Source organism: Camelus dromedarius, chromosome 5 (assembly GCF_036321535.1).
Source record: "Camelus dromedarius isolate mCamDro1 chromosome 5, mCamDro1.pat, whole genome shotgun sequence".
Taxonomy (NCBI): domain Eukaryota; kingdom Metazoa; phylum Chordata; class Mammalia; order Artiodactyla; family Camelidae; genus Camelus; species Camelus dromedarius.
This window is the reverse complement of record NC_087440.1, coordinates 24102513-24390870: the sequence shown is the minus strand read 5'-3', so window position 1 is coordinate 24390870 and position 288358 is coordinate 24102513. Positions and strand designations below refer to the sequence as shown.

At 38.4% G+C, this 288358-nt stretch overlaps 3 protein-coding genes and 1 pseudogene across 8 annotated transcripts in view; 2 read left to right on the top strand and 2 right to left on the bottom strand.

Moving 5' to 3' along the window:
- SPRED1 (sprouty related EVH1 domain containing 1) overlaps positions 1-106136 on the top strand; it is a 106197-nt gene extending 61 nt beyond the window's left edge. Inside the window, exons 1-7 of the mRNA XM_010989340.3 lie at positions 1-1153; positions 49951-50125; positions 70133-70301; positions 72641-72690; positions 86841-86993; positions 97994-98095; positions 100183-106136. The exon at positions 1-1153 is cut by the window's left edge and continues 61 nt beyond it. Coding sequence (XP_010987642.2) covers positions 1122-1153; positions 49951-50125; positions 70133-70301; positions 72641-72690; positions 86841-86993; positions 97994-98095; positions 100183-100833 — 1332 coding nt within the window. The 5' untranslated portion in view covers positions 1-1121 and the 3' untranslated portion in view covers positions 100834-106136. The remainder of the gene's footprint in view (positions 1154-49950; positions 50126-70132; positions 70302-72640; positions 72691-86840; positions 86994-97993; positions 98096-100182) is intronic.
- Positions 106137-148510: 42374 nt separating this feature from the next.
- On the bottom strand, positions 148511-148951 carry LOC105096912 (non-histone chromosomal protein HMG-14-like; annotated as a pseudogene).
- A 9601-nt stretch (positions 148952-158552) lies between these two features.
- On the top strand, positions 158553-191157 carry FAM98B (family with sequence similarity 98 member B). Its single transcript, XM_010989339.3, has 8 exons — positions 158553-158693; positions 165582-165727; positions 166861-166995; positions 171582-171760; positions 178570-178650; positions 179231-179347; positions 185538-185705; positions 190225-191157. Exons 1-8 carry the CDS (start codon positions 158623-158625, stop codon positions 190579-190581), a joined length of 1254 nt encoding a protein of 417 aa, XP_010987641.3. The 5' UTR covers positions 158553-158622; the 3' UTR covers positions 190582-191157.
- Positions 191158-195066: 3909 nt separating this feature from the next.
- On the bottom strand, positions 195067-275022 carry RASGRP1 (RAS guanyl releasing protein 1). 6 transcript variants are annotated; one of them, XM_064485755.1, is made up of 17 exons: positions 275004-275022; positions 266561-266745; positions 231218-231323; positions 223061-223123; positions 221990-222121; positions 219911-220064; positions 216736-216909; positions 215607-215723; positions 213001-213276; positions 211371-211451; positions 209926-210030; positions 208979-209088; positions 208081-208225; positions 207350-207386; positions 206495-206647; positions 205456-205841; positions 195067-196535 (listed from the first exon to the last, which is right to left on the bottom strand). In XM_064485755.1, the coding sequence occupies exons 2-17, from the start codon at positions 266634-266636 to the stop codon at positions 196401-196403; spliced, it is 2250 nt and encodes a 749-aa protein (XP_064341825.1). In that variant the 5' UTR covers positions 266637-266745; positions 275004-275022; the 3' UTR covers positions 195067-196400. The 6 variants fall into 6 exon arrangements, with proteins under 6 accessions (XP_064341825.1, XP_064341820.1, XP_064341822.1 ...); XM_064485750.1 differs by lacking the exon at positions 275004-275022 and adding an exon at positions 271371-271599; XM_064485752.1 differs by lacking the exon at positions 275004-275022 and adding an exon at positions 266882-266898.
- Between the last annotated feature and the right edge of the window lie 13336 nt (positions 275023-288358).

Below are 288358 nucleotides of genomic sequence, written 5' to 3'. Positions count from 1 at the left end.
TCGAGTTGCAGTGATTCGCCCGGAGGCCGCAGCTTTTAGTCCTCCTACCCACACGCCCTCACGGCCCGGGCAGTCCGCTTGGCTACCTCACCCCGTCCCTTCTCTGGCCCTCCGGAAAGCCGGAGGCCCGGGGAACTCGCCAGGGACTACTTCGCCTCCTTCTCCCGCGGGCGCCCCCGGTTCGGGCAGCGGCGGCGGCGGCGGAAGGAGCGGGCGGCGTGAGCGCTTCCGCCGCCCCTCTCGCAGCTCCCCTCAGGCGGGTGTGAGGAGCTGGCCCGCCGAGCCGCTGGTGGCCACCGGCTGGTGGGGAACTCGCAGCCACTCTCCTCGCTTTCCCGCCGCTTCTCGGGACCCTGCCCCTCGGCCGCACAGCTCTCCTTCGGTCCGGGTGGGGGCCATCGGTTCGCCTGCCCCTTCCTCACACGCGCCCCGCCGTCCCCTCCTCCCCCTTCTGGAGCCTTCCCGGCCGGAGCGTGTCTGGAGGAATCCGCTGCCGTGAGGCCCCTCGCCCGCTTCTGCTCGTCCCGAAGGACCGGCCCGGTCGTCGCCGGGGGCTGAGCGGGCAGCCCGCGGCGAGGCGGGAGATGGTGGGGTGGGCTCCCGCAGGACCGCGCCGCCGCCGCCTGGAGCCTGGGCTCGGCACCCCCCCGCCGGCCCCCACCGAGTGGAGCCCTGCTTCCTTCTCGCCGCATCCCTGAGGGAAGCGCCGCCTCTGCTCCTGAGTTCTCCGCCCGCCCGCTGCTTCCTGGCCGGACCCCGCCGCGCTCCACCCCAGTCGCTGGAGGAGCTTCTCTCCAGTCTGCCTTCGCAGCCCCCTCTCTTTTTTTTTCTTTCCTCCCAGCCTCCCTGGCCTCCTTGGATCCCTTGACTGGGCGCTGAGCAGGGGGAAGAGGCTGGGGTCGCCACGGCAGAGGTTGTCGCCGCCACCCCCCTGCGGGGGTGGCCGGGGTTCCCGGCTGGGGGGGGCACCGTTCTGGGTGAGGCATCCACCATGGTGAGGCCCCTGAGCCGCTGCCCCCACGCCCCCCCGGCCGCCGCTGCCTCCTGCCCCTCGGTGCTGCTGCTGCTCCTCCGCCTGCTGTTGCTCCTCCATCTCCAGATCGGATCACGGTGAGGGAAAGATGAGCGAGGAGACGGCGACTTCTGACAACGAGTAAGCACCTTACTGGTCTTGATTACTTACCCCACTTCCCCCCGATTCTTCCTCGCCACTCCCCAAACCCCTCCGAGACTTGGATGCTTACAACCCTGGAGATTTCGGTGCATCTTGTTCTGGAGAAAACATTTGATTTCTTTAGCCATTTTATTTAATGGCAGCAATGCCCCCACCCTAACCCCCACCCCCGGCATTTAGTTGCTTTCTTTTGGAAGGAAGGTATTGACTATTCGGCTGGGATGGCAATTGTACGTCCCTGAGATGGAGTAATGTGGATGGATGGAAAGGTGTTGAAATTACCCTAGTGCCGAAAAGACCTCTGGCCTGTCCTTTTTCATTTTAGCATACCAATTAACATATCTTGAATATCCATCCTGCCTCCTTTATAGCTTTTTCACTTGGAAACTAATGTGGGGGAGCACCTCCTGTAGCAAACTGCTCTTGAATCTTAATTCGATGAGTCAGTGACTCTTAAATACCGATTAAGCCTCCCCCCTCACCCCCCCTTTTAAACTTATGACCTGTAAGATTCTTGTTAAAAATGGGGCGAGGGAAACATTTTTATAATTTAATAGCATTAAGGACACCTGGAGTGTGGGAGATGTTAAACTATTTTGCCTTCGTGAATACTGGGCTTGTCTTTACTAGAATAATAGAATAATTTTGAACGCTCATTTTTATCTTTCAGCTATATTGAAATACTTTACCTTGATTTAATAGTATTTACATTGCTGAATATGTTGATGCCTTCATTCATTAACTTCTGGAGCATCCCGGCTTAAGTTTTTGTTTATTTGGGCTGTCCTTATGTTTTCCAAACGAAATACTTTGCCTTTTAAATATTTTGCTTTAACCTAACAGCTGCCTGGAGGAATAATGATGCGGCAATAGTTTTCTGTTGAGATGGGATTTAATTCTACGCGGAATATTAGCATCCGTTTGATCGTAATTAAATTCAAGTTTTGTTTATCTTGGAGGGTTGCAAAGAGTTAAGTGAGTTAGGACTACTCTTAGGATGCATTCCTTTAAATAAAGTGCATTCTTCGAGTCGGACCTTTTTGAGAGGGCTTTAAAGTCCACAGCATAGACCTGTTTAACGTAAAATAGCTTGAGAAATGCCGAGCAGCGTCCCCCAGGCCCCAGCGCTCTTTTCTGATGAGCGGGTATGGGAGAAGGTAGATTGCTGCAATGTCAGTGCAGCCTAGAAGGAGAAGTGGCCGCCATGTTCTCTCTCTTTTTGTGAATCGCCCTCATTTGCATAGCACACTCTTCATTCATAAAAAATAATTAAACATCCATCACCTTGGACATGTTGAAAGGATTACCCAAGAAAAAAATTCGAAGCTCAGCTGCCTGTCTTCATGAAGATTTTTGAGTTCAGAAAGTGAGGAGAATTCAAAGTTATAGGATAAATTCAAAAATACACGCACACACAAACAACTACCCCTGTTCTCAGAATGTTGACACAGTTATGTGGGAAATATCAGTTCGGGGAGGTGCTGGGATCACGTGATCGCCTTCATTCATAAAATACCTGGCTGTCCATTCACAGTGCAGTACACTGACTGCTTTCCGCAGATTAGACCCAGTTTGAGAGAGATCAAGAAGTATCTCAGATAACGCTTAGTTGGGAGAAAAACTGCTAAAAAATTCTGAACAGAATGGCGATAATTTTTACTGGTATCTTTCAAGAAAGTAGCCTGGATCAAAATGTCAAGTTTTATTTTAGAGATGGGAAGAGACGAATTACCATATTAAAGTAAAATATTAAATACCTCCTTTTTGAATGCAGCTGTTAATAAAGTTAATATGGGAATGTGAATTGACACACGTGTAAAATAGTTTTCAAATGGACTCTTTTTGTAATACTTAGACATGGGCAGATGAAAGTGCAAATTTTTGGTGTAGTGATTATCAGTGGATGATACCGCTGTTACACGAATAATGAGTAAATGTTCCTTGTGGTTTTAGTCCCAAAGATGTTGATATTTGAAGCACCAAATGGCAATTTTTACTGATAGGATTGCCTTTTTTTTAATAATTTCAAATGTACTTATATGGGACTATTTGGAAATTATCCCTCTCACCTAGACTTTAGAATTCTGTTTTCACAATTTTATTCTGCTTTATTAATAAATTTTTCCCTACTAGGGGCTTTGTCATGTTAGTTTTGTTAGGTCAAGAATAATATGTTTTAGTATATTATATTTTGCAGTGAGATATTAACTCTTCATGGGTGCAAACCATTGGGGGTTTTACTTAAAATTTTTTTTATTTTAGAAAGTGATGTGTTCATCTAGTAATCAGCTTTACTAGAGCCAGCTTTGTTTGTGCATTGGCTAAACCCCAAAGAGTGGAATATAGACTTTATCCTGATAATTTTTATACCTCATTTTTAATATATAAAGTAATATTTTGAAATGGCAATTTATTATTTATAATCATATGTTATAAAAAATGGAAGAAATATATTATGACAGATGCCCTTAAACCCTTAGTATAGTTGAAAACTGCTCTGTAATATGGATTTTTGGAGGGCCTTTTCTATATTTTTTTCTTTTCTTTTTTTAGAATCCACAATCAGGTATTTAATTACAGTAGAGACTGTTCTTAACACTTGAGTGTTTTTTTCATCTGATTTTGACCTTTAAAAAGAGTAAAAATCACCAATATCTTGGAAAATTATTAGCATTTTCTAGATAGCCATTGTGGTAAAATCCAGTAAGGCCTTTAGAGGCCTCATTTCGAAATCCTTTAGTACATGCAGTATTATTTGAAATTAGACTTCTGTGTAAAGAGGTAGATAAGTTCTCAGATGTTGATTTTGAGTATGTATTTAATCAAGAATTACTGAAGGATCTGTTTTAAGTCTGTAACATGTTGTCTTATGCAGTGCCAAACTTGTGGAAGGGTTGGTGAAAGTGTCCTTTTCTTCTCCAACCTTCAGTAAAAACTGGAACTGCATTAAAAGTACCACTAAAAAAAAATTTCTCTTTGCAAGAGTAATATTTTATTTCAGATAATGTACAAAATGGTCTTTCAAGTGAATAATAATAATTTATTTGCATTTCTACCATTCAGATAACAAGTCTTAACATTTGGTATATAACCTTTCCTTTCTTGTGCTGTTGATGAGGAATCATACTGGATTTTTACTGTGTGCCAAGCACTGTGATAAATGCTTTATACATGTATTCTATAATTTGATGTATATACATGTATTCTCAAAAGAGTAGAAAAGCATAGTAGATAGTATCATACCTTAATGTGAACATTTTCCTATGTCATTAAATATTTCCTAAAACATAATTTTTAATGGCTACATTATATTTGGTGTATAACATGTTAGTTTTAATCGGTCTACTATATTTTTGTTGTTTCTGAACAGCTGTGTTTGATACTGAGTTCTGCCTTCGTCCAAATCTATTTTTCCTTGATATAGTCTGGGAATGGAGTAAAAGGAGATGCAAATTTTAAGTTGTTTTATTCTTTCTGCTAAATTGCCCTCTAGAAAACTCAGTGTGTGAGTGCTTATGCCTTGAAATGTCTAATTCTCTTTGGAAAAAATGTTGCCAATTTTGTAGGTGAAAATGAGATCTTGCTCCTATTTTTAGCATATGCTGACTAGTAAAATTGATTTTTTCAAAAAACTTGTTAGGTTTTTGGGCAACTGAACTGTTTTTAAATATATTATAAATAGAATAAAGTGATCATACACAAGGCATTTGCAGAAAATTTAACTTCTATCAACTTCTATGCAGTATGGTATAATGTAAAGAACAGTGGACTTGAAATTGGGAGATGCATTTCTGTCTTAACTGTCACTGATTTATTCTGTGATTCTGGGCTAGTGACAGCCTCTGTGGCCCTCAGTTTGCTCATCTGTAATTGAAGGAATTTGAACTAGGCATCACGATAGGCCCTTCTTGTGCTAAATTAGCCTGAACTAATGCAGTGATAGACGTATTGCAAGTCACTAGACTTGTAACATACATATCTGTTAACTGATCTATTTTATTAGATTGTTGTTTTTAACATCTTAAGCCAATGAAAGACTTCCAGTAGGGATCTGGTCAGATGATGAAGTAAAAGCATGAATTTTGAAAAACCAAGATAAATTTGGAAACAATTGGTGCATTCGTAATCTTTTAAGACTTTCTTATTTTGAGCTTAATAGCCATATGTCTTTGATAATATATATGTACTTCTCGCAGATGGAGAACTTTTTAGTGGTCTTTTTCTTTTAAGTAAATAGGGCCTCTTGATGAATAAGTGAGCAAAAGGCTGTTGGGCTTAAACATCAACTTGAGTAGTTCTAAGAGGAATATATTAACACGATACCATCCCTTATGCTTTGTTTACTGGCCAAGAAGTGTCGAAACAAGTCTTTTCATTTGGTTATTCGAACAAATCATATTAATCTAACACTAAGGAATAATTTCACATTTATTCAGTGTAAGAAGTTAACTCAGATAATAAGTTTTTTCATTCTTTAATATTTGGGTTTAATTCACTGTTTATTTCAAGTTTTATATCTTAGCTGCATCTCATTTTGGAGTCCAGAACCAAAGTCGTTACAGATACCCAAGATGCTGTTTTTGTGGCACTCAGAATGGTTTCAAATGGAATAAAAACTATTGATGTATTTTTGGTTAAGCATAGTTCTTTTTTTTTTTATTTATTTGTTAATTTTTTAGGGGGGAAGTAATTAGGTTTATTTACATATTTTTTAATGGAGGAACTGGGGGATTGAACCCAGGACCTCGTGCATGCTAAGCATGGGCTCTGCCGCTGAGCTGTACCCTCCCTCCATTATTTTTACTAAAAACGTAGTTCATTAGCAATGGATCTCAAACTGAGGAGTTAAACTGATTTAGACATAGGGTCTTAGTATTCAGAGGGTTTTTTAAACTAATCTCTAACTGAAACTTGTTTACATTCATAATTGAAGAAAATGCCAACAAACCAAAGCAGCGTTAGAGGTACTTGTGACAGCAGTTTTCTAGGGCTTTCGTAACAAAGTACCACATGTGTGTCATGGCCATCTTTTCATAAGGACACTAGTGATGTGATACTGGGTTAGGAGCCCACTCTACTCCAGTATGACCTTCTCTTAACTAATTACATCTGCAGTGATCCTCTCCAAATAAGGTCACATTCTTTGGTATTGGAGGTTAAGACCCAACATCTTTTTGGAGGGGTTCAATTCAACCCATAATACCAATAGAAATAAGTTTTTTTTTCCTTAGAGTATAGTACCTGCTTAGTTGTTATAGATATCTTGAAATACCACTTACAGTCATCACTAGTTTGAAATTTTTATTGTTATTAAATCATTGCTAGAGCTTATATTTTAATGTTAATATAAAAACATCTATTACTGTATAAAAACTAAGAATATTTTGATTATTTCAATATAATTGATTTCTTTTTTAATCTTATGTATTTTGTTTTAAGCCTTTAATATTCTAAGAAAAGGGGCCATAGGCTTCACCAGACTGTCCAAGAGGTCCATGGCATGAAAGGTTAAAATCTTTGCTATACTGAGGCCCTGAAGGCTGAATGCAAAGATAGCGATATAAAACAGAAAGATTAAGAAACATGAAGGGTAAGATGAACAAATCTAACATACAGCTAACAGTTCCAAAAGGGGAGATGATAGGAGAGAGGAAATATTCAGAGATAAAGGCTGAGAATTTTCAAAAAGTAGCAGATTAAACCCAATTCAGTGAACTACAAACAACAAAGCCTCTCAGACTGGGTTTATGGTGAGGTTGCAAGAATGTCAACGTGAGAAAATCAATGTAGTTAATCACATTTAAAGATTAAGGGAGAGAAATGATACAATCTTAAATGCCAGATTGTCATTCAGTCTCTGCCCATAATACGGAAGTAAATGTCCATAATTTATAGATTCATAAATATAAATAGATTTATATTTTTTTTGCTTCTGAGAATTTCAGACTTATTTTTCTGATTTAAAATGAGAATGTTGGGAGTGTTGGATTTGGTCAACTTGAGAGTTTCTTTTAATTCAAAAATCCTAAGTGTTTTCTTTGTGCTTCTGAAACCCACATTTAATAGATTATTCATGTTACTTATAAGTGTAGGATTGACTGGTAGAAATTACCTTGTATCTGAAATTTTTAAATTACCTTGGAAGGTATTTTCTTTCTACATTTAAAGTACAAAGAATAAACTTTGGTAAATTCAAGAGTAATTGGTTATTAAATTTTAATCTGATAACAGTTTTATCATTTTATTTCTAAATGTTATCTATAAAACAGGGATTACAGTTTAGATAAAGACCATTCTGACTTGGACTATAAAATATAATTGTTTTCCTGGTCGTATTTAATGGTACTGTTGCTTATGATTAGATGCATCTTTTTTGTCTATTCACCTGGTTAGAGATTACCTTCAGAGATACAGAGTATTTGTTAATGGCTTCTGTGTATTGTATCCAGTAGTTGGATTACCAAAATTTAGATGGAATTTAGTGAACTGTGACTGTTTTGATGCCACTTTTTCCAATTATTGTAACTTTCACTGTATCAGAATGTTAATGATTAACTTTGTCATAAAAATCACCAAAGTATTTTTTACTGTTATATTGTGAATTACACTGATATATTGAAACTGGGATTAGAGATCAGTTCTGGGTCTGCCTCCTTAATATTATGTAAAAGCATTTCAGAATTTTAGTTGCTGAACTGGATATATGGATTTCTTACTATTAGTAACTTTTTCTTCAAGAATTTAAGTTCAGTGACATTTGACTGCCCACTGGGCACTTGACTTTTCCTTAGCCCTGGAGATACAAAGATAAGTAAAACCTGATAACTGCTTTCACTGTCGACCAAGGGAACTAGATCCCTCTGAAATGTGCTGAGTGCTCTGCTTTTGAAGTTCTTCACGGCTCAAGGAGAAAGTGATTCTGCCTTTGGTGGATGGCAGGGTGAGAGCTGTGTGTGAAGGAAGGGTTCAGAAAAGAGATGGCATATCAGGGGTCAGCTGCAGATGAGGGCAGTGAGAAGAGGAAGGGCATTCCAAGAAGAGAGGGGAAAAACTGAAAACAAGTATAGAAGGAGAAAAGGAAAGTGTGTTTGAAGAAAAGCAGCAGCTTTTTGGATACAGTGGTTTGGAGGAGTGGGGAGAGGAGGTAAGAAAATGTTGGGGGCCAGATTGCTTGTGGTCTAGATTTGTGCTTAAGTATGTGTCAGCAACCTTGGGGCAAAGGGTGGTGGCTCGTCCTGGAGTTTGAGACCCACAAGATGCATGTGACAGAAGCTTCTGCAAATCAGTTTTTCTTGAAGAGTTGAGGAAATTTTATTTAACTTGTCAGTAATAACATTAATTTTTAACAGAGTGCCCATTGATTTTTCAGATAAAGCACAAATTGCTCAAAGAAAATTTATTCTTTGAGTTAACCCTTCTCGTGCCTCACCACAGCTCTTAGGTCAGTAAGAGTGCTTAATGAAAAGCACCAGCTTAAGTCTTTATCATGTAGGCAGTGGGGAACCATTATTTTAAGTGGGGGAGTAATAGCAAATTTGTGTAGAAAGCTGAATACTGGGACTTGTTTGGACAACTGATAGGAGGGAGAAGAAAAGGAACTACAGGTGATGAGGAAGATGTAATAAAGCAAAAAACTAGATGAAAGTAGTGCATTTGGAACTGTTGAGTATGAATTTAAGGCAGTTCAGATGCCTAGTGAGTATGATTACTTCCCTGGATGTGAAGGAAGGAGTAGGAATGGTAAGGGATGGCTTCAGCATTTTAAATTTGGGCTGCTGTGATGCTTTTAATGAAGTGGGAAGAGTCAGAGAAAATTTTTAATAGGAAAATAATGCGATTTTGAGCTTTTAATTTTAATATTTGTGGGTACTGAGCTAGATATCAAGTAGAAAAAGTCTCATAAGGTGTTTTAAGTCTAGGTTTGTTGCCCAAAGAAGGTTAAGAGTTAGAGGTGATGTCTTATGTAAATATAATACAGGCATACCTCATTTTAGTGCACTTCACAGTTACTGCAGTTTTTTTGTGGGTTTTTTTTTTTTTTGAACAAATTGAAAGTTTGTACAGCCCTGCATGGAGCAAGTCTATCAACACATGTTTCCAACAGCATTTGCTCACTTTGTGTCCTTTGTCACATTTTGGTAAGTCCCGCAGTATTTCAAATTTTTTCATTATTATATTTGTTTTGGTGATCTCTGATGTTACTGTGACTCACTGGAGTTTCAGGTGATAGCATTTTTTTAGCAATAAAGTATTTTTAAATTAAGGTGTATACTTTTTTTAGGCATAGTGCTATTATTACACATGTAATAGGCTGCAGTATAGTATAAACATAACTTTTATACGCACTGGGAAACCAGAAAATTCATGTGATTGACTCACTTTATTTCAGTGGTCTGAAACCAAACCTGCAGTATCTCTGAGATATGCCTGTAGTTGAAGCCAGTGGAAAATTGCCCAAGGAGAATATTAAGTAGTAACGGAAAGATGAATAGTGAGAAACAGCAGTGTTTTTAAGGGAGAGTAAGAAGAGACACCAGAAAACAGAAGAGTCTTGAGAGGTAGGAGAGTTCAGAGAAATAGTATTAAAGACAAAATGAGAAGTGATGAAGTGGAGAGAGCAAAAAGTAAGGTTATATTTATTCAAGGGGAAGTTAGGAGTTGAGATTATTGGATGAGGGGATGTCAGTAATGGAGAGGAAGAGAAAGATTTAAGGAAAAGTGTGTAATTGGGAGACCAAGGCCCAGGAAAGAGGAGTCTGTTATATTGTTTTACTGCGTGTGTCAGATACTGTTCTAGATTTAATCCTTCTAATGACCGTGTGAGCTAAGAATTATCCATAGTTTACAGATGAGATAACTGAGACTTAAGAGAGGTTTAGTACCTTGCCCACAGCCACACAAGTGAGTAAGTGGTAGAACTTAGATTCCAATTGCACTGTATTTATACCACACTGTACCTCATATATTTAATGGCCAGACTAGATTTCAAAGAAAAAAATTAGCTTGAAGTCATAGGTTGATACTTAGAATTGACAGCTGTTTTATGGAACTGGAAGTTTTGGCAAAGTTAAAGAACGTGAAGGGTGAAATGGGGAAAATCGAAAGATAGATTTTGATCCAAGAACACAAACTCCAGACTCCAGAGTGGTAACATGAGGGAAGATTAAAGTAGAAACATGTTGTAGTAGCAGAACCAGGATCTGCTAGGATATTTTAAAAAGTCAGCAACATGGTTGTTCAGGTTGCTGGGTATTGGAAATGATAGGATCTCATGTGATAATGGCCCTATCAGGAATGAGGGATGTTGGGAGTTATGAAATAGAAAGATAGATGTGTGAATAAGTTACCCAGATTTGGATTTTAGTAAGAACTTTAAGGTATTGATTGATCTTGTAGGGCTTTATCCAAATAAATTGTATTGTCTTTGACAGGTTTTGTATTTTGGGGGTACTCCAGTGCTAATGTGGTTAGAAGGGCCTTTTCAAAACAAAATTCACTAATTAAAATTCTACAATTAACTTGGTGTTCACAATTAACATGATCCTGTGGTTAATGCTGACTATCATATAAAGACTTTGGCAAGTCATATAACCGGTCTCTGTGCTTGATTCTCCATCTGTAAAACCAGGATGATATGTCTCTACTTCAGAAGGATGTTAAGGTAAAATGTAACCTCCACTTCTCTAAATAACATTTTTTTTCATGGCAATAAGAGAATATTAAAAAGAACTTTCAGTTCTTGAGAAGAAAGGTACTATATTTATGAAATAATCAGTGTTCATTTTCATTTAGCCTGAAGGTAGGGTTACTTTTTAAAAAGGATTTTTGACCTGCTGGAAAATTGTATTTCAGTTTAAATGTTAAAAATCAGCTTTTTAAAAAACTTAAAATCTAAACATTTCCAACAAGCAGAAAATAATATGAATCTGTATTATGAACATTTTTAAAGCAATTTTAATATCTGAGCACATTTTGGAAGTATATATAAGTAGATTTGAATCTTTGTATTAATTTCAGTGGAAAAAGCATTCTTTCTCAGTTGAATGAAAGCGCTTTCATATTATGTGGAGGGCAAAAATCTACTTTCATGGAAAAAGGGAAGCAGAAGATTTTTTTTTCAGGTTATTAAATATTTAACTTTTTGCAACTATAATCAGACTAGAATACCTGTTGATAGATGAGATAGGTTAGGTGTGCTAGCTAGTTCATTGCTCTTGGTTTAGCACTAACTTTAGTTTGGACAGCTAAAGGTCTGTCATCTTATGTTTAGTTCACTTTAGAGTCATCAACAACTAAAGCAAAAATTTGTTAAATATTTTGATTTAGCTTGATGTTTAGCATTATTCTGAAATGGTATAATTTGTTAATTCAAAAACAATAGCTTTTTATACATAATTACTGAAACTTAGTTTAGGAATGAATTTGAAGTTATCTTTGAATCAAGATTTTGAATGAACATAAACCAGAAACTTAAAAATATGATAATGAAAAATGTATATGCTTTTTCTCTTGAGAATTATTTGATCCAAGAAAACCAGACTTATTAACTTAGTATAAGTTAAGAACATATAACAAATAACTTTAATAAGTAGTGTACAAATTAAAATCTTCTACTGTATTAAGATTATTTCAGAGAGGAAGGGGAGAGACAGGAGATGAATGAGACAAGCCAGCCTCTAACCACCTTAGTTTTCCTTAGCAATTTTTCCTCATCTTGATAATGTAGCAGAGACCAAACTTAGCTTCTAGGTGAGCCAAAAAAAATTGATGTTATATAGATGCTATTGTTTTTGAGTCTGTAACTGTGTCATGTGTACTCGACCCCGGCATACGTCAAATAAAAGTAGTTTGACTTATTACTGGCTAACTTCTAGTTGCCCATTTTTGCATTTACCCTGTCTCAAGTAGATTTAGCTAGATAGCAGGAGGAAAACAGTGAAACTAAGCTGAATCCTTTTAACAGACTGCTATAGTCTGAATGTTTGCTTCCCCACCAAATACATATATTGAAATCCTAACCCCCCAAAGATGATAGTATGAGGAGGTGGGACTTTTGGGAGGTGCTTAAATTGTGACGATGGAGGTTCCAAAAAGATCCCTGTCCCCTTCCACCAAGTGGAAAGTCCCTAGCTGTGAACCAGGAAGAAGGCCCTTACCCAACCATGCTAGTTCCTTGATCTTGGACTTCTCAGCCTCCAGAACTGTAATAAATAAATTTCTGTTGTTTATTAGCTGCCCAGTCTGTGGTATTTTGTTATTATACCCTGAATGGACTAAGATGCTGACCTTTGTTTTGGGGAGGACAAGGAGCAATAATTACATCAGAGAAAGAAGAAAATCAATTAAAAACCCAACATAGTTTTCACTTGCTTCTAATTCCATACAAATATAGTTTTGCTTGTTTTAATAGTGTATGTATGAGTATTCATTATTTATTTTCACCTGATATTTTTAAAGGATTTCTGTACTTATACATAGTTTTGTATTAATCATTATTTCAATGCCCACAATAGCTCATCAAGCTGTACCATAAGTTTACATAGCTATTTTCTTCTTAGTGAACAGTTTAGGTTTCCAGCTCTTTGCTATTATAAATAACATTGTAATGAGCATCTCTTTTTTTGCATATGATTATTTTTTTCCTGTTCAGTTAATTTCTTAGGATAAATTTACAGGTATGAGATAATTATGGCAAAGAATATAAGTGACTTTTTTAAAGTTTTTGTTATGAATTGCTGCTTCCAAAATTGTTTTTCCATTGTGGATTATTTATAAATGAAATTTCATTCTCTTGTTTCTTAGATTCCATTTTTGTTCTTTAATACCTTTCGGGTTTTTTACGTTGCTCGCAGGACATAATTAAATGACAACTAATATTTTAGTGATTACCAGCATTGTCTTAAAGTCATTTGATGAATTTAGTCATCATAACAACCATTTTAAATGTTACTACTGTTATTACCCCCATTTACAGAGATGATGAAACTGAGGCTTAGCAGAGTAGAATAACTTGGCAAAGATTACGTAGCTAGTGAAAACTCTAAAGCCTGTACCCTAAAACAGTAGTTTTTAAACTGTTGAAAATTGGGCATTTGAGATTTGCAGAATAGATGGGCAACAAAGTCCTACTGTGTAGCACAGGGAACTACATTCAGTATCTCTTAATAGCCTATGATGAAAAAGAATATGAAAAGAAATGTGTGTGTGTGTATATGTGTGTGTGTATATGACTGAAGCACTATTCTGTACACCAGACATTAACACAACATTGTAAACTGACTATACTTCAATTAAAAATATAAAAATAAAAAAACTTCTTGACTATAACAATAACAATGATACTTTTTGACACAGTGTACATACATACATGGATTCATACACACACATAGCCTTTCTTAAAACGGTTTAGAATTACTGTGATGACACTGGCTGACTTTTGTATTCTATTCTATAGAATAGAATTATATATTATAGAATATTTTATCTATGCTGTAGAAAAATGTAATATTGACCAGGACCCTTATAGTTAAAAGTCCCCTGTTGTGAGCTACAGTGTAGTATATGAGATACTGTCCTCTAATTATATACCTCCTTATTGGTACTGAAGGTTTATATTTATGTTCAGCCTATTATTTCATGAAAATAAGAGAATACTTATTTCTTGCTACCTTGCTCAAAGGTGTAGGATTCTCAGGGAAGAACACTTCAAGGTTGAATTGTGAGGAACTACAGGGGAATTCAGATTTGAATTGCTAGCTAGAGTATAGTTAATAAGTGTTACATCATTGCTTCTCAGATTTCTTCACTGAAGTGCCCCCAATGATAAGAGAATGCATCCCAAAGCAGCCTTTAGAAAGTATATAATAATTATTTTGAAATCTAGTGAACTATCTCAAAGATTTCATATTACATTTTAATTAATAGTAGAGTTATATTTTCAATATGTAATGTTTTTAGTTATTTTTACTAGGGAAAAAAAAGGAAACTTTTAACCATGAAATCTTTGCATATTTATATCCTGTGGCATTATGTGTCTGTAGCTCGCGTGGCACATTCCTGGGAGGAAGGGTAGTCTGGTGAGAGGCAGCATTTGGGGTACATTAGAGTGTTGCTCAAGGGCAAGGGCATGATTGTGCCCTGTAATTACAGCAGCTGCCCTTTTCAAACAAAAAGTAGGAACATATGGATCCAGCAAAGATTAATATAAACTTTTTGAAGTATGAAGACAATGTAATCACATTGTAAAAAGCTTGGAAGATAACAGGAAATTACCCATAGAAGAAATTTTCTTTTTGCACTCATATTAAAAGTTTTATAAAGGCAAAAAATACAGAGAAAGGATCTTAAAATTTATTGTTTCCATAAAAACTTCATTTAGATCAAACGATTTATATAGATAGTAAATTACCTCTGTTGGAAAGAATAAAACTATGCTAATTGGCACACTAAGAAATCTGGTAATTTCTGTATAGGAAAGAAGGAAAAGGAAGCTCAGATTCTAGTCTCAGTTTTGCCATTTATTTATGTGACTTAGAGCAAATCTTTTAGTGTCAGAGCATCTTTGCTAATGAAGACAGTGATCTTTTCTCATCCATAAATTACTTTTGCAAGGAAACTGTATAAAAATGGATTTATGTATGTATGAGGAAAAGGGGGAGAGGAGGGTTTTCTAGAGGATTGGGATAAAAAAAGAGAGCAGAAGGCAGACAGAAAAAGAATGTTTTAGCAAAATCTTAGGGAGAGAAGGAAAGCTAAGGAAAATGAACCTAGGCCTTAGAATTTAAATGTCTGGGCCTGTTTGAGGAACTAAATGTGATCTGTAGATGTAAGAAATATAGCTTAGTTGAAGGTTACATAACCTACATGTTGAGAAGTAATGCAAAATATCTACATAGGTTATATAACCTATACATCGGGAAGTTTTTGTGAAATATCTACATAGTTAAAATCAGACTATTTGAGTGGTGTATTAAATGCACTGGAAAATGCCCTTTTAAGATGTTGTTTTCAATAAAACAAGTTCGTAAGTATGTTGAAAACATGTAGTGGGATGGAGGAGGTCTTAAACACTTTAAAGTGATTAGGGGATGGTAAGTGAGAAAACTTTATGCAAGACTCACTATTTTTGAAAGATAGCTGTTAATTGAAATTCTGTCCATTATTTGAGCATATTTCACTTATGACTTTATTAATAAGGGTAAGGTAATTATGAGTTTTCATAGGCTCATATGTTAAAGCAGTGTTTGGTATACAGTAAGCTCTGTTTTTGCCAGTATACATTTAGATAGGACCTCAGTCTCATACCTTTCTAAGTTTTTAAGTCTGTTCCTCAGTTGTAGTAATAACCTATTATCTTAGTTATGGAGGGATTCCTGCCTTCTTTCGTGCATCTCTAGCCTTGGAAATCATTAGACTTGAAAGGAATTGTAAAAAAAAAAAAATGTATTTTTACTATCTTTTAATTATCTCTCAGTTATTTCCAAGTGTTTCTATTATTTTATTGAAATATTTTTTTTTCTCTGCTAAAATTTTCCTTATTTCCATTTGCTACCATTTGGGCCTTATTAGAATCCTTTGAAAGTTTAAAGCGAATAGAACTTTCTGTTATGAAGGAAATGTTCTATTTGTTCTATTCAGTATGCTGCTACTATGTGGCTGCTTGGCTTAGAAGTACTTGAAATGTGGCTTGAGGGACTGAGGAACCAAAATTTTAATTTAAATAGCCACATGCTGCTAATGATTACTATACTGAATGGCATAGATCTTGAGTGTTTGTAATCCTTCAGTCTCAGCAAATTTTTGAAAACAATGACATGTTCTCTGTTCAATCTTAGCCAATTTGTTGAAGAAAGTTCTAATTTTTTAAATAGGGGGATAGCTAGAGGTAATGCAGATTTTTTCAAAGTATGGAAGTTGCCCTGGTATGTAAGATAATTTCAGTTGTTTCACAGACGCAACATTAAATTAAACTGACAAGTTACTCCTTTATCAATAATTTTTGCCCCTTAATTAAATTAAAGGTTCATTTGTGTGTATGCTTGTTTTGCTTTTTTAATAAAAAAGGAGTGATATTAACCTCAATTTCTTGTAGACAAGTTTATATTGTTTGGCTTTTACTATATTAAATTTTATGGTTACTGTTTATTTATGGCTTGTGATGGTTTTGTTTTTTAACTGGCTATAGTGATTAAAATCTTTCCTTTTAGGAACCACCTTTTTTGGATAATACATAAGGCAAAAAAGTGATTGAAGGTAGTGGCTATCAAAACAGAAACAAGTTTGTGACATACTAATCTAGTGGAAGAATTGGGATTTCTAGGAAATCAGGAAATTGGTGTTAGAGTGAGAAGAAATTTAAAATTTTAAAATGTGTTTTGTTCTGTAATAATTTCTCATAGATCATACATACCATTTTGGAGTAACTAACGTATATTCAGTGTTTGCTGTATGTTAAACATGCATTATCTCATTTGACCCTTCACTCCAAAGCAGATTACAATTAACCCTCAATTCTTTTTTTTTTTTTAAACTCTGTGCACAGAATTGGACTAAATCATTATCTTGATTCATACTGTCATCATTGATCTATGGATGACAGTATGGACCTCTGTAGTCTTTTATTTTACTTTTTATTTACTTGACAAATACCAACTCACAGAACAATCCAAGAATCAGGACATTAATGATAACTAACACCTACCTAACATGCTGTTATATTCCTTTGACCTCTTCTCGGAGTATATATATATATGTATGTGTATATATATAAAAAACAGTGTCTCATTGTTTTTGAACCCTATAAAAGGAATATATTTATGTATCAGCTCCTGAACTTGATTTTTTTATCTCAGTAATACATTATTAAGATGGGTCCATTGTTTTTACTATAGTTTTTTATTCATTTGCCCCACCATATAATATTCCATTATATTAAATTACTATAATGTAGACAATCTGTTGTCCAAGGATATTTGGGGGTTTTTTTCAGGTATTTGCTATTATGAATGTTACCACTGTGAACATTTTTGTAACATGCTTCTGATACATATATGCTAAAGGTCTTTTTTGCATATATGTAGGAGTGAAATAGTTGGATTTAAGATGTGTTGTAAATTTTCAAGTTTACAAGAAAATGGCAAACTGTGTCCCCAAATAGTTCTAATTTTCACCCCTACTAGCAATGTAAGAGAATGGGTATAAGAATTGTACTTTATTGTGGTCTTGATTTGCATTTTCTATAACAGATAATGATATTTGCTAAAAATGTTTGAGTGTTTACAATGTGCCACTGTTCTAAATACTTACATGAATTAACACGTTTTTAAATCCCACAGCCACCCTGTTGTGTACTGTTAGATCCATTTAATAGATGAAGAAATTGAGGCATGATGAGGTTAAGCTAGTAAATGACAGTTGGGATTCAGACTTGACTAGGTCAGGCTACAGAGTCCAGCATCTGAATTGTTGTGATATTTTACCTTTCCAAATACATATTTATACCATCTCTTTTCCTTTTCCCTTGTCCCCATCAATTTTTGGCCTTATGTGCTTGTGATGGTGAGTCTTGGTTAGTCTGTCCTTATATTATTGTGTGTTAGCATTGTCCATTGTGTAGTCTTCCTTTAAAAAAAAATTCTTGGAAAACCCCAGTTTCCTCATTGCTAGAATACATAAAATGGCTCATATGATTTCTAGCATTTTTGGCTCTAATATTTTGTAATTTGACAGTCTCCTATACAGTTCATTATTAATTTCAGGATAATCTGTTACTTACATTTTCTTTTTTTAATATTAAAATGTGAAATAGTTTAGTATACTTTTATTTTGTTGTAGTTTTATTTAAAGTTAATTATTTTTTAATAGACTATTTTTAGTCTATTAAATAGTTTAAAAAATTCTGTCATAGACATGAATGTTAACTGATCTCCACATAGGCTTTTGTATACAAATCTTTTAAACTGAATGAAAATTTTTTCTTTGACATTTGTAGGTAATGTCTTTGAAGTAGTTTTTAAAATTAAGCCAGTCATCTTTATTTGTCATCTGCTAGGTACTCTATAGATGTTTTGTTTTTTTGTTTTACCTTTTAGGTACTGAGTTGAGAAAATATTATTTTAAAATTATAATTCTAGTGATAGAGGAGAATTTATTTGCTTAATGTTGAATGACAAAGTACTAGACCCAATAATATGTACCTAATTATCCATATATCTTTCTAAAGTAGGGTATTATCTAAACCTTAGATGTTGAAGTGTTTAGGTTCTCTAAAAATAGTGTTTAGGCTCGTTTCAGTAAAGAAAATTCTGTTAATTCAAATCCATTATGTCTGTGGTGCATATTTTAGGGTAGTTAAATGTTTCAGTGCAGTGGGCCCTAAAGGATCAATCACACTTGTGTGTTGGAGTAGTAGGCTGATAGAAGCAGCCAAACAGATGGCTGTCAGGATGTTGTGGCATTTCTTATTAGTCAAATGTAGTCCTTCTGGATTTTACATTGCTCTTAGGTTTGGCAGAATCGTTACTGTTGATACTAAATGAAATAGCTGCAACAAACATTTATTGAGCATTTATTATATGCCAGAGAAAGAATTGAAACTAACATTTTTGAGGTTACAGATGTTAAGACGATAGGCTTTGGGGATGTAGATGAGTAAAATCTGGATCTTTGCCCTCACGGATTTCTCAATTTGACACTAGAAGTGCATGATTGGTTCTTTGGTAATGTGGGACTTGATTCCTTGCTAGGGGAAAATACTGTTTCCCTAGAAGAGTGAGGAAAAACACTGAAAGTAAAAATAACTTCATTTTGAAGAAACATGTTTCCATGTTATGCTTAACTTTATGCTTCAGTAGTCTTGTGATCTGACAGAGTAGCTAGCTACAGTCTTAATTGTCTTCATTCACTCTGAAGTTTTTATAGTAGGATAGATTGTGTAGGAAAGGTGAAAGATTTAGTGTCTGTTAACTCGGAGCTAAGAGTAGATGATTATTGTAAACTTAGTCCTTTTATAACTTTAGACTTGATGTATTGCAAATAAAATTCTATATGTTAATGTTTATAGGTTGTGAATGACTTTAATCTTTTCTTTTTAAAAAATTTATTTCTTTGACTAGCAAGAGCTTTGAAATGAGTAATTTGTAACTGTTTATTCCAGTTGGGTCTGGCTTTTATATAAGAGCATGAGATGTGTCATTGTAAGTCAGATGAATCAAACAACCTAAATTTCTGATGGGAATACTAAGGGACATTTTAAGTGAAATACACAGGTTGGTTCCAAACTCCTCAAATAACTTGTCATGAACCTACTGAACCTGTTGGGATTTTTTTTTTCTTCTTAGTTATTTGTATTAAAAATCAGAGATTTTATGAGGCAGAGAGGTCAAGATAGAAGCACTGAAGGGATTACATAAACATGCTGGTCTGTCATTAACTCTTAACAGCCTACATAATCTTGAGAATTTTTTCTCTATTGTATACTAAAGAGCTGCCATTCAAAGATATGTCACAGTTATTGGTAAAACAAGTATAAGCTAGTCTTCATATTGCTGTTTCTTCAGAGATTTGTGTGTGTGTGTGTGTATACAGTCTCACTTTGAAATAATTTTAGACCTACAAAAATGTAGGGAAAAATATGCAAAGAATGTCCATGTATTCTTCAAGTGGCTTACTAAAATGTTAACATCTTACATATCCAAATCAGGAAATTAACATTGATGTAGTATTATCTGCTGACCTTACTCAACTTTCATCAGTTGTTCCAGTAACGTCCTTTTTCTAATTCAGGATACAGTTGTACCAGCATCGCATATTATGTTAAGTATTCATGTCTCCTTAGTCTCCTTTAACCTAGAACCTAGTCTCCTAGAACCTTGGTATTTCTTTCATAATTTTGAAACTTTGAAGAGTACTGGTCAGGTATTTTGTAGAATGTTGCTCAGTTTGGGAGTGTCTGATGCTCACTCTTAATTAAATTGAAGTTAAGCATTTTGGGCAACAATACTATTGAGTAAAGGTGTCCTCATGCTTCAGGAGGTCTATGATGTTGATATATCCCATACTGATGATATGAACTGTGATCATTTGGTTAAGATGATGTGTGCCAGGTGTCTCAAATGGTAGATTCTTTTTGTAATAATTATCTTCTAGGAGAGCTAGCTTGAGACTATTTCCTATTACACACTTGCTCACCATTGTTAATATCTATTGACGATTCTTGCCTATAACAAATATTGTGTTACTTGCCAAATGGTGATTTTCTATTTCCATCATTCCTTTCACTTTTATTAATTGGAATTCTATAGATGAACTTCCTCTTCTCCCAACATTTCTTTAATTTCTATTAGTACAGATAATAGTTCATTACTGTCATTATTTTGATACTCTGTTTTCCTAGTTTTGGCCATTGGGAGCCCCATGTTGGCTTTTGTGCCCTTTTGACATGTTCCTTCATTTTTTGAGCACTTTCTTTTTGACTTCACAAGATGTTCTAGGCTTATCTTGTGTTTTCCCTGCCCCAGCTTTGGAGTCATCCTATTTATCCAAAGAACTCTGGTTTCTTTTATTGGAGAATCATATTTCGAAAGTGTTATCTGAGTGGTAGGTGTGCTTACTGACAATAGGGTGAGGCTGATGGTACTAACCCCATTTTACAGTTGAAGAAAACTAAGCTGAAGGTTAAAAGTCTTGTTCATTACACTCAGATGAAAGTTATACAGTTGGGACATAAACTCAAGCCTTCTCAGCCTAAAGTCCAGGTTCTTCCTACTTTCTCTCCTGTGTCACCATAGTTCCTTACTTACACTTGTCTTTTCCACTGATTTTGTTATTTGTCTTTCCAGGCAAGGACAGGGCACTATCTGATTCTTAGTGTTCAATGAAATTATTTGCTAATAATAGGTATAGCTGTTTCAAAACAGGAAATACTCATTACAATGCCAAAAATATTTATTATATGCTTGCTATGGGTAAGGCAGGATGCTAGACATTGGTAGTATTTGAATATGTGCATGTATGTTTTGGGAGTATATTGTGCTGAGAATGGTTTTTTGTTTGTTTACTTTGGTGTTTTTTTCCTTCAATAGATAAAGGGTTGAGTTAGGTGGTATGGCTGTTGTGAATTAATTCATTATCCGTGAATCCAGATAGCTTAGTGATTTTATATATTTATATGTGCCTCCTTTTAATACACTGTCACTTAATTTTAGTAACATTGTGCAACCATTAAACATCTGTTTGCTAAAGCACACTTAAGTAAGCACTTTATGTTGTTGCTTTTAATTCTTACAATAGCTTCTTGAGTTGATACTATTTTTTCCATATTTCACATGAGCAAAGAGACTTAAGTGACTTGTCTAAGATCATAAAGCTTAATAAGTATCATAAGGTGGCTTTAAATCTAAGTTGTATACTGCTTAATATGTGAAATACTGTTTTCTGTTATATATGAATTTTCTTTACGCTTTCACAGTGTCCCTTAGTTCTCCTGTTGAGGGTTTGATGAACAGGTGTATTCTGTATACCTCCTTGAGGGGTTTTGAGTTCATTCTGCCAAAATTGAAATGCTAGCTCTGTCACTTACCAGTTTTGTGATCTTGGGCTTTTTAAAATCATGCCTGTAAAATGAGGATAACAATTACACCTGCTTTTAGGTTATTGTGATGGTTAAATGGAATCCACGTAAAGTGTTGAACTGTGAAAAATACCAAGTACTGAAGTGTTAGCTGCCTATTAATAACAGTAGTAGAAGTAGTATTTAATTCATTGCAAAGAAACATTAAAAGTTCATACTGTAGAATAAGCACGAAGTAATAATTGACAAAACATTTATGATGGACTTCCTGGAATAATTTTGTAAGTCTTAGGTATTTCATGAAATCAAAGAAATTTAGAAGGAGAGAGGATTTTTATTAAATAGCATCTTGTGTCTTTAATTTCCGAGGGTGAGGGTACTAAGGCCTGGAATGATAAAATAACTCACCCAAAATGTTACACTTGCATTATATCAATCTCAGTGGAAACTTTCACTTTATGACTGTTAATTCAGGGTTCTTTACATCATAGTTTTTTTTTTTCTCCCCACATACATCCATGGAAACCTCAATCTCTGTTAAGAGAAATAATTTATTTGGGGGTGTCATCCTCTTCTTAATTTTTATGAATCATTGATACCAGTAATCAACAATAATTCCTAAAATATAGCTAATGTAATTTGAAAGAGAAATATCTGATTTGCCTCTTTAAAGGGGTATGATAACATAATAATACTTTTAATTAAAATCCCTTCATTAATATGAACAGCAGGTCAATGAAAAAGCATCTCTAAAGACACAATTGAGATCCTCATGTGAGTCAGCAGGGTCTTGGCAAGAAATAGTTTAGCTTTTGGTTGAGTTGCTTATTGATTTAATTTTTAGAAAAATGAAAGAAAAATGCAAAGAAAATAGTGATTATCTATATTTTTACCACCCAAAGTTAATCACTGTTAACCATCTTTGTCCCAGGTTTTAAAATTCCATTATTGTTTTTGTAATGGTAATTGTAATTGAGTTAGATTACTAAATATGTTTAATCTAAAAGTAGATGAGATGAAAAATGTGATATTTTAGCCTCAGTTATTTAAGATATTTGGTTGGGCACTGTACTCATAAAGTTAATGAGTCTGTATGTAGACTAGCAAACTATATTTTCTTTTGTAAGCAAAAACAATTGTTTGCAAAACCAGATGAGTTAGAATGAATAAGTGCAAATTATTTAGCATTTCTTATGACTGAAAGAACCACCTAGACTGTGAACTTTTTTTTTAATAGGAGAAAAGCAAATTTAATTTTGTATGTACAGGAAAGCCTCATACATGAGATGTTCAAAGTATATATGGCATCCTGAGCTAAGGAATAGGGCTTGCAAGGACAGAAAGGTTACTCATAAGACGGTGAGAAGATCAGATGTTGAGTAATTAGATACCTTCCCTGCCATACAGATGGGTCACTCAGATAAAATTTATCCTTGGCAATAATTCTCATTCTGGGAAAGACCTCCCAATTTAAGTCCTTCTAGGTAATTAAGGGAGGGGCAGATGATTCTTTTGAGCCCACAGAGTCTCAGTTGCCTTTAGCTCAAAATAATCTACATGTGAAAGTGGCACGAATAGGGGAGGCTCACTTTGAACCTTTTTAGTCCCGCCTTTGAAGCTTCCCCAAGAAGTTTCACAGTCCAGAAGTTGAGTTGCTAGATTGCTTTATCTCATTGAATTATAGACTGCGAACACTAGATCATCATTCAGGCATATAATTGTAGACTGGATGGCACGTTAAAAGGGAAAGCAGTGAAGTGCTTTGCCTAGTGAGTGAGCTTAGCCCATCATCTAACATTTGTATCTAAAAGGTTGTTATTTACTCTTTTCCCATACACACATAGCCATTACGACAAATTCATAATCTACCGGTATGATGAGATATTTAGAAACTAGGTTAGTTAAGGAAAAGTCATAGGAATTTGCCAAGTTGAACTTGGAAGAGTTGATCAGCAAAAAATATTAGCTGTGTCCAAAATAATTGAAAACCTCATAAAATATTCAGAGTAAACTTAGACTCTCTTGCCCCTGAGAATAAAACCAGATGGAGGTTAAAGGGTGGGGATATAAATGTTTGTTTTATGCAGAAAACAACTTTCTAATGATGTGAGTTGACTGATAATGGAATGGACTGTCTGATGAAATTGGGAGTTTCTCAACTTGTTAGTTATTTTCAAGCTTAGTTAAAAAGAATTGATCATCTGTGTGGATCTTTCCAAAAGGTATCTTTTCTTTAACCCGTGTTAGGTTAGTGTAGATCTTTCAGGTTCCTTATAACTGCTTAAATTCCCTGCTTTTAATTTTTATGCACTTAGTACACCACTCTTTTTGAAGTTTCCATCTTATGAAAAATGCACGTTTTTGTATAAAAATAAAATGTGTACTTTTAGAGAAATACCTTACAGTTTGAGATGTATGGATGAAGAGAAAATCACGTATATCTGTTAATATTCTGGTTTAAAAGAGAGTGCACGTAATCAGTTTGTGTTCACTTACAAGAGGTTCCTAAAAATTTAAAATATGAAGTTCTTACCCAGTTCAGCATACATTCCTCTTTAGTGGATGCTGTGGGCTCTTTAGGGCAAGGAAAATATGTTTTTGTGGCTGTTTTAAATTCACCTGTGAAATACCTGTATGAAATTTATCCCTGGAATGAAAAAGCCTTCACTCATTAATGCTTTTGGAATCATCATATTCTAGTAGACACCAGCATTACTGAGATCATACGTGGTCCATAATATTCCATAGATGTTCCCATATATACATCTTTTGGGGAATGGGTGTGGTTTTACTGTATGTGCATTAAGCATTCCTTATTCTGATCAAGAAGCTGTGGATAGTATGTTTGACTCATTCCAGCTATGTCTGATATAAAAGCTGCTGACCTAGATGAATGAGTGGTGGTAGAATGGTTTGAGTTTTCAGATATTGGAAACTCTTGAAAATTTTTGTCTATACATATTTCCTAATATCAGATGAGAAATGTATTCTCTACATTCTTAACTGTAATCCTTTACTTACAGCTTTTAAAATGAAAGTTTATAGATTATAATTTGTCTGATGATGATTAAGGTTTGCTGATGCTTTTTATTTCTCCATTGCCTGTTTTTAATTTCACATAAGGACCATGGTTTGTAGGTTTGTAAGGGCCTTGCTGGCATGCTGTTTTTGTTTTATGTTTTTTAAACTATTCTGTATGAGGACCATGATGCCGATTTAAATCGAATATTGCTCATAATTAAAAAGCGTCTCCTAAATTTTAGTGTATTTCCACGAGGTGTGCTAAGTTGCTGAACATTTTTGGAGGCGGAGGATGGAATGATACTGGGCTTTATATACAGGATATGTTGTCAAGATGGACATGTTTACTTTGTGAAATTAGGATTACAGATTTGGGACTTGTTTCTGTGCAGGAGGGAGAGTCATGATTGTGGAATCATTTTTAAAGTAGATGCAGTGAGCTTACATTTAGACTTAAAAATGAAAATATAATTGATAGAGAATGTTTATTCCAAATACTAGTTTTACTTTTACATAATTGAAGCTGGGGGTAAAACGACTTTTTTTCCTTTCTAGTCACAGCTATTTCAGTTGCAGAGTAGAACTGGAACAGCATGGGTCTTAAATCCTTGCTCAGACTCTCACAAGCATTGTTAGTTAACGTCTTGAAACTTCAGTTTCCTCATCTGTAACACAGAATAACACCATTTTGCAGGGTTATTGTCAGAATTAAAGATAAGAACTTTACCCCAAATAGATTAGGCATATAGTAAGAGCTAGATACATGTTTGCTATTAAATGTTTATTATTTGACCTTGGATTGCTTTGTTTCATTTTGACAGTTTTATTGTTTTTTGTAATTATAAAAGAAGAAAATAAAGGTAATTCTAATTCTGCTACTAAGGGTTAGCCATGATGACATCATGTTATAAATTTTTTCCAGATGTTTTAGGGTGTTTTATGCACATTTTATCTTTTTATTTCTCCAAAACTGGGTCTTTAGGGTTTGGCCTCTTAACGTGAATGACATATGTAGCTCTTGCAGGGTTTTGATCAAGAGTCATATGACCTGACTCTTTATGTTTTTAAAAGATTACTCAGATGTTCGTGGCTTCTGAATATACTTAGACACTTTTTTTAAGTTACCTTCTTCTCCAGAAAAGTCCTTTGATATTTTAAACTGAATTTCCAATAAATAGAATTTAGACAGAATTGTCATCTTTATAATACTGACTTTTGTTTTTAGAAAACAGAATGTGCTTTTATTCGTTCAAGTCCTTTATACTCTTTAAGTTTTACAGATTTCCTATATTGATCCTGCACATTTTACATTTTATTTTAGTCATTTTATATGTTTTTATTTATATATAATTTTTATTTATTTAAATGTGAATGAGTTTTTTTTTGTATTGTAATTTCTTAATTCAATGGTAAATAAGAAAGCCAGTTAATTTTTAAAATTTTTCTTATTTCCAACTGCTGCACTGTGCTCTCTTGTTTTTTTTAAATAGACTTTATTTTTTAGAGGAGTTTTAGTTTCCCAGAAAATTGAGTGGAGGGTACAGGTTTCCCATATACTCCTGCCCAAACACATGCCTAGCTGCTACCATTGTCAACATTCCCCACTGGAGTCCTAAGTTTGTTACAGTTGTTGAACCTACAGTTGTTGAACCAGCGTCCACAGTTCACATTAGGGTTTACTTTTGGTGGTGTAGCTCATTAGTCAGAGTTGCTTTAAATTCCTGTTTTGATAATTCCAGTATCTCTGTCATATCTGAGTCTGGTTCTGATGCTTTGTCTCTTTAAATTGTGTTTGTTACCTTTTAGTATGCCTTGTAATTTTTTCATGATAGCCAGACATGATGTATTGACTGAAAGGAACTGTTGTAAATAGGCCTTTAGTAATGTGGTAGTAAAGGGTGGGGTGGGGTAGGGGGAAGTGTTTTATCGTTCTGTTATTAGGTCTCAGTGTTTTTTCCTCTAGCTTTATTCAGTTTTAACTGACAAATAAAAGTTGTTTATACTTAAGGTGTATAGTTTGGTGTTTTGATATTCATACACATATGAAATAATCACCACACAACATAGTTAACATATCTATCACAGCATATAGTTATCATATTTTTCTTTGTGTGTGTGTGTGTGTGTGTGTGTGTGTGTGTGTGTGTGTGGTAAGAACACTTAAGATGTATCCTGTTAGCAGATTTCAAGTATATACTATAATATTGTTAATTATAATTACATTGCTGAACATTTGCTCTATAGAACTTGGTCTTTTGTGACCTATGTCTCTCGACTGTGAACTTCTCAAGTACTTCTTTGTTCGTTCCTCCCTCACCCTTCTTAGGTAGGACAGGATGGCTGGACAGAACTGTAGTTGGGTATTTATTTAACTTCCCTTACGTCAGTTAGGTTCAGATACAACTTTAGGGGGTTAGACTCTGGTTAAACAATTTCTCCTGAGGGCAAACTGTTAAGAAGAATGGTGTGTTCTGGTTATTTCAGAATGCTTTCTTTCCCCCTTCTGGAAGTATGAGTGGATTTTTCTCTGATACTCAACTGTGAGGACTTGATAGAGTACCAAGGTAAAACTTAAAAAGTGAGGGGCACTTCGATGACTGGGTCTCCTTGGAGTTTTTAATAACAGAATTGTCCACACTGAGCCTCCAGCAATTCATCAGTTAACACCTCGGGTTTTCCTACCCCAGCAGTGTTTCTTTCCCAAAGAGGTCTGTGTTCTCAGATTTCTATTCCAATAAATTGTGATTCTCTGTATTCACCTGCCTGTCTCTTCAAGTTTAGGGGCAGCATTTTGCCCTGTACCTCACTTCTCTTGCGAATGTAAGAAGTGTTGTTGATTTTTCTGTTTGTACAGCTTTTTACTTGTTAGCACAGATTGGTGGCTTCCAAGCTTCTTATGGGCTGAATTGCAAACAAAAAATCCTTATTTTTCTAATAAGATATTTACTTGTGTTTTTTAGGTAAGCAATCATATAATCTATAAATAGTGATAATTTTTAAATCAATATGTATGTTGCATTTCTCTTTTTCTTCCTCCCTCTTTAATCATATCACTATAATACTAAGTTTTTTTTACTTCCCCAGTAATGTTGTCCTATAGCTGACTATAATAGAAGTATCCCAGATGTTTTACTTTGAGGTGTGTAATAATTATTGAATTTTTAATAGCCTTTTACCATATTAGGGAAGTATTTTTCTAATATTTCTTTACCAAGAATATTTTAAAGAATTAATGTTGAATTTTTCCTTTTTTTTTTTTAAGCATTGTTCAAGGTAGTAAAGTTTTTCTGAAATGGTGTCTCTTCATTTCCAGGTTAGTTCCCTTTTCAGAATTTGAACCTGGGACTACAAACTATAAAAATAGTTTATTAAATTTATCAAATATATATCTAAGATTCTGCTTTTCCTCTCTATGTATTTTTACTTATACTGTACATCATTACATTGCTGTTTGTATTGTCAATAATGCTATTTAATACTGTTTAGATGGTGAATGGTGAACTCCTTGAAGAACAAGGTGCCCTTTGCATAGAGTAGTCTTCTAGTAGGAAGATCATTCTACCCCTTCCATCACTTTTCCCCTTCTTTCTAATTTACTTCTACTCATCCTTCAGCTTTCTTAGGATCCAGGGTGCACCTGTTTACAGGCAAGACAAATCACTCTGAGATCCAAGATAGTCTTCTCTAAATGACACACAATTGAAACAAGTTTTATATCTTTTGGGTTTTGCTTGGATTGTAAGAATGTACTTGCTTGCAACTCTCAGTGTTATTAGAGTTGGTTCTGGAGGCTCTTATGCTTACCTGCCCCAAGTCAAAAATTACTTGACCACAAGGGTATAAGGAAATGACTGTTTCTGGAGGAAGGGAGCTCAGAGGAGGAAGGTAGTGGAACCTAGGGAACAGTTTCCTATTTTAATCTTGCTTAGGGCTAAAAATTGTATAAAACATTTTGTTGTCTTCGTAGAGGCTTCTCAGTATGGCACATTAGTAAGTTAAAAGTAAGATTAGGGATTTGTATGCTTTTCTGTTTATTTGCTCATTGAGGACTTGATATATCTTAGATAACATTGTGTTCAGTACAATACTGAACAAGGAAAACAGGGTCCCTGCTCACATGAAACATAAGTCCTACTACTGGGAGATAGACAAGAAATACCTAAAGAAATAAGTAAATAATTTCAGATAGTCATAAGCATTATGAAGAAAATAAAACCAGGGAGAGATATAGAGTGTAATAGATGAAGGCTGTAGGGAAGCTGGATGTTGAGGCTAGTTTAGATTGGGTGAATCTAATTTGAGGACTCATGTTAGCAGATACTTAAGGAGGAATCCAATGGACTATCTCAGGGGAGTCTGCACATAAGTGCAGAGGTCCTGAGGTAGAAGGAAACTTGTGGAAGAGAATGCTTTTGTGGTTGGAGGTAGTGAGTGAGCTAGGAGAGGTATTGTTTTATAAATCACGGTAAAGAGCTATTAAAAGATTTTAGATTACCAATCTATTTTAAATTAGTATTTTAGTTTTGACAGTTGAGTTCTTGTGTTAGTACTTTACTGTTTAAGATTATCTAAAGCCTAAGACTAGAGTAATTGTCTGACTATATATTGCCTGAAGTGATAAGAGATAAATTATTCTGGATAGAATTTTATAGTGACAGATTTTTAGTTAATGTATTCAAAATTAAGATTAGTTTTGTAGTTTATTAATATTCTAAATAAATAGGTATCCCAAATACAATTACATATCAGAACTCCTTCAGAAATTTAAAATACAGCTTTCCTAAGCCTCATCCTTTAGGAATCAGGGAGTAGACTAATAGACTTGAAGATTATGTGCTTTTTTTAAAAAGTTCTCCCACTAATACTGATAGAGTGAACCAATTCTCAGACATGAGTTTAGGAACCTGTGAACCAGTGGAATTTTTATCTGGAAACAAATTTGGCCTTGATTCTTGGTCACCTATGTGGTCATTATTAAATGGTGTTGGGATTTTACAAGTTTTTTATTTTGTGTTTAAGAGCAAAGTGTATTCAGCACTTTGAAATAAAAAATGTATTAAAATGACATTTAGTTTAAGAAATTAAGGATAAAGTACTGATTGGTTAATTTTCTTTCTTGTTGCTTGCATTGTGTGGGAGATCCCAAAAGCTATGTTTATTTGCATAGTCTTTTAGTTAACAAAAAAAGATAATGCAGTGGTTAAAATGGATAAAAACAATTTATATTTCTGTTAAACTAAAGATTCATTATTTATTTAAGACAGAAGATGAAAACTTCATGTGAAACCAGTCCAGGTACAAATGAGCCAGTATTTAATAAGGAATCAGGGGACTTCATATAGGCAGGATTTCTGTCTTCTCTAAAAAGAGCAAAACATTCTCCTAATACTGAGCCTGCATTCCTGAAAGGCTGCTGCTGGAGTCGAGTGTTAAGTATTCCCCTTTATATGACCACAGTCCCACCACTACAAATATTATAAACACTTAAAGCAGTAATCTTTGCTCATTTAATGTTTGTTTTTGGCCTTTGCTTTAAGCCCTAAGTTACTATTACAAATACTGTTATAGGATTAATCTGAGTGTTTTGTGAATTGTGAAGAAAGAAAATTCAAACATTTATTTATAGCTGTTAATTCCTTTCTAAAAGACAGACTGTCTTACTTAAAATGATTTGTTTAACAAAAAGATATTAACAGAATCTGAATTATTACTTTAATTATTCTCTATTCCCAAAGAAATGAGTGTTCCACACTTATTGTATCAATCCATTAGTACTTTTGCGTTCAAATCATGCTTCCAATAAAGTAGGCTTCTCTTTTGCATTTAAAGACAAAACTATTGTCTTGGTTTTCATTATTCTGTATTCCTCAAATTTTCCCTCCTGTCTTAAGACTCTGGCCCCCATCACTGATTCCTTTTTCCCTAAAAGAAGGAATATTTCTCCCAGCTTCAGTACTATATTCTACTTTTCTTTTTTACAGGCTTATGATTCATTTTCAAAGCTTCCAGAATTAATAGCAATTAAAAAAAATTGTTGCCCTTATTATTTATTCAAGTTAGTTGTATTGTGAATTCTTTGAGAACAAGGACTGTGTCTTATTATTCATCTTCGGATACTTTCAGTTTAATATGTTATTTGGCTTGTAAAAGACATCCAATTCATTCATCTATATATCTGATTTTTTATCCAACATCTATTATGTGCTCAGGACTGTTGTATTACTTATGGTTCCCATGGCTTTTTAGTTATTTCCTTTAAGTGTTCTTAACCACACTTGATCACTGAACTCCTATTCTAGATTGACGACAAATTCTTTTCCACATTCTTTACAATATATGTAGCACCACTGGACTGAATCTTTACAAGCTTGCAATCTTGAAGGGTGTCTTTGATTACTGTATTTTTTGTATTCACTCCCTGTTTACATAATATTTGTTTTCTTTGTGAGTTCTGTTCAGAACAATAGACTGAAGATTCTGCCATAAATTTGTATCTATAAAGACACTGCTGTATTCCCAGGTTTCATTATTGAAATAGCATTTGGATTCAAATAGCATCTTCCTAGCTGCCTTTCTGTCTCTGCTTCCTCACTATTCCAAGTTTTCCTGATCCTATTTTTCGATATAATTATTCTTAGATATCAATTTATTACATCCTCCCTGCACAGAAGCCTAGAATAGTTCCCTATTGCATACACAAGGACTTCACCAGTAGGATTCCTGTTTAGTCTAACTCATTTTTGTTGTCTTAAGTAATTTTTTTTGACCAAAAGAATATTTATTGAACATATAGATGGATGTTGCTTACACTATACTTCAAGCAGAGATTCCAAATACATTAAAACTGACTTCAAAAGGAGTTTATAGAACAGTGTATCTGAAAGGTGATCACTCAGTCACCTAGCTGAAAACCTTTTTTTTAAATTCAAGTACCATCATTAACAGTGTGTCAGTCGCGTCCCAGTCATGCATACACATACATATATTTGTTTTTGTATTTGTTGTCTTAAGTAATCTTCTAACTCAAGCAAGAATAACTTATATTGCATACTCTTATGTCCTCTTTTATGATATGCCACCCATTTTGAATGATATTTTACCTCATCTTAAATCCACGCCCGTTTTACCTTCTTCAATATTGTGATGGTCATCTGCTGCTTTAGTATGCCAAGTGTACTGTGACTTTTCTTCTGTTAAGAGCTCCCTACTTTTCGTGGGGAAATATCCCATCTTCACTTTCGGGCCTTTTGAGTTGATTGGATTGACCCTATGTGGATGTGAGTTGTTCAGGCCAGACAAATGAGAGACAATGAGACTCAATTCCAGGACTTTTGAACTCTGAGAAGAGGCAGTCTCTGCAGCAACTAAAAGGATTTTGCATACCTAGAGCATACTTAATTGGGGGAAATAAATCAGAAACCTTAACCAGAGCCAACTTTAAAGTGAAGTCAGTTTTATTTAAAATTAAAACCCTTTTGGTTTGAAGTATTGGTCAGTACACTTCAAATGACTCAATAGCAGTGATCCTGCTAACTTCCTCATATTGGCATTTGTATGTTGTATCCACATGCAGGCAGGGGTGTGTGTGTATGTACATATGCAAGAGAGATTGCTGTTTAACTTACTCTCTTACAGGAATCCAACAGCTCCTTGGAACTGTGAAAAAAGATTAAAATTTTTATTTTTGAATAAATAAATACATATAAGTGTGGATACTGTTTTTTTAAATCAGTAAGTTATTTGTATCAACCATGCATTTGCTTGGTTGTAATGGTGATGAAAAGCATAGGCTTTCTATTTAGACCTCCGTTGGAATCCTTGTTCTGTCACTTACCATCTGTGTAATTGGGTATTGAAAAATTGAGGATTTAAAGAAATTTCACTGTAAGAAAAACTAGTTCTGAAATTGAATCTTAGTTATTTTAGTCTAACCGAGAAATGTTACCGAGAGAGTGTCTGTATTTTGATCCCCATAGGGATCCCTGTTCTTTTGGTTAATTGGCAGCTGCCAGACTTCCTCCTCAGAAGTCTAGATTCAGAGGAACATATGTACTGTCTTTCCACTTTTAAAACCTACTCTGTTCCAGCACAAATTGGCTGGCAGTACTTGTGTACTCCCTCACCTGCTCTCTGTCCTCACAATTCCAGATACATATCTGATGTTATTTCAGAATGTTCTGTCACAGTCCACCTTTTAAATAGAGTGCTACTAGAATTTTTTTCTGCCCCTGTCAGTGATATTTTAGTTGATATGTTTTGGGGGAATGTTTTGTTTGTGAAAGCAGCAGTGCTGCTCACATTCACAACTCAGATTATTAAAAATAACATGTATTAGAAACTTTAGTCTTATACAGTTAGAATATCATTATAATGAATAAGTTACATATAGGTCAGTAATATCTATATTCTGATAGTTGATATTAATAAATTGAATTACATTGAGCAAGCACCTCCTTATGTAAGATGTATATGTAAATGTGTCCCCATCTACTTAGCAGCTACTCTTGTTTTACAACCAAATCCATTCTTCTTTATGGAAAATGATTTCGGGTTAAACTGTGGTCCTCTGTAATCCTGATGAAGAAAGAATGTCGGTTGTGTTATTAGGCAACATTGCTGATTGTTAGCATCTGAACTGGGAGGATTGTGAATGAACTAAATATATATACCTGGTGGAAAGCCAGAGCTTTGGTCTGCCCTGAGTGTGGTGTATTTGTTTAACTGGGTATATCTCTTGCCATAACTTCAAGAAGTTATGTCATTGACTATTAGGAGATATTTCAGTTCTCGTATGGAATGTGAGGTTTTAAAGCTAAGAGTGTTTCCATACATTCATAATTTCATACCCATGGGGTTTTATTCCCTCATAGTTGAACTATCAATTAAGGTGCTGAAGAGTAGCCCCTGAATTGCTATGAGGACTCCTGCTGGAAAGAAGTCTTGAAGTTGCCCTGTTATTTCCTGTCCTGTGGGTTTTTTTTTTTTTTTAAGTTAAAAATGCTAAGTAGGCTCTTCAGGTTGTGTGGACTTTGATTATTTAGTTCAGCTGAAAACAACTCATTGAGAGTGGATGTTGCAGATGTCCTTTGATATCATCATTACTTCCATGTGTAATATTGTTTATCAGTTGTAGTAGGAAGTGAATTATGATGGAACAGGAAAGTGTTGAATGTTAAATTGAGGTTTTGTTGTATTTGAGGCACTGTGGGTAGTACATGGAAATTTAAGATGTGGTAAATGGGAGAAGTTTGAAGTTAAATAATAGAAGATAAAGTTAGAGAAATCATAAGGGTAGTAACTGCCTAATGAAAGATATATGGTAAATACATTTGAATTCACCAGAAGGAAAAGCCTTTATATAAAATTTCTAGAAGATAAGATGAAAGTTAAGTGATGGTCTTTTACCAAGCTGTAAAGAGCGTTCCTGAGGAGAAAATATGATCAAAGGTAGAATTCTGAGTATATTTATTTTTTTTGGTGGCTACTTTAGTTTGTAAAAGAGAGAAGGTACTGGAAATTACCTACAAGTGTTGTATGATAGAAAATGAATATTCTAGATTTTAAGAATGTCTTCTTTCAATATATGCTCACAACTTTAATCTTTTCATAAGATTCCCTGTTGAATATGTTGGCTGTTAGCTATGTGTGGCTGTTAAGAAATAGTCAGAATTGACATGTGCATCAAATTTCAAAGACATAGAATGAAAGAAATCTAAAATACCTTGTTGATTATTTTCATTGATTATCTATTTAAATATATTGGATATAATGGATTGATTAAAGTATACTGTTATTAATTCCACCTGCTTTTACTTTTTTTTAATTGAGGTGAAATTCACATACAACATAAATTTAACCATTTAAAGTGTACGATTTAGTAGCATTTAGTACATTTATACAGCCATCATCCCTGTGTAGTTCCAAAACATTTTTATCACTCTAAAAGAAACAAACCCATGTCCATTTAGCAGTTATTTCCCTTTACTCCACCCCCACCCCAAACCCCATGGCAGCTACCAATCTATTTTCTGTCTGTAGATTTATCTATTTTGGCATTTTCATGTAAATGAAATCATATAATATGTAACCTTTTGTTTATGGCCTTTTTTCCCATTTAGCATCTTTGTGAGGTACCATGCTGTAGCATATCAGTACTTTATTTTTTTAATAGATGGTGTTATATTTCTTATTAAAAGTATGGTATCAAAGTCTCCAGTTGTTATTGTAGGTCTGTTTATTTCTTCAATTTTGTCAGTGTTTGCTTCATATAATTTGGGATTTTGTTGTTTGGTGCATGTATGTTTATAATTGTTACATCTTAATGAATTTACCCTTTGATATCAATAAATCAGTATACCTCTTTGTCTCTGATAACAATGTTTTACTTCTCTTGGTTATTTCATGGACTATCTTTTCTCATCCTTTCATTTTCAACCTATTTGTAGTTTCGGAGGTAGTCGGTCTCTTGCAGATAGTATGTAGTTGGATTATGGTTTTTGTTTTGTTTTTTAATCTTTTCTGCCAATTTCTGCCTTTTGATTGGAGAATTTAATCCACTTACATATAGATTAATTGCTGATAATGAACTATTACTGCCATTTTGTTGTTTTCCTGTGTATTTTTAAACTTTTCTATTCTTCATTTCCTCCATTTCTTCCCCTTTTTTGTGCATTTGAGTTTTTGTCATATATTTTGAATTCCTTCTATTTTCATATGTATATATACACATACATACATGTATATATTTTTTCTTGGTTCTTACTGGTTACCATGGGGATTACAGTTAACATCCTACATTTATAACAGCTTAGTTTAAATTGATACTGGCTTAGCTTTACTAGCCTATTAAAAGCTCTGCTCCTGTACATCTCTACTCCCTCGTATGTTGTTATTGTCATAGTTTACATCTTTTTACATTAATGGGCCCATTAACATTGATTTATAATTATTGGAAACAAAGGAAAAGTTACAAACTAAAAATACAATAATAATAGCTTTTATTTACCTGTGTAATAACTCTTACCAGAGTTCTTTATTTCTTCATATGACTTTGAATTAGTCTAGTGTCCGTTCATTTCATCCTGAAGGATATTGTCAAACTCCCTCAGCCCTTTAGTTATCTGAGGATATCTTAATTTCCTCTTCATTTTTGAAGGATAGTTTTGCTGTATACAGTTTTTGGTTGTTCCGCCCCACCCCAGCACCTTAAATGTGTCATCTCACTGCCTCTGGCTGCCGTTTTTCCTATGAGGAGTTGGCTGTTAATCTTATTGAGAATCCCTTGTATATGATGAGTAGCTTTTCTCTTGCTGCTTTCAAGATTCTTTGTCTTTCATTAACTCCAGTTTCTATCTCTTTGTTTATCCTTTTTGGAATTTAACTTCTTGGATTTGTAGATTCATGTCTTTGGAAAGTTTTTTGGCCATTATTTATTTAAATATTTTTTCTGCCCCTTTCTCTTTTCTCCTGAGCCTTCTCATTACATATATGTAGGTACATTTGTTAGCATCCCACAGATTTCTTAGGCTCTGCTCATTTTTCTTAATTCATTTTTCTCCTTGCACCTCAGACTGAGTCATTTCAGTTGACCTATGTTTAAGCTCACTGATTCTTCTGCTTGCTCATATCCACTACTGAAACTTTCCAATGAATTTTTCCTTTCAGTTAGTGTACTTACCAGCTCCAGAATTTCTATTTGGTTACTTTTTTTATAATTTCTGTTTCTTTATTAGTATTTTTCTATTTGTTCATACATTGTTTTCTTTACCTCTTTATGTATATTTAAGACAGTTGGCTTAAGGTGTTTGTGTAGTAAGTCTAGTATCTGCTGCTTCAGGGGCAGTTTCTGTTAATTTCATCTTTGAATGGGTCATACTGTCATGTTTTCTTTTCATGCTTCATAATTTTTTGTTGGAAACTGAATAGTTTAAATATTATAGTGTGGTAACTCTGGAACTCATATTCTTCCCAGTCTTCAGGGTTTTTTTGTTGCTGGCCATGGGTTGTGGTTGTTACTTTAGTTATTTTTTTCTAAACTATTTTTTGTGAAGTCTGTTCTTTGCCATGTGTGGTCTCTGAAGTTTCTGTTCCTTTAGCCTGTGATCCTCTTATGTTTTGACAAAGATTTTCTTAAATACCAGGAGTTTAAAAAGAGAAACAGGGAGGGTGGGAGGGAGGAGAGGAGGGAGGGAGGGAGGGAGGGAGGGAGGAAGGAAGGAAGGAAGGAAGGAAGGAAGGAAGGAAGGAAGGAAGGAAGGAAAACTTTCCCATTCTTTGCAGATCATCTCAGTATTATGGCACTCCTTTAATGCTTAGCCGAACTGTCTACAACTCTGCCTTACCCATTACTTCCTGCTTGTGCTGAGCCTAGATGAAAACTTTGGGTCTTCCGAGATCCTTCTTGAACATGTGTCCTGCCCAGGGTATGTATATGGCTTTCTTAATTCCCTAAAGAAACTGTCTCCTTAGCTTTTCCTCCCAGGCTTTTTGGTACATCTGCTGTTGGCCTCATCTGTAATATTTTGCCCCCAGCAGCAGCTGGTTGTTTATTTGCCTTATGATGTATTTGAGGAATGCAAGTGCTTTGTGTCAGTCCTTCACATAGCTGCAGACAGAATTCTTTGAGACTGAGGTCTGCTCTGCTCTCTCTGGAACCAGGGGGCCAGGATCCCATCCTGAGAATGCAGAATGTCATCTTCAAAACTACTGCTGAGGAAGTGGGGGTGAGGAGTAGAGTTAGGCCATGAGCAATTAAAAGTGCCACAAACCTTTCCTACTATTTTAAAGTTGTGTTTAGATTTAGTGTTTGCTTCATCACTGTAAACCTTTGACTACTTTTTAGAGTTCTGACAAAATTTATTGACAAGCTTTTTTTTTTTTTTTTTTTTTTTTTTTAGTATTTCCATTGAGGGATGGGCTCTTGGAGCTACTTTCTCTACCATCTTCACTACCATCTTTTTACTTTTTTAATCTAACTACTAGAAAATTGAAGATTATGTATATGACTTGCATTATGTTTCTGTTGGACAGTACTGCTATAGGGTATTAAATTTTCAGTGAAAATTGAACCTGTTCATGTTGAATTTGGAAAGGAAAAAAATCTTCAAAGATCCCACGATTGCACAATTAGGATTAGTTAGTTGCTGTTATACTTTTTATTCCCAGACTAGTGTGGCATTTTCAGAGGACTCTCTAAACTTTCTCCTATAGGATAAAGTGTTATTAACATTGTATGTTTATGTACCCGCATCACTGAAGTCTCATTTAAGTGTTTGATCCACCTTGTGCTTTCCCTACTTCTCTCCAACAACACACGATAGATATTTATAGGAAGAGCTAAGTGTTCTTCGTTGATTTTTTTTTTTTTTGTTATTTTTGGATTCAATTATACACATACTTCTTAAAATGCCTGTTTTATGGAGGTGCTCCTAGGACTTACTTTCAAGTCGTAGTCATAACCTGTATTCTCAGGTGTTGGTGATTTTTAATACTGAATGTGGAAATATTCTTTTTTTCAGATTATTCTGCTGATTAATCTGGGTCCCTGCCATTGATTCCATATCTTTTTAGCATCCTCATCTTGTTACCTGAACCCTGAAAAATTGACATCCTAGATTTGCAGGTTTGACAGCTTACCCTTGTTAGTCCTCTGTTTCTTTCCATTAAATGCCTGGAAGTTATATGCATTCTCAGCATGGGCAAAGCTGCACTCTAAATACTTGCCTCCGGGTGCATTTTAAAGAGAGAGCGCTCTTTACCTCACTAAAAATGATGTTACATGTACAGAACCATGTAAAAGGAGTTGGCAGCATATTCAAAAGTTGTGAGTACTAAATGTAAGGCATTCTTTTGACTTCCTTAGTGAAAGCCATCTTATATTATGTTGGCAATGTAAGAATTTCCTCTTCAGGAGTGTCGGTTGAGTTTCCTCAGTCTGTTCCTTGATCCCTCACCAAATGTCCTTGCCATTGCCCCGATGCAGTCAGAAGAGTATTACTTCATCTCAGGCATAAATAAACCTGCAATTTCTTTCTTTAATATTTCTGGTAGCACAGATAAGACCAGGCAGTATAAATTTACTAGAGACACTGAGAAACTACAGTAATAGACTATTGTGCCTTCTTCCTACTTGGTAAAGAGGAATTTCTCACATATAACTACATAGCAGTACACACAGGAATATAAAATACCTAATATAAATCTGAAAATAGTACAGTATTTCCTTTTTTGCTTTAAATAAGAATTATCAATGACAGCTAACCATCAGATGTCAATCATTTGAGTCTCCTACTCACACTCTACATGATGGAAGCATTTACAAAAGATACCTAGCCCAATGATAGACATCAGGGAAGACTTTCTGGAGAATAATAAATAAAACAAGATGATATATTATAATTTAGAGATTTCCGTGTTCACCTTGGCATCTGTAGGAATACCTCTGCTAAAACCTGTGTCTTCTTTCCAAGGGTAGAAGTCATTTTTCTTCTACCACCCAGGAACCCCTCTCAAGCATATCTTTCCTTCTCGAAACCTTGTTCTAAGGTTCAGGAGGGCTCTGGAATCCTCTCTCCTACCTGTCTACCTTCTGAATTTGTATCTCCTCTCTTAGGACGTGCCTATTTTTTATACATCCAGTATGAAGCTGTCCAGCTTTTTTCAGGCAAGACCTTATTTGCTGTCTATTTCTCTATAGAGAGATCGCCTTAAGTTTAGCAAAGTGAGCCCAACGTCATTAGAAGAAATACATTCATATGATATGATTTGTGGGATGTTCTGTAGAAGTATGTGGAGAGGGCTAGAATTCCAGGCCTTAATGTTTGATTAAGTGTATGAGTGACTGGGGAGAACTAAATTGTAAATATGTGGAATCAGAGGTATTGGTTCTCTTAGATTGATGGGAGGGGTGCGGGGTGCAACAGGTTTTGACATCAGGGAGGGAAGCAAGGCTGTTCAGATCAATCTGCATTCTACTAAAAAGTCATCGTCCTACTGTAAATGGCAAGTGCTAACTCCCATTACAGAGACATACTATTTTGAGGTCTTAGCCTTTCAGGGAGTGTGTGTGTATGTATGTAAGGGTTGGGTAAATATATTTGTGAAAGGGTAATACATACACATACAAAATTAAAAAAATATAAAAGGTTTTTTAAGAAAAAGAAAATTACCCTTGTAGTTCTGTCTCATTTCCCCTTGCTAGAGGAACAGTTACCAGGTTTATTATGTAAAGATTCTATTCATATACAAGCATGTTTGAATGTGTTTTTCACAACAAATGGTAGCATACTGAACATAACATCCGCATCTTTTAAAAAAGAGCCTAATAGAACTTAGAGATCAAGCTTCCTCATTTTTGTTATGGCTACACAGTATTGCATTGAAAAGATGCTCTATAATTTAGTTCCCAGTTGAGTCTTATTAGGTTGCTTTCATCCTTTCTTTTTTTTCTGTTAAAAACAGTATTCTTCTTTAAAGAATGCTTATAAAGATATACTTTATACATGTAAAAGAAAATAGGTAGAAGTAGCATTCGCTGAGTCACAGAATATGATGTAAAACCTCAGTTTTGGTAGATATTTCCAAATGACCCTCCAAACATGTGTTACTTCCATGCTCCTTACCAACTTTTATATTAACTAATTTATTGATATTTGCCAATCTAATCATTGAAAAAATGTTCTTTAGTTTGCCTTTATTTTGAATAAAATTAGGGTTTTTAAATTTATGTCTTTCATGGCACCTATATTTTTCTTCTGTAAATTTTATTCATGAACTTTGCCGGTTTTATCTGTGTTTTATCTGGGTTGATTTTGATGTTATTTTTAAGGAAATACTATGGTTGGTTTCCTTTTTATCTTGGTTGTGATAGAATAATGTGTTGATCCTCCTCCCCAACCCCCATACCTCAAAGATGTCCTCTCCCTAATCCTCAGAACCTGTAAATATGTTAGAACTTTGCAAGTGTGGTTAAGGTTCTGAGTTTTTATCTGGAGTGATTATCCTGGATTAGCTGGATAGACCCAGTCTAATCACACGAATCCTTAAAAGTGGAGGACCTTTCCTGACTGTGGGACTGCAGTCAGAGAGATGTGAGTACAGAAGAAGGATCAGAGAGAAGCAATGCTCCTGGTTTTGAAGATTGAAAGGAGACCATAAACCAAGGAATGTGGATAACCTGTAGGATTCAGAAAAGACAAGGAAACCCATTCTCTTCTGTGGCCTCCTAAAAGGAATGTGACACTGCCAGCACCTTGATTTCTGCCTTGTGAAGCCCTTTGGACTTCCAGTTCATATAGAATTGTATAAATTTGTGTTGTTTTAAGCCACTAAGTTTTCATTAATTTGTTATAGCAACAATAGATACATATATGCTATTCAGTTTTTCTCAATTTGTTACCTTTTTAAAAACTTCGTAGTGTTTTTTATAGTTGAATTTACCTTTTTTATTTTTTTAAAGGCCTCTGGATCTTAAGCATTTCCTATGACAAGCTTATTTTAAAATTTACCATATTTTATTCCAATGCTTTTATCTCATTATGAACACTAGTATTAATGTTGGTTCCCTGTCTTCTACGTTCTGATCTCTTACTGACAATGAATACTTCTGACATAAACCTAGAGAACGTCAAAAGATGAAATTATAGCATCAGTGCTGGTAATTAAGGAGTCAGGGGAATGGACAGTAGTGGTGCCAGAAGGCAGTGACATACTAAGTGTTAGAGTTTTAAACTGCTTTGGCAAGTTGATGATAACTGGTTAGCAGAACCTAGAATATTTGATTCTAAAGGAGTATTTTGTGAATACATTTTTATTTATCCTTCAGATTTTAGTTTTATTTTTCAGTCTCCTGGAAGATTTCCCAGATGCCTATGACTTGGTTAGATGTAAATACTTCCATCATATAAGCAGTATGTGGAAGATTTAGATAACTAATACTATTGATACTTATCTGTCATTAACAAAAAGTTTTACTAAAAAGTTCTGATTAGGAGGGTTATCTCCTGGGTTTGTTACACCGAACCATCATAAATACAGAATGAGACAAATTCAGACTATTTCAGAATATAGATATTGTAACATCATAAAGTTAGTTTAATATATCATCATTATAATAGTAACATTTATTGAGCACCCAACTATGAGCCAGGTACAATGCTAAGCACTTTGCACACGTTTCCTCATTTACTTCTCAAACACTGCAATAGATACGGTTATTATCCTCATTTTACCGACTAGGGAAATGGAGGTACAAAGAGTTTAAATAATTTACCCAAGATTATAACTTTTAAATGGTGCAACTGCCTTTGGAATCAAGGAAATCTGACTTGCTATTAAACACAGTGCCATTAATTGCCATGTGGTGCTTTAGATTGATGATTACTACATGGAAAATAATAACTGCTATAGTTTTTAAAGTTGCCAGTACCAAAGGGGTAATTCAAGACCTTTATCTTTCTAATAAGACTAATTCCTTAATTTCCTTATCTGTAAAATGAAAACATAACCTATCTCATTATGGTTGATGCAGTAAAGTTCTGTTGAAACACAAATCAGGGTATTCTACTCCTTTGCTGTTGTCAATCCCATGGTCTCTTTATTATGGTAAATTAGAATACTAACCTTGTGCATGGTATGTAAGGCTTGATACAGTAAGGTCCAGTAAGTTAACTGTTATTTTCTTACCACTCTTCTGCTTATGCCTGCCATGCTGTTTTGAACTTAATATTGATTTTTAAACATGACATACTTAGGTCTTGCCGCCTCCATGTAGTGCCCTGTGCCGTTTTCCACTTGATACTCTGCTGCTCAAAATCCACATCCATGTGAATCATCTATCCTGTAATCCCATTTCGTGTTAATATATCTTTGGCTACTAAGTTATGAGCTTTTGTAGGGAAAGAACCATAACTTTCAAGTTTTGTCTATGTGTGAAGCATATAAATAAATGCTCTCTGGATGATAAGTACTAATGCGGTTATCTTCTGAATAGCATCTGCTTCTTTATAGTTTAGAAAACAGTAACTACTTACTCTGAGAAGTGCTATGTCATAAACTACTTCTATTAAGTGCTTCCCTTTTCTCTTATACCCAGTCTCTGTAATAACATTAATATTTGGATGATAATGTTTCCTTAAAATATACTGTAGAGAACATATGATTTTTGTCACTGTAAATATCCCTCTATGGGAAAATATAAATTCTTTCTGTATTGAACAAATCTTAAGGAATTCTAAGTATCTTCTCTTTTTTGTTCTTTGAGGGGGTTTTGGCCATTTTGGAGGGGTTCAGTTGTAGTTTGAAATGGAAAATAGTTATCTTTGCCTCCTGTATATAGATTGCTTTCATATTCTTAAGGTTTCCCTCATCCTTTGTATTGCTTCCTGTTGCTACTGTAACAAATCACTACAAACTTAGTGGCTTAAAATAATACAAATTTATTAAATTGTAGTCTGAATGTCAGAAGTCCAAATGGATCTCACTGGGCTAATATCAAGGTATTGGTAAGGCTGCATTCCTTTTGGAAGATCTAAGGAAGAACTCATTTTCTTGCCTTTTCCAACTTCTAGAGGCCTGTATTCTTATCTCATGACCCCTTCTTCCATCTTCAAAGCCAGGCAAGTTTCTCTGATTCTGACCTCCCTTCTGCCTCCCTTTTCTACTTTAATTGCTCTTAAATTGGTTTCATTTTCATTTTTCTGAATATTACTTAACATATCTTGGTCCCTTGGAAGTATAGTAATTTTATGGTTTACTTAAGAGAATGTGATGTAACTCTACTTAACTAACATTCACATAACACATTTGCAAGGAGTATCTTGATAAATCTGTAAATTATTAGGATCTAAAAACCTGTTGCAGAGCAACTTTGCTTTAGGGATTAAATATCCTTAATCTCAGGTTTGTGAACCTCTTTGGAGGACTGTAAATCCCCAAAATTGTATTCAAACATGAGTTTTTAGCCACGTAAGTATTTTCTTCAGGGGAGGTAGTCTGTAGCTTTAATCACTGTTTCAGTAGCATCGGTGATTATTCTGGACTTCTAATTTAAGAACCATTACTATACAAAACAAAATGACTTGTACAGCTCTGGCTTTTTCTCAGATCTGTTTCCTGAATTTGTATACATTTCTAATTGCGTGTGGATCATTTATAATGTTATAGCTTGACTGTTTTTAAATTTAAAATGTTTCTAAAATATGTTCCTTTCCTTTGTTTTTCTTTCCTTTTCTCTGTTTCTCTCTCCTGTCCCATCCCACAGCACCTCTGGACTCCATGCTGAGAGCAGTTTGATTCTAAGGTTTTAAGTCTTTGTAATTTCTCCCTTTACCTTTCTATCAAAGAAAGGAAATTATGCCCTATATCTTTACTCTTTCTTTTGTAATAGTGTCCCCAGTTTTTAGATGGGTACATGGTTGCCTGGAAATACTACATTTCTTAGCTTCCCTTACAGATAGTTGTGACAATGTGCTATAAACTGAAGAGTCTATATAAAATCTATATTTATTAAGATATTTTGTTATGTAAAATTTGTTGTAATAATTTCCTAAGTATTTTCTCTGTCCGCAGTCTCTCCTTGTTTTAAATTTTGCTGCATTTTCAAGATATGTAAATCTTCATTAAGCACTCTCTTTTGGTAGGAAACTTCTTAGTTAACGGCATAAATGATGTATATTAGCAACATTGTTGTAATAATTTGGCAGCTTTTTTGATGAAGATATAACTAAGGCCTGTTTAAAGTAATGTTAAATATACCAGTGAAGTTTAAAAAAAAAGATAACTGGAAGTTTTAAAGCATGAAAAGGTAGGAAGGTTTAGAAGTTGGGTTAAACTTAAGGAAGTTTGGAATGGGGAAGTTTTCTGGAACAAATCCATGCTATACCAGGATGGGCCCTAGATATAGAAAAAAAATTAATGAAGATAGGTCTCACCAGCCTTCCTAACCTAACAGCAGCTATGAAGACCTGATTGCTGGAGAAACAGCATTATATGAGAAACAGACCAAATTGGATTTAACTTCTGGACAATGGAAAACAATGTGTGCTATAATTTAGTAAATAATATGAATACTTGCTCTGCCAGACGTAGGTGATTTTAGGGACTTTCTTACTTTCACAGAAAATAGAGCATTCTGTTTGCTGAAATGACTTCAAAAAGAAAACAAAAGGTTTTATAGTAATAGGATGTAAGTTTTAAAATAGGTATGTATGAGATCTACAGAAAGTCACCAGCACAAATCATAAAGGAAAAGAAATACACTTGACCATGGTAAAATAAAAGCTTTATTCTTCAAAAGGCATTAAACAAATAAAAGAAGCCACATTTTGGAAGAAGATACTTAGAATTCACTTAACTGTGAAGAGAAAGGATTAGTACTTGTAATGTAAAGGATTTATGCAAATCAATAGAAAAAGACAAACAACCCAGTTGAAAATTGGGAAAAATATACAATGAATGAAGATGGTAAGAAGGCAATTGGGTGAGTATATAATTGGCTTGAGAATTCTACAAGGGAGAAAAGAAACTGAAAAAGAAGGCCATTTTTAGGCCAAGGGCACATTGCATATTAGACTGTAAGGGCTTGGAAAATTTTTCAAACTGTACCCTTAATTAGACAAAAAATTTTGCCAGTGTGCAGAGTTGAAAATTCAACCATATTATGCATTTATTCACAAAATGCTTTGAAGTATAATGAGATATTCTGAATCATGTAAAATAGTACTGCTATTTCAGAAGAAACTAGATGGATCAATTCAACTGAAATAAAATTTATCTTTGTGTTTGAGCCTCTTTTGCCTCTAACTTGATTGAAATACTATTTGAAAATTCTAGAAAATAAAGCTCATGGTGACTATTAAGGATTTTAGATAATTTAGAGTACTTGCTTTGTAGTTACAATCTCGTCAACAGATCCTCTTTGCTTTTCTTCCAAAATAGACCCAGATTAGTCCATCCCTCTTGTGTCTGTTATCATCATCCTAGTTTAACATCACCTCTCACCCTAGACTTCTGTGTTAGTTGTCTAATACCCTTACTGTGGATGAAAGGATATATTTGATGTAATTGTTCAAATAAGATGAACAATTAGCAGTTGAGATACAATTTAGATTTTGAATAAAATAAAGGAAACCAAACAACATATTACAGTAAGAAGAGCCTCTTCATTTCATTATAATAAAAGCTAGGTTGAAAAAGTGGTTATTATGTAGTCTACTACCAAAGGGAAGACTAGAGCTTTAGTTTGAGCTATTTTAGAAAATGATATTAAGTAATTATTGTCAGATTTCACATTTTATTTTTGGAAGGGCAAGATGTTTTTATCGAAGAATAGTTGACTTACAATATTATGTTAGTTTCACGTGTACAGCATAGTGACTCAGTATTTTTGCAGATTACACTTCATTATAGGTTCTTACATGATAATGTATATAATTCCTTATGCTATCCCATGTATTCTTGTTGCTTAACTATTTGATCTATGTTAGTTTGTATCTGTTAGTCCCATACCTGAACTTGTCCTTCCCCTTTCTTTCTCCTCTTCATTTTTTCTTTATCTGTGAATCTGTTTCTGTTTTGCATATACATTCATTTGTTTTTGTTTTTGTTTTAGATTCCATATATAATATGATATCACACAGTATTTGTCTTTCTCTGTCTGCCTTATTTCACTAAGCATAATATTCTCCAGGTCCGTCCATGTTGCTACAGGTGGCAGTATTTCATTCTTTTGTTTTATAGCTGGGTACTACTCCTTTGTGTGTGTGTGTGTGTGTGTGTGTGTGTGTGTGTGTGTTTGTGTGTGTGTGTACCACATCTTCTTAATCCAGTCATCTGTTGAAGGACACACTTGTGTTGTTTCCATGTCTCGGCTATTGTGAATAGTGCTGCTATGAAAATTGAGGTGTATGTATCTTTTCAAATTAGTGTTTTAATTTTTCCAGGTATATACCCAGGAGTGGAACTGGTAGATCATATGGTAATTCTATTTTTAGTTATTTTGAGGAACCTCTATACTGTTTTCCATAGCGGCTGCACCAGTTTACATTCCTAACCATCAGTGTATAAGGGTTCTTTTTTCACCACATCCTCTCCAATGTTTTTAGATGAATCACTGGGAACAAGTGCTTTTCAACTAAGTATTTTAAAGAAGCGCAAGAATGCAATGGATGAGTTTTGACAATAAGAGTTTGTTGTCATTATAAATGGCTGTTGTCTCAGAGACTAATAGATTTCAAATATGATACCCAGAGAGAGTGAAAATTCAACAGATTGTTAAATTTAATTCCATTATGGCAAGTACTATTTTTATTCTCCACATTTACTAGAGTGGACATCTATTTACATGATCAAGAAAAACATTTACTGTTATTTTAAATAGGACATATGATTTAGTTCCTTACTCTTAAGTCACTTTTATTTCAGGAGGGAGCGACAAAAACAGATTTTAATATGCTACAAGGCAGAGAATGAGAGAGTTTGTAAGAGCTGCCACTGATGTCTTTAGGAGTAGTTGCATGTTTTAGACAGAAGAGTTACTCCTTTTATTTAGGGGAATAAGATGACATTTGAAGGCAGGGAGGTTATGAGAAGCAGAGGTGAAAAGATTAGCCTTGGCAAGAAGGAACGTCCACAAAAAAACCCCTCCACATTTATTAAACAACTTGAAAATTTTTATGTTAAGTATTCTCATCATAGTTCTTGAAGTTGAAAGCTGACTTGATAAAGAGTTGTTAAATTATAAACTAATGAAAGCTATGGTAGAGGCAATACAAATTTATTGATATAAACTTCTGGAATACTTTAAAGCTTGAAGGATCAACTTGAATAGATAAGGGAGGCAGTTAAATATTTGGTATGGTTGAAAACATGAGATTCAGAAAGAAAGTTTATATTAATTATAGCCTGACTTTAAAATCTCTTTTGTTGTAATAAGGTGTATAATGAATCAGACAACCTTATTCTTCCCAGTAAGAAAATCTTTATTTTATTTAAATTTAATTTTTTTTCCTGGGTCCTGCCTGGCTTTGAATTGCCAGTATGACAATTACTTCATTTTTAAATTCTTTGTTGTAGTAGTAATAATTAACTTACAATAACACTTATATAGTGTTTGTTATGTGTCAGGCATTATTTACATTTATTTAAGGTGGGTGCTGTAACTTTCTCAAGGACATGTAGGTAAGTTGCTGAGCCAGGATCCAACTTAAGAAAGTTTGACTTTAGACTCCTTACTCAACCACAATACAGTGCAGCTTTAGAAGTATACAGCTCTCTGACAAAAGACTTGTGTTGAAAATGTGTGAAGAACCTCTAGAATCAATAATAAAAGACAACATAATAAAAAAAAAAAAAAGACTTTAAAAGAAGGCATACACGTGGCCAATCAGCATATGAAAAAAAAGTGCAAAATCATGCATCCATCATGGGAAATGGATATTAAAATCACTATGGGTTACCACTTTATACTTACTACAATGAGTAAAATTAAAAAAACTGAAAACACTAAATGTTGGCACAGATGTGGAGCAACTGGAACTATCATACATTGTTAATGGAAATGTATAATGTTCCAATTACTTTGGAAAACAGTTTCCTATATAGTTAAACATACTACCCTATGACTTATCAGTTCTGTTTCTAGGTAATTATTCAAGAGAAATGAAAACATATCTATAAAAAGACTTATACAAGAATGTTTATAACAGCTTTATTGATAATAGCCAACTAGGAACATTTCAAATGCCCATCAACATAAGAAAGACTAAATGAATTGTGATAGATGTATTCAGTGAGAGGACTGCCTGGTGGTAAAAAATAAGTACTAATATAATACCATAATGAGTGAAAGAAGTCAGACAAAAAGGGTAGGGTAAAAGTGGTGATTCCATTTGATTGCATTTATGTGAAGGCCCGTAGCAGGCAAAACTAATACATATGTTAGAAACCGTGGATAGCACTGGTAACCTAGGTACCTATGTGATGGGAAGGAGGCTTCAGAGAATTTTCTGGAGTCATGAAAATGTTCTGTATCTTGATTATCATATTGGCTTTTCAGATGTGTATATTTGTCAGAATTTGCTTCATATCAATGTATGTTATATGTAATGTATACCTCAATAAAATAAATATCTAAAGTAGAAAAAAAAAAGCAAGGGGCAGATTTCAGACAAGCACTATGACAACAGAAATGAAAACAGGCAACCTAACACTTAGAACATGCAGAGGCACTAAGTAGCACAGAATTGTAACACTGAGCTTCAGTTGATAGTCTTAATAACCAAGACAAGTTTAAGTTATATTCAGTAATTTTCTAAGAGGTCAGCATGGTATACGACTTTCAGAAAGGATTTCATTAATAATTATTAAGTTTTAGAACTAAGATGATTAGATATCAGTTATATAGAACACTAGTATATGAAACACATTTCTTATATTTTAATAAAGAACAGCTGTGGTTAATTTTGGGAAATGATTCTGAATGAAACTAAAATATAGTGTCTCTTAAGAATAGTCTACCAAAAGAGGGAGTGAAAGGTTTCTGTAGACCAATTTGCTTGATAAGATACTGAAACAAAACATTTGTTTTCGTGTGATTTGTGTGGTTTAGATTCCCAGTTGTTAGAGGAAATCAAAAATATGTCTGAGCTAAGCATGTTTGTTTCGGCATTTTATTTATAATTTATATTTTGGAAATGTTAGAAACAGAGATGTCACAATTAAATGCACTAAAATATACCAGTAATTTGTCTTGGTTGTATTGTAGGAGGTGGACATATATTTAGACAACTTTGATGGCGGCCTTCGTAGTTTGACTATGTTTGTCTCTGGGATCCTTCATTACTTGTTGCATGAACTTACATCCTAACTTCGTTACTGGGATCCTTTATTACTTGTTCCAAGCACAATCAGATGTGCTGGAACTACTCAAATGATAAATTGAGATGAGAGATCTGTAGTCTTTTATTGAAAGATTAGTCTTAAAAATAAAGGCGAACCTTTTTAAGTTAGTTACTTTGTGGTTTTTGACATTTTTCAATTAGGTTACTTTCTGTGGACTATCATGGAAGTAGTAAACACTTTAGTTACCACACATGAACTGAAGTGGTCTTTTGTTTCTCAAAGAAGACTGACAGTTTGGCTGTTTTTTGTTCATGGAAAAGCTAATTTCTAATCTTTGCATCTATTTTAGTAATAGTTATGCACGAGTGCGAGCTGTGGTGATGACCCGGGATGACTCAAGTGGTGGATGGTTACCACTTGGAGGGAGTGGACTAAGCTGCGTCACTGTCTTCAAAGTCCCTCACCAGGAAGAGAATGGCTGTGCTGACTTTTTTATCCGTGGAGAGCGACTCAGGGACAAAATGGTAATGAATAATGCATCTATTGCTATAATTTTTAAATTGTATAGAATGAAATATTGATTAAAACTATGATAAGTATACTATTATTTCTGAAAATTATTTTTGTCCAGGATCAATGAATGTTTTTTAACTCTTTAAAGACAGCAAAATATGCCTGTTTCTTTGCAACTGGGACTAACATTAATGTGCGTGTGTTAGAGGAGAGCTGCTTTTCCTGTTAGGTTTAATGCAAGAATATTCATGAATAATCCCCCTAGTTTTTAAGCTAGGTACACCCTTTTTCCCCTTCTCCCCACCATTCTCTAGATTGGAGGTTGGCACTATAGTCCACAGGCCAAATCCAAGCCTGTCGTGTGTTTCTGTGCAGCCCGTGAATTAAGAATGGTTTTTACATTTTTAAATGACTGAAAAAATCAGAGTAGTAATTTTATGAACGTGAAAACTATATGATTCAGATTTAAATGTCCATAAATAAAATTTTATTGGAACAAAGCCAAGCTTATTTGTTTACATTTTATCTATGGCTCCTTTCATACTACAGTGACAGAGCTGAATAGTTGCAGCAGAAATTATAAATATCTGGCCCCTTACAGAAAGATTTTGCTCATCATATGACTACCTGGTGGCTATCCTAGGTTTTACCTCTACTATCTTCTACCCAGATAAATGTTTTCTTGCATCTGTGTATTTTTTAGTTTGCATCTGACCTTTGATAATGTTAGATATTTATTCTCTCAATAAGTGTGGAAAGCTCTTTCTCCTTTATTTCATTTGTGAGCCAAAAAAACAACTCTAATCATATCTGAAAAGCTGAGTAATGTTAGTGTCATTCCTGCGTCAAGCAAACGGAGAGCATACAACTTAGAAGCAAAATGAGAATAAAGTACCAAAAAATTTCAAGACTCTTGAAAATAACTAAAATTCCCTTTATATTTTTGTGGACCAGTTTCTGAGCTCATAGCATCTATAATATTATTTCTATTGAAAATGTGCCTTAAGTTTCACACATGAACATTTTGAATAAATCTACTCTTAATTTTGATTCTTCATTTCTGGATATTTTTTACTACTGAATTATTTCAGTAATTTAAAAAGTTACCTAACTTGTCTGAGCTCCAGTTTCTGCCTCAGTTAAATGGAGAGTTTTTGTATATCATCTTGAAAGCCTTGTAACTCTTCATTTTTGTGAGTTTAGGGCTCACTTCTGACAGTGTATCTCAATTAACTAGAAAGTGGTTTTAGAATTATAGGAAACCCCAATTGAAGTCAGAAATGCACATAGTAAATTTAATGTGTTGTCTCTGAAAGTTTAAATATTTAAATGTGGTTCTGGCCTTGGATAACATGGTAGCTGGCAAATACTAATGCTTATTTAAAATAAAGCTTTTAGACTTCTAAGAAAGAGCCTACAGTGTCCTGTCCTGGAGTGTAATGCTTTTTGTCTGAGCTATTGATAATTGGGGAATGTTGTTGGAGGAAAAGTTGTAGATTTTAGAAACTGAATGAAATAGTGACAATCTAAGGTATTTTTTAATAGTAAAGATGGAAGAAGAACAGAGAGAAATCAGAGGTGGAGAAAGAGCTGGAGGTAAAAAGCTTGCTAGGAAAAGCATAAGAACAATGAAAAGATGACCTAGATGTGAAGTAGAGAAAAAAAATCTGACTGAAACAGAGCATAGTCAGCCCTATGTATCCACAGGTTTCACATCTGTGGATTCAGCCAACCACAGATCAAAAATATTTGGAAAAGACATTCCAGAAAGTTCCAAAAATCAAAACTTGAATTTGCTTTGTGCTGCTATTTATAAAGCATTTACTTTGTTATTATAAGTAATTTAGAGATGATTTAAAGTATGTGGGAGGGAGGATGTGTAGGTTGTATGCAAATACTATGCCATTTTATGTAAGGGTTTGAGCATCTGCATATTTTGGTATCAGTGGGGTGGGGGTGGATATTGGAACCAATCCCCTGTGGGTATCAAAGGACTACTGTATTTATTGGCTATAGTAATGAAGATGGAAGTTTACTTAAGGATAATTAAGTAAGGAACCAAATCTGAATCACTGAAAGTGAGGCTGGTCAGAGATGAGCTCAGACTGATGGATTAGGTGATTGCTTAGAATGTGACTTTGACAGAAAGCTTAGTGAGAATAAGTCAGGGATTCGGACAGAATACAAACTTATTTCCAATGGTGGGACATTAAAAAAAGGAAAAACCTTTACTTAATCCTAAGGTATAGAATCATAACAGGCTAACAAGAAAAAAGGTTCTTTTGATAGAAACACTGACCTAGGAATCAGAACTGTTGTTTCACCTAACCATTTTTCCTTGAGGAAGCTTATTATTTGTGAAACAGGAATGATAAGAATACCTCAGTGCAGACATAAAAGAAAATTACTTTGAGTTAGAAGATTGTCTTAATTAATTCTTTCTTGTAGGCAGTAGCTACAATAAAGCATTTTAGGTTATGGGAAATTGTATGATCAAAGACAGAGACAATAAATTTAAAATAGCAGTCTTGTAAAGTCTCAAGACAAATGGGACAGTGACATTGAAATAAGCAGATTAATTGGCCACCTATGCTAAGTAATACACTTTTGATCAAGATACTTCTGAAGCAATTACAGAATTGAAGTATGTATTCTTTTACTTTATCACCACCACATATTGGGGTCATTAATGTCCATTTCTGGTGGTGGTGTTGTTTGTGTGTGTGTGTGTGTGTGTGTGTGTGTGTGTATATGTATATATATTTAATTGAGGTATAATCAGTTTACAGTGTTGTATCAACTTCCAGTGTACAGCATAATGCTTCAGTCATAACATGTACATACATACATTTGTTTTCATATTCTTTTCACCATAAGTTGAATATAGTTCCAAGTGCTATACAGTATGAACTTGTTGTTTATCTACTGTATATATATTAGTATCTGCAAATCTTGGAACTCCCAATTTATCTCTTCCCATCCCCTTGCCTCTCTGGTAACCTTACGTTTCTTTTCTGAGTCTGGATCTGTTTTGTAAATAAGTTCATTTGTCCTTTTTTTTTTAGATTCCACATTTAAGTGATGTCATATGGTATTTTTCTTTATGACTTACTTTCCTTAGAATGACAATCTCCAGGTCCATCCATGTTGCTGCAAGTGGCATTTTATTCTTTTTATGGCTGAGTAGTATTCCATTGTATAAATATACCACAATTTCTTTATCCAGTCATCTCTTGATGGGCATTTGGGTTGTTTCCATGTCTTGGCTATTGTATCTGTAGGTGTTTATTGATTTTATTTTATTTTATTCCATTTTTCTGGGTTCAAGTAATCTAAAAAAGGTGTACACTGACTATTGAGTCTGTAAGTTTACCAAGTTCTTCCCAAGTTAATGATAGTTTTCTTTAAATCCTTCTTAAACTGTTTTAATATTGTTCCTATGTAATAGTTAATCATGTAAAAGATACTTGCTAAAAATTGTGTTCTGTACCCATTTTGTCTATGGATTACATCTTAGAATCCTCTACCTATGATGAGTTCTAGAAATGAAGTAAGATACCTGCCCCTCATGCATCAGGGGAAAAGCTTGTGCTCTTTAAGAAAAAATAGATAATTAGTAATGAGGAACCTATAGCCACCTGTGTAGCTAATAAGGAAATACTAGACAATGTTTTAAAAAGGGTTTATAAGTCAAAATACTAGTAACAAAAGTGAAGAAGAAAGATAGCTTTTCTGAAGTGTGAAAGAAGCATCTGGTAGACTTTTCCAGTCTTAGATTTATAGTTACTTGCACTAACAATGTCTTGTTATACTTCCCAAAGGGTTATATTTAACTCTTTTTAAAAAAATATTAGGAAGGGAGCACAAATCAAGAGCAGCCTGACCAGAATTTTTTCAGGAAGCTGGCATTTTGTGTAATTAGCTCAGTACTCATTCATTCAGAGTGATCAGAAATTATATCCTGTGATACTTACCTGTAACTTGCTTGTTTTGTGATGCCTACAAAGGTAAGAGTTTATTTCCCAGGTTAACCTTTTGCTAAGGTAGAACTTCCGACGAACTTATTAGCTCTAGGTAATGCCTAATCTCACAATAGCTCAGGCTGGCTTGTTTCAGCCCACTTTATCAGAGTCATAAATCCCACCTCCCTTCACAGACCCTAAACTACTTACCTTACCTACAACCAATCAGAGACTTGTGTACAAGCTGGTCAGGCACCTTGTGATCCTGTCTTGTAAAAGATCCCAACACTAACCCTCAGTGCTCACACAGGAACCTCTCATCTGTGTGGCTCACTGTTGTCTATAGCAGTATATCCCTAATAAACTCCTTTACTATTCCCCTAAATAAACAAATACGGTAAGTAAGTAAGTAAGTAAGCAGAGCTTCCTAAGCTGTGTGCCATGAATAGGTTAAAGTAGCTGGAGCCCCCCAGGCTGGTTGCCTCTTAACAACTAGGCTTCTCTTTCCTGGTTGCGTTGTAATTGTTATTTTTCTAAGTATGCCTAGAGAAAAAATGGGAAAGTAACTGCTTTATGTAGTTGGCTTTCATACTTTATTGATAATTGAGGAGAAATAGAAAAAAGCACCAGGCTTTGGTGTTATAGACCAAGATAAAGTACTATCTTTCGGCACTTGAGGGATGGATGGAATGGTCTTTGACAAGGATAGATTCTCAGAACGCTCTTCTTGATCTGTATGAATTGTATTCTCCATTTCCTTCTAAATCATCATGTCCTTGATTTCTTTAATTCTTTAATGCAAGTTAGTGTTATCTTGAATCACATTTTTTAATGTTAACTAGAATTTAACTGTTAATTTGTGTAGATAATCTTCATTATAGAGCTTCACATTCCCCATGATAGAAACTTTCTCTTTGCATTCATTTTTCTATAGTGTCTCTTCTCTATTAGTATGGCATTTCTATTTTGTAGGCAAACATTTTATCAAAGTGTTTACCATATGTCTAATTTAAATTATTTGACCATTTTTCGCTGAATTGTATGTGATAGGAAAATCTAAAACACTGAATTATAATATACCTTTAGAGTCTTTGACCTGAATAAATTTTCAATAATGATTTTAAAGTTTTGCTAAAATACTTTTTTACTAAATAAACAGTTTTAATTACCAAGGGATCTAAATTAGCCATTCTCAAGCTTTTGTAATAGACAAGAAAATACTGAAAATTTGTTACTTAATGTTAAATTGTGCTTTTTAAAGCATATTGTGTGCTAAGAGAGGACAAAAGTGGAGTAGGCTAATAGAAAGATACAGTAAGACTTACAGCATCTGGATTACTTAAGATGTTTTGTGAAAACAAGAAAAAGGTGCTGTGCAATGTCAAAGCAAAGTTATAAGATAGTTATGTATATAAAGTGGAGTGACAACAGTCATAACTAACATAGAAAAGGGAAAAGATACATAGGAGATGTCAAGCTTAGGAAGTTGCCAGAGATTATAAAGAATTTTTTTTGATCAGTAAGTAGTTAGGTTGTGGATAAAAAGTGGTTTATAAAAATTAAAATGCCTATTAGATAATAGTTCTGTTTAAAAAGATGTATTTTTTAAGTGGGGTTTCTTTATAGTTATTAGCGCCTAAAGCAAAATTAGAGTACTTGTTTTTTAGGAAGAAAATAAAGAGGTTATAACATAGTAGCTTTATAAAAATCAGACTCGCCCTCCTTTCCACCATGGGAAACCTTAAAAGACCAGAGAAGCAACTTTCTGCCTTAGTCTGAACTTTATGAAAGTACAGAACAACAATTTTCTTCTTAGTTTTTCCCACTGTGCCTCTGTGAATTACTCTATTGTGAAATCTCAGTCCTATAGAACTCTTCTTCTGCTAAAAACCAGTTGCATTAACTAGCTTTCCCTCTGTCTCTTTAAAGATACTGATTCTTCTATTCACCCTGATGTCACAGAGTTAGGGAAATACGTGGGAGTAGAGGTAGTGTCAGCATTTTTTCTTGTTCCTTATTCTCTTTCCAGAGTATTACTTTATAACCCACATACATAAATCCTTTTATTCATACTCTGTAGCATTCAGATCACCATCCTTTAGCTTTTATTTTCATCTACTGACCTTAGTAATTCCTTCCCAGAGCCAACTTTTCCACATCTGAGCTTCATTATCATTCTTGGCTACTTTTCTTTGCACGGTCTGACCTTCTGGTCTTCATTTCAGCAGGCTACTTTCCTGGATCTGGTTGTTACCAGAACTTTAACGTTTGAGGAATTTTACAATTTCCTGTCATTTCTATTTTATTTCTCATCCCTTGCTCTGTAGTTTTATGCTTATTCTATTATTTGTGCCTTACATTTCACTAGATTCCTTCTGGATTCAGTATCTTTTATTATTTTCTTTTTTAATCCAATCTAAAATTTCCTTGTCAATCATTTAAACTTACTCATTGATATTTCAGTAGGCAATATGTTGCTGAGATTTTTCTCTTACCTTAACACTAAAGGAACTTCATTGAATCCTACATTATTTAAAGGGAAGAAAAAAGGCAACTCTTTCATGCAACAAATATTTATTGAGCAGCGACTGTGTGCTAGTCACTGTTCTGGGCACTGGGATATATAAATGAACAAAAACAGAAATCTCTGTTCTTAAGAGAATATACATTCTGGTGAGGGACAAAGAAATATTACAGTAGATAAATAAGTAAGATGAATATTATGCTAGACAGCCCTAAGTGCTAGGTGGAAGAAGAGTATAGGGAGTTTTTTTGTGGGGAAGTTGGTTAAAGTTTTAGATATACTAACCAAGGAAGGCCTTACTGAGAAGGTCTAGGTAACATTTGAATAAAGATTTCTATTATGAACAAGGCTTTATATTTTAGTTTATATGTTCAGATTTTCACATCTTGAGTATTCTTAAAGTAGGATAAATTTATATTCTTGGTTAAATTATTATGCTACACTATATAAGATCTTGGACTTTTCACAGGTTTGTTGAGTAGTATCAAAGTATGCATCGGTAATGGTCGTAAACCTTGGTATTAGTGATTCCTCCATTTATTGAATCATGTCTTCTTTATTCTTGATTCTGTTTCAGCCTTTTAATCTCTACCCTTCTCCAGTCTTGCCTGTATTATTGCAGATAAGCCTTCTAATATTTTTTCAAGGCCCAGTTTTACCTAACTCTTTAGCTTTTATATTGCTTACCATACTGAATTTTCTCATCTTGGATCTAGTTTTCCTTTGGTAGTTGCCAAAAATTCCTAGAGACAGTTTCATCTCCTCAATTTCAACACGAATCTGTCAGATTGTATAATCTGACCCTTACTTCCTTGATTCTATCTGCTTGTTTCCCAGAGGCAGCACTTTCAAGATGTTGCTTTCTTGAGTTACTTATGGTTCACTAAAAGCATGCATTGAACTTAGGGAAATGCTGTCCCCTCTTTTACATTAACCAAATAACTGTAAAGATAGCAAATTACAGTTTCACATGGAGTAGAAAATGTGGGCTTGCAGCTTGCTAGTCTTGAGGAAATAATAATGGCAGAAACAATTTCCCTTTTATTGTCGCAGGTAAATCACAGATGGACAAATGGGAAAATTGAGTTAGAGGAAGCACTTTGGCAAACAAGTTTTGCTGTGAAGAATTGGAATCAAAAGAAATGCTAATGATAATTCATTCATCTATAGTAACCTGTTCATTTTAGGGTCAATCCATTGAAAAGATAATAAATGGTAATATTAATTACCTTTCTGTACAACCATTAATTTTGTGACTTTCTCCAGGCAGTTGTTTTATAATAGTTCATTCTTTAATGTTACCAATATTCTTTGAAGAGAAATGGATCTGCCTGTTAGCATTTCTGTTCTCTTTCTTTTGGAGCATAAGATAGCTCTGTGTGTGTGTTAGCTATTTCCTGAAAAGTAAGATTTAAAATGTGTCCCATGTTACCTTCCTGGTAATTTTATTTCCTTTTTTTATTTCCTCTTTTCAGAAAACATGAGCTTAACACTTATTCACCACTCTCTGTACTGACTATATTATACTTCCTCTTTATTATTTAGTTGTTTTAAACTAACATCTTTTCATTTTTTAGTTATTGATTTATACTGCTTCATCTGGTCTGTCAGGTTCATCAGGATTATCTTAAGCTTCATCTTTCTCTTGTATACCTGATTGTGATATATTTTACATCCTTTCCATTACAGTGCCACTGCCATTAAACTATTGTGATGTCTAATAGCCTCCCTAATAAAGTCAAAAATCTTCAGTCTCAAATTTTTTACCTTAATAGCTTTCTAAATATTTCCTTACTACTTTCCCTCCATTAACATCTAAATTATAATCTAAATGTAGCATGCTTTTAATTGATTGGTTGATAGATACTCTTTTAATTAATCAACAAATGTTTGAGTGCCTTCTTGTGACTAGGCTTCTTTTTTCTTCTTCTTTTTTTAAAGCTTAAGGTGTCCCCTATAATAATATGATTTAGATTTCTTTTATCAAGTCTGCTTGGGCTACCATAACAAAATACAATAGACTGGCTGGTTTAAACAGTGGAAATTTATTTTTTCACAGTTCTGGAAACTTGGAAGTTCAAGATAGAGGTGCTGACTTTTCTCTGGGATAAAAAGCACAGGGTTGCTGGGTTGTATGATAGTTTTATGCTGAGTGTTAAATTTCCACCAGCAGTGTATGAACAGTCCAGTATCTTTCTAGGCATTTTTACTCACTTTTTGTGTAGTCACTTTTTTATTTTAGTCATGCTGATAGGTGTGTAGTGGTAGCTCATTGTAGTTTTAATATACATTTCTCTAATGGCTAATGTTGAGTATCCTTTTATGTGTTTATTTGTGCCTTCTTTGGTGAAATATCTGTGTCCTTTTCCTATTTTCTATTTGGATTGTTTGGTTTTTTGCTGTTGAGTTTTTAAAGTGGTTTTTTTTGTTTGTTTGTTTTTTTAATTCTAGATACTAGTCATTTGTCAGGATATATGGTTTGCAAATATTTTCTCCCAGTCTATAGCTTGTCTTTTTAATCTTCATGGAATATTTTATAGAGCAAAGTTTTAATTTCTAATGAAGTTCAGTTTATCCAGTTTTTCCTTTCATGGATCATGTTTTTCATAGCAAGTTCAAGAATGCTTCCCCTCATCCTGAGATTTTATCCGATTTTTTTTTAAGTTTTTTAGTTTTATATTTTATATTTGAATCTGTGGCCCATTTTGAATAATTTTTATATAGGGAATGACACTTAGGTCAATGTTCATTTCTTTTGCCTATAAATGTCCAGTTTTTTCCAGAACTACTTGTTGAAGATTGGCCTTACATTAAATTACTTTTGTACTCTTGTTAAAAATCAGTTGAGCATTTTTGTGTAGGTTCTCCATTTTGTTCCATTGCTCTATTTGTCCCTTCAGAGGTAGTGCACACTGTTTTACTATAGCTATGTTGTAAGCCCTATTATTAGGTAAAGTGATTTCTCCTATTTATTCTTTTTCAATATTATTTTAGCTATTCTAGGGTCTTTCATATAAATTTTAGAATGATCTTGTCTATGTCTACAAAAATCCTTACTAGGTTTTTATAGAAATTTTATTAAACCTGTTGGTCAATTTGGGGGAGAATTGACATCTTTACTGTATTGAATCTTACAGTCCACGAATGTGATATGTCTCCAATTAGGTCTTGTTTGAATTCTTTCATTAGCATTTTGTAATTTTTAACATACAGATCTTAAAGATATGTTTTGTTAAGTGTATACCTAAGTATTTTATTTTTCTTGGAGCAATTGTAGATAATATTATGTTTATAATTTTGGTTAGTGTTATGCTCATTGTATATGTATAGAAATTAGATTAATTTTTGTGTGTTGATCTTGTATCCTATTACCTTTCTGAACTGTGAGGTTTTGTGGTAGCGTCTTTGGGGTTTTTTAATGTAGGCAGTCATGTCATCTACCAATATGAACAGCTTTATTTCTTTTCAACCTGTATGCCTTTTATTTCTTTTAATGTTAACCCAACTTGTATACTCAAATAAATCCCACTTGGTCATGTGTATAATCTTTTTATATATTGTTGGGTTTGATTTACTGCTATTTTTGATAAGTTTTGTGTTTAAGTTTGTGAAAGATAGTGTTCTGTAGTTTTCTTTTTTGGAACAGTCTTTGTCTGGTGTTGGTATCAAGGTAATGGTGGCCTCGTAAAATGAATTGGGTAATGTTCCCTCTTCTGTTTTCTGAAAGAGATTGTGTAAAATTGATGTTAGTTCCTCTTAAAATATTTGGTAGAATTCTCTAGTGAAATCATCTCAGAAAGAAAAGATCTCCCTTTGAGAGCTTCTAAATTACTAATTCAATTTCTTTAATGGTTATAGGACTATTCGAGTTATCTATTTTATCTTGGTTGAGTTTTGATAATTTGTGACTTTCAAAGAATTGATCCACTTCTTCCAAGCTGTCTAATTTGAGTGTAAAGTTTTTCCTAGTATCTAAAGTACTCTTTTATAGGCTACTGGATCTTTAGTAATATTACCTGTTTCATTCCTAAAATTGGTGATTTGTGTATTCATTTTTAAGTTGTCAATCTTACTAGAGATTTATCAGTTTTATTTTTTTAAACCGGTCTTTTGTTTTACTGATTTTTCCCCCCTCTATTTTCAGTTTTATTGATTTCTGTTCTTTGGTATTTGACTTCCTTCTGTTTGCTTTGAGTTTATTTTGCTCTGCTTTTTCTAGTGTCTTGAGGTAGGAACTCAATTGTTGATTTGAGACCTTTCCTTGTTTCAACATCCATAACCTTTTGAAGAACTTTATTTCGCTATAATATAAAAATTCGAGTTTATAAACTAACCTTATTTATTAAAATATTCAAATCTTATATATCCTTTTTCATGTTTGCTTCAACTGAAAGGCTGAAGATTTCCAACTGTCACTATGTTTTTGGATATTCTTTTCCCAAGTACAGGGATATTTTCTTACATAATCACAGTGTAATTGTCCTATTTAGGAAATTTAACAGAAATATAATATTTTAATCTACAGTCCATATTCCAGTTTAGTTCTAATAGTAGTCTTACAACATTTTTGTTCTTTTAGTACAAGATCATGTAGCATTTAGATGTCATGTCTTTATTCTCCTTTAATCTGGAGCAGTTTCTCAGTCTTTCTTTCATGACACAGATATATTTTTAAAATACTGGCTCCTTCCCTTCATTTTGTGGGAGCTGACTTATTATTCAAGAAGAAACACTGCCATTGTTCCTTCTGTTACTTTTTAAATTTTTTCTAAAATCCTGTTCAGCTCAGAACCCAGCTTTAAACACAAATTTTTATTAGTAGATAATTAGTAAAAATGTGTTATTAGATGACAATATAGTTTCATATTTCATAGAATGACTTGGTGTCCTTTATAAAGGATACTAGTTTTTTTATCATCCAGAAAACTAAAGTTCATAATGCGTGGCAACTCTTTGAGATACTAATTATTGATTTTGGTTATTAAGTAAATTAATTTGAATTTGGAATTTTTATTTCAAAAATGAAATGTTTTTTCCTTAGATTCTCAAAGATATTTCAGAAAGTTACTAAAATAATTTTTATGTCTAGTTACCAACTACACTACATCAGAGATAATACTTTTTGTAAACATGTAATTATCTACTTGTAGCATCTGGAATAAAGTACATAGTAGTTGGAAAGTACATATTTAATTTTACTCTGCTCTCTAAAATTATTAGTTGTTACTAGAGAAACAGAAATGTACTTATGCCCATTTTTGGCTTGGTCTATTTTAAATACTGCTGGCAAACAGTCCAGTAATTTGCTCTATATTTCCCAAAATAACTTGGAATATATCTTCAGAAGTTTGAGTTTATTTAGTGACCTTGGCATTTCCACCCCCTTTTTTCTCTATAAAATACCCTAGAATTTCTTTCAGAAGAAGGAAGAACGTTGGAATTTGTTTTCACTGCCTTTAGAATCAATTAACTTAAGCTTCTCAGAATCTATTCACAAGCTCTTTGAGATCCTGAGTACCTTTATTGATCATTCAAACTCCTCTCCTTCCCTTACTCAAAAAAGTAAATAATGACCTCCCAGCCTTTCATAGCAGCTGTTCTGTTACGGGCTAGTGGCATCACTTTGTGACCAACATCACCATTGCTACTAATATTTATTGAAGATCTACTGTGTGTCAGGCACTGTTTGAATACTCTGTATGTGTTACCTCATTTAATTCTCTAAAGTCAGATAGATGATTAGAGGTGGAGATTGGATAGGACCCATCTAGGTCAAAGCTGCAAAGCCCACAAGCTTAATTAATTACTATACCAAAATTCCTCTTAAACTTTACTAACATTTTTCTTCTTGGGAAGCATATGGGTGCTGTTTTTGCTCCTTCTGTTAGTTATACCTAGCCATTTTATTTTGGAGGTTTTTAACTTATGTGAAGAATATCCATTCTCATTAACCACTTTTCTTCTTTTCCTTTCTCTTTTAACTCTTAGTCTGGTACTATAGGGAAGCCACTTCCTCTCCACTCTCTCCCTTCATCTATATCAGATTTTAATATATTTATGCTAACAGTAGGTTTGCTTTTCTTAAATTCAGAATTTACTGGTTTATCTGTTTATTTTTTTCATAATATGAAAGACTTAAAACCTTAAGATCTTATAATAGTTCATGGTTCCAGAAGTGTATATCCAGCTAGAAAAAACTTGTATGTCTTAACCAACTTAGATCTATTTCGACCTATATTAGAATACTAAGCTGTTCTAACAAATATCCGTACATTCCTTCATTATATTGCCCTTTCTGAGGCTGGTTCCAGCCAGTCTATTACAGCAATTATATTCTCCTCAAACCTAGTCAGGTCTATTGATAATGAAATTTTTTTTAATGCAGTCAGTATAAAAACATTTAAGTGATTTTGAATTTGTTGTTGCTTTCTCTAGTTAAAATTTTTTATTATACTTTTTTATAGTTTATAATAAATAGTGATTTATTTCTAATCACAGTATACTAATAGATGATCAAAAATGATTTATTTCTAATCACAGTACACTAATAGATGATCAAAAATTCAAAAAATTAAGGTAATGATTCTAAAACATGACTCTTTAATTTGTTCTTCTTTGTTAACTAGCCACATTCTTAATGGATCTGTTAGGGGTTATTGATGTCAAATTACTCCGGCAACATAATCTTTTTGTAGTTATTCTTGTTGAGTCACTCTTATATTTAATATTCACTTTACAGTTGTTCTTTGCACTCAATATCTTTTATGCTTGTTAATTTAATATAATCTGTCTTCTTTTGGGTAGAAATAAGGGCAGGGCCACTGATACACTTCCAAATTTATCTTACTTATAAATGTCCTTCATGGTTACTGTGGCGGTCTGATGAAATTCACATACTTTCAGAACTCCTTAACTCCAAAAAGATATTATTCAACTAATAATTAGAATTAGTTAGAGGTGTGTTTTAAGTTTAACAACTGTATACAGGATATTTTTAAGATTATATTTTTAATGCCTTCTGGCAATTTCTTTTGGGATAGTCTTAACAGAACTTAAAATTATTCATTTTATTTTGTACTAGATCTTCCCTTAGAAAGAAGCTCTAGAAGTGAATGCAATTTATATATTCTGGGAGAGTTGTAACTACTTCAGACTTGTAGAACACCTGTTAGTTTGCTGTATTAGTAGTTAATAGATATAACTTCCTGTTGGCTAGAAATAATTTATCTGGTTACCTTATTTTTCCTACAGCATAAATAATTAACCTGGTAATGTTGGATTGGTTAATTGTAATCTCTCAGCGAAAATATAATTGCCATTTTCTAGTTTGTTTGCTGGCTACTGCGTTCACGAATATGGTAAACATTGAACTCTTCTTCCTGTATGCCTATTATTATTAATATTACTGTGATCTTAAGATACAGAATTAACACAGTGAAAACTACAATGAAGTAAAGTCAGAACACATTGTTCTGATGTAGTTAAGGAAGAACAGTGGAAGTGGGAGGCAGCAGAATTCACTGAATTTTAAGAATCCTTCCAGCCCCTAAATTATTTTGTTTTTCAAGAATACAGATTTAGTCTTGATCACCTGGTGGGTAGAAGTATTTTGATACATACTTTTACCTACTTTTTTTTTTTTTTATACCTTTTCAATCTTGTTGAGTTTTTAAAAAAAATTTGAGATGGACAGTTATCCCTGTTACTTAATAAAAGTATGATTTATATGGTCCTTAACGTGGTGAGAGTGTATTTATTTTTTTAATACTACTGAAAGTCAAGCAAAACAACTTTCTAATATATAGTGTGACTTAGATGAGAAATTTTTATACTTTGGATATAGAGGATTTGATAGTTATGTAAATGCTGAGAGATGCAGAATGTTCTAGGAAACATTTTTTAAATTATGTACAAAGATGATGAGTGGTTCTGTTAATATAGTACCTGCTTTTTCTTTCTCATTACCTGTTCCTAAATTCAGCATAGCTGCTACCATAGTAGCCTTTTCTTAAATGTTAGTTTTTTTTTATGGTACATTAAATATACAATATGAACAGTAAAATATTTTTATTTCCTAATGTTATTTTATAGATAACAGTTAATAATATAAATTGATTTTTACTTCATAATTAGTTGGCAGTTTGTTTTTGTACCAGTTGTTTGTAACCTCAATATTTATATGACTTTTAGATGAAACACATTCTTGCATAGGTACTTCTATGAGTCTCAGAGCTAGTTAATTCTTACCATTTCCTCGGTGTATTTTAAAGCTCATTTAAAAAATTTATTTAACTGTGTGTTTTGGGAGCCTCTAAAAATAGATGCCATTTTTAAATATGTGGTTTAGATGAGTGTAGATCTCACTGAAATTTTATTTATCTAAAAGGTAATAGTTGGAAAACAACTTTGGGAAGTTTAAGAGAAGAGTTAATTCAGCAGTATTTTAATGTATTAAAAATGAACTAAATGATATTTTCATGTAATAATGACTACAGGACCAAGCAGTTTTTTATGTTCTTCTCTTTTTTGACAATTACAATTTAGCAATTTTCTAAAATACACATCACTTTCCCACTGTTAATGAATACAGTAAATATGTTGCAGTAATCCATAATACCAACTTTAGCTTCTTGAATTCCAGAAGTTTAATTATGAATTTTATTATTATTATTGCAGAATGGTTGTGACAAATAGTAAATCTTTAGAAAATGCCACTAGGCAATCAAGACATTATTTTGTTACCTTCTTGGTTACTTATATCAGAATTAACAAGACTATCAAAGATCATTATATTCAGCAATATGCTGGTAAAGGTTTAACAGTCAGCTTTTGGACGTGGGGATGGGGAGGTATAGGTTTTTAGCATTTACATACTTCTAACATCGCTGTTTTCAATCAATATGACATCACTGCATTTGGAGTTGGGGAGAAGTGATCAGTAGTACATCATTTTTTCTTTTGTTACCTGTGCCTTTGGTGTCATACCCAAGAAAACATTGCCAAATCCAATGTCATGAAGCTTTTATCTTATGTTTTTTCATAAGAGTTTTATTGGTTTAGGTCTTATTTAGGTCTTTGATCTGTTTTGAGTTAATTTTTGCGTATGGTATTAGGTAAGGTTCCAACTGCATTCTTTTTTGCATGTGGATATCCAGTTTCCCAGAACCTTTTGTTGAAAAAGCTTTCCCTTCTTCCATTGACTGATCTTGGCACTGTTGTCAAATATGTTGAGGTAGTTTCCTTCTAGTCCTTGTTTCTTGGATATTTTTATCATGAAAGAATGTTGAATGTTGTTAAATGCTTTTTCTGCATCAATTGAGATGATCATGTGGATTTTTACCCTTTATTCTGTTCATATGGGATATTATATTGATCAATTTTCATATGTCTAACCCATCCTTGCATTCTGGGAATAAATCCTGTTAGGTCATAGTGTATATAACCCTTTTAATATGAATTTGGTTTGCAAGTATTTGTTGAGGACTTTTGCATCAATGTTCATAAAGTACATTGGTCTAAAGTTTTCTTGTAGTGTCTTTGGCTTTGGTATCAGGGTAATACTGGTCTCATAGAATGAGTTAGGAAATGTTTACTCCTTCAATCTTTGAGAAAGTTTGAAGTATTTATTGGTATTAGTTCTTTAAATATTTGGTATAATTCACCATTGAAACCATCAGGTCCAGGATTTTTCTTTTTTGAGAGATGCTTGATTACTGGTTCAGTCTCCTTACTAGTTACGTATCTATTCAGATTTTCTGTTTATTTCTAACTTTGTCTTGGTCTGTTTTATGTTTCTAGTCATTTGTCCTTTAAATCTAGATTATCCAATTTGTTGATGTACATTGTTTATTGTACTCTTTTATAATCCTTTTTATTTCTGTTGTATTTGATAGTAATGTCTCCACTTGTATTTCTTTTATCTTTCTAATTTGTGTCTTCTCTGTTTTTTTCCTTAGTCCACCTAGCTAACGTTTGTCCTTTTAAAAAAATCTTTTTGAAGAACCAACTTTTGTATTCATCAATTTTTTTTTCTGTTTTTCTATTCTCTATTTTGTTTATCTTTGCTCTCATCTTTATTATTTCCTTCCTTTTAGGTTTGGATTTAGTTCTTTTCTAGTTCCTTAAATTGTAAAGTTATATTGTTAATTTAAGATCTTTTTTTTAATGCAAGTATTTATATACCTATACATTTTTCCCTTAGCACTGCTCTTACTGTGTCCTATAAGTTTTGGTATATTGTGTTGTTGTTTTCATCCTTTAAGTATTTTGTAATTTCCCGTATGATTTCTTCTTTGATCAATTGGTTGTTTAATTCCCCAAAGTTTTTGAGTTATCCAGTTTTTCTTTTATTACTGATTTTTAACTTCATCTTATTGTGGTCAGAGAAGATCCTTTGTATGATATCAATATTTTTTAATATATTGAGATTAATTTGTGGCCTAACAGGGTCTGTCTTAAAAACTGTCCCATGGGCACGTCAGAAGAAAGTGTGTTATATTGTTGAGTAGAGTGTCCTGTATATGTCTGTTCAGTCTAGTTGGTTTATTGTGTTAAGTTCTTTATTTTGTTTCTGCCTGGTTCTTCTGTTGATTATTGTGAGCGAGGTATTGAAGTCTCCAGCTATTACTGTAGAACTCCTGTTTCTCCCTTCAGTTGTGTTGATTTTTGTTTTATATATTTTAATGGTCTGTTATTAATGGTGCATAGATGTTTGTTGTTGTAACTTTTGCCCTATCGAACCATTTATTTATTAATATATAATATCTTTCTTGTAATGTCTGTTTTTATTTAAAGTCTATTTTGTCTGATATTAGTATAGCCACCCCTGCTCTCTTGGTTGCTCTTTGCATAGAATGTCTTTTTTCTTCCTTTGATTTTCAACCTAATTGTGTCTTTGGATGTGCATTTATCTGTTCTTCCAATCTCTACCATTTGATTGGACCATTATATCCATTTACATTTAAAGTAATTACTGATAAGGAGGGACTTCTGAAATTTTGCTATCTTCTCATGTCCCTGATAGCTTTTTGTCTCTCATTTCCTGCATTCCTGTCTTTTGTGTTTAGATGATTGTAACAAAATGTTTAAATTCCTTTCCTATTTCCTTGTGTTTATATTCTATAGCTATTTTCTTTGTAGTTACAGTGGAGATTACATTTAACATCCTAAAGTTTTAACACTCTAATTGAAATTTATACCAGCCTAACTTGAATAACATACAAAAAGTCTGCTCCTTTACAGCTTTGTCTCCACCCTGTTCAGTTTTTGATGTCACAAAATAGCATCTTTATACATTGTTTGCTCAGAAGCATAAATTAATACTTTTGTTAAATGTTTTAGCCTTTCAAATTTTGGAGAAAATAATATTTGGAGTTACAAACCAAGGTTATAGCAATGATTAATTTTTATGCTGGTAATTGGTTTTTTTCTTTAAATGTATTAGTCTCAAATTTTATTGAAAACAAAAAGTACAGTTTCAAACCAAAATTAAAATAATGCTGCTTTTATAATTGCCTATTTATTTACCTTTATTTCTTCATATGGCTTCAAGTTACTTTCTAGTGTCATTTTATTTCACCTTACAGGTTTCCCTTTTGCATTTTTTTTTTGCAGGGCGGATCTAGTTGTAACCAACTCCCGCAGCTTTTGTTTATCTGGAAATGTCTTAATTTCTTTCTCACTTTTGAAGTATGGTTTTGCCAGATAGAAGATTCTTGGTTGACAGTTTTTTCTTTTAACACTTGAATATGTCTGCCCATTAACTTCTGGTCTACAATGTTTCTGAAGAGAAATCTGGTGGTGTTCTTATTTAGGATCCCTTGTATGTGACAATAGACTTCTCTCTAGCTGCTTTCAAGAGTCTGTGTCTCTGTGTAGCTCTTATTGAGTTTATCTTATTCAGAATTTCTTGAGCATCTTGGATCTTTATATGCTTATCTTTCATGAAATTTGGGAAATGTTCAACCATTGTTTCTTCAAATATTCTCTATCCCTTTCTCTCCTGCAGCTCCCACGAAGTGTATGTTGGTCCTCTTGATGATGCCTCATAGGTCCCTTAGACTCTGTTCGCTTTTCTTCAGTCTTTTTTCTTTTAGCTCCTCAGACTCTAATTTCTTTTGTCCTACTTTAAGTTCATCTGTTCTTTTTTGTGCCTGCTCAAATCTGCTTTTGATTCCCTCTAGTGAATTTTTCATTTTAGTTGTCTACTTTTCAGCTCCAGAATTTCATTTTTAGTTTCTTCTTCAGTTTTCTTTTTATTGATATTTCCATTTTGTTCATACTTCTTTTTTCTTTTTTACTTTTTCTGTATCTTCATTTCTTTGAACATTTTTACATCATTTTTTTTAAGCCTTTGTCTAATAGATAGATATGCTATCAGGTCTTTTTCAGATTTTCTGTTGTTTTGTTTGTTTTGTTTTTCTTCTCTGTAGATTGTACTTTGCTATTTCTTTGACTGCTTTGGGATTGTTTGTTTTGAGTAAAAGTTGATTTACTCAGAGAAATACACTCCATAGACCGAGTATAGATCATCTCAGAAAGCCAGAGAGAGTGCCTGGGACTTTTTGTTGAACACTGAACATTTAAATTATAATATGGTAACTTTGGAAATCAGATTGTCCCCTTTCCCTCGAGTTACCTACTTTTTGTTACTATTTTTTTTTTGAATTGTTATAGGTTGTCTCTGTGCCAAGGATCAGCTTGAAGTATAAATTTAAGGTCTTCTCATCTTTTCTGAGCCTTTCCTTGGTATGCATAGTCAATTTATAATTTTCCCTGTTTATGTAGTTGTTTTTGAATGTTCTGGTCTTCAGTGTCTGGCTCTGAAAATGGCAAAAAGTGATAAATGCCAGATAAGAATGGGAACTGGCTCTTTAAATGCCTTGGAAGTCATTTTATTCTGATGAGGAGGAACTTGCAACAGTGAGGGAAAATACAACAGTGGAGGTCAAATGGCTGCCCTCCTCTTTGTCTGAACCTCAGTGATCAGAAGCAACAGTCAGTGATCAGAGCACAGATTGCTGATATTTGGAGGACAATTTTCTTTTTACCCACCTTGGCTCCTGTAATTTGTGTGCAAGTGTGCCAGGAGCATGTGCACAGCTCCCTGCCCTGTGGCTGGGAGCAGGGGATGAGGACAGTGCTGCTACTGTGCTAATAGCTGAAATTAACCAAAATTAACTGCAGTTTACTGTCTGTGGTTTCCCCTCAAAGTTACAAGCCTTCATCAGACTCTATAGAGTTCCAGCATAATCACATCAGACAGCTTCTGCCAGTGCAGTTTTATCTAGGTAGAGAGACAGATTCGTGGTGCTTCTTACTCTGCTGTCTTCCCAGAATCTTCTTTAAGCCCATCTTAATTTCGTATATGTGACTTTGTGAAGTATTAAGTAGCAAGACTCTGTATTCATAGAGGGAAGGAAATTCTTTTATTAAAATATAACAGCTCTTTACTCACCTAACTTTGTATTAAAGAGCTATATTTGATGCATTTGATATATGTATAGTAACTTTTGGCATTTAACTTTTGGCAGGTGGTTTTGGAATGTATGCTTAAAAAAGACCTCATTTACAATAAGGTCACTCCAACATTTCACCACTGGAAGATTGATGACAAGAAATTTGGCCTTACTTTCCAAAGTCCTGCTGATGCTAGGGCTTTCGATAGAGGCATTCGGAGAGCTATAGAGGATATTTCTCAAGGTAGGTTTTTTTGATTATTTTCTTAACTTGTTTATCGGTTATATAGAGTAGAAGTGACTTAAAGCACGTCAGCTTTTGTAATATGAGATTACACTTTGAAAAAGCTGACAAGGTGAAGATAAAATAATGGGTTCCTTAGTCTGTTTTATACTTGTCGCATCACAGTTAGTACCAATTACAAGTATTACCTTGAAGGGCCCAACAGCAGCAGCAGCTTTCAGATAATTCACATGTTTTCAAATAAGAGCTTGAAGAAGAGGGAAGCAGTCAGATACAACTTTCAAAATCTTGTGTGTATGTTATTCATATCTTTGTTTTGATAATGATAAAGAGAAAATTTCTAATCAAATGGATATAGACTCCAGTAATTGTTAACTCTTTACCTGATTTCATTATTAAGGATTGACAGAGACCACATCCCTAATCATCCCTCTGTATATCTTACCAACCTATTATATCATTAACTCTAAAGCTTATTATGTTTTAGAGGGAGGAAGAATGTAATTACATGTAAGACTGGCTTTTGCTTAATTAAACAAAAAGAAATCAGTTAAAACCCATTTCTTCCCCTAAAAGAAATCATAACTAAGATTTGATTTATTTTTCTAATTAAAAAGGAAATTTTTCTGTTAATAGAAATAACCTTATATAAAGTAACTGAATCAAAATATGTTAGCAGTGTGGCTTATATATTTTGAAGATGGCATTTTAACAGGAAAATTAAAAGAAATGAACTAATGAGATAAACCACAGGCAAAAACATAGAAATACTCAGTACAAATATGTTTTGATATCGTGTGAAGCTGTAATTAAATAATTTATTTAGCTACTTTAAAAAACTAGAATTTGGTAAACAATCTGCTTTCTGATTCAGAATAAAATTCTAAGCAATGATAGCAGTCATTTTTCCTTTAGTACAAGAACCCATAAATTCTCCCTATTTTCAGTGTTCTCATTGTTGGCTGCACATTTGAATCACCTGGGAGGCTTTTGAAAAATAGAAGAACTGGTCTCCACTCCAGACCACTTCACTCATACTATCTGGGGAATGGAGCTGAGGCATTCCTTTTTATTTATTTGTTTTTCCTTAATTTCTTGTGCATTTCAGATGTGATGACAGATTGTCAAATGATTATATCATGATTTGGGGGAGGGGGGAAGATGAATAGTGATCCTCAGATTCGCCAGTAGTAGTTGTGGTTCTCAAATCACTGCAAGACACTTAAAAATAAAAAAATATATGATGCCCAATGCCTCACCCCACAGAGATTCTGACATTATTGGTTTGAGACTGTACTCTGGCATCAGTATTTTTTTTTAAGTTCCCAAGTTAATTCTTATATTTAGTTGCTGTTGAACCAGTGCTTTAGAAAGAAAGTCATAATCCGTGGCTGCTGGAATTTTTAAAGTTTTGAATTACTCTTATGCCCCTACTCATACTCTCATAAGAGCATACTTTTTTTTTTTTCACTTGGATCAAATAGATTGGGTTTAACCTTTTAAAAAACAGTTAATAAGGGGAAGCTTACAAATTCCTAGCCAGATAGAAAAGAATTCAGCCTGTCTTGTTGTCTTTGAACATTTTTTGAAACATACTGGTTAGCATTATTATCAGCCACTGTGTAGATTTTCAGCAATCACATTACATTTTTCTTACTTAGCCTTCTGTGACAGTAAGAATAAACTATGCAGCCCTTGCCATAGGGCAGCTTTCTCTTCATCTCCGTACTAGCTATGTCTCTCAAGGGTAGCATCAACTCAGAATACTTGCTAGGATAAATCCTTCCTTACAAATTTATCAGAACTAAAGGCACTCTTGAACACCATGAAAACTTATACAGAGACATTGGTATGCAAAGGTCAGTAGCAATAATTGACTGTCAATAGTGGATTAAGGCTCATTTGTTTTCTTTCTTACTAAAGCAGCTAAAATCCTGTTTGGGGTACTAAATACTATTTCCTGGGTCATAGTATTTAGAAAATTTGAATAAATCATGTGCACATTATCTAAACACCAGAGGAACGTGGTGCATATACCTCCCTAGCAGTTTGACTATTTCAAAGAAATCAGGGACAGGGCTTGCTCGAGATAGCAAAATTTCACTGAAGGTATGTCTTTAGTAAGTAACTGGAAATGTACCTGAAGAAGAGAAAGACAATCATTTTTTTCTCTGTTCTTCTAACAAAGGGGCACATATGAGTGGCCAACTGCTGGTTGCCAAGCAGTCCAGAATGGTCTCTGATCAGTTTTCTATAGTATCACAGTGATATTATCAATTAGACAATAATACTAAAATCTAAAAATTGTATGCTTAATTAACTTCTACCTGTTTTCTTAGGATGCCCAGCATTTAAAAATGAAGCTGAAGGTGCAGAAGACAACTTACAAGTAAGTAATTTGGTTTAAAAGGAACTTCTAAACATAAAGGATATGGAGGAAATCACTAGCCTTAATAAATAAATAATTCATGTAAATTCTTAAGAACATTTCTAAGACACTGTGTTTGTCAGGAAATAAAACAGAACCAATGGAATATGTGTGTGTATATGTATGTATGTATTAATATATTTGGAGAGAGGGTTTGTTTGTTTGTTTAAGGAATTGGCTCATGTGATTGTAGGGGCTGGCAAGCACGAAATCCACATGGTAGGCAGGTAGACAGGCATGCTGAAAATTCTGGCAGGAGTTGATGTTTTGGTCTTGAGCCAGAAGGCAGTTTCAAAGTAGACTTCCTTCCTCTTTGGGGGACCTCAGTCTTTTCTTTAAATCTTTTCTTATTAAAGCCCACCCATTTATGGATGATAATCTCCTTTACTCTGAGTCTGCGGATTTAAATGTTAGCCACATATGAAAATTACCTTTATAATATTTAGACTGGTGTTTGACCAAGCCACTTGACACCATGGCCTTGCCAAGCTGACAGATAAAATTAACCATCACAGATGCTCTGTCCCATAGGCAAAGTACTTATATAAAAAAAAATTCATAGAAAAGTGATTTCAAATTGTTAATAAGCCTATGGACACCCTTCTGTTTTATCTCACTGATAATCAGCAGATACTGTAAATAACATCTTTTAGTTACCAAATGACCAAAGATTTAAAAATTAATATTAATTTAAAAATTTAAAATATTAATAGACTGTGTCTATCCATGAGGTTGACAGATTAACACTCTGCTAGAGAAAATATAGATTGGGAGATTTTTTTCTAGAAAGCAGTTGGGTGATAGGTATTTAGAAGCCTTAAAAATCAAAATATTCATGATCCAGGAAATCAATTTAAGGAAATAGAAATATATTAAAAAATTTTATACATAGTTTTTTGGGTGTGTGTATGAAATATTGATTATAAAAAATAAGCTATCTAAATAGAACGGAAATGGCTAAATTAATGAATGTCATGATACCATTAAAGTTTTATTACTAGTTTCCTTGCAACGTATTGACTCATAAAAACAGATAATAATGTGGTGGTGTCATCCATCATTACTCAGCTAAAATGTTATATAATTTTGTTGGTTGCTTTTGGCTTGTGTGATTCTGAGCTTTATGACTTTCTTTTTAGTACTTTTGATATCCAAAAGTATTAATACTTTTAGGATAATAGTGAAAGAACCAAAATTTGTATGTATATCTTGTATTAATAACCAGTTATTCATATTTTTATTGTTAATGATCTAAAGACCTGGCAAAATATTTTCTGTACAGTTATAATCAGGAAATAGAAATGTTTTTATTTCTGAAAATTTGAGAAATATAACAAAGTTCAAGGAATAAAACATAAATACACTACCATCCATAATAACCATCATACATATTTTTAAATATAGCCTTGGGTTTTTTCTGTACAAATAAATGGGTACACACATGTGTTATTATGATATCATTGTACTATAGTTTTTTTTTTTCACTTAAATACATAATGGTATTTTCTGCGCCCTTAAATATTTTTTCAAGTTTATAATTTTTAACCTTTTTTTATGTTTATGTAATTTGTTTTCAATAGATGTGTCCTAATTGTCCATATCCTCATTGCACTTTTAAGAGTTCTTATTTGTGTTTTAATACATGAATCTGTTTATATTATTGATGGTTAATTATTATTTTAAAAATACAGTGAATTTCAGTTAATTTGGTATAAGAAATAAGTAATAAAATGTAAAATAAATGTATTTTTAGTTAAGTGTTTTCCAGAGTGAGTGTATTTTGCATATGAGGAAAGTGTGAATAACTTGTCCAAAGAGCAGCAAACAGTGGTGGTTTTAAAATATGTCCACAAATTCTTTCATACTCCTCTCTTCACTCAAGTGTAATTTCCCTCTTCTTGACTGTGGGCTGTACTTACTAACTCACTTCTAACAAATAGAATGTGACATTAAAATTAATATACAGAAATCTGTTGCACTTCTGTTCCCTAACAATGAAATACCAGAAAGAGAAATTAAGAAAACAGTTCCATTTACCACTGCATCAAAAAGAATAAGAAAACCTAAGAATAAACCTACCTAAGGAGGCAAAAGACCTGTATTTTGAAAACTGTAAGACAACAAGGAAAGAATCTGAAGACAACACAAAGAGATGGATAGATATACTGTGTTCTTTGATTGGAAGAATCAATGTTGTTAAAATGGCCATACTGCCCAAGGCAATGTGCAGATTCAATGCAATCCCCATCAAATTACCAATGGCATTTTTCACAGAATTGGAACAAAAAAAAATTCTAGTTTGTATGGAAACACAAGAAACCCAGAATAGCCAAAACAGTCTTGAGAAAGAAGAATGGAGCTGGAGGACTCACATTCCCTGCCTTCAGGCTATACTACAAAGCTACAGTAATCAAAACAGTATGGTACTGGCACAAAAACAGACACATAGATTGACGGAACAGGATAGAAAGCCCAGATATAAACCCCACACACTTATAGTCAATTAATCTACAACAAAGGAGGTAAGAATATTTACAATGGAAAAAACATAGTCTCTTCAATAAGTGGTGCTGGGGAAACTGGAGAGCTACGTATAAAAGAATGAAATTAGAACATTCTCTAACACCATATACAAAAATAAACTTGAAATGGATTAAAGACCTAAATGTAAGACCTGATACTCTAAAACTCCTAGAGGAAAACATAGACAGAACATTCTTTTGACATAAATCACAGCAATAAAAGCAAGAATAAGCAAATAGGATTTAGTTAAACTTAAAAGATTTTGCACAATAAAAGAAACCATAGACAAAATGAAAAGACAACTTACGGAATGGGAGAAAATATTTATAAATGATGAGACCGACAACTGGTTAATTTCCAAAATATACAAATAGCTCATACAGCTTAATATCAAAAAAAAACCCAATCCAAAAATGGGCAGAAGACCTATAAACAGACATTTCTCCAAAAAAGACATACAGATGGCCAGCAGGCAAATGAAAAGATACTCAACATTGCTAATTATTTGAGAAAGGCAAATTAAAACTGTGGTGAGATAGCAACTCACAACAGAGAGAATGGCCATCATTAAAAAGTCTACAAACAATAAATGCTGGGGAGAGTATGGAAAAAAGGGAACACTCCTACTCTATTGGTGGGAATGTAAATTGGTGCAGCCACTATAGAGAAGAGTATGGAGGTTCCCTAAGAAATTAAAAATAGAATTACCCTATGATCCAGCAGTCCCAGTTCTCAGCATATATCTGGATTAAAACTGTAATTCTAAAAGTCATGCACCCCAGTGCTCATAACAGCACCATTTACAATAGCCAAGACATGGAAGCAACCTAAGTGTCCATTGACAGATGAATGCTTAAAGAAAATGTGGTGTGTATATATATATATTACAGTGAAATGTTACTCAGCCATAAAAAAGAATGAAATAATGCCATTTGTAGCAAAATGGATGGACATAGAGATTATCACATTAAGTGAAATAAATGAGACAGAGAAAGACAAATACCGTGATATCACTTATATGTGGAACCTAAGAGAAAAAATGATACAAATGAACTTATTTGCAAACCAGAAATAAGAGTCACAGACATACAAAACAAAATTATGGTTACCAAAGGAGAAAGAGATAGGGGGAGGAATAAATTAGGAGTTTGGGATTAACATACACACTACTCTATATAACATAGGTAAACCACGAGGACCTATTGTGTAGCACAGGGAACTATATTCAATATTTTATAATAACCCATAATGGAAAAGAATGTGAAAAAGAAAACATGTGTGTGTATAATTGAATCACTTTGCTATACACCTGAAACTAGCACAACTTTGTAAATCACCTATACTTCAATTTTTAAAAACCCAAATCGAATATGGCAAACAATGGCAGATCATAAGAAAATTTGTGACTTCCATCTTAATCTCTCTGACGGATCACTCACTCAGGGAGAAGCCTGCTACTGTATACAAGGACATAGTTCTATGAAGAGATCCACTTGATGAGGAACTGAGGCCTTCTTTCAACAACAGCAAGGAACTGGGGCTTTCTAACAAGTGTTTGAGCCTTCAGTTAACTGCAGCCATAGCTATTATCTTTACTGTAACCTCATTAAGGACTGTGAGCCAGAACAATTTAGCTAAATTGCTCCCAAATTTCTCACATAAACTATGAGATAACAAAATATTTGTTCTTGAAGCTGCTGTTTTGCAGTAATTTATTATGCAGCAATTGCTAATCAACACATAACTAGAAAAGGAAGATGATTAGAATGAAAGCTAACGTGTATGGTCATGTTTGTCTTATCTTGCTTGCCATTCCACTTTCAATTTTTTTAGATGATACATCTAGCTTAGTTATATTACATCTTTCAATAGAAGATTGCCATTATATCTTGGTTTGATAGCCCCTTTATAACTAAAAGTATGTTCAGGTAGAAAAAAATAGTTTTTATAAGTTTAAAAAATTCTGAATCTGATAATGTATATTTAATATATTAACCTTAATTATGCAAAAAGGGGGTGGGAGATACTGAGATGCTAGCAAAATGTGAAATTTTTAAAAAAGAATCAGTGTGCAGAATTAAACTGCCAAAGGAAACTCTTAAATTTGCCTTAGTACCATTTATTTCATGATATGCTAAAGTTTTTACATGCTTCATTCTTATTTTGGAATATATTGGAGATTATAAAATTATTCTAATTTATTTAACCACTCTGTTAGGACCAATTGTTTCATAATTCATCTATGGGCTTGGCATAAATAAACATTTTGAAATTATTTGGAGTGCAAGTTGACTGTAATTTATGATAATAGTTATGTCAGGTTTACAGTATTAGTGATCATTTGCAAAGACAACTAAAATGGTTTTAAAAGAATAACCTATTATCTAATTTTTTTAAACTCCAAGGAAGTAATGATTATGATACAGTTAGATCATAAATATTTTTAAGGCCTTAAATTTCACAGTGGAAATCCTCTCCATTTTGAGTATTTATTAATTCAGTAAACATTTGAGCACCTATTCTGTTCCAATAACTTGGCTAACCATTTGGTTATTTGCTGGTAGACAACTTTCAGCTTTCAACAGTTCAGGATCTTCATTAGTATCAAAAATCATCAGAAGGGTATTTACCTTTCTATTTCATTCTGGCTTGGAAGGATTTCATAACACATGATTATTTGGATTTAAAATTGTATCTTGCTCATCTTTGATTCCTGATGTTTAGTACAGTGTTGATCATATACATAGTCGGTACTCAAGAAAGGGTGTTTGAAGAAAAATCTTCAAAGTTAAGGTGTTTGTTTTTTTTTTAAACCTAAGCAGTAATAGAGTATGAAAGTTCTTTTCATTTGGTTTTTTTATTTGACTATTTTAATGAGACAGTTAAGGTAGTGTTTTGTTTTGTTTTAATGTTAGCTTACATTTGTTTTAAGATTATCTTTACAGTGTTTTTCCAGCCAGAGTTGTCAGTTGTAACAGCTCTTACTGTTCAGATATGCTAGATTTGTAACGAAATCCATAAAGCTCACCTCATGATTGTCTTGTGATTGTAAGAGGAAAAGATCTCAGATTCTATGCTTGGGCAGAAGAAAGATGACACCTAATTGATCTGAAGTAAAATGATGTCATGTTTTCGCTTGGCCACTGAGAAGTACTTGACTAACTTAATCCTTTTTTAGAATTAGATAATGTCAGTTTTGAACCAAAGTGGTTAAAAGGGTTGTGATTTTCATTTATTTAAAATAATTTTGCTTTAGGCAAGGTGGATATGAATTGTTCACGTACTTGTTTTCAAAGGTGGTAACATTTTTAAAACACTATATTTGGAAACTAACATAATGGATAGGACTTTATTTAGCCAGCAAACTGTGTTCTGTGTTACTGTGACCATCCTACATCAAGTAGGATTTTAACCTTAGTATATTTTAGATTGAGTTTTATTATCGAATAAGGGAGCAAAAAAACTATATAGTCTTTTTGCATATTTTGTCATTGTTAAGTTTTTTCTTGACTCTTAAACTAATCTTCATGTAGAATATTTATATAGTTAGAAAATTATAAAGAAGAAATTAATTAGAAATCATTTATCCCTATTAGAGGTAATTGCTAGTAAGATTTGTGTACTTCTGCCTAAGTTTTTCTTTGTTCTTGCATGTTGTATTCAAATAGATTTCTTTAAAAGCACCATCAGAATCAATCTTTTCATTTTTATTGTGTTTTTGATGGGATTTTTGTTTGTATTGGTAATGATAATGAATAGTGGTGGTTGGAATTGAGTGGTAGAAATCATAAAATTTGAACCCACACAGTCTGATTTCAGTCTTTGAATTTAGCCATTATATCTTGTAATTGTACTACAGTTTATTTAACCATTAATGTTTCATTGGACACTTACTTTATTTTCCACACCAGTTTTTGTTGGTATTTCATGACTGTGACCTTAGGATAAAATTCTAGAAATTTATTTACCAATTAAAGGATTATCTAAAGATTTATATAATTAGCAGGAACTGTGTAACTATTTGGCCTATTAACTAAAAACCAGATTTAAAGATAATAAATAGTCACTTAAACCCTAATAGCACATTTAAGGCAAACAACTTTTCATTAGAAAGGTAGTTTAGCTTTTCTGTCGATTAATCTAGGGTGGAGAACTGGTTTTTCTTTTCTGATTTTGCTGGACATAAATATAGATACTTTTCTCATGTTCCTTCCAAATTGTTTCATTGCTGATTACTGTGTTCAGATTACTTAAACAAAAACTATATGTGCTATTAATGTTTTTAGACAAAACTCATAGACAAATGCAAAATTAAAAATTCAAGGGTTAGTTTATTCTTAAACTAATCAGAAGTAACTAAAGAAATCTAATGAGAAGAATGAGTGACAGTTGTGGTCAAATCTAAAATGAATTGCTACTGGGTGCTTTATCAAAATGTAAACAGTGATTTTGTTGAGCTTGTAGAATTGTTAGTAATGTTTTTCCTTTTCTGTGCTAAGTTTGCATAATTTGGTGACTGTATAATTTTAAATACCAAAAATACAGCTTTGATAGCATTTTTAACATATACAATGCTAAGATAATGACATTTCTTTATCAAAGAACATTAAAAAATTTTTCTCTCATGCTAAAATAAACTAATTCTATAATTGTTAAAACTTCTTTTGTTGGATATGACCCAGCCATGCATTCACACCTGTGCTTTGTGATATACAACTACAAGAATGAAATTTTGGAGCAATTGGTAGACTGTGATAATCACTTTTTTTCACACTAGATCATTTATTGGGAATCATTCATTTTTTAAAGTTTGCAGAACAATACTAAGTTTTCTCTGCCTCAGTACAGAAAGAAGGGACAAAGAGAAGAAAAGCAAAATCTTTATTTATTTTCTCTACAGCGGTCATCTAGACTTATGTTCTGATTGGAATTATTTTATTAGTTTACACTGTATCCTTTTGTCTCTACACACAAAATTGCTATAGTGGTCTTACAGAAAGAAAAAGCTAAACAATTTCTTAGTAACCATAGGAGGAGTTAGTATACCAGCCTCTGAGAGTGAAACAAATTTCCATTGTACATGCATTATTGGTATGGGGCACTTTACAGATAATACAGATGAGCCAGTGCCAGCACAGTACTAAAAGCATTGAATATGGGTGTATATAACTGCCAAAAACAATTTTTTTAAAGCTAGGGATTCTGCAAATGTATGTACATTCTTTGTGCATATCATATGTTAGATTTTCTGCTCTTGAAGATTTTGGGCATTTTCCACCACCTAACTAAGATTATGTCCATGTTCCCGTAGTAATTGTTAGTTATAAAGAGTTACAATCCAGTGAAAAGCATTCAGGTTTGACTAAGCATGACTACCTTTTATTCAGTCATACCCAAATTTAAAAATACATTTTTGAGGGAAGGATATAGCTCAAGCGCTAGAGTTCATGCTTAGCATGCATGAGGTCCTGGGTTCAATGCCCAGTACCACGTCTAAAAATAAATAAGTAAATAAACCTAATTACCTCACCCCCCAAAAAATAAATTAACAATATTAATAAAATAAAGACTATCCCGTGAAAAATCTTTTTTAAAAAAATACATTTTTGTTATTAATTTTAATTATGAAAATGATAGATAATCTTTTTGTAAAATAGTAATTAAGTTTTGTTTATTAGATTGAGAAAGATTTTTAAATAAGGTCCAGTGTAGGCAGAGATGTGAAGAAATAGTCTTTCTTGGGAAGTTTTCAAATGGCACATAAGTTTGCTTGTACTCTCTAGCATTAATGGGAATTAATCCCAAGGAAATAATACTACCACTGCACCAAGATGTATTTATAAGAAGGTGCCTTGCAATGTATATGACCAAAAATTAAAGACATCGAAATGCCCATAATTAGAGTATCGCCTACAGAAATATGGCATTCAAATATTGAACTTCTTTGCAACTATTTTAAAGCACAAGGTACATCTTATATATTGACACAGGGAGAGGTTCATGGTATGTTTTATAGCCAAAAAAAAAAGCACTACATGGATAGACTGTCAAAACATATACGTGGAATCAAGTTATACATAGAGTATAACAGATATGCTCAATGCATATGTGTATGCATTAAGAAGTCTAGAAAGATACATGCCAAATAATAGGTGCTGTTCCCTGAGGGGTGAAGAATTTTTTGTGTAATTTGAACTTCTAACACTTACTAAATTATTTTGTGGGAGGAGACTTTTGTTGTTTAAGGAGTTCTTTTTCTACATTTTTTTCTTTTACGAAATTTACTACCAAGGGTCTGTATTAATATAATGCGATCTGATTTGTGGATATTTGCATATCATGGATTATTTATAGGGTACTCACTATGTACCAGTTATAGTTCTAAGCTCTAGGGATAAAACAGACATAGAGTTTCTCATTACTGGCTCACAGGAAAATTATAAATAAAAGAACACTTAGAATATAGGGTGATTTTTAAAGGGATATAGGGTGATATAAGTATTTTTGAGAAGTTCAAAGGAAGGAGTAACTTTAGAGTGGATTAACAGACTTTGGAGGAGTTTATGGCTGATGTTAAAAAGGAGTTTTTCTAGTGGAAAAATTGAAGATAGTCTTTGTGGGCAAATGGAATGACATGCACATAGAATCAGAAATGTGAAATGTCAGATGGTACTGGAGAGAAACAAGTACAGTGGTATTTCTGAAACAAAAAGAGATGATGAAACAGTAGAGAAGGAGCCATGCATTCATTGGTTAGTTCTTTTGTTCATTCTCAAAATTTCTTGTTCATGAAAAGAAAACAGTATAATTTTTAATAGGACTGGTCCATTATAGATATTAAATAGCACGTACATAAATAAGAGTGAAAATTGTGATAACGCCTGGTCTTAGAATATGGAACATTGCTTGTGGATATGTGAACTGTTAAAACCATCTTGGAAAATGCCTTTTTTTTTTTTTTCTTTTTTTAATATGTAAACTGAGCTTATGTGTATCTTACAGTCCAGCATTTCTACCCCTGGGTATGTACCAGAAAAATTATTGTATATTTGTATCATGAGGCCTGTAGAAGAATGTTCTTAGCACCATTGTTTGAAATAGCAAAAAATTAAGTATTTTATCTTAGGCAAGTTATGTAACTTCTTGGAGCTTTAGTTTCTTCATATGGAGTAGGAAAATAATACCTACCTCGAAGGGTTGTTGTGAGGATTAAATGAGTTAACCTGTGTAAACCCATGCACTTGGGACAATGTCTGATACATAGAAAATGCTTAATATGTTATCATTGCTACGTAGAAGTGAAGATGAGTAAGCTATTGCTACACGTGTCAACATGAACAAGTTTCATGCAAAAAAAAAAGAGCAATAAAAGCAAGTCCCATAATGTCCCAAGTAGCATGATATCAGTCAAATAAAATTTAGAAGCATCTATAACTAAATATTGTTTGGGAATAATACTTGTGTGGCAAAACTGTAAAGAAGAGTAAAAAATTGGGGGAAAAAAACAACAACTTCAAGATAATGTTTACCTTATGTTGTGGGAGTGGGAGAGAGGGATGCTAACATGGAGGAACACAGGAGTTATTTATTGTCTTGGTTATATTCTCTTTCTTACCTTGGGTGACAAGTACATGCATATTCACATTATTATTTTTATATTATTAGGTCTATAGTCCTTTATATAAAGTAATTCCTTAGGGAAATATCAGTGATTTGTTGTATATCTTTCCTTGAATTGATAAAATTTTAAAATATCTATTCATTCATCCTATCAATTAGACATACAGGATCATATCATACTGACAGTTCTGTACCTAGCTTTTCTCCATTTAGAAATACCTTGAGTACTGACTGCATATAGATCTTTTTAGTGGGTTATAGAATTCTATTGTAAATGTATACCATATTTTTTTAAACAGTTCTGTGCTGATATATCCATAGGATGTTTTTCCTCTTCTAGTCTTTTTTTGTTAAAAATAGTGCTACCATGATTATTTGTGTTTGTATCTGTATATACAATCACTCAAGAATTGCACTCCCACCAACAGCACAAATTATTCCTGTTTCTCCCTACCATTGCCAATATGGATTATTACTATGTATATTTTTCATCTTTTCTAGCCTGTATAAAAGATTGACATTACATTTTTATATCTTTAATTGAAGTGCAGCATCTTTTCACATATTTATTGTCTGTTTCTTTTTTCTATGAAATAAAATTGGACTTTATCTTGTACATCAGTGCTTCTGGGGTGAGAGTGCCCATTTCTATGGATTGTGTAAATTATGTATCTTATGTAAGTGTTCTTCAGACAATAATGATTCTCTGCCCTCTATTCTCCAATGTGTACAGGGTTGCTTAATAGAACTTTGATAATAGGGTATCTTAGAAGGGTTCTGAGTAGAAAAACCGAGAGATTTGCATGCGTAGCCTTTCACAAGGCTGGGAACAAGGAGATCACTTAGAAACCTACTGAAATAAGAGGCAAAAGAGATAATGAGGGCTTGCATTAAGGCAGTGGATAAGTGGGTATGGAGAAGAGAAAATGGATTTGAAAGACACTCAGAAGTTTAGCTTGTTTAGAAAATTATTTTATTTTATTGACCAAAAGAGATACTCTGCATGAATCCAGAAGGGTTTGGGGCAAAGGTTGAAGAATGTCTCAGTTTATTATTTCAAGTACAGAGTTGGGGGGGGGGGGATCTACTTTGGCCAGAAAGCAAGTGACTGGTTCATTAGTTAGTTGAATTACTTGAATATTTTGATAGAATATAATTGCATTATATTTTTAAATATTATAATTGTATACCAAAAGAAAAGGGGAAAATGCACACCTAAATTTTAAAATAAATCAGCCATATAAAAGTAAACAAGCTCTAGAAAAACTGGAAAATCATTCATAACCATACCATCAATGTACTAACATTCATTTTATATCCTTTTAATCTTTCATCTTTTTATGGTTATAATACTGTAAATAAAATTTTGTATACTGACTTTTTAACACCAAATAATTCCATATAAAGTACGTATTATTCATAAACTTCATTCAGTAAGTTTGCATACCATAATTTATGTAACTATTCCCTTAATTTGGGGCGTTAAGGTTGTATCTTCATTTTGACTATTAAAAATAAATCTGAGGAAAACTACTTTGTGCCTAAAGCTCTTTCCATTTAGTACATTTTTTTCCTTACTAGATGAAATAAGTTATCAAAATGTGTGAATGTTTTAAAAACTTTTGATGCATTTTACTAAAGCTGCTTTTCAGAAATGATTGGTGCAGATTTTATTTCTGTGTGTAGAATTAGCAATGAATGAGAATGGCCATTTTCCTTATCACCACTTTTTAGAAAAATTTTTGTCAATTTAATATACATCTAAATTTAAACTTGCTGAAAGAGATATAGTTAGGTAGTAGGAAAATACTCTTCCAGTTTAGAATTCTCCAAAAATGTTAGTTTCTCACAATTCATGCCTTGTTATAAATTATAGGCTGTATTTTCAAACATTTTTTTTTTGTTTTTACCATATCAAACACCTAAAAAATGTTTTCGTTATTAGCTGAGACATATTTAGCTGTACAGTTGTAAATTCACTATGTCATATGAAATATTTCTAGTTAATAGGTCAATTCCAGCTGTTTTGGTAAGCATTTTTAAGTAGAACTAAATCCTTTGTTATCCAAATATACATATTTTTGTTTGTTTAATAATGAAATAATACTTTTGATGTTTCCCTTTAAAATGAATACTTATTCTTAATCAAAATGAAATGTATTATTGTTTAATACACAGAATGTAAGTAACACCTCAATTAGGTTAGAATGCAGTAAAGACAGTCTGATCCAAGTAGTTGGCACTATTAAAAAGCATAATTACTTTATGATCACTACTGATACCACTATACAGTTTGTGCTTATTTATAGTTTTTAATCTCTCGAGTATCTCAACCAACCCTGAGATTTTTAATACAATTACACCCAGTTTATAATAAAAATAAATTGTGATTTAGAGAAGTTAATAGCTTAAATTTTATATCCTAATTGGATAAGGAAAGTTTCCAACATAGGCCCTTTCTTTAAACCTCTCTGTTGTTTTCTTCTCTTCTATTTGCTTATGATTTTTGACAATTACTTGGGTCATTTATTTTGCAACTGTCTGGAACAAATAACTTCATTTTGAGTTTTTTTTACTTTTCCCTATTTTGATCATGCATTTTGAAAGAATGTATGCTGGATACCACTATTTAGCCAACTCCTTTTCAAATAACTTAGCATTAACTCTCTTTACACATTAGGACAGCTATTGGGGAAATGAGATAAAAACAGCAATTAACTGGGTTTGTTATATTAAGTTTTAAGTGACATTAGATTCTCAGGTATATTTTTTAAAGTTTAATTGCTTACTCCCTGATAAAATAACAGGTTTTAGTTTTCATAGCATTTTCACATGTATTATCATCTCATTAAACCCTTATGACAATTCATGCCATAAAACAGTATAGGTATTTTAATTATTTGATAATTGAGAAAACTGAGTTCTAAAGAAATTAAATTTCACAAGACTTCTTTTTTCATTTCGGAGCAAGGACTAGAACATGTATTTATAAATTTATAGTATCTTAGCCTTTTTATGAATTTTATTGCTTAATTTTAGAAGTAACACCAAATTTTAATGTTTTTTATTTAAAAAAAAAAAACTTGTAAGAGTCTGTACCTTTCAAATTATTAGCCATATAGTGATTACTCTAAATTACTTTAGAATGAGCCAGTAAAAGTATTTCTGTCATTTTTACTTGACTGTCACTGTTTCTTCCCAAATAATTATATATTAATGGGAAAAAGAATACCAAATAGGTATCTTATTTCTTTTTAAAAAAAACAACAGCAACAACAACAAAGCATCTTTTCAGGACTTTCGATTTTTTATTGTGCCAAGTTTCACTTATTCAACATTTCTGTCACAGAAATATTGTTTACAAAATTTCAGAAACATTTCATTAGTGACTCATTGAGCATATCACCTTCCCTGAGTCTCATGTATGATTTGAATCTTAAGTAATCCCTAAGTTCAGGCTCATTAATTCATTCACTCACTCAAGTCATGGACTACTTACTGTCTTCCTTCTTTTGATCCACTGTATCATACAGCACAATCCTTGGACTGTGTTTTTAAAAAATACTTTTTTAATTAAACTTGGAAAATAATACTTCTATTGTTACGTGTTTTCTTCCTCATAATTTCTTCACTTTCTGTGTATATATGTCACTTTTAGTTATAATAATATATAATAAAAAGCTTTATTATAATTAGGTATCTCTCTCACATGACAGTTAGCTTTCTAATTTTTCCAAAATTGCTTTTTAATAATGAAAAGGTCCATTTTGTTCAGAAGTTGCTTTTTTTTTTTTTTTTTAACTTATATTATTTTGACATGGCTTCCTAATGTACATTTGAGTTTGGGGAATTGCCATTCACAGAGGTGGTGGTGGTACATACTTACTGATTTGCTAATCCTTGTCAGATTATTTGGTGGTTGTTTTTTATATTCTGGAAACTAATGAGTTGGGGATTGTTTCCATTAGGCCCCTGAAGAGGATACTTCCAGTTCTCTAGGGAAAGATCATCTTTTCCAGCAAGAGACAGTTGTTACCAGTGAGCCTTACAGAAGCTCACGACCTTCTCCCTTTGAAGATCTGAATGCCAGAAGAGTCTACTTGCAAAGCCAAGCTAATCAGGTGAGAAAATAAGTATTTTTCAGTGTGTTATTCATATGTATAGAAAATCAGATGTACTAGAGAAGAGCATTAGGACCATCTGCCCTTTATCAGACAAACAACTATAGAAACAGGAGAATATGATTTATAATGAATCAAATCCAGACTGATACAATAAATATATAGGTCATACTGTCCTATACAGCTGTAATAATTGAGTCATAAATTTGACTTTAAATTTTTTGATGGTGCAAGTGAGGTGTTAGTTACATATTCATTGTCCAGGAGGCAAAAGCATTTAACCTCTTAGGGAGGCAAAAGTTTTCCTAGCTATACAAGACACTTCTCAGATGAGAAATATGGAAAATGTCCTCAGCAAACATCTGTATGGCAAACACGCTGACAAATTTCATAAAATTGTTTCTTAGAGCCTATTTCAGAAAATAATAATGTACTCCTAAATCTATTCAGTGAAAATGTTTCTATTGGACACTAAGTATACAACTTCCTAATGGTTGCAGATTGATCTAAAATTGAAACCTCGGTTATAACATACAACCCTATTTTTGTGCCACTCACAAGTGTTGTCAGATCTATCAAAAGACTATTCTTGACCCTAATTATCTTAGTGATACAAGCAAATGTTTGTTATTAAAGAAGCATTCATAACTGTTACTTTATGTGAACTGATGTAGTTTAAACCATACCCAGTATATATCTACAAAATCAAAGGCCCATCAAAGTGATTTAAAAAGATAAAGTATCTTTTCTTCTTGATAGATGTTATCTGTCAAATTTGTTAGGGAAGAAATCTGTGCACTCTAGATAGTGAAACATAGCAAATGAATAACACGATACAGCATTTAGATCAACAAACTACTAATATTAGTTATGTTTTAACATGTGTATACCATATGCCAGACCCTGTGCCAAGAGTTGAAGGATACAAAGGAAAGTAAACCATGATTTCTGTTGTAAAAGAGTTTCCGATGGAGTGATAGATACATTCTCATGGTGATATGGGAGCACAGGATAGGGGCATTGAATTCATTATGTAAGATGAGAGGGGTTTTTTTTTTTGTTTTTTGGTTTTTTTTTTGTTTGTTTGTTTTGTTTTTTTTAGATAGACCTAAACTTTTCAACGATGAGAAGAATTGTTAAGTAATTGAAGAAGACAGGGCTGGTAATGAAAATTGAGGGGAAAGACACAGAAAGAGCAAGAGGATGAAAGTTTTAAACAGGGAGTTTTAGTCAGCATAGTCTGCCATAACAAAATACCATAAACTGGATGGATTAAATAACACATTTTTTTTCTAAAGCTCTAAAGGCTTGAAAGTCCAAGGTTAGGGTGCCAGCATGGTTGATTCCTAATAGAGTCTCTCTTCCTAGGTTGCCCACAACCACTTTGTGTGTTCTCATGTGGCAAGAGTGCACAAGTGAGCAAGCCCTCTGGTGTCTCTTGGAAGGACACTAATCCTGTCATACCAGGACCACACCCTTCATGACCAAACTCCTTCCTAAAGGCCCCATCTCCAAATACCATCACACTGGGGATTAGGGCTTCATATGAATTTGGTAGGAGGACACAAACATTCAGTCTGTAACAGGGAGCAAAGGTATGCATGATCTAGTGGGGGGAAACAACATGGAGGATGAAAAAGAAAGGCAAACAGTGCAAGAGCCAGATTGTTGAGTTTTTATGTTCTGCAAAACACTTTGGACTTAATCTTGTTTGTTGCTTCACAAACCTAGGTGTGCATTCATGTGCCAGAAGACACAAGAAACCACAGATTAAACATGGTGCATTTTTACAGAGTGTGAATTTTACTTAGAAACAAAAAATTCCTAAGTGGTGGTACCAGTTTTACATTCACATCAGTAGTGGGAATTTTCCTGTATACTTGATATTGTCCCTTTCCTTTGTTTTTTTTTCTCCCCAATTTAGTCACTTAGTGGAAGCAAAGTAGTATTTTATTGTGAATTTAATTTATACTTTTCTGATTACGACTGATGTTGAGCAACTTTTTTCATATGCTTATTGACCATTTAGAAATTTTGTTATGTGAAGTACCTGTTCAAGTATTTTGCACATCTTACATTGAGTTGTCCTTTCTTATTGATATACAGGCATTTTCTTTTTGTTTATTTTGGAAATAAGTCTTGTGTATTGCAGATACCTTCTCTTACCGTAATGGTTTGTCTTTTCACTCTTTTAATGTCTTTTGCTGAATAAGAGTTTTTACTTTTAATAGAAGATTAATTTAGTCATCTTTCCCTCTATGGTTAGTGCTTTTTTATGCCCTATGTAAGAAATCTTTGAGCACCCTGACCAAATTATGAAGATACTTTGTTGTCGTTTAGAAGCTTTTTTTTTTTTCTTTCATGTAAATGGTGCGAGATTAGGTCAAGGTTTTCCCTGCCTAGTTGGATAGCCAATTGATCCAACACCATGTGATGAAAAATTCATACTTTCTGAAACAACGGCATTACATTGTCAGCTTTGCCATGTGCACTTGAATGTGTATTCTTAGCTGTTGGGTGCAGCGTTCTTTCTATATACTAGGTCATATTTGTTATCCTTTTTAACTTTTTTTAAAAATCTGCTTGTTAGTAACTGAGCAAGATAATGTTTAAAAATCTCCACCTCTGATTATAGAATCATCTCCCTTTAATTCTATCTGCTCTTTAATTTATAAAATTTGAGGCTTTTATACATTGCTTGTAATTTTGTAATTGTTATACCTTTTTGTTGGATTGTTTCTTGTCATTATGAAATATCCTTATTTATCTCTGGTAATCCTTTTTGTCTAAAAGTCTATTTTGTCTGATGTTAGTATGAGTATATCAATTTTCTTTTCTTTTGGCTAGCATTTACACAGTGTATGTTTTCCATCCTTTTACTTTCAGGAGTTATATGTCATATATAAAATGTCTCTTTAAACTGTATGCAGTTGGGTTTTGTTGTTGGTTTTTTTTTTTTTTTTTTGGAGTGTTTTTGTCTTTTGGAGTATTTTGTCTATTTACTTTTACTGTAATTACTGATACAGTATAAGTCTACCATCTCATTTCTTTTCTGCTTGCCCCATTTGTTCTCTGTTCGTTATTTCCTCCACTTTCCTTATTTGAGTATATTTAACTACTTAATTTTTCTTCTTTATTAGAAGAAATGCAGTTATTCAGTATTAGTAATGCAGTTGTTCAGTATTTTTCAGTTATCCTAGAGAGTACAGTATAAATTGTTGACTCCTTAGAATCTACCTTTAAACTGATTTTTTTAACCACTTCTGGTGGACCCTACAATACCTTCAGGCATTTATCTCTTTTTCATTTACCTTTTGCATTGCTGTTGTCTTGAATTTTAGTTCATTCTAATTATGTGTGTGTGTGTGTGTGTGTGTGTGTGTGTATTTAAAGGCTCCTAAAATAATATTTCAAACGATCAGCATTGATTTCAGTTTATCTGCCTACTCATGCTTTTGGCTGTTTTTCAGTCCCTCGTTTATTACTATACTACAATGTAGGATTATTTGTTGCCTATAGCTGTTAGTGAATCTTGGGTTTTGTTTTTCTGAAAACATCTTTTATTTTCGCCATTTTTGAAGGATGTTTTGCTGACTGTCACATTCTACGTTAGCATTTATTTTCTTTTAGCACTTTAAAAGATGTTGTACTATTGTCTGTACTTTCCCATCATTGCTGTTAAGAAATAATTATCTTTATCTTTGACTTTTAGCTGTTTTTTTATGCTGTGCCTAGGTATTATGTTTTTTTATTGGATTTTTAGAGCTTTTTGAATTTGGCTGGTATCTTTGAACACATTTAGGAAATTTCTCCACCATTGTCTTCAAATATTGTTTCTAAATCTGAGGCTCAGGGAGAGATAAGGACTGGACATAAAAGTTGGGAATCATTATCTAAGGATGGAAATTAAAACTGTGAGAGAAGTTTGAATTACTTTGTAAGACAAATGGTATTCAAAACTAGAACACTGGTTTTAAATATTAAGAGTGTGGTAAAGGAAAACAGTCACATAGATAGGAGAACTAGTCAAGGATAATAATGTCTTGGAAGCCTGGGAAGGAGAGTTTGAAGAAAGTGATTAATGTATTGCAGTTATGTAGTCCAAGGAAAGTTGAATTCTTCTCTATAAAGGTAATTGGTAGCCTTAGCATAGTTTCAGTGGGATTAGGAGGCATTTGTGACAGGAGAGGAAACAAAAGGGAATTTTTTTTTTATTTTATTTTATTTTTTTTTTTTGCTATGGCTCCTTTCAAAAGCTTAACTAAAAGGCCTTCCTTTAAAGAGTAGATAGAACTAGAGGGGTGCAGGACCAAAGAATAGATATGTTTATAATTTGAAGGGATAAAGAAGGTGAGAAGTTAAACATCTGGGACAGAAAGAATAACTGATAGAGCAAAGGCACAAAGGAAACTATCGCGGACACAGAGGAATTACACCAAAAGAGGAGGAGGTACTTCATCCTTCTAGGCTAAAGAAAAGTTTAGGTAGAACTATAGATATATAGGAAACAGAAAGTTAATGAAATTCAGACTTGATCAGGTCAATAGTGGATGAGCCTACATCGATTCTTGGATGAGCCTAAAATATAATTGTTATTTTTATCCTAAAGATTTGAATGTGGAGAAGAGAGTGAAGAGAAAATAAACAACCTTCTGCATCATCTAGGAACTTTTCTTCCAGCAACTCTCAATATAGCCATACCACAGCAAATAAATATAGTTTGAAATATTCAGGTTAGATGCAGATTATGAAAGTTTCCCTGCTAATAGACCTGATTAATTAGATTATTTAAGGTCTCAAGAAACAGATATTCTGAGGCTATATCAGTCGGTAGGGGCTTATTGTAAGGACACATCCGGGTGAATGATGTATCATTTATACATTGAAGCCATCCTGACTCATCCCTCTCTCAGTCTTATCCGTTACATATCCAATCAATCAGCAATCCTATAAGCTTTACATTGAAAGTATATAGACTTTCATCATTTCTTACTGTTACAGTCTTCTAATCTCCCTACTTCCACTCTTATCCTTCCTACCCACCCCAACAATCTGTTCACACAGTAACCAAAGTGATCCTTTAAGAAGATGTAAATCAGACTTGCTCAAAACTTTATAAAAGCTTAGCATCCCATTTAGAACAACATACAGAGGTTTTACAGAGCTGTTCAAGATATTGTTCCTGGCTTCTCCAGACTTACTTTCTATTGTTTCTCACTCACAGGCTTAACACCCCGACTTTCTATGTTTTAAATATATTAAGAGCATCTGTGCCTCAGGGGCGTTGCATTTGCTCTACCATCTGTCTGGAACACTCTTCTGTGAAGCCATCCCTGAGCACTCCAAATGAAATACCAGCCCGTCCATAACTATATCCATATGCTATTTTAGTTTTCTTTTTCTTTTAACATTTTTTATTGATTTATAATCATTTTACAATGTGTCAAATTCCAGTGTAGAGCACAATTTTTCAATTATACATGAACATATATATATATATATATATATATATATATATGTATATATGCTATTTTATTTTTCTTAACACTTATCACTTCCTGATTTTACATATTTAACTTGTCTCCTGTCTGTACTTTTTTGTTGTTCTTCATTCAGGAATCTAGAAGTTCCTAAGATAGAGTAAGCACCCAGTAAATATTTGCTGAATAAAAGAAAAGGTGAATAAATGCTAGCAACATCACCCTATAAGCAAATGATGTTTTGATTCATCTTATTTCTAGTCTTGTTAACATTGAATACTGGAAACTTGGTTAACTTAGGATCATTGAGTTTGTAAGTATCAAATCCATTCAAACTAGCATAAAGAAAAGGGACTTTGTTTTAATGACTCAAGTGACATTTCTCAGAGTTCATTTTAAGGATTAAGACAGAACTTTTGAGATCTGGAAAGGCATTAGGTAGCTTCTATCTTTCCCTGCTCCCCCTCCTCCCTTCTACCCTACACACACATACCCCATATGACTATTTATATCTTTACACATCTGTTTTATTCTTCTCTATGTTCTAGAATCTTTGTTGTCTCATTGGTTTGTAGTCTGTCATGGATTTCAGAATATCGGGCTCAGCCTTTTAGTCTAGATGACATTTCAGCCCTTTAGTCTATGTGTCATTCCTGTAATCTCTAACCCAATCCCATATTCTTAGGAAGAAGGAAGCTGATTGGCTTTGCATAGGGCAGATTTACATAGAATACAGCTTTTCATCCCAAGGTTTAGGAGGGACACATTAAGGTGAGAGGAGATAAAATGATGCATACTCCATCCAGCATTGCCAGTTTTGGGCAGAGCCCTTGTTCTGGGCTGTCTTACAAGTTTACAGCTTGCCTTTGTGTCAAGGGCCAATTTCTGATTTAATCATATTTATGGCTGATTGGGAGGAAAGTTGCATGGCTAATCATGGCAGCGTTAGGGTAAGGAGATACTTCTTCCTGCTTTGTGTCAATTGGAACTGTGAGTTTTACATTTCCTGCATAAACTTGTTATTCTTCTTTTGCTTTCATGTTGGCCATTTTTCAGACACATGAATCTTGTCATCCATTGCTTAGAGTTTTTTTTTTTTTTCTTCTCAGAAGATAAGGTTAAACTCTTGTTTCTTTGACAGAACTTGATTGTTTTGATTTGTTGTTCTCTCTAACACATGAGTGTCTCTGTTCCCCCAGTACTTAGAACTATAATTTATCCTGGTATTCTTGACACTTTACCCCTTGAATATCGTGTTATCACGAGAAGGGGCATAATGAAGCCTGTTAGTCTGGTGTTTTTCATTAACTTCTACAGAAAATAAAACAGTACTGAGAACAGCACTCAAATTCCTGAGAATTTTTCTGCTTTTACTATGAGAGGTAATTCTCATTCTGATACTTAATTATTTTCAGAATGGTTGTTAATGTGTTGTATGTGGTTTTCATGTTTACTAATTTTATTCCACCTCTGTAATTGTCTTAGGAATTGAGAAGACTGTTTAAAATGAGATTTTATAGTCCTTTGGTGCTTCACTAAGTGCTTTTGATTCTAGTATTTCATTTGAGCAGAGCCAGTATCTTTAATTTTTCACCAGTGAAGAATCATTAAGTACCAGAACAAAGTCACTGGGCTAGTAATTTTTGATTTATTGGAAATCTAATGTAATTTATAAATGGTAATTCATTTGTTTCTTCTTCTTAACTTATTTCTCTTCTTTCTTCTCCTTTTCTAGCTCAGATTAAAATCTTTCCCTCTGTGGTAAATAGACAGCTTTATATTTCATTAAATCTGATAATTATGGTTTGTTACCCTTTATCATAGCTGGTCCCTATTATGTGCTGGGTACTGTTTAAAGCACTTTACCCATGTAACTCATTTTAATCCTCAGAACAATCATTATGCAAACTGCCTCATTTGGGGAATAGAAATTATCTATAGTTTATACATGTTTTTTGTTTAAGTTTATTATGAAATTTTATGAGAAATTGAAGAAAAATCATATTAAAATAGTGATACAAGAAGGAAAAAGTAATTGCAAGCCAGTTTTACTTTGAGCAAAATAATAGCAAAAAATAGAGGCTGAAAGGTAGAGCATACCTTCTCCAGGGATTTTGAGATATCACAGCAATCCATCTGGAGTGATACTTTTAGGCATCCCAGGAAATAAGGCAGTTAAGTCTAGAGACAGCCCGTTTAACACTTTTAAATACAAAATAAGTTCCAGTATTCTGAGTGATGGCAGAAAAACTCATCCCAATAGAGGGGAGAAAGTGAACTAGGTCACTGATTCATGTGGTTGAGCAGGGAGAATAAACCTGGTGAATGTAACATAAAGTTATAGTAGACTGATATTCTTTATCCTAGACCCTGGGAATTTATTTGACCTACCTTCTTTGGCTGAGAGAACTATAAAGTTAAAGGTGTTCTTTTGATTGAAGGGAGGGAAAAGAACCTGAACTCTTCTCCCAGAATGGCCATGATAGTGTTGAAATGGCCACCATGTAGAAAAGTACAAAATAGTGCTAGATAACTGTGGAGAAGGAAGAACATTTGGCAGATAGCTGTTAGCCTATTTTTTTAAATTTTATTTTGAACATGGAGCCAGACTGTTTGGGTCTGAATTCCACCTTCTTTACAACTGATACTTTTACTTACCTCCAAGATCAATGTGACATAGAGAAACAAGTGTTCTATTATATGAGTTTGTATAACTAGATGTTTAATTACACATTTGCTGATGTTAAAATAAATTAACTTCTCAGTTTATTAGGAATTAGAATGGAATACATTTTCTTTTTTAAAACTACAGTAGACATTAGCTATATATCTAATAAGCAAATATTACAGAGGTTTCTTAAAAGGAAATGATGCTGTCAAGTTAAAGGAAGAAATATGAAGAAATTTAATTTGCCAGTTGTGTAAATGCTGCCAGAAGACATGATTGCTAGATCAAATACAGAGGACTTTCTTATTCACAGCACAATAAAGTAGCATGAACTTCGTGTTTGTGTCATTTCCCCTTGTTCCCAAATCTCATGAAGGTGGCACTAACCTGCTTAGGTGAATATTGCACACTCAGTGGGTTTGCATCACAGTATTGGAACCCTGAGTTTAGGGAACCCCAGTCTTTTATAACCAGTGATAATCCTGCCTGACTTTCGCCAGGGAGGGAGACAGTGTCTTTGTTGTACTGGATACTAAACAAACCTAACTTCAAAGGTGAGATACTATATCTTTCAAGGGTCTCCCTATACACACATCTTTGAAAAGACAGTCTGAAGCAAAAGCAGATACAGTGCCTTTGCTCACTGTATCTTCAGAAATAAGATCTATGGAGAATTGTCACCTAACACTAGCTTAGGTTTTTCCCTCTAGTGGTGCTTAAATAGACATTGTCAGTGCTTGTCTTTGACTCGTTTTCTGTGCTTCCATGGGCTATTGAAATCCTTTGATGGATTAGGTACATTCTTACAAACTGCTAATATACTCTCAGGCAGGTTTTAGTTAAATCGAATAGGCCTAGAGGACATTATAGCTCTTTTACTCAATTTCACTTACTTTCAAATTCCTGGGGTCATTTACAGATAAGACCACAGGTATCAGTGAGCTTATGACCAAAGATTTATGACATATTTAATACATAGAAAACAATATATGTAATGAACTCCTGAGAAACTAAACAGCTTAAAAAAGGGAACACCCCAATTCTATCTATTCTATCTTCATCCTAGAGGTAACCATTACCTTGGATTGTGTTTGCTTAGCATTCTTATGCTTTTCTTGATGTTTCTACTACTTATTTTTCTTCTGCCGGTAGATATTTTGGTTGTTTCCATGTTTTTGCTGTTATTAATCATACTGCTAGTGCAAACTGTCTTGCCCCAGCTATTCTTGTGCAAGACTTTCTTTAGGGTGTACAGAAATGGACTTTTAACATTGATGTGCTATAAAAAGCTCTTGGACAAATTAATCTATAGTATTCATGTGTCTTATGAGTATGAGAGATGTATATTGAGCATTTGAGAGATGATAGAAATAACTGGTTCTTTACAAACTGATTTTAACTATATACTCTTATATAACCTTGTTACTGAGTAATAAATGTTCCAATTACACTTCTCCTTTTTGAATTTTATTTGCGGCCAGTATCTCCTAGTCTGTGGTGTGGTTTTTCACTCTCTTCATGCTGTTTTGGTTGAACAGACATCATAAATTTTATTATAATTGAATTTTTCATTCTTTTCCTGGTAGTGTCTTTACAAACTCCTCCCCATCCTTGTCTCAAAGATTTTTCTCTTGATTTTGTTTTAAAAGTTGTGTCGTTTTTTCTGTAAAACAGTTTTTTCTTCCACTTTTATTTTTTCCATATGAATAATTAGTTGTTGCAGTACCACATCTGCCATATACCAAGTTTCCATATATATATTTGGATCCATTTCTGGTCTCTCTTATCTGTTGGTCTGTTTGTCCTGCACCAGTGCCACGTTGTCTGCTTTACTATAGAATTACTTTAGCTTTATAACAAGTCTTAATATCTGCAGAGCAAGTGCCTCGACCACCTTGTTCTTCTTCTTTTTTTCTTTTTTTAAAGCTATTTATTCCTCCACAAAATTTAGAATCAGCTTATCAAGTTTGGTGAAAAATCCATTTGCAGTTTGTATTTCAGTTGCATTGAATCTGTATATTGGGGAGAATTTAGCCGCCTTATCCATGAGTGTGGTATATCCTCCTATTTAGCTCTTCTATAGCTCTCAATAAAGCTTTACATTTTCTTTATGAAAAGATACCATATTTTTTATAAGATTGATCCTTCTGGCACATTTCATTATGGTTTCTTTCCCCTCCCCCTGCTGGAAGCATGCAGAGGTTTTTCTAATGTTTACTGGTTGAGCTGCTAGAGGTAAACTCACAGAAGTTTGCGGTCTTCACAGTTACTGAATCCCCTCCGGGAGTTTTCAACTCCCAGAGTTGTCCATCCTGAGCCTCCAGCAATTTGTCATTTGTAGTTAAGGTTTTTCAACCCTGGCACTGGTTTCCATGGTGATTTCCACTCATGAGTCTCTGCTCTGGTAAGCAGTGTCTCCCTTTATTTTGTTGTCTGTCTCTGCAGTTTTGGGGTAGGAGTTTGCCCTGTGTCCTCATCTCTCATGGATCCAAGAAGAGTTACCAGTTTTTTTTCTGCTCAGCCTTTTTTTTTTTTTAATACAACAGAGTGGCAACTTCTAAGCTCCTTACATGCAGAACCAGAAGCTAGTAGTCTGTATTACTTTTTAAATTTTCAGTGTATAAGGAAAAACCTAAGTTTAAATAATAAAGAGTATGACTCAGGTAATGCTTTTTATTAAAACCATTTTTAAAAACTTTGCTACTAATAGATTATAAAGTTTTGCAATACACTTTATAAATAAAACTTTTTTATAAATAAACACTTTATAAATTAAATTATCTATAATTAGTTTCATTAAAAAGCATGAAATGCATTCTTTTGTCACTTAAGTAGAAATTGTTGTATTTTAGATGATGTTCAGTCATCCAAGCCTAGATATTCAGAGCAGAAGTATAGACTATGTACAGCGACAAATACCCAAGGACGGCGGAAGCCTAAAGACCCAAAATAGGGTGAGTAATCTTAGTTTTATCTTCTGGTTTGGAATATAACTAAGTAACATATAAGTGAAATTTTCCAGTCTAATTCTCCATATAATTGAATTGTACTAGAATTATTTTAGAGTGTATAAATTTGTTATTTGTTTATATATACTTCTAAACCCTATTACTTAAATTTCCTCCAAGTTTCTGGATTGTTCCAGTGTATTTATCACCAATAGGAGCTGTATGTTGTAATTTAATAGTCTGCACCCATCACTCCACCTTTGGTCCAGATATGGTGTTTTTTTTTTTTAAGCCCCAATTCTAAATATCTGGAAATTGAAATTTGCCCCATCCTGCATCAGTGCTTACCTGTAAACTAGTTACTGTGTCCAAGGACTAGGACTAGAAGATACAAAATGTAACTACTAGAAGCCTATCTGTATAGGTGAAGGGAAGGGTCATTTTGATTTATCCTCAAAAGATTTACATTTCTCCCTGGCCTCAAGGAAACAATCTACCTGGAAAGGCAAAAGAGAGGTGTGTTCTAAGTCATTTTCAGAGATTTATATAGCCAAGCTGTGAACTCATATGTCTTTGTATTAGTTTACCAGAGCTGTCATAACAAAATACCACAGAGTGACTTGAACAACAAAAATGTATTTGCTTACATTTCTGAAAGTACAAGATCAAGGTGTTGCAATACATTTGGTTTCTTCTGTGGCTCTTTCCTTGGCTTGCCAATGATCAGCTTCTAGCTGTGTCCTTTTTTTCTCTGTGTCCCACATCTCTAGTGCCTCCATGTGTTCAAATTTCCTCTTCTGATAAGGACACCAGTCAATTGGATTAAGGTCCACCCTAAAAGCCTTGTTTTAATCACCTTTTTAAAGGCTTTTTCTCCAAATGCAGTCACATTCTGAGAGACTGAGGATTAGGGCCTCAGCATACGAATTTAGGGGGAACACAGTTCAGCCCATAATGTTTCCCCCTATGGTCTCTCAAATATATGTTCTTCTCACATGCAAAATACATTCACCCCATTACAACAGCCCAAAAGTCTTAACCCATTCCAGCATCGCCTCTAGGTCCCAGATCTCATCTGTATACCATCTAAGTCAAGTGTGAGTGAGACTCAAAGTTTGATTCATCCTGAGGCAAAATTCCTCTAGGCCCTTGAGGGAAGAGGCCCACCCCCTTAGCCATGGGTGATAACTCTTCAAGTTCTGATTCCTTTTTGCTTTAAAAATTACTACTTCAATTTATCACTTTCCTCTCATATTTTACCTGCTAAGCTTGCTAGCAAGGAGGAACAGACTGCATCTTCTGCGCTTTGCTTAGAAATTTCTGCTAAATATTAAAGTCCATCACTCACAAATTCTACCTTCCACAAAATACTAGAATACAGTTGACCTCACATTCTTTGCTATTTTATAACAAGGATCACCTTTCCTTCATTGTCCAGTAATATGTTCCTCATTCCCATCTGAGCCCTCACTAGAAACACCTTTAATGTTCATATTTCTACCAACAATCTCTTTAAGGCTACCTCAGGCTTTTTATAACATACGCCTCAAAACTCAGCTTCTACCATTACCCAGTTTCAAAGGCATTTCCACGTTTTTAGATGTTTTTTAAGAGCAACACTCCACTACTTGGTACTAAAATCTGTATGAATCAGGGCCCTCCAGAGAAACAGAACCAACAAGATGTGCATATATAAAGAGAAAGCGACTTATTTTAAGGAATTGGCTTATGTTGTAGTCTAGGTACATATTCAGAATTTGCAGGATAGACAAGCTGTCAGGCTTGAGACCCCAGGAAGAGCTATAGTCTATATCCAAAGGCAGTCTGCTGGCAGAAGTCCTTCTTGCTCCAGTAGGGTCAGTCTTTGGAGCCTTCAGCTGACTGGATGAGGGCCACCTACTTCATGAAGGATAGATAATGTACTACGCTTATAGTCCACCAATTTAAATGTTAATTTCATCCAAGAAACAGCTTCACTTAAACACCCAGAATAATGTTTGACCAAATATCTGGGCACTACGGCCCAACCGAGTTGGCACATAAATTTAACCTTCACAGTCCTTAATTGCAATTTTCAACTCTTTCCTTTTTAGGTCCCTTTGAAGTCAATCCGACATGTCAGCTTTCAAGATGAGGATGAGATTGTCAGAATAAACCCTCGAGATATCTTAATACGTCGCTATGCAGACTATAGACATCCTGACATGTGGAAAAATGACTTGGAGAGAGATGATACTGACTCCAATATTCAATTTTCTAAACCAGACACTAAAAAATCAGACTATCTGTACTCTTGTGGGGATGAGACTAAGTTAAGTTCTCTCAAAGACTCTGTGGTATTTAAGACACAGCCTTCCTCATTAAAATTTAAGAAGTCAAAACGAAGAAAAGAAGATGGTGAACGTTCTCGCTGCGTGTACTGCCAGGAAAGGTTTAATCATGAAGAAAATGGCAGGGGAAAATGTCAGGATGCTCCAGACCCTATTAAAAGATGCATATATCAAGTTAGTTGCATGCTCTGTGCAGAGAGCATGTTGTATCATTGTATGTCAGACTCAGAGGGAGATTTTTCTGATCCCTGTTCATGTGACACTAGCGATGACAAGTTCTGCTTACGATGGTTAGCCCTAGTAGCTTTGTCTTTCATTGTACCATGTATGTGCTGCTACGTCCCTTTGAGAATGTGCCATCGTTGCGGTGAGGCATGTGGGTGCTGTGGTGGGAAACATAAAGCTGCTGGATGAAAGCGTCCAGTGCCAAAATGAGCTAAAATCTTTGTGTCCAGGAATTAGCTAACTTGGATTTGTGGAAGCTTTTGGCAAGCAATGTGAAATCTTGCCTGGTATCATTTGGGGCCACACGTGGAGGAAGCAGAAGTCGTCAGTTCTTGGCATTTCACAAATGCTAGCCATGCCTAACTTTTTCCCTGGAGTGCATGGCACATTTTGTTACAGGTTGTAAAGAATATTTGCAAAAAGAAACCATGGTTTATTTTTGGTTATTGGCTATATAAAGTGAGCATAAAATCTGATCCAACTAAAAGGGATTAATTTTTTGGCATTTTTGTATATTTATGCATAGGGTGATGGGACTTTCAAAAGTTTGAATTCATTAAGACATAAACTAAAAGTGCACTAGGGGACAGTTGATTTCAATCTAAGAAAAGTTAACACTTGGGAATTGTAAGAAGTAAAACAAGTGCAACTAAATCATTTATTAGTTGTTTTTTGAAAGCAGTTTTATGTATAAATAACAAATGTTTATATTTAACTAAATATAAGGTACGAATTACATATTAAACTTTTCTTGCCCTTCCTAGTTTTGAAGTAGATGTACATATATCTACTGTCACATTCCATTATATTTTGAATATTTTACTCATCTAGTTATAACGTTTTTATTCCATGTGAATGATTTGATATTTTCATCCTCATTTCCCTTTGGCTACAGTTTATATTGAGTTTTATCTGTACATTCTGGTAATCTAAAATCCTTAAAAAATATTCTAATAGCCTTGAGTGACCAACTTTTTTTTAAAGCACAGATGTAATTGTCTAATGTTCTGATGGGAACATAACACTTATTTTTATATAAAAAGAGACTGAGTAAACATAGAAAAAGTGAGGTTTGGGGTTGTTGGTTTTGTTTTTTGTTTTTGTTTTTGGTTTTTTTTTTTTGGTTTTGTTTTTTTTTTTTGTGGTATTCAACCAGCAAGTTCTTTTCTTTCAGAGTTTCCTCCTTCAAAAACTTATATTGCATTTACAAATGTTTTACAAGGTGAAAAGTGTAACTGGATAGTTATAGTAAAACAGTTTCCTCCTGAAATCTCCATTTAACATTCTGCTAAACCAGAATATGTTCAGCTGTGTTACTAATTTTTTAGCTTAAGTCTCAGTGCTTATTCTCACGTAACAATGATAACTTTTCTCAGTTGCATTTTATTTTATTTAAACCAGCCGAAAGCAAAATTATTTTATGTTAAAGGGTGTGCTAAACTATCCCAGGGAAGTATTTAATCCAACATTGTAAATAAAATATCTTGTACGTATAAATTTATTTCTCTTGCAGAGCATTGTACTACTGGATGTTTTATTTACAAAGTAATTGGATAAATGTTCCAACAAATTGTTTAAAGTACTTTGAGGTCAAATTGTCTTTTTTTAAGTGTTACATTAAAACTCTTAACTAAGTAAGGGATTCCTTAAGAACATTCCCTTAGAGGGATAAAGTTGAGAAGTGTGCCTTTTTTTAATGGCTTGAAGTTTCAGAAGTGATAAAAATTAAAATCACACTACTGTTTGAAGCTCATTTTCTATGCAGGTTTTTAAATGTCATTTATGTAATCATTCTTTTTACATATCACACTTAAACTTGTGTTAGCTTTCTTCTTTTGCCCCAGATCAAACTGAACAATGTATATAACACTATCTGTCTGTAAAATACTTTTTTTAAGAAAGCATTTATATTTATATGACAGCTTGAACTGACAACATTGTGTATATAGATCATCTTGAAGTATTATTTCACATTGAAAAGAAGAAAAATATATTGATAACTATAGATGTTATGAAGAAGAGGTTATTTCTAGTTTTGTACTAAAAATCAATTGGATGAACTAAGTCCAAAACATGACATTGTAGCAGCAGTTTTAAGTCTTATTTTTACTGTTTATATATTTGGATGCTGCTACACCAGATGATCTTTATCCCTTGAGTTTTCAGCTAAACTTGGTTTCCTAGGATAGACTGTTAACTTTCAAAATTACCTTTTATTGGTGAAATGGAAATATTGGTTTTCCTTGTGAATGAATTTTCAGACTTGTAAGTGCTGAGTTTATAATTCAGGTTTGAGCAAGGTGTGAATAACTGAAGAAAATAACTTGCTGGCTATATAGGAAATTGCTGTGGAAATGAACTGTGTATATACTTCTGGGAAGAACAAATTTAATCATTTCTTCTGTTGAGCACTAATCAGTGTAGTGCAACTCCTGGTTCTGTACTGTATTTTATATGCAACATATATGCTTTAATATTTTAATGTTTGTGCATTAATATTTTCAATTTGTTTAACCACTTTGCTGCTAAGAATTTTCCGTCCCATCCCCATTTTTTCCTTTACAATTTTAAACGAATTTCTTCATTAAAAACTATGGTGATGAAATCGTTTTTATTTTACCTTGGATCTTTATAGTTTAACACACCCAGTTTCCAAATCAGTCTAGAAGATTAACTGATAATACAATGTTTTCAGAATCACTATGTGGAAATTTTCTCTTGAGCAAAGTAGAATTCTTATATGAAAACAAACGGATAGTTAAGTTTCTCTTCTTGAATATGTGTATAGATGTATGTTCAGGAACATTTTCTCATTCTACATGCAGATTTGGCACTGCCAGTTGGCTTTTCCTCTAAAACCTTTCACTTTTGTTTTTAATCTGGTAGTATAAGCAAATGGCTGAACAAAACTGCGTAAGTAGTAGTAAATATTGAAAATGAAGTCATCTAGATGGCATGACAAGAGTGACTTTGGTTTGGTCTGGTGGCTTGTTGTATTCAGAATTGAAAATTCTTAAATGATTTTTCTCCTGCCTTGATGGGGGAATTATTTGATTGCGAAAGAAATATGAGGTGTGTAACTTCAGCACCACCTACTGGATGATTTATAGACCAGACATGAGGTGGCAGTTGGGACCTGACAGTTTCATCACTACTACCAGCAAAGGGCTATTTAAGTGACGGCCACCTCCAGATGGAGAAAGCAAGAATGAGAAATATCTCAGAGGAACTGTAAAACCAATCTTTCCCCTAATGTGTCTTGCTGGTCGCTGAAAGATTTTAAGCACTTTTTTCTTACATATCCTGTTTTAAAATATTTATCGATATTTGAAACTGGCAATCAAGCTTAATGGATGTGCCGAAGCATTTATAGAACCAATCCTTTTAACTTGCAAAAGCCATTGCCAAAATGGTATTATTTTTCCTCCCATTAACCAGTCAGGGAGAATTTTTTTAAATATATATATATATATAAACGTCACTGTATTTCATCATGACAACTTCAGAGAGTGTGTGTATGTCTCTGGGATGATGTTGGGCAGGGGTTAAAATTTAAAGGGGAAAACTTAAAACTACCTAATTTCATTGGTTATTCAGCAGTGCCTAAAATGAACTTTTGAAGTAATACAAATGCACTTTCAATTCATGTGTATAGTGCCATCTGGTATCTTGGGTAAGTCTTGCCTTTTCTTTTTCTCTTGCCAGCACCCCCTTAATTGAATGCCACAGAGAAGTTTCTTAATATCCAGCTAAGTCTCCAAAGTACAGGAAATGTATACTTTCCTCAGATGGGCAATTTAAATAATCTTAAGAATGTTTGTTTTGTTGAAATTTACTTTAGGTTTTGTGATTACACTTTGGAATATGTGTTTAAGATTGGGTTTTTAGTTTTAGCCCAAAGATACATTAAATAGAGACATTTTTCTACATAAAACTTTGAAAAATTTAGTTACCTGTAAATTAGATTCTTCACTAAATATTCTCATTCTTATATTGATTTCCAGGATCACATTTTGAAGTATAAGGGGGAGCACTAGAAACTTGCATCATTGTTGCACTAAAAAGGGGTGTGGGTGTTGATCTTTATACACCACAATAATAACAGTACCATAGGGTGTTTTACAGTAAGTCAAAAGAAAAATCACAACCTGAGGTAATTTATATAAAACAAAAACAAAAACCAACAAGAAAAGGGCTTTACAGTATTAAGGTACTGTTTGCCTAGCAGCCAGGTGGTTATAAAACTTTCATATGCTTTGATACACTGATGTTAGCCATTGTTCCTGAAAGCTCCTTAAATTGCATAAGTTGCTAGTTTTGAAATTTTTCAAGAATAATCTAGTTGAAAAGCCTTTGTATTAAAGATACACATAGATTTTTGTGAGCATTGCCAGTATGTAGTCATTTGCTTTCTATTTTTGACCTCAAAAGTGCCTCACTTGTATATTATTTCCATTAAAAGCTTGAATGCATTCTTTCTAATAAGCAATGAAAAATTGTTTAACTCATGTCATAATGTATCTCCTTAGATATAGTTGACTAGCTTGATAGTTTTGGATATATTCTGTAAATATGCATATATAAGTTTGTAACTGTTTCTGTTACATCGTACCCATGTAATTGGACATACCAGATGATATCATAAGAACTTGTTTTAATTACCTGATTAAACCTATCATGAAATATAAAAGGACTTTTTCTTACTCTTCTAGAGGATAACTATCACATGAGAGATAATTACTAAAGGAGAAAGCAGTAGAAATGGACGCTTTTGATCATAATTTTTTAAGGTATATTTTTAACTGAAAGTTCATATATAGTTCATTTTAATAACTTATTTATTCGCTCCTGATTGTATCAAGAATTTTTTTTTTACAGTTTGTTACCTAATACATTATATTTATGGTTTGGGAACATGTTACTGCTAAGTCTGGATTAACCACCTTAAATGATATCTAGGGAATCTTTAACCCACTACTACTCTTTTTTTTTTTTTTTTTAATCGTCGGTTTCAAAGTTACACTTAACTTGTAATATAAGCAAAAGTAATCTAAATGAAAAATTATTAGGACAGTACTGTACTCAAAAATCAAAGTATTTCAACACCAGGGTAACTTTTGGATTATTATATTACAATTGTATTTATTTGAAAAATCAAGAATTAACTGTATACCTTTATCATGAATTATGAAATGTAGTCTCGTGTGCTTATTTACAGGTTTTCAGAAATTTGCTTTATATTCTTCACATCAAGTTAATACCGACAAGTAAGTAGAATAGTTTTTACATCAGAGAAATTGAAACTAGGGTTTCTGCTTGGCTGTCAATATAGTGTCATGCACACAGTGGTCCTTAAAACATCAGCATTAATAACATGAAAGCTGGAGTCGACTTCTTTAAAATTAACTGCTCTAAGATTTGCAGTTTTAGAAGGATCCTTTAAATAATGGCTCAAAAAAATATATTCATAATAAAAGTCTAACAAAATCGTAGTTGAAATTGTGTCTTCTTTTATCTAGCAGTCTTTACTTTTGTTATACAATGTTCTTAAATGATCACTTTTAGTTCTCAAGTAATCCTATAATGTAAGTATTATCTTCATTATGCTAAAGAGGAGATTGAGGCTTCAAGGGGTTAAAAAAATACCCCAAGATCACATTAGAGGTACTGGGATAAAACCAAATTGTCTTAACTCCAAAGCTCATGCTTTTAGTCACAATGCAGTTTTGTGTTTTGTTACAAGAGTCACAGATGTACTTCACAGAATAATCATGTTGTCCTGTTTAAGTAAAATTTTATTTAAGATGAACAATACGGTTATTTTATGAAGTACAAAGCCTTTAAAGACAAAGCTTGTCTTTATACCAGAATTGCATTCAGTATCAGCTACTTCTTATACATGTCAGAATGATGAGGCTACTGTTCCCTCTTCCTTCAAACTTAACTGTAACCTGGAAAGAATACAATAACCAAGAGGCTGTGTACAATTTGGAAAGACATGTAGGACAGGGAGGATTCCAGAATTTCTAATATTGAAATAACATTCTGGATGATAAAAGTAAGGAGACCTGTTTAACTCTCATTTCCATTACTTAACGAATTTTGCATTGCCAAATTGCAAGATACTAATTTAATTTTTTTCTTTTAAAAATGCGATACAGAATATCTTCTGAATATTAGTTGCCAAACATAAACCCCTTTTGTGCCCTCCATATTTTCCTCCCTCCATTTCCTGTTAAAGAAATGTCTCCAACTTTTCCAAATCTACAAAGGAAAGAATTCATGGGGAAGAAATTTCAACAGTGTATTATAGTTCTTTTTGAAACTCTTAAATTCTTACCAGAATGACCAGCAAGCTTAAATGTGTCATCAGTAGAGGAATCCAGTTTTTGTCTCCTAAAGTTTTAAGAAAAAACAAAGTTGTATGAATTTAGAAGCTCCCAGCTAGTGAATAGTTCTTGTTAAAGTTACTGTTAAATTATCAAAGTAAAATACAGACAGACAGCATGATACTCCAAAGTTCTAAGGAAGAAATAGGGATCCAAAACAAATTAAGATTACTGAAAAAAATTGAGGTCACTGACATTTTAGGACCAGAAGGCTCCCCTTATTTTACAAATGTAGAAACAGGTCCAAAGAGGTTAAGATTTTAGTGCAAGGTGATTAATTACATGGTAACACAGCCTGCACTTTAAACCCAAATATCCACGTGCCTACAGTGGTTCTCTTGCAGGCACCTCAAATTCAGTAAGCTCAAAATTTATTTCCCTCATTCCTTATACTTTTTTTCTTTCCTCTATCTTGTTGGATGATGATACCACTGTATTTCCAGGAGTCCAAGCCAGAAACCTAGTCATTACCCTTAGTTTCTCATTTTCCCTTACTTTTCACCATCAGTTCTCAGTTTTCCACAGCTCTCTTTCCTAGGTGTCCCTCCAATCTGCCCATGTTCCTCTGTCCTTACTGCCACTAGCCTATTAGAAGTCGTCTCACTCTTCTAGAAATTAGGCATTGAGTCACTTGAAGGCCTTTATTTTTAACAAAAGATGGTCTATATTGTAAATATGATTGAAAGGTGAGAGTCCTGTAGACTGCAACAAAATGGTGACACATTGAGATTGTCAGATTGAGATAGCCCCAGATTTAGAGAAAAGAAATGGTTTGTGGTAGGACTGAGGAACTGAAAGATGGTGACTTGAAAGAATACTTCATCTAGAACCAACTAGGGAATTAAGAGTAACATGAACTATCGAATACGAACATACAGAAATGATAAACTAGACTGTATATTCCTCTTTCCTTAAACCCATTCTTTTTTTTTTCAGTAGTATAAGCTTATTGTTGATTGTTTCTTGTGATGGTATTGGTTTTCTGAGAGCTTCAGTGAAAGAAAAGAATGTTACTGGAAAACCTTAGGAATCTTCTTGCCAATAATATTATAAGTAAATCAGTAGCTCCATAACCAGGTGAGCCCACATTCAAAAGGTTTTCTTTACTTTTTACAAAATTCTTTTCCTTAAAGCAAATCAAAAATTGCCTAAGTGGTACAGATTTCTTTCCCTTTTGAATGTTACATCTCCAGGCAAGGCTGACTACTTAAAGGATGTTGGGGAGGCACCATTTTATGTAGAGGAGTCAGGGAATGCCACGCAATAAAGGAACAGAAATCAAAGCAGAAGAGAGACCAAGGACTTAAGGAGGAAAGGAACCATCTAGTTTAAAGGAAGAACAAATGCAAAGGCTGTAAATAGAAGTTTGGCTTGTTGAATGGAACAGCAAGGAGGCTAGTTTGCTAGAGGAGGCAGAGTGTAGCAGGCACCAGATCTTGGGAACTTGTAAGGCATGGGGAGGAGTTCAGATTTTATTCTGATGGTGATACCAATCCACTGGAAGGTTTTGAACAGGGACATTTTGTGATCTGGCTACTGTGTGGCCTATTTTTTTTAAAATAGTGAACCCAATACTGATTTCAGATGTTGGGCTGGTATTATATTAAGTCACCTTTACATCACTTTGTCCTGACCATTCCAGTGAAATGCTCTCAACCAAGTCTCCGCCACCCACCAACTCCGCGTTTCTAAATGCAGAGGATATTTCTTAGGTAGACTGTACCTCACTGAGCAGCTTTTGACACATCCTCACTTCCATGTCACTACACTATCCTAGTTTCCTCTTATTTCACTGATTCCTCCTCTCCTTGCTAGATCTTTCTCCTCTTTTCAGTCTCTACAAGTTGGAATTCCCCAGGGTCCAGTGTTAGATTCTCTTTTCTAGCAATACTCTCTCTTAGGGGAGCCCATCCAATCTCATAGTTACCTGACATACAGATGCTGGTGGTGCCCACATTTACATCCTCCACTTGACATCTGTCTCCACTTGGCTGTCTCCATTTCATAGCATTTCATTTTCAATAAGGGCAAAGCAGAGCTCTTGATTTCCCCCTCCAAATCTGCTTCACCTCCAGCCTGGATCATAATTTACCCAGTTGCTCGAAGAATTACTATCTTTTTCCCTCATCAAGAGACTCAAAAATAGATAATGAATCTGAATAGTTTCCCCCCTGTGCACCACATCTCTGTCCAAGCCTCAGTTATCTCTTGCCTGTGCTTCTGTAACAGCTTCCTGCTTGCACTCTTCCTTGTAGGTCTTTTATGTTTAGAATTGATTTATTACCTATGTAAATCGAATATTTGTCTTTTCCATTATCATAGTTTCAGAATTAATTATTACTTTTTTTCTTAATTTGACACTTCCCTAACTCTGTTCCTTTCCTCCCCATTTCTACTTTGTAAGCAGATAATGAGAAAAGAAAATTTAACATTTATTATACGCCTATTAGGAGACAGGTATTATGTGACACATATTGACATTTACTATTTAATTTCTTAATAACTTTATGAAGTAGGTATGATTACTTTAATTTCATGGAGGAAACTGAGGGCATACAGAAATTAAGAAAGTACCTGTGTTCTTAAATGTGGGAGCTGAAATTCAAACCCTGGTCTTCCTGACTCCCACTCTCCTGGCTACCATTCTGCTTCTGTGGAGTTCCCCTCCATGGTCTCCTCCCTAAGTCCCTGGTCTCTCCGCTTTGATTTCTACTCCTTTATCACATTTGCTTAATCTAACTTTTTTCCTTCAAATTCCTGCCTTGGTATTTTCTTTGATTATTCTGCATTTTCTCTTATTGTACTCACTGACCTGTTCTTACCCACAAATGACACTCAAGTAATACTAGATTTTCAAAGAACAACCTGTAGGATTATTTTCATGACTGCCATCAATATCAAAGCCACTTAAAGATGTTAAGTCTATGCTCTGAAGATTTAGAAAGAAAATGACTAACTGGAAGCTTTCTAGCATGTTTCAACAATGCCTTACATTCTGACAAAGAGGCCATAATTCACCTCCTGGTAATGGGGCAGTATTAAATCTGTTGTGCTTAGTAAATTCTAGTTTCCATCCATTATTATCTGTAGTTTAAGCTGCAATTGCTTAAAATCATCTCTACTTCTGATGACATAATATAGGTTTGATCTTTTTGTGTCTTAATAGAGAATGTACTCTTTTTGTCACTTAAAAATTGTTTTTCTTCTATATGAATGATATTTTTCTTAGGCTTTTAACTTTCTCCACTTAATTTTTAATATAAGTAAACCTAAAAATACATGATAGTGTTTTTAACCAGAAGCTAATTATTATTAGTATAAGTAGTGTTACCTAATTTTCAAACTTCCCTTTGCTTCTCAAGAAGTCATCTGATTCAGAAAATTATTGAAGAAAACTGAATCAAGAACAAACTCTGGGAAACTGGTGTTCAAGATTTAAAACAATCCTTGGACCACTAAACTTCCACCAGCAAGAAACTGGCTGAGAAGTCTGTGTAGCCTCCAAAGGCCCACTTCAGACGTAGTTATGGAGGGTGATAGAAGAGGAATAAATTATTGTAGTCGGCTGAATAATGACCCCAACGATAGCAGACCCTACTCCCTGGAACCTGTAAGTGTTGCTTTATATATCAAAAAAAAATGGTCTCTGCAAGTTAATTTAAAGGTCTTGAAAGAGAGATTATCCTGGACTAGGAGGTGGGCCCTGAATGCAATCACAAATGTCTTTATAAGAAAAAGGAACAAAGAGTTGACACACAGAGGAAAAGACAGTGTAAAGGGAGAGACTGGAAGATGCTGGCCTTGAAGATTGGTGGGATGTAGCCACAAGCCAAGGAAGAGGAGGCACATCCTCCCTGCCGTTAGCCTCCAGAGGGAGCCCAGCCAGTGCTCTGTGGTTCTGATTTCAAACCTTTGGCCTTTAGAACTATGAGAGAATAAATTCCTGTTGTTTTAAGCTACCAAGTTTCTGGTAATTTGTTACAACAACCACAGAAAATTAATATTCCTCTCAAAAGGTAGAGCATTGGGCCTTACAGAACAACGAACAGTGAGGGAATTTTTCTCAGCAGAATCGGGAGCTAATGAAGGATTTTTTCCCATTTCTAGGGTAGGAGACCTTCCTGGTATCTCCAAAGTGGGAGAACTGCTATGACTATTGATTGTTTTATGGCAACTACTCCTCCTCTTCAAGTGAGACTTTTTATTGTAGTTATCCCATTCTGGCTTCAGCATTGTATATTGGGTGTGTTGGAAGGAAGTCTACTTTTGGACTCCTAGACTGATGGAGAAGAAACATGTCTCAAAGAAGAGACGTACATAGATCATTCAGAGATTCAGGACATTAAGCTGGGTGCAACAACTGGATGGTGCTTTAGGTTGTCTCACTTGGAAATTGATTGATTGTGTTATTTGTGTGGGTAGAAAGGATCAAAGGAATAACTGGTGACCTGATTAAAACAGAGATTGTGCTGATCTAGTACCCATGCGCTTCTCTTCATCTTCAAGCTTCCCCTGGGGTTAGGTTGAGACCACATGACTAATTCTAGCCACATGATTGGAGGGGTAGTGACATGCTTCATATTTGGGGCAAGGCAGTTAAGAACCAGCATGTCTTCTTTTTCTTTCGCCCTGCTGAGGAGTTCTTGGAAGTCATGCATAGCTGGTGTAGCTACAAGACGGAGGAGGACCACCTGAACTTTACTGGACTTTACCTGAATAAGAAATAAATCTTTACGGTAAGCCCTTCCTTGGTGCTTTGGGTTGGTTTTTTGTTTTGTTTGTTTTGTTTTGTTTTGTTTTGTTTCCGCAACATAGTTTAGCATAATCTAAGTGCTACGCATTTTCCCGAATTATTTTAGAACATTAATTCAACTTCAGCCAGTGAAAGCAATTGGAAATTGAATCTCTTTCTTGGTACAGTTTATATTAGTAGTCCATTAATCTGTCCCCTTCCTCACTAAATAAATCCTAAGCTTTAAAGAGGATCTGTCCAAAGAAGCAGAACTTTGTTCACTGTCTTATGTTGTTTAGGTGACTTTGTGTGGTGCTGAGTACAGGAAAGAGGACAGCAAGATACGAAGCAGACGCTTCTAAGTTTACTGTCATAACCCCAGTGGCAGCCCCTGGGGATGAATAAAAGGTGATCAGACATTATATTATGAAGACTCGTATGTTATGCCAGAAACTTTAAACTTTACTCTGATGATTATAAAAATCCATTAGTGGCGGGAGGGATGCCATGGTCAGATTTGCATTTTGGGGTGATTATTGTGTTAAATTATTAAACACATTTATCCAGGGTGAGCAAGAGAGACAAGTTACCTGCTGTCATGGAGCTTGTATTTTAGGTTGGGAAGAGCATATAAAGACAACTAAACAGACAACTAAGTCAGAGAGCTGAAAGTTATATACAGAAAATTAATATTCAGTTGCAATAAAGAGTACCTGGGTGGCCAATGACAGACTAAGAAAGTCACTTTTGAGATGAAACCCAAATGTCAATAGGGAACTAGCCATGTGAAAATTAGAGAAAAGTACATTCCAGGAAGAGGGGCAGTCCTCTGGTAGAGATTTTGGGAATTCATTTCTGGCTCACTGCTTCTTGGCATACAGGAGGACACATTTCCCCACCGTCTTGCAGGTGGGTAGGGTTATGGACAAGTTCTGGAAAATAAACTGTGAGAGGAAGTGATACAAATAATTTCCAGGCTGATAGGAGACCCTCTGGTACACTGTTCCTGTACCATAACAGTCCTGGACAAGGCTGAGTTGGGAGAACCTCAAGGCTGAGGCAGCCTGAATTACTAAGTCCTCTCATAGACAGCAGGTGTCTTCGAGAACGGCCTCGCCCCGGTCTGCGTGATTTGGAGAGTGTGTATTGTAACAGCCTAAGCTAACCCCGTCCTGCCCAACGTGGGCCCTGAGGTGGGAACAAGCTTTCTGGGTCACAGGAAGAGGTAGAAGACCAGAACAGGGGCAGAGTGAGCATGTGGGGACTGTCGGAAGCCATTCACATAGGGCTTTTTAGACCAACGTAAGGAGTTTTGACTTTATTCTAAGTATGAACAAATAATTGAAGGATTTTAAGTTTGGGAATGACATTTTATCATTTTCAGTTCTAAACGATTACTCTGACTGCTATATGGAGAATTGGTTGGGGAGGAAGGAGGCAAAACAGAAAGGAGGAAAGCCAACTGGGAGACTATTAGTCTTTGTGAGTTAATCATTTTTGGGTCAGGGTGGTGGCAGTGAGAATGAAAAGAAGTGGGCAGAATTTACATGTTTCAGAGGAAACATCACAAGGACTTCCTAATGGATTAAATAAGGTGAGTGGGAGGAGGGAATCAGTAAAAGAGCCTAATTTGGGGGCTTAAGTCTGGTAAAATGTTGATGTAGACAAGCCTAGGGGAGGAGCAATTCTTTGAGCGAGGAGGCTATGTCGCATTTGAAGTGACTATTAGACGTCCAAGTGGAGAAGCTGAATAAGGGCTTAAATATGAGTATAGTTTTGAGGAGCCATCAGGTTTAGAGAAGCAAAGTTGGTATATAAATTATTTTGCCTTGACCTTCAGTCTTCATTTTATGGGGCTCATTGGATTATTCATTACATAGTGAATGAACATCATCTAATGAATACATATTGTACCCCAGAATTGAAGAACAAACTTTATTTTCAAACACGTTATGGAAATTTATAAAAATAGACTATATATTGGACCAGAAAATAAATGTGGTCAAAGACATAGCTCTGATCTTAATGAAGTTAGGGAATCAGAAAGAACTTAGAAAAAAATAACATAAGGAACATTAGAATCACACTTCTAAATAACTTGTGGTTCAAAGGGACTTATAATAAAAAATTAAGATTCTTTAGACAAGAACAAAAAAATTACAAATATCAAATATCAAAGCATGAAAGATGCAGCTAAAGCAGTACTTGGAGGGAAATGTATTAACTTTAAATTCTAATATTAGGAAAGAAGAAAGTCTTAAAACTAATGAGCTACAAAGAGCCAATATGAAAAGTTAGAAAAATAACAGCATAATAAAGCTGGAAAAAGTTTATAAAGGACGAAAATAAGAAATGTGGACATGAAATAAACAGACTGCCAGGTATTTCTCTAGCAAAGATGGGTTTATTTGGGATCAGCAGAGAATTGCCATTTGGGGTCTGCAAACGTGACAGGCCACATGTAAGTACTTCATGGCAACGGAAGGAGAACACTTTTATAGACAGGAAAAGGAAGTTGGGAAGGCTGCAGTAAACAAAGAGTCCATGGCTTTTTATTGGCTGAGCCCTTGCCAGGAAGGAAGAGGGTTCTATTTAATTGAGCTTTCTGTTTATTAAATTATTTACAGAAGATTAGGTTGGAATTTAATAAACTAGAAGACATGCAGTATAGAAGATCAACAGAGCCAAAAGTTGGTTTTGAAAAAGCTAATAAAACTGATAAACTTTTAGCAAGATTAGATCAAATAAACAAAGGTCAAATAAACAAAATCAACATTCTATATCCAACAAAAATATATTTCAAAAACAAGGGTGAAATCAAGACTTGTTCGAATATATGAAAGCTGAAAGAATTCATTACTAGCAGACCCACACTGTAATAAATGTAAAAAGTCTCAGCCAGGATAAAAATCATACCAGATGGAAATCTGGGTCTAAGCAAAGGAATGAAAGGCGCCAGAAACAGTAACTACATGATCGAATAAATGCTTTACTCATATTTCATTCTTTTTACAAGAATATTGATGGTTTAATCAATGTATTGTGTGTTTTACAACAGATGTAGAAATAAGATACATGACAATAGGACAAAATCTAGGAGGAGAGATATGAATTATAAGGTTCTTAGATTATATGTTAAATGTTATCATCACTTGAAGGCGATCTGGTAAATATTTATACTATAAATTCTAAAGTAACCTCTAAAACAGCAAAACAGATTTATGCAAAGATTTCCCTCATCCATAAAGGAAATAGCCTTACATTATTAGATTGGAAAGCTCTAGGTCTCCACACTGGGCCCCAGGACCTAATTTGCAAAACAAAATACTTATTAGGTTGTTTTCTTAAACAAAGGTGGCAACTTCCTGGTCTTGGGCTATCAGTGCTGCAAGCAAACTGAGCTTTGAAGTCAGTTTCCTATGACAGGGCTTCTAGCTCCACTCATCTCTGTCAAAGGAAGGAGGTCAACAGAAAAATTTATGTTTCTAGTCCAGAGCAATCTTTTCAAGTACATATGGAATCTTCCCTCACAAAGTATAATTTCCACTGGGCAGGGACTGAATGTTATTTGAATTTTGTTTCTCCTCCAGTGCTACAAAGTACTTTTCATTACGATTTGTATCTCTTCTTAGACCTTCACTAAAAATTTGCTGGATAAATGAATGACTGGCTACATGTTGTTTAATGCCACATGGAAACGGTAACGGTATAAATCACAGAAAGGGGAGGGTCCCTGAGGGTCCCTCCGCAACCCCCACATCCCCACTTCACCAGGTAAGAACCTGTCTTCTCAGAGCTTGTCATGTGATTGGGCTGCTTTTTTACCTTGCTTCTTTTCAGCTGCATCATGACACTCTGCTACTTCTGCTTTTCTGTCATTTTTAACCCCACCTCAATTCAACAAATTATCTGTATTCACTTGTAATACCTTGTTTATCAAGTGTTACTACACACCTGTACAGCCTTTCCATGTGCCAAGAGATCTGTAATTCCCCAGCCCCAACACTGAATAAAAAATGCATTCATTATTTCAACTATTTATCCAGTGTTAGGGTCCCTTCTCTGAAGAAACTCTGAACATAACAGTTTTTTTGCATTTCTTTCATATATATTTTTTTATTGAAGTCAGTTTACAATATTGTGTCAATTTCTGGTGTACAGCACAATGCTTCAGTCATACATGAACATACATATATTCATTTTCATATTCTTTTTTACCATAAGTTACTACAAGCTATTGAATAAAGTTCCTTGTGCTATACAGTATGAATTTGTCACTTAGATTTTTGAAAGACTAAAGAAGTGGAGAAAATGTGTTAAGACTTTCAGTCTCCTTCCAAAAGATTTCAATTTAGTGCCTCCTCTGGAGAAATTTATTTTTCTTCTCAGTCAATAAGGTACAGATAATATTGTTTTCAAATACTAATCCATATGGTTATATGTGCTGGTCTTTTTCTCTATTTGGTTAATTATTATGGTTCACAACCATCTATTGTGCCAGCTTTCTTTAAGAAAATCTTTAAAATGCAGTAATGCCACCTAGTATTTAAGTAACATATGATTTCACAAATAAAGTTATACTGTTTTGTGCATAAATGAGTGGGACAGAAAGGAGTGTGAAAAACATCTTCAGGTACAAGTGTTATATGCCTTGTTCTCTATCTCTAACTTTGAAAACAGTGTCTGGGGGTGGGAGGTCGGGGTTGGGGACAGGGAAGAGAAGTGGGGACAAGAAAATTGAAATTTAAAGTAGACAAAAAAGGTGAAAGGGCATCTAGGGTCTGGTCCTCCTCTGGCCTTTCTTCATTGGCTCTTCAAATCACTCCTTGAATGATTGTGGTGTTTTTTTGGTTGTTGTTTATTTGTTTGTTTGTTTTGTGGGGGAGGTAATTAGGTTTATTTATTTAGTTAGTTATTTTAATGGAGATACCGGGGATTGAACCCAGGACCTCATACATGCTAAGCATGTGCTCTAACCACTTAGCTATACCCTCCTTCCCCCATGCCTTGAATGCTATAGTCCCAAAAATTCTACTCCAGGATAACTTGACTTAACCACTCAGTGTACACTTCTGGGGAAATCTCATTGGATTAGGGGGCTTCGGCTCCCACCCTTAAGCAGCTGACAGCCAACTCTGTAATTCCAGCTCAGATATTTCTCATGAGTATAGAACTTATGTTTCCAATTGCCAGTGGTCATAACACAGCTGGATCTCTCTCCAGTAGAGCAGAGGTTGGCAAACTATAGCCTGTGGGTCAGGTCTGCCCGGATGCCTGTTCTTATACAGCCTGTAAGTTAAGGATGTTTTTTATGTTTTCAGATGATTGAAAAAAAAAAATCAAGAGAATCCTATTTCATGACACATGAAAAGTATGTGAAATTCACATTTCATTGTCCATAAATTAAGAACTTGGAACTTAGCCATACTCATTTAATTGACTGTAGCTGCTGTCATGCTGCAGCGGCCAAGTTGAGTCGTTATGAGTGGTTGTGGCAGAGACCAAATGGCCCACAAGGCCTTTTACCGTCTGGGCCTTCGTAGAGAGAGTTTGTTGATCCCTACTCTAGAGGGATGGTGTGTTATTCCCCAAGCTAGATCATAAAAGATGATGCAGCTTTTGCACTATTGACTGGAGCATTCAACTTGGAAGACTTTAGCTATCACACAAGCAGTCTGGGTGCCCTGGGGTCACCATGTGGTAAGAAAGCACAAACCAGCTGACATAGATAGTCTCTGGGAGAGAGCTGTTCCAGTCCCCCTTCACAGCCCTCTCCCCAAACTCCCATTGCGAGTGCATTATAAACTCCCAGGCCAGAACTGTCCAGTGGAGCCCTTCCTGAACTCAGGACCCACAGAAATCATGAGCAATAATAAAATGATTGTCATTGCTTAATGCACTGCATTTTGGGGTGAGTGGTTATGCAGCAATAGGTAACTGGAACACTGCCGTTACCTTTTATTACTGCAACAACCTCTTCTTTGCTCCCTCTCAATCCATTCGTAGCACATTGTTGTATCATTTACAATCATCTGTTCCCTCCCCTGAAAGACTGTTTTATATCGTCATCCTTGTTATGCCTTCCTGTAGGCTGAGTGTAGTTCCCCATTCCTTTGTTTGGCTTGGCCATGTGGCTTGCTTGGGCACATGGAGAAGTGAGTGGATGTGGCTTCTAAGCAGAAGCTTTTAGAGATGTGGGAAATTTCCCCCATGCCCTCTGCCCTGAGAATAGTGCATCTCCTAGAGGGACTGCTGGGTCAACCTGAGTCCTGGAATGGGGAGATGTGGGGTTGGCACACAGCCCACCTGCAACTAAAGCAGAACCTCAGAGCCACAGAGCTACTGAACCCCAGCTGGTCCATTGCTGGTATGTAACATGAATGACAAATTACTTTTGTACTTGTTCCTCAGCACGACTGTAGCAAAATGACTTCTACTGTGTGCCAAGACCCTGAGCATATACAGAATACATTCTAGTGGATTACTTCTGGTCCTTTAACTCCTGCCATCACCTGACAATCTCTTCCCAGTGCTTCCCTGTTTCTGTGCCCTTTGTTTCTCTTCCTGGAATGCCCTTGGCTACCTATCAAATTATATGTACTCTACAAAACAACGCTGGAATGCCATCTCCTTTGTAAGGGGTCCCCCAACAGTCTTCCCTAGTACCTTCTCCAGCTCTTGTTCACATATGCCAATCAGCACCTCTCTTTGTATGGTGATATTTCTGAGTCCGAGTGATATTTATGTATGGTGATATTTATTTATGGGTCTAAGTCCCCTGCTAGACTGTAATCCCCTTGAGGACAGGGAGAGTGAGTGTCTTTTCCATGTTTGCATTGAGTCCCCAGGCCCCAGCAGAAGGCCTAGCACTGAGAGTATCCAAAGAACATTTATTGAAGAATGACTCAAGAACATTTGTTGAAGACTCCCCAAGAGGGAGTCCTCAGCAGGAGGGATAAAATTTAAGTTTGAGGCAGATCATCCATTTGGAGCTCTCTCATTTCCTGCCACCAGCATTTTCCTGCAGAACAAATCAGATTCAAATAAACATCAAGGGCAAGCTTGAAGGGTAAGGGAGCCACAAAACTTTTTCCTGAAGACTGTTATGGTCTCAGAGGAGTTTGGGGGTTGGTTTTATATATGTGAAGCTTGGTTTGTTTACTAGTTTGTTTATTAAAGTACCACCGCACCACCCATCATCTCTCTCCCTTGAGCAGTCTTCTTGTCCTCAAATCCCCCACCAGTGAGTTCCAGGCAACCACCCAATTTTCAACACCCTAGCATGCCTTCATGAACTAGCATGCCTTCAAAGAACTACCCTGATCCTCCGCTAGAGCAGACACTTCTGAGTCACCAGTCACCCTCTGGGGGCCTCAGTCGGAGCTAGGGGCAGCTCTCTGAGAGGAGGCAGTTGAGAAAGTCTAGTGTGGACCAGTCCCCACCCGGGAGGGGCAGAGGTAGAGGGATGGGACCTCTTCTGTCCTTTGGTGCCCAGAGCACATCGTGTGGAGCACAGCACCTTCTGCTGATTGATGAGGACTGCTCGGCAGCAGAACTGGGTTGTCCTGCAAGCATGACAGGGACACATTTAGGTGAGCCCTAAATATTCTGCATATTTCTTTAAAAACCCTCTAAGAAGGTAGTAGAGTAGCTCTCAGTGATTGGGAGTATTACTTGTTATGTGCTTGTTTTACTTGACTGTAACCCTGCCTCTGCCCTTAGCTAGCTCTTTGGGCCTCAGCAAAATGAGTGGTTTGGAAGTAACTGAGAGCTAATGTTCCCTTAAACCTCTGAGAGTCTAAGATTTCATAATGGATTTAGCAGCTGCAGGTTTTTGATGATGTGCCCAGAAATACACACCACAGTTGGATCAGGATTGTGAAAGCGCCGATCTTTAAATAAGGACGAGTAGGGGAACTGATGAGATTTTGGTGAGGATAAAACAAAATGCTGGATGTGAACGTGCTTTGGAAATGTCTGTGCATTTTTTGTGAAGTGCTACCCACACTGAAGAGTGAAACACTGCATTCAGGAGCTTGCTTTCTCCTTAACAGAACTGGTGATTATTTCATATTAGTGATAGTCCATAAAGGAGAGAAATGGCTAAAAGAAGTTCTGTTGAGAGATGGCATAATGAATAGAATGATCCTCACATCATTTATGGCCTTCTGCCCTTCTTTGCTCCATCAGTCAGTGACTGTCATCACCATCTGACCAGTCTGCAAGCCCCAGCGCTCTTCTGGACCCACCCTCTCCGGCATTCCCACTCCCAGGGCCACTGCTCAGCACCACCTCCTGGGTCCAGGCTGCCATTGCCTCTTGCCTGGGCTTCACCATGAGTCTGTTCCACCCACATCCAACCCTGCCCTGGCCCATCTTCCTCAGTCCTCTCCCCACAGTTCAAATCAGATGGAGTGCATCTCCTGTCAGGCCCCTTCCATGGATCCCCACTGGTCCTAGGACAAAAGCACAGCCCCGTAATAGTGCCGTGTGCATGTTACAGCCCCCTTGGCCTCTAGGGCTCCAGCTGCTCAGGCTTGCTTTCAGTCCGGGCTCCCTTCTACCTCAAGGCCTTTGCTCCTGTGATTCCAGGCCCGACAGATCCCACCACATCTCCTCCCCTGATGAGCTCCTACTCATCTGTCGAGAAGCCCCAGCATCATTTCCTCAAGAAAGATTTCCCCAGACTCCCTGACTGGTTACACTGTCTCATGGCTTCCTGTATACACTTGACATTTATTTGTATGATTGCTTGATAAATCATACACTGTAGTTCCCATGAGACCAGGGGCTAGGGTTATTTTTTTCAGCATTTGAATTTCCAGCACCTAGCAAAGTCAGAGCTCCATAAATATTTGGGATTCATTTATTTCAAAAATATTTATTGCCCTCTTCCCCTGGTCCTCCCCTGAGGCTCAAGAGGTCCTCCCCAGGGCCCAAAGTCTCCAAGTTACTCGATCTGTTTTCCTCGATCACGATAACCACCTAGAGGGGCACTGAGATCATTCTATGCCTGGCATTGCAGGTAACTCAGAGTGCAGAGTGAACATGGCAAGGGGAAATGAGACGTGCTGTAGATGAGGTGAGACACCCCCGCTTCCCCTGGTACCTAGGAGCTCCTCTGCGTACTGCCTGTGGAGGTCCAGCATGGACGGGGTGCATCCACCCATTGGTTCTTGAGCTCTCAGGGCGCTTCCAGTTCTGAAAACCAACAGAAAGGAAATTCAGGAAGCCATGAATAAGTGAAGTCATTATTTCTGAGAGTGACCAGAAAAATCATGGGCCTGGCCTAAGTTGTATCCATGTGGGTGCAGCAAAATTAGCCCCCCCCCTCAAGAATCCTTAAGGCAACTGTGAAAAAGAAATTAAAGTTGTTTTCTGCTGTACCCTTAAAGTCCTGCCTATTCAATGGAATGATTACATTTGTTCCTGGTATTTCTTGTCTTTATGCAAAAGACACTCCTCACCCTCTTAGCTTTGTTCTGAACAATAGACCAATCCCTCCTTCTTTCCTGAAATGTTCTTCCTTTAGCTCTAGGAATGCTTCTTTCTGGTTTTCCCTAAACTCTCAGTTCTCCTTTTCAGGGTTCTTTGCTAGGGCCTCCTCCTCTGCTAAGCTGCTAAATTGTGCCCCCGGGCTTGGGCCTAGGCCCTTTCATTTTCTCTGAGTGATCTCATCCGGAAACATGGCTTTAATTACCATTTATTAACTGAAGAGCTGTCTCCCAAATGTGTATCTATGATTTTGACCTCTCCTCTAACTTCCAGACTTGTATAACCAAAAACCAAAACAAAATGAAAAACCCTTCTTAACATCTCCATTTGGATGTGGTGCTGGTTATTTTCCATTTTCCCCTCCAGATGCACTCTCCTCCCATCTGTCCTGTGCCCTGCAAGGCCAACCATCATGTGCAGCCTCACCAAACTGTCTTGCCCAATGGGAGGCATTGTATCGGCAGTAGATGGGAAGGTGGGAGGAGTGTAAGGTGGGGCATGTGTTCCCTTGTCTTCCTCTCTGCCTGCTCACTGGCTACCACTATCAGCTTGGGCTTTTGGTAAACCTGCCCTTCCTCCCCTTGTCCCGTCAGGCCTGGAGCTGGTCATGGTCACTGTTCTGTGCTGCGGCTTGTCCCAGAGCTTCCCCACCACTTGCTGGTCTCCTTGCCCCTGCTATTCTAACAGTCCTTTAACTCTCTTCAGTGCTCCACTTCGAGCATGTGTCTTCTTCCTGCCTGACTGATTGAAATGGACATCTCCTAGAAGTGGCAAACTTGACACAGCCCCAGTGGGACCCCGGCCCTCCCGCCCTTGGCAGTTCTCCCACCGCAGCACATGGTACCACGTGCACCCCCGTGCTCCTGCCGAGATCCTGAGACTCCAGTCTACTATAAAGCGTCGGCATTTTGCTGGGGCCTCATGGTTTTTTTATATGAAGGTTGTTCCTCTGTGACTCTCCATCTTTTACAGCTACAGAGTCTGGGGCTTGTCCTGAATGCTATCTAGTCCATCTGTAATGAGAGTTTCCTTCCATGTCTCAATACCTTATGAACCCTTCAATGGCAAAACTTTTGTATCATCACCCATAACAGTATTTGAAATACAGTAGATGACCGAAATACATGTGTTGGGTTTTTGAGTTAAATAATGTTTGTTAGAGATTGGTGGACCCTTTTTGTTCTCATACATTTAAACTTTTAATAAAAAGGTAAAACTTTTATCTGATTAGTATATTCTTTACTTACCTAGAAGTCATTCTTTCTCAGCCTTAGTATTCTATGACTTTCAGTTTGAATGATTCTAAAATGCAAGGGATGAGGATTAAGTAGGAATGTTTTTGGCTTTTGAGTTGTTTCTGAGCCAAATAAAGTCCACAAAACTACTGGGAGACTTTTACGTGAACAGCTGTTATGTGACCCTGTAGAAGGAAATGTGCATTTAAAAAAAAGACAGAGTATAAACAGTAAACATGCTGGGAGGTCAAGCTGAGAATGGGAAGAGGAAGGCTGGGAACAGGAGGGCTGAGACAAGGGACCACTTCACACTAGCTCTGAAAGAGCTAAGCATTTTTCCTGATGTCTTTAAAAGAAGTTTTTGCCGTTTTTGGAGAAGAGTTGATTGTGGTTATTTATGAACATCATGTTGCTAGGTGACACCACGGGATGAGCCCCCCGCTAACCTACCACTCACTGGTTTCCAGAACTAGCAATGAAAGGGTCTATGGAGGTGGGGGACAGAATCCAAGAAGGAATGCAGAGGCAAGAAGTGTCGGGAGTAAATGAATCAGCTTTAGGAAAACCTTCATTGTTCCCTCTCCATTCCGGTAAAATGATCTGTTCAGGATCTTAGGCCCAGCCTTTCCCCTGCTCACTCACTCAGGGCCCCTTGTAGCCAGCAGCCTTTTCCTTTATTATGACATTTGGCCTCCTCTGGGAGAAAAGCAGATCTGCTTCCTGTAGAAGCTAAGTCGGGAAGTCACCAGGGAGGAAACCCAGGAGGCAGTCTCCCCATGCGGCACGTCTGAGAACGGGTATTTCTCCTCTCTGTCACACGCGGCATGGGAATGTGTGGGAGGCTGAGTGTCCGTACAGCGTGATGAGGCTTCCTTCCAGTCAGCTGACCACCTGCAATTTTAGTACATTTTATAGCCACTGAAAGCATAGTCCCCTGAAGCCAAGCCAGGCACCATTTTGAAAGACATCTTTTGAAAACTGGGCTCCTAATGTTTAGTTGCCTAATAACCTGGGACTAGACAGGTTCACACAGCTGGCCGGAATCAGTGAACGGCTGCCCATGGGATATCAGCCAGCACCTGGGGCTGTAAGAATGTATGCGTGCTTTGAGGCAGGGTGGTATGTGTGCCTGCAGAACTGGAGGCCTGAGTTTCCTGCAGCTACCCCCAATTTAGGGACACCGGCTTGAGGATAATTTCAAGGTGGATGCCTTGAGCCTCGTCCAGAGTACTTACTGGAACTGGGAATGCCTTTTATCCCCGCCTATCGCTGAGTCTTCTGCACCTCCTAGTGGCCATGAGTTTGTGCAAACCAGGTCCCCTTCTGCTGCAGCTGCTGCTCCCAGAAAACGGCAGCTGCTGCTGTTCCTTCTCATCTGGTCTTACCTGCTCCTGCTGCTGGCGTCTGCGTTGCTCTTACAGCCTCACTGCAGTCTCCAAATTAGAGGAGAAGGTGTCCTCAGTGGTCCTAGCTCTTGAATGCTGCCCCCATCTAGAGCCCCGGATAGTCACCTTTATGCACATTTTTAAAAGAATGGTTTCTCACTGTGAATAGCAGAATGGTGTCTAAGTGAATCATTAAAAAAAAAAAAAAAAAAAAAACATGTTCCTTCTTCCTGCTGATACCCCTGTGCTCCAAGGCAAATGCCTTGGCAAGAGAGGCCAGGGCTGGGCTTCTGTCCCCACTTGTCCTCTTAGCCTAGTTGGTGCCCTGTGAACACCATCTGTGGAGGCCTTGTATTTAAGACAGCATACTAATTCTGGAAGAAAAAAAAAAGTTTTATTATGAAAAAATTCAAACCTATACAAAGTAGATGGAATAAGAAGAATAAGATAAAACATTAAATATGCAAAACACCCATCTTCAACAATTTTCAGCTTAGAGCTAATCTTATTTATATATACCTTAACCTTCTCCCCCACATCAAGTATTCTAAAAGGACTGCGTTGAATCCATATCATTTCATAAGTAAATATTTCAGGATGTATCTCTAAAGAATAAAGACTCCTATAAAAATATAAGCAAAACCATTATCATAAACGGTTGAAAACAGCTAATAGTCATTCCTTAGTATTGACAAATATCCGAGTTGATGTTCGTATCTTCTCGTTTGTGCCATAATTTTTATTTTAACAGTTTGCTTATTTGAATCAGGACCCAAATAAGGTCCATACGTTATGAATACTCGATCTGTCTCTTAAGTCTTTCTTAATTTCTTTTATTTTTTACTGCCTTGCAATCTTTTGTTGAAGAAATGAGGTTGTTTGTTTTATAGTTTCCCATAGTCTTGGTTTTACTGGTCTCATCTCTGTGGTGATTTAACGTCTCCCAGTATGTACATGGTATTTTCTGTAAACTGGAAACTGGATCGAGAGTCTTGGTCAGATGCAGGGTTTTGTTTTGTTTGTTTGTTTGTTTTTGGTGAGATGACTTCATGGGTGGTGGGTCAGGCTTCCGTCAGGAGATGTATGATGTGTGGTTGTTCTTCCTTCTTTTTGTGATATTATCAGCCATCAGTGTTCTGTCTGGGACCACTAATTCATTAGGGGCTGCAAAATGATGCTATTCTAACTCCTTTGTTCCTTCTTCATTTATGAAGTGAGAATCTTCGTAAAAGGGAAGTGCTCTCAGCAACTCCCCAGAGGCCTAGGTCGTGCAGGGCAGGCAAGACAAATACTTGATTCTTTCCCTTCACACACAAGTTTTCAAAATGAGGTAGTTGCCTAGAATCCTTCAGAAGTGGTCAATGAGATTTTTTGAGTATTTTTTAAAATCTGTTTTAATTAAACAACTGAGTCCACCAAAGCTGGAAGCAGAATTCCATTGAAAGGGAAAGATGAAGTATGAGATTCATTTTATGAAAGATGAATTGTACCAAATTTGCTGGTGTTTTCTCTGATGCCATATTGTTATTAACAGTGTGCTCCCCAGAAGATCTTTTTTTTTTTTTTAATTCACATTCTTGATCTATTCTTGCGAGGTAAAGGTGATGTTTAACAGTATCAAGAAACTAGTTTTCATAAGAAATTTGTGCTGTGGAGAATTTTGAAAGGAATATTTGAAAAACATTTCCATCATCTCAAGATTTTATTGTTGCAAATGATATCAGGTTGACACTTATAAAATCTCTCATTTGCACAGTTGCTAAAAACTAGGACTCATGGTTTTCTAACCTATTTAAATTTTTCTAGAAAGTCTTTTCTAGTTTTAAAGCGATTTGTTAAAAATTTTTAAATGCAGCATTTTCCAGTTGTTTGCCCAATAGCAGCAGAAATGAATACTTACTAACTAGATTTGCCTCCTCTCCCCCAAAAAAACCCTTTGGTAAATTGATAGATGAGTTAGAACCATAATTTCATAAATACAATGATGCAGTTCTTTCATTTGGATTTACTTGTCTTTGTGAATTTTTTTCTAATTATAGCTTCCATTAAAATCAAGTATAAAAGGTGAATTTAGGGTCAGATATTTGAAGCATATTCAGTAACACTGCTCACATTAATAATTTCTTAATGAAATAAAAATGATTTTGTAATGTTTTAAAAAACATTATTTTATAAAATGGTTATTTCATCCTTTCTTAAGATGTCATTTAGAATGCACACAATATATAAATTTTGTAGAACATATATCTTATAAATAAAATAAAATAATATATTAGGAATAATGCTCAAAAATATTTGCTGATGAGTATGTGAGCAGACAAGTTTGGATGCCACTGCTCTAGGGAATATATCAGAGGCAGTGCACATACTAAAAAATTCAGTGTTTATATTTCAAAGACAAAACAAACTGTTCAAAAGAGAAACAAACAGCTGGGTTAGCATTTCCTTGAATTGCAGAGCCAGGAGGAAGTTGGAATTTCTGCTTCAAATTACTTCTCTTTGTTTTCAGACAGGCAAGATGGTTTCCACAAAGCTCTCCTAAGGTTAGAGACATTTTCAGCCAAAGTTGTGTGGTGGTTCGGAGCTCAAGTTTTGAGTCCTGGTAAAATCGTGCGAACTCAGGGAAGTTATGGAAACTCTGCACCCCTCAGTTATCTTATCTGCAGCAGGGGCTAATGATAGTAGTTTATTTAATTATTTTTGCCGCCTGACATCTGAGCACCTCTCCTGTTTACAGCTGCTCCCCTGCCCATCCTGGGAATCTCTGTGGAAGCCAAAGGGGCAGGTAGGCATGAGCGGCTGTGGGAGCTGAACACCCAGTGCTACCAGAGGCTTCTATACTATCGCCTTTCCAGTCCTAGCTCTTTGCTCTTCTTGTCAATTCTGTGAGCCAGTCGATAGTCTTCAAATAAAACCCTTTCTGCCAAAGTTAACTAGAGTCAATTCTAAGGCATCAAAGAAATGTGAGCGATACACTGTCTCACTGTGATAAATTTTGTTGTTGTCGATTCTTTTTTAAAATTATCATACAAAATAGGGTTGGTGCACAGTGTTATGACTTTTAATACCTGCATAGATTTGTGTTACCACTACCACAGTCAGGATACAGAACAGTTCCAAACTCAGAAAAAGTCCCTCCTGCTGTTTCTTTATAGTCCAGCCTGCCCGCGCCCCTACGTGTGCACCACCTAGTGGTCAGTCTGCAACCGCGCAGTCGTCTATCGTCAGTTCAGTTCTCCAAGCCTTTGGTGTGCTGTTTAGGATCAGCCCCGCGCGAGCACAACAAAAAGGTGAGCCCAGTAGTACCCCCAGAAAACTTCTATGGGTTCACTTTCCTGCGGTCTTTCCTCTCTGTAGTTTCCTACTGTAGTTTCTCATTCCCTGGGCTCCCCTCTTTGGTCCACAGAATTCTGTGGCTTTAGTTGCCCCACTCTGCTATCCATAGGGCAAAGAGGTGGAAGTTTGGAGAGAGAGAAAAACAACAGGCAACAAGGTTCGCTCCACTCTCTTGGGATCACAGATCCACGCACTGGACAGGAAGGCTCCCTTCTCTCACAGTCTGGCTCCTGCTGAGTTGCAGCCTCTGCGATGCTGCCACAGGATTACGCATGCAGGAAAACTGGAGAGAGGGAAGTAGAGGGAGGGGGATCTGTGCATCCTCTCTGAGCTTAGGAGTTCCCTTCTGCTCCGGAGCCAGATCTAGAGGTCTCCTGGAACTCAGTCCACACCAATGTCCACCCCCGAGTCCCGGGTTGCCTTGAGTTTAGGCCCTCAGGATACCAGAGAGGAAAAAAATGGAAAGCATCTCCAGTTTGGTTGTCCTTTAAATTTTGGCTTTCTTTCTCAACCTGCCTGCTACCGTTTACCTTCCAGAGTCCTCAAATAGCTGCTCCATACATTCTGGGAGACTCTGGGATTTTTCAAGGATTCGGTGTGATATTATTGCATGTTGTATCAGAATGCCTGACAAGAGCTTAAGGCTCATGAAATATTAGAGATTATTACCTTTGCTAACTTTTATTTATTTTGTTGATTAATTAGAAACACAACATTTCATCTGAAGCATGTAAAACCAAAAGACTGACTTAAAAAAATTCTGTCCAGGACCGTGTATGATAATGTCTTCTTTTGAAGAGTTTCTGAGAAATATTTTCCCTTCTTCTCCCCACCCCCTTTTCAACTTGATTTAGAGGTCTTGTGCATTTACAGTGGGGATATCCTATTTTAATGGTATCTATGTCACAGAACAGAGTGATCTCAAGACGCCACGCCCCTATCACTTGGAGATCCATATGGAGATGCAAGGAATAGATGGGGCAGGGAGGCTCTGACTCAAGGACAGTGCTTTTCTTCCTTCTGAATCCTCATTTGTGAGCATAAGCCAGTTAGTGTGGAGACTTCATGTTTTATTTTTTTATTTGTAACTTAGCCCAGACAACAGAGGACAGGATTTAAAGTCTGGAGAATTCAGTTCTCCAGACACTAAAGTTGGCAAACTATAGCTCATGAGCCAAACAAATCAGGCCCATCTACTAGCTGTAAATACATACACACATACATATCTAAAGTCATAAGTAATGCAGTAAGTAAATCAAGTATTATTGGAACACAGGCATGCTCATTTCTTTACATATATTGTCTATGATGACTACCTTTTTCTCCTCCAGTTTTATTGAGAAGTAGTTGACATACATCACTGTCTAAGTTTAAGGTGTACAGCATGATGGTGGGATTTGCATATATTGTGAAGCGTAGAGGTTGTCAATCCAGGACAGTTTGGGCCCTGCACAGTGTCAAAGACCTAGGCTCCTTCTGTTCTGTTGCTCCACTATGTATGCCTTCCATTCTCAAGGGTCCTATGGCCCTAACTGATTAGTAAAACTGTAATCCTTACTTCTGAATTCCAACCAACAGAAAGGAGGAAGAGGGCATAGAAGAGCAGGCCCCCTTTACTTAAGGATGCACTCAAAAACTGCACATACCCCTTCCTCTTTGGATTAGCCCAAATTAACCATGTGACCACACCTCTCAGCAAGGGGCAATGGAAATGTCTGTATTTCAAGCAGCTGTGGGCTCGGTTAAAAATCATGGGATTTATTATGGAAGGAGAAGAAAATGGGAAATAGGGGACAAATAATATCAGCTATAAATGGACATTGTAATAGCAAACAAGAAGTGATGTGATAGGTAATCCTCCCTCCCCAGATTAAAAACAAGGTATCTTAAATAGTTTACTCGCTAACTCTAAACTATTATAAATTATTTTGAACAGGACTGACTTTCCTTCCTAACATCACACCAAACTGATGATCCCTAATCCTCCTACCAAAAAAAAGACCAATTCTTTCTGGTGCCTTTTTGATGTCATTTGAAAGCCCACATGACAAAAAAACAAATTATTGTGGCCAGTTTTCTCTATTTCAGTGATTTCCATTTTTAGGAGAAAAAAACTTCTAAAAAAGTTTCATGTGTGTTGTATTTTTAAAGTTGGAGTAAATGCATGCTCATTGAATCTATTTAGTACTTGGGTTTGTCTGCCTGGGGTTTTGAATTGGTCATGTGGGAGAAGAATTCCTTGAAATCTTTTATTTATTTTCTGCTTTATATAAAGCACACCATGTTCCCAGGCTCAAATGTTGTAAAAGAAAGCCTCACTTCCAAAATAACATATTGTCCAGAGTGGTTGCCCTAACTCACTCTTCTGGTTAATGGCGGCTGACTCATTGTGTGCTGGCAAAACTTCCACCTTCCACAAAGTGTTTGAATTCTGTAAACATTAGGGCAAGCTTCCTGTTTGGTCAGACAGTAGCTAAGAATCAAATGGTGACTGTGGTTTATCTCTCTGGGTAGGATTTTCAAGATGAAACTCGCTGTGGGACAACTTAGGTGTTATTCTGCTTGTATGACTGGGTATGGCTCCAGGACACTCTTCTTTACTCATCCCTTGAACCTCTCCCATGGCAGAGATCCAAATTCTCATATTTCCACATAAAGTTTTCCCCTGATCAGCTTTCAAGTCCCTCTGGTTTGTACTTTGAGTTTCCAGACATGCAGTTGCAAAGTGAGTGTAACAGTTCCCATGCTCATCCCCCAGGACTTCATCTGTGATCACAAACTTTCCCCCACGTTTTCTTTGAGCTGCTCCCTTCCTCTTCAACAGGTCAGTCTCTAGAGCCCCTCACAGATTCTCACACATTTTCTTCCCTAACTTCTCTGCACCTCCCACCTCTGTCTTTGCTCTGGAATGACATGATCTAGACCTGCTTGATATCAGTGTCCATTTCTGCACTTCTAAATTCTTGTCTCATTCATAATGTTACTGAACTGATTGAAGGTCAAAAGTTCAAGTCAAAGGCATCAAGGGATTGATTATCATTCTTTGCCATAACTCTTAAGTATAACCATATTTTAAAGGGTACCACATATAAAAGTACAATGTATCCCAAACTCATTCATTCAGGGGGATTTTTCCACTCCTTTTTTTCTCACTAATGTTTTAGACGGTTTTGTTGAGGGCTAAGGTAGAAGTGTTAAGTCAGCTTTGGAGTTTTTCTGGTCACCACTTGTAAAGATTATAGCATGAGCTTGTGCCCCTGTTGTCATTTGATTTCACTTATTTTTGGATCATTTTTCTTGGGTTTTGAGGGGTAAAAATTAATATCTAGCCTTACTCTGCCACCCTATTCTGGAAAGCTTTATTACCGCTCAGTCTTTTGGGGAAAAAATGAACTATTCAACTGACTACTTCTCGGTTTCTCAATAAGACCTTACCAGTTCTGTGTTAATATTAAAGCTAAGAAGTAGTGATAATAGCAATTAAGATACAACAAAAGACCATGGAACACATGCATGTTCTTATTCAATCAAAAATGATTTCCAAAGTCAAGGACAGAACAAGGTTAAACATCCCAACGCAGACGCTGATGAGTTGCAAAATAACCTCACATCCAGTCACTCTTCACCTACTTGAGCTCAACTTATTCCCTCCTTTAAAAAAAAAAATCATGGTGAAATAGGCATAACATAAAATTTCCCATCCTAACCATTTTAAAGTGTACAGAACAGTGGCATTAAGTGCAGTCACATTGTTGTGCAACCATCAGCACCATTCATCTCCAGAAATATTTTCACCTTGCAAAACTGAAACTCTGTACCCATTAGGGAGTAACTCCCCATTCTCCTTCTCCTCCAGCCTCTGGGAACCACTTGTCTACTTTCCATATCTATGAAATTGTCTAGGTGCCTCAAGTAAATGAAATCAGACAGTAATTGTCCTTTTGGTGGCTGGTTTATTTCACTTAGTATAAGGTCCTCAAGGTTCATCCATGTTGTAGCATGTGTCAGCGCTTTCCCCTCTTTTAAGGTTAAATAATATTCCATTGTATGTGCATATATACCACATTTTGTTTATCCGTTCATCTGTCAACGGACTCTTGGGGTTGCTTCCATCATTTTGCTTTTGTGAATAATGCAGCTAAAACATCAGTGTACAAATATCTTTTCGGTACTCTGTTTTTAGGGGTTTTTTTTTTTTAATATGCCTAGAAATAGAATTGCTGGATCGTACAGTAATTCTATTTTAATTTCTTGAGGAATTATCATGCTGTTTTATATCAATTTATTCCTCTTAATTTAAAATGAAATCTCATGCCAGGGAGCAGTTCACCCTGGATTGGGGTTTACTTTTGAAGAACTGCTGAAAACAGAGTCTAGATGCCAGTAATTGAATGGTAGCCCCAAGTTGGAAAAACTATGTCTCAGTTACAACCAACCTAGCCAAGTAAAAGGGGGAAGAGAGCATATGAAATAAATAACAAACAATGGATTTGGTTGTAATTAGTCTTTCCCTGCTTGGAACTCTGCTGTGGATAACGTTCACCATTTTCTTTCTGTTTCAGGTGACCCTGAAGAGGCTCTGGGCGATTAGCACTTGGCAGAGGCTGGGATGCTCTTTACAGATAAATGCTTCCACGGAAGTGAGATGGAAACAGTTAAGAGTCTATTCATCATGGTTTGGTATCCTGTGGATTTAACTGGAATGAATGACTAAATTGGGTTTCCAGAATGCTACCCTGAGAAAAGTGGGCAGAGCTCTCCTTGAATTCAAAGCAAGGGTCTGGAATACATCTTGTGTTCCCCGGCCAGGCGGAGGGCTGTCTGTGGAAGAGGCTGAATCTGCAGGATGGTGGGCTTTCTTCCCACAGCTGCTGGGGGCTTTTCTGGGAAATAAGAGAACATATTGGTCCAGACTTCAAACTTGCCACTTTTCATAGGCTAGGTTAGGCCTGAGGTTGCCTGTTTTCAGGTTCTAGGCTTAGTTTGTACTGACAAAATATAACTTCCAGCTTCAGAAATTGGGGATAGGAGTGGGGAAGAATGCTTTTAGAGGGTTATGTTTAAAAAAGCAAGGCAGAGAAAGTACATCAAGCTTCTTAGACATCAAATGGTTCTTATAAAACTGCATTTTGATGGGTTACGTGTAAATGATCCCAAAATATGTGGATTAAATTTTCCAAGAAGCACACATAGATTTAAAAATCAGGAGGAATGAGCTTTTGGCAGTGGTAGTTTGGAGCCTTCCCAGACTCCAAGTGCTTTCCTGTTCTTGGTACCTGGTGGGTTTCCATAATCATGTTGGGTTTTTTGTGATGGTGACTCACTGGCTGGTTGACTGACTAGTTGTCTTGAGAAATGAGGCATTGTCAGTGGCCAAAGAGAGCAATTCAGCCTGAAAACTCTACTGGAGCTCTCCTTGTTCAAGTTGGCTCTCCACATCACCAGATTCACTGATGACTCGGCCATTCCCATCCTCTTCATCACTTGGCACATCCCTGGAATGAGCAGCAACAGTTCTGCCACTGTCCTCACCTCCCCAGCCAAAGGACAGTACTGATGGGAGCACACTCACCTGCCTCCTGCTTCACACAGGTGAAATGCGGAAGGAAGCGGCACGGAATAGAGAAAGAACACAGGCATCAGGTTCAAATCTCAGTGCCATGCCTTCCTAGGTCTTCCTTCAACTCTGCAGCCTCATTCCTGCCATAGTATTGTGAGGATAAAAGGAGCTGACATATATGAAGTGCCTTAAATAGGGCTGGGCACACAGGAGGTGTTCATAAAGGCATTTGGTGGTACGAGGCAGCTCTCCGTTCAGTTTCCTTTTTCGTTTTGATTGTGCCATGCCCTGCTTCCAGAGGTTTCCTTAACACCTTTTTCCCTAGTGGTCTTGACATCTGCTCTGTTTCCCAGACCAGAGGTATAAAATGCAAGGGAGCATAAACATTGCCTTGGGTTCTTGTTAAAAATGCAGACCCCTGGTCCCACATCCAGGAGCTCCAGATTCTCAGGGCTGGAGTAGGAATTGTGCTTCAAACAAGCATCTCAGTTGATGCTGATACAGGCCTGACGACTGCACTTCGTACACAGTTGGCCTCTAGACTGTCCTTCCTGCAACCATTGGAAATGTGTCCCATAAGCCATGCACATGTGGTCACATATAGTGATGGCTTAAATTCATGTCTCTGCAGTAGCATCCTAGCACTTGATTATACATCAGGGTTGTATTACTGGGAAACAAGTGAAGGACACGCCCTGCTGGGATGTCGATTTTGGAAGTGCTGTCGGTGTGGCAGTCACAGAAGAGGGGACTTCTGAGCAGGTCAGACCATACCAGTGCCTGCGCCCATTTGTCAGGTCCTGCTCTTCTTCAGTAAATACACTGAAAGGTCTTTACTCTGGGACTCAAAATAATCGAATTAGAGCAGTGGTTCTTAAAGAGCGACCTCAGACCAGCAGGATCAGCAACACTAAGGAGTCTGTTAAAAATGCAGATTCTTGCCCCACGCCAGGCTTACTGAGTTAGAAACTCGGGATGGCACCTGGCAATCTGTGTTTTAATAAACCTCATAGGTGATTCTGATAGATGTTAATGTTTGAAAATCACTAATTTAGAAGAACATAACCATTATTCTTGCAAGAGAATGTCTAACAACAACATGTGAATACATGTTTAGAACTGTCTGTGCTAAAATAATATATACTATGTGTAGTGCACACACACACACGCACACACACATGCTGGCCCGTGCATGAATACATTCTGGAAGGATACACAGAGCTTCTTATAGGAGCTCTGAGAAGTGAAATTGGGAATGGGGATGAAGAAAGGGAATTTAACTTTTCATATTACACCTTTCTGAACTGTTTGGTGCATTTTCTTTATTTTTAAAAATTTTGTTTTTTTCTTCTTTGGGGTAAAGTAATTAGGTTTCTTTCTTCATTTATTTTTAATGGAGGTAGTGGGGATTGAACCTAGGACCTTGTGCATGCTAAGCATGTGCCCTACTGCTGAGCTATAACCTCCCCCTGGTACATTTTCTTTAAATATGTGTATATATTATTTTTAATTTTTAAATTTTAACTTGTTAACAACCACAAAAGAAATAAAAAACAACGAAAAGAAAATACAGATAAATATTTATCTGATTTTGAGAAGGATAAGTAATCGCAAAGAAAGAAAAGATAGGTTTACATAACAACATAAAACTTTTGTAAACTCAATACACTACCAATACAAACACACACATGTAAAAGCAAAGTGACAAAGAAGATGAATAGTCCTCTGGCAAGATTAATCAAGGGAAAAGAGAGACATCACAAGTTGCTAACAATAGGAATGAAAAAGATAAAAGAGTATATCTTATAAATCAAAAAGATAAAAGAGTATATTATAAATTTTTTCTGGCAAATAATTTGGAATTTTAGATAAGATGCACAAATTGCTAGAGAAACATACCAAACATACCAAAACTGATTTTAAAAGAAATAGAAAATATAAAGATCTACATCTATTGAAGAAATTGAATCCATAATTATAAATGTTCCCACAAAGAAAACTACAAGCCAATATAACATCACCAGTGTATTATGCCGAACATTTAGTAAAGAAATTTCTATTACTGATAAAGGATTAAAATGCTTATTAAATAAAGAATTCTCTTAAAAGTCAATGGAAAAAATGCTTCATTAAAAAAATGAACAAAGCACTAACTTATAGGAAAAAGGAAAAGAAACTTGAATTACCAATAAACTTACTAAAATGTTCATTCTCACTATAATCACGTTTAAAAAGTTATCATTTTTGTGCTATTGAAAGTGATAAAAATTGGTAAATAACGTGAACTTTGCAGAGGGCAGTTTGGCTGGATGTAAGAGACACCTACATCAACGGATCCAATGCTTCCGCTTCTAGGAATTTAAGAAAATGAACATAGATGAAGAGGAAACCTTTACTTATTAGTCCGTCTCTGTGTTGCTAATAATAGAAAAAATTTTCAGACTCCTCAATGTCCAACGGTAGGTCAAATAAAATAAACAATGATGTATCCATACAGTGGCATAATACGCAGCCATCAGAAGTAATGTCAAAGAATAGTTAGTATCATGGAAAATGTTTGTGGGAAACAGTGAAAGAATAGGCTAGAAAATAGTATTAGCTTACCTCCCCCCACCACACATACACTCATGGAAAGAAGGCTGAAAAGACATACAAAATATTCAAGTGGTTCTTCTGGATGGTAGGATTGTAAATAATTTACTTTTTTTTTCCTTTTTGCTTGCCAATATTTTCCAAATTTAAAAAAATGAATACTCGTTAATTATATAATAAAACTAAAAATTAGTTGATAATACCTATGTAGATAAAGGTAAGACAGCATTAAAAACTTACAACAGTACTAAGTGTATCTGCATTTACTCTATGACAGATGCCTAACCCAATTATTTCTGACAACATATTGATGGAGTGGACACTAGATCGTTCCCATTTTATAGATGACAAAACCAGGCTTGGAGATAATGATGGAATCTTCCTAAGGTCAAAAAGCTGGTGAGTGGAGGATCCAGGGTGCAACTGGAAGCCTTTCTGATTCTAGAACCTGTATTTTCAAAACTGTCCCCAAATGTTGGTTGACTACTAGTTAACCCAAGGCCAGAATCTGAAAGAGTTTTACAACAATTACAAAGCACAAGAAGCTGATTTGGAAAACAGGGTTGGTGATCTGTGCGGTGCCCACTAGATCAAAGATGGGTTGACCCACCTTTTTGTCAGTCATTCAGAATCAGGAGCTCTGTACCAAATGGAAAAATGGGTATCTTTCCTCTCCTTTGTTGGCATTTTCTCCTGAAGCAGCCAGTATTGTCCCTGTTTCCCCATCTGTACCTCTTTTTTCTGTATTCAGCAGAATAAAACACTTTGGGAGGAAACAACTGGGCAGGAAGTGAGCGGGGACAGAATTTCATGCTGGGAGGTTTGATTCCCACAAGTAAAACGCTGCGGTGGGAGCAGGCGGGAAGCATTGTCAGCACACAGGGACTGTCCTGCTTCATAAACTCCACCTGTTCAGAGCATCTGCGAGTCATGCAATGGGGCAGGGCAAGAGTTTATTCATTCCTATATGTACGTGTGTGCGTGACTGGGACATTGTGCTGTGCACCAGAATTTGGCACATTGTAACTGACTATACTTCAATAACAAAAAAGGTCTATTCATTCCAGAATATCCCTGTTAGATGAAATCCTGCTAGAAACTGGAAACTAGCCAAAAATTGTGTGCATCAACTCATCATACATGGACATGAGACTTAGATCTGAGGGGACTCAAACCACCCCACTTGGAGTGGAGCCAAGTGACACCCATGCATTCATTCTATGTATGTATTAGCCAACCCAAGATCTGAATGGAGCTCATCTCACTCTAGGATGAGAAGAGAGAGTGAAATGTGGGTCTCATGGGGAAAAGTATTGCCAACTAGAAGGAAGAAACATTCTCAAGAATCAGAGAATGGACAGAACTCTGAAAAAATGTTTATCATATAAATCAGGAGAAAATCATTTGGTGTGCCCCTAGGATGCAGGAAGACATGACTCTATGAATGGGTACAAAAAACTAGAAAGAGAATGTTGCTGACATGAAAAAACAATGGCATTACATGAAAAGAGGTACATGCAAGGAGAAAAGAGAACTAACAGGAAAACTGAAAACTCCACAGGAATCATTCATTTGTTATTTATTCAGGAAACATTTAATGTTCATGTATGTGCCAAGCACAAAAAGAGAAGCAGCAAGGACCAGAGTCAACATGGTAAAAATTGAATCAGAGACATGGAAAACCAGCTTGAGAAGATTCTCGAAAATGCCGGGAGGACAAAGACATGAAAATGCAAGAGAAGATGATTGACATACAGGACAGGAATGGAGGTCTGTTCCAGCAGTAACAGATGCTCCTGGTAACAAAACCCCAAAAACAAGGACAGCTGGAGTACAAATTTGATCAAAGATAAATTTTCCTAAACTTACAAATTGAAAACAAATAAAGAGGATATGTAAGTGGAACTAGTTTACCACATTCCACACAAAAATTAATGAAAAGAGAGTCATCCTCAGGTATAACCTGAAAATGTTTAAAAACTAACAATGACTTTTTAAAAATGAATTTAAAAATATTCTTGCAGGAGGAAAATTACCTACAGAGAAACGGCAGTAAAGGCTGGCTCCAGAGCTTTCACTTGTAAAACAAAATGCCGGAAGAAAATGTGGCAAAACTGCCAAAATTTTTAAGTTAAATAGTTGTAAACGAGTAAGTTTAGACACAGTACAACTGCATATAAAAATGCAAAGATAGTTTAAAATATGTTGGAGCTTGGAAAATATCCTGAAAATTCCTATAACTATTCCAACTTATTGAGGGTTTGGGGTAAATAGGACCCCTGAACTGATTTAGAAATAATCAGCAACTGGGGAGACGGGCCGAAATAGTCCCTTATGTGGCTGATAAAGCTTGTATTGGAGAATGTGCCTTATCTGTGTCAATTACTAGATTTTCTCACTGACCCCTAGGGCTAGACAGCTGTACCCACGGATGTCTCCCCAACGTGGGTGTCTGTCTAGGTAAACATCCAGCATGGAGAAACCAAGCAGAACAGATGCTTCCTGAAGGCAGGCTTGGTTTGGACAGATGGGACAATCCCAAACATGACTGGTTTTTAGCCCCAACTTGCTGGACAGGTAAGTCACTGCTCCACTCGCCCAGGGGAAAGTAAATGAGAGGATGGGAAGGGGGCCAGGAGTGTTCCACCTGTGACATCAGGAGTAAGGACAAAGCACCCCCCTTCTCTCCACTGCATCAATCCACACCTCTCCTTCCTGCCCCCCCCCACCCCCACAGCTGTATGAGAAATAAGTGAAAATGAAAAACTGAATATTGGGGAAATTGTGATATAAATGGTCTGATATGTAGGCTCCCTATTGGAATCCATAATAGGGGGAAAAAAGACAAAATTTATGTTATTCATTACAGCATTATGAACTATTTAAAAAAATCTCTGTACTATTTATAATAGTAAAATATTGTAAACAACCTGAATGATTATCTTTAGGAAATGGAAAAGACACTGCCTTAAAAGTGATGTTTTACAAAGGTTTTTTGTTTTTTAAACAACCTGGGGAAATGCAGGAATCATGATGAGAATAGTACAGAAATTATATATGGTTTTATGTTCAACTTCAACTAGAATTGATTGTGAATTGTGAATTGACTGCTTTTTTTTTTTTTTTTAGATAGAAATTGAAGCCATATCTGGGCTCAGAGGGAAAGAATGGTGTGAGCAAAAGTGGATGTGGGCTGTTGTTTGGGGCGGGATGGGGGACAGGGTAGGGAATGGTGCCAATATAATTATAGTAGTCCAGGCAATAGACAGGGGGTCTTGAGCTAGGGTGGTAGACTGAGGAGCGTTCTGGCCATTGGGGTTTAAGGCTGAATCTCAGTTCTTGATTGGCTACATTTGGCATTATACTCTTTGATGTTCCTTGCTTTTCCTGGTGATTTTAATGCCTCTGGATCCATGGTTCCCAAAATTTAGTGTTGTCAGAATCACCTGGCGGGTTTGCTGAAGCACAGATCCTGGCCCTCATTTCGAGAACTTGCTATTCAGTAGATCTCAGGCAGAGCCTGGGAATTTGCATTTGCAACAAGCTCCTGGGTACTGCTGGTGCTGCTGGACCAGTGGGTACCACACTTTGAGAACTATTGCTTTAGATGTACACTGATTGAGACACTTACTCAGGTTCTCTGGGTACCGGCTTTGTCTGGTTTCCATTGTGGATGTTTTTATACCTTTTCTGATGTTTCTGTTTTGTAAATCTCTAATGTATCTCTGTTTCCTTGCATTCATGCATTCATGAATTGCTGTACACAACTGAATGAACTGACTCTGTGATCTAGTCAGGAAAACGATGGCTATTCTTTTTTATCTCTTGTTCTTTGTTCTAAAATTGCACTGGACTTAGTTGGATTTTGTTTGTTTGTTTTGTTTCTGATGGTGGTGGCTTTAAGCTTCTCACCTCTAAACCACTCTTTACCACCCATTTCCAGCACCCTTTTTTTTTTTTTTTTTTTAATAATGCTGCAGTTTCCCTGTACTGGTCAATTGCTGACTGAGCTCACCTCCTGCTCTTTGTAACTCTTCCTTGAAGCTACACTTTATTCAACCACAGTCCCTGAGGTCTTCAGCCCTCTTGCATCTCAGGAACCTCATCCTTAACTTTCCGGCTGCAGACTCAGCGACCTCTCTGTTCCTATCCTCTTGCAAATCTCTGTGGACCACAGGGCTGCACTGACCACAAGCAGCATTGCTGCGGTAAACCTGTCTCATCTCCCTGGCCTGCTCTGACTCTCTGCTTTATCTCAACTCTCTCCTGGCCTCTGCTGACTTTGGGTCTCATGAATACTCTGGATTCATTCCTCATGAATTGCAATAAGTCTACGTAGGAAGGCATAGGTTCTGAGAACAGTGTTGCCAGGGAGACTTCAGCCTAGAAATAGCAGCCACTTTTCTCAATAGTCTTTTCCTGTTCCTGCTTTCAAAATCATTCCCCTTTTTCACAGCTTCAGGGTTAGAGACAAAACAGCTGTGTTTTATGTTTGAAAACTGCAACTCACATTCGAAATGCTACTATCCCTGCGGAAGCCCTGTTTTCAGCATTTTTTTTTTTTTGAGAAGTCGGCAAAGCTTATCCTTTTATTTTAATATAAATTTGTATGTTTTAATTACACAAGTAACACTTTTTCATTGTTGAAAATTTGAAAGATACAGAAAGCAAAAATAGGAAAATAATTATTGATGATCCAAAATAAATAAATAAATAAATAAATAAATAAATGAAGACCACCCAGAGATAACCTTTTCAGCACTTTAAAATACTCTCATTCATACTTTTTAACAGCAAAAACTCTCCTTCAAATAAAATCATATTCAGAAGCCTCGTAAGTAAACAGATGAAGCTGCTTGGGTTGGACAGGAAGCAGAAGACTTGGGGTCCTGAACCTGAACTTGACCCTTGCTACTCACAACAGACCCACGGGCCCACCTGCCGGATGCTCAGCCTTGCACCTGCCTGTTTGAAGACCATGGCTCTAGGTCATTCCTGTGCAAAGCTTGGACCCTACAGATTTGCTGCCAAAGGCATTCTCGGCTTGGCACTCTCCTCGGGCTAGAGGAACAGATGCTACTGGGGGTTGCTGGGCCTTTCAGCGTCCACAGGTTTCATCTTTTCTTAGAATCCATGATATATCCAGCCTAAAGCAGAGATTGTTAACCTGGGGCTCAAACATTCCCTGAAAAGTATACATCCTTATCTTTAATCAGTGTGGGGTTCATGCAAATTCTTTTTTCCTTCATAAATGATATTTTTGAAGATTTCAGTAATTTCCGGTTCAGCAATACAATAGGAATCTTTGCATTTAAACAGCTAAATAGTTAAAGTGCTAAATTTAGGAACACAGGAGAAAACAATTTGAGTAGAAGTTTTGTTCCCATTGCTTTTATGCTTAACCTTAATATGTCCATCATATTTTTTTAAATAATTGGCATTTTCCTCCTTAAATTTAAATTGTCTTACGTCTCATATTTTAATACCACCGTTATGAGATAATTACATAGCACATAAAACTAACCTTAGAATAAAAATTAACGGTAATGACGCTGATTTCTTATAAAGATTATGCTTTTTTTCCCCCTGCTACTAGTATAATTCAGTATGCCATAAGGTATGTGAAAAAGTATGTTTCTAAAATTTTGGTAATTTCACCTATTTTTTAAATTTTTTTTTAATTTTAGTTAAGTTTTCAAGTTTATTAGTGTATGGTTGTATGGTTGTCCATATGTATGAACACATACAGACATGTTAATAATCTTACTGTTTCTACAATCTCATTGGTACCCTAATTATCCTCCATTTTATTATGTTTTGTTGTTGTTCTGTTTAGGATGCATTTGACCTTTCACGACTATTTCGCCTATTTTAAATGCACTAAAATTTCTTTCAAATGAAATCCTGCAACAAAGGCATCCTTTTAAAAAGTGATAGTGCTTTTGTAATGCAGCACTTTTGTAATGTGAATAGAGGTCTGTATTTTGTTGTTTTACAGGTTCTGTCTGATCTTATATTTATTTTGAACTTTCTGAAAGCTGGGCCCATTGCGTAGGCGGTGTTGTGGCTAAGTCCTTGTCCTACACAGGAGAGTCAGGACTTATTCTTGGACTGGTAGAGACGCAGCTAATAGAAAGCCTTTCAGCTCTGAAACATTCCCTTGACGAGGCTGAGCAGTTTGCTGCTTTGGAAGCTCCTGCTCGCAGTGGCAGGACTGTGCCGTGGCTTTGCCTCCGCCGCGCTCCCATCCATCGCCCAGCCTGAACGTCTCCGCCCCCTAGCGACGTGCAGAGTAGTCTATGCTCCATTTACCTCTTCTTTCTTCCTGTTCATGATACAATTATGACAATTAAAAGGACAGGTTGAGATGAGACCCCAAACTTCCTTCCCCTTCATGGAAACCTCAATTAGCTCGCTTCATTTAATATCCTTTTATTTTTAATGATTGTTTCTAATGTATAAATGCCGCACTCGGTGCTTTCCTGTTAGGGGATGCTTGAGAGAAGAGGCAGCAATCCATAGTTAAGAATTTTAAAGGACAAAATTAAGGCAACAGGAAGCGTCGCGGTGGGGGTGCGGGAGTCTCCCTCTGCTCCCTGGAGCTGCGGTCCCCCTGGGGCTCCAAGAAGGTTTCTGCTCCTTACTCAGCGGGGCTGCGCCGCCAGCCAGCTGGGGGCTCCCTTGGGTCTGAATTAGAGAATCACAACTTCTGCGTCTCTTTGAAATCAGTTCTTTTCAGAGCTTTTTGTTCCATGTTCCATGGCTTTACATGAAAAAAGCTCCCGGAAGCAAGGAAGTAGTAGGGAATTGACACTCTTCATTTCCTCTCGTTGTTAGCTGCCTGCTCTCTACAGATGAATCCTTCCCATGCTCTGTCCAAGGGAACACAAGTGAGGTCGGGGGACAGACACAGAGGGTGTGGGCTCAGAGCACAGGGTCCAGTCCTGAGAAACCCAGCCCTCTCTGAGCACACCTCTGTTGATCTGTGCTCCAAATCCCTTATGCTGCAAGAGAACTAAGCAGTTCTTTTAACCCCTTGAAGCAGTTTGGTATATCTGAGAGGCCCTCGGGGCCCTAGAAACTTTTTCTGAGCTGTAGACTAGCTTGTGAGTTCTGGACCCCTTTGTCTCTGAACATAAAGCCCTATACATTGTATGCGTTTAATATGTATTGATTGAATAGAATATTGACTAGGTACTTGCATGTATGTGACACTCTGCCTCAACTCTGGTTTCATGGAGAAAATGTACAATCTCCCTTGGCACACGCTTTCTTCAGAATCATTGAATACCTGGAGATTGTCCCTGAAGAGATAAACACTGTGTCTAGTAACAAAGTATTTCTGTTTTTCACCCTTTCTTGGAGGACAAACTGACAATCTACAGGTACAGACCATGCCTGCTCCTAGACTGTAGGTTTGTCTGTTTCAATCTAGAGCACAGACTTGTGGTAAGTAGTGATGTGGGGATATTGAGTCCTTCTATTTGGAGTCTTATAGAGAGCCTAGCAGTCTGACAATTTGATCTAACAATCAAAACATGTGGCTTTTTGAGGAAGTGATGTTCAAGGAGGGGCTCTGGTAGCCTCTGTCAGGGATGGTGTAAAGAAAAGTTTAACATGGGGAGTTCATGGAGAATAGATAAACTCTGAGGTCCCTGCCAACTCTGTTATAGGAGTCTGTGATTCTTACTATAAATTTTAAAATATTCTAGCCTTATGAACCAATCGTCTTTGCTTTTGTTTTAAAAATTTAAATGGAAGACTGGGAATCAATGCAACCAAGCAGTCTCTGGCCCCATCTCCACTGAGGAATGGTTCGCCTCTTGAGATAGACTGTCTCACGCATGCTCCTACAAATCCAGCATCCTCCTACCGCCCCTTGCATCCCTGTCCTCTACTTGTCTATCATGTGGCTCTCAGACCACTGCCAGGCACTGCTTTTCCTAGACAAGACGCCCCACCCCTGGGCTGGCATGAATTGCCCCAAGACTGCGCTCCTCCTGCACCTGCCATCTGTTGCCTTGCATTGTCCTGATCTTCTGCTCCACTCTGATGGCTGTCTTGCAAAAGTGGAAGGAGAATGGTGAGAACAGAAAGCATACCCCCTACCATCTAGTAAACTCTGTCACCAGGTCATAACACAGTGCTCTTCTGATACAGCTCTTTCTTTTGGCCAGATAACGTGGTCTGCTGTTGCTCTTCAAAAACTGGGAAGCAACCTGACCCAGAAATCAAAGCCCCAGGGAAGAAGGTGGAACAACTGGTGTAAGGAGACCAGGGTCTCCTGGGACAGAAGGAACTGATACCCTAAACCCTGTAAGAGTCAAAGTTAGGGAGTCCTATTGAGATAGATCCTGGCAAAGGGTCCTTTGAAATAAAGTTGCCCCAAAGCAGCAGAGGGATGGAGTTAGTGGACAAGTCTGACACTGACTCAGGCATGATATGGTCTGGGTCTCTGAGATGGTCCCAGCCCTCCTGGGAGTAGCCAAGTGGTGATCTGAAAGGGTTGGTCTCAAAGAGGCCTGTGAGAGTCTGAGCTTTCTCCGTGGAGCAGAATGCTGGGAGGCTCGTCCTCTTTCAAAGAGTGCTTATAAAATAATCAGGACCGGGGCATGGACTACTGCAGCCTGAGTCTCTGCAGCCTGGTACGTGGCCGAACCAGGATTAACAGAGGTGCTTTCCATCGTGCCAAGTTCCTAAACCATTGTGAATCCCAGAGCTGAGTGGCATTTGTGTTTTAATGACTGACATGGGATATCTGTTAGGATTCCAGAGATCAGCAAATGGGTGAGGATAGTTTGGGGTGGCTGGAATAATGGAGTCTTCCTGGTGCTTCCAAAATCTATACCGGTAATCAGCAATTTAACATTCTCTGCTTGTGAAAAATCGAACTTGATAGAGTCTATATATAACAAGACTCAAAAATTTCTCCAAAAGTCTTCTGTGATCTCATACCCAGGGTGTCCTAATGCTTTTCCATCTTATTTTGACTTCTGCTTTGCAGCAAATGTCCAATGACCCCGTCACTCTAAGTAATGGGGCCAACATCTATCTCATCATTTCAAGAAGACAAATCACTGAAAGTTTGTCACAAATTATATCAATAAATGGACTATGGAGACACCTGAGACATACTTATGCTTTTGCTCATTTCAGGTATAAAGGTACTAATTCTGTTTTGAGAGATTACTTCATTTCCAACAGTGCTAAATCTTGTCTAATATAATTTTTTCTAGCAAGCACTTTAGAGTGGCATGAAAATTACTTGGTTCTTAGAAAATAGCTTCACATAATAATTTATTAGAGCAAGGAATAATTTTACACTATTTCTTTTAGGGAAAAAAGAGTATATTTTAAAGATATCACATACAGACCCTAGGTAAAATTAATCTACTTTTAGAAATCTGTATCATGCTCCCTTCTAGTTTAATGATCATTAGATTTATGCTGCAATCAGTTTGAAATAAACCACGAAATAATAGTGAATAGAATTGGCTATAATTTAGGAAAAACCTGGCACCCCAAGTTAATAGTTATAGGATTTATGAGAATGGGATGAAAAATGAGTATGATTTATCCAAAACTTGGGCTATAGGTTCCTGTGAAGTTATAGGTAGCAGCTAAAGGACTCATGATAAAGACATCTTTCCTTTTGAATGCATCTAAATATTATTCTATAACATATACTCCTAAATTTAATGTTGATTTTATTACAAATTTTAGTTTCGGATAAATATTTGTGGAATAATGTTTCCATTTGTTTGGATTAGTTGCAAGCAACAGAAACTAACTTAAGCTAAAATAAATTATTAGGAAATTGAAGGAAATGGAATTGAAGGAAAAGCTGAAGTACTGTGCTGGAGTTTCAAGGGTCAGTATATAAGACCTCTTTCATTCTCTCCAGAGTTTGGGAGCAGGTGAAATATATATATATATATGATTTATTTAAGTGAAGATTGGAAAAAAAAATCACCTTTATTACCTAATATAGCTGATTGGCCAGTGTGGCTTTAAATCCATGGCCAAGTGGGCTTCCTAATACATCAGCTATGAATTAGACCTTCACGTGCAGACCTTGGCACAGCTGGACGACTGCAGGCCTCCCCCACAAAGGCAGGCTCCTTACCACATGGCAAAGAGCAAATAGAATGGGCAGTCTCTGTAGGCAAGCAAAGCCAAACAGACAAAGAGAAAGGGTCTGACAGGGGCATGTTAGGCTCCTTCTACAATCTCATTGATCAAATAACTCACTCCTTCACAAACATGAGTAAAGGAGTGGAGAGAGTTAGAAACTAATGAAGTCCCTCCATATGGAAGAATGGGGCCGGGGATCAGAGTGCTGTCTGTTGTGTGGGTTGTGCAGTGCCCACCCTGGGCAGTTGTCAGATGTGGCCCTGTCAAGTAGGTTCTCCTAACAAACCAAGCTAACATAAGCTCTGTATCTGGAGGAGCCTTTCTTCACCTCCACCATTTCAAGAGAGTGCTGGCTTTGACTACTGTTTCACCCCTATGGAAAGGGTTCTGTCATCATTAGACGGGTTCTTTAAAGCTTTGAAAATGGAGACTTGGATGTAGGGAGGGAATAGCTCAGTGGTAGCGTCTATGTTTAACATGTACAAGGACCTGGGTTCAATCCCCACTACCTACATTTAAAAAGTAAAATAAAATAAAATAATAATAAAAAAAGAAACTGGAGACTTAGAAGTAAAGAGGGAACAAAATCATACAAAGCCAATAGCATGAAGAGGAATTTGGGAGAAATTTGGGGAAAGTGGATGCTGGAGAAGCTGTGAGGCACAAAAGCAGTGGATAGAAGAGGAGAGGGGGATTTCTAAGAGTGTTACTGAGAACCATGTAGTCCCTCCAGAGTGTCTGAGAAATTCAATAAAGAACTTCAGTCGGTTTGACATTGTGTTTTCGTTGCTGCGCTGTGTTCCTTTGATCATGCTACACCCAGAAACTGTGTTGCATTAGGTTGGATATGGAAGGTGAGCCAAAGGGAGGGGACAGGGTTTCCAACAAGGGCTACTGAATGAATTGTGGTGACTTTAAATAGAGAAAAGGATCAGGGGAAGGAGTACTTAGGAGATGGAGGGTACTGATTTTCAGCTCTGTTTTGCTCTAGGCAATTCAAGTGCAACATGTCTTATTACTATTTTGGGGAAGGGGCTAATAGCTGTATTGAGATATATAGCACACATAACATACAGTTCACCCATTTAAAGTGTGCAATTCAGTGTATTTTAGTGTATTCACACAGTTATGCACACATCATCATAATTAATTTTAGACTATTTTCATCACATCAAAAAAGAAACTCTGTGCCCTTTTGTTATCACTCTCCCCCAAAACCTCCAAATACTCCTACCTTTAAGCAACCACCAAAATTTTTTTTGCCTTTATAGATTTACCTGTTCTGGACATTTCACGTAAGTAGGATCATATAATATATATGATAATATATGGTCTTTTATGACTTTTTCACTTAGCATCTTTTCAAGATTCATCCATGTTGTTGCATGTGTCAGTATTTCATCCCTCTTTAAGACCAAATAATATTTCATTGTATAGATATACCACATTTTGTTTATCCATTCATCAGTTGATGGGCATTTGATTTGTTTCTACTCTTTGGCTATTATGAACAACACTGCAATGAACATTCAGGTATAAATATTTGTGTGAAAGTGTGTTTTCATTTTTCTTAGTTATATACATAAAAGTAGAATTGATGGGTCTATGTTTAATTTTTTGAGGAACTATTAGACAGTTTCCACAGTGGCTGCACCATTTTACATTCCCACCAGCAAGGTGTGAGGGTTCCAATTTCTACACATCCTCAATGACATTTGTTATTATTTGACTTTTTGATTACAGCCATCCTAGTGGGTACAGTTTGGGTTTGATTTCCCTGATGACTAATGATGTACAGAATCTTTTCATCAGCTTATTGGCTATTTTTACATCTTCTTTGGAGAAGTGTCTATTCAAATCCTCAGTCTATTTTTTAACTGGGTTATTTGCTTTTTTATTGTTGAGTTGTAAGAGTTATTTATACATTCTAGATATAAGTCCCTTATTGGATGTATGATTTGCAAATATTTTCTCCTATCATGTAGTTTGTTTCTTGACACCATTCTTTGAAGACAAAAGCTTTAAATTTTGATGAAATCCAATTTATCTATTTTTGTCTTTTGTTAATATGTCTATTTTTAAGGACTAATCATTTATGAACAAATTATCTTTTGAGGGGGGGTTTCTATACACTTTTTTGACATCTTACCATTACTGAAAATTTTACAATCTATATATACGTTCCACATCTTTTTTCTTTCATAATTGAGATATTATTGGTTGTTTTGAGGATCAGTACACAGACATTTCAATTTGTACACAATTCTTAACAAACGTACCAAAAATCTAAAAAATCACGTAGCTTTGATTCTTTTCCAGTTATTCCAGTGACTTTCGAGCTTAAAATTTGAAAACAAATTTTCCTTAATAGGATATCAAGTACCAATATCATCAAATGTTGACATGCTGTTACATCATAAGTCCCACCAATTCACAATTTAATGTCGTATACACCACATACTCAAATTTTCAATCGTTCACATTAACAAAATTACTAGGAAAACTGGACTACCACGACCAAAGATGTTACAGAGTGCACAAAATTCCGACAAGAAGAGCCAAGATCAAGGAGTGGTTTGCTTTAGGAAACCATTCTACTAAAAACAACATGGGAAGAGAAGTAATTTAAGGTGTTCAAGACATTAAATAAATGCACAACTGACGCCAAATTGTGATTTAAGTATGCTCTGTATTATAGGATATAAAAACTAGCCCCCATCTATGGAATGTCAAGCTGACACCCAAGACAATCAAAGCCCCTCATATTCAATATCCCACTATTTTCTGGTTGTATCAAAAAATAAACAACCAGCAAATGATTTCACATCTTTAAAAAAAAGCATTTACACTTAAAAAATGGGATGAAATGGGATTCCCTCCTTCTTAAAAACGTTTCTAGAGCTACTAAGAAACAAAATACATTTACAAAATAGTTGATAAAAATATTCCTCCGCATTGTACAACAAGGAAGACAGGGACCACTAATAAGACCAGGTGTGTGCTATTAATCAGATGGCTTCTTTCTCTCCTGCTTCATCAGAGGCTGGGCTCTCCTTGTTTTTAGTTTCTCCGGTTTCTGCAGGTAAATCTTCTTTAGTCTCTTGGTTAGCCACTTTGGCCTGTTTCCCCTTTGCTCCCCTTTTCCCTTTTGTTCGCATTTTTTTGTCTTAAGATTTATCCTTTCCTGCCACGTTTTTTGGCTTCGTTTCCACTTTTGCAGGAGCGGGTTTAGCTGACAACCTCGCAGATCTCCTCTTGGGCTCCTCCTTCGCTGACCCCTGGGCGGAGCTGACGTTTCTCTGGGGCGTCGTGGTGGTGGGGCGGGCCCCAGGGCTGCCTGGCCGCCGCCGCTCCTGCCGCCCGGAGCTGCTGGGACCCCGCGGTGGGGGCGGGAGAGGACCTACGTTCCACAGCTTGATAAAGTAACAGCTGTTAGATCTATATTGCATTCTCGAAGCAGGAAATACGGGAGCGTAGTATTTTTCTTAATTATCAATACCTACTGTGCTTTGATCGGATTCGTTTCTCAGTTCTAGGGTTTGATTACTGTGCATCTTTATACCTGACTCTAAATTCTATCAGACTTTTCCATTTGGAATACAGGTTTTAAATATTTTTTATCTAACTTGGAACTTTAAAAAAAAAATCCTTGGAGTCTGTCAGCTGAGGGAGGCGGAAGAGGGATTCAAGGAGGTGAGCTGCCCCAACCATAAGAAGGCGAGGGGAGCCCACATAATATGCGAGGAGCCAACATGGAGCAAAACAGCACTTTATTGCAGTAAAGCGGCTGCCCCGCGCGCTCAGGTGTAGGCTCTTTTCCTTATAACGCTAGTGGCGCATGCATCGTGTTCTTAACGCTCGCGCATGCACTAGCGCATGCGTACATTTACCTCTTGCCAGGTGCACGCTGTTGTGAACTTTGGCCTGGGCCCCACAGTCTGCTCACTTAAGGCTGCTGACACACTCGTCTCTTCCTGAATTCAGTGGCTGACTCAGTAGAGGGAATCAAATTATGTATCTGCTGCTAAAGTCCATCTTTTCTTCTACATCCCACTAACTAGAAGAAAAATGTTTGTTTAGACACGGTAAGCTTCCGAGAACACAAAAATTTGCTTAATGATGTCTTTCCAATCAGATGTTTTACTTTGCTCTAAAAGTGTGAAACATTCCTCTTCCCAAAAGGCATTTTCAGAAGTTACTGCTAGCTAGGCAGAACTTAAACTGATACATGATAGCATTTGTTTGTTTCGTTTTTAAGCAATACTTTGAACTCAGACACTGCTGCCTTTACAGAATTTCCAGTTACAGTCCAATCAGATTCGAACTATCCAGTGAAATCTAAACAAAGCGCTTTAATCAATTTGAATTAAGTTCACATGATTCCTATTAGAACAAGGTCTGAACACTTTTATCATGGGGGGATGGGGTTTAATTGATGCACTTAGATCTGAGATGTTTGCGTGGCTTCACTGGTAATCTGTGTGAAGAAATATGTTTCAGATTGTAAAACTAATATTTTGTCTTGCTGATTTGTGTCAAAGTCTTCCAAAGGAATAAGGTATTATTTACCTGGAAGGAACACAGCGCTGTTGAGAAAAGCGAGGCAAGCTATTGAGAATAGGATTTAGGCTGCATTTCCCAAATCTAGCTGGTTATCTGGATCACCTGAGTAGCCTATAAACGCCGGGCTCAGGCAGGCGAGTCACTGGCTTGGGTAGCAACGATGAGGCTCCACAAAGGCCTGGTCACTGGAACAGCGGCTCAGACTAGAAGAAAACGGACAATGAGAGGGAGTGGAGGCATGACAGACACTTGCACTGTGAATGGTGGCTTACAGGAGCAGCAGATGTCAGAAGTCAAAAAAGTTGCATGTGATGACCAACTGGTAAGAGAAGGATTTATGCGTGAACATTTGGGGATAATTGGAAAAACTGAAGTGTCATACAAGTTACCACACTGAGTCTCCTCACCCTCTCCTCCTCCCCTCCCACTTTTGGAAAATGTTTAAATTTTTTATTAATATTTTTTAAAGTACATCTGAAAGGGGAAGTTAGCTGATTTATGCTATGGATTGTTTAAATTCAAAATATATGTAAATATTTAGTACAAGAGTGGTTTCAGAACTTTACTCTTCATTAGAATCATCAAAAAAACTTTAATGTGTATAGATTTCTAGGTCCTATCTCTTTTACTGGCTCATAATCTCTGAGGATGGAGCCTGGATACTTCTTTGTGGAGAAAGCTTTCCAGGGGTTCTTCGTGGCTGGCGTCCTTGCTTTTGGGCTAGCACAGGTGAAGTCAGTCAGATCCCTATGTTTTCATATTTTTAAGCAAATAACAGAGAAGCTAGGAACCAAAATGCAGCTAGTATGATGCCTTGCAATAGTAGCTCTCAAAAATGTTTAAATTAGAAATCTTTGTTCAAAGAAATGTTAGCTTGGTCTGTAAACCGTGAGAACAACAAGAGATAAAGTGGAATTATTCCTGTTGGTGGCGGTGTGAGAGGCAGAGGTTGTCGAGATTAGCTGCACCCTCCCTGTGGCTGAAAGAGGCCTGGGAGGATTCCCCAGGGCTTTTAGGGAAGCATTTACAAAGCGGCGTTTCATTTTATTCTTTCCCTCTGCCTTGCCCACTGGAAATTTCCCAGTTTCTGTTAACATCACTATCCTTCTTGCTCTCAGAAATCAGAAGCCTACGAGTCAGGAAGCTGCGTCTTAGGGGAACTCTACAGTTCCCACCTTCTCTCCTTCATTGTTTCTTTGTTTCTTGGGACGTAAATCCCATGATGCTCTAGACTTGGTCCCTATTCCCAGACACTGGGCCCCAGTGTAGATTTTTTAATGCCTGATCCTCCCTGGGGAACGAAACTGGTCAAGCTAGAAGGAAAGTTGATGGTTCAAACTCAGCAGTAGCCCCTAGAACCCTCCCTCTGGGCTTCACCCTCTCCAAATGAGCTTCTGAAGGTCTCTTCTTCAAGCAAATCTCTCAGTGGCCCTATTCTATATTTTAGAATATTCAGAGTTCAAAACAGTGTGTCTCTGGATACCCCAGTTCTGTTCTGTTTTTTCTGTTCCCTAAATGGATACTAAGCACTCTCTGGGAATGAGAGATGCAGTCAACAGAGAAAGTGATGAGAGATCAGTGAAGTGAACAGTGTGGGGAGTAAGGGCAGATGAGTTTGGAGAGGTGAGCAGGAGCCAGATTGGGCCTGGCTATTTAGGCCGTGGTGTGTTGGACACCAATTTTATGTTGGTTTCCTCTTGGACGTAGCGGCTTCTTTCACCTCAGCTACCATGTATCTGCCTGACTCCTCTCAGGCCTCTGTCTGAGGCCAGCTGGTTTCTTGCCCTTGCAGTTCTGGGTTCTCTTCCTTTGCCATTATCACATCTCTCGACCAACCAGCCATGCACATCTGGAGGTTCTGGCTCCTTCTATACTTCTGTACAGAACATGAGATGTGGCACCTAGGTAAGGTATCAAAGGGGGAAAATGATGCAACCTTAAGTGCAGGGCATTTGGGGTCAGTGGGAAAGATATAGAAGGAGATGAGCTGGTAAATGCCCTCCTTTTACTGTAGCCCAGGGACTGCCTTAGAACAATTTTTCCTTATAGTCCAGCATGTTGGAGGTATGGATATTGACTCCTGGGAAAGAAAAGGTCCCGGCTGGAAAATTAGGGACAAAGAGGTCTGGGGGAGAGATTCATGTTGAGATTGAAGGGAGTGGGCCCAAAGGATATGGTTCTTCGTGTCTCGTCTTAAGGCTGATGAAAACATGTCTAGTGCAGAAGATACACTCAACAATTGGGAGGACACAATGATCCTTCCCATGAATGTTACCCAGACCTTGTCCCCAGCCACCCCAGTGCTTTCCTAAAGGGCCCGTGAACAGAGCAGCCCTGGTAGCAAGGGTGAGTTATACATTGACCCAACAACCTGGGTTTCCCTTCATCAAGGGTGATCAATTCTGTGCTTGTCTGTATATGTGCTGTGCTTTTAATTTCTTCTAAAAGTTTACCTTAAAAATTAGTGAATCTGGTAAAGTGTATAGTACAGTGTCGGATTCATAATAAGCACTGAATGCTATCAGTTTTGTCCTGGGTTCCCCAGAAAACACACGTGGAGGCAAAAGCTCACTTGCCAATACATTATTGGTGAGACCCATCCTAGGGAAGCAAGAATGATGGAAGAGAAAAGTCAGGCAGGAAAGGAGGGAAAATACACAGAGTACATGATTGTAGTACTGAATGCTGCCATGTGGGCAGCTGGGGCCTGACAGTGGCTTTTTTCTCTGGGGATTCCAGCCAGGCACCTGGTGGAAGATTGGTTATATTCCATCTTAGACAGGATTGTGATTCTGGATCAGAGTTTGCGTTTTCTGCCCACAGTTTCTTTGCTGGCATCACCAGCTGAGGGCTCACAGGACGTCTCACTTATGACAGCATTGACTTGAAATAAGGAACCCATTTTATGGCAAAGATGGTGAGATAATGGGTGAAACACCAAAATATTTACCGCTACCGCTTACCATGTACCCTCTGAGAAGCAGCTGTCCGAAAAGGGTGAAATGGCCTATTAAATACTCAGATTTGCTAATCATTTTAAGGTCTGTTGAGGATGTTACAATGTCCACTACCTTGACAGACTGTATCCCTCCTGTCAGGGAAGAAGGGAGGGTATTTAGGCCCAGGTATAACAAGCGAGTGCAAGAGACTGAGTGAGGCATGGGCTGAACCGACTAGATTTAGTTCGGGCACCACCCAGAGCTGCGCATGCGCACTGTGCTCTGGCCAGAGCAGCAGCTTGTGCGGTAAGTGGTCTTGGAGGTGGTTGCTGCTACCTTCCTTGCTACTGACCGAACGCCTCATTGCTGTGGTTGCTCTGGGATCTTGAGGCCACTTGTGGGTACACTCTAGTGTTGTGCCCATGCCATGTGCCTGGCATTTTCTGCCCTGGGACTCCGTCAAGCTGCTGCGGTGCACGTGTAACCTGGAAGTGTGAGGCGGTCATCCTCCTCCTGGAGCAAACTTTGACAGATAAATTATGAGCTAGCTGATACATTCTTCATCCTTCACCCAGAGAAGTGCGTGAGAAATGCAGTAGCTTCACGAGACATCAGTGAAGAGGCAGGGCCATCCGACTGTGGGCAGCTCGGGAACCCACTGCTATATATTCACTCTCCTTTCCTGCCTCACTTGCTTCTTCCATGGTTCTTGCTCCCCTAGGATGCGACATACCGATAACGTCTTACCACCTAAGCTTCTCCTCAAACTGTTTACCGAACCAAGGCTAAGACAATTGATACAATTTATTAAGCACTTCCTGTGTACCAGACACTATTTTAAGCACTTTACATCATTCATTTTTTTCACTGACAGCAAAAATCTGCTGTCTTCACCATTTTTAAGGGTGCAAAATTAATTTATTTTTAAAGTAAACTTAAAAAACATATATACAGATAAGTGCAGGTCAATGAGTGTCTATAAATTGAACACAGACATTGTTCAAGATACAGAACGTCATCACCGCCAGAGAGCCCCTCCCTTGTACCTCTGCCAGTCATTATCCCTTCACAAAGAAGATCACTATTTGTCTGCTTTTAAACCTTTTGAAAAAGATTTCAGAACTCTTTTGCAGTAAAAATAACTCTTTATGCCTGGATCCTTTTGCTTCACTTTGTGTTTCTATGATTCATTAATGGTGTATGTGGCAGTGGTTTGTCTATTTTCACTTCATATAGCATTCCATTGCATGGTTACACCTTAATTGTCCAGTCTACTGTAAAAAGATGTTTGGATTGTTTCCAGTCTGGCTGATGTGAATCACGCTGCCGTGAACATTCTTGTACACGGCTTTTGGTGCTGAGCCACATGGATGTTGTAGATTCAGCTTTAATAAATACTGGTTGATTTTACCCCCTACGTTTATGTTCCCATTGATAGTGTATGAGTTCTAGTTTTACATTCTTGCTGACATTAGATGTGGGGTTTGGGGGGGGGTAATTTTAGCCATTCTTTATGTGTATATAGTGGTATCTCAGTATTGTTTTAATTTGCTTCTCTAATGGCAGTGAAGTTGAGTGCTATTTCATATAATTGTTGACCATTTGAATGCTTTCTTTGGCAAAATGCCTATTCGTCTTTTTTTTCCAGTTTTACCCCTTTGACTTGTTTGACTTTTTCTTATTGATTTGAAGGATTTTTTTTTACATAATCTGAATATGAACCCCTGTCAGATATATGTATTGTAGATCTTTTCTCTCATTTGTATAGCTTGCCTTCTCAGTTTCTTAATGGGGTCTTTTTATGGACTTAATTTTAATAAAGGCCAAGTTGTCAGTATAATATAGAATATCTTTATGTCCTGTGGAATAGGACACAAAAGCCCTAAGCAATAGACTAAGTACTATCTGCCTATCCCAAGTTCACAAATATATTTTATATTATCTTCCAGAAACTTTGTTTAATCTTGTAATTTACATCAACTGTCCATCTGGAATTGATTTGTGTGTTTAGTGATGACATATTTAAGATCATTTAAAAATTAAAATGGAGTAACTGTGGTTCAGCCATCCAAAATGGAGCCTGGTGGCCATTGTGGATGTGGTTTCAGACATGTTCCTGCGTTACTGAGAACTTGAATATTCTGAACTGTATAAACTTAAGGACACCACCAGCCATGTTCAGAATATTTATCAGCCACTGCCAGCTGCAACCGTGTGGTCTCTAGGCCTCTCCTTGAAGTATGCAACCATTTCGGACACCAACCAAGTGTCCTTACTTCTCACCAGCTCCAATCTTGTATCTTGACAAACAGCTTATGGAACTTTGCAGTTTTGCCTGTAGAAGCCTCCCCCATATTGTAGTTAGGCGGAACACAATTCAAGTGCTTCTTGAATCTGTGCCTCCCAGGCTACAGTCCTCAACTTGGCTGGAATAAAACTCTCTTCTATTCCTTAATACAGGTAGTTAATTGATTATTTGTGCCAATAGTAGCATGAGATAAAGGTCACAATTTGGATATCCCATTGAAAAGACCTGAACTACGGTGGCGACTTTGTCATACTCAGGGGACTGTATTCGTGAGAGGACTTGGTCTATAAATTTCCTTTCTAGTAATGTCCTTATTGATGTTTGTTTTGAGGTAATTTTGTCTTCATAAAAATGCAAAATTGCAAAATGCTCCTTTTTTTTAGTTTCTGGAAAAGTTTGTATAAGATTTGTGTTATTTCTTTCTTAAATGTTTGGAGAAAATCAGCAGGAAAGCGTTCTTTGTGGGTGAATTTTAATTAGTCATTCAATTTCTTTAACAGATATTGAGCTATTCATAATTTGTTTTCCTTTTATCTTTTTGGTTAAACTGTGTTTCCCAAGGAATTTATCAATTTCATCTACAATTTCCAAATTTATTTGCATAAAATTATTCATAACATCTTATTAACTATCTAATATCTGATAAACAGTATTGGTGTCCCATTTTTTTATTCCTGATATTGGTTATTTGTGTCTTCTTTTTTGTTTATTTTTTCTTGATCAGCTTGGGTAAAAGTCTGTCAATATTATTAGTCTGCAAAAAAACTCAAATTTGGCTTAATTTCTCTACTGTATTTTCCCCATTTCATTGCTGTCTACTCTTATCTTTATTTCTATCTTTCTATTTCCTTGGATTTAATGACTGCTTTTCAGCTTGATATTGATACTTAGATAATTAGTTTTCAGTCTTTTATCATTTCTAATATTGGCATTTAATGCTACATATTTTCTTTTAAGAATGAGTCTACCTGCATCCTTCACATGTTGATGTGTGGTATTTTATTATCATTCAGTTCAAATATTGTATCCATTTGATTTCTAGTTTAATCCCTGATTATTTAGAAGTACATTGCTTAAATTCCAAACATTAAATATTTGGGGATTTTTAAAAGTTTTTTTTTCATATTGATTCCTTGTTTAATTTTGTTGTAGTCAGAGAACATACTTTTTATGATTTCACACTTAGAATATGATGAGACTTACTTTCACGTACAGTATAAAGTATACTGTTTATAAATGACATACATGCACTTGAAAAATTCATATTCTGAAGCTTTGGGGAGCAGTAATTTATGTATGGCAATTAGGTCAAATTTATAAGTTATGTTTTCCAAGTCTTATGTATGTCTATCAGTCTTTTTGGATTGCTTATTACATCAGTTAATGAGAAATATTTGTTTAAAATCTTCCTCTGTAAATTGTGGATTTGCTTATTTCTCCCTCAGGTTTGTTTGTTATATATATTTTGAGGCTACTTATTAAGCAAGTAGACATTTAGGGTTGTTACAGCATCTTGCAGTCTTGACACTTACCATTATGAAGTGTCCCTATTGATGTCTCCCAAGATTATTGGGAATAGTACTCTTTATGACTTCAACTCTTTGAGGGAGGCAATAACCGCTCAGAACATAAATTCTCTCTCTGGTTTAAAGATAAATTCAAATACATTAAGCTGCAAATACGTTTAAGCCTAGGGTTTATGGTAGAGGAGTCATTATTGAAATTTATTCTAATTTATGGGTAAGCTTCCCTCAGGGGATTTTACAGATTTATTGGTAAGCTTTTTATTTGTAACAATGATTAGGGTGGTGAGAGCATTGCTGACATAAGTGGTTTGGGGCCAGGGATGCTATGTGTCTGTAAGATAGGGGACAGTCCTTTACAAGGACCGTTAGTTCTCTGTTTTGCACAACTTTCAATAGTTTATCTGGATATTCATATGGGTGATATCATTGTTAACAATGGTTTTACACTCTATGCTGACTCCCTTTTACATATGAACCCTAAATTTTTTTTCATCCTTTATATAGATACTGAATTCTCCATAAATAGTACATCGAGGGAACTCTGTTTTGTTTGTTTGGAGCTTTATGGAGAGCTAGTCACAGTTTTGGAAAATCACATCAACTACCCTATTCTGCCCATGGTATTTTAGTTTCTTTTACAATTCACCTATATTTTGTCAGCAGTACAACACATAGTCTATATGTTGAAGAGAATTCTACAGATCGATGCAAGCCTCTGGTCACTTTGTTAGGCAGTTAGATAAAAATGAGCACTGGGCAGGGGGAGAGAAAGGGGAAAGGAACAACCCAGAAAAGTAAGTCTGCACTCAGGATAAGGGACTCCAGAAACTTACTTTCTCTAAATGAAGGCCAGCAAAAGAAACCAGCTAAAATCAAAACGCTGCAGCTGCGCATAAGAGAGAAGGACCCAGCGAAACTTGACCCAATGCTCATTATAATATAATTAACATTTCAGTTTGAGCCCCCTCCAGTGGGTTTCTCTGTGCTTCATTGGTAAGAAACTGCCCGAAAGGGGATTGGCGTGCCAGAGCACGAGGAATCTGAGCTGTCAATCAGCCTGAGCACTCAAAGAACCTGAGCTGTTAATTAATCAGAGAAATACCCCTAAGCCAGGATAATGATGGAAAAACAAAGGAGCGGGGCCATTTTTCCTCTCTTGGATTGGCCTGCTCCCAATTCTTGGGAGGGTGCTATCTTTTACTACCTTTTTACTTGACTAATAAAAATATTGCTTATATCATGCTTTCTGTCTCTCCTTAAAAATTCGTTTTTTTTCGGGTGACTAAGAACCGAGGTAATTTGTTTTCCTCCTCCTGGTAACAACTTCATCTACAATGTATAACAAAACAAAATTATTTTGTTATATATTTCCTCCCCTTTATGTCTTCTTCAAAGGTGGAGCATTGTCGTGTATATATGGATTTAAAAATTACATTAAGTACAACTCTAGCACAAGGTAATATTTCATTTCAGGATTTTTGTTATAAAGAGATCTGGAATCTGATAGGCTGAGAACAACTTGGGTAGAATCACGATGCTTGTTGCTAAGACAGAACACAAGGAAGCCTCATTATTACTTATTGTTACTATTTTTAAAAGTTAGCATTGTTACATAGAGCGCTTTTCGGCGCGAGAGCAAATCGCCTCCGGGCGGGGAACGTTTCTGCCCCCGTCAGAGGCCCTCCTAGGCAATCTGGGTTGAGACCCCGGCCGGAACCTTGGCGCCGTGACGCTGGTTTCCGGCGGGCTCCTTAGAGCGCTGAACATCTTCGGGCTGTAGGACCATGAGAGGGCCGGAGCCCGGTCCCGAACCTACGATGGAGGGGGACGTGCTGGATACGCTAGAGGCGCTGGGGTAAGTAGTCCTGGGGCCGCCTTTCCCCAGAAAACGTAAGCGCTCCCTCTGCTTGGCTGCTGCAGTCTCCTCCCCGTGGACCTCCTCTGGGCTCCGGCCGCCGTTTGCAGGCCTCCTTCCCTGCCTCGCTGCTTCCGGCGCTGACGGAGTTAAGAGGGAGGCGGGAGAGAAATCCGTTTTTGGGGGTGGAGCAGGGCCGGGGAGCTGGGGCGCGTGGCCCCCTCTTCCAGACTCCTTGCCTCGAAGCTCTGCAGCGGGAACCCGCGGCGAAGGCGCCGAGCGGCCTGGCTGGCAGCACTCCTTTGGGGGAGCATGTCCGTGCCCCGCGGGTGGTTTTTTTGTTGACGTAGTTATCGCGCCCGTGAGGGGAAGCGCTGAAAGTCAGAGTACAGCTGCCGACTGTTATCTCCTACCTTGTACAACCTGTGGCTAATTAGGACTCGGGCGCGAATCCCCTGCTTCCTTGACCCGAGAAAAGGTTTTAGTTCAGTGCAAGTGCGTTCGTTCAACCGTTTTTTTCCATTTGTTACAGCATACTAACTTTGTATTAATCTGTATTCATTAATGCATATTTATAAACTAGGCAGAGAAAGAAGACCGTTTTTGGATTACTAGTAGTTGGCATAGTCGTGGGGACTACAAAGAGTTTACTTGTGTTTACAATTTAGAGTGGGAAGTGGTATGAGAACTCCTGGAATGATGTTAATACTTCCAGGCATGGGGCTCAGAACATGAAACATAGGCTCTCCCTCAGCCTTATCCTGTTTGTCTTCACAGCCCTTGGCCCTATCCCGAATTACCTTGCCCTGCACATTTATTTATTGTCTTCCTTCCCAAGCCCCCTAATACACAACTCAGCTCCAGGAGAACAGGTGCTTTACTTGTCTTGCACCCAGCAGCATCCTACAACCAGGTCTGGTACAATAAATAGTGGTTGAATGAATGGGTAAGTGAATATAGAAAAGTTCAAAGCAGAGAGTGCATAGAAGTATGCATAGGGCCAGATAGTTGAGAGTCAAAAAAATACACGTTAATTAAAGAGATTGGAGCCATCTGCACAATTGTTTGCCCTGCCACATGCTAGGGTTTCTTGACTAGGATAGGCTGTGCATTTGCGGTTTTGTCCTGAAGCCTGAACCACCCCTCCCCCACCTTATTTTCTTAAAACTGCACTTGCTTCCCTATCAACTGCTTCTTTTGGAGCCTGATAATACCTACTTTGCAGTGACTCATTGACACAGAGCCTTGTACTTAGTAGATCCCGAATAAATGTTTGTCAGCTGAAGGAGCAGAGCCAGTGACTACTTAGCATTTTTACTTCTGTGAAGTCCCTTGGAAATTTTCACTTACTTCGTTAAGTAAGTAACCAAAACCAAAAGTTAAAATACTTGAAGTGTTTAGGCCCCGGTTTGAGCCCCCAAGTATCCAGATAAGACTAGTGGGATTCTGTAATAGTGGAAAATGGAAAGAAAATGCTTTTTTTTTTAACCCTTCCTTCATTCCTTGAATTTGTCTATTTTATAGGTGTTTTGAAAAATGAAGTTTGCTATGATCTTTTTTCAAGGAAAATTAGTTTCAGATTATTCAATGCAGATAGTAAAACAGTTTACACACTTTAGAATTGATTTTTCCTGGAATAATTGAGGAAAAAATTTTAAAGTTTGAATTTTCCTATAATGGTAATGAAATGTGAAAAAAAAGAGTAGTTTGTGTACCATATATGTTGTAATTAAACATTGGTTTAAGATAACCCATGTTGATTGTGAATGATGTATTTTCTATTGAGATTAAAACATTTAGGATATCAGTGAAGGTAGTTTGTCAGATAAAGTAGGAAATTAAAGGGGGAAATTAAGAGGGAAAATCTAGTGAAAGAACAGTTTAGTAAAATAGTACATTGTAAATGAAAACAGAGTGGGAATAACTTAGTTTCCTCATCTGTGAAAGAAACAAGCTGGAACAGATGATTTCAGAAGTCTCTTTCAGTTCTCACAGTCTATGATTTTGTAGAACAGTGTATCTCAGTCCTTGTTGTGTATCAAAATCATGTATGGAGCTTGTAAAAAAAGTTCTTTTTCAGTCTGGTATATACTACAAATTGAGTGAATCATGATCTTCAGGGGTGTTTTTAAGAAGCTTCACAGTCTAGGTTGAGAACCATCATTATGGAAGGAACTTTATTTCAAATATTTATTGAGAACAACACTGTTCTGAGAAGTCAGTGGTGAGCAAAACAGACTTGGTTCCTGCACCAGAAGAGCTTACAGTCTGGTGGAGAAGCAGACATGATCACACAAGTACCTACCTATAAACTAAAATAAGTGCTTTAAAGGAAAAGAACAGGGTGACATAACATGACAGGAGGACTTATGTAGTCTTAGGGGTTAGTGACAGATTGCTGAGGAAGTGACATTTGAGTTGAAATAGGATGGGTGAATAGGAGTTAACTAGATGAGGTTGGATGGGAAAGGAAAGGAGGACAAAGATGTCCTTACAGTGAGAACAAAACATGAAAGACCTTGAAGTAGAAAGGAGGCTGATGTAGCTGGAGGGAAGAGAGCAGGGGCCAGTGTTAGAAGATTGGATTGGAGAGTTAGGTGAGGAACAGGGCATACAGCACCTTTTAGGCCATGTTGTGGATTTTGTTGTTTGTTGTGATAGCAGTGTGACATGATTGAATGATTTTAAATTAAAAAGGGGGAGTGATTAGATGTCTAGTGTGAAAAGTTACCTTTGTCAGCAAGACGGAGAATTTTGTAAGTAATGGAGGCAAGAAGTGATGGTTGTTGGCCCTGGTTATGAAAAGAAGTCCATTACTGGTCTTATTGATTGGATATTAGAACTGAAGGAGATGACAGTATCAAGGGTTCATTTCTTCAGTAGGTATTTATTGAGCACCAAAATGAAAAGATACATATTTGAATCTGAATTAGACAGGTGGGAAAGTGAGGACAGCAGGGAGCTAGTAAATACAGAGAATGTCATGGGAACAATAGAATGGAGTAGAGATAATATCAAAGAAGAGTTGTAGGTGAGAGATCAAAAGAGCCAGCTGGAAGGATAGAGAGCAGGTTGTGGTCAGGGAATGATGTGTTCAAATGAGTGGTTTTGGAAGTGGATTTAGTTCCAGGTGATGGCAAGGTCTGGGCGTGGCTTACTGTGTAGTGGCAGAGCTTGGAAAAGAGGAGGTTGAGGAACTGAGAGTTCAGAGTATTGGATAGCATATACATCTGGACTTTGAAGAAACTCAGTATAATTGAAAAAATAGAAATGGAGAGGAAAACTGGGCACAGGGAATGTTGAGTGTCCAAGACATTAATAGAAGAAAACCACAAGAGAAAGGGTGGCACATTGGCCTGGAGAGAGCAGGAGATATTTATAAGATAATGGGGGAGCAATAATATGGATGCTGTATTAGGAAGCAAGGAGGACGAAACCCCCACCATCTGACCTTCAGGTGCTTGAGAGAGTACAGCTTGAGAGAGTAAAGCTGGAGGTGGTGGGGATAGATTTTTCTGAGAAGACATCGACATTATGGGAGAGTTGTTTACGGATGGAACATAGTGGAAGAATTTGGGAAGCAGGAAGAAGTGGCAAGCTGGCAAGCCTGTGGGGTGGGTAAATGACAGGGGGAAAAGAAAGGATCTCATATTTTATATGTTGGTTGATGAAAATAGAAAACAGAAAGTAAATTAGACCTTGGCTCTGTCTTTGAGAAGGTTTGCTAGTGGCTCTACTGGACTGAAGATTTGGATTACTGAGCTTGAAGCAGTATCAGACCAGCAGCTATGGTTTGTGCCAGTGTATTTGGCTCTTGAGGAGTCTAGGCCTAGGGGAGGTGTCCCGATGTTTGGAATATGACTAGCACTTTCTTAATTAAATAAGAATTTATAGAACAAACTAACAGCATAATAATAATGCCTTTCTTACAGGACATTGTGACAGTTAAATGAGCTAATATACATATAGCACATAGTACTGGCCAGCATAAAATCAGTTTATAAATGTTAATTGTTATTATGATTATTAACTTTTGTTGTTGTTATTTGTGGGTTTTTTGTGGGGAGGGGAGGGAATTTGGTTCATTTATTTATTATGGAGGTGCTGGGGATTGAACCCAGGACCTTGTGCATGCTAAGCACACACACTATCACTGAGCTGTACCCTCCCCCAGTTGTTATTACAATTGTTGATATTCAGTTTTGTTAAATGCATTTTTTTTTCTTTTTTCCTGATTTGATGAGCTGAAGCATTAAGCGTTACATATTCAGGATCAGTCTTTTCAGTGATTTAGTAAATTTTTGTTGAATTTTATAATTGGCATTTCAGTGATAATAACTTATCACCAATGGTATGAATAGCTAAATTTTTTCAAGAGTTTATGATATTGCTTTATTGTAGAAATGAAAGCAAGTAGGGGGAAATAAGATGTTTACTGTAAAATCTCAGTGAGAAGCATTGTAGGACATGGAGGAAGGGTAATACAGGGGAACCAGTCTTGGCTCGGGGGCAGAGACATGATCTGGTCCCAGCTCCCTTCATCTGGCTGCATCACATGGCCAGGTTATTTGCTTTGTTTCCTTAATTAGTGTAGACAGAAGTTTAAGAGTTCACGTGGAACATTTGGGGTCAAATCTGGATTTAAATCAGAGTCTTCAATTATTTGTCTTTTGATGTTATCTTCTGGTCCTACAGAATTAGAAAATTAGGATAATACTAACTTCAAAGCATTGCTGTAAAGATTAGAGGAATTATTTACACACACATGCCTAGCCTGGTTCCTGGTCTGCTACTTAAGGCAGGTATCCTAACCCTCTTAAGCCTTAATTTCTCACCTGCAAATGGGGATTTGAAAATACTTACCCTTCATGAGATATTAACAAATAATTTAGAGAAAATGCAAATGGTCTTTAAACATACGAAAAGATGTACAGTCTTGCCATAGGAGAATGAACTATACTGAGATACCAGATGGTCAAATGCTTGACAGCTTTTTGAATTATGGGAGAATGGATACTCTTCTACGTTTAATGGTACAACCTCTGTAGAGGAAAATTGAATCTAGCAATGTTACATATTCATTTACCCTTTGATTCAGCAATTCCGTATCTAGGAATCTATCCCATATACACACTGACAAAAATTTGCCAAATCTTTTGTAATAGCAGAAAACTAAAATGTCCTTCAGTGGAGGCATAGTAAATAAAATATAGTGCATCCAGACAGTGGAGTAGTATACAACTATAAAAATGACTGAATAATGTCTCTACGGATCTCCAGTGTATGTAAATACGTGTGTGTGTGTGTTTATAGCTGGGAATAGAACAGTATATGGTAGGCTATGTTTTATTTTGAAAAGATATATATATATATATATATATATATATATATATATATATATATATATATATATATATATGTTTATGTTTATGTTTACATTTAAAAACATTTTAGGATGACAACCCCAAACTAATAAATATAGTTTCCTATGAGGAAGGGAGGGAACAATAGTGGGGCCAATATTAAGATTGCAAGCCAGATTTGTCTGAATGTACCTTGTTTTGTAAATTAGATTTTGAAATCATATGAATGTTTTACATAATTATAAAGCAAAATTAAATAAAAATGAAATCAAAACAAAAAAGAGACACATCCCTAAAAATTGAAAGCAAAAAAACATGTTTATATTGAGTAGGAGGTTTAATCACATGAAAAGGAATTGTTTTTCTATACATCCTTACTGAAATATATTCTAAAGATAAAAATAGAAATTATTTTCAATACAATAATTTTATTAGTAATAATGCTGATTTTTCTATTCTGAAACTATGTAATTTATGTTTATTTTTATATTTACTAGGATTATGTAAATGTCATAAACCAGAATTTTCATTGTAAGAGAAAATAGATAAAAACGTAAAGCAAAATAAGTGAAAACCCTACAATTCTAAATTTAAATTGGAAATAGCAACGTGAACTCCTGATATAACTTCTCTTAAAAAGGTACAGCTATAGGGACTAACCTTTAATACCAGATTGTGTGCTCTAAATACCATTAAAACTAATCAGGGCTTCTTGGGGAAGTGGCTGATTACAAGTATAGGGCAGGAACATACTGTCATAGAAAGCAAGGAAAATATTCAAAGAATACTGGGTACAAGTCAAAGGACTCATTGACAAACATGAATGGGCTTCCACTAATCAGAGATAGGACAATTTGAGTATCAAAAGAAAAATAAGTACAATGGATTAAACGCCGTCAAATATGCTGAAGTTTATAGTGTGAAAAAAACTCGCAGAAAACAATAAAAGTAGAAAACTGGTATCAAATTCAATTAAGATAATATATAAAAATGCTTTGAAAATTTAAGGTTCTATTCAAATACTTTGTAGCAGTGTTTAAAAGTATAAAATTATAAAAGAAATGGTTAATGTTAAGATAATCTCATAGGTCCTTTTTAGCTTTCATTTTTTAAACAAAATTTGCATCTGTTTTCACTATATTTCTTTTTTCTTGTTCTTGTAACTAGTATAGTTATTAAACTCTGCTGCATGTGACTTTGTGTTATATGTAATATTTGTCTTAAAATTGGTTGATAATTTTACTAAAAAATTTTAAAACAGAAAAAATAGTGAAATGTTAATTATATAGAGCAGAAATTAGCAAACTATTTCTATAACAGACCAGATAGTAAAAATTTTAGGCTTTACTGACTATATTGTGTCACAGATATGTGAAAGCAGCTAGAGATATTCTGTAAATGGATGCATTAGCTGAATTTCCATAAAACTTTATTTACAAAAACAGGCAACAGACCTTGACTAAAAAGTACTAGGTGTTTTAGGGTTTTGTTTGTTTATTTTAACCTTTTATGTCTTCTTTTCTAGGTATAAGGGACCACTGTTAGAAGAGCAAGCCCTTACCAAGGCAGCAGAGGATGGACTGTCTTCACCTGAATTTTCAGAGCTCTGTGTTTGGTTAGGCTCTCAAATAAAATCATTGTGCAGCTTGGAAGAAAGTATCACTTCAGCTGGTATTGCCATTGAGTTTTATTTACTTTTCTGAATGAAATGATAGGTTATGATTTACAGTTTTATCTATAATGTGTGCACTGTACAAAGAAAAACCATTAATATGAGTAACTTCAATATATGATTTAAATATCTTTGGATTAAATTTTATATTGATTAATCCAAAGCTGGCTCTTAAATTGTATAAAATTATAAATAATTGCTGTTTATCTGCTGTGTTGAACTTAGTATTGTGTTTTAGAAAAAGTAGAGTCTGAATTTGGTTATTTAAAAAGTTTAATTTTTAAATATTGCTTATTTTGAATTAAGGTTTTTTTTTTTTAAAGTACATTTAATCCCAAATTTAGATTTTATTACCAAACCTGTAACTCAGGACATGGATTCACATAGGAATTCTTTTATTAAAAAAACTCTACTAACTCACAAGGTTTTTTTTTAATTCATTACTGTCTTGGTAGCTGGAGTCCTTGTGAATCTTCGATTGGTAGAATTTCAGACATGTAATAAAATGAAAAATAAAAGTATATTGGGCATTTGCTAGGAGACAAAGTAGCCTTCCCTTCTGAAGCTGTCCTTACTTTTAAATTGTTTTTTCCCTTACCAAATATAATAGCATTCTCTTGAAGCAAAATATAATAAGATGAACTCAGAACATATACAAGTTCCCATGTAATTAGATTATGAAAGAGAGATAAGCACTGGGGCTTAATTAGATGATTGCATTTATTATCTGAATCCATAGAAATATAGAAATGGATAATTTGCTCTGAAATCAATTAATAATTGTAGCCATAATAGTGCTTTTTAACATTTCAGTTACTAACATAAACTATTTCCAGTTCATCTGTTTTCATGGAAAGCTCATTGGAAGATACTTATCAGAGATTTACGTATAAAAATATTTATAATCTCATGATTAAATACTAATGTTCTTGAATTTAAGTTTCACTTTCTATATGTAGAAATATGTTTGGTTACCCTTACTTAAACTTTGGGGTCACAATTGTGAGGATTTAATGTCAAAGTGAAAATTTAGAGTTGGATGTGAAAGTAAAATCAACTGGTGGTAGATTTGATAGTATCAGATTATATAGTGAATATTCAGTAAATGTTTTATGCTTTTTCTTTTTCAAAGGGAGAGATGATCTAGAAAGCTTCCAGCTTGAGATAAGTGGCTTTTTAAAAGAAATGGCATGTCCATATTCTGTACTTATATCAGGAGATATTAAAGACCGTTTAAAAAAGAAGGATGACTGTTTGAAACTTCTATGTAAGTTAATGTTTCTTTGAACACTTAAATGCATGTGTTTGATCTGGTTTTTGTTATTTTCAGTCAGAATGTATGAATTTTAATTAATGAAGCATTAGACATTTTGTATATTAGAAAGGTTTTAATATTTGGCTTAAAATATAAAACTGACTCAGATATTTATAATAATGTAGTATAAATTCTACTAATGTACTCTCCTAAGATTTCAAACACTTGTGATTTATTTGGTCAATATAGAATGCCCTGTGATTGTGATTTATATAGTACTTTAGTAATTTTTCCTTCACCTAATTATTCTCTTTACATTTATGACTAGTTAGCTAAAGTTGGTGATCTTCAGAGTCCTATTTAATCTTAAAACTCTCTCAAACTAGGCTGCTAAGCAGATTATTAGATGATAGGCACTGAATGATAGTTGGTTAAAAAATACTTACTGATCACCTACTACTGTATAAGAAACTGCTCTATGTATTAAAGATACATCAGTTAAAAAAAAATTGTGCCTTTGGGCCACTTGAATACTAGTGAGTGTGACCTATTATCAGTGGTGAATTTGGAATACAGATTACGCAGTCTCTAAACAATTACCATAAATAGCAGATCCATTTATTTGTGTTGGGGCCCTTAAATTTCTTCAAATTCAGCTAGTTTAACTTCATACTGTTTTGAAAGTTCTACAAACAGTGACTATTTGAAAGAATTTTTCTAACATCTGTTGAAGATTTCTATTAGTTTAGGTTGTACCATTTATACATATGATATATTCCTTCTGTGCTCTAGTGTTAGTAATGTTAATTTTATTAGAGCAGAAATAGTGTGTATGTGTTTATGGTGATAGAAGTGTTGATGTTTGAATTACCTTGTGTGTTTTGGGAGAATAAAAATTATGTGTCCTTTTCCCCATTTCTTAATATATTTCTCATGTTCCTCCTGTTCAGTGTGAGTCATTGATTTAATAATCCATTGTTATTAATAGAAGGTCACAGTAACCTTTTAGTGGACTGGGACAAAAAGGAAGCTAAGAAGCCCTGGCCGTGAGGAACTTGCATACTCTTTATGTCAGTCAGTGAGGACTGTGCGAATCATCCGTTTCCCTTTTTGCCTTAGCTCCTAAGAAGCTCAGCAATAGTGGTAATATAAGTTTCTGGTCCCAGTAAAAGTAAAGAGATACAAGAGAAATTGGTATACTTTTTTCTAATTATGAAAATACATGCTCAGGAGGCAGGGTGAAGTGGAGAATTAGTGTTAAATGGGTACTGAGTTTCAGTTGGGGAAGATGAAAAAGTTCTGGAGATAGGTAGTGGTGATGGTCATACAACCATGTGAATGTACTTAATGCCACCTTACACTTAAGAATAGTTAGAATGGTAAATTTTCTGTTACGTGTTGAAAAATTACATGCTTATTATAGAAATCTTACAAAGTAGATAAAATTGTGAAGAAGAAAATCATTTATAATTTCACTCCCCAGAGAAGACCGTGAATAACTTTGGATGTATTTCCTTTTCCTTCTCTTTTTTCTTTGTACACACACTTTTGAATAAGATTGAGGTCTGTTACAGATGCATTTGCTGCTCTTCCTTCTCTTCATTTCATGTACTGTGAGAATTTCCTCATCACTTAGTATTTTTTTGGAAAAAGTAATTTAAATTGTCTACATAACATTCTATGCTATGGACATTTTTAATAGATTTCAAATTTGGGTGTATTTAGATTTTTCTATTTTAAATTAATTTCTCTGTTCATATTTTTGTTACTTTTACTTAGACAAAGATTATTAACATTTAAAAAAAATCTCTGGTCTACATATGTATTGCCGTATTTGCTCCAGAGAGGTTATACCAATTCACAGTCTTAACCAGCATGTATTTCATCTTTATCTTCATGATATAATAACGTTCCTCATGTTCTTCTTGGAAGTGTTTGCAACATTTATAAAATAAAAAGGGCCAAATTCCTTACTGTGTGGAGAGCTTTTATAAAGATAAAAACTCACTGGAAAAATGTGTAAAGTACATAAGGCATGAGCAGGCATTCTACAGAAAAAAGTTCTTAAAAAATTGCTTGTAAACATGAAAAGATGTACAGTATCCTGCAAAGTTAAAGAGTCACAAGAAGAAAATGACAGGATACCATTTTTCACTTGCCAGGCTGGCAAATACCAGGAATAAAAAGTCAACATGGGTTTGAGGGAGTAAGCATTCTCATATACCACAGACAATGGAATGGGGTAGGAGAATAATTGGTACAACCTTTTGGAAGGGAAAATTTTCAGTAACACAATTAAAATTCACCTGTCTTTTGACTTGGAGTTCAGAGACTACAAATACATACTAAATGTACAAAAATAAAAGAATGTTCATTATGGCATTGTTTGTAGTAGTTAAATAAAAGTGGTGCATCTTTGCAGTGGTATAGCACTATATAGCCATTAGAATGAAAATAGATGAAATGTGTAAATACGGAATGATCTCTAAGGTATACTGGTTAATAAAAAGTATACAGAACATGTATAGTATGCTCTTGTTTGTATATAAGAAATAAAAGTGTTTAGATGGTAGATACATATACTAAATATACATATATGCCTAAAAAGATATTCAAGAAATTAACGATATTTGCCTCTGGAAAGGGAGAATCTGAGAATCAGTGGGAGAAGACTTCTCACTGCATTATTTACTGTCTGCATGGATTAACATTTTAAATACTAAACTAAACTCCTGTTTGTACTGTTACATAGAGCACATTTCCAAAGAACACAGGTTCTGTCTAGAATATGAATTTTTGAAGAACTGGCGATCTGTTTTAATGAAGCTTTAAAACCATAGGGACTTTGGCATAGTCCGCATAAGCAAAGTTTGATACATATTGGTCTTAATTTTTTTGTGGGCTCTGTAGACTACCATGTGTAGATTGCATGGAAGAATCTTAATTTATTGGCTCTCAGTCCTGCCTGCTTGTGAGAGTCACGTTGAGTCTAAAACCACACGGATGCCCAAATCCTACTTCAGATCTGCTGGTTCAGAATCTCTGAGGATTGGGTATTGGCATTTGTACTTCTAAACAGTTTGTTAGATGTTTCTACTGCTCAGCTGAAGTTGAAACTGTTGTATTAAAGTGTGTGTATGTGTGTATATGTGTATAACTTTAACCAAACAAATAAAAACAAACACCCAATATTTTAACTGTCTTGTTGTGAAATTTAAAACAAGACTGTAATGATTTAAGATTTTTTTTGCTTTCCAAAATGATATCTTTTACTGTTTTTTTTTTTTTTTTGATTGACGTATAGTTCACATAAAGTATTATGTTAGGTTCAGGTGTACCACATAGTGATTTGACATTTGCATACATTATGAAATGGTCACCACGATAAGTCTAGTAACCATATGTCTTCATACAGAGTTACTACAATACTGTTGACCATATTCTTTATGCTGTCTGTTACATCCCTGTGGCTTACTTATATTCTAACTGGAGGTTTGTACCTCTTAATCCCCTTCACCTATTTTACTCCCACCCACACACCTCTCCTCTCTGGCAACTACCCATTTGTTCTCTGTATATATGAGTTTGTTTCCATTTTGTTTTGTTTGGTTTTTTTTTCCATCTAAGATTTTTGAAAAATGTGGCTGATAAAAGGATGAAGTAAAATGGTGACAGTGAAAGGACTTGTGAACAGCCTGGGGTGGTCTATCTTAAAAGCTAACAGCTTTTCAAATTGCTCTATCTGCATATAGATCAGTTAAAGCTCTACATTCTCTCCTGACTTGAGTTGTGCAAATTAGGGAGAGAATATTTTTTCAATCTTACACATTCTTAAACAATTCTTTAAATTTTTTATTTAATGATGGGTCTCTCCTGTAAACTCTTTGCAGGTAAGCACTTTTTCTTTTTAAATTTCCTTCTGCCCTCTTTATTACTGTTTTTGTGATAAGAATATTTAATATAAGATCTACCCTCCTAAAATTGTTTAAGTATGCAGTACAATATTGTTAACTATAGGCACTGTGCTGTAAAGTAGGTCTCTAGGACTTACTTATCTTGTATAACTGACTTTGCTTATGAGGACTATGCCAAGTCCCTCTGATTTCAAAACTTTATTAAACAGATCTTCAGTTCTGTGGAAATTTATATTTAATAACTCACTGTTTCCTTCTCCCCCAGCTTGGCAATCACTATTTTACTCTTTACTTTAGGAGTTTGACTGAGATTCCTCATAAAGTGATACCATTAATATTTGTCTTTCTGTTTCTGTCATTATTTCATTTTGCACAGGGTCCTCCAAGTTCATCCGTATTGTCACAAATGGCTGGATTTCTTTATTTTTTAAAAGCTGAATGATATTCCACTGTATACATATACCACATTTTCTTTATTCATTCATCTGTTAAAGGACACTTAGGTTGTTTCCATATCTTGTTTCCGTGTCTTGACTATTGTGAACAATACAGCAGTGAATATGGTAGTGCAGATCTCATTGAGATCCTGATTTCAGCTCCTTTGGATATATATCCAGAGGTGGGATTTTTAAGGAGCTCTTGTGTATTTTAACATTATTTGTTTTTCTCTTTTTTTTATTATAGTATTTTTAAGTACAGAGCTTCAAGCTTTACAGATATTACAGAACAAGAAATGTAAAAATTCTCAATTAGATAAAAATAGTGAAATTTATCAGGAAGTTCAAGCTATCTGTGATACCCTTGGTGTTCCTAAGTCAGCAGCTTCTGACATTCCGCTTATGCTAAACCAAGTGGAATCAAAGGTATTGTATTTATTTTATTTTTCGTTTTCCCAAAATTCAACTAAATGCTAATGTGTAAATGTATTAAAAATGAAAATACAGTTGATCCTTAAATAATGTGGGGGTTAGGGGCACCAACCCTCTGCAAGGTCATTAATCCACATTCAACTTCACAGTTGGCCCTCTGCATTCATTGTTCACATCTGTGCATTTAACCAGCTATGGATCAGGTAGTACTGTACTTTTATTTAGTGAAAAAAATTCACATATAAGTGGACCAGCACAATTTAAACCTGTGTTGTTTAAAGGTCAACTGTATTTCCTTTTAGGTGTACATGCTATTTCATGAGAAGCTTATCTTCATGTAAACTAAATTTTGGATTTGGAGTTAATATGCAAGTAACCTAATTTGTCTATAGCTAATATTTAGGAATCAGATCTTAATGAGTGCGTGCTAGGCTTTGTGAAAGTTTGCCTTAATAGAAATCACTGCAAATTTAAGGGTCCCTTGTGTAAACAAGGTTATAATACAATATAATGAAAGAAATAGTTTTCCTACAAAATCAAAGGCAAACTAGATTTATTTTTCATGGACATTGTTAGAATTGCAATGTGGTTGTCTGTGGTAGTGAACAAAAGAAATCCATAATTTCTGGTAGGTAAGTGTTTAGTAAACGTTTGTTGTATAGTGAATAAATGAATGAGTGTGCTGATGGAGTAGTTACAAACAACTACAAACTCTGTACCCCTAGCTTTTTGAATTTTGTGTTTTCAGTTATTAAACTACCCTTTCTCTCAGTCGAGCCATAAATTAGAATGCTACTCTTGCAGACCAAATTCTGACTTAGTTCCTAGATTTTGTAGGAATCCTTGAGGGGAGTAATACAGGATGCATTTCAAAGGAAAAGAAATTCTCACCCTCAAGAATAGGTACTAAAATTGTTTTTAGACACTTAGATAATGCTGTTTAAAAAATTTTGTGTGTGTGTGTGTTTGGGGGGAGGTAATCAGGTTTGTTTATTTATTAATTATTTATTTTTTAATTTAATGGAAGTACCAGGGATTAAACCCATGACCTCATGCATGCTACCCTCTGAGCTATATCCTTCTCCCCTAGATATGCTGTTTTAAACTAAATCCTTGAATAAAGTACTCGTTTTGCATCAATAATTTATAAAATGAAAAAAGAAAAAGATTTGTCTTAATTTAAGAGAATTTTTAGTATCATTAAGATGAAAATACAATATTAAAAACTTTAAAAACTTTTTTTAGAACTTGCAAACCAAAGAATAAGCCTGTGAACCCCAGCTCAAAAACATTGTTCTGGAGTTATTAATTACTCTTCAGAGTTTGTTTCTCTGAATTAAGAATGATCTGGGGTTGGCTAAAATATCTGGGACTATTTCAGATTGAGACTTGTTTCTGGACTTTCCTAATCTCCCAGTGCTTCCACATATTGATCTCAAAGAGGCTTTTCCTTTTTATGGGTTTCAGTTAGTAATAAAAATATTCCAAAACCTCTTTTTTCTACTTAAAGCAGGCTGTAATGTCTATGTTCATATGCTGGCAGGCTAATTATAAGGGTAGCTACTGTGGCCATCCTGGCTAAATATTCACCCGAAAGGACTTCATTTTCCCTCTAGTCCCTAGCAAAAGCTAAAATTTCCATATTTTCTTTCTTTTTCGTGTGATGTGTCCAGAGGATACTTTGTTGCCATTAGGGAGGAGATGTATCATTAGTTTTTAACTTGAAGCTGTTCAAATGTGAATTTAAAGTAATTGTAGTAATATTAACTTCTAACATAGCATTTACTGTTCTAAATGTTTATATGTAATAACTCATTGAATTTTCACATCATCTATAATGAAGTAGATACTATTATTATTTACAATAACCATTTGAGGAAATTGAAGTACTGAAAGATTTAATTAATTAGACAACAAACTTCTCAGTAGTAGTGGTTGACCTGAGGGTTGAACCCAGGCTGTCAACCTCCAGAGTCTACTCTTAAATCTCTCTATCACAGGTAATTCTCAAATTTAGTAAAACTGTGTTCTAATGTTGAAATACTGGGAAGGTGATTACATGTAAGAAGCTACAAGCATGCATTCAGAATCCTTCTTGAGTAAGAGTTGGACTAAAACTTTTAGAAGTATGTGAAATAACAGTCAGAACTGAAGGTATTTACAATAGTGGGGAATCTACAGAAACAGTATGTTTTAAGAAAATAAGTTAATGATTCGTACGGTATGTACGAATTGTGTTAGTCAGCACTGTTGAAGAGGTAGATTCACTGTGAAGCTAATAAAGCTTAAGCTTTGGGAGCTCACATGTGCACAAGTTCTTTCTAAGCTTATTTTTCAAAAACATCTTTTCTCAAGATAATATTTATGTCCCATGAAATTCACCCATTTTAAGTGTACAAGTCATTGAATTTTAGTATACTTAGAGTACAACCATCATCAAAATCTAATTTTAGAACATTTCTATCACCCTCAAAAGAAACCTTGTGTCCATTGACAGTCGCTTTCCATTACTGCCACCAGCTTCCAAGCCAATTTGTGTGCATAATTTTTAATTCTTTTTAAAAGAGGTTCCCCAACATTAAGCTTTATACTCCTCAAAATTTAAACTGTTCCTGATTATTTTCTCTAGATACGTTATAACTAAGTAACTGTAAATACTTCATTCTGTTTAAATGACCTCTGATATTGCTAAAGCAAATGCCTAAATTTTGTTTACCAAAATAAAAATGTTTTGAGTGATTCAGATCAGTGGCTTTGCAAAAGTAATGAAATACTTCATGTGGTGACTAATTGAGAGGGCTTGCTCTCCAGTGTTGTCTTGCTGAACAATGCAGTGTGTGCAAAATATTTATTCGAGAAAAACCAATGTACTCAGCAAAGGTTTTAGTATCACTTTTGAGTATCCCAGGGTATGAGAGTGCCATCTGAATAAGAAACTCCAAGATCATTTCACATAAATCATATAGATTCTTTTTATTTAATTTATTTCATTTTATTGTTAGTCAGTTTACAGTGTTGTGTCAATTTCCAGTGTAGAGCACAATTTTTCAGTCATACATGAACATACATATATTCATTGTCACATTCTTTTTCACCATGAGCTACCACAAGATCTTGTATATATTTCTTATTTATCTATTCTATATATACATGTCAGTATCTACAAATTTTGAACTCCCAGTCTGTCTCTTCCCACCTCCCTGCCCCCAGCAACCACAAGTTTGTATTCTATGTCTGTGACTCTATTTCTGTTTTATATTTAAGTTCATTTGTTTTCTTTTTTTTTAAATTCCACATATGAGTGATACCATATGGTATTTTTCTTTCTTTTTCTGGCTTACTTCACTTAGAATGACATTGTCCAGGGACATCCATGTTGCTGCAAATGGCATTATGTTGTCATTTTTAATGGCTGAATATTATTCCATTGTATAAATATACCACATCTTCTTTATCCAGTCATCTGTCGATGGACATTTAGGCTGTTTCCATGTCTTGGCTATTGTAAATAGTGCTCCTATGAACATTGGGATGCAGGTGTCTTTTTGAAGTAGGGTTCCTTCTGGGTATATGCCCAGGAGCGGGATTCCTGGGTCATATGGTAAGTCTATTCCTAGTCTTTTGAGGAGTCTCCATACTGTTTTCCAGTGACTGCACCAAACTGCATTCCCACCAGCAGTGTAGGAGGGTTCCCTTTTCTCCACAGCCTCCAGCATTTATCATTTGTGGACTTTTGAATGATGGTCCTTCTGACTGGTGTGAGATGATACCTCATTGTAGTTTTGATTTGCATTTCTCTGATAATTAGTGATATTGAGCATTTTTCCATGTGCCTGTTGATCTTTCTTATGTCTTCCTTGGAGAATTGGTTGTTTAGGTCTTCTGCCCATTTTTGGATTGGGTTGTTTGTTTGTTTTCTTATTAAGTCATATGAGCTGCTTGTATATTCTGGAGATCAAGCCTTTGTCAGTTTCATCTTTTGCAAAAATTTTCTCCCATTCCGTACGTTGTCATTTTGTTTTGCTTATGGTTTCCTTTGCTGTGCAAAAGCTTGTAAGTTTAATTAAGTCTCATTTGGTTACTCTTGCTTTTATTTCTTTTGCTTGGGTAGACTGCCCTAGGAGAACATTGCTGAGATGTATGTGAGATAATATTTTGCCTATGTTTACTTCTAGGAGGTTTATTATATCTTGTCTTATGTTTAAGTCTTTGATCCATTTTGAGTTTATTTTTGTGTATGGTATAAGGGAGTGTTCTAGCTTCATTGCTTTACATGCTGCTGTCCAGTTTTCCCAATACCATTTGCTGAAGAGACTGTCTTTATTCCATTGTATATTCTTGCCTCCTTTGTCAAAGATTAGTTGACCGAAAGTTTGTGGGTTCATTTCTGGGCTCTCTATTCTGTTCCATTGGTCTATATGTCTGTTTTTGTACCAGTACCATGCTGTTTTGATTACTGTAGCTCTGTAGTATTGTCTGAAGCCCAGGAGGGTTATTCCCCCAGACTTTCTTTTTCTTCAGTAATGCTTTGGCAATTCTGGCTCTTTTGTGTGTGATTCCATATACGTTTTACTATGATTTGTTCTAGTTCTGTGAAATATGTCCTGGGTAATTTGATAGGGATTGCATTAAGTTTGTAGATTGCCTTGGGCAGTGTGACCATTTTAACATTATTGATTCTTCCAATCCAGGAGCATGGGATACCTTTCCATTTTTTTAAAGTCTTCTTTAATTTCCTTAATCAGTGTTTTATAGTTCTCCATGTGTAAGTCTTTCACCTCCTTGGTTAGATTTATTCCTAGGTATTTTATTAATTTGGGTGCTATTTTAAAGGGAATTGTTTCTTTACTTTCTTTTTCTGTTGATTCATCATTAGTATAAAGAAATGCAACTGATTTTTGAACATTAATCTTGTAACCTGCTACCTTGCTGAATTCTTCGATTATTTCTAGCAGTTTTTGTGTGGAACTTTTAGGGTTTTCTATATGTAGTATCATGTCATCTGCATATAGTGACACTTTTACCTCTTCTTTTCCAATTTGGATCCCTTTTATTTCTTTCTCTTGCCTGATTGCTGTGGTTAGGACTTCCAAGACTGTGTTAAATAGGAGTGGTGAGAGTGGACAGCCTTGTCTTGTCCCAGATTTTAGTCAGGTTTTGAGTTTTTCACTGTTGAGTACTATGCTGGCTGTAGATTTGTCATATATAGCTTTTATTATGTTCAGATATGTTCCCTCTATACCCACTTGGGTGAGAGTTTTTATCATAAATGGGTGTTGAATTTTATCAAATGCTTTTTTGCATCTGTTGAGATGATCATGTGGTTTTTGTCCTTTGTCTTGTTGATGTGATGTATTACAATGATTGATTTGCGTATATTGAACCATTCTTGTGTCCCTGAGATGAAACCAACTTGATCATGGTGTATAATCTTTTTTATGTGCTGATGGATTCTATTTGCTAATATTTTGGTAAGGATTTTTTGCATCTATGTTCATCAGTGATATTGGTCTGAAATTCTCTTTTTTGGTAGTGTCTTTAGTTTTGGTATCAGGGTGATGGTGGTTTCATAGAATGAGTTTGGGAGTATTCCCTCCTTTTTAATCTTCTGGAAGAGTTTGAGAAGGACCGGTATGAGTTCTTCTTTGTATGTTTGGTAGAATTCCCCAGTGAAGCCATCTGGTCCTGGACTTTTATTTGTAGGGAGATTTTTTTTTATTGCTAATTCGATTTCATTTCTAGTGATTGGTTTGTTCAAGTGGTCAGTTTCTTCTTGATTCAGTCTTGGTGGACTGTATGTTTCCAGAAACTTGTCTATTTCTTCTAGGTTATCCATTTTGTTTCCATATAGTTGTTCATAGTATTCTTGTATGATATTTTGTATTTCTGTGATACTGGTTGTAATTTCTCCATTTTTCCTTTCTTATTTTGCTTATTTGTGCTCTCTCTTTTCTCTTTGTGAGCTTGGCCAGAGGTTTGTCAATTTTATTTACTCTTTCAAAAAAACAGCTCTTGGTTTGATTGATTTTTTTCTATTTTTTTTAATCTCTATTTTATTTATTTCCTCTTTGAGCTTTATTATTTCCTTCCTTCTGCTGACTTTCGGGGTTTTTTGCTCTTCTTTTTCTGATTCTTTTTGCTGGTAGATTAGATTGTTTATTTGAGATTGTTATTCTTCTTGGGGGGAAGGCCTATATCTCTATAAACTTCCCTCTTAGTACTGCCTTTGCTGCGTCCCATAGATTTTGTGTGATTGTGTTTTCATTGTCATTTGTCTCAAAGTATTTTTTTAGTTCATCTTTGATTTCATAATTGACCCATTGGTTTTTTAGTAGCATGTTGTTTAATCTCCATGCTGTCATTTTTTTCTCCTTTGTTTTTCCATAGTAGATTTCTAGTTTCATGGCATTGTGGTCAGAAGAGATGCTTGAGATAATTTCTGTCTTCTTAAAATTGTTGAGGCTTCTTTTGTGCCCAAGTACATGATCAATTCTAGAAAATGTTCCATGTGCACTTAAAACATATAGATTCTCATCATAAAATTTGTTAGCTACTTCTCTTTTCTGTGTACATTATTTCTTATTCTGGAAAAGATATGCTAGAGCTTGAATTAATGTAACTAGTGCTTTAAAAAATAAACTGTATTGTAGTGATATTCTTTCCTAGTATGTGAAGGTATATTTTAGTTATTTCCCTTTAACATTTTATTAATTTTCTAGCATTTAAAACAACATTTTAAGCAAGAATAAGATTATTTTAAATTAGAGATATACATTTTCACAATCTTTTATATTTATTTTTAGGTGAAAGATATTCTCTCAAAAGTCCAGAAAAATCATGTGGGCAAACCACTGCTGAAAATTGATTTAAATCTGGAACAGGCGGTAAATCCCCACCCCTTCTTATTACTATTATGTAATTAAATTAGTGAATGTGACAATTTTATCAATGGACATCCAGATTTTACAATATGTAGCAGGCATGTATTATTTGGAGAATTAAAATAGAGTGATATTCTAGAGCACTAGGTCTTAACATTTCTTTAATCAAATTATTAATTCATTAAAAAAAAAAACCAGGCCAGGAGTGTTTATAGTGCCCAATATGTTAGCATAGTTGTAATTTGAAAAGTATAGTTGCACAAAAAAGTGTAGTTATTGGTATTTTCTTTTTTTATTGGTCCAGACTACTCTGCAAGTAGACACTTTACAAACACATGTGATTGAAGATGAGGTAAACTCTACCAATTGTAGAGTTTAATTTGTATGTTTAGTATCTTCTGAATATCATAAATGTTCTATTAAATACTCTGTCACTTAACTAATTTACTGAAAGCCTCATGGGATCAGAAAATAATCAAGTAGAAGCTTTTGAATTAGTAAGAAGTATTGACCACAATTTTCAAATTTTTGGCTGTGCATAATGAGTCTGAAGGTTACGATTTTTTGTTTTCAAATTCTTTAGGAAAAACTGGAAAGAATCAATGATGCTCTTTCCTGTGAATATGAGTGCCGCCGGCGGATGTTGATGAAACGGTTAGATGTAACAGTGCAGTCTTTTGGATGGTCTGATAGAGCAAAGGTAAGGCTGTTTTCCCATTTGTGACCTGTAGGTGGTACTGTGCGACAGCTCTTCAGGCTGTGGTGTCTGTTACTATGTGACTGTGCCACATTTGCACTTTATCACTGTCTGAAGCACCTGCTCAGGCCAACTACCGGTCTTCAACAGTGATCCTGGTCTTGCATAAGTCCCTGTTTGCAAGTATCTTAATTTCTCCCCAGATCTTTCATGTTTATTTAAAACTCATAGATGTTACAATTTATATAGGATATATAAAAGTAAAAGAAGGCATCATATGTGGCAGTGAGATAGATACAGTGAGCAACTGATCCAGAAAGAAGGATTTAGGAATAGATACAGGCAGTACTGATGCCTGAAGAAATCTTAATAGTGTCCTCAAGGCTGTGGAGTATGTTCCAATTAAAGAGGGGGTTGGAGGGTGGGGGCATTCCCAACTATGAATCTCTTCAAAGAGTTTTCTAGAGAGTTGTCTCCCATCGCTCCCATTTTATGCCTTTAATCTATACCCAGGCTTTGTCTGGGATCCCCCACCTCCCCCTCCATCACAGGCTGGAAACTGTCCAGACAGTAAGCTGGGACAGTTATAGGGAAACATTTGCTTCCCCTATTTGAGGATCACTGCCCTTTGCTCCTTGATGTCCAGTGTCTGAAAATCACTAGTTCACACAAATTGCCAGTTTTATAGGTTCAGGGGGGGTCATAAATCTGGTACCTATTATTCTCAAGTATTATTATTACATTCTTTGCATTAACTGGGCAGTTCTTCTGCCCCATGTTGTATCAGCTGGGGTCATCGCTGCAGCTTCATTTAGCTGGTATCTGGGCTGGGCTGGAACCTCCAAGGCGGTTGTCTCACATGTCTGGGTTCTGCTGACTGTATACTGGGGTACTTCACCTACCGTCTTGGCTCTTAGGTGGTCTCTCTCTCCATGTGGTGTCTCACATTGGTTTCCTATGGCTGCTCTAACAAAATACCAGAAACTTAGTGGTATGAATAATAAACACATTTATCCTCTTACAGCTCTAGAGATAAGCAGTCCTAAAATAAAGGTATTGTCAGGGTTACATTCCTCCTGAACACTTCAGGGGAGAATCTGTCCTTGCATTTCCTAGCTTCTAGGTGCCACCTGTGTACTTCAGTTCTTGACCTCATCTTCCATCTTCAAAACCAGTAGTGTAGGATCTTCCAGTCTTTCTCTGTCTGCCTCCATTGTCACTCTTATAATTGTGACACTTGTGATTACACTGGCCTACCCAGAAAATTCAGGATAGTCCATCTCAGGGTCCTTAATTTGACTGCATCTGTATCTGCAAGGTAACATATTCAGAGGTTCTAGGGGTTGGGACGTAGACATCTCTGGGGAGCCATTATTCTGTTAGCTAGATGTCGTACCTTTCTTCTAATGGGATTTTAATTTTTTCCTCTTACATTCTTTATCATATGCTGCTGCTGCTTTTTTTCTTCTTAAACATGCTTTTAAAAATCGGATATTCCAATGAATCCTCTTTTGTGTATACTTTCCCTCCCCAAAGCTTGTATCCTTCTGTTGCAATTTGGGCTGTTTGCATGGCTATCTTTGGCTATTCCACTATTTCTTGGATTCCATGGCCTCCTTTTTCATTGTTTATTACCTCAGTCTGTCATAGTAAATCCACAAATAACTTCCTAACAAAGGGTGCATGGGAGTGATTTTTCTGATTCCTTGCATTCTGAAAATGTTTATTCTGCTGACACATTTGATTGATGGTTTGGGTAAACATAAAATTCTAGGTGGAGAAGATTTTTCTCAAAGAATATTGAAGGCATTGCTTCATTGTTTTCTAGCATTTAGTCCTGCTGTTGAGAAACCTGATGCCATTCTCTGCCCTTTTGGATGACCTTTTATTTTTCTCTGGAAGCTTTTGGGCTCTCTTCTGTATTCTTGGAGTTCTCAATTTTCACAACATACTTCAGTCTGTGTCTTTTAGAATTCATTGTGCTAATTATTAGGTGAACTTTTCCATCTGTAGACTCATACCTTTTATATTTTTCTTTATTAATTTCTTTCTCCTCCCTTTTTTTTTTCTTTTCTGAAATTCTTGTTAGGTATAGGACCTCCTGCATAGATCCACTTAAGTTGCTTTATTTTTTCTCTCATTTTCCATTTCTGTTTCCAAAAGGAGATTCATTTTCTTGGAAATGTCCTCAAATTTATTTTGTGCTTAGCATTGAATTTTGTTTCTGTGATCATTTTTTCGTTTCCAGGAATTCTTTTTGATTCTTGAGTTTTCCTTTTTAATGTTTTTTTTTCCTCCCTTATTTTATGGATGTGCTATCTTAAATGGAAAGGAAAAAAAATTTTTTTTAAGTTTTGTTTTTTTTTTTTTTTTCTGGCCTTCAGGTATCTCTTGTCTCTTCCAGGGTAATTTTTTGGTTTGTTTTTCTTGGTCTCTGTCTTGTGGTGGCTTTCTTCAAGTACATGGTAGTCCTTGATTGTCCACATTTAAGAGAAGACACTGGGAACTATAGTCATTGATCAGGATTGTTGACATCAGGCTTTGGGGATGGTATTGTGCTGTGGGAATTCCTAATGCTCACTTGTTTTTCAAGAAGGGAAGCCTTATTTTTTATATACTTTTCTCCTTTGACCTGGGAAGGAGGAGTGGCAGCGTGGTTCTAGGAGTTGGGGGAATAAACTGTTCCACAAATAGATTGAGTTAACCTCTGTTTTTTGGCTCCAAATTTCATTTTTTAGAAGTTGATTCCCTTCTGTCTGTATCCCTCTTTTCCATTCTTTTTATTATAGTACATATGTACTTAAAAAAAATAGTGTGTTTAATCTGACTCACTTACCTAGAAATACTCCCTCATGTATAGTACATACAGTCTCCTTCCAAACACCTGGCAGACAGACAGAAAAAACTGAAGAGTGATTAGAACAGGGTTGCTGGTGAAAACTATTATTATTTCAAGGAAAATTTTTTAGCATAGTAATAGAATAGCTGTAAGGGAGAGTTGAAGACTGTCATTCATGTATTTTCTTTTAATAAACATTTATTCAGCACCTCACATGTGTCAAACCCTATGATGTACCTGGTTCTGGGTGAGCATCTGAATACCCTATATGATTAGGTACAGAACGTTTTTAGAAGATTTCTGTGTCTGTAATATAGCTTCTTGGATAGTTAAAACCTGTTTCTCTTCTGCACATGCACCAGGATAAACTCCAGACATGTGTGATCATGTCTTTAGAGTGACTGTTAAATGCAAGAAGCCCAGATGCTCTGAGAGCTGTGAGTTACCAAAGAGACAGATGACATGACTACTGACTTAAAGAAAGGGAATAGAATTCAGATGTGTGGGAGGTACAGTTTTACTGACCTCTGGAAACTTAATAGAGGTTGGGTACATACTGGCTTTCCAATTTAACTTGCTAGAATTTTAATGAGAAAAGGGAATTTAGGAATATAAGGAAAATTGTGAGAGGTTGTGCATTGTAAGTATCTTAACATAATAACTTGGAGGATATTTTCAACGTTGGCCTTAATCTTACAGAGATATCCAAAACAAATGAGTTCTGACATGTTCTTTGAACATTTGGAGTGGCATGGACTCATGGTAGTGTTGACTCTTTACTAGCCATAAACTTGGAAACTTTGAGGAAAATGCCTTAAGGAAATATCTTGATATTTTATCTTCTCATCTTGGTCTTTTCATTATATTTTAGGACAAGGCGGCGGTGTTCTTTTTTCCTTAGTCTGGAAGATTTTAAAAATATTTTTTCCTTAGACTATTTATAGGTCAGATTTTGGCCTTTCATTTGATCCTTTTCGGTTGATTATATGAGTATATGCATTTGTACCCCGAGTTTTCTTTCTTGTTAAATTTAATATATCTTTATCATATTTCCCCTATTTTATGTGTCTGATATTGTTGAATGACTCATCAAATACTGTTCTACAGCGTTTAAAATCTTCACAGAATACCTGCTCATATGGATATACTTTACTGATTGACGTTGAGGTTTCCTTTAATTTTGTTTCATTTGACCCTGTAATGAAATCCTTGGCAGCTAAGTTTTTACATCCCTAATAGATTCCTAAAAGTGGAATTTCTTGATCAAAGAATATATGTGATTTTTAATGCTTTTGGTGCTCACTTTACAGTTGCCCCTCAGAAAGATTATATACATTTATTAATATGGTTAATCTGGTTTCTCTATTATTTTGCTAGTATTGAGTGTTGAAATAAGTATTTAAATAAGACTGAGTATAATTTTATAGTTTGCTTTTTTTAACTGAATATATTGTGATCATTATCCCATACCTCTAAAAGTTCTATTTCAATACCCTTTAAAAAAATTAACTTTTAATTTATTTCTCATTTTTTGAGATGTAATTCACCATCCTAAAGTGTACAGTTCCATGGTTTTTAGTATATTTACTGTATTCTGTAACCATTACCTAATTCCAGAATGTTTCCGTCACCCTGGAAAGAAACATGCAGCCATTAGCCATCATTTGCAATACCTTCACCTCCGTTCTCTGACACCCACTATTATAATCTACTTTCTGTCTCTTTGGATTTGCCTATTCTGGACATTTCATGTATATATGGAATCATATAATACGTGGCTTTTTATGTCTGGTTTCTTGGCATAATGCATTTAAGTTTCATCTATGTTGTCACATGTAATGGCACAGTCAGCCCTCTGTGTTTGTGGATGTGGAACCCATGGTTTCCTAAATGGAAGTATACCGTGTACTGTGTGTCAAAGGTTATGATTCTTAATGATCCTGATTCACATGGCCAAATTGTTTTTTAAAAAGTTTGTATGAATGTAAACTCCTACAAGTAGGGTAAATGAAATTTTGTCTTCATTTTAGCCTCCTTAATATTTAGAGTATTATCAATTTTATAGGTAATTTGGTGATTAAATAAGACTAAATTGTTTTATTTGTATATTTTTATTGCTGGTAAAGTTGAACTTTTTTTCATAAGCTTATTAGTCATTTCAATTTCCTTTTTTTTTTGAAATTTCTATTTGTGTCTTGTCTGTTTTTCCCCATAAGGTCTTCCTGTTTTCCTTTTGATTGAGCTTTTTATATATTAAGGAAGTTAGCTAGTGGCTTTTGTTGTTGAAAATATTTTCCACAGTTGTCTTTTGATTTTTTTTTGTCTTTTGATGTGCAGAAATTTTAATCTTTATTATACAGTTAAGTTTTTCAGTGTAAAGAAAGAACTCTGAATAACAATAAACTCTTTATTATATTTGGAATCTCGTTTGTTATATGGTATGCCTTATTAATTTTTTTTTACAAATAGCCAGCAGTTAATTCCAGCAGCATTTAAAAAAATCTCTCCCTTTTCTCATTATTCTTTGATGCTTCCTCTATCATTTGTTGCATTCATGCATTTATGAGGCTCTGAATCTCAATTGCCTATTTTGTTTCATCAATCTGTTTTTTCCTCCCCAAGCTCCATTTAATTAGACTGAGATAGGATAGTATATTGTTATCTGTACAACTACTCTAAAGGATGTTTTGAGAGTTAAAGAAATGATATTAAGTGAAAAATATCTTTGCACATTAAGTACTCAATGAATGTTAGCTGTTAAGGCAGTGATGTTAATTTCATCTTCACATCTGGTAAAACTCTTCTTTCTCAAAATTGTTTTAGTCATTCATACACATTTTATTTCTGGATTAACTTTAGATTCTTCCCCTTACCCTGCCAACCTCCTGTCCTCTCAAAAACCATTACAACAGGATTGCAGTAAATCTATAAGTTAACTTGGGGCAGAACTGACGATACTCAGTGTTCCCATCCAGGAACTTGGTATTTCTCTCCATTTATTGAAGTTTTCGTTTTGTTTTTATAGATTTACTAATGTTTTCTTCTTAAAAGACCTGTATGTGTTTTCAGTAAAGCTATTTTTAGGTGTTTTGTTTTTTGTTAATATGAATGGAATCTTTTTTGTGTTAGTTTTTAAATGAGTTTTTACTGGTAGTTATGTATTCTTTTAGTATCTGTTGGTCTTTTTTTTTTTATTCTACTTACAGATTATCAGATATTTGAATGTTTTGCTCTTCTCTGTATCTTTGTCTGTGTATTATCTCCTTTTTGCCCCCCTTCTGAAGATTATCATTGCAATTGCTCTTTCACTGAAATGTTTTTCGGTTCATTTTTTCCCCGACTTTTGTCATTTAGGTAAAAACAGATGACATAGCAAGAATTTATCAGCCTAAGCGTTATGCTTTGTCACCCAAGACAACAATAACTTTGGCCCATCTACTTGCTGCTCGTGAAGATCTGTCAAAGATCATCAGGACAAGCAGTGGCTCCAGCCGGGAGAAGACAGCATGTGCCATTAATAAGGTTGGTTTTTCTTTCAGTATGATGGGGAATGGATTTATAATATATTTGTTTGATGTTTGTATGGACCTTAATCCAGTTTTCTTTTAATCCTAGTGAACTCCTAGAAAAGAGAGTGGTGGAGGGGCTTCAGTCAGTTTAGGCTTAGTTATGTTTTGTGTGTGCGCCTGTATATTTGAATTTCTGTATTCATAAATTAAACCATAGTTATATCTGAATTGGAGGAATTAAGAATTTTTTTTTCATTTTTCATTTTTATTAGATAAAACTGTTGCAGCTTGACTGCACATATATAATAGATTGAATGTAAATACATATACACAATATACTGCACTATTTTTAAAATTTACATGTATGTACTATTCATTGTTTCTAAGAACGTTTAGAGCTTTAGCTTTTTAACCTTATATAGTTATCAAAGAAATAAAGCCAACCACAAAATAAGAATTAATTCAAAAAGATACATATACCCTGCTAACTGACATAAACATTTCTATTCCGTCAAAAACCAAATGCCTAGAAATGAACTTAACCAAGGAGGGTACCTATACTCTGAAAACTGTAAAACATTGATGAAGGAAATTGAAGATGATACAAAGAAATGGAAAGATATCTTGTGCTCTAGGAGTGAAAGAATCAGCATTATCAAAATGGCCACACTACCTAAAGCACTCTACAGATCCAATGCAACTCCTGTCAAAGTACTTACAACATTTTTCACAGAACTAGAACAAACAATTCCAAAATTTATCTGGAACCATAAAAGACCCCAGACTGCCAAAGCAATGTTTTGTAAGTCTTTTTTTTTTTTCCCCCTTTTTTCTTTTTGTTCTCTTTGTTATAGTTCGATGACTAGAGAAGTTCCTTTAACATTTGTTGTAAGACTGGTTTGGTGGTGCTAAATTCTTTTAGGTTTTGTTTATCTGTGAAGCTTTTGATTTTTCCATCAAATCTGAATTAGAGCCTTGCTGGATAGAGTATTCTTGGTTGAAAATTTTTCCCTTTCATCACTTTAAATATATTATGCCACTCCCTTTTGGCCTGTAGAATTTCTGCTGAAAAATCAGCTGATAACCTTATGGGAGTTCCCTTGTATGTTATTTGTCACTATTCTCTTGCTGATTTTAATATTTCCTCCTTATCCTTAATTTCTGTCAATTTGATTACTATGTGCCTTGATGTGTTCCTCTTTGGGTTGATCCTGTGTGGAACCCTCTGTGGTTCCTGGACTTGGGTGACTGTTTCCTTTCCCAAGTTGGGGAAGTTTTTGGTTATTCTCTTTCTAAAAATTTTCTCTAGTCCTTTCTCTCTTCTACTTCTGGGACCCCTATAATGTGAATATTAGTGTGCTTCATGTTGTCCGGAAGTTCTCTTAAACTGTCCTCATTTCTTTTTGTTCTTTTTTCTTTTTTCTGTTCTGCAGTAGTGATTTCCACTAATCTGTCTTGTAGCTCATTGATGCTTTCTTCTGCCTCATTTAGTCTTGGTTCGTTCTAGTGTGCTATTCATTTCAGTGATTTTATTCTTCAATTCTGGGTATTTATATTTTCCAGCTCTTTGCTAAAAACTTCACTCTGTGCATCTGTACTCCTCTTGAGTTCTCTTAACATCTTGGCCATCATTACTTTAAACTCTTTCTCAGATAAATTGCCTATCTCCTCATCACTTATTTCTTCTTCTGGGATTTTATCTTGTGCCTTGGCTTGGAAGATACTCCTTTGCCGCCTCATGTTGTCTATCTTTCTATTTGTATTTTTGGGTAGGCTAGTTAAGTTTCTTGACCTTGGAGAGGTGGCCCTCTGTGGGAGACGTCCTATGCGTCCCAGCAGTACACTCCTCTCTTGTCACCCAAGGGCCAGGGTCCAGCCGGTCCCAGTGTAGGGTCTGGCCTGTGTTTGTGGATTCCTTCCACAGGCTTTGGGATTGTTGTTTTCTTATTTCTGGTATTTGCCCCTGGTGGATGAGGCTGGTCTAGAGGCTTATGCAGATGTCCTGGCAGGAGGAGCTGGTGCCTGCCCACTGCTAGGTGAAGCTTGGTCCTGGACCTCTGGTGGGTAGGGTCTTGTCTAGAGGCTTTTTGGTCTTAGGAGGTAAGCTGATGGGTGGGGCTGTGTTCCCACCCAGTATGTTGTTTGGCCTGAGGCTTCCCCATAGGCTGTTGGGTGGGGCTGGGTCTTGGTGCTAATGATCCAATCAAGATGTCAACCTCCAGGAAAGCTCATGTAGATGAACACTCCTGGAATATCTGCCACCAACTTTTATGTTCCCTGGGTGAGCTACAGCCATCTCCTAATCTCTTGGATGTCCCCAGGAGACTTTCCAAAACCAGTAGGCAGGCCTGGCTCAGGTTCCTTTGAAATTACTGCCTCTGCCCTTGGACGTGGCACATGTGAGATTCTGTGTACACCTACCTCCCAAGAGAATGAAGTCTCTGTCTCACCCAGTTCCGTGGGGCTCCTGGAGCCAAGGCCCACTGACCTTCAAAACCAGATGTCCTGGGATCTCCTCTTCCCAATGCTGGAACCCTGGGCTGGGGAGCCTGACGTGGGGCTTAGAACTCTCACTCCTGTGGGAGGGCCTCTGCAACTTAATTATTCTTCAGCTGGTGGGTCGCCTACCTGGGGGGCATGGGGCCCGATTATATTGCGAGCACGCCTCTCCTACCATCCTGCTGTGGTTCCCTCTTTATGTTTCCAGTCGAAGAAGAAAGAATTATTCTTATCAGTAGCTTTAGCAAGAATTATTTGCCTTCTTTCCAAGAATGTAATCATTTTTATCAATAAAAATCTGTAGCAGTCATTTCAGGTACTGACAGATTCCTAAGGTCCTTGGCGTAAAGGGAAGAAGAGTACATGCTTTGGATACAGATTTGGGTTCACCCCCAGCGCTGTCATTAACTTAGAGGACTCAACCGGAGGCGAGTTGCCGAATCTCTTGGAGATTCCATTTCCTGATTCAGACCATAGAGCCTCCATTTCTCTGACAGTGGTCTTAAGCTCAAAGAGGCTGAATTTTTTACTTTACAACAGCAGCAGCAACAATACACTTGTTTACAGTGTTTGTATTAGCTTGGCTAGCATATACTCTTCACTTAGAACACTTCATGACAAACTTCACTACAAAAGAGCAAAAAAATCAGAAGTAAGGGATTTGGGTAGTTTTAAAACATCGTTTCTCATTCAATGAAGTGAGAAAGATGTATACTATATCAAGGGATGGTTGTATATGAAGTCAGTTTGCTAATTATTGCTAAGTTTGGCACTAGTGTTTGGGTCTTCCTGCTTCCATTTTATGTCAACCTCCTCTCTTTTGAAAGTGTTGTCTTTAAACATGTAACTTAATATCATGCCTCAGGTTTATAAGTTAGTCTTTCTGGATCAAGAGTTCTATTTCTTTAAGTGGCATTGCCCATCTTTTTCTGACTTTATAATTTATAGCCTAATTATTTGAGGGCAGTCTTATCAGATCTTGGAACAGCATCCCTGTGTATTCCCCAACATAGCATGTTTGGCAGAGACCAATGAGAATAACCAAGAAAAGCTATTTTTTTGGATTTGGTGATTAGGGCATCATTATTGCTGACTTCACAAGAATGTTTGCCTGCTTCGAACCTTGTCGCACAGTGAGGATGTTGTACTGTTTGTCTTTCTATGACAAAACATGGTTTTGATGAGAGGATGAGTGGAAGTAGAACACAACTGACTCATAGGTCATTTTGGTTGAAGCAGTTACTGGTTTACCTTCTTTCCTGAAATGTACTAACAGGAGGCTATTCGTGTCCTCTTGGTCTCTGTTCATGGGCCTGTAAAGTAGCTCCTTTCTACAGAAGGTTGGGAACTTAAAGCAAACTCTTCCTTGGTTTATTCTTCAAAGTATTATAAAGCATGGTTAAGTGTATCAAGTAACTAAATAATATAGTAACTAGTAGTACCATTGAAAGTGAGCTTAAGTTTCTCATAAGAAAGAATAGTTCATAGAGAATCCTTGTATCTCTTTGCAGTGATAACCTTGGATTATAGCCATTATATTAATCTCTGATCTCATTACACCCACATGTTATCATAGATAGTTCATCCTTGTTGAAATAAAGTGTACTTTATTGGATAATCTAGTACTACATCAATGGCAATGCAAAGTCCAGTGTTGTATAAATGGATATTAAGTTAATAAATGCAGGGTATGTGGTTTGTATATATTGAAAATGTTTTGCTAAAAAAATTTCTTAGTGTGATAGGTACTACATTTGTTATAAAATTTGCTAAACAAATTTAAACAAGTCCTTAAGTTTCAGAAATATTCCCCCACATTGTTTAAAAATAACACCATATTGTGAGGGATTTGTCACACATCATATTTATATTTTCATTATTAATTCATACTACCATGTCTGATACTTTCATGTCCTTAAATGTTTGGCTTCTGTTTCTTTATTAGAACAGCAACTTCAATATTTCTTGTATCCTTTCTGTAAATTTTAACCTCTAAAATACTGGAAACTGAAAGGAGGTATTTCTTCACACAGGTGCTGATGGGAAGGGTACCTGACAGGGGAGGACGGCCGAATGAAATTGAACCACCACCACCTGAGATGCCCCCTTGGCAGAAGAGACAAGAAGGCGGTGGAAGGGGTGGCTGGGGTGGTGGAGGTGGTGGTAGAGGAGGTGGTGGGGGTGGAAGAGGTGGTTGGGGAGGTGGAGGAGGTTGGGGAGGGGGTGGGGGAGGGGGAGGGGGTGGCAGAGGCGGAGGTTTCCAAGGCAGGGGAGATTATGGTGGGAGGGGAGATTATGGTGGAAGAGGGGGCTATGGTGGAAGAGGGGGCTATGGTGGAAGAGGTTATGGAGATCCATATGGAGGTGGTGGTGGATATAGAAGATATTAAAAACTACAGGATGTAGATAGCAGTGCTTACTTCTTGATAGACACATTAGACATAGTGTTCTAAACAACTACTTGAATGTCATCTTTGAAATAACCACCATGTTAGACTCCCTGATGATACCATTCTTGAATTGGGTTTAATATGTAAAGAGCATTGTTTTATACTATTTGATCTCTTAGAGTGATGAATTTTTCCATATTCTGTGTACCCTGGAGCATGTTATGTCTTTTTAAAAAACAAAAAAAAAGCAAAAGTTATTTTTAAAAATGTAAATATATTATTACCATCAGACTGGGAAAATGGAAAGTATTTTATTGTCATTGACTGAATTTAGATTGTTACCTGTATTTTATTCAGGTTTGAGACACATACATGACCCCACTTATAATGGAAAGGAATATAGACTATTGCCTTATCTGTATTCCTGTGGCTGTGTTTTGTATTTGTTAATTCTACTTTACAAAATAGGGAAGGGGACTGATAGTTGTGTTCAGTAGGTGGTTGTCATGACTTGTTTTTTTCTTTTATATGAGCAATTCCTCTGGCCAGGTTGCTGTTAAAGTTCCATTAATTGAAGCCCAAGTCTACTTTTTGCAATGCATATTTGATTTATTTTCCAACTGGATTTGAAATCTCTGTGATTTTGTTTGACAGAGCAGAATTAAAGATTGAGGTCAGAATTACTTTAAAGGGACAAAGACATGTACTAATTTTACATGACGTTGTGAAAAATATTTCTGAAAATTGGTTTCTTTATCATTTGTGCCATCACTTTAGGTATCTGAATATTAAAAGGCAGGCTGAGCTGTGTTAGGACATGTATTTCCAGTTTCAGTAGATCAGAGGCAGGGCCAAGGCATCCCTTGGTAATTCTGATTCACAGCTAGATTTGGGAAACAGAGGTTCAGGAATGATTAAATGTGGTTTGGTGGCTGGAGCTGTCAAAGGCTTGGGTGTCAGGAGTTGTGAATTCTCATCATGGCACTAGCGCAGGGGTGCTGTGGGCCAAAATGACGTTAGCTCCCAAGGGTTGACTTGTCCTTATTTATCAGTTGAGGAATGTGATACTTGTACCCTTTTCAGGTTGTTTTATAATTTTATGAAGACCTAAGTACAAGTCCAACTTGTGGAGAATTTATAGAGACTTGTTGTAAATAGTTTAAGAGGTGGCCCAAGTAATGCCTTTTTCTCTTACTGTAGAGAGAGAAAAAGATATAGTCACACAAATTTTTTCAATCCTACTATAAAACCTGTAGGCTTCTGGTCAACTGCACATAACAACTTTCTTTGGTCTAATCAACTCAACAAATAGAAAGCTGAGCACCAGAGGACAAGTGGTATTTGATATTTAGCAGTGTTATTCATGTTCTGTTTTGTTTTACTTTACAGTAAACCCCGTGGTAAAATCTAAAATACTGTTAAAACCTTAAATATTGTGTATACTGCAGTCTTAGTCATGTATTTTTTCAAGCTAACCTTTCAAAGAAGTTTGTTCAGGGTAGAAAAACAAATTTTTTCAGTTATTTGTAAACTTAAATTTTTTTCTAATGTTTATATTTAATGAAGAAATTTAATTTTATTTGTGATAGTTGAAGAAAAAGGTTTTCCATAATTAAAGGAACACTTATCAGTAGCTATGGACTCTGAAAAATAATTAAAAAAAAAAATAAGCAAAGACCACTGGAGTAAAATATTTCAAAAGAGTTATTGGTTAAAATATTCATTTAAAACCTGTACATGTCTGCTTCATTTCTTTTAGGGAGCTTTAGTTGCTGCTGCAGGAGGAGTTTCTAACTACTTTTAGCTTCTTTTATCACTAAAGGTTTATGGCAAATAATGGTAGAATTATTAGTTTATTAATTTCTGTAAGATTTCTTTGTACCTTCATGGGTTATCTGCTGTAAATCTTATCCAAGTTTAGCACTAGTTCCTGGAATCCTGTTGGAGCTGGAACCACTCTTATTTACATATTCCTGTAAACTTCACTTGAATGAAAAGCTGAGTGGTGTAGATCCTACTATCTTACTGTTTCCTGTGAGGTAGGATCTTCATGATAATCTTTCAGTAAAAATTTCTTTTGTAGAAGTTTGCTAAGCAGTATCTACAACAGCAGGAAGGCAGTTTGGGGCCTTACTGTGAAAATGCTTTACAAGTTGAGTGCAGGACAAGTGGAGAGTATGATGAATGGCACTTCACTCTTCACTGTTTCCTGAAAGCTAACTCCTCTTTCTGTGCCACCTCCTCATTCTTTTTTGCCTGGTTTTCAGTTTTATTTCTTCTTGCTACCTCTTTTTCCCTCCTCTTTTTTTTCTCCCTGCCTTGGTCTATCCTGTGGTATCTAATAGCACCTATATTACTGGAGTTTTGGATTAAAGGAGTAACCTCTTATCTGGACATATGTCCGTCCATACGTAATCACCACACCATTACACGTAAGCACTCAGTAAAAAGAAGGGATTAGGTGTTTCCTTTTAACCTCTTCCCTTGTGTTCTGAGTATCAGGGAAATCTTGCCTCCCTAAACAGAAAAACAAAACAAAACAAAACTTTAAACTGGAAACATTTAATTGCCTGTATATACGTCAAAAGCAGTTATGATAACCCAAGAAAGATTCGTGAAAGAGAATGTTCTGAGCAGCGACACTATCTGTACCTTGGAAGGAACACAGGGTAGAGATGTTTGGAGTGGGAATTGGGGATGAAAGAGAGGAGGTAATTTAATCTCTCCTTCAGGGCCAAGTTGTCAGTGTGACTTTATTATTTTGTATGAAGTATTATGAAATGCCAAAATGATAAATACACCAACATCCAAGTGTACCAGAATGCATTCCACGGTGGAATATGAATGATTAAAATCCTCCCCCTCCCCAAAATTGATCTAGTTAAACAAAAGCTGGCTGGGGATTAAGGAAAAATCATGGCTGTCTCTAAACACTGTGTGACTAGGTAATCATGAGCACAAATGAATTGCTCTGGGTGCTCTGTACTTTGGATTCAACCATCCTCTACCACTTCCACCCACAGCTTCTGAGTTTCTCTTTACTTGCTAGTTGTCTTAGAACTGTGGAATTAAAGATGAAAGCCACAGAAAAATGACAACCTCAGATTTACCTCCTTCAGTGTTAAGTATTTATAGACTTAGTATTTGGGGATCACTGTACGTCATTATGTAGTAAGATGGGAAAAGGCTGAATATTTCTGTACTTTTACTTCATGTTATAAAAAGATAAAAATGTACACTGAATAACTAGTTGCTTTGCTTTTCCTTTCAGGAAAATTCTGGTTAAGAGAATTAGGGAGTGGTCTTAGCTGTCAACTATAGTAAAAATTCAGGTAAAGCTTCTACATATTCATGAACTAGAAGAAACACAAGACACCTATGTTGTGGGGATTCTGATGTCTTTTATCATATAAATATTACACAATGAAAACTTACATTTAGTATAAAAAAAACAACACCTTTACAATCTGTACATTTGTTTTTTCCTTGCAGTTCTTTTACATTATACATCCTTAAACAGAAATTCACAAATGACCGGTAAAACTGCAAATGAATTACCAAAGAAAATGAGAAGTGACATTGCTGTTAACAAAACAAGATTTGTCCTTGTTTTGGCAGATAAGTGTGTCCAAACTTATTTCAAGTCAGTAGAAGCCACACAAGTTTGTATCCCAGGCTTGACAAACCAAAAATTGGTTTCAGATTATTTCTGTAGATTTCACTAACCCCAAGTAGCTCAGAGCAAACAATGTTAATTTATACATTATGCTGCTTTGATCCCTGCTAGACTGTAAAAACCTGTGCTGAAACTATTGCTTCCTATCCATTTCAGGGATAAATTCTGAAATGCTTGAGACCTTCTGGCCATGTTAATTAGGCTAATTAAGGGAACTGCGACTTTTCTAATTCCTACAGATTACAAGTTACTTACACAGAAATGAACCTGGGCTCTGTATTTTGGAGGGTAAGAAGAATGAAAAGAATTTAATTGGGTTACATAACTATGCTTAACGACACTGATCTGTACCATTGTTCATGTATGGCAGAGGACAAGGAGAGGTGACGAATATGAATTTTAAAGATTATAATAAACTCATGTTTGTTCCACATAAGGTAAGTAGAAAGTACTTCCTATAAGGCTGTATGCCAGGTGGTGGCCTAAGCAGCCCTGCCGTCGGGATTTTTGAGTTTGGTTTAGAAAAGGATAAATGTCTGTGTAAAGTGATTCTTTAAAACACTAACTGAAAGCTAGTCACTGGTTTTCTCATTAAAGCTCAGTACAAGGAGTTCTGCAAATGGGAGCTGGTCTCTCATCAAAGAAACTTCCTAAATGGTCTGAATCCTCCAAGGAAGGTATTATTTGTATATATAATTTGCTTCTGATTAAGACTTGGTGTTGGCTTTAGGTTTGGAACTTTTAGTTGTTGAGATTATATTCTTGGCAGTTGGTCAATTTGTGTTTGAATTTTAAGTCAGCTTGGTATCAGGGTTTTCAAGCTTGGAAGGTAAGTTCCCCTGAAAAGAAAATGATCATATGGATTTTTTTTTTTTTTTTTAAAGAGAAAAAGAATCTGACAAGGAAGTTTGTAAATACTTGCCCAGATAATTAAAAAGCCCACTTATCATTAACCTTCATTAATAGAAAACTCATAGTTGTGAGTTTGCCAAACAATACAATTTACATTGTGAGCAATTTCTTCATCTTGTACCATTACTGAACTTTGCAAATTTGTGTATGTGACCAAAAGCCGCTTTAATTTGCTTCCACACTTAGGAAGGAGGAAACAATTCCAAGCCACATGCATGTCTGATATTGTATATACATAATATATACATATGTACACTGTCAGCTATTATTGAAGACTGATCCAATTAGCTTATTTCTAAATAGTATTAATAGTGAAGACAGTACAGTAGCACAAATTCAGTTCAAAAATAGTTACTTCAAAAAAGACAAGGATGGTATGTGAGAGTTAAACTTTTTAAAAAAGCCATAAATTCTTAATTCTGTCCACTTGCACATCAAAGGGACAAATGTTTGCATTCCTTTTATTTTTTAGCTAATTAGCTAGTCATGTATGAGATAGTAATAGCCACGTTTCTAGCTATTTAATTTGGTTACTTAGTTTATGACTGTGAGACTAAAACTATGAGTTTTAATTGGATGATGTTTATCACCCCCCCCCCCAAATTTGTGGCTACATCTCTAGAAGTTCACCTCTAGTTAGATGTCCTCGTGTGCATGAACGTAGTGAGGGAGGAGGAGAAAAGGCATACTGTTTAGATCTGAGGTAGAAGTGGGAACCAGATTTGTAAAGAATGCTGAAATATACAGGAAGCAGTTCTACTTTTGGAGTGTGGGTATTTTTCCATTATAAGCAAGCTTTGGATGGAACAAAGTAAATGCCAAGTTCACAAAAAACATAGGAAGGAAGGAAGGAAATTCATTTTCCAGGGATTTTAGTTCTAAGGAAGCAGCAGCCAGGCAGGCCACATAAAAGACGCTTCCCAGTCAGAAAACTATAGTCATGTTTTTATCATGCTTTTGATACTAGTCCTAGGGGGGAAAAAGTTTGTGGTATGAATGGCAAAAATTCTGCATTCTTCAGGTTTCCTCCCCTTTAATTCAGCTGATTGGAAGAGAAAACAATACCGCACAGGAGGAATCTTTAAGGTAAAAAAATGAGTAACCACCTTTCTTCTTTAAAAGTACCCTTTTTAAAGCCAATCTAAGGTCCCCTTGGTCTCTGTGCTAACAGGTTTAGGAAATGAGATCTCCGGTGTCCTCATCTACAGGTTGTGCTGCTTGGGCTTCGGAGCTAAGAACAGTCACCCTGTTCCATCTGAGCCAAGACATGATTGCTTCTTGCAAGCTGGAGGGTTTCTATCTTCTTCTGTGCATATTTCAGTTGGATCTTTAAAGCGTTATTATCTGCTTTCAGGGTATTTATTTCCTAAAAGGAAAGGAGAATGAAGTATGTTAATAAAGCAGCAATGAATGGCAAATCAGTTATAATATTGGGAATACTACACTTGATTGGCATCTATTCACTGTGGCTGAGAATTAAAAAGTATTTTCAAGGCAGTTATTTTGCCCTGAATAGAAGATAACACGTTAAATATCAAATGAGCATGTGTAAACAGCAGTTAGTTTTGTTATTATATCAAAGATGTGAGTGGCTTGCAGAGTAAACCATTCCTGGGCAATCAATAGGTGGATAAGGAGAAAAATCTTTGGGTGTTGTACAATAGACCTAAACTTGGCAGAAATAAAAGAGTCTGGTCAGGTCTGACATACGAGAACTGTAATAAAGTGACATTATAGTTCATAATAGTTCATGTGAGCTATTATATGTATTATATATTACATACTTTCTCCCAAGAACCATTGAAAACTGATGGACGCTTGATCAAGGTAAGAATTTTATCTTATCCCCTTAAACTGGAATTTAGTTATGTAATTTGCAGTGATTTAGTTACAGACAGCTGTTGATTTCCAGTCTTTTTTAATTGAAATATATTTGACATAATATTGTGTAAATTTAAGGTATACACATTAATTTGATACAGTTATGTGATTGCAGTTATAGTGATAATTAGTACCTCCTTTCTTTGTAGTAGTTGGAATAAGTTCTAGTCTCTTAGCAAGCTTGATGATTTTAATATTGTCTGTATTCACTGTACTGTGCATTATATCTTTGGGGCTTATTTATTTTACCACTCATAAATTTGTACCCTTAAACATCTTTCCTGTTCCCCCACCTCCTCATCCCCTGGTAACCACCATTTTATTCTCCGTTCTTTTAATTCTGGCATTTAAAAGTTTCACATATTATATAGTACTTGTCTTTTTCTGTCTGACTTGTCTCACTTAGCATAATGTCCTCAAGGTCTTTCTCATGGCTGAGTAATACTCCATTGTATGTATGTATCACATTTGCTTTTTCATCCATTCATCTATCCTTGGACACTTAGGTTGCTTCTGTATCTTGTCTATTGTAAATAATGCTGCAGTGAACATGAGTGTGTATGTATCTTTTTGAGTTAAGTGTTTTCATTTTCTTAAGATAAATACTTAAGTCAACTTGCTGGATCATATTCTATTTTTAATTTTTTTGAGGAACCTCGATACTGTTTTCCATAGTGGCTGCTCCAGTTTTCATCTCCATCAGCAGGGCACGAGCGTTCTCTTTTCTGTGCATCCTCACCAGCACTTGTGATTACCTGTCTTCTCAAAGACAGCCATTCTGACAGGTGTTAAGATGATATCTCATCGTGGTTTTGATTTGCATTTTTCTGATAATTAGTGATGTTGAGCATCTTTTCATGTACTTCTTGGGCATTTGTATGTTTTCTTCAGAAAAAATGTCTGTTTAGTTCTTATTTTTTTTATCAGATTTTTTGTTATTGAGTTGTATGAGTTCTTTATATATTTTAAATATTAACTCCTTATTGGATAAATAATTTGCAAATATTTTCTCCCATTCAGTAGGCTGCCTTTTCACTTTGTTGATGGTTTCCTTTGCTGTGCAAAGGCTTTTTAGTTAATGTAGTCCCATTTGTTGATTTTTGCTTTTGTTGTTTGTGCTTTTGGTGTCATATCCAAAAATATATTGACAAAGACTAATGACAAGGAGCTTCTCCGCTAAGTTTTCTTCTAGGAGTTGTACAGTATCAGGTCTCGTGTTTAACTCTTTGATCCATTTGAGTTGATTTTTATGAGTGGTGTAAGATGGGGGCCAGATTTCATTGCTCTGCATGTGCTTATCCATTTTCCCCACACCATTTGTGAAGAGACCAGCCTTTCTGCCTTGGGTGCACTTGGCTCCCCTGTTGAATGTTAGCTGGCCATACGTGCAGGGTTAAATTCTGGGCTCTTTTCTGTTCCATTGGTCTGTTTTTGTGCCAGTACCATGCTGTTTTTGTTACTATAGCTTTGTGTATGATTTGAAATTAGGAAGTGTGCCTCCTGCTTTGTTCTTCTGCAGCAGGATTACTTTGGCTAGTCAGGGTCTTTTGTGGTTCCTTACAAATTTTAGGATTGTTTTTTTTCTACTACTGTAAAGAATTCCATTAGTATTTTGATGAGGATTTCACTGAATCTATAGATGACTTTGGGTAATATGGACATTTTAACAGAATTAGTTCTTTTGATCCATGAACACAGGATGTCTTTTCGTTTGTTCATGTCTTCTTTGATTTCTTTCTGCAGTCTTGCAGTCTTCATTGTACAAATCTTTCATTCCCTTGATTAAATTTATTCCTAAGTATTTTGTTGTTTTTGATGCTATTGTGAATGGAACAGTTTTATTTCTTTTTCAAAAGTTTTATCCTTAGTGTATAGAAATGCAACTGATTTCTGTAAGTTGATTTTGTATCCCTGCAGCTTAACTGAAAATGTGTATTAGTTTTGACAGTTTTTTGTTTAGTCTCTATATAGGACTCATCTTCTGCAAATAGTGAGTTTTGCTACTTTTTTCCTGACTTCGATGCTTTTTACCTTCTTGTCTTGCTTAATCGCCCTAGCTAAGACTTCAGTACTATATTAAATAAGACTGGTGAGAGTGGGTGAGAGATCTAGGAAGAAAAGCTTTGACATTTTCTCCACTGAGTATAATGTTAGCTATGGGCTTGCCATATATGGCCCTTATTATATTGAGGAATATTCCTTCTGTACCCAATCTGAGAAGGATTTTTATCTTGAAAGGATGTTGTATTTTGTCAAATGCTTTTCCTGCATCTGTTGAAGATGATCACATGATTTTTATCTTTCATATTACCAGTGTCATTTATTACATTTATTGATTTGCATATGTTGAAATATCTTTATATCCTAAGGATAAACCTCATTTTTCATGGGGTATAAAATCCTTTTAATGTGTTCTTTTTTTTGGTGGTGGTGGGGAAGTAATTAGGTTTTATTTATTCTTAGAGGAGGTACTGGGGATTGAACCCAGGACCTTGTGTATCCTAAGCATTCACTCTACCACTTGAGTTATACCCTCCCACCTTTTAATGTGTTCTTGAATTCTGTTTGCTAATACTTTGTTGAGAAGTTTTGTGTGGATAGTCATCAGTGCTGTTGGTCTATGGTTTGCTTTTCTTGTAGTGTCCTTTTCTAGCTTTGGTATCAGGGTAATGCTGCCCTCATAGAATGAGTTTTGAAGTATACCCTCAATCTGGGGGAAGACTTAAAGAAGGACTGGTGTTAATTCTTTTAGTGTTTGGTAGAATTTACCAGTGAAGCCTGGGGTTTTCTGTGTTGGGAAGTTATTGATTACTGATTCAATGTCTTTGCTTGTTACTGGTCTGATTCAGTCTTGGTAGGTTGTGTGTTTCTAGAAATTTATCTATTTCTTCTTGGTGCTCTATAATTTGTTGGCTATATGCCAACAATTACTTGTAGTAGTCTCGTATGGCCCTTTGTATTTGTGTAGTAACAGTTGTAATGCCTTCTTTTCGTATTTCTAATTTTATGCATTTGAGCCTTCTCTCATTTTTTCTTGGTCTGAATGAAGTTTGTCAATTTTATCTTTTTGAAGAACCAGCTTTTAGTTTTGTCAATCCTTTCTATTTTTTTCCCCTGGTCTCTATTTCCTTTGATCTTTATTATTTCCTTCCTTCTGCTAACTTTGGGCTTAGTTTTTTTCTAGTTCCTTGAGATGTAAAGTGAGTTTATTTATTTGAGATCTTTCTAGTTTTTTAATATATGCAATTATCACCATAAACTTTCCTCTCAGAAGTGCTTTGTCTGCATCCCTTAAGTTTGATATGCTGTATTTCCATTTTCATTTGTTTCAAGATATTTTATTTCCCTTTTGATTTCTTCTTTGACACATTTCTTTGGTTGTTCAGAAGTATGAGTAATTTCTACATATTTGTAGATTTCCCAGCTTTCCTTTTGTTGCTTTCTAGTTTCATACCACTATGGTCAGAAAAGATAGATGGTATGATTTGATTACACTGTTCTTAAAATTTGCTGAGATTTCTTTTGTGCTCTATCATATGATCTTCCCTGGAAAATGTTCCATGTGCACTCAAGAAGAATGTGTATTTTGCTGCTGTTGAAGGGAGTGTTCTGTGTATGTCTGTTAAGTCTATTTGTTATAGAATATGGTTCAGATCCAACATTTCCTTGTTAATTTTCTGTCTGGATGATCTATCCACTGCTGACTGGAGTATTGAAGTCCCCTACGATTATTGTATTGTCTGTTTCTCTCTTTAGATCTGTTGCTTAATATATTTCAGTGCTCCAGTGCTGGGTACGTGTATATTTATGACTATTATATCTTCTTGCTGTACTGACCCTTTTATCTTTACATACTGACCTTTGTCTCTTATCATTTTTGGCTTGAAATCTATTTTGTCCAATTAAGTATGGCTGTGCCTGCTTTCTTTTGGTCTCCATTTGCATGGAATATCCTCATTCCCTTCACTTTGAGCTTGTGTGTCTTTAGAGTTGAAACCACTTTCCTGTAGGCAGCATGTATCTATCCAGCCACTCTTTTTTGGTAAATTCAGTTGATTTATATTTAGAGTGATTACTGATATGTAAGGACTCACTACTGCCATCTTATTTGCTTTCTGGTGGTTTTGTATCTCCATTGTTTCTCTTCTGCTGTTTGTTTACTTTTATAAAGTGGTGGTTTTCATCGTGGTTTGTTCAGTAGCCCCCTTTATGTTTCATGACTCTTGATTTTTGCTTTGTGTTTACCATGTGGCTTACAGCAAAGGTAGATAAATTTTTTTTTATGCTGTTAACACCTTATCCTCTGTTTACCTATAAAAAGGCTCCATCCTTCTACATTTTTGATGTCACAAACTTACTTTTTATGCTGTGAATTTTTGAGAAATTATAGTTGTTAAATTATTTTTAATGCTTCTTTCCTTAAGCCTTTATACATAATTAAGTGGTTAATACACCATTCTAATAGAGAGTTACAGTTTTCTAATTCTGCTACTTTTTAACCTTTGCTATAGTATAGTGTACTTCAATTTCTTTTGTGTCACTAATTAGCATCTTTTCTTTTTAGCTTGAAGAACTCCTTTCAGCATTTCTTGCAAGTGGCTTTCATGGTGGAGAACTCCCTCAGTTTTTTGTTTAGGAAGCCTTTATGTCCCCCTTCATATCTGAAGGATAATTTTGCTGGATAAAGTATTCTTGGTTGGCAGTTTTTATCTTTTAACACTTTGAATGTGTCATTCCATTCTCTCCTGGCCTGTGGAGTTTCTGCTGAGAAATCTGCTGACAGCCTCATAATGGGAGTTCCTTCATAGGTCCCTCCTCCCCACCAGCTGCCTTTAACATTCTTTATCATTAACTTTTGACAATTTCATTATAATGTGTCTTGGGAGTTCTTTTTGCATTAAGATAATAGGGTGTTCTCGTATCTTCTTAGTCTTGTATGTCTAATTTCTTCCCTAGCTTTGGGAAGTTCTCAGCTATTTTTCCTCTAAATATGCTCTCTGCCCTCTTCTCATCTCTTTCTGGTAGACCAGTCATTACTATATTTGTTTTTCTCATCATAGCTGATAGCTTTTTGAGGGTTTTTTCAGTATTTAAAAATCTTAGTGCTCCTTTTCTAAGTCACTTCTAAATTCCTGTCCTCTAGTTGCTGATTTGATCTGATCTGCCCTCTTGTCTAATAAGCTCTCTAATGCATTCTTCTCATTCATTGAATCCTTCAGCTGCAGAATTTGGTTCTTTTTTAAAATTTCAGTCTCTTTGGTAAATAACTCCTTCTGGTCATTAATTTTATTCCTGAGTTCACTGAACTGTCTTTTTGAGTTTCCTTGTAGCTTACTGAATCCTTTGTAACAGCTATTTTGAATTCTTTTATCAGTTAGATTGCAATATTCTGGGCCTTTTGAGTTTGGTTGCTGGAGAATTACCGTTTTCTTTTTGAGATTCTGTATTACCATGATTTTCATAGTGTTTGACAGAATGTGCCTCTGCTGTCACATTTGAAGTAGCACTACTTCTTTCTTTCTTAAACTGTAACAGTCAAAGTAAACAATTATCTGGCAATTAGAAGCCTTTCTTTTGTTTTCTAGAAGGTGGCACATACTATAGCTTGTTTTTTGGTTTCTCTACCTGAACTGGCCCCAGGGCTGCCCCCGGGAGTGCATGTGAAAAAAGCCGGCAGCAGAGTGGGGTAGCTGTGGGCTTTGTATGCTCACGGCACAGAAGGGTGCTCCCAGCGGTCTGCTGGCAGGTCTTTTGCTGAATGAAGTCCTAAAGCAGACAGCAAGGAACACGTTCCTTCCGTGCCTTTTGTTACGCTTGTCAGCCTCTTTCCTCATCATGGAGGTCCCTCCTCAGAAATCTGGGTGCCCTGCATGCAGTCCACACAGCTGGGTGCTTAATTAAGTTGCTCACTGCTTTCCACCTCTTCTGTGGGGAAGGAAGCCTAGCATGTTTACTCTGGGGAGTGGGACCAACGCCTTGAGTTCTTCCTTTTCCTCTCCCTCCAAACTCATATTTATCCTGCTTTGATGGTGTGTCTGATTTTACTGTCAGGCTGGCTGGACCTCCACAAATTCTCTTGTGTGTCCCCTGCCCTGTTTTGCATTCTCCACTTTCAGTTTTCTCCTGATAGCAGCATGTTAGGGCAGGGCAGGCTCACCAACTTCCCTTGGATCCACAGCCCTCCCTGAGGTTCTGTGCACCTATTTTCTGAAGCACAGGTAGGTGGACATCTCCTGGTGTGATGTGCAAAGACACTTTTGTTTGTTTATGAATGTGCAATTAGCTGTAAACACAAGGGGAGAGGGAAAAAAAGGAGCGACTCAGGCCACCATAATGCTGATGTCCCTCGTCTTCAGACTTTGAACCTCGTGTTCTTACCTTGTACCATAAAGATTACTCCCCCCAAAATATGTGGGTAATTTGTAATACACTGAGTTGTTTTTCACTGTAAATCACCTAGATAGCTGTCTGTTAGCTACTATGTAATACTGAGCATTTGCTATGGGCCAGGTTACATGGTGAGAGAGGTAGAAAATGTTGTCATATAATACCTGAAACTTTTTTGCATTTTCTTTTGTCCTTTGCTGGTTTAGAGGTATATACACGCTTAAAATAAGCTGTAATATTAATATTTATAGTATTAATATAAATATTACATATTTTAAATACCGATTCAACTAGTTAATGAATTACAGACAGACAAGTTGTAAGGTGTTTACGTAACGGGAGAGTGGGACTTGTTCCTCTAAAACATGCAGAGTGAGTTCTGGTCCTTAGGTGCCCAATGACAAGGGTAAGAGTAAAGAAGGTTTAGCAGCTCTGGTATTACTGGATAGGAATTATTCTGGACCAAACTCCCTCATCTGAAATCTTTCTACCACCCACTTCTTGCAGCAAGAAGACACTGTTGCCAAACTACATTGCTTCTTTTCACTGGCAGGTAGAGCTGAAGCCAACCATAGTGAGCGTGGACTCCTGGCCCTGTGTTTTACAGAGGACCAAACAGGTCACAGTTAAACAGCAGGGGTAAGAAATATCTGAGCTATTTCCTTCATTATTCTTAAAACTTGATTCTGGCTGTTTCTACCCCTAGAGAGAGAGGACTTTGTTTAACCCTTATTTTGCCACTTTCTGATTGACTTGATTCTTAAAGCACATCTTAACAAAATTACGAGGGAGAGAGTACTTTTCATCCAGGTAATCTGTTCTTTTCTCAAATGTTCCTCTTAATATCATGTGCTTTGTTCTAAGCACCAAAACAGGAGTTTGACATAAGTTAGGTAATATATATCTTCAGTTCCTGGGGGTCTAACAGGGAAGGTGTGGGACTGAGGACGAGGCACAGAATTCTGAGGCCCTCTTGGGCAGTCTGTAGTACGTAGAATTACATACGGAATTCTAGCCAGTTTGTTTTGGGAAAAAAGGCAGACAGGCATCGTTACCTTTTAAGTTAGACCTAATTAATGTATCCTTGCTTCCCTATGTCTAAAATGACTAAGTTACCTATCTTTGGTAAGAAACTACTGTCCCATGACACGAGGTCAGTCTAAACCAGCTCTCACTCTGAGCTTTAAACAAAAAGAGGTACATTAGCGACTGACCCCACAGAATTGAGTACCTCAACAGCTGCCCATTGTCCTATTTCCTACTTTGCTCTTTCCTTCTTTTAACCTTAATATCCCCAAGCTCTTCCTGTTCTTGGTAAAACTGATTTTGTCTTCTCTCATGCCTCTATTAGGCTCACAGTGTCCTCATTATCAGGTACCTAACAGAAAAAGCAACTCCTGGTACCACAGTTGTTACCTTTAATAGATTATATTGTTGTATATATTCAACTGTGCATTTTGCCAGCTACTGATGAATAAGCTGTTCTTATATATAGATCAGCACATTCCCTGATGTTCTAGAAGCGTTCTCTCATTTATGTTAAGAGGGAGGCTTTTCCTGCGGTGAGCTACATGCTCTTCCTTTTTGATAGCATCACGGTCACCTCCCTTTTAGGAAGATGCTCAGGCAACCAGGAAGGCCCCAAAACATAACCCTGACGAATAGCTTAACAAAGACCTCTAGGGAGGGAGGATTTAGGCAACTTGCTTTCAACTTACTTCTAGAAGAAAGGGTGTGGTGGTCAGCACAGTAAAGCTGATCAATAGGCACTGGGCCCTGGTGCCAACATTTAGAGACTAGCTTTATGGCAGTAGGGAGCCCTGTGTATCCTGTTCTACTTATGTAATTTCAGTCAGGGCCTCCACTGGTTTCTTTGAGACAAAGCAGAATCCTTTCTTTTCCTTTTGCTCTCCCCTCCACCTTTACCCTGCTAGTAATCAACGTGGTCTGAATCTTCAGTTTCTCCCTGGTTCAGCCTTGCTGTTTTCAGAGTCTGAAAAAAAGGAAAAGGAAGGTACCTGTTCCAGCTCTTGGTAGGTCGGGAGTCTGAGGTGATGGAGCTCCTCCTTTGATTTTATGAGGGATTCTTTATTCTCCCACTTGACGAAAGCCCGCTTTCTGACCAGGACTGGGCTGGGACATGGAGATGTAGGGCTGGGCAGCACATACAGTGTGTCCTGGGCTGTCTTCCTTGGGGAAGACAACACGAAGTGACCAGAAGGACCCTCGCCGCCAAGCCAAGACGGTGATTCGGTCTGGGTGGCCTTGTGTGCGACAGTCCTCCTCAGCCGCACAGAAATCTTCTGTGAGGACACTCCCATGAGCATGATGGTCCGATCCTTACTCTCCTCACTGTGTTCCACTGCCTCCCCGTTAGGGAATGTGAACGCGCCTTCCTCGGGTGCTGTAGGAAGACATGTGACATGTTAGTCCGGCTCAGAAAAGCAGAGACTTCCTGGACATACAGGAAGTGGCAGGAAAAGTTCCAGGAGACCACAGCATTGTGAGTCAGAAGAGGTGTAATTTTCAAGAAGGGAAAAGTAGATGAATATAGTTACAGTAAGATTGAGAAAAATGATAATGGGCTAAAAAGAATCCTTAGAAGTTCTGATTTGATGAGCAGGTGCCATCCCAGAGAAGAGTTATTAACAAAGAGGTGGACGCACTCTGGATGACAGTGATGCCCTTGCAGGCAGACCTGGGCTTACAGCACTTCTGGAGCGGTTTTCCCTTGTTGCCCATGCTACGCCCACGTTAACCTGCCCGTCAGTCTACTTCCAAGCTCGAGGACTGGGGAGAAGTGGCCTGGAGAAGGGAAGTCTCTAGGTGCAGCCCCTTTCTCCCAAGAAGTCTGCATTGTGTGTGACAGAATTGTGGCACCTGAGGGTGACGTGTAACTCTTAAAACAGAGGGCGCATCACACACAGGTGTATCTTTCACAAGGGTGTTTGTGGTGGTTTCTATTACGAGTGGGAAGGAAGAAGGTGATCCTCCCCTGCGAAAACTGTATTCTTCCCACCTCACTTTCCAAGATGAATGTTCCTAGTGCCTGCTTACCGTGGAGCAGATCTTTGACTCCCAACGAGCAAAGGCTGGACGTTGGCCCCAGAGACGTGCTGTTCTCTGTGGGAGCTGCTGAGTTCTTGGCTCGCTTCTTGCACTCAAACACAACCAGATCTTTGCATTGTTTGTGGCAGTTCATCCCGCAGTCTGTGGACAAGATACTCTCGTCAGGAAGTCTTTCTCTTATCCAGGAGTGCTCTCTGGTCAAACATGCTGGTCCTGTCTTCTGGAGCCAGGACACCTAACGTTTCCAGTGAACTGAGCATTCTTCTCACTGGGTCAACCCTGGATCTTACAGCCTTGTCCCAGCCCTTTTTGTGAGTCTCAGAATCGCAAGTGGCATCCTGTTATCTTGGAGGGAAGAGGTGGTGTCTTCCATCATCCTGCACATAGTGCCTGCTCTCAGGAGAGCCTCTGAAGGCGCCTAGCTATCAGGGCCTATTCTTTCTTTCTTGCAGGAAAAGGTCTTTTCTACTTTACTCCTCAATTTTTCTAGTCACAAAGGAAGGACAATTATGTCCTAGGGCCTCTACTGATAAAACGAAAGCTGACAAGGGCCTTTGATTATCACTTACCTTCTGTTCCAAAAGTGATTCTGTACCTTTCTTTGGGGACCCATTAATCTACCAGCCATCCCTATTTCTAGGACAGCCAAGGCAAAGAGAGGCTCTTGTAACAGGAAGCAGCATAACTAGTCACCCAGAGAGTCCTGTCTTCCTTGTGGCAGTCACTCTCGGGGGCTGCTCTAGGGGGTGAGGCATTGGACTTCATGGACACCTGCTCTGGGTAAAACATTACATCTTACAGGAGAGCCCCTAAGACCACACGCTGGACGAGGCAGAGCCTTACCTTTACACCGATATCCTTGTTTGATCACTCCCCAGAGCTGTGAGACAAACAGGAGACAGTTAGAATGCACCCCACAGCCTTCATCTTCCTGGTGTGAGGCTTGACGTTGACATCCATTCCTTCTTTGCCCTCATTCTACCTCCAGCGGGAGGGAAAACCTATTTCTCTCTCCTTAAACGGAAAGCAGGACAAGTGTGTGCTGATCAGAATCAAATGTTACCAAGATTACTACAGTGGATTTATGACCCAGGCCTGAAGTGGATGGATCACAGGACAAACAGCCTTCTTGAGACTCCAAACTAAAGGGCAGGTATATAGAACCCTGGGGTCAGACACTCGGTTTAGGAGGAAACTGCTGATATGGGTGGGACAGAGGAGGGGCAGAGCCCAGGTGACTTCTTAAAGGCTGTTCCTTTTGAAGGGGAGAGGGGTAAGGATGTCTCATAGTTCTTTTTCCTAACACTTGGAACAGCGTATGGATATAATATTTAAAAAGTATATCCAAAATTTAATATTTCCTTACCATTTATCCCAAGCCCCATGCACCAGAAGGAAAAATACATCAGGAAGAAATGGGAAAAGATGAGTCCAAGTAAAACCCCCGGATCTGAGGACTAGGTCACTGTGGCTGCGATGAGTTGATAAAGGTGTGGAGATCTGTGTCTGGCCCAGCCAGTGACACTGTCTCATACCCTCCCCAAGTTTCACCCCAAGGCACTCTAACAACTTACAAATCCAGCGCAGTTGTCACAGAAAGTGGGCTTCAGGTAGGTGGTCTCTTGGAAGTTGTGAGAGAAGCCCAGGCCCAGCTTGGAGCAGATTGAGCTGGCCCTCATGAAGTAGGCCGTGATCTCGTCTCTGCTGATGAGGCCTTCCCTGCCAGCACGTGACAGAGACAAGGATGTGAGCGGAGAGAGCAAGGGTGGCTTCTCGGCTTAGAAACTCACCTTCTTTTTACCCTTGAGTGGCAGTACAGTACATATTACCTGACAGTGACTTCCATGAGCCCTCCTCTTAATAAGGACACAGGGATAGCATGTAATAAGCAGGTGAGGTGGGTTACTTATATCCACAGTAGTAGTATTTGGCTAAACCAGGTTTTCCTAACTAATTTAACCACTATCCACAAGATTTAAAAAGAACTGATGGAAATGTGTGTTTAGGGAGAGAAATAACCTTATGCTGTGGTTTCTGACTTCAGATGGTACATACTATATAACTGGAACCCACCAGCCAGACATTTGGTTTCACACAGAGAACCAACATAGAACTTAGCTAACCCTGAGAAAAGTAACATGCAAAGTATTCATAAATATTAGTTGTTTCTCATAATCGGTAAGGGCAAAGCAAGAAGGAAGACCAAACTTACAACTGACTATGCATAAACTGGCAGAATTATAGGATCTTCAATTCTAAGGTATTTTTTAAAAGTATGCATTTTTCATGGCCTTTAACAGTCCAAACAAAAACCGGACAGGCATTACTTTGATGACCACTCTCTCAGCGCCAGTGCTCATTAAGTGACCACAGCAGCAACACATCCGAGTTTGCAGAGTCTTCCAGTAACACATTCATAAAGCATTCTCACCAGCAGGCTCATAACCGCATTTCCTATACACAGACCCTCACCTGTCCTTGTCCATCACACAGAAGGAAAATGGAAAACTCGCAGCAATCTTCTCAAACTCTTCCTGAGAAATGTATCCATCCTGGTCATGATCATAGTTCTTGAAGACAGACTGAAAAAAGGAGTTGTTTTGGTGATTATCAAAGAGAAACCAATCATTTCTCCCTTTAGCCAAATGACAAAGGGGCTGGAACAGCTGGAAAAAGGCCTCTTCTCAGTCTGAGTGAGGGGAACTAGGGAACATGCTCCTTGAACCGCTGCAGAGACGCAGCGGGTCACATCCCACCGCCTCTGGGGGCGGCTAGGCCCTTTCATTTCCATCTGCACATCACTGCCCTCAGCCTGGCTGCTGAGCCCTGAGCTCACTGCACTGAGGGATGCCCCCCCCCCCCCACCGCCCTTCCTTCAGTGCACAGCTCAGATTGCAGCTTCAGCTCATGGCCCAGTGGGAAGTGCTCCCTACCCGGCTCTTATCCTCTACGAGTTGTTCTGTCACTTGCTGGCTCGTACTTTCCTACTGTTACACTGAATGGTCCACAGGAGAGATGTGGAAATATGAAAACATATACCTTCAACATTCAGCACAGTGAACTGAATCAAACAGTGCCAAACTTTTCAGTTTTAGATTCTCCTCATCACCCTTACTGGATCCCCAAAGCTTTTCTAACGCCTCTCTGCCCCCAAATCAACCGGCAACCTTTAAATACATGCTCTCTCTCTAGGCCTTTAAGAGGTACACCTCCCCCCATATAAGGTCAAAGTGTGTTGGCAGAAATGTAACTTCTGAACTGTTCTGCAGCCACAATAGAAGTGGCTCCCTGTGCTCACACAGGAATGGGTTTCACGTCTCTTACCTTTGTATTTCTACCACTGTGCTCCCCTCCGCGCACAAACAGAACTAAGCCAGGCAGTGCCTTGCGTTTGTCTGCGGAAACACAGGTGTACTTACGTCCACCATCCTCTGGACGTGTTTGCTTATGGTCTTTGGGTCAGGTTTGGGAGATACTCCAGAGGCCCAGTCCACTACTACTGGTGGCTTTGAAGGTGTTAGTGGCTACAAGGAAATATTCAGAGAAATCCCCGTGACCATAATGCAGTCTTATAACCTACAGCTCTTCCCTCCCCATTGCCTGGTAGCTGCACCTGCGGACAGCCCTCAGGACGTGTGGCAGCAGGGAGCGGAGAGCCCACACGTAGCTGAACTCCAGTGCAGCAGCCCTGGCTAACAAGTAGTGTGCTTGACAGTTTGCCGAGAGCTCCTCACGCATTTACCTCCATCTGAGGTAACTTACAGTCCTCTGTACGCCTGGGTTTCAGTTCCCTCACCATTACAGCTTCTGTTGAAGCTACTGACAGAGAGTAAAAGTAGATCATTTAAATATCCTCTCTGTTCTCTACTTACTATTTAGTAGAGATGTGGATGAAGAGAAAAGTAGCTCAAAGGCATAAAGACACACAAGAAAAAAACCAGAGGCCTAGACAAGCTGAGATGGAATTGATTCCTAAGTATTTGAGACTTGGTGTAAATTAAAATCTCTTTCAAAAACAAAAGAAGGTCCGATGCCCTCTAATACCCTGAAAATGGAACCTACCAAATCTTTTCAGTGACCATCTTTGATTACAATAGGATGCTAGAGCCTGACCTTTCTGTATAGAGACAATGAAATTTAGCCATCTGAACAGAAAAGCTGAGTTTCTTACGTAGAGGAACTCTACCTTTGAGTGCCACTTGTTTTGGGGCTGGGAAGCCTCCCAGGAGACTGTGGATTATTGGTCCTTCAGAAGGAAGACTGAAACTACTTCACCAGCTGCTAGGGGGGGCAGGGCCAAGGTCAGCTGTGAGTCCCTGCTGGGCAGCACCAGGGCTGCACTGTTTTGAGGGCTTCTCAGCACAAGAGGTCAAAAGACCCAGCAGACTGCTCTTTCTGAACCAGATGAATACAGGCTGATACAGCTTTTCTATCTACCAAGCTGGAAATCCTCTGAAGTTAAGCATCTGATTAATACACACATCAGTATTATCAAGTCAAGGACGAGAAACAACTGATGTAAGGACAACTCACACTCAGCAGGAGGGAGCACTCACTCCAGCCTGCGACGCCGTACCCCTGCTCACGTTAGTAAGCCACGGGCTGATCCCACCGCTCCTCCCGACACTCACAGCAGGCAGTTCTTCACTGTCCACATCTTAGTCTTATCCCCTCAAGTAGTGTGCAGACTCTTTATGATCAGGAACTATTCCTCGGACATGCTGAACCTTTCCCCATTCCTAGCACATGTTTGAGCACACAGTAGAAACTGAACGAAAGCCCACTCCTTAAGATGAATGACCTTGATGAGCAGCTTGTAAAAAAGCACATGTTACACGTGGGAGTCCTAATATGAAAAACTCACGGGGGCTTTGTGGTTCCTGGGCTCCCGGGCATAGGAAAGCTCGTAGATCTCATCCTCAGTGTAGTAGAGATCTAGGGATAACTGCGGATCAAAGCAGAGCAGAGCAGAGCAGAGTTAATCGCTGGGATGCTGTTTGCCTTTCCCAGGGCTGATGTGTTTCTTTCCTGTTCTTCCCCTCCAGTGGTTTACACTTCTAGGCTCTAAGTCATTTGTTTTTAAAAATTCACAGAGTTTGGAGGGTGTGACACCTACGGCTGCAGTATGGGCAACCATTAGTTCTTATTAGAGTGTTTTTAAATTCTGGTGAAGTCTCAAGATGCTCTCTTTTAAACTACAGTTTAATGTCTAAGGTCCTAGGTAGAGCTTAGGCCAAAGGCCCTGCCTGGTTACATGCTCCACACCTCATGTGTTCTCCCCCAAGCAGATGGATGATCTGAAAGGACAGTCTGCGTGGCCTGATACTATTCAAATTTGATTCCAGCAACGGAACCCAGTTTAAGTAACAGGTATTATTAAACAATATTAAGAGTTAATGAGTTTCATATATCTTAGAACTATAAAATTTTAGAGGAAGGAGGTCTTAGAAATAATCTTGTTCTTAACCTAGATTCTATGGATGGGCTTCAGGATGCTCAGAACTCAAAAACATATACTACTGACAATATATGGCTTATGTATATTTTGTGGGGAAGAATGTTCACAGCTTTCATCACAGAATCTGTGATTTAAAACAGGTCAGATTCAGTGCCTCTCTCCACAGATGATGACATCTAAGGCGGAGACCTGACAAGGTTGCCCGGCCAATTAGCGAGAGGGCTCAGATTAGACACCAGCTGATGCCAAGCCTGGGCTGGATCAGAATAATCCTGTGAAGTAGGAAGAGGCAATAGTGATCATTCCATTCTGCCAAAAAGGTGGGTTAAAAATTGTGTAATTTTAGAACTGAAAGAAGGAAGAGGCAATAGTGATCATTCCATTCTGCCAAAAAGGTGGGTTTAAAAATTGTGTAATTTTAGAACTGAAAGAAGTGAGAAATCATCACGGAGATTAATCCCCATGATTTTACAGAGGAGGAAACAGCTAAGTCCTCACAGGCACACAGCTGGTGAACTACAGAGTCGCAGGTCTAGAAGGGAGTTCAGCTGATCTCACCCTGCACCACAAATGTTCGTCTGCCTGGCTCTGGGAACAGGGATCAAAGCCAGTGGTGGCAGGATCCAAATAATTATTTACTTATTTACTTACTCACTCACTGCCTTGTCCTTTTTCTTATGAGAACCCACTGTCTCCATCTCTTACCAAGTCTTGTATCCTCATTTGCTATCAGCTCCTCCAACAGAGCTTAGGCCTGACTTTTGCAGGGTGGGGAAACACTCCTGGAAGTCCAAAGGGCATGCTGCTTAAGAGCACAGCCCTGGTGTCCCACCACCTGGTTCTGAGCTGAATAACTTGGCCTCTGGCAAGTTATGTCTTTGTGCCTCAGTTTCCCCATCCATAAAATGGAGGTGATACCAGCATCCACGGCATGGAGTTTTTATGAGTGTTAACTGAGCTGATATTTGATAAGGTGCAGGGATGGATGCCTAGCACACAGAAAGTGCTTAGTGATTTGCCCGCACATGAGCCTTACCGTCAGCAGGTGCACCAAGTCCTTGTTGGCCTCCAAGGGTGGGGCCACCTCTTGCAGCTGGACCAGTTCATTGATATGATTGTAAAGGGCCAGCAGCTTGTGGACATTGACCTTCCCCTCCTCCAGATAGTCAGGCATGGCTTCGTACAGGGAGATGAGGTCCTTGAGGTGCACCCCCAGGATGGGGATCTTGAAGTGGGTGCACTCCCCGTAGGCACGCCGGTAGTTGTCGTAGTTTCTGCAGGAGGACAGCAGCTCGGTCATCTCACCCAGAACCTACAAAGCAGAAGAGACCCAATCACAGGGAATCCCACAGGCAGGCTGTGCTGTCTGCAGCAGCCACCTGTTTACTCACGGTTCCTACCATGATCTCACCCCACACCTCATATGTCAGGGGAGGAGGGACCCAACTAAAGGTGCAGAGTATGACTCCCAGATTAAAACTCCAGCTTATGTCAAACGTCACCGAGCACATTTACAAAATGCAAGTTACACTTTACTTGATTCTACTACATAAGCAGGAAATTTTACATGAGGTTTCATCTACTGTTTTTATACTAAAATTGTTCTTTTTAAAAACAAATAAGCATCTGATAAAATTTTTAAGGTATAAGAGTATACAGTGTCCCTCTGACCTCTGTCCCCAAGCCATGCAGTCCCCTTCCCTAGTGTCTTCCAAAAGCTTCCAGAGATACCACATTGCATCACACTCGAAGGGTGAGGCCTGCCTGGCTGCCTGAGGAAGTGTGTGTTTCCAGTACGGCCTTCAGTCGTCCATCGCCTGTTCTTACTCCTTATGCTGGGCCTTAGCTCGGTAAGTCTCAATATGGGCCTCTGTCTATGAAGCAGGCGACATTCCACTCACACACCGAAACCCTAAACAGGGAGACTGAACAGACTAGACCAATTCCCAGCAAAGGACCTGAGAGGGGATGGGGCAGAGGCCTCGGGTTGCTGTGTGTGGGAGCCAGCACCCTGCTGGACGGGAGGGGGCGCGCTGCTCACCGGCACAGCAAGGGAGCAGCCGGGTCTGCTCTTCTTTTCAAACACACCTGGGTCAAGTCAGCACATGGTTCACAGAACCCCATTCCCCATGTGTGGTGACCAGCTTTCTCAGAAGCAAAGACAGGAAGGGGAGACTGCCTGCTAATCACGTCACAACACAAAATAACATTTGAAACACTGTGCCAGAAATTCTTGTCATAAACTTGTGGCCTGAGAAGTACCATTTCTCCCCGATGAAGAACTCGAGGTCTCAGAGAGAGCCTCCCGCACTCGCTCGGAGCCGGCAAGAGAGCCTCCTCACACACCACTAGCAGCAGTGCGGGTGAGCGTGAAGTATGGAGATGCTCACGAGACGGGGGACCAACCACAAAAGTGAGATTTTTGTTCCACTTAGATGATGAAATAAACCCTGGGGTGACACTTGCTGTAACCTTGGACTTAAAAATTCACTCTGCAGACCACCCTGAAGGTGAAGCAGCTACAGACAAGGGAGCATTGCTGTGGGGGACCCCAAGCTTTAGAGGAGCAAGCTAAGCCCCTCTGTCACCTCTGACACATGGGCAGTCTTCTCTCTTGTTCCGTCTGGTCTCAGCAGAACCATGAGGGGATGATAAGGTGACCAGACCACTGGGAGGGCAGGGTGGGGCGGCATCCCCAAACCCCAGCTTTGTGGGGGCAGCCTCCTGAACGGAGGCTGACACTTGGGAAACGGATGGGACAATGAGGCTTAGACATCTCTCCTGAAGAAGAGTCTCCCAGTGTGCCAGCTCGGGAGGCCTGGTCGGTCCTCTTGCATGAGATGAAATGCTCAAAGAGCAGCCATTATGGAACCCGCAGCATCCATAGCTGCATGTCTGTCTATACTGTATTGTGGTTTACATGAGTTAAGAACAGCCCTACAGCATAAAAGATTAAAGTCCTTTCTGCAAAATCTAATTAATAATGTAGGCAAGTACATAGGACATTTAAGAAAAATACTCCCCAATAAAAACTGCTGCAAACTGAAAAGCTCATTTCCAACTCTCTGGGAAAATCCAACTCTCCATAATGTCACTAAGAGTTCTGCTTAGCGCAGTTTCTAACGTGTCACTTCATAATCTCACTTGACATGTGCACTGAACTACAGTCACTGAACTACGGTCCCTTGCTAGAGCAAGGGAGTGGATACTAAAGATGGTGGCTCTGAACACTCAGTGGCATATGAACAGAGGAAAGAGACACACAGTTTCAAATCACCAGCAGGAATAGGTACAGTAACACTGAGGCCAGACGGAATCACAGTCACTCTCAAATCTGTGGTGTCCCTGTCCTGTGCGTTTTCCTGGGGGTTGCCTCCTTGGTATCGTGCCTGGTTGACAAGGAACTAGGAAAATCACCGTGCCTAGGTCTGGGGACAGCTGAAGGTGCACGAACTCCACCCCGAGGTTCATGAAGGAAAAGAAGCTCTGATGGGTAGACTAGGCTGGGAGGGGAGAATTTCCCTCCTAGGCCAGGCCAGGCGTGGTTTGGAAGTGCTCTCTGGGTTGCCCCTCAAGGAGGATACACTGACACTGGTCCTAGGAATGCTGCTAAAGGGCCCCAGAGGAGACAGGAGCACTGACCTTATTGATTTCATGCGGGACATGTGAACTTGTCTCCTTGAGCCTGGAGATGGAGCTGTGACACAGCCCTCCTATCACAGCCATCAGCGTATTGAAGTTCTGTAGTTGGTGGAGCTTCTGTGACACAGAAAACAGCAGGGAGCAGAGTCACTGTACATGTCAGTTACATGGGAGCTTAGAGACTGCTGCTTGTCTGTGCTACGAGTCTTCCTGATACTGGCCAAAGGCCAGCGATCAGGTATTGGAATTTTCTATCCATTTCTTCCCTTATGCTTAATTCCAGACCATTAGGTCCCAAATCTAGTAAAGCATCACATCTTCCTCCTTTTGTTGCTGCTGGACCACCCTCCGTGTCAGTGGTTTCTAAGAATCACCCAAAGTTCTTATTTAACACAGATTTCTGGACCCAAGTCCAGATGCTCTCATTCCCTGGATCTGGGGCTGAGCTTACGGATCCGTGCTTTTAACACACTTTTAGTTAACATTAGAGCAGGTGGCCCATGTCCCATATTTTAAGAAACACTGGTGTGGAACGTCTAGAGCTGGAAAAATACATCATTAAGTGTGATCTTTTATAACCTTCACCCCAAAGTAACCAGAATGTTTTATTTCTGAGGGCAATGCCAGTGCTATATAGCATAGTAACTGGAAAGACACGCTAGAATCTCTGTGGAACTTCAAATGTGTGTTCATAGTACCTGCTTTACTCTCACCAAATGCTTAAACTCTGCCCCTCAAACATTAAACCCCAGGCATTTGACACAACATGGGCTCAAAGACCTAACTCTCGTTGGTCCAGCTCCACAAAAACCTGGAAATGCTCTTTCCTTTGCCACGTGGGCCACATTTGGGAGAGCAATGTAGGCTAGTAAGCATCTTCTGAAAAGTGTTAAGGGTCTAAACAGATCCAAACCTGTATCCTGACCTCGAAGATGGCCTTTATGACCCTCTCCACATCGCCCTGCGTGGGAACTAGGAAAATCACCGTGCCTAAGTCTGGGGACAGCTGAAGGTGCACGAACTCCACCCCGAGGTTCATGAAGGAAAAGAAGCTCTGATGGGTAGACTAGGCTGGGAGGGGAGAATTTCCCTCCTAGGCCAGGCCAGAAGCCTTAATCCAGTCACTCACCTGTGCCACCTGGATGAACTTGATGAAGACTTGAGCCCTGAGCTGCGGGGTGGGGCGGCTGAGAACCATCAGCTGCACCCACTGGGAGACGCCGTTACACAGGGCAATGGACCGCTCCATGGTGGGGTTCTCCTTCACGCAGCTATTCACAAGGTAGTTCTGATAATCGGAGAACTGGGGAAAAAGAAACTCATCAGGACTGCCGCTCCGGTGTTCTGGGAAGTCCGAGGGGCAGATCTCCTCTGCTCAGCGGATGGCTAGACTCTGTGATGGGACAGAGGTGCTCTTGGCCCTCTGCTCCCGCATGTCCTCCACCTGGCTGACAAGAAGGGGAGGGAGGGCATCTTTCTTCCTCTACCCACAGCATGGTCTCTACATCAGAAGTCATCAGCATAAACAGATGTGACACATACTAGTTAATTCAGTACTGTATTCGAGTAGATACCCATAGTGTCCCTTCTAAATTCTAAAGAGTAGTAGTCAAGAAAACTCTCAGGACAAGTTCCAGCTCTGCTGAAGTTAAGGGAAAAAAGATAATCTCACAACTTCTCTCTCTCCCTCCTGTTTTCTTAACTTAAAAATGGCAGGATAACATCTGCCCTGTTTGGGACATGGAATTGTTAATAAGAACAGACACGATAGCCCGTAAAAGCACCTTAAGTTTTCAAAGTGCTACGTGAGTGTGACTTGGTGCTAACACGATAATTATTAACCTCATGCTGAAACAAAGCTATTTAGATTTCCTTCTGCTCACCAATTTCTGAGCACAAGCCAAGTGAGTGGAGTACATGAAACCTGCTTAGCTATAATGTGGTGACCATACTTTCCCAGCCACTTAATGGCAATGATTATGGCTGACAATGAAACAGCAGCTGTGAAACAGGAACTGTCCCAGAAGATCACCACATAACCCATGGCCACACAGTTATCGTGGCCCTGACACAATGCTGCTCCAACAGTGTAACTGAAAGGGAGGCGTGGCCCGCTCTGCCCCAGCGCTCCCACCGAAGTGTGTGATGCTGCTCCCCTGCTCTGGCCAGCTCTCCACTTCTGAACGCTCCTCTGTGAGATCAGGTGTGACCATGTCACACAGTGTAGCCAGCAGAATGTGAGTGGAAGTGACATAATGACTTCTGAGAAAAAGATGTAAGAACCAGTGAATGACTGGCTATATTGTCTTTCCACGCTGCAGAGATCATGGAAATTTTTACCAAGATGGAACCCCCCTGTCCGGGTCCTCAAGCACCTGTGATCAGCAGAGGCCCCTGCTGACCTGGGTCAGACGTGTAGCGTGAGGGAAGAATTAACTCTGGCTTTGTTAAGTCACTGAGATTGGGTGGGAAGAGGGTGAGGGGACTGTTATCAGTGTACATACCTTACTCCTGCCTGACCGGTAATACACTGATGAGAAAAATCTCATAACCTAAATAGAATGAGTGCAAATTGACTGAGCCCCATTTCCCTGTGCTGAGATCGCTGATGGGTGGAAAAATATGGAGACCAAATCTGCTCTTTAAGAGAGACATATAAAGCAAACATCTTACTGGTTGTAAGAAAAGTTTCCCCTGATTCATTCCAATGAATACATTGATATACCTCTCCCACTATAAATACAATGTATTGAATCCATTTTTTAAAAAAAGAATTGTCTCAGTACACTTCTTACACCAAGTATTATAATAATAAGCAGAAAATACTAAATGCCACTCAATTCATAGCAGAAATAAAGTTCCCTCCCACCCTATGTTGGAAGAACACTTGTTTGGGGAAACTGTTTGGAACTGCGTAGGAAAAACAAAAAAAATCCCCCCAAGTCTTCTGCTGTGGGGGACCATGTCATTCAAAAGAAACAAAGATTCACACTGGTGTTTCCATTTGCAGACAGAACCCTGCCTCAACCCTGGGGGAGCACTGGCTCCGAGCCCTTGTTCTACACTGACTCCTCCCTTCCAGGCCCCCTGCTCCGAGCACGGCAGGGAGCAGACGTCCTGCGGGTTGGACAGAACAGCCCTGCCAACAGGGCCCCGTACAGCTCAGATTTCCAGCTTGATAAATGGCTCTCTTCAGTGTCCTTCCTGTGACAGAGGAGGCACTGCCAAAAGGACACTCCCCAGGCGGAGCTTGCCAATGGGGGCCCGTGGTTCTGTCTGAGGGGTGCCAGTGAGGAGACCAGGGGGCCACACAGATTAATGCTTGGAGATTTATTTCCAAATGGGGCTGGGGAGGTGGAGGTTCCTGGCTGATTGGCCAAATAGCTATGTAAAAACAGGGAAGATGTCAATGTTAGGGGAGAAAAGATATAAAATCCCTGTCACCTGGCTTGCAGCTCTCCCTCCAGACACAACCAGGCTCAATAAATTGGTGCTGAGTGACCGAGAGGGGCATGTGATCTTGGCCTTAGCTCTGAGTCTAATAAATTGGGTGACCTGGTCCAAGCCTCCCCTGGGGCCTCCATCCCCTCACTGGGGCACAGATGCTTCTAAGAAATGCACCCAGCAACTAGGCAGTCTGTTTTCAGAGCAAACGTGAAGACTGCATCTTTTGATAGTGGCAGGGACTGAGTGGAGTCAAGGTGTCATTTCTTGGGAAGGCACACTGGCCGGTGAGGGTTTGATGGCATCTGACACGTTGACAAGTTCTCTTGTATCACAGTTTTAAGGAGCAAGGTTTGGGTCGGCACAGTTTCTCTCTAGAATCAGGGGTGACTGCTGGGCCCCGTCAGCACTACTTCAAAGTTTAGGCATATTCTGGGCTAGACCAGTAGCACTTAACTTTATTCTGGGATTTCCCAGAGCTACCCAAAGCCTATCCTAGAATGAACTCAAACTCTTACAGGACTGAACCCCATTTTGCAGGGAGTTTGAAAATTCTTTTAGAATTCTGGAAGCCTAATGACTATCATGGGTAAAATGTGTGCGCACACTCGTGTGCACAAGGTATCACGTGTGCTCTTGTCACCTGAGTGAGGGGTGAGCGAGGCAGGGTGCGCTTAGACGGTTGGGGGAGCAGAGCAGGAGCAACAAATAATTCAGTGTGTCTGGATTTTCCCGACTATACAAAGTCTGAGGGGAAAGCCTGCCAGCGCTGAGGGGGCCTCCAGGGTTCGGGGGTGACTGGCCTGCTGAATTCCTCTGCTTATTTTCAGAAGTTTCTCTCCAGCCCCCTGGGGCCATACCGATATCCTCCGGAAGGACTTGAACTCCAGGTAGGTAAGGTGCTCGGATAGCTCCTCTGGTTCCAGATGGTCAAACAGCAGGGAGACTTTCCGTTTCTTGCTGGTGTTTGATTTTATCCTTTGAGTCAGTTTCCTGGACCAGTCGCGGGCATTGCTTTTGTGGATAAAAGTGAAAGGGAGAAGACAGAAAAAGAATAAATCAAAATTGCTTTTTAATGCAAGTAAATCCATTAACATTTCCCACAAGAGTGAACAAAGCATCATTAGCTAACTTGCCTCGGCCGAAACAATGCATTAACAGTTTCCCCAAACCAGTTTTCCCATGGCTGCAACTAGGAAGCCTTGCGGTTTTCCTTGAACCCTTTGAACATGCCACAGGAACTGGGTAAAATGCGTTCACCTTAAGGCCGTGGGAAGGACTGAGTGTCAGGCGTTGGTCACGGTGTCCTAGCCTTTGGTCCTGGCACCCCTGTCTAGCCCTGGCATGTCTGCTCCCCCCATGCCTCCTGTGTGTTCCTTCATCTCATGAGAGTGACGGGGACTCTGGTGGGAAATCTCAAGGTAGTGGGGCAGTATTCATGCTACAGAACCACAGAGAGCCACACGGAAGAGAGGTCGTGCTGCGGAATCGTGTAGAAACATGTGGTTACTCTGGGCAGACTTGTGGCATTTTTCTCAAATGTCCCCGGTCACCGAAATGACCAAGGAAGCCTTGTTAACCCTAGAGTTAGCCCCACACACATTTTCTTGTAACCAATCCATGCATTTGTTAGTCAGTTTCAATTTTCTTCCCTAAGGAAGCAAAGGGAAGCAGCCGCTTTGAAAGGTAGCAGGTTGCAGATCTGTGTTTCCCAAACTGGTCTTCCTGAGAAGCTTGTCTTCTGACAAAAGGCTTCTATGGTCAAATGAGTTTGGGAAAGGCCACAAATTCTGTTGCCCCCTCACCCAATGAGCATAACAGACTCTGAGATGCATTGCAAAAGGAGAGCTTAACTCACTATTCCTCAAGTATACCTGGTCAGGCCGTATCCCACTAATTCCTAAAGAATATACCGTGGAAAATAGAGGAAGTCAGCTAGGGACGTGCTGGGACAGGCGATCAGGACTCGAGAACCACCCTGGGCCCTATGTGCTGTGTTTTTAAAATGAAGACACTGTTAGTTCAAGAAGTTCTTTTATCTTTCAAGTTATTATAATTCTAAGCAAAGTAGTACAGAGAGTCCAAACTGATACATAGATTTATTTGGCATTCTGAAACGTGATTTGGAAATCATTTCTGCACGGCATGGCACAGGGCGCTGTGGGCTCTCAGAGTCCAGCTTCTGCTCTGCCATTCACTTAACTAGCTGTGCGACCCCAGTCGAGCCAGCTGTGCTAAGCCTCAGTTTCGCAGGATGTTGGATGAAATGATCTTTCGAATGTGTTTCAGTCCTAGAATTCTATATCCTAGGGATGTGTATTATTCCAAAATAAAGCGGCCACCTTGTGAAGACCTAAGCACGCAGTGAGTATGCTCTCCTCCCCCCAAATGAGGACAGGCGTTCATTTTTCCAGAGTGGGACAGTCTCATAAATAAGAAATCCAAGGAATAATCTGAAATATTCTTAAGATCCTTTTCACCTCTGTAAGTCCAGGTGTCTCCCACAGATGTCTGTGTATTTTATAAACCCCCTGCTCGACCCACTGTCCAGCAGTCCCTTCTCCATGTGTGAGTTCAGGATGCCTCCAGGCATCAGCTGCTGAAGAAGCATGAATTTATTCACTGCACTTTCAGTTTCTTGTGACCTGGATACATTTTAGTCAGTATTTTGCTACCTGATTTCCTTTTCACTGGGGCTTATTATTAATTTCTGCTCTTGGATATTAGTCCCCTCAGAGTTACCACCAGGGGCTTTGCTCTGCTCTGCTGGTAAATGTCAGGCTCTTCTCTTTGGGGAGGCGACTGGAACCTGCCTGTCTGGGGGCTTCTCGAGTAGGGAGAGCAGCGGCCACACCGGGAAGCGGGCCTCGCTGAGCGGCCTGGATTGTTCTATAGGAGGGAGGGGGTTTCGAAAGGGGAGTCAGAACCTTGACACTCACATTTGAGTTGTGTCGATCAGGCGGCAGTGCAGCTCCTCGCCATTGGCTTTCACCAGTTCCTGGAACTCCTCCATAGTGTTTGCCAAGCTGGCATCCATTTTAAACATGATCCAGAATTCCGTTATCCAATACCTACAAGGTGCGAGTTCAAAAACACAGTCCAAAACTGAAGCCAAGGACTCACATTTTGGTGGGTTCTTTCCATGAAGCGGATTCAGAAAAAGACAGGCTGGTTTGTCCTTCTATAGTCCCGGGAATACAGAATGTATATTCTCTACACAGAACATAAGGAGCTGGGGTGGGGGTGGGGGGAAGAGAAGAAAACCACCCTCTGACGATCCTCTGCCCCGCACACGTACTACATGCTGTGGTAAGGTGTAAAATAACCACAGGAGCCATTACAGCGGTTTAGGCACAACTAGGTGTCTCAGAGAGAATTATAAATAAGATAACTGCAGATAAACCAAATGCCCAAAGATGGGACCATGCACCTGTAAGTTACACTTTATTATATCTTAAAATAGTAGATAGCCACAAAAAAATGATGTTGACATAGGTTTTTTTTTTTTTTACTGACTAGCGAAGATTCCTATGATTTAAAGCTAAGTGACAGCTATAGGATACAGAACTTTATATGTACTTTGATCTCTATTATGTTTAAAAAAACTTGGAAAAAGACAAAGGAAATATACAAAACTAGGTAGTTGGATATGCGTGATTATTACTGTAGTTATATTCTTTTCTATATTTTCAAAATGCTCAAATATGAGCTACACTACTCTTGTATTTAGGAATAAAAACAAAGTAACCTCTTCCTTGTGTCACTTGATATCAAAATGCTGTAAAAGTGATGAAAACGTTGGTATAAAATACTGAGCTCAGGCACACCAGAAAAACTGACTGCTCTGTTGAGGAATTCCCAGTATTGACAACTGTCCTTTGCAGTCTGCCCAGAGGTATTATACGGATGGTCAGGAAGGGAAAGGCAAGGAAGACGAGGAAAGACCTAGAGCCCTTGCTTTTTCATTTCACCAGACTCCACAAAGTCCCAAACGCATGCAGAAACGTTACCTTACAAAATAGCAGATCTTCAGGCAAAGCCCTGGTGAATTCTTTGCCAAGGCATCCTTATATGTAGGGCTGTGGTTAAGGGAAATGGAAGCCTCTGTGACAGACACCAAACAACATCTCATCTTTGGAAGTATCTGCGAGAACTGCCTCCCTAGCCCCCAAAATAATTTTTTTAATGAAATTCTTTTCTTATCTCTTGGGCCATAGGATAAAACCAACTCGATGTGTGCAGCTGTGTGCCTGTTATCACTTGGAAGGGCGAAGATGGTGACTTTATGCAGCCCATGCTGAAATGGCTTAGAGAAGGGGGCCACAGCAACTCCTGCAGCAGTACAAGTAGGAAGTCAGCAGCATGGCAAGTGCAAACGGAACATCCTCCAGGATAGATCACAGGCTAGGCCACAAAATGAGTCTCGGTAAATTTAAGACAACTGAAATATCCAGCATCTTTTCTGCCCCCAAATGCTATAAGACTGGAAATCAACTGTAAGGAAAAAAAACTGCAAAGAAACCAGACATGTGAAGACTAAACAACACGCTACTAAACAACCAAAGGATCACTAAAGAAATCAAGGAAGAAATAAAAGATCCCTGGACAACAAGTGAAAATGAAAACACAATGTTCCACAACCTCTGGGACACAGCAAAATCAGTTTAAGAGGGAAGTTCACAGCAATACAAGCCTACCTCAGGAAACCAGAAAAATCTCAAATAAACAACCTAACCTTACACCTAAAGGAACAAGAAACAGAAGAACAAACAAAACCCAAAGTTAGTAGAAGAAAAATCATAAAGATCAGAGCAGAAATAAACAAGAGACAAAAGAAAGAAAGAAAGAAAGAAAAGATCAATGAAACTAAGAGCAAACATTGATAAACCTTTAGCCAGACTAATCAAAAAAGAAAAGAGAGAGGGAGGATGCAGCTCATTAGCAGAGCACATGCCCAGCATGCACAAGGTCCTGGGTTCAATCCCCAGCACCTCCATTTAAACAAACAAACAAACAAACCTGATTACCTCCCCCAAAATTAAAAAAAAAAAAAAAAAAAAAAAAGAAAAGAAAAGAAAAGAAAAGATAAAAAGAGAGCGGGCCCAAATCAATAAAATCAGAAATGAAAAAGGACTTACAGCTGACACCACAGAAATACAAATAAGAGATTACTATGAACAGTTATATGCCAATAAAATGGACAACCTAGAAGAGATGTAAAAATTCTTAGAAAGTTATAACTGCTCAAGATTGAGCCAGGAAGAAATAGAAAATATGAACAGACTAATTACCAATAATGAAACTGAATCAGTAATTAAAAAAACTCCCAAGAAACAAAAGTCCAGGATCAGATGATTTCACAAGTGAATTCTACCAAACATTTAGAAAAGAGTGAACAACTATCCTTCTCAAACTATCCTGAAAGACTGCACAGAAAGGAATGCTTTCTAACTCATTCCATGAGGCCAGAATCACCCTGATACCAAAATCATACAAATAATATCACAAAAAAGGAAATTAAAGGCCAATAGCACTGAACACATGATGAACATATATGCAAAAATCCTCAACAAAATATCAGCAAACCAAATTCAATAATACATTAAAAGACTTATACACCATGATCAAGTGGAATTTATCCAAGGGATGCAAGGATAGTTCAATATCCACAAATCAGGAGTGGGAGGACACAGCTCAGTGGTAGAGCGCATGTCCAGCATCCCTGGGTTCAATCCCCCGTACCTCCATTAAGTAAAATAAATAAACCTAATTACTCCCCCCAAAACAACAACAACAACAAATTCACACAAACCAGTCAATGTGATTGATATACGACATTAACAAACTGAAGAATAAAGATCATGTCATCACCTCAATAGATGCAAAAAAGCATCTGACAAAAATTGAACATCCATTTATGATAATACTTTCCACAGAGTGGGTACAGAGGAACTATACCTCAACATAATAAATGCCATATATGATAAGCCCACAGCTAACATCTACTCAACAGGGAAAAGCTTTCAGCTTTCACTTTAAGATCAGTAACAAGACAAGGATGCCCACTTTTGCCACTTTTATTGAACATAGTATTGGAAGTCCTAGTCATAGCAATCAGACAACAAAAAGAAATGGAAGGAATCCAAATCTGAAAGGAAGAAGTAAAACTGTCACTGTCTGCAGATGACATGATACTACATATAGAAAATTCTAAAGATGCCACCAAAAAACTATTAGAGTTCATCAGTGAATTCAGTAAAGATGCAGGGTACAAAATTAATATATAGAAATCTGTTGTATTTCTTATACTACCTATGAACTATCAGAAAGGGAAATTAAGATAACAATCTCATTTACAATCACATAAAAAAAAATATCTAGGAATAAACAGAGGTGAAAGACCTGTACTCAGAAAACTTCAAGACACTGATGAAAAAAACTGAAGACAACACAGAGATGGAAATATATACCACATTTATGGATTGGAAGAATATTGTTAAAATGACCATATTACCCAGGGAAATCTACATATCAATGCAATCTCTATCAAAAAAAATGGCATTTTTCACAGAACAAGAACAAATAATTCTAACATTTCTATGGACACACAAAAGACCCTGAACAGCCAAAACAATCTTGAGGAAGAACAAAGCTAGAGGAATCATGCTTCTTGATTTCAAACTATACTACAAAGCTACAGTAATCAAAACAGTATGGTGTTGATGCAAAACCAGACACACAGATCAGTGGAACAGAATAGACAGCCTAGAAACGGAGCCACAATTATATGGGCAGTTAGTCTATGACAAAGGAGGCAAGAATATACAGTGGGAAAAAGCCTCTTTTTATAAATGGTGTTGGGGAAACTGGACAGCTGCATGCAAAAGAATCATATTGGACTATGCTCTCACACCATGCACAAAAATAAATTCAAAATTGATTAAGGACTTAAATATAAGTCCTGAAACCATAAAACTTCTAGAAGAAAACTTAGGCAACACACTCTGACATCAATCTTCATAACATTTTTTTGGATATGTCTCCGTGGGCAAGGGAAACAAAAGCAAAAATAAACAAATGGGACTATATCAAATGAAAATGTTTTTTTGCACAGTGAAAAAACTATCAGCAAAATGAAAAGGCCACCTACTAAGTGGAGAAGATATTTGCAAATGATATATCTGATAATGATAAAGTTTTCTCCCTCAATGTGGAAATAATATGAAACATTTATTTTAGATACCAGGTAAGAACAGAGCTAGGTAATCCAATTTTTACTGCATCACAAAAATCATCCCTTCACTACAGTGTAAGATTTAAATGCAACCTGCACAATGGTACCTATTATATAAAACGTAGTAAGATTGCTGCTGCCCTGCCAAGTACTTTCAGTCCCTACCCAGGTCCCAAATATCCAAAGAACTCATTCAACTCAACATAAGAAAAATAAACAACCTGTTTAAAAATACGCAGAGGAGCTGAATAGATATTTTCCCAAGGAAAACATATAGATGGCCAACAGGCACATGAAAAGATGTTCAACATCACTAATCATCAGGAAAATGCAAATCAAAACCACAATGAGACATCTTACACCTGTCAGAATGGCTATTATCAAAAAGACAAAAAATAACAAGCATTGGCGAGGATGTGGAGAAAAGGGAACCCTCCTGCCCTGTTGGTGGAAATGGAAAACAGTATGGAGTTTCCTCAAAAAATTAAAAATCGAACTATCATATGATCCAGCAATTCCACTTCTGGCTATTTATCTGAAGAGATCAAAAACACTAATTAGAAAAGATATGCAGCCCTGTGTTCACTGCAGTGTTATTTACAATAGCCAAGATATGCACAACTAAGTGTCCATCAACAGATGAATGAATAAAGGACATGTTACTTAGCCATAAAAAAGAATGAAATCTTTCCATTTGCAATGACACAGATGAGACCTAGAGGGTATCATGTTAAGTGAAATAAGTCAGGCAGAGAAAGACAAGCACTGTCTGATTCCACTTACATGCGGAATTTAAAAAAACAAAACAAACAACAGAGTTATAGGTACAGAGAACAAGTAAGTGTTTCCAGAGGGGAGGACGATATGGGGAGGACAGAAATGGGTGAGGGAGATTAACAGGTACAAATTTGCAAAATAAGTGAGGCGTGGGTATGAAATGTACAGTGTGGGGAATATAGTCAATAACTAGGTAGTATCTTTGTATGGTGACATATCATAATTAGATTTAATATGGTGATCAGTTTGAAATGCATAGAAATATCAAATCATTATGTAACAGAACTAACAGAATGTTGTGGGTCAATTATACTTCAAAAAACAAGCTCATAGTAAAAGAGATCAGATTTGTGGTTACCAGAGGCAGGGGGTGGGGAGAGGGAGACTTGGAGGAAGGTGATCAAAAGGTATAAACTGCCAGTTACAAGATAAGTAAGTACAGGCATGTACTGTACAACATGATAAATATAATTAACACTGATCTGTGTTATATATGGAAATTGCTAAGAGTAAATTCTAAGAGAAAATTCTAATAGGAGTCATCACAAGAAGAGTTTTTTCTATTTTTTAGTTTGTATCTATATGAGATGACAGATACTCACTTCATGATGTATGTAAATCAAATCATTATGCTTTAAACCTTAAGTGTATACAGTGCTTTATGTCAATTATATCTCAATAAAACTGGAAGAAAAAATAATAAAAATCTGTAACTGTAGTTTAAAACCATTGGACGTATTTAATTAATTGGAATTATTCCAATTAACGAAACACTTTTCAAGGTCCCTTAAAAATGCTGGGTGGGACATTCTAGACTTAAAGAAAGAATGGTAAGATCTGCAAGTTAAACAAACCCCTAGAAAAAAACTATGGTTGTGAAATTTGTACTTTTCCTAGAGACTTTAATTTAAAAGACTTCATTTTTGATGGATTTACTGCTGATAAAATTTGTTCCTGAGAGCACCAAAACAAAACAAGAACACAAAACCACACACACATCGACAAACATAATCAATATAAAAATAAGCCCAAGCAAATGGCGGGCTTCATGAAGTAAAGGTCCTGATGCCTGCCTTGCTTTGGGCATAAAAGGTAGAGAATGAGATGAATTTACACTTCTTTTATGCCACATTGCTGAGGAAATCCCTCCCTTCAATGCAAAGAGACTCAAGCACAGACACATTCTAGGTAAATACGTCTTAAGAGTCTGTATTTTTATTATTGATCTAGTTGGTGACATTTTTATCTTCTCCCTTTTTAATGAGGAAGGGACACTAAAAACCCATTTTTTTTCCCTTCAAAAATTGGGTGGACATTCAAATCAACATGGTGCCTTTTACTGTGGAGCTGATCTTCCTCCCGGTTGCTCCTTACCCCTCTCTTCACATGTGCAGCCCGGCTCCTGCGTGCAGAGCAAGCTGTGTAACCCCAGCGGGGCGGTCTGCACGCCAGCCCCGAGCCCATGGGGCAGGTGGGACGCCACGCAGAAGGGCAGAGCCTCCAGGGTCACCGATCCCCTCTGCCACAGCTGGAGTGGCCCCAAGGGAGGCAGGGACCTGCTCTCTCACTCGAGATGAAGCAAAGGGCAGCACCTGCAGGCCAGTAATACGAGGCTCAGGCGTCGGCTGACCCGGGGTAATTGTTATTGTTTGCTGGAAGCTTCAGGCACCACATCTTTCCTTCTCCTCAGAGCCAGAGCTGTGGCAATGACGTCCGGGGACACTTCTGCCTGTACTTTTTAGGCATCTGAACTCTTCAAAGCATGTTGTTAAATTCTTTTTTTTCTCTCTCTTTTAACAATGGAAAAGCAGGAAGCAACAGGAAAGCATGTGAGCTTATGTAACTAACGAGTAAAAGGGCCCATTCCAGTCTGGTGTGTTGAGAAGTGCCGTGTGGTGCGGATGGGGCTTCCGAGAGAGCAGAGGATGGAGCCGGAGGGGCAGTGGGGTGGGACTGTGGAGGGCCGTTTCCTGGCAAGTGAGGAGTCTGGCACCACTTCTCTACTTGCAGAGGCCCTGAAGCAACAGCCTACCTGGTCTGCTTCTCAGGAAAGTAACTTCAGAGGTGGATGATGAGGGAGGTGGGTGGCTGTGCAGATGAGAAGCCCAGTATGGGACAGGGGCCGAGGAGAGAGACCTTGAGGGCCCAGATGAGGGTAGAAGCATGCGAGAGGACAGAAGAGAACAGATAAGCAGCATTTCTTAAGAAGAAACCCTGAGACTGGGTGACGGACTCTGCAGGAGATGAAAGGCAGGAGGAGTGGAGGGTGCTTCTGATGTTGCTGCTTTAGGCAATCAGATGGGTAACAATATCGTTACCTGAAACTGATCATGAAAATACAGGTGTCAGAGCAGAACTGATGTAGCAGCAGTAGTTGAGGTGGTGAGTTAATGAGTTAAGTTTTGAGCTTAGTAAGACTGAAGTTTCTGCAGGACAAAGTAGTCCAGTTTTTTAAAAATGATTTGGGTTAGAGAAATATAGACTTGAAAGTCATCAACACAGAGGAATGGTGGTAGAAATCCTGGTGAGAAATAACACAGGGAGAGTAAAGGGAGAAGAAAACCAGGGTGTTACCCCATCTCTGAGAGCTAGTCCAAGAGGCTGGACGGACAGCTGGAGAGGGGACAGCCCTGGAGAAGGGAGCCCTGGGGGGAGTCTGGGGAGGCATGGGCCGTCAGCAATGCTTCTACAGGGAGGTTGCTGTAAACAAGGATGGAAAAAAAGCCTTTGGGGTTGGCAACTTGGAGGTCACTGGTGACATCAGAGGAAAGTCTGAGTACAGAGGTAGAGGCCACAGTAGAGTTAAGGAGTGAGTGGGAGTTGAGAGATGAGGAGATAGCAAGTGCGGACTATTTTTAGAAGTTTGCGCATCACATTTCTAACCCTAACAATGGAATGCAGGGGAGGCAGGGTTGAGAGTTTACTTTTAGGTTAGGGACACTTAAATGTGTTTTAGGCTGAGAGGCAGGTGCCAATGAAGAGGTGGGGTTTAAAAGGACAGGAGATGGGAGATAAGCAACAGAGAAAGACTCTGTGAGAGCGGGAGGCAGGACGGGAGGAAGAGGGCTCGGGTTCCACCGTGCAAGGTGGGGGCAGGCATTCGTGGCACCCCAGGTACAATTCGGTCCTTAGAGCAACGAGTCTTTTCAGTGAGGAGTATTTAATCTCTGATGTTTAACATTGCTGGTACGTGGAGTTAATAAAAAGTAGACCAACTTGGAGTCTGTTTTTTATTAACGTTTTAAAATTCTCTGCAGACCAGACACCCACTTATTCTCTGCACCTCTTATTATGTGGACCCCTCCCATGTCTGCACCCTTGGGATGCCACTGGAAATACCTCCTCTGAGATGACAGGTTGAGATTTACCAGTAGGTTTAGAGATGAGATTCAGTCCTGATGGCTTCTATTTTTTTGTGTGCCATTAGATGAAAACAGAGGGCCGGGGACTGAGTGGTAAAGGATTAGAACAGCAATAAAAGCGTGACTCAGTGCCAGGGACCTGGGCTTCAAGGTGCTAAACAGTCTCACCCCACCTCCAGCCTCCAGTGTCATCAGTCATTGGTGAGCGGGGGAGAAGGCAGCCATTTTCTCTACTCAACTCAATTCACACCACGTAAGGAGGTTAGTATCCAGCAGGGTGTACTTTGTACTTAGCCAGGGCCTCTGCCTGGAGCAAAAAGGCACCAGCAGCCTCTCCAGATACTCTGGCATCGGGAAGCTCTCTTCAGAACCTGGGGCAGGTTGAAGAATTGGACAGGAAAGCCAGAACGCACTTTATCACTTGAGTCATGCCTGCACTCTTGTCACTTGCACAATTTGCAATTCAATTTGTCAATTTGAATATCAATTTTGATTAATTTACAGGAAAAATATTTCTCACAAGCAAGAGCTACCAAGAAGACTGTGTCTGCATGTTGATTCCTTTTACTTCTTCCCAGAGCAATCAGCATCGACAATACTGCCCCACCCAACAAAAGATACACATATATACGTGAACACACACACACACACACACAATTTCCTGAAAGGACACATGGACCCATTAACCACTCACAGTTATGCCAAACCAATCAAAATGAAAGCATACTTCAATTTTCAAGATACTTTTGAAGGAATCCCATTTTGGGATTGCCAGTCACTGTGCCAAAGGATATAGGGTGATAACTTTTTGGAGCAGGTCAGCAGAGGAAATGAGAATTCGGTGCATGGTCAGCATGACTTGCAACAATTGGTTGCTTCGACACAGGTTTCCATCTGCATCTGAAAACAAAGAGCAGCATCTGAGCAAGGCCCCAAGAGGAATTAGCTACCCAGTGGGACACCTGCCAACCCCCCATCACTCGAGCAAGGGTGGAAGGCGGGGTGTGGGTTCTGCAGGCACAGCGCCCTCCCTCCACAGGCTTTAGCACCACACATCCTTCCATCCTTTGCTTTTCTCATCCTGCTGCATTCTCCCCTTCCCCAAATGTCCATTTTGATGCTCATTAACCATCCCCCTAGAAAGGTGGTAGCATCTTGGGAAAAGGATAAAATTTGCATGGGTACATGTGAGTCTCTGTCAAAAGCAGAAGCAGATCCAGTCTGTGGTGCCTAAAGGGCATGAAATGGGGGGAGAAGGAAGTCCCTTCTAGGGTCAGAGTGAAAAAAGTTATAGTCTTAATAGAGGACAGTTAAAACACCTTAGTTTTGCAAATTTCACAAAACCATATGACCATACGAATACACTTCTAGGGCTGTGCCATGGCCTTGGAGAGGCTCGTGCAAGTGAAGAGCCCTGAAATGTAAGCTTCCCTAGTTTAACGGGCAATGTGCCTCTGGATGGAAATAAAGGAGGAAGGCTGTGGGTAAACATGCCTTTTGGAGAGTATGGGTGAGTTACAAGCATCCGTGATGATCTGTATCAAAGAGCATGGTTAGTGCCTTAGTTGGGTTTTCCAAATCTTGCTGGTACCAAACAACAAGATGCATTTCATACACTGGCATTGGGTATAAAGATTCCCCCTGGAGTGGTTCTCAAAATCTTTTCAACATTTATGACATAAAGTGCTAGAGGCTGTGCTGCTTATTTGCTGCCAGATCTATTCTCTGTCCTTCACCGTGGACGGCATCACCAGGCTCCCTTACCAACCAGCTTCCCGGTTCAGCCACCGGGAAGCATCAGCAAGAGATGGGAGAAGAGAGAAGTCAGGATAGTTCTTCCTCCTTCCTCTCTGCGTTAGCACCACTTCCCTGATAGTAGCTACAGGTCTCTTGGATGAATGATCATTCCGATTGGCCCCTCTTTCAGGGCACCAGCTCTCACTGGTGATCTAGTACTATTAAACTGCCTTGACTCTTTGGTCCTAAGGGTGGTTATGACTTCTGGCTGTTGATAGTCTCTGGGTGCAGTATTTCTCAATCCCACTCCCTGTAAGTAGTTCCCTGTCATTAAAATGTCATCATTTCAACAAACCATGTGACTTCTGTTCCCTGCTGGGAACGTGCATGATTCGGGAGAAAATATCAAATGAAAGAATACAAATGTGTTGTTTTTCATTTGACAGCTCTTCAAAATACATTATACAAAAGGGGTTGTCATTTTCATTCTTTCCAAGTGTACCACATGGTAAATGAAGGACATAGTGCATTCAGGCTTGGGATTCAGAAGTCCTGGCTCATTCTCAAATGATTACCTAAAGTCATAGTTCATTGAGAAAATATAAGCGAACTCCCATCACCAAACCCACCAATGTACCCGCATTCTATTACTCTTACTGCCTACCTTCCTCTGTTACCAGAGAAGGCACTTCAGAGGCCAACACTTTCACTGAGCTTTGGGTCTCCTTTTTTTCTTAAGGACATTGGCACTGTCTTTGTCTACTTTCTCTCCACCAATATCAACTTCTCTCTCTCTCTCTTTTGGTTTACTGCCATTTGAATTCAAACATGTCCCAGAATCTCCTACCAAAACCAAATGAAATAAAACAAAACCTTCAACTCTCATCCTCTTTAGCAACCTCTCCATTCTGTTCCCCTTTTTAGCAAAACCTCACTGTCATCAATTCCTCACCGCCCATTCATTTCTAATCATTCCATTTGACTTCTACCTCTATTATTCCCTAAATGTTTTATTTTCAAGGTCACCAACCAGGTCTGCATTGCAAAATCCAAGCGTTTTATTCCTCTGTCCTCATCTTAGAGACTCAAGTTGCATCCAGCCCAACCCAACCCAACCCAAGTTGACAACTCCCTCTCTTGGAACACGCTCTTCTCTTGGCATGTTCCACGACATCACGCTCTCTCAGCTTCCTTCTCAGTCTCTTCTTCTGTCTCCTCTTCCTTTGCTAAGCTTTTAAATGTCACTGTGCTCTATGGCTTAGCCTCCCACTTCTTTTTTCTAACAATTTTTAAAATTTAAAACTTCTTAGGTTTAAAATTAAAAAAAAATTAACTTCTTTTTTCTAGGTAGGTGAACTCATCTAGTCCTTTGGCTAAAATACCATCGACATGTGCACGACTGCCCAACATACATCTTTAGCCCCGAGTACTGAATTCATATGTCCAACATCCTTTTTGGTAAATCCACAAAGATGTCTAATTTCAAACTTAACTCATCCAAACGAAACTCTTGACTTCTCCCTCCTGCCAATTCATTTCTCCGCCATTCTTCCTCATCTCAGGAAAAGGTTCCATGAATAACCCTCTCAGTTATCCAAACATAAAACCTAGGAGTCATCCTCCATTTCTCACTCTTTCTCCCACCCAATCCATGAGCAAATCTTGATTCTACTTTCAAAACATATCTCAAACCTCTCCATTTCCCCCATCCCTGCCATCATACTGGTGGTAGCCATGACCACGATGACCTAACTGACCTTCTTGCTTTCACTCTTGCCCACCTACCCATAATCCATTCTCTATACAGCAGCCAAGAGTGAGCTCCTAAAACCCATAAATTAGGTCATGTGTTTAATAAACTGTAATGTATTCCATTACCCTTGAAATAAAACACCAGTTCCTCACCATGGCCAACAGAGTTCTACATGTTCTGGCCCCTTTTAATATCTCCCACATCATCTCATACCATGTGACTCCTCTCGACACCTCTATTTATACCTCAAACCCTCCAAGCTCATTCCTACCTCCTGGCCTTTGCAGTTGTTATTTCCTTCAATGTGGTCTTCCTTCCCTTGGCCCATTCATGTCATTTAGTCTAGTTTCAATGTCACATCCTCAGAAAGATCTTCCTTAAACTACCTAAGGTGGCCATGACCCTGCCTGAGTTTCTTCACAGCACTTATCAATGATATAAAGTTATCTTTTTTTGTTTGTTTAATTTTTATTTTCTGAGTCTCCACTAGAATATAAGCTTCATGAGACCTGACCTTGTCTGTTTTTCCCACAACCATATCTCCAGGGTCTAGAACAGTGTTGATACATGATACTTACTCATTAAACACCAGATGAGTAATTGAGTGAACTATACCAAACAGGGGACCCCTTAACTTTTCATGCATCTTTGGATACTGAGTTTGCTTTTTTCATTAGTTATTTCATTAATGATGTATCATATACATCCTTATTTTCTCCTCCGACACAGTTTATAAAAGAAAGAAAATTACAATTTGATAAATCATTTTTATGAAGTATTCATCCAGCCTGTTGTAGTTCTGTAAATCTTTCATTATTCCAAGCTTATACGCTGGTGAAGTAGGGTTACTCCTGCTATCTCTATGTTTTCTGACCTACATAATTTCTGGAATATTTATCTCTTGCCACCAAAATTCTGCATAACAAACCACCCCCAAATTCAATGACTGAAAACAGTAAATTTTTTCCCCTCAAGTGTCTGTGAGTTGGCTGGGGGTTGGCTGACACTGGCTGGGCTTTGGTGGGGATTCTAGTCTACATGCCACCCCACCTCGCTTTCCTGGACCAGTGGGCCAGCTGGGGGAATGTTCTTCTCGTGGTGATGGCAGGGCCCTGTAGCACAACTGTGAGTATCCAAGGCCCTTTAGTCCTAGGCTTGGAGCTTGCAGGCTGTCACTTCTGCTTTATTCTGTCGGCCAAAGACAGTCACTGCTGAATCTCAAATCAAAGAGCAGGACCCTCAGAGTCAACTGGAAAAGTTCACTGACGCACAGAAGGTAAAAACCGGCAGTTGGGGAGCAATAATGCAATCAAATCTACCACAATTAGGGGAGTGTAACTTTTCAATTAAGCACTGACAATACAGTTTTTATAACACACTTTTCCTTGCATACTGTTCGTGTTCCTGTACACTACGGTAAAAAGGAGGAGAAACTGAAATACATTTGCAGGGTATGCACTGGAATGTTCATAGGAGCTATGGATGCAGTCAGACTTACTGAGTGTGGACGGAACCTAAGACTTGCTATCTTCCCTGTGGCTGGCTAGCATCTTTCCGTAGAAGCTCATATACTACAGAAAGGGGCTTAGAAGTGTCCTGGGCGAGATCAAAACCAAGTCACATATGGAAAGATTCAAGGAACAAATAGGTTTCCCGTGGAGAAGGCTCAGGAGAAATACTGAAGTTACCTTCAAATATTTGTAGTGTTATTATTGGGAGAAGGTTTAGACTTGTTCTGCAGGGCCAGAAGTGGCAGAACCAGAGAAGATGAATAGAAGAAGTTATAGGAAAGAGAACTGGGCACAACAGATAGTAGAAAATTCTAACCATTAAGACTACCCAACAATAGAAGTATCCCCATCACAGAAGTATTCAAGAGGAGGCTGGGGAGGGACACAATTACACCATTGTAACTGGCATAGCAGCTGTCACTGACTGAAGTCCTTCTAAATACCAGGGGCTATGCTAAGCACTTTAACAATGTTATTTCTAATTCTCACAACAACTTCAATGTTGGTACTGCTTATAATTTATAGCTGAGGAAATCAAAGCATAGAGAGGTTAGATCATTTGTTCTAGGTCAAAGATACGATGGGTGGAGGAGCTAGGATGTGGCTCCTGGTCTCTTTGATTCTGGAACCCCAGCTCTTTCCACTACACTGCATGACCACTTGTCGGGATAGGGAATTCAAGTATTAAATGGAGGAAGGAGGCTAGAGGAGATGGGCTTTAAGATCTCTTCCAGTCCTAAGGGCTACAAGTCTAAGAGATGCCACCAGGATACTGGATTGGAACCAGTGTACATTTGGAAGAACAGCTTTTGCATCTGATGATTCCTGAAAAACTCCTGTGTGCCTCGGTGGACTGATATTGACCATTCAAGTTGCCTTGAAAATAAGAAGGGTGCTGTGCCTAAGATTCACAGGCGTAGTCACCCCCTCTTCCACAGAGTTCTGTGGCGGTCCACCCCCCTACCCCAGCGGCTTGCTAATCCTCACATGTCTCTGTGGGAGTGTGGGCTGGCAAATGGTAAGGCCAGGAGGGGATGACTCACACAGCAAAGTGAGGCAGAGATGGATGAGGGAAGAAGCATCTCTGCACCTCGGACCACAACTCCCTCCTCAGCACCCCTTTTCCCACATGAGACTGTCTTGGTGTGTTCACATGCCTTCACTCCCGCCACCACCTCTCCCCAGCGCAACCTTCAGCTTCCATGTGACCTCGTCAAGGATGCTCTCCCGCCCGCCCTCATCTCACAGGGCAGTGCCTCTTCCTTCTTGAGGGGAAGAGCTTCCCTTTAAAAGTGGACTTCAAAGTGGGTGGCTGGGACAATCTACCTTACGTGCTGCTGGATTTTATTTGGCTAATTTGATATAACTGCTGTAAGCTGATTTAAATATTTCAGTGAATAATTTCATTTTGTTTGCAGCTTTAGGCTTTTAGAAACGCAGGGTGTCATACTAAAAATTCTAATAAGAAAAATGTGCAGTGAATAATAAAATGTGCACATTTTCTCATTACCATCTGCTTCTCCTTATACTTCAGGGGAAGATTTCTTTAAGGGCTGAAACCTCAGTGGGACAAAAATGCCAATTTTGCACACTCTCTCACTCCACCTGGGGAGTCATGTTAGCTGCTGGAGAAGTCAGCTAGTCAAAGAGCCACCCGATCTGTGGACCATTTGCTCCACAGAGCAAACAGAAAAGCTGTGTGACTTCTCGAGAGTCAACTCTACAAGCCAACGATTGGTCTCCCATCACTAGACTCAGTGCTGGCAACAGCTACCCTACACGGAATCACAGAATCTGGGGGTGGGAAAGACTTTAAATATCTTCTACCTCAGCCTTCTATCCAATGCACATTTCTTCCTAAAGGCATCACAGGTAACTGGTTGTCTCGCCTCTTTCCTTTTACTTGTACCCTTCGAAAGAGAGGACACAGCTCTCTAACTACTCTACAGAGCAACTTTCTTTCTGTTTCAATGAAAAACATCTTATAATTCACCTTCTCTGTGCAAGGCACTGTCGTAGGTACCAAAGGAGATACAAAGAGCTCTAAGAAACCCCCGTCACTGAGGAGCTCACAATCTAGTTGGGCACTAACACACCCAGGATACCTCATAATATCAAGCAGTAAGTGTTAAAAGTGAAACCTGTGGAGACCATGCGGAACGGTGGCGAAGCTCAGAGGAAGGCAGACCCTCTGCAGCCGTGGTGACCCAGGAAGCACGTCTCGATACCTGCAGTGAGGTGGTCCAGCCCTCCGCCTCTCAACCGGCCTGTAGGCTCTTTTCTTCTTTTCTGGGGTTTAATCTTAAGTAATACACTTGCCTCCAAGAGTGACGGCCTGCTCCCCGATGATGACATGGGTCCTGAGAGCAAGCCTGCACAGGGCTGCATTCCTGCCTGCTCCTTGCTGACGAGGGCTGGGGGTGGGGGAAGCTGTCCCACAGTGAAGGCTTGTCTGGGGCACGGGGCAGAAATGACTTGCCGGGAGGCGGGAACAGAACATGTCCAACACCAAAGAAACTCCAGAACAGAGTCTTCTCTTCCCCTTTGTATTAGTTTCCATAGAAATCCCTTGGTGTGTGAAGGGGTTTTGAGTATACCAAAGGCAGAACGTCAGAAATTGGTATACTGAGGGTAAGCAAGTGGTCAGCACTGGGGGACGTCACACAAAATAACAGATGTGTCAAAATTAGGGGCCAGAAAACGCTAACGGGAGAGCTGGTGTCAGAGAACCACAGGGGCAGGGCTGCAGCTGCTAGCGGAGGTGAACATCTCCAGAAACAGGAGAGACTGGGTGCAGGCCGACCCTGACAGGTACACACAGAGTTGTGAATGTATTACGATGCAATAAGTGTTCCAAAGAAATAAAACCTACTTGACAGCAAGACTATCACACTCAATAAATCTTGTTTGGAGAGTGTGGAAAAACTGACAAGCTGAAAATAGGTTCACTAGTTTGCTGTCGTTGTTTGGTCGGTTGTTTTTTCAGTGCTAACTGTTGCAGCTGGGGCAGGAAGTGGATGTGAAGAAAAGAGCGTGGCGACACAGACGTCTTTTGAACTCTGCCACCTGAGCAGCTTAAAACACGCATTGGCACGGCCAGAATCTTTTTTCTTTTTTTTTTTTTGGTCTCTGGCCCCTCAAGACTGGGGGGAAGAAAACCATCAGGAGAAAGTAAGTGATCTGCTAAGGATGGAGCCTTGCTTCACAGGGGAAGTGTGTGAGCCAGCGTGTGAACTGCCAGGGGTGTGCCGGTGAGCGTTTGAACAGCAGCTCTCCTGCGGCTGAGGGGGACCTGGCTTTGTAGCGTATGCAGGTTTCTGTGGTGTAAATGCTACGGCCAATTCCAAGCCACCAACATGAAGTCGCTGGACCCGCTTTCTTCCTTGCCTCACTCCTAACCTCGTGCGCTCTAGGCTTCTCCTGGTGACTGGCCAGTTAGTCCCGATCAAGGGTGGGTCCTCTCAGAGATTGCCTGATTCCCAACAGCGACGTCTTGGCAGGCTAGTGCTCTAACCCAAGGGTGAATACTTTAATGACAGGGGAGAATTTGGGAGAAGGGAAGCTCCCAGGTCCTCCGGAATCCAGCCCTGCTCCAGCTCCCTCTGGGAAAACCTGGTATATCACTCCCGGACCCACGCCGGGGAGCCTGCCGTGTGAGTGAGGAAATGTAGGTCTCGTTGGAATATTTTTCTCTCCCCTTGCCCAGCAAAGGGCCCAGGAGTTCTGAATAGCTTGGCTACAATTAGTCTTTAAGCATGCATTTGCACTGGCTGGGGACACCCCGACGTGTATGATACGCAGCCTCAATTTAAACAAGACCTATGATTTCAAACTTCCGCAACAGGCCTTTACACAGGGTCTTACCAAAGTGGGGAATGGCTAATCTGGCTCACCTCTTCTCTCTGGGGTGATGACAGCCAAGGCCAGGGACACACAGAAGGGGAAAAACCTGGTCAGTCAACTCCTACATAAAGGGGTTTTGGTCTAATCAGGTTTCTATCCACTCCTGTCCCAAAGAGGCCAACCTGGAGGCACCTGGTGAGGAAAAGGGACCGTACTCGCTCCTTTCATGCTGTTGGGATTTATTCACCATCGTGCAGGACCGGGGAGGTGGAGTGGGAGGTAGGGCACGCATGCAAGTTGCACACCATCTCCATACCCACAGGCGTGTACGTGTATGAAACGTGCACACACTAGCCGTCCCTGAAGCCCCCAGGGGCTGGAGAGCCACTACTCTCCTTGGATAAGAACACCTGAGAACAACACTGTTTTTAGAGCACTGAGGTTCAACAGACAGAATCACCCGTGCTGAGCATCTGAGTGGTGCAGCACCATGTGGCAGTAGGAGGAACCATGGGCTCAGTTTTAAAGATGAGGACACCGAGGTATTGTGCATTGGCCATGGTCACAGGGCTGGTGAGTGGAGGCTCCTGGACAGGAACGGCCCCTCTGGCCCCAGCCCGGGGCTCCTTCCTTGGTATCTACCCCTCCTCCGGAGATGAGGTGAGTGGGGTGAATACTAGTTACAGTGGGAAGAACTGACTTTCAGCCATCCGCGCTGCAAGGCCAAGCCCCTTGCCCACGCCCAAGTCCCTTTTTCTCCCCAAGAAGCCCTACACCCACAGCCCAACCTTGTCTTTCTCACTGTAAGCATGGTACAGACTCTAAAAGTCTCCCTGGAGACTCGAATCCAAAAACCCACCACTTCTCATGACATCAACATGAGGCAGCCATTACTGGTGCTGTTTAGCTAGGATGACCAGACCCCAGAGACCCTTGGCCAATGGCCACGTGGGTAAAAACGCCCAGTCTCCGGAGAGCTCACAGCCCCCCGCCCCCATGTGGCCCACCTCTTCCTCTCCCTGCAACAGATGCTCCGCTCCCCAGCTAAACCAGGCAGCATCGGGAACGGTCCTCCCTGGGCACAGCTTTCCTTCTGAAGCGTGAAGCTCTATGTAAAGGATGACCTAGATTTTTTTGGATGAGCGACTGCAATCTATAAACGTCTACCCAAGCGCACGAATTGCCTAAAGTGAAAAAGAGCTTTTAGCTCTATTGCCTCTGCTGAGCAAGGCAGTGGCCTTTCTTAGGGACTGCAGCCTCAGTCTGGACCTGTCACGTCTCAAGAATCAAGGTCTGAGAAGTCATGAGGGAAGCTGTCCTCTTGGGTTCTGCAAATTGGACACAGTCCTGAAAGTGGAGCTCAGGGGGCTGGGCTGGCACTAAAAAACAAGGGAGTGGGAGGAGGTGGACAGGTGCTGGGCAGATCCAGTGATCAACTCTGGGATGAAGCCATGACCTCAAACTTTAAGAGCCGTTGTTGGAAGGCAGCACCAGCTGAACACCACGGGCAGGCAGCTGCTTCTCCAGGGCCCATCAAAGTCCCTGGGAACAACCGAATTATCCGGCTGGGTAGAGAAGCTGTGATTTGATTCCTTGGTGAGCTGCTGTCAATGCAGCCTACTTGGCTCACACAGAGTCCGTTCCCTCTACAGCGTCACAGGAATGTGCCTGGCAGGGGGCAGGCGGGCCACGGGGCCCCGTCTCGGCTTCCTGTGGACACAGAGTTACAGCAGGTGGCTGGAGGGAGGCCAGCCCAGGGGACTTGGACCCAAGACAAAGACACAGACACAGCAGAGGAGGGAATCTGGGGCAGCACTGGCTCTCCCCGTGCTTACTGGAGCGCGTTCCAATCCCTGCGATTCCATCTGTTAAATTCTGGGCCTTGCTGCGTATTTGTTGACAAGCTGAATAGGTGCTAAGAAGCATCAGGGAACTTTTTCAAAAATGACCCAGTGAAATAATATAAGGCCTGTCTAAGACTTACTGGTTAGCCACGTACTCAGCCTCCTTCAGAAAGTTTTTCTCAGTATCGACTTGATCCTAGCAGACCTGGACGCCTAGATAACCTCGTTCCAGTGCACAACGGGGCTGAGCAATCCGTGTACATCGACATAAAATAGCACTGCACCCAGTTCAGTCTCACCACACACTGTGCTTTCACCACGGAAACTGTCCTTGGCGCACAGTCGTCTGCAGTGAACGGGCCTGGACAAAGAGTAGTATCATCATGCCACCACGTGTGGTAAAAGGAACTGAGGAACGTCTTTTGTAATCAGATAGAAGTTATTCTGAAAGCCTCTGCATCCCTTCTTTGGTCGCAGTTATGAGGAGATTATGTTTAAATACAGAAAAATGCTTAGTAAACTGTGAAGCACTGGAACAGTTGTGACATGTTCTTATTTCTCTTGCTGGATTTGGAACACTATTCTATTTTTGTCTTTGATCCTATTGGTCTTTGGCCACTCCAGAGTGGCATGATGATTTTTCATGAAATACTTCATTATAACCATAACTCGGAGTGGGGCTGTTCACTGTGGTGTGTCACATGGCCTGTGCCAATGAGACTGGACACGAGCATGGTCCCACTCTATGGCAGAGTAAGTGGGGGCCTTCCCACCTTCTCTCTAATACTAGATTTGAAGTGCACCTGCCCCTCAGATCCTCAAGAAAAAAAGATTTCCTAAGCTTTACTGAGTTGCTAGAGAGAGAGATCTGCATGGAGACCTGGGGAAGGACTCAGAGAGAGAACTTCACAGGTGGATGAGGACTCTCTTATTAAAATAATGCCATTTGCAGCAACATGGATGGACCTGGAGATCGTCATTTCCAAGTAAAGTAAGCCAGAAAGAGAAAGAAGAATATCATATGATAGCACTTATATGTGGAATCTAAAAAAATGACACAAATGAACTTAACTTATAAAACAGAAACAGACTCACATAGAAAACAAACTTATGGTTACCAGGGGGGTAGGGGGTAGGAAGGGATAAATTGGGTGTTCAAGATTTGCAGATACTAACTACTATATACAAAATAGATAAACAATAAGTCAGTACAGCACAGGGAACTATATTCAATGTCTTGTAGTAACCTGTAATGAAAAAGAATATGAAAAGGAATATATGTTATGTGTACGCATGAGTGAAACATTATGCTGCACACCAGAAATTGACACAATATTGTAAACTGACTATACTTCAATTAAAAAATTAAAAATTAAAAAAAATTTTTTTTAAAGGAATCTCTTATTAATTGAAGGAAAGGAGAAAAAAATGCCCTCTACTCAGGAGAAGGTGTTTCAAAACAGCCCATGTCATGAACTGGAGCTCTATCACTGTCGTACAGAAATAGCAAAATGGCAACTTTGCAACTCACAAGGTTGATACCAACTGGAAACGGAAGAGGCAGGAGAATACTTGGTATTGCAGGAGGAAATATGGCATCTGACTAGAGGACATGAACTACATCCAAAGTTTAGCCTGACTCTCCCTGTCTGTCTGCCTGTCTGTCTCTCAGTAGCTCTCTTGTTCTCTTTTTGTTAAACACACACGGAGTGTCTCCTGTGTACTGGGCACGATACCAAGAGTCCATATGCATTAACTCTACGAGGCTGGTGGTACTGTCATCTGATAGGTGAAGAAACAGGCGAAAAGGGGGTAAGGTAACTTCCCTGAGTTTAGCTAGTAAGTGGCAGACCAGGGATCTGAACATAGGCTGCCTCACCCTGGGATAACTCTGTCATTCCAATCCTCAGTTTGCTCATTTACAGAAATAAGAGCTTGATGATACCTTGCCTCCATCCCTCCCAGCAGACAGACAATCACAAGATCAGTCAAGATAAGGAAAGCGCTTTGATATCTTTTGGGGAGAACAAGGTCCTGAACTGAGTCCAAACCACTGAGGTATCTGGCTGATGGGCAGGTCCCAAGTATCTAGGCTGCCTGACGGTGGTCACGTAGCACGCAGGACCTCGCTCCACTGCGGGGGCCCTAACAACGTCACTGATTAGTAAGCTTTCTCACCGACCGCCCTCTCCTCGCACGTTGAGCCTCACACCAACCCTGTGGGATGAGTATTATTTTTACATTTTATAGATGAGGAAATGGAGTAAGGCGAGGTGAGCTGCCTAAAGTCACACATGTGATGAGTGCCTACCTGAGTTCAGGTCTTCTGACCAGAGCCCTGCCCTCCCACTGTATCCCACTGCTGCTCATTCTGAGCTGTGCAGGTTAAAGGCACATCCTTTCCTTCTCAGCTGGGGAGGGCTTCTGGCGCCAGCGTACCTGTGCAGGTCCTGAGCATCCGAGGTGCCCCTGTGCACAGGCAGGCTGGGCCGCTGTAGTACAAGCCCTGACAGTTATATTTGTGTTTTCTTTTTTGTAGTGTCAGTGCCTGACCTAAGCTTTGACTGCTGAGGCATCCATTTCAAAGGTCATCCTTCAAAGGTGGCTCTCTCTCAAATAAACACACTGGCAGCCACAGACTAGATAAAGAGCCAGGTCTCCTCCCCGCACTAAGCCTCCTTTGTTTTAGAGATCTTGTTTGATTTCAATAACTGACCACTGGGCTACTTGTTTTTTTCTCTCTTCGTGCTTTAAATTCCTGCCCCTATGTTTTAAATTCACCAGGAAAAACTGAGCCCATCAAACCCTAACCCCCATCCTTGACCCCAATACATGCAGAGCCCCAGGCCAGCACACCCCCTCCCCTTCTCTCTGCCCCCTCCCCGAGACCTTGCTGTGCAGCCCCAGGGGTGCAGTATAATTTCTAGGTCTTGTAAGTAATAAACTTTAAGTTTCCTGATGGTTATTGCTGAACGGCGTCTTGCAATCATAGTAAGAAGAATCACATGGGCTGGTCCAACCACAATATGGTACTGCCAGACTGAGACGGGCACATGACAGCCCGTCTGAACAGCCACATGACAGATACTCTGATTTTTACCACAGCTCTGCAGGGGAGACACTGCTCTGCTTCACACATGAAGAAACACTCAAGGGAGGTAAAATAACCTATCAGTAGTCTGACAGCTAGGAAGTGGCAAGAAGGGGCTACAAATCACTGTTCTGGTTACTTCCACATTCTGAGCCTGGGGCTTTAGTTTATGGTGGTCAGGCACTGCCTTCAACATGGGGATCCTCCAAGGATGACAAGGGTGTGTCAACTTCTGGTCAGTTCCTTGCAGTTTCCGCTCCCCCGCTGTGCACATTACAACTGAGCCATTTCTTTCACCTAAATCACAGTACAGCAGTCCCCCCCTTATCCATGGGGGACACGGGGAATATGTCCCCACAGCCCCAGTGGATGCCTGAAACCAAAGATAGTGCCAAACCCTATATACATCACATATGTTTTTTCCTATACTAACGAGTGGGCAGAGTCTACGGGGTGGATCTGCTGGACGATTTATATCCCGGGCAGGATGAAGCAGGACCATGTGAGATTTCATCATGACACTCAGAATGGAGTGCCATTTACAACCAATGCATGGTTTATTTCTGGAATTTTTTATTTAATATGATCAGACTGCGGTTGATCGTGGGTAACAGAAACTTCAGAAAGCAAAACCTCAGAATAGGGGGGAGTGTCCTATGAGACAACAGACATCAACTAGCAGCAAATGATAAAGACAAAGACAACACTGTAGCTGCGCACTTATTAGGGGCACTTATTAGAAGAGTTAAATGTCTTTGGAGGAATTTGTGTTCCTAGGGTCTGGAGATGTGAGAGGATGCAGGGAAGTAATGGTAAGGGAATATCAGTTTTTAAGAAGAAAGGGCAAATAGAAGAATAAAGAATTACAAAGAGAAAGCAGGACCTAAGATTTAGGCTCTTCTTTCAATCTGTGTTATTACCACTGGCATTTAATTCCATGTACAAATCTAGACAGAGCAGCCCCTCAACACAGTGACAAAGATTCCTGGATGTCTTTAAGATTCTGAACTTTAAGATCATGGTGCAATAGAACAAGTCTCAAGTGAGCAAAGCTCAGACTACATTTCAGAGAGCCTTCCTGGCTTTTGATCTTGATAAGAATTTCCAAACCTACCCACTGAAAAATTAACAGTTTCAGGGACTGAAGCTGATAGCCTGAGTTTCCGTGGGATTTACTAGGCTAATGCCACGATTTCTTTGATCTGTCATGTCCCGCTCAACCGATCAGCACCTCCCGGGTCAGCTCCGGAGCCTGCTCTAAGCAGAGCAGGGCAGTAGGCAATGCTGAGGGCAGGGCCACCAACCCCACATGGCACTGGAAAGACCACTAAACAGCCAGACTCACCCGAGCACTGAGCTTTTCACTTTACACAATTCTTCCGCATGCTTGGTCTCACTTGACCATCACAACCTTGTGAGGTGGGGAGGGACAGACCCACTTCACAGATGAGAAAGGCACAGAGATTGGACTGATGTTTGGTCTGTCAAGGTGGCATCTGTGTGGACTGCTGGGGCCTGTGTCATACCGGTTATTAAGTATTTTGAATATCATCCTGGAGAAACACTTGACCTGTGGATAATAGCACCACCAGCGGCAGGGCTGGAGTTCCAGGCTTAAATGTTCCCATCACAAGCCCAGGAGTCTTTGTTGTAAGAGACCTGTGCCTGGGGGGTGCAGAGATACCCAAGGTCCTGTCCCAGTGAGTGTCCAGAGTGTCTGGCTGTAACATGGCACAAGGAGGGCCTGGAGGGCCGGACAAACAAACCACCAAGGCAGTGTGGGGAAAGGGAAGGCTGGATCTGGCTAGGAGAAATGGCTCAAACTTCACGAAGAGATAGCATTTGAAACGGGCCTTGAAGGAGGGGTCAAATCTTGACAGACTAAGGTGGAAGTAAGGGCATTCTGGAGGAGGGAAGAAGTGAGTTCTACTCTTGGAGATGAGAGAGTTAAAAGTATATTCAGGAAAAGATGTGAAGTCCAGTTTGGTTGAATCAGAAAGTATGTGTAAATAGGAAGTGTGGAAACGGGGACGAGGGTCGTAGTGTTGGGGACCTCACATACTGAAGTGGGAGCTGCCCTTATTCTGATCTTTAAAGTTCTGCAAAAGCAGATGGTCTGTCTACAGAAAGAGGAAAGCAACACCCACTCACCTACTAATCTTTTAAGACTATCAGCTGGTTGTGCCTTACAACCTGAGCCCTAAAGCCCACAACCTACAAGGTGGATCATTTCCAAAGAACCTTGAACCTGATTTTAATTTCTACCTGCATCTCTTTCCCCAACTGCATAGCAACCAAGGGAAGGCTAGAGAGCGTGCAGTGCATGTGAATGCGTGTACACCTGCTGCCACGGTGAGGCCACATCAGAGTATGAAATAAATGTTTTTTGCCTAACACAACTCATGTTACGGTTTCTCAGGAAGCTCAGTTACTTGCAGTTATTATTTTTCCTCCCTAACTTTGCCAGCATTAGCATCTTAACCCTCGATTTCCTGCCCTGCCAACGTCCTTCCCTGCCTGCTCTAGAAGCAAAGGAGCCATACGGAGGGCCACTCACCATTACAAGGGAGCAGGGACTCCACGGCTTCCCAGATCTGTCCCAGGGATGCTGGGTCACCCACTTTCAAACCAATTCAGATCCCAAGACATACAAGAAGTCAGCACAGATGGAGCTGAAAGTTGGCAAGGCTTTGGATTCACCTGCTTGGCTAAGAGCTGGTTCACAGTGGGGTCAACATCGTTGTTATCTTTGGTCCCACATTTGCACCAGCTGGCACGTGTGTCCCTGATCATGTTAGCGATTTAAGGAAAATTATAACCCTTAGCCATTCAAGATGGGTCTAGAGCTGACTGTGAAGTAGAAGGCCTTCAATGCTTCCCCCACCTGCTGTGTTTTCCCCTTTACCTCCCACCTTTCTGCACACCTGAGTCCCTGCGGAAACCACAGGAAAGGTCTAACTGTGTTATTAAGGTATTGGAGGCTTCCAGATTCTTCCAGTCATGTTTGCATAATAATTGTAATTCTGAGAAGAGATAATATAATGAAAAAAATCATAACAGGTAAAATTTGGGGCATTAGTGGGTGATTTTTTTCTTTTTCTAGTGAACTGGCCTTAATGTTAATGGAGAGTTTCAGGGAAATAACCAGTGGTTTTCCATCCTAGGACGAATACGTTCAGGCTTAACCAGAAGGAAATGAATATATTAAACCTGACGGACTTTTCAAGAACTCCTGGGTAGCTTAAAAATAAGACATAACAAAAAATAAACCAACCAATCTCTCCCAAAGTAGATCCCAAGGCCTAATCTCATACCTACTGCATCAAAATATTCAGAGGTGGGCATAGAATTTGTATTAATAAAAAAAATCTCTCCAGCAATATAATGGTCAGTCAAGTCTGATCAGATTGCTTTAGACAGCTTATTTTATTCCTCGCCCTGGGGTGAGTCTACAGCTACTAGATGGCCCCATGAAGACGTTCCCGATTTTAGAAATCAGTGGTGAGTTCTTTTAGTTGTTTTCAGGGCTAGATGCCAGGGAAGTACTTAACCAACAGTGATTTCATGCCAACATTACAGACTCCTCACGAGGACTGGTCAGTTCTAACTCGTAAAGCACAACCAGGAGCACATAAGTCAGTCTGGGGTGAGCCAGAGGACCACGCTCACAGGTACCTGATCTGGGCCACAAGGAGCTTCCTGCTGCATATTAGCAAAGCTCCCCTCGCCCGCAGGCCTGCAGAGCCATATCCTGATGAGATGTTTTATCCCTGAAGCCAGAGACCAGGGCCCTTCACACTCTCCAACACAGAGATGTCACTTCTCCTGGGCCCCTCACAGGCTCTGCTGATTAAGGGTCTTTGCCTATGGTGTCTGGGCAGTATTCTCTCTCCCCTCTGCACCTGAGCCCAGGGAAGTGTCCACTGGAGTCTATCACTTTCCGGGCATTAATGAAGAAGCACCAAAAGTTCAATCCCTGGGATGGCCCTGCTCTGCTTCGTTTGGGCAGGGGCATTTTATCCAGGATATTAAAACATGTCTTTTTCCCTTTCCCATCATCCAACTCTTGGGCCTTTTACTGCTCACAATATCTGTGCCACAGAAAGGACCCTTAGCAGGGTTGAACACTAGTTATTTTATAGTATGTCAGCAACTCTGGTAAAACAATTGGAACAGACTTGAAGTACAATTAAAATGAAATGTGTGGGTTCTTGGTAAATCTCAGTGAACCCCTCTTTAGCACCAGCATGGTCTTGTGAGTTAACTTTCAAGCACTTTGCCATTTCACCTCTTTAGTTTTGGGGGTGTCTCAAAGAGTATTTCACTAGCAGCAGGTGACCTGATTAAATAAGGATGTTCTCAGGGTATTTCTTTCCCTATCCCTGCCCAGTGATCATCAGAAGGAGACTCTGGTTTCTGAGTCACTGGACGTTTTGTTCCTCAGATTTCAGCCCTCACATACTTGAACACACGCAACCATACAGGAACCCAAAGGATTAAAGCAGGGATGAAACGGAAGTTAGTCATCTTCACTCGTTATCTGGTCGGCCTTGAAAAGTCTTGGCTTTGCCTTCCAGCAAACTCTACCACGTGAGAATGGATTGTGAAAAGATTTCCTATCACTTAAAGTTCCTACAGAGGGAACTTCTACCAGTTTGCTGGTAGCCTATTTTGGTACTTAAAAAAAAAAAAAAACCTTTTCTATCTTACTGAGGTACAGAGAAAGGCACTTATCTTAATGTATAGTTTGATGCTTTCTGATGCTTTATAACCCAAACCTCTCTCAAGATTGACCTTATTTCTATGACCCAGTAAGTTTCCTAATCTTCCCAGTCAGTTCCTCCAACCCCACTCCACCATAAAGCCATTATTCTTATTTTTTAAATCAGAGATTAGTTTTACCTATCTTAGAACTTCATATATTGGAATCATACAGTATGTATTTTTTTTGTGTAATGCTTTTTTCACAAAGTAAAATGTTTTTTCAGATTAACCAGTGTTGACTACATCAGCAGTTCATTCCTTTCTACTGGTAAGTATTTTGCTGTACAAATAGCATATTGTTTATTCATTCTGAGGTTCAGTGATATTTGGGTTGTTTCCAGTTTTGGCAAAAGCTGCTATGGACATTCTTATATAAGTCATATCATGGACATTTTCCTTCCTCTTGCATAAATGCCTAGGAGTGGAACTGATGGGCCACAGGGTAGGTGCATATTTATAAGAAACTGCTAAACAGTTTTCCAAAGTGATTGTATCAACTTACAACCCCATTCATAATGTTTAAGAGTTTCAGATGCTTCACATCCTTATCAACAGTTGGTGCTGTCAGTTTTCTGATTTTAGCTTTTTCCATGGGTATATGGTGGGTTTCACTGTGACTATAATTCATATTTTCTAGTACCTAATGATGTTGAGGTTTTTTTGTGTGTTTATTTGCATGTATATATCAGTAAGGTTCTTTTTGTTTTTTTTGTCCACGGTTTGCTTTGCAGTGCAAAAGCTTTTAAGTTTAATTAGATCTCGTTTGTTTATTTTTGCTATTGTTTCTTTTCCTTTAGGAGACAGATGCAAAAAAATATTGCCACAATTTATGTCAAAGAGGGTTCTGCCTATGTTTTCTTCTATGAGTTTTAGGATTTCCAGTCTCACATTTAGGTCTTTGACCTAAATATGTATATGGTATTAGAAAAATGTTCTAATTTCATTCTTTTAATGTAGCTGTCCAGTTTTCCCAGCACCACTTACAAACAATAAATGTTGGCAAGAATGTAGGGAAAAGGAAACCCTTGTACACTGTTGGTGGGAATGTAAACTGGTGCAGCCACAATGGAAAACATTATGGAGGGTCCTCAAAAAACTAAAAATAGAACTATCATATGATCCAGCATTCCCACTTCTGGGTATCTGAACAAAATGAAAACATCAGTTCAAAAGGATACACACACCCCAATGTTCACAGCAGCAATACTTACAATAGCCACGATATGGAAGCAACTTAACTGTCCATCAACAGATGAATGGATAGAGAAGAAGACGTGGTATATGTATATATGTGTGTATTCATATATATGTGTGTGTATGTATACACACACACAACACACACAATGGAATATTTCTCAGCCATAAAAAGAATGAAATTCTGCCATTTGCAACAATGTGGATGGACCTAGATGCTTAGTGAAATAAGTCAAAGAAAGACAAATACTCTATGTTATCACTTACATTCCACAATCTAAAAAATAAAACAAATGAATGAATATAAGAGAAACAGACTCACAGATACAGAAAACAAGCTAGTGGTTACCAGTGAATGTGGAGAGGGAAGTAGGGAAGGGCAAGATGTGGGTAGGGGATAAGAGATACAAACTACCATGTATGAAGTAAGCAAGTGACAAGGATATCTTGTACAGCGCAATAATATAGCTATTATTTTATGATAACTTAAAATGGAGTATAATCTATAAAATGTTCAATCGCTACCTTGTACACCTGAAACTCATATTATAAATCAAATATACTTCAATAAAAGAAAGATTTAAGAAAAAATACCTACCCTAAGTTTGCAAAAATATTCCCCAGTATTTCCGTCTAGAAGTCTTACTGCTTTAACTTTATGCTTGGGTCTCTAATGCATTTCAAATTCTTTTTTGTGCATGGTGTGAAATACAGGTCACAGTTCTTTTTTCTTTTCATAGATAAATTATTCCATCGCCAGTAAGAAATTTTTAAAAAATTGTTAATGGGGGGAGGCAATTAGGTTTGTTTATTTATTTATTTATATTTTTAATTGAGGTAGTGGGGATTGAACTCAGTCAGGACCTCGTGCATGCTAAGCACACACTTTACCACTGAGCTATACTCTCCACCCCCCCATCACCGTTTGTTGAAGGGATATTCCTTTTCCACTGACTTGCTTTGGTGCCTTTGTTGAAGATCATTTACCCATATATGTGGATTTATGCCTGAATTCATTATTCTGTTCCACTGATATACAGCTGATCCTTGAACAACTTGGGAGTTAGGGGTGCCGACCCCCCGGAGCTGTCAAAAATCCATGTGTAACTTATAGCTGGACCTCCTTGTACACAGTTCCTCCGTATTTGAGGTTCTGCATCTGTGGATTCAACCAGCCATGAAACACTACTGAAAAAATCTGCATGTAAGTGGATCCATGCAGTTCAAACCCATGTTGTTCAAGGGTCAACTGTATTTGTCTATGGTCTTCAGTGTTGCAGGGTTATAGTAAATCTCCGTATCAGGTAGTGTAAAATTTCCAAATTCATTCTTTTCAAGATTGTTTTGGCTATTCTAGGTTCTTTCATTTCCACATAAGCTCTAGTTGCATCATCTGAAATTCCAGTTTTTTCCCCCCAATCTTTTTTCTGACATGTTGACTTGCCTTCAAATTCAGTGATCTTTTCCTTTTTAGCATCCAATGTAGTGTTAAGCCCATCTAGTGAATTTTTCCTTTTGGTATATTTTATTTCCCACTTCTAGAATTTCCATTTGGTTCCCTTCATTGTTTTCATTTCTTTGTTGAGTTTACTGTTCTGTTCACCTTACTTTAAGTCCTTCAGTATATTTCTAATCGCTGTTTTAAACTCCCTATTTACTAATTCCAACATTTGGGTCAACTCTGAGTCCATTTCTACTAATAACTTTTTCCCTTCTGATTATGGGTCATATTTTCCTGGTTTTTAAAATGTCTTGTAATTTTATATTACATCCTGGGCATTGTGGCTACAATGTTGAGAATTTGGATCATGTTCCTTTATAGAGGCATTTAACTTAGCGGACCCTTAAACTAATCCTGTCAAGGCTTGGATTTAGGCTTTGCTTGAGTGGCTCAAGAGCAGCTCTTATTCTAAGACTGTAGTACCCCTACTCCTACGGTGTGGTCTTTTTCACGTCCCGACTGAATGCCCAGGTGTTGTATCTCTCCATTCTTCCTGGTTCTGAACTGCGGTATTTCCCAGACTATAAGACTTCCTCTGACTCACAGACCCCCAGCAACTATTTGGTGGCATGGAGTCTCCCCATATTTGTACATAGTTTAGTATTTGGCCAAAGACTAAAGGAGATTCCTTCATTCCAGTACCCTACTCCACAAATTCTAGCCATCCCAGACAGCATGAACACAAATTCTGTTTCCTCTGCCAGGCAATTGAGTTCTAGTCCCCTGTACAGCAATTTGTAAAGTGCCTCCAGGAGAAAGCCAAGATGAGTTTTGAGGTTACCTCATCTCTTTCCATTTTATCCACCATCACAAGTCTGTCCTCTTTTCTAATACCTAAAAATAGTTGCTTCACATGTTATATTTGTTTTAAATTTATTCACAGCAGACAAACAATTCCAATACCCAATAATCCATTATGGCCAGAACTAGAAATTCCTATTTTGATGTTTAATATCTTTATCAATGGGAAGTTGCAGTTCTTTTTCTCTAAAAATTTCATTTTAATCCATTTACACTGTATTTGTCCTCTTGGAGGTAAATAACTCACATGAACTCTTCTATGCTTAACATTATCAAGATATACATGTGCTTAATACTGTTAAGACTAAGAAGAGAGAAAAAACCACTTATTTGTCTTCTTTTTAGGTGGTGCCATCTTATATCCTCATAGATTTTTATTTCTGTATCATTCCTTTCTGGCCTTCCATCCCTATCTTAAAACCCAGAGACTAAAAGCTAAATTTAATAACACCCTCTACTCTAGTGCTAGGTGAGATCATGGTGTAATAGACAGGTATTTTTTAACATGCCTAGAACATCAGCATTCCTTTGGGAAAAATTCCTTCCCTAAATTCAATCATGTGGTTCTAGAGAGAAATGCTGCATTCGTAAATTACTCCACTCCTGTGGCCATAGTTGATTGTTTCAAGCAGTAGCCACCTACTCCAATCTGAACCAATCAAAGTTCTTCCCTGGCAACGTTTTCACTGCACTTGAGAAAAAATACTAAATCTCTAGTGGATAGAGATACAGGATTTGCAGCTGTTTGTGCTATATTCCTGATCCAGGGAGGAAACAAATCTTCAGTGCAAGAAAATGATTTGCTGACAAACAGAGAAGCAAGTCAGAGAGAGGAGAGACAGCGATAGAGAAATACAAGCTGGAATCTCTTGATGGTGCTCTAGTCCCTAATTTCAGCTGCTCCCAAGGCCTATAGGTAACCCGTACTTCTCCCGTGCTTCAGTTATATAAAATACCTGTATTCCTTCAATTACTTCCATAAGATAGTTCATGCTGGATTTCTGTCATTGCCCTAACATTCTGAAAAATTAGAGAATTATTTTTTGGATCTTATTTACTGAACACCTATTCGTATTGCTCATATTCACGTAAAATTTAAAATTATAGTATTACCCACTAGGTTCATACCTGCCTGTGTCTAGTATGACAACATCCAGTAACTCTTTCACACAGCCATTCCAACCAGGTATCTCCATCTTATATCTCCATGATGCAACTCTGGAGCTTTTGGCCATCTGCATTATTAATCTGGGGTGGTGGCAGTAATACACCAACTTTCAAGTCTATAATAATAATGATTGTTAGTATTTTTAAGTACCTACTATAATGGTATTTTGATGTTTTACATAGATGTTTTCTTTCTACTAAGATATCTACTTCACAACAATACAAAGAATATGTATTAACTTCCATGTTGATAGAAACTGAGTCTCAGAAATGTTAAGAAACTTGCTAAGGGCACAAAGTTACTACGCACCAGTACTAGGACTAGACCTCAACACAACCAGGGTATTAGTCCCTTAACCTGGAAAGTGTATTTCTGTTAATGCAACCTCAGATTATTTTAACTTTTTGAGAAGACACATTGGCACTATTGGCTCATACTGAATTTACAGTCTACTAAATAAAATCCTTTGATATTTTTCATAAGAATGACAATTCTAGTTTTTCTCCATCCAGAATATATATGAAGCAATATTATTAAACTTAAGTGCAAGACATTTATTCCTATTGAAGTGCTGTCAAAGTTCTTTGTCCCTCCTCATGGATCTTCCTGAACTTTGATTTTCATCTGATGGGCTTATTATTTCCATCAATGTGTCTAACAAAAACACAGATTGGGTTTAAATCTGATGCAAATGTCCATAGCCACTCATAAGCATTCATACCTACAGAATGACATCCATCCCTACAGAATGACATCCATCCATACCCATGCCTGTATATATACACACTTTGAGTAAAATTATTAACCAGCTCTGAATCTGCCTCTCTGGATCTATATATAGCTATATTTGCCCATCTAAACATTTACCGAACATTTACTTTTTGACTTTGTAGTGGAGCCATCAGTGCCCATATACCCTCAGGCTGTCCCTTGGTGGTGTATGCCCGGCCCACCTGCCGGAGGGCTTCCTTTGGAGGCCCTTCCCAACCCCACCTGTGTGCAAAGCAGGCCAGACACACTGGAGACGTATACCCTGTAGAAGCAGCCCTTAACCAATGACTGATGGAACTTGCTGTATAAATACCCCAGGCTCCTTTGCCTGGGGTAGGACAGCTCTGAAGTCCGCTACCCTGACTCCAGAGCAATGACCCACTTGACAACACACCTTTTATAAGCTGCCATCTCCGTTTTTAACTCAGATCATCTTTCAAAGTAAATTACTTGTATTCAAATCCTTGTCTCAGGATAAGCTTCTGAGAAAACCCAAACTTATGACAAACATTCAATTTTCACCCAAACTAAGATGACCTTTGAAAGTTTTCACCATCATTATCCATTTTTTAGATGAGAAAACTGCAGTAAAATAACTTGCCTAAGGCCAACGTTTGGTAAATGGCAGAGTCAGGAGAGGATTCCAAAGACCACGATGCTGTGTGGCCTCCCATGGACTCCTCTGTAATTTGTTTACTGCCTTATTGGGATTCAGATGTAGCATGGCCAGGGCATTTCTCTGATCAAAACTGTGTGCACGTGCGTGCATGTGTGAAGTGGGTGGGGAGGAGAGTACTGCATTCTCTCACTTACTTAACTCCAACTCCTGCCTCTGATAGTAGGATTGAAGATTAAAGTTTGCAGTTTTATTTTTCTGTCTTTCTGGACACCAAGAATTTAACATCTCAGCGTTGAGCAGGGAATGGGCTGAATGTGACGTGGGATGTCAAGTACTGCACATGAGTAAGTTTATTTCAGTGGTGTGTAATGTAACAAAGCCCCCTATTTTCATTCTTTACTCTCCTCTTCCCTCTTTAAGACAAACACAGCACTCTATTTCACCATCCAAGAAAATCAGGCTAGATTCCTTTGTATCTTCTGTAATTTTTAATAATTTATTTTTCTTAAGTTTGAGAACACTTTCCTTTTTAAGATATCATTATGAAAAATTATAAGCACACACCACAGTAGGCAAAAAGCAGGTAAGGAACCTCCAGGGACTCATCCAGCTTCAACAATGATCAGCACATGGCCAGTTCTGATCCATCTATTCCCCACTCCTCCCTTACTATTTTAAAGCAAATCCCAAACATGGTATTTCATCAATAATCACTTCAGCATATATTTTATAAAGTAAGAATGCCTAAAGAAAAAACCCCAGTGCATCATTAACATGCCTAACATGCAATCAATAGTAATTCCTTCACATCATCAGATATCCAGTCAGCACACACATTTCTAAATACAAATAATTATATAATAATGATGAATATGTGTATATTTTTAGAAAAAGATTCACACATTATGACTGGTTGAAATATCCTTTAAGTAGCTTTTAGTCCAGAGGGTCTTCCTCTATCTTTCTTGCAATTCTGAGGGTGCACTTTCTCAGTTAACTGATGCTAAGTCCCTCTCAGGCAGACGTCAGTGGCCGCTGGCCAGGGAACAGGACTATAAGCCACTGAGGACAGAAAGGGTGCCGGAGCCACAGGCACAGAAAGCGTGGGGAGCCCTTCCTTTAGGGTTTATGTGAAGCAGTGTCAAACAGTCAGGTGAACCCCAGTCACCCAGCGCTCAACTCCGCCTTGGCAATGACTGAAGACAGAGCTGGGAGTCAGGGAACCACAACTATCTTCTGGGAAGTGGTGCATTAGAAGCTGGAGTGACTGATGCACCGTGTGGCCTGAACTACCTGGGAGTAGAGGTAAATGGCAAACCCACCAAGGCAGGCTGGATGGAGTAAATCTGGAACCCATGTTGCTAATGAGCTGAGGAGGGAGCATGAGAACTCCCTATGCATTTGGCATTAAATAAGTGAATGCAAAATTAACCAAAATGATTAAGTGCTCATCAGCTTTAAGGATGCCCTGTAGACCATAACTATATACGAACCAAACAGACTCATAAATCATTATGTTGGGACTTTTCTTGGCTTCTTAAATGTCCTGGATGCACCTCTTGAAATGGGGCTGTTCACAAGATTATAAAAACAAGTCCTGGGGGACAGTGGTTCAGAAAGATAAGTGAAGGGGCCAGTCAGAGCAACCTTTGCTCCTCCAACCCAGAAACCCCTAAATGATTTCAGCCCTGACTGCCTTACTACTCTGGTTATTCGACTCTGTCCTTCACTGTAAAACTGGCAAACTTGACTTTCCCTTCCCCTCATGAATGGTGCCTCCGGTCCCTACTCCATCTGTCCGTTTCAATTAATCCCTAGTGTCCCTCCAATCCAAGCTCTATCTTGGCAGCATCTTCTGCTTGAGGAGTTTGGTAAGAACCTCAGCAGTCTCCCCAGGGCCCTCGATCAGTCAGGAAAAAAGCCAAAGTAGACAACACAGCCACACCACTGCCCACCATCTCTTCTACTCCACAGAAGAAACACAGATGTACCAAACTGTAGCATCTTTGTGTTTCTACTATGTATCCTTCCCAGTTGCTATAAGATTCTCTTAGGTCACAGAGACACAAGATTTTTCCATTGTTTCTGAAAGTAAAGCCTCTCTTGAACAAAACCTGTCTGACTTTCCCTATACATTAAAAATAGCTCACCTCTAGACTTTGAAGTTAATGGAAGCATTTTTTTTTTTTTTTGGTTTCCTTCATTCATTACAACTATAATCAGTCATGGTTATCATAATTAGCATTTAGCATTGGAAAGAAATGAGTAACTACTCTTCTATCTTGTAATATCTTTAATTCCTCATTAGAATCATTTTAGTTGCCAAGCAACCTTCACTTTTATGTCTCATATGTGGAGATTATGCCAGAATTATTTTTTTAAATCAATTTTAGGATGGAACAGCAACTCTGTGTGCTAGCACACCTCTGTATAAATACTAATATTGCCTTTAAGATCATAATTGTTTAAAATGTGAATTATGGAAAGCAAAGAGTTCATTATAGTGCATCTACCATTTAAAAAGTTACTACAATTGTAGTACATGTAAATATGCATAGAAGGGAATCTAGGAAGGTCTACCAAACAATGCTCGTAGTGCCTGATGTGGTTTTTGGTGGTAGGATGGATGACTGCAATTGTCTCCTCTTTGCTAGTCGGTATTTTCTGTTTTCTATAGTGAACATAAATAATGTTTACAGTTATGAAAATTTAAAAAGTAAACATAAGAGTTGAGTCACAGTTAGATGTTTGTAAATACGAACATGAGAAGATGGATGTTAGCTGAACTTGTCGTAGGAGTCATTTCATAATACGTGTAAAGCCATCATGCTGCACGCCTTAAACTTACACAGTGATGTATGTCAGTTATTTCTAAAAAAACTGGAAAAAAAAGGAAATATGTGAGCTGAGTTAGTTAGATTTTTGTAAATAAAAGAACTTATAAAATAGTGGGAATTAAATGAAAATATATATATGTAATATATTACTATAAACACTGTTGTTCACAGTAAATAAAAGTTAACTATCACTGAAATTTTTAAAAAGTCTATGTAAGTGGTAAATCTTGTGTTATGTACATTTTACCATAATAAAAGAACATTTATGTAAGAACGATATAGATTCAGCCTGTTAATAATTTAGGAAAAAATGGATTCAAATTTGGTTGGTTTCCTAAGTCTCTACCCTAAGGATATTGGCTCTTTAAATAGATCAAAAGTACTTTCTTTCAAAATACACAAATTCCTAAAGGACATTCAAGTTCACATTCATCATCATGACAGAGACCCCATTACACCTTCTCCTAGACTTTTTCAGTCTCAGAAATCATTTCAGCAGTATGACAGTGAGGGGACACTGAGGCTCTGAGTTACAAAGTGAGAGTCCAGGTACTCTGGTTTTAAGCCAACAACGATCTCAAAAACCCCCCCAAAACCAAAAAACACTAAAGTCTTTTTTCCTTCCAGCAAAAACTTATTGACAAACTTTGATCATCCACAACAGTGAAATATGGAATTACATCATATAACGGATCTAATAAAACTTTAATTAAAGTGACCATGGAACAGTCACCAAATCTTTGGAATAGGGTTTTTTTTTCATGTTCAGAATTAATAAAGGAAAAGATAAAAGGAAACATGATCAAACTTAACTACATAAAAATGTAAACCTTCTCTTCATTAAAATCCCAAAACCAACATAAAAGTGAAAATGAGAGTGAAGAAAAAAATGTGGTAAATGCTAATCAAAGAGTTAATAGTCTTTTAAATATAAAAAGTGTTTGCAAATCTCTAATAATAGAAACACTAAGCAGCAAGTGACAAATAGGCAAAGGATATGAACAGACAGTTCACAACACTGGAAATACAGTCAGTTAACAAACTTAATGGAAACACACTCAACGAAGGCTTGGTTATAGGTATCAATTGTACCTGTTACCACTTAGCAGGAAATGAAGGCAAATGACTAAACAGATAGAATTAGAAACAAATAGAGACAGTATGTAAAACATGAAGAACGGAAGTCACAAAACTGAGGTTTGGTTGGTCAGAAATAAGGGAAAGTTTAATCAGGGAGAATTTTTAGAGGTAAATTAAGAAAACAAAAACAGAATAACTTCAACTTCAGAATGAGAATCTCTTTTAGTTTTTAAGTTCCATTGTCACATCCTTTTTTTTTCCTGTTACTTAAGTTTCAGGTGGACATTACAATTTGCCATCTGTATACACTACACAGTGATCACCCCCAAAAGTCTACTTTACATCACCATAGAACGACCCCCTTCACCCCTTTTGCCCTCTCCCCTAGGCCCCTTCCCCTCCTGTGACCACAGATCTGTCACTTCTTTAAGAAAATTTTTCAACTTCACTGACATTTTGACTTCCTTATCTCTAAGGTATATTGTTCCTTTTCTTTGAAGAACACATGGAGAGTTGTTTTATAAGATACTTAAATGAAAGGAACAAAAAAATGGCAAATATCACTTTCTCCTTAATAGGTAACACAAACTGAAACGTCCAGTTTTCAGCTTCCCACCTGGGCCCTCTGCTACGTAAGCATCCCCTGTAGCCGGGGGAAGGTGCTGGGAAATGTTTAACCAGGACCTCTCCAGGGCTGGGGTTCAAGAAGGACCCCTGATTAGTCGTGTCTGTCCATTTCCATGGTGTAAATAAATACTCCCAACACAGGCAACGTCAAGCTCCAGGAATGACTGCACTGACCCCGGGGCTGGAGAGAGACGCAGGTGTCACAGCACACCACGCTCACCCTCCACAGCATTCACACAGACACAAGGAACACAATCTCACAAGGATGGAGACAGTAAAATGTGGTTTAGGCGATGATGAGTTTTGAGGTCTTATTTCTATTTTCAATAGTATTGTAAGCTTATATAACAATGTTTAATGATGGCTGTGTTTAACAACTGGCCTGCTCAATTCCTGACGATGTAACAACCTGCTCTTGCAGGGTTAAGACTTTCAAGATTGTGACAGCATTAAGCTGAGTGCGGTACCTTGTGCATCTGCACAGGACGTGCAAAGCTGGCCCTGCTTTCGCTCCTGCTCATGCCCTGCTGTTTTCCTCCCAACAACTCTAGGACAACCCAATTGAGGTGGTAGCCCAAACTACCCGCAGACCAAGGCAGCAAGTCCAGCAGCTCTTACTGCTCCGGGCAGAAGCGGGCAGGTCCCACCATCAGAATTTGGGGCGGGGCGGGGCCGGGCGGGGCCTGCACGTCAGATGACCTGCCCCAGGCCTCACCACTCAGTCACTGCTGTTTCAGTAGGCTACGTGTGCTTTCACACGATTTCCTCATGTATTTCCAACACGGACTTAACAACCTTCACGTCGACATACGGCCTTAAAAAGTCTGTTGGAAAAGCCGCACTCCTGGAGTACTCAGAGAAAGCACCTCTCCAGGTCCCCCAGCTAAGTCACCACTTTAGGGTCTCTGACCCATGGGGGACAGGCATATGGCAGGGAGCCAGGCCCTCCAGCACCACAGTGAACTGGTCCGAGTGTGCCTTAAAGGTGGAAATTCAGACCAGGAACACTGCCTTTGAGTGCAAGGAACCAAACTACAGTAATAAAAGACGCCCCCTTTCTGTTCATTTCCACGGCCAAAAGGCTGACAGGCAGGAAGTTTTGGGGGGAGTTTTTACAGTTGAGAAGGGATAGAAATCCAGGGAAATATGACAGACGTGGGCTCAGAGTTGCAAACCTGATCAGGGCAGGCGTCTCTCTAAGTCGATCTGGACTAATTGCCTTAGAGATGCCCTGGCTTCACCACATGACTGTCTGGTTCATATAGTTGAAAACCTATGTGCTCTATCATTTTTCAGAGGATTTGGACCGTTCAGGCTTCCGATGCTCTGGGATGTCCAAGAAGCAACTGTGCTGTAGGATGCTGTTTCTCAAAATCATTCCGTGGGTCCTCTCCGTCAAAACCACAGCAACTGTCAGCTGAATGAAAATCTCTGGAGTTGACCCTCAGGAATCTGAATGTTGAACACCCCACCCCCACCCCCACCAATGATTCCTGTTCATGTTAAAGCTGGAGAACCTCTGGTAGAGGGGAAAGAATATGAGCCTTGGAGACCAGAGGTCAGATCTCAGCAGTGTTCCCGCTAATGAGCTGGGCCACTTTCCCCAGGTTACTTAACATCCCTGAGCTTCAATTCCCTGTTAATTAAAAGAGCAAAATAGCATCCACCTCACAGGGTTGTTGTGAAGATGAATGCGACCAATTCAGGCAAAGGCCCAGCACCCTACTGAGCCCACAGTAAGTAAGTGGTCAACCACTGTCAGTCTTTTGGTGTCTTGTCTTTCTCTCAGTTATAAATCTCATCTCTCTGGAAGGAGTTACTGTATTAAAATGCTCAGCTTTCCTGAACACTGTCGACCTTACACATTAACATTGCTAGGACTGCTTCTGTTCTCTATTACAGATGGAGGTGGGCTGTAAACACCACCACACAGCAGAGCACAGAAGGAATTGGAGAGAAATTCCCAGCTCCTCCCTTCTCAGGCCTATCAGTCTCTATACCTCATACCCAGGAGAGGGTGGACATGCCAGCCAAAGATGTAGCAAAAAGACTCCTTGGAATACACAACATCCAATGACAGAATCCTAATTCACTCCAGAGGGCTACGGACGGTCATGCCCGGGAGCTGCTCTGATGCCATGTAAGTCTCAGGACCATCCTGTACATGTGAAACCTTGTAACTGTGACTCCCAGAGGCTACTGGCACAGCTGTGGTCTTCCCCACGAAGGGCCTGTCATCACAACGGCCAGGCTTCCTGACCCTACACTCGGCTTTGTTCCTTGGAGTTGCCAGTTGTTATGTCTGAGCGTCCTTCAATGTCATGGCTCCTGGCTTCTGGTCTTATTCTCCTGCTGCCTCTGGGCACTTGGCTTTGTGCACAGACTCTAAGTGGCAGAGTGCTGAGGAACACCCAAGCCTCCCTGTGCCACAGAGGAAACCAAGGTCCTGACAAGTGTGTCTTTGCTTTCTTTGGCCCTAATTTAAAAACCAATGTAGTGTTTTAGTCTTAAGAAGTCAAGGTCTATACATCCAACTGCACCATGGTGCAGGAAAGAGACCTGTTAGTCTTGAGGTTTTTCTAGTTTGGGAAGTACAAAGCACAGACTAATTTTAATTAATTAACACTTGGAGAAAGAATTTCAGGCAGACACCATGCATATAGATGGGATGTGATAAATGTTTCTTACACAATGGAGTTTAATTTCTAATCTGGAGGAGACGAGGCATGTAGAGTGTCGGCATGGGGCGCAAACCCATCCTGTATGGCACGTGAAGGGAGCCTGTCCTAGGAGAAGGACCCAAGCACGGGCCAGCTCACACTGCAAGAAGCTCTGGGGACAGAGGACGGAGCATGAGCAGCGGGTTTACTCTTTAGACTGGGGGGCACGAGGCCAGCTGTTTCAATTCTCAGAGGCTCCATTTATTTTCTCGTTTGCCCATGGAGACAGTAACACCTGATCTGCCTATTGCAGAGCTGTTCTGAGTTTAAAAGAAAGTCAATACATACAGCCCTTCAAGAAAAAATAAACAACACTCTACAAATAAGATGCTAACTAAGCTGTGTTTCCCTTCTCACTGACAGGTAAGACAAAGACATTGAGTTTCTTCCCACACCCTACTGGGAGCAGGAGGGCTGCTGTGAGGGTCCTTTTCTGGGACACACTTGCAGTTCTGTCTCTGATGCTGTCAGTAGTTGCCGTGCATTCAGAAGGGGGCAGAACTTGGACATCTGAAGCCTTCTGTTTGGCCCCTGAAGCTGGCAGCCCTCTTACAAAATGAAAACATTATAAAAAGCCCAGATGATCTCATAGGTCTTTCCTACCTCTGAAACAGATGGCGTGATTCACATACATTTGACACAAATGTACCAGGTTGTGATGATTTGCCTCATTATGCTCAGCCAAAGAGTGGATTAACCAGCAATAATACAGCGAGAATGTAAAGCATGACCTCTCATTAAAACAGAAGGTGGGAGTGGGCTGTTTTCACGGTTAAAGCAATGAACTATGACTCAAGGCTCTGAGTTTGAGTCACAGCTCTGTAAGCTTGTATGTGACACCGGGAGGCTTGCTAGAGGCCTTCAAGAGTACCCTTAATTTGTATGTGCTGGTCACCCATCCTTAAAAGCACTGTAATAAGCCCTCCCTCTGAGGACAGTGTGGGTGGTAATTAACGGTTAATACTACCAAAGGGAGAGCCATCAGTCAAGATGGCCAAATGCCCAGGATGCCTGAGAGAGTATTCAGACTATTAGCTGGAGTTGCTAGAAGAATGCAGATCCCACACTGCTTTTCCCCTCCACGTCAACCATCTTCCCAGTCCAGCACTCTCCAACCGACTTTCTGCAAAGAAGGAAATATTTTCTATCCACTCTGTCTAGCAGCAGGTACCCCTGTGGCTACTGAGCACTTGAGATGGCTGGTGAGGCTTAGGAACTAAATTTTACATTTGATTTGCTTTTAATTAACTGAAACGTATATGTCAGTAGCTGCACGTGAGTAGTGGCTGCCGCGCTGGACAGCACAGCTGTAGTCAATTCAAAAGTCCTCAAAGCATCTGCACAGAAGTGAGGTTGAGAAAGCAGTAAAAAGTAAATTAACTAATTAGTCAGTCTTTCTATTCAAAAGAGTTTTTTCCCCTCTCTTTTTTTTCAAGTTGGTGGAAAGAGTGGCTGAAAACACTAAAGGGAGAGATTACCTAAAAAAAAAAAAAGCTTTCCCCACACTTCTGTAGTGCTATTCCCCTCTCTTTGCTTGGATATTAAAATAAGAAGACTCATAAACTCACTAACGAAAAACTAAGCCAGACTGCTTTATTCTAAAGCAAAACGCTTCTACACTAACCTGAGAAAATAACTTGTGAGGTAAGTTTCCAGAGAAACATCAGCCTTGCTTGTTACTATTCTCGGCTCGCCTCTGAGGAGACTACAGAAGCACAAGTGAGATTCTGCCATGGACTGTTGCTTGTCCCAGTCCTGCCGCGGGTCCCCAGATCCAGTCACCCCTGTGGCTCCAGCTCCACACCCCAACCCCACGAGAGGTGGCAGCTGATAATCAACTGATAACCAGAGTCAAAATCACAGACGAAAGTGCTGGCTCCCATTCCCTCCAAACATAGGGTGTCTTTTCTTACTTGCCTCTTTCATGTAAATTCTGTGGCAGGAAACTCTGCAGTACATCAGGTGCAAAGCCTTGACATCTTACCTTCTTGCCTTTGGGCAGCATTCCCACAGCCCAGGCGGGGTTTGAACAGACAGTGGCTGCTCTCCCTAATCTATGTCCTCAGCTTTGAAGGGAATTTACTCAAAGTCTCCGTGGTGTAAAGAATTTATTCTATCTGTACGCCTTAGCTTATCATTGCCCTGTCTTCTGTACATTCCCCCACCACCACCCCGAACGGTACATTTCTCAGGTATTCTAAGCTTGAATACTGAAACAGGGGTTCGGTCACTGTAATTCTCCTTCTGCTCTCATGCCCAGCCCAGTGTCAGATGCAATTAGGTGCTTAACTGGGGGCTATCGATGCTTCATGATCATGGATAAAAGACTACTAGACTCAATGGGATTTTTAAAGCTTTGGGATTCTAAGGTACTTTTCGGTTCAACATAATTCACAAAACAAAGTCTCTTTAGCCCCTGTAGGACTCATTGAGGGGAGTGGATCAGGCTTGGATATTTTGCAGAAGGACTTCAGAATCAATCAGGTATTTTTCAGGTTGATGTCAGGATGATTTAAAGGTTAAGACAACAGCCCTGAGCTAGGCTGGCAGCTGAAGGAGCGGCTGCCCTGGGAGGAAGAAAGACAGCATAATAAAGACATTGTTGCGTCCCAGTCTTCTTAACAGTGAAAGGAAAACGAATAAAAATGCTTATTCATGAAATAGTTACAATGCTCTGGTAAAGACCGGTAAATAAGACTACCGCAACTGCAGAAGGAACTTTGCAGCTTACCAAGTGGGGAACCAGGTGAAAGTAAATACATGATGAACAGTGGCTCATCACAGCCTGGCTCCCCCTCACCCCTGCTGTCTTCCCATTTATCTCCTTGCATGTCGATTTTCCAAAGGGATTATTGTGAAATAGGAAACCATTCATTCTGCTCCCAAATTCATCCTTAACCAGAAGGCTAAAGTGTAAATAAACAGAAAGTTAATTAAAATTTAATGCCAAACTAGTAATAGTAAAAATGCTCCCTCTTTCCCAAGTTAAAATTTGTGGAACAAACAATAAAGCAATGATTCTCCAAGTAGGGTTCTTGGATCAGCTGCAGCAGCATTACCTGGGAACTTGGGAGAATGTAAATTCTTGGGCTCTGCCCCAGACCTGCTGGAGCGGAGCAGCCTGTTTGGCAGTGGGGTCCAGCAACCTGGGTCACAAAAAGCCTCCACGTGATTCTGCACTAACATTTGAGAACCATGGCTCGATGTTTTGCTAAGTTGTACTAAATGAGAATCCCCCAAATGTCGATTCTTTTGCAATCCTATAAATAAGGTCTGACCGAGCACTAAACAGGTCCAGCCAATTAAGAATCCATGGTTCTGAGTTCAAACAGGTCTGCGTGTTGCACCACCTGGGGTCTGATCAAGCCTCCCCAACCATCTCCAGATCCCCAGGAGGCGCCTGGGCTGGCACTTGAGCTGAGCCCCGCATGCTCATCTGCTTCACAGTGGGAGATGGAGGGGTTCCAAAGAGGGCACAAAGGGGGACCGGGGATCCTGGAACTCTGTGAATCTTCCATCATTCTTTTTTTTAGGGGGAGGGGAACAACTATTTAGTACTTTTCAAACACTATTTCACAAATAACAATCAAAAGAACGTGCTTACAACATTAAAAAAAAATAGGGCATCTTTGCCGATAATTGCTCGTAGCTACATTAAGCTGTGCATCCTCCATGGTGAGCACGAGTGATGACAGAGTGCGGCGTCTAGATAACTCCCTGCCGACGTGTCTGCCTGCTCATTTCCTAGACCCTCGTTCCTCAGTCACAACGCTTATGTACTAGTATCTTCCAGGCACAGACTTTCTGGCTTTACCCGGTCCCTTCCTATTCCACAACTACCCTCCACATTGTGAGGGGAATTAAGACTTTATGGTCCAAATGATCCAAAGGCTTTCAAATTTCTGCTTGATAAGGTGTCTGCTCACATAACCCAGTCTTTGTGTGCCCCAAGAACACAAGGACAGAAAAGCACCAGATGCTCTACTGCATTTTAGGATATTTTTCATCACGAGAAAAACCTCCATCTTAAGAAAAATGGAAATGCAAACTCTCCTCAGTCACTTCTCGCACTTTAAATCGCACCTCTCATCACGACCTATTACGCCCACATAGTCATGTGCCACAGGCACCGCACACTGTCTCCAACATTTCAAAGGCTCAAAAAGCTATTTTTAAAGCCAAAATGCAATTTAGGTTGCTATTCCATAAAGCACTTTTTAAGGAAGAACAAAGTAAGAGAGCGATTTTTATGCATGTGGGCAGTTCACCAACTCACCGAAAGATTGAACACAGCTGTCGATGAGGTCGTCCAGGCTGGCTCCTTTGGCTAAATGTCCCAGAGACACCATCATTCGGAACTGGGTGATCTGGGCAGGGCTGGGAGGGGACGGGAGGGGGCTGCCGACTGGCTTCGCCTCTAGTCTTGCTTTAGGTGCAGCTCTGCAGCCATGAGAAGGTTTCCTGGGGAAAGAGAGGAGGCAGGGAGTGAGAGCAGAGCAGCCGGAAGAACACACTGGCAGCTCCACACTCTGCAGGCAGAGTAAAGGAGTAGAGATAAGACAATTAATCCCAGGAGTTGGGCTGATAAAAGACATACCCCTCCCACTTGGCAAATGCACCAAACGGACTGGTTGGCTGTTAAAGAGACATCTCCCAAGCAAACAGTAAGGTGAGATTTCAGTGTTGCGAACTGGGCTCTTCATCCCGGGGTTAGGATTGCTGTGGCCTGCTTTCTCCAGTGCCCAGAGGGGAGAGGCAGACACAAGACTCTTGGCAGTTTTTAGCTCCTAGAGATACTTTTTTATTTTAGCCCTGAGACCACCGACTTGAGTCTTAAGAACTGGTTAAGTCGATCTCGTCTTCAGCAACACCAAAGTTGCTGTAGAAAGTCAGGTGGCCTCAGAAACATCTTTAAGGATTTTGGGGGAAGAAGTCAAAGACTGAGGACCTGTGTGCAGGGGGTGAGGGTTATGGGGGTGGTGGTTAGGTTTTAAGCTGCTCCAGTCTTTTTCACAAATCTTGGTTGGTTCTAAGATTCTGTTTTTCATTACTGGTAATATAGGTAATCATTCTGAGTCATTTTGATTGTTAAACACCATTCTATCAAGTCCTTACTTGGGTCCTTACTGATTGAAAAAGAAAGCAGAGCCTAGGAAAGCTTGATTCCAGAACTGAATGCAAAAGGGCAAGTCTGAACCTGGACATGGCCTGAAAGTCCAATAGGTCACCCTCATCCACTTTCACTCAGCTTCATCTTTGGTCATGACCTCCTAAGTACAAGTCAGGTTGTTTGCAAAATGATTTCAGTAGGTTAATTAAGCATTTTGTTTTCCTTTCCAACAAAAAATAAACATACATGTACATGGAGACATATCTAAAATCTTGGAAGGTTTAATAGTGATAGGTGGTGTTGCTGGTAACTTCTTTGAGCATACAGTTAATTCTCTTCTCCTGATGGTGGCTTTGGTTGTTTACTACCAAGAGGAGACAAAAGAAAGAAATATACCTTAGATTCAAAACTTGAACTGCTCACTATATATCTGATAAACACATGATGGTATCAATCAATCAGTAAGTGCTTATCCTATGAGTAAGACACTGTGATAGGCCACAGAGGACCAGTGATAGTCTGTGAAGTTATTTTGTAAACTGTAAAACCTACTCATTACACGTTAGTTGTTGCTGTAGTAGGAAAGTAAACCAGGAGTTCCTTAAGACAAAAATCTAGTTGGAGAATCAGAATCAGACCATGCAAAGATAACTCTACAAATCCTGTGAGGTTAAGGGTAAGAAGTGTGATGTTCTCAGAGAAGGGAGAACCAGTTCCAGGGGGAGTGCTGGGAAAGCTTCTCAGCAAGATGCAATCTCATCCAGAAGGGGCTGAGAAGTACTCAGATCAAAACAAACTACTATATATAAAATAGATAAACATTAAGATCCTACTGTATAGCACAGGGAACTATATGCAATATCTTGTAGTAACCTACAATGAAAAAGAATATGAAAAATCTGTAACTGAATCACTATGCTGTACAGCAGAAACTAACACAACATTATAAATCAACTATACTTCAATTAAAAAAATGCTAGGACCCACGTGGATTTTGGGCGACCATCCTGTTAAAAGACAGTGGGACCACTTAATAGACAGACAGACCTGTGGAGGGAACACACTGTCCTTCAAGTTCTCTCTCAAGGTCCCTCCAGGACGCTCGTCTGGCATTAGCTGCTGGGCTCTGTTCTGACCTAGGATGGGCCCAGGAGAATCCAATCAGAAATTGGCTTTTGGGAATCTGCTAACCCAAGGCAGTGACTTCTGGTAGATCAACTTGGTGTTACAGGACTTGATCAAGTTTATGGCCATGATGGATTTTTATGCAGACCCTCTGATAGGCCCAGTATCATATCAGTACCTGAAAATGAAAGAAAATAATCATGGCCATCCTGAATTGAGTACCTGTGATACAGCAGGCACTGTGCTGGAATTCAACATGGTCTTTACAGCTCAGAAAGAAGTTATCTCCATTTTGTAATGCTGAAACTGAGTCTACAGGAGACTAAACGACAGAGACAAGGTTGTATAACTCACATGTATGAGATCTGGGATGTGTACTTGGTACCTTTCTGATTTTATTTGCTTAATAAATATTTACTATGCTTGGAACTGTGCACCTTTCACTACATCAGAATTAGCAAGAGAAGCAGAAAACATCAATTCAACTTAAGACTAAAGTAAAATCCCCTCAAAGCACAACTGATAACATAAAGGCTGAATCTTGCACCCTACTCCTTCTGCAGGTCCCTGAAAAGTCCTCAGACCCCAGAGTCAGAACGGTCTCCACGGTCATTCTCCAAGGTCTTCATCCATGCATACGGAGGTCCGGGCTCAGCAGGGCGACATGCCTGGACACCAGTACAGAGCCAGGTAGAAGCCTGTGTTCATGCCATGCTCCCCAGCCAGGCTCTCTTCCCTCCACAGAAGCACTGACAACTCTCTAAACCTGGCGCTGGCTGTCCAGTGTTGGGGTTATTTGGCTTTCAGCCTTATCTGCTGCCTCTTTACCATGAAGATTGCCACCGAAGGCAGAGTTGGGAAAGGTGAAAAAGTCCCTCCCATTAGAAGTCTCTTTTTCTCTTAGACCTTCTGCATTAATTCTCTCCAGCTCCTGGAGGCTGTCTACACACAGCTCTTCCCTATTGGGGCAGGCAGGTGTGTGTCTACGTCTGTTTCCCAACTGGTCAATCCAGGGATAATTCCATTTTCTCTCTCAGAGGATAACATCAACCATTTAAGACTCCAAAAAACTGCCCCGGCTCTCATCCTAGTAATGTTTCCCAGTATCACCAGTAGGGGAAAACACTGGTTCAGGAGGTGATTCTCAGAGGTAGATGCTTTTATCAGAACTAGGAGGGACTGGTAAAAATCAGGCAGAAAGAACGAACTTGAAAGGAGTTTTCGGGGAAGGAAGAAGGAAAGCGAGGGGGAGAGATGCAATCAGGGGTGTATGGAGGCCAGAGAGACGCAGAGGGCTTAGGCAGGAGAAACCAGGGAGAAGAGAAACTACTAAAAACCAAATTGCGTCTTGAATGGTCAGGAAGATGAGGGTTATGTGCATCATAAATTAGGAAACTCAGCAATTTTCCTGTGGAGTCTGACTGTTTTGTGACAAACCTTCGAATCGTCTTTTCTGATGAAATGGCTGTAGATAAGGATTTATAAAATGTTTTATTATAGGCAGGTCTAAGGGTGTTTTATAAATCCATAGAACAAATAGCCTCTAAGTCTGCAAAGGCGTATGCATTTTTAAAGGATAGCAGGCAAATGTTTCCTCACCTGTTCCCTTGTGTATTTAAAAACAAAACAAGACAAAAAAAGGTCCGAGAGAAACAAATTAACTTGAAGGTATTTTCTGAGGCTAAAACTGGCTAGGGCCCCACCCAGTTTACTGAGAGAGACGTCAAACCTCTGCACTGGTTCAGGTGAAATCTGCTCCAGGCACAGATACCTCAGTGGAGGTCATGATTTCAAGGTGAACTTTTTTTTTTAAATAAAATCCAGCCTAGAAGAGTAAGGGATGAAATGGACAAACAGAAGGAACAGAAAGTTCCACATCTTGCTTTGCAATGGAAGATGGCTTTTATTGGCTTCCAGTGAGGATTTCTTCCAGTCCTGTCCTCTCCCCACTCCCATAATGACTTAATTTAATTTAGTGAAGCCCCTCCTCTCAATCTGGTGCAAGGCACACTACTGGCCCCTCAGGGCACAGAGGCAGGTGGCGGTGGAGTGCATAAAAGGCCCAGAACTTTTAGCTCCAGAAGGCCCACTCGGCTAGGCTTGTTTGTGTGCAGGCTGGGCACAGCCAGGCCCAACAGAGTCTGCGTGGATGGAGGTGGGTAGAGCACAAGAGCCTGCCCATGCTGACTCCAGGCCATTGTCTCAGCAGTTATCTGGCTCCCGCCCTTTGGGGGACAAACTAAAGTTGCCTAGCCCCTCCAGGCCTCTTTCTGCCAATAGCCTTTTCACTCACGGTCACTTTCCTTCATCTTCTGTCACCCCAAGACTTCTAAAATATGTCCCTAGAACCACAGTGGGTGGGGAGGAGTGCAGGTTTCCACCCAGAAGGTTATGTGACTCGCTGGCTCCTACGCACTCACGGCAAACGCCGCTGGCCTTCCGAACCCGGCCCGGTATCCCTAGGGCCGGACAGACCAACAGGTGGCGCTGCGGGAGCCGGCGCCGCGGCAGGTGCGTGGGGCGCGGGAAGTCCGTGAGTGGGAGGCCCGGGGGCCCGGGGCCAGGGGAGCGGGTCGCTCAGCGCGATTCCGAGGGTCACTGGGCAGACACCGGCCGCGCGGCCGGGCAACCCCTCTCCCTCCTCCGCCTGCCGGGCGCAACGCGCTGGGCGCTCCGGGCGTCCGTCTCCCCGGACTTTGGCCGAGACCCACGCCGCCCGCACCCCCGGCCCGCAACTTCCCCGAGCAGAAGACGGTGTACCGGCCGCCGCACTTCCCATCCCAGCGAGGTCTCGGGGCCCCGAGCGCAGCAGCCCTCGCCCCAAGAGAGAAAAATGGGCGCCTCTACTCACCGCGGAGCCTCTCTCGCCTTGCCCAGGGTGCCCATGGCCACGGCCGCGCTCCTGGAGCCGCCTCACCTAGTACGGCGGGACGGGCTCGGTAGGGTGCGGCGCATCGCCACTACCGCCACCGCCGCCCCTCCGCCCCGGGCCGCCCACCTGCCGCTCTCCGAGCCGGGCGAGCCCGACCGCGGCGCACCCGCAGGCACAAACTTTGTGTGAGCGCGCCCCCTCGCCCTCCTCGCGCGCGCGCACCCTCGCCCGCACCAACCACCTGACAAGTGTTGATGCTATCACTGGAGGAAATGTGTGGCCCTCCTCAGCGCTTCCCCGAAACCTGCCCCCTTTACTCGGTAGTGCCCGGCGGCTCGCGCCTCCCTCCGATCTCGCCTTTTACCCCTGCAGGCTACCGCTCTCTGCCCAAGGCTTAAGTCCGAAGGGGAGCCCGGGATCCTACCCAACCCAAGCCCAGAGAGCGTGAGAGCCCGAAGAAACCGGCTTCGCAAGTGTTTCTGGGGGTAAAGCACCCTCCTTCGGCCCCGTCCCGCATTTCAGTCCTGGTTCTCGAAGACCCCTTATTCCCTCACAGGCCTCTCTTGTATATATCAGAACGCAGAGCCGGGGGTGGGGAAAGTAACAATACACAGTTGTGGGTGTGCCTTTGGGTGTCTTCTTGGCAGCAATTCGCAAGTCGGGCTGGAGATACGTGCTCTGCACCCTGCGGGAGGCAGGGAGTGTGGAGGTGCGCTCCAGGTGGGATCCATCTCAGGGGAGACACAGCTGCCTGGCCTCTGTGGGAGTGGGAGATGTGGGGAAAGAGGGACCGGGCTGGGGAGAACTTTCCGACAGATCTGGTCAGGAATGGCGGCCTACCCCTGTTTGCGCAAAGGATAGTGACAACAGTAGCTAATGCTGATTGAGCGCGTTGTGCTAACGCACATCATATAAGCCACCTCCCCCAAATACCAAGAGGTCACTGTTTTAAAAATGAAAAAAATTAAGGTTTAGAGAATAATACGCTTCCCATCACACAACTAGTAAACAGCAGAGAGAATCACGACCTGGGCTGAGATCCGGCTGACTCCCTGTAATCACTGCGGGACTGTCCTAGTAACACAGCCATTATCACTGTCACATGCTAAACTCCAGCCACATTAATAAGTCCCTTCCCAGGCATAATGTTCTGAACCTTAAAGCCTGTCTCTGTGATTTCATGTATATACTATGCCACCTTATCCCTAAAAAAAATAAAAAGAATTCATGATAGTTTATAAAGGTGCGTAACTCACAAAAAGTCGTGTTTAAGATGAAAAGTGAAAAATTAGGCACATAAAATGGAACCAGAAATAAAAACTTTTTGTGTGTGTAATGCATCCGAGTCCAATACACTTAGTACAAGCGGGACCAAAATTTGTCTGCTGGATTTTTAGCAGTCGTCTTCAAAAGGCCAGCCTTGTCTAAAATGCAATTCCTGTCACATGCCAAGACCAAAAAGAAAAAAAACATTGCTCAAAAGAAGATCAACTCTCCTTGATACTGAGACCAGAAAGAAATTTCTCCAGAGAATCCTCATGAACACTGGGTAATGGAACCAAGTCCTCAGTCTCAGCCATACACACAGAAGGAGCATATGGACATTTAATAAATATTAAATTATGATACTCTTCTGGATTTACACGACATATGCATATGTACGTGCATTAAGCAGATAAATATGTACCTTGTAATAAATGCCTAAATGTATGTAAATGCATGTTTACATGGACTACAGGGTGTATACACCAAATACTAAACACACTTGCAGGCAATGTCATACACACATACACCTGCAGTCCATTATGTCAGAAGTATAGAAATTTTTAGTTATTAGTTCATTTAAGAAATGAGTCCTGCTGAGTTTTCTAAAGAAAAAGGGCCACTTCTGCCTAAGAAGCTTCTTCCTCTCTGGCTTCCTGAGAGCGCTGCACTCCGCTTGCACCTGATTCGTCTTCTGGGTCCACCTGAACTTGTTAAAAGAGGCTCTCTGGCTGCTCCTACTTGCGCGATTTGTCTTTTCCAAACACCTAAAAAAATCAGAAGCGAGCTCCATCTTTTTCTCCATCTTCCACCATGTGATTAGTCTCCGGGTGTTGTCTCAGGCACCACTGACCTTGGGAATAAAGTTCTCCTGCTTTTCTCTTGTTTTCTTTGCCTTTCTTCTGCTTCTCCAAACCTTTTGATGGGCAGCAATCAGTGTCTCTGTAGCAGCTGAGAAAGGTTAGAGACCACTGGCTTCTGCTCACCCTTTGGGTAAGGTCATTCCTTGGGACTCTTTCTCTGTTATTCTTTTTTCTTTCAACCAGGGGCTCTTAACTGATCTTTCCAGACCTTTGACTTGGCTTTTCGATGGGTATCTGTGAAGCCTCTTCAACTAAAAACACCTGCTTTCGTCAGATTTTCTAAATGATCCACTACTCAAATTAGGTGTTTTTAATTTCTTCCATGACTTCAAGAGGACACAAATGACTGTCAAGTCTGAATAGCTAACCTTGGTATCTAGCATCCAACCACATTTCCAACGGGTCGCCTCCTATAATCATCCCCCAGGGCTTCCTCTCCATCTCCATGGCCACAAGTTAGTCTTGGCCCCAGTTATCTCTGAACCTGAACAAGTGTCACAGCCTTATAAATGGCCTCCCTAATTGTCAAACCTCCTCTTCTCAGATCCTTCTCTTATGTTGCTTTCAGAATTACCGGGTCATGTCACTTCTCTTCTTCTGAACTGCCAAGGAAGCCCCAGATGCCTACAGACACCTTACAGACTTCTCAACATTGCTCACCTTTGCAACTAACCTTACCTCTCCAGCCTGGCCTCCAGCCCTGCCCTCTGATGCATCTGACTTCTTAGGTTGTACCCTGGATACTCCTGGTAATTGCTGTGCCCAGTGCTCTCACAAGCCTCAGTGCTTTTGTGTGTGTACTTCCTTCCTCCTGCCATCTCTTTTCACCTAGACACACGCCAGCAGTTATACCAAACACACATCAAAACCTGGTAAGTCACCCTAGAGGGCACACAAGAGGGCTGCCTCCCAGGTGCAGAGGGCTGCAGACCTATCTTGCAGGATCTGCCTGATGACTGGTTGTGCTTGGAGAACCTGCTGGCCACCACAGCTCTCATTCCGTGGTCTAACATCTTTTCACCCCCTGGAGATACATTCACTGGGTGCCCACTTAGTGTCGGATGCCGTCCTTGGCATTGAAACTGACAGAGAACTAGACAGACAAGAGTCTTGTTCACACAAGCTTCCACATCTAATGAACAGACAATAACCAAGTTCAAATATGCCATGATTTATATACCCTGATTTCCAGGAGGTGCCACTGCAGAGTCGGGTTCCTCCTGCCCTCATGGGACACCATGAGGTATCCCGGTTGAGACCCCGCATAAACCAGTGAGGACAAAGCTGCTGCATTTAGGGAACCCCAGCTCCATGGGAAAGTGATGAGACATGGAGAGGGAGAAGGGGGAGGGGGTGTGGCACCATCTTTACTCCCCTGCTGAGCGCTGCTCCCGTTGCTGAGACAGGGCAAGCTGGCCTCAGCATTTTATTACTGTGACTGGCCGCCCCACTCTGAACACCGTGCACCCCTGCTGCTGCCGCCTACCTCGGACCAAGGCTGGAGGAACTGCCCACGTGAGAAGCAGCTCCTTTTGCTCTGGGCCTGTGGTAGGGCTCCTGCGTGTTTCTCTGTCTTTGGCATCTTCTTGTGGCTGCAGCACAGGCCTCTTTAGGAGTCTCTCCATCTGTGGACCAGCTGTTCTGGAGAGTGTTCTATCTCCTTGAGGTACCCCCAGGACCCTTAAAAGGAAATTTGATAAATGTCATATAAATGATATTTTAAGATCAATCATCCCTTACATAGACTCTAAATATGCACACCCATTCTTGTTTTCAGCTAAAAGATGCTGCTCGTCTCTGTGAAGTCCCTGCCCAGAGCCCCCCCGCCCCCACCCCAAGTCATATTTATTTACATCGTGGAGCCCATGTTTTTCATTTGATTTTGGAATTGCCTTAGGATGTGAACAAACAGAAAAACACGCTGTCCCGTGGTTTTTACTCTTAGTGGGTTGGGGGTCCCTGGAAGACTTTGAACAGAGGAGGGAGGGGATCTGACTTTATAGGGTCACTCTGGCTGCTCAGTTCCAAAGTGACTCGTGGGAAGTAAGGGCCAGAAGATTCTCCATGGAAGTGGCCTCATAATTGCCAGATTCTGGGTCTGTCAAGTTGGTGGCTTTCAAACTCTGTGGTAAGAAGTGTAACATCACATTTTACACTTCGTGACTCAGATATACACTTAGGCTATGTGTAAAACTGAAACACAAGCTACTGAAACATGACTCTTTCAAATCTTTTTTTTTTTTTTAATGACATTAAAAAAAATGCTGGTCAGGACCCACAAAATTGTTCCATTAGTGAGTTGGGATCATAGTTTACAAAATCCAGCTCTAAGGCTACCCCTCATGATAATAAGAAATCTCAGTAGTTATCTCTGGAAAAGGGGAACTAGGTGGCTCTGAGTAGGGGGAATCTTGCTTTTCATTGTTTCCCCTTTCATAACTTTTATTTTTGTATTGTGTGCAAGCATCTATTCCATAAATAAATTCTATTTTGGATCATTCTAGCATAGAACGCCTTGTTTTCTGATTCTGGCCCAAATGGCTTTAAAAAACCAGAGGATGGGGCTTGGAAAGGTAAGGTGTCAGTGAATCTGCTTTGTTCAAGTTTATCAAAAAATATCAAACAATATATTTTTCACAAATATTTGGGGGGCCAGATGGCACAGCAGTTGAAAGTGTGAGCTCCTGAAGTTAGACTGGTTTTGAATCTCAGCCCTCATGCTTCCTACTAATGTGACCCGAAACAAATTAACTTTTCCAAGCCTCAGTTTCCATGTCTGTAAAAATGGGTGCAAACAAAGCCTACCTCATGCAACTTTGCTAATGGTCATCCGGCATGGTCTATGCCTAGCACAGAGTAACCACTGGACACATTAATGTTTTGAGTGCCAGGCTGTGGGCCTATGAGGTGAAAGTTTCAGTAACCTAGTAAGTGCAATGTAATCACATCCAAGGGACAACTGCCCTGGTCTTGGTTGCTGGGGAGCCAACCTCTAAGAGGAAGTGAGGTATAGGTTAAGATGCAAAGGATGAGATAAATAGTGAGCCCAACTGAAGGGTTGGGGGAGAGGCCAGTGTTTCAGAGAAAAGGAAGATGCAGAGGTTAGGAAGAGGCGAGCAGAGTGCTTCGCTGAACTGCAACACAGGAACTTACTCTGATTCTCCCCACCCCCTGCCTATCTATAAATAAGGTTCTCAAGTCTGACTTCATCTTATCGCCTTGCAGAATCCCGAGAGGCTTCACGCTTTGAAGAGTCCCCCATGAGCTCCTTAAATCCCTCACTCCACTTTAGATGGGATTCAATTAACACCACTCCTCAAGTTTGCCTTTGGGTGCTGGAGCTGAGTGCTGCTGACAAGAGGACTGAGCCAACTACCCTTCAACGCTGGGCTTCCTTTCAAATGGCCGGCACTGCAATCCAAACAGAACAGCCGTAATTTAAAAGCTAAAGCTAGTTTGAGTAACACAACCATTATTTGTGAAACTCCTACTGTGCACCTGGCACCATCCTAGCATTGATACTACTTAATAATTTAACACCTACAAAGACACATGGGTAAAAAGCTCGAAAAAACCAGTTAATAGAAAGATTCAAAAGGCCTGGCCCAGCCAAAGGATGTGGTTTTCTGAGTATAAAAACTGTTTAATACATGTTTAAAAAAGTACTGTGATAAGCATAGTATTCAAATAAAAACTCCTGAGTATTAATAAAGATACTTACATATGAGCCATAGAGAAAATCATTGTAAATTAACATTGGCAGGTGCTTCTCACACTGGGATCATCTGCAGACACATCCTTAAGGGTTAAGTAGAAATTCTTCCCTCCAAAAGGGTCATACTTTGCTCATATTTAAGAAATAGTAAAGGAGGCCATTTCACATACAACTTATAAGCATTTTACTTCTAGATTTGACAGAAGTTCTTTTTTTGTTGTTTAGTTTTTAAATTTTTCAAATATTTTATACATAGATTGCTTTTAACTTTCTTTTTTCAAATGGAGGTACTGGGCATTGGACCCAGAACCTCATGCATGCTAAGCATGCACCCTACCACTGAGCTACACCCCTCCCCATGACAGAGGAGTTCTGAAACCCCATCCCATGTGCCTGTGCCAAAGCGCAGTTTTCCACCCAACATGGGATGTTAAGCGTCTTTTTATTCAGTCTGATTCTGTGTTGTGGGAATAGAGAGAAACTCCCCTGGGCAGATAACAGGCTTAGGAAAGTATACATTGGAATGGAACAGTCTGTCTTGCATGTTCCTCTGGCTTTGGAGGTGGGAAGCGAGGCTCTGTTAGCCTGACTAGGAAGGGTGTATTTTAATCCTGTAGGTAAGTGTATTCTCTGAGTACAGAGTTTGTTTCACAAATAATAAAGTCACACCCAAGAGATCATCATGAAAATTTGAAGTGTATGGATTAAAAAACAAAGCTGAGAGCTGAAATTTGCTGTGAGTATTGATTAAGATTGACTTGCCCCTGTGTCTAAATTGGCAACTGACTCAAACATTTTGGTCAAAGTAATTTCTTGGCATCCATCCAAATCATAGCCAAAATTTACTGTAAAAGAGAACTTTTTTTGAAGTTTGTTTTGTTTCTGCACTTCCTTGCATCAGCCTGAGAAAACTTAACTCTGAACAAAATATAGGAGTCTGCATCATGGCTTCATGAGGGTGGATGGAACCAGAACTGTCAACCAAGACAGTCAATCAAGGGTTCAGCTTAATTGATTTTAAATTGAGTCAATCGGTAAAGAGTATTGCCTTATGTTGTGATAAATCCAATCAGTGCCCCTTTATGTGTGATTTTCAAGTGCCCCCAGAAATGAGGTTTTGCTTCCTGAGGAAGGTTACCTCATGCTGGATCTTAATTTGGCCTAGGCAGGTGTGATCCTGATGGAGTGTTACTGCTTTGACGTCGTTACTTTGTAACTGGGTGGGGGTGTGAAGAAACCTGGGTTAGACTTGTGATGGAAATAGACAAGCTCTATGTAATCAGAGTTGGCTGCTTAAAACAAATCCTCTTAAAAATCTAAGTTGCTGTGACTTTTGTCGTGTATCAGCCAGAGGAAGTCAATGGGTCGAGTAGGAGGTGGGGTGGCAGGTGGGTGACTTTGCCTCAGGCCTTCCTCATTTAGGACCACCCTAAACTCAGCAGGAGTGGCAGGGCCACACTGTGATATTTCGGGGCCCCTATCTCCATAAAAATCTATTTTAAAATGTATTTTATTAATGCCATTTTCTGCAACATTGATTGCCCTGGAGATTGTCATTCTAAGTGAAGTAAGTCAGAAAGAGAAAGAAAAATACCATATATCATTTATGTTGAGAGTTCAAGATTTGCAGATACTACTTTATATAAAATAGATAAACAACAGGGTCCTACTGTGTAGCACGGGGAACTATATTCAGTATCTTATAGTAGCCTATAATGAAACAGAATATGAAAAGGAATATATGCATGTCCGAAACATTATGCTGTACACCAGAAATCGACACAACGTTGTAAACTGACTATACTTCAATTAAAAAAAAAAGTGTATTTTATGATCGTGTAGGCACAAAGATGGATATAATGCAGACTGGATTCATTATTATACATACATTCTTCTTACATTCATTTTTTTCTTTTGACTTTAAGAGAAGTTAAATTAAAACATTTTCCTGGGCCCCTCTACGTCCTGTGGGCTCTCGGTGCCACACCTCCTATGTTGGTGGGCCCTGGGAGTGAGCCTGGCTCCTTCGTAAAAGACAAAGTGCTCTTTCCTGGCTCTGAGAGAGCAGTGGCTTCTGGTTATTGAGAAATGTTGGTGTAAAATAAAGGGAAAGGTGAGTTTCAAGGAGGGACTCCCTCTGTCCCTTTTGTACAGGCAGCAGGGATGAATATGCAAGGTAACTTGAGAGCAGTAAGGTGAGAAATGGCATGAAAAGTGGAAATTTGCCTGGGGAGGAGGCTTTGGATGGTCATTCAAGACCAGAGGGCCCAGCTTGGAGAAGCCAAAAAAAATAGTACTTACTGAACAACTTTTAACTAGTTGTCAGTCTAGGGACTACAGAATGCTAGTTCCATGCCAGGGAGTGAGTCAGTACCTACTGCTTCCATGTCAGACTTGAACTTGAAACTACAGCACCCAAAGGCCCGGCCTGAGGGACCTGGCAGCCCCTGGGCTATGCAGAAAGAAGGCTAGACTACCCGGCACAGTTGACAGGCAGCGAAAACAAACAAATCAATAAGCAAAACCCCCCAAAAGGGGGGGGGGCCTGACTTACATGTTAAGCTGTGTTGAGCTAGATTCTATGATCAAACAGAATGCTTTTTACTCCTTTCTATGTGTTTTCTGGTTACCCTAGATCCCTCATGATGGTTGTATGAGCCAACATATTGGGTACTTCCTACATATCAAGCACTAGGCCAAGGCATACACAATTATTTCACTTCATTCTCACAAAAAGATTTTCTGATGATTTACCACTGCTGTTCTCACTCTATAGACGGGCGATTTAAGGCTCAGAAAGGTAAAGTGAGTCACCCAACGACACACAGCAAGTGAAACGTGCAGCTGGGTTTCAAGGCAACGTGATTCTGGAGCCCAAGCTTATCACCATTTTGCTACACCGCCCACTCATAGTATATTAGATGTTGCACCCAACAGTTTAGCTTGTGGCCTGTGACCTATTATAAAACTGTATGCGAGGTAAAGTGGGTAAGTAACCAGCACTTACCGTATTGTTTGATGGTCTCAATGAAGTGCTAAGCTTTTAGGTGTCTTATCAACCGCAGGTTACAGACCTGAGCATCACAGGGGTTAGAATTTTGGTCTAGTTACACTGCTCCTCCAACCAGCTCAAGCCAGAATTGCCCCTGGTAAGACTTGGCCATTAGTTGGGGGAGGGAGAGCCAATGACTTAAGACTTCTTCAGGCCTAAGTTTTCACTTTTGGTTATTTGAAAAGTGAAAGTATAACTGTTGTCAGTGTGCCATTAATACATTGGTCAAGGCCTTGTTTACTTTAGTATATCAGTTCTCACATGACAGGAACCATACCTCTTGTGTGTGTATGTGTGTGTGTGTGTCTACACCTGTGAATGTTTCCTTGGCAGACTGGGCTAAAAATGCAGTTTCCTACTACCATTTCTTCTCCATGATTCCTTCCTTAGAGGCTTTGTCTTCTCTTTAAAAAATGAAGAATTGTTAGATCAAGTGATTCAAGTATGATTCCTTAGGGCTTCCTTACAACAAACCAAGAGCTTTGATTTGCTTGTTCATTTGTGTGAAGAGAGTTTAGCTCCTCATTATATTTCAAAAAAAAAAAAATTCTCATGACTGAGGTACTAATGAACTGGAATGGAATGTATTACAGCCTTAAAATCTCCTCCCAACAGGTGTGAATATTTTTCTGAGGTGCCAATATAAATTTAGTCTTCGGTCTAATCTGCTCTAATTAGGAGTTAAGACTGATTTTGACTTTTCTGGCTTTTAGATTATTTTGTCCAGTCCCTCAATTTCCCAGTGTGGATCATCCTTTCCTGGAACATCCCAGAAACCCTGTGTTCTCAGTATCCCCTACCCTTGTTGTCCTACCCAGCCTAATTACAGCTTCTGATACAGATCTGGGCACTGAAGAAAAAAGGGTCCCTCACTTGCCTTGCTCTCAACACAGGACAAACGACATTCCTGGAAGTTTCCGACTCAGCGGTGCTGCGTCTCTTGCTGGTTCCCAGCCTCTGTGGAAGACTCGCAGGTGACACATAAACTTCCATTTCTTGCTATTCCGTCAGGGTCTCACTATTCCTTTTACTCTTCCAGGCCATTTGAGGACCATTCTTTATTTTATCTTCTGTTTAACTTCTATTTAATTATTTAATTTCTGTCTTCCATTGAATTTTATGTCTGGCATCTCTGCCAGCCCCAAGAGTGCATGCTAAATCCTGTCCTTACAAACGTTGGAATAAAAGAAGGGTCAGACGGCCAATTATCTGAGATAGTTATAAAACAGTCAGCTAGAGACAAGGAAATACGTGGAGACCTAGCAAACAGGATGGCTCACCTACTTTCGAGCTTCTGCTACAAAGAAGCATGATAGGTCCAGGTTCCTGAAAACTTAGTTAACTATGTCCCACCCTATTTCATCCTCTGGGGAAAAATTTCTCCTCTGAACAGCCTTGGGTTTTTCCCCTTATCACTTGGAGGCAGGGGGGTAAGCTGCCTGAGATTGACAACAGTCTTAATATTTTCTACACCATAAGTTTACTAAGGTTGTGGCTGTCCCAAACCTATGGCTATGCTTCTAACAGTCAGGGATGGCTTTTGACTCAGATTCTCAAGACCCAGTATTTTTGGCAGATGCAGTTTCATTCTGAACAATAGGTCATTGCTGAGTGATGTGAACAGAACAGTTCAAGAGACTGTCTAAAATGAAAGTCCTTTCAGTTTCTGGTATACAGGATTTCATCCCTCCCTGAACCAAGGTTGTTCATTTTGCAGGGAGAAAGTACACAAAACTGGAATCCAAGCACACTTTGATTGACAGGTCAGCTGCCATTTACAGATAGGAAGTGCTCATCGCTTGGCACAAAGTTCATCCGGAGGAATAAGAAATAGATGACCCTTTCCTGTCTTCTCTGCACTTATTCTCATCTTGTACTTCATGGTGGGGCATGACTGTAGTTATAGGGATGTATCAAACAGACAGCATCATTCCAGCAGAGAACAGAACTCAAGGAAATGCCTGCCAGTTTACACGCTTCTTCTTTCCAATACCCCCCCCCCCCCACTTTTTGGGAAAGCTGCTGAGGTCTAGTCATTTCTTCAGGAGGTTTAACTCAGATCTCAGCCAGTGCTGATCTAGAGGACTTAGGAAGGTCTTATCAATTGTGGTGGTGACCTTGGGAAGTCCGTCCTGTCTGGGTACGACTGGGAGGGCCCAGCACTCCAAGACCTGCAAGGACCCTATCTATGGATAGTTAAAGATGGACTGGTTTCCTGGGAGAGAGTTGGAGTTGTGAATGTCCTTTGGTAATATGCTAGACTGAGCCTTCATGACTGAGGACTGTCCAGAACAGACCAGACTTTCTGGGCTGAGGGGTGGGGAATCCCAAACCTTCCTGAGTTTTTCCTGGAATTTCAGTAGACAGATGGTTCCTCTTGGTTCACAGAGGACTTTCCCTCCCTGTTCTTTGTTCATTATTCACAAGAGTCTATCCCATGGCACAGACATAAGTGACTTGGTTTGGGCCACAAGGTGAATCACTAATTGAGAATTGCATCACGTCTTCAAAGTCTAGCTCAGCCTCCTGACCAAAACAGCACTGGGTCTTTCTAGAAAAGATTATGTCACAGGTGGTGAAGCACTTCTCTTTGCCTTTCTTCATCTCGTTTCTGTTTCCTGGTTTCCAGCAGCTATTACCTGAAGAGCCTAAACTCTTACGAATTTCATTTGTAATTAAGCCATGTTATATTATTTGTTTTTTATATGCTCTCCCTCCGCTGAGTTCTTTTGTTTCATTTTTTAAAAAGGCAGAAATCCATGTAATGAAAAAAAATAAAATGGTGTATCGAAATTGTCTAGATCCTGGAGATCATCCCCACTGCAACACCTGCTCTGTGCTGCACCTCGTCTTACCGTTCATTCGTAAGAGCAAATTCAGTGCTGACCTTAAAAATGTCACTTTTCTTTTTCAATCAGGGATTTGTACACGTAAACTGAAAATATACATATGTTTTTCCTATGAACATAAATGTTAAAAATCTTCTGAATTTCATAGCTTTTTTGGCTGAGAAAAAAAATCCCTCAGAAAACCAATCCGGAAAATGACACATTTCTGGAGGGGCCAGATGGTCTCAGAGGTTGACTCCCTGTCCTCCCCTTCTCTGAAGCTGTCTCAGCCAGGAGGCCCCTAAACTAGTTTCAAAAGGGGTAGGGCCTGGAAAGGGATCAGGGGCCATCAGACTTTGAGTTTTGCAGTTTTCCTCAGCTTTAAAGTAAACATTTAGGGTCAGTCCAGTTCTTTGTCTCCTTGCTTCACACACTACACGAGTCACTTACTTCCGAAGTCTTGGTCTTCCACACAGTGCTCGACTTGGTAGCACCTGTGATAATTCTCACCTCACTTAACTTTGACTGAGTTCCATGCTCTTCAATTACATAAGTGATGCAGCAAAACATCACTGATCCACACTCCACACTCTTAGAGACGAGTAATTCCAGAGGTATGAGATGAAGTTTACTATTTTAAAAATATATCTATGAAGAAAGTGTTTATTAAGCCCAGGTATATGATTATAGGGGCAAATAGTTAACCTGCTAAAAAGAAAACGAAGATGCAAATACTCTTAAAATGCTGTCGCTACTAATTACAGAGAAGTTTGACAAAGTAGACGGTGCAGCATTCTGAAAGAATCTTAATTAATGTATGTCTTGTGACATTAAAAAAAATAAAAACATGAAACTTCATATCCTTGAAGATATTCTGTTGATGAGACTTAAAAAAAAAAATCTATGACATTGGCTTTTTACACATCAGTTGGTCCAAACTTGAGAAGTTTAAGTAGCTGTCATCATGTTATCTAATAACTAGTCCACAGTCAATTTTTTTCCTTCTTCAAATGTTCTCAATTGCCCTAAGATTGTCTTTTACAGCTTTTTCTTTAGAAGTAGTATCCAGATTAGAATCACTCACTGATTTTGGTCATTCTGTCTCTTTCATTTCTTTTAATACATAACTACACTGTCCAGTACAATAGTTACTACCCACATGTGGCCACCAAGCACTTGAAATGCGGCTGCTCCAAACTGAAATGTGCTTTAAGTGCAAAATATACATCAGATTCTGAAGACTTAGCATGAAATAAAGAGTATAAAATACCTCATTAGTATAATTTTAACATTGAGACCTGCTGGATAAGCAGTGATGGCCAGAGATGGATGGTACCATGTAAGCAAGTCTGTGGTTCTGGGCACACCAAAGGATGCTTTAGGATCTGAGGAAAATGTGACTCAGAATTTCCTCTTTTTGCCAAGAATCCAGCAGACTTCCCATGTGCTAAGAATGGAAGTGTTGGTGCATGTGGATGTACCAGTGTCACAAGGACATGCTTATTCTCACGGTGGCAGTGGCAGAGGTCTTGCACGAGAGAGAGCTGATAGAGAGACAGAAGAGACAGGTCAACTGCAGACCATCCAAAATGATGCCCCAGTGAGAGGCTCCCAGAAAGTCCTTCTATGATGCAAGTGGAGACAGAGGCACAACAAATGTGTGTGTGTGTTCCACTCAGCAATATATTATGAACATGTTTTCCATACAAATAATTTCCTTCTGTGATACACGGGACATCCCAGTATTCTATGTTTGGAAATGTACCAGTATTTGTTCAACTACTCTCCTGCTGGTGTTTCCATTTTTTCCCCCTATTTTAAACTGTAGGAGGATGAACAGTCCTGAAACTTTTAGGAATCCGTAATTACTTTCTTAGGATAACTTCCCTGAAAGTGGAACTGCTGGATCTAAAAGGTACAGGAATCACTCTAAGGCTTTTGAAATACGAAGTAGAGTTTCCTTATCTGTAAACTGAAAGTGTAAGATGAAACTGGTGACTTTCAAGCTTTTCCCTTTTCTTTTTTTCCAGTAGGCTCTTCCAGCAGAAAACTGGGAAGAGAATGAATCAGAGGTGAAGCTACTCTGGTAGAAAGGGGCTGGGCCCATCTGTTGCTGCTCCCGCCACCTTGTCCTCTGTCCCCTCAGCTGCCAAGGGCTCTGAGGGACCTCCAGGTCCCCGAGGCACACAGCTGACAAACCACAGGGTGGGAAGACCTCACATTCCTTTCCACTGACGTCTTGCTATCAGGCGCCTAGCTATCAATGAACTGCTGGCTGTCTAGACAGGTCTGAGATCACTACTGCTGGTGTCCCGCCGTGCCCGCTCCCTACGTGGTCAGCAGGTGCTTGTTAATCTTAGAGAGCTGCCATTTCACAACAGGTACGAGGTGGGAAGGATCCTGCGGGCCAAGCCAAAAGGGAAGAAACTGGGTCACACCCGCTTGAGGGAGATGACTGAGGAGCCTGGATGTGACAGATGAATTAGGGAAATTCCTGTGACTCAAAACGTGTGGATTATAGATGGTATATAATCAAAGTATCATTCTAAATTACAGGCGACTTTGGAAATATCAAATCCAACCTCCTCTTTTTATAGATGAGAAAATGGAACCAGAGAAGGTAAAGGTCTCACTCAGGGCATACAGCAATTTAGTGGCATTATCAGGCATCCTGAAAACCACATAAAGGCTCTTTTCTTTTTACTACATTTGAACCTTCTTCTCCTCCCTGACATAAAGGATAAAGGACAGAGGGGAGGAAGAAACTAACATTTAAAACACCGATTATGTGCCAGACAATAATCTAGATGCCTTCCTCACACTTTGCTCACCGTCAGGATGGGGCACTGTGTAGTCGGGCACATACGATCTTTGCCTCACAAGTTCAGTCCGGGATCCAGAGACACCCAGCGGTGAGTGACAACGCTGCGATGTGAACTCAACCTCTCACTCCAAATACCAACCGTTTCCAACTTCGATCTGTGTTATTAACTGACAAAGGTACCTGTTGCCTAAATATCAGATTGCAGAAGAATTTGGGAAGTAATTTTAAGATGAAATAAGGTAAAAGATGATGAACAATAAACTGATAATAGACAAGACTCCAACTAGGATACAGACACAGTGATTTGAGTCAGAAAGATCAATTTAGGAGAACATGACCCAAAACCCTGCCCAGAACATGTCCTTGAGGGTCCTTTCTTGGCATGGAAGTTGGTGCTACAGGAAATGTAAGCTATAGAGAGAAATTGTCTCCTTCAAGTCAGATTCCACCGGGAAATCCATCCAGTGTTCAACACCCTGCTGTCCTCTCTGCCTGGGAAACCCAGGGCACTCTTCATAAGAACATGAGCTTTAGGAATAGCTCTCCAGTCGTGCAGGAAGCTTGGACACCCAACCTGCAGGCCCGGGGATGTAATCCTTGGGGAGCTGAGGGGCTGCAGAAGGTGCATCAACACCCTGAGTTTGAACTCCAGCACCACCTTTTGTCCAACCCAAATCTACAGCAGATCTTGTGGCTGGAGCCCAGCTCAGTGTCTCCACTCCTCCAAAGAGTGGATTCCAAAGCCACTGCCCTTTGCTCAAGTCACATGAGAGCAGCTTTTTATTCCTGAGAACTATAGGCTATCACACTTGTCTGGCATGCTCTCCATTGCCTCTCCAAACTCACACCTCCTGGGAGGTCCCTCTCCTGTCGCCTCCTTGGCAGCATCACCCACTACTGCCTTCCCTGTGCTCAGCAGATTGGTCGCCTCTTTCCTCTCTTAAATCACTGAGATTTGTCACTAGATATTATGGTGCATTTTCTCTAATTTTTCATGTGTGTGAATCCCATTGGACTCAACATTTACACATTTTTTGAAATTAAGGAAGAGATGGGGTGATGAATTTGACTACCATTTCAGTGCAGTGTATCTGGGAGAATGAATGTGCGAGAGTGAAACCGAGCAGGACACTGCGGGGCCCTTCGGGGTACAGTGGCCTTTCTGTGTTCTCTGTTTCTTGTTTGCAGGAAAAGGCTTGGCCTCAGAGGCCTTCCCTGAGTACCAAAGGGCAGATTCAGACAGTTGCGGGCAAGTGAGGGAATGCAGAAACAAAGGAAGAGAAGTCATGCAACAATAGTACAGGGATAAAGCACAGTCCTAGCTCCCTCTCAAGCGATGTGCATGACAGCATCTTGAGTTCTTCTGCAGGTGGAGGATGGTAATTTCAGGCTGAGCCCTAGAGTCCTGGAACATTGCCCTGTTACCTCATCACCAGCCAATGAGAAGAAAGGCACACACCCGGGAGCCCTCACCCCAAATTTTGCATATAAACACTCTCCCATCAGGGAGTTCAGATTTTTTCAGCACAAGCCACCTGTTCTCTCTACTTGGTTTTTGCAATAAACCTTTCTCTGCTCCAAACTCTGACATTTCAGTTTGTTGGGCACATGGACTTCTTTTCAGTACCAGGACCAGGACTTTGAAGTCAGAGTGCCCACGTTTAAATGCATGCTCTGCCTTGGTCGAGTTATTTAACTCACCTGTGCTCCAGTCTCCACATCTGTAGAATGGGCATAATCATGGTGCCTACCTCACAGGCACTAATTAGATCAGAGAATCCACATAAAGTGCCCAGCATATTATAAATCCTCAAAAATGCCAGCTGCTATTATTATTCCCGTGTGCCAGGCACTGAGCGGGCCACTTGCATCCTCCAGCTCATTCGTTCATCACAGGAACTTGGTGGGATGGTATAGCAAACGCCACTGGGGCCACATCAGCCAGCTACCGCTCCCTCCTTGTCCACAAAGTCCTGCTGTTATTTAGGTTTTTGCCCTCTTACCACCCTCTCCTTGGGGAAGGTGATTCTGCCCTCAGCCCAGGGGTAAGCACTGAATACTTTAAACCAGTCACAGCATTCATCACCAGTGACTGGGTCATAAATGGTCATGTGTCCCCATTCAAGCCAATGAGGGGCAGGGGAAGCCTGGCCAGTGGGGGTGGGAGGTTGGGGAAGGCTTCCTCATTGATGAAAATGAAGCATGCTGGAAGAGACACCCCTCCTCCCTACCCTGGACCTTGTGGTGTCTGGATGTTTGCTTGGCACTGCTGAGACAGGGGGGCAGAGGGGAAGGGAACCACTGAAGGACTGACACGGCAACTGAGCACAGGAAAAACTGGTTAGAACCAAGATGGCAGAAGAATTGACTTTCAGTTGACCTTGAGCCTCATGGCACAGCCTTGGGCGCCATAGTTCCAAGG

What these genes read in the sequence shown, in the direction of transcription:
- FAM98B (XM_010989339.3), top strand. Translation starts at nt 158,623, where the DNA reads ATGAGAGGGCCGGAGCCCGGTCCCGAACCTACGATGGAGGGGGACGTG. An exon ending in AGAAAGTATCACTTCAGCTG is followed by an intron (nt 165,728 to 166,860) that starts GTATTGCCATTG and finishes TCTTTTTCAAAG; the next exon opens with GGAGAGATGATCTAGAAAGC. An exon ending in ATTTAAATCTGGAACAGGCG is followed by an intron (nt 178,651 to 179,230) that starts GTAAATCCCCAC and finishes CAAATTCTTTAG; the next exon opens with GAAAAACTGGAAAGAATCAA.
- RASGRP1 (XM_064485750.1), bottom strand. Translation starts at nt 271,405, where the DNA reads ATGGGCACCCTGGGCAAGGCGAGAGAGGCTCCGCG. An exon ending in AAGGCGAGAGAGGCTCCGCG is followed by an intron (nt 266,746 to 271,370) that starts GTGAGTAGAGGC and finishes CTCTTTCCCCAG; the next exon opens with GAAACCTTCTCATGGCTGCA. An exon ending in AGTTCATCCAGGTGGCACAG is followed by an intron (nt 215,724 to 216,735) that starts GTGAGTGACTGG and finishes TCTGTGTCACAG; the next exon opens with AAGCTCCACCAACTACAGAA.